This window comes from Microtus pennsylvanicus, chromosome 12 (genome assembly GCF_037038515.1).
Source record: "Microtus pennsylvanicus isolate mMicPen1 chromosome 12, mMicPen1.hap1, whole genome shotgun sequence".
NCBI lineage: Eukaryota > Metazoa > Chordata > Mammalia > Rodentia > Cricetidae > Microtus > Microtus pennsylvanicus.
Window position 1 is genome coordinate 32,233,423 of NC_134590.1, and position 288,358 is coordinate 32,521,780.

Genomic DNA, 288,358 nt, shown 5'->3' on the forward strand with positions numbered 1-288,358 from the left:
GAAAAGGAGGAGAAGAAAAAGAAGAGGAAGAGGAAAAAGGAGGAGGAGGAGGAGGAAGAAGAGGAGGCCAAGCAAAATCTTGTAAGTGAAATGGTATCTACACTGGGTAGAGATTATAATATTGTAGGGGATCTTCATGATGATGGAGTCGCATTCCACCAGACTATGTGAACATTGTAGGATGCATAGAAGAATAATATGTAAAGTGAATTAACATACAAGCACACACACACACACACACACACACAATGTATGTACGTATAATGTGGTGATGGGGTAGCAACCTACAGCCTAGACCACGGTAGGTAATTATTCTATTACCTTGCTAAACTAATACCAGTGTTTCACTTGGGTCTATCTAAGTTAGTATCTGACTATTTCCAAACTTGAAATAGTTGTCAAAAATATGAGGGACTCCTGTAGCCTTGGATGATCCCTCACTGAAGAGTTAAGCCTGCGGTCTTTATTATGTCCTCAGTGTCTAAAACAAACTATTTTAGGGATGAAGTAACTTGCTGAAATTACAAAGCTGGTTAGATGTTGACAGAGTTCTATCTAAACCTTTTAGTTCCCTGTTCATGTTCTTTCTCTGCATCAAGGTAGATAGTTTCCACTTTTAACTTGATTTCTACCTTCTGAAAAGCAATAGTCACTTTACTGTCTTAAATTGCAAATTACTTTTGTGCTATGCCGTGGAACCAATATATCCTCTATGGCTTATTAGCTGTGTTTTTGGAGACACACTGCATTGACTGTGCTGTTTTCAAAGGTGCTGGAGGTGGAATAGAGCATCGCTTCCCTGCCACAGAAGTTTGATGCCCTGCCTTTGCACAACAGCAGCAGATCTCCAAGGATCCACTCTTTTTCTCTTATTTTCATCAGCTAGGTCTGGGGAACATTAATAGTGTCTGTGGTTTGAGGAAAATGGTTCTGATTATGGTCTTTCGATCACTGCTTAGTGCGTGAAACGGATTGCTACAAGCCAGACTCTGCTGTCTTTTCTCTGTTGGGTCTGAGTTTGTTTTCACAAGAAATTACTTTTTTGTCTTGATTTTAATTGTGAATGACAGCGTCTTCCTTATTTCTGCAGTCTCTGTCTTATCCTGGTGGCCTTCACGTGGGGGATGCAATGCCTTCCATTTATGAGCAGCGCATGTTTCAAATAGAAAGTGGCCACCTCTCAGGTGCCAGGCACCATTCTGAGGATGGAATGGTGTATACGGCTGAGTGCCATACCTGCAGCCTGCTAAGAAATCCAGTGTTAGTTCATATACAAGCTCAGGATTGTGTGGGAACATCTCAGTAGTGAACACGAAGCTGGTCAGATAGTGGAAAGAATTTCTGAGTAAGTAGTATTTATATTGGGAGGAAAAATAACTGGAGTGGGAATAGCTGGGAGAAGAAGAGGATTTGCAGCAGGAAGTCATTCTGACTTGCTGTTTGTTCAGTTAGGAGTTTGGTTGGAGAGTAGAGATAGAGGGTGACGGCAATAACAGTAGGCAGAAGGAAGAGATTAAGGAGAAGCAATCCATCAATGCTGAAGAGATAATTTTCAAAAGTAATATATCACACAATACCGCACACAATGTGATTTATTATGAATTACTAAAGTGATTTCATTTATAGTATAAAATTCAGACCATCTCATAAGTATATTTTATGCAACACAAATGAAAACAAATTTTAAGCTGATATCATGGCAAGCTCATGTTTCCGTGCTCATATTTATATTTGTTATCTGTTGCATATTCACTTCATTAGAATGCCAGGGTCTGTACCATCCTCACCATTGGAGACATTTACTTCATGACAAATAGGCTTCATTAGTAGCGGTTTGAGGCGTTATTACTTATTCATCTATGAAGGTTGAAAAGCTTTCACTAATTCATTTTCCAGAAAGGATCATTTTAAAGTCCAAATATTTTCTTACTCTTCAAATGAGGGAGAAAATGTACTTTTTTTTCAGATTGTCTCAATGCTCAATTTAAGCCCTTAAGTGAAAAAAAAAAGACTTAAATCAACTTCTCAATTTGATCAGTCAATCTAAGTTGGGAATGAGGTAATATGGTTGAGTAAGGGGATTCAGTGAACATGCCCCTTGCAAACCTTGTATTGTGTCTTCATCATTTGGCAAGTGTATTGTGTCCCTTCATTGGTCCATTAGGCTCTGCCTGCCTCAGGTAATCAAACTTCAAAATTGATGTAGCATTTTCTGTGGATGTGGTTTATAGGAATCAATGAATTAAATATAGCTTGTAATGTTCAAATAATAGGATATTAATCATTTATGAAAATTTAAAGTTACAACTAAATCGCAAATCCATTACTATTTTGGTGAATTTGAACGGGAGGAATCATGGGCAGGCATTTTAGGGGTTTTGAAATATTGAAGTCTGTATGTAATTTTTATTATAGTACCTATGAAGCTAATTATGTTGTGTCTTAAAACAGTCCATATTCACTTTTGTATTTTGTAAGTAGATGACTCATGTTTCTGATTACTAAGTTATGCCCCAGGCTGGTCAGCACGTTAGATTATCTAGCAATAATCTTTTCTCATTTGATTGTCTGTCCTCGTTTTCCATTACAAACACTGCTGGTTTATATTTGTTAGTAGATTGCTAGAGTGAAGAAGATAACAAAGGTACACCATTCTCTTGTTCTGAGAACTTGCAAGGAAAATAGATTAATCGAAGGATTAATAGAAGGATCGAGAAATCAAGATGCAACAAAAGGAACATCGTCCCCTTTCAGTTTCTCTCTTCAATAAGCAGCAAGTAGCCATGTGTATCAACTTTCGTAAATGTGGTCGAAAAGAATTGCTTTGTTGTACACAGCCCTTTACTGCTTTTGTGAAATGGAATCTAACTTAAGACTTTTAAACCCCAACTGGATGTAAAACATCAATTGAACAGAATCTGACTTAAGACTTTTAAACCCCCACTGGATGTAGAACATCAATTTAACAGTCATGTCACTTGATGTCAGTAGATAGGTAGAGGTGAGTTTGCCCTTCACTTAAAAAATATATATCATTTAAAAAGCAACTAGCTGGGATTCAACCCCTACTCACTCACAGACTTTTAGCAAACACAGCCCACATTCCAGTATCTGTAATGTCCTAGCTTTCCAGAGAGTAAAACTAGTTTTGCCAAAGGTGAACTCAGGGGGTGGGGGTGGATTAGGGAGAATGGGTGGAAGTGAGGAAAAGAGAGAGAAAATAAATGAGACTCGGATGAAACGATGAGCTGCAGTCCACTTTCACTCGATTGATTCTTTTTGACGCACCCTCTGGTTTTATCACCCTCTGGCCTTTCCTTTTGGTTCTGTCCTCACTCAGGCTCCCTAGCTAGCTCCTCAGCCTATCTCTTTAAATGACAGCTGCGGCTCCAGTCCCGGTTCGGGGCTTGACGTCAGTGCCACCTCCTGGGCTGCGAGTAGTTAGCGCCCGCGCCCGCGCCGGCGCTCCTGGCTGCGGCGCGCTAGCTCGCTAGCGGCGGAGGGAGAGTTTTCTTTGCTCCGGCCCCGCCTCCCGCCCTCCCCTCAGAGAGCCGCGCGCAGCCCCTGAACCTCTCCAAGTCTCTAGCACACTTGCAGCCGGTCGCCCCAAAGGAGCAGCAGTGCCCGCGGAGCTCCATTCCTGAGCTCCTCTGCCCGATGGAGCTCGGGTGCCGCCGACGCCACTGCTGCCCGGAACCCTGAGCCTCTCCGTGTGTCCAGAGGACCGAGCCGGCCAGTCCGAGAGTGCAGAGTCCCCGAGCGCACACCGAGGACAGGGGACCTCGAGGTTCTGGAAGCACGCCGTGCCGCTCGCCCGGGTTAACTGGCCGGCGGTGGGTGACCATGGCACTGAAGGACACGGGCAGCGGCGGCAGCACCATCCTCCCCATCAGCGAGATGGTGTCAGCGTCCAGTTCTGGCGCTCCTCTGGCCGCCGCCCCGGGGCCCTGCGCCCCGTCGCCCTTCCCCGAGGTAGTGGAGCTGAATGTTGGCGGCCAGGTCTATGTGACCAAGCACTCTACGCTGCTCAGCGTCCCGGACAGCACTCTGGCCAGCATGTTCTCGCCCTCTAGTCCCCGGGGCGGCGCTCGGCGCCGGGGCGAGTTGCCCAGGGATAGCCGAGCGCGCTTCTTCATCGACCGCGACGGTTTCCTCTTTAGGTACGTTCTGGATTACCTGCGGGACAAGCAGCTGGCGCTACCCGAGCACTTCCCCGAGAAGGAGCGGCTTCTGCGCGAGGCAGAGTTCTTCCAGCTCACCGACTTGGTTAAGCTGCTGTCGCCCAAGGTCACCAAGCAGAACTCGCTCAACGACGAGGGCTGCCAGAGTGACCTGGAGGACAATGTTTCCCAGGGCAGCAGCGATGCACTGCTGCTGCGTGGGGCGGCGGCCGGTGGCGCGCCCTCGGGCTCTGGAGCGCATGGTGTCAGTGGCGTTGTCGGTGGCAGCGGCGCTCCGGACAAGCGCTCTGGCTTCCTCACCCTGGGCTACCGTGGCTCCTACACGACAGTGCGTGACAACCAGGCAGATGCCAAGTTCAGGCGTGTGGCGCGCATCATGGTGTGCGGACGCATAGCCTTGGCCAAAGAGGTCTTTGGGGACACTCTTAATGAGAGTCGCGACCCTGACCGGCAGCCGGAGAAGTACACGTCCCGCTTCTACCTCAAGTTCACCTACTTGGAGCAGGCGTTCGACCGACTGTCTGAGGCCGGCTTCCACATGGTGGCGTGCAACTCCTCTGGCACTGCCGCCTTTGTCAATCAGTACCGAGACGACAAGATCTGGAGCAGTTATACCGAGTACATCTTCTTCCGTAAGTTAGCAACCTACCTACCTATGCATTTCATACCCTTTCTCCACCAAGGCAGACTTGCTGCGAGAGGAGCCCCGCTGTGGCCAGGAAGGGATGTTCCCTGCGGGAGTGCCCTGGCGGCAAGTCTGCTAATCAGTACCGGAGGTCCCCCTCCAGCGTCCCTTGAGTAGTGCAGTGTAAGCATCCTGGTCTCCCACGCCCCGCCCTTCCCCCTGCATTACTGAATTCAGGTTCTCATCCTGAATTTATTCATCCTGTCCTCTTGCCGCGCCTAATTCCAGGATCCTCTGGACACCCTTCACAGCACAGGCACAGGGTTAAGAGGAGACAGAGCACTGTCTGTGCCTATGGGCCATCCTCCTCTTGTCTGATGAGATGCAAGTTTAGGGCCGTTTATTTGAGCGTTCTTCTAAGGGGCGAACTAGTGTGAAGACAGGGCAGCTCACGCCAGAATTATTTTCTGTGGTGCGGTCCCTCAGTCCCGCGCAAGAGCTCCAGTTGTATGTGATTTTGGAAGGGAACAATTCAAGAGGCTGTGAATGTACCTCTAGAGCACTTCCTCCTGGGTGCTCCCTCACACATGAGGGCTGCTAATGTAACATGCCCTCCAGTAACTAGTAACAAGATAGGTTTTCCTTTGTTGCTTACCTCCAGTGCAACTGTCCAATGTTTTGAACAGGGCTCAGAGGGGAGAATTGAGTTTTGGCTTGTGTGTGTGTGTGTGTGTAAAGGAGCAGAGTGTTGAATCAACTTGACCAAGGTAAATAAATGCATCACTTTCTAAAAAAAGGAGAGTCTGTGGGAATTCTTAGACAAGATGCTGTGTTTCCAGATGGGGCTTTGTTGAGTTCAAAAATCTCAAACAACATCACAGTCTTAATATGCAGGGGGTTGTGGGTTTATCATGAGTGAGGCTAGGATTGCAAGGTGAAGAAAATAAAAAGTACGGATGGCAGCAGGGAGATTATTTGGCATTTTCACTCGGCAAGATATAAGAAGCTTGAAAACCACACACACGCGCCTGTGTGTGTGTGTGTGTGTGTGTTCAGTCGGGTGGAGACAGCACTAAAAGCCTATAATGGAAGTAGTCTGGCTTTCATTGCGTTTGGTTTGCTAAGAAGCTCTCAGTTGCAAAGCAAAAATGAATAATTTTCTACACTTGACTAGAGAGAGTGGAAGGGGCCTCTTTTTATACAGGTGCAGGATTGATTGGAAAGTGGTTCAGTGGTTCAGCGAGAGTATATATACATATTTTTTTGGTAACCTTGGAGGTAGAGTGACAACATATTACTTCTGAAAGTTAGATGACCTTTTGAGATAGCATTGGAGCAGCAAATAAATATCCAGGGAAGTGATAAATAAAATCCAATCCCTTTGCTTATTTATTTATCATTTATGAAGGTCTACCTGTATTGTCCATGCTGGCCTTGAATTCTCAATCCTCTTGCCTCTTCCTTCTGAATGCTGTCAGCAAAGGACTGATGCTCATTGCCTTTACTGTATCAAAAAAAACCTTGTTACACAGGAAAAATGACTGGTATTTGGGAGAGCACAAAAGAAAAATTGATACTTTCTTGTTTGTGTAAAATTGGCGTCTGGCATCTATTTGATTTACATTAATCAATTAAGATATTTAAATAAAGTACTCCCTATCATTGAGACACCAGGATTTTGGAAACATTAAGCCTCCAAGCTATTTTTACCAAGGCTATATTATGGTTTGTATTGTTTTGATTTTCTTTCAGAAGATATAAACACGAGGGTATTTTTAGATTTTGTTATTAACTGCAATACTAGGGGACAAACCAGAGAGCACCGAGTAGAATGATGGAGGTGGTTTTTCAGGACAGGGTCTTCCACAGGTTCAGGCTGGTGTTCTGACTCTGAACCCTGCGATGCTATACACTTGGCAGCATGTCTGCCTAAGTGTGAGTGGTGTGCTTATGGAGTGAAGTTTCTTATATTTCAGACGTGTGTCTCACAACTTTGGTCTTGCTTTCTTCCCTCCCTTTACTGTTCATTGCAAAACGAAGATTCAGTCTGTAAACTAGGGTAAACCAGTGTACACAATAACAACTTGAAGTTAGAAACTGTTAATTTAATTAAGAATAATTATGGAGTAGGGTCATCTGTCTATGTGTTACTTTCATTGGTTAATAAAGAAACTGCCTTGGCCCTTCACCTCATCACTACAGAATATGATTTGAAAATTACCCGAAATTTAGTGTCTGTTGCATATTTGGAACTAGAAGTGACATTAAATAAAAAAATCAAAATTTCAAGTTATTAAAAAAATGCCACTTCTTGTGTATTACTGTCCTAGTGAGTTCTCAGATTTATGCATAACAGCCCTAGGGATTAGACTTCTTCATGGATTATCCTAATTTAGTGGGAGAAACACATAATTCAAGACTAAAGTTTTGACTCTTGAAGTTCTAATCAAATTGGTGATCCACCAAATATATTTTCATTTTTGGGGGTATAAAATTTATCTTAAATACTAGTAAACTCCTTTTTATCTGTGTTTTGAACAGCTGCATTCTATCTGCAGAGATCATTTTGAATTGAATTCCTCTCCATTATTTGCAAGTAAGGCACATTCTAATGCCTCCTCTCCTGTTTCCATTCTTTTCACGTTGGGTAATGCCAAAATGCTACTGTTTTGCTGGACAGACCTCTATTGGAAGCGTTTATTAATGATAGTCATATGATCCAAGTTTCTGCTCATGTTTTGATCAGATAAAGACTGCTTCATTTATTTATACGTATGACCTCTTTGCCACCATTCTCTTATCAAAGTGTACAGCATACACTTCTTTAGCATTATATGTCAGGCATTTTAAGAAATCTTTTGAATTTAGGTTGCTGATGAATTTAGTGGCTTGATGCTACCCCCAAAGCAGCCGCTAAACACAGGGAATGAAATTTAGTGCTCACTGTCAATCCAAAGTTTCCAAAGAAGGGAAGAGGATGGCGGATGATTCCGTAATCCTGGACAATGCCATTTACTAAACGTGGGTGCGGGCCAAATTGTTTACTTTTTTCTGTTTTAGTTTCTCCCCACTTGTATAATGGATGTTGCCATACTTTCAATTTTATGGAATTTGAGGGTCCATGTGAAATACTTCTTATAACAGAATTTGACTCAACAAGTGCTAGTTGGAACTATTCTATAGTTCATTATTTGTCAACAGTAATTTTTATTTTTATAGGAAGTATATTTAATTAAGTGGTTAATTGAAAATTAATTTTAAGAAAAACACACTAAATTTTCATAAGTTTACAGTACTTGAATATTGCTTTCTTGGAAATTGAATATTTCAAACCATGTCTCCTAGATGTTCCTATCATATTTCAATTTGTTTGAATCAAATCCATTTTGATACTCCCTACTAGGACTTGAAACTTCAGCAATATTTTTCTTATAAATATTAACCTTGTATTTAAGGTACCAAGTTCATATCTTCAAGATTATTGTCAAGCTATTAGACATTAAATACCACCCTCGTTGGGTTATAAGGACATACTTATCTCTTCTCATTCTTAACTCATTGTTTACAAAGACTTTTAAATATAATACTACTTACACCTTTGTGATAAAATTTCTTATTACTCCTCAATACTGAAGATAGATTTTCCTTTCTTGGGAAAAGCAGAATGATTTTCTGTATGGGGGGGGGCAGGTGATTGGTAAGTGAAATAGTGAAAACAGTGGCTTTTTAAAACAGAAAGGACAAATGCATTCTGTGCTCTAACAAAGAGCAGGTAGACAGGTGTATGCTGGAATGTGCTACGTAGACAGGTGTATGCTGTAATGTGCTATGCAGACAGGTGTGTGCTGGAATGTGCTAAGTGGATCAGCTGTGCTTCAAATCAGCATCATATGACTCCATCGTTCCTCACAGTGAGGACGGTGAACATAGATTCTCTCCTTGTAGCAGAACCTCAAATGTTGCTTGAGCCATCCATGTCATAGGTAGGTAGTTCCACAATGAAGCAGAGAGAAAGCGGAAACTCATTGGAATGCAGAAAGTTGGAATGCTGTGTGGTCTGATCCCACTGCTGTATAAGAACTCTAGACTCTTATTTGTGGCATCGTGTTCTCTCTAAAGTTATCTTCTTCACAATGAGAGGTCTTCTCCCAAAGACAACCCATAGTAAAAGGAACACTTACTATATACTTGGTTATGTATTGAGTGCTTTAGACACAGTACTTTCAGAACTATATGCTTGATTATGTATTGAGCGTTCTATACACAGTTCTTCCAAAACTATTCACTTGTTTGTATGATGAGTGTTTTTTACTCAATACTTCCTGTAACATTCCATGAGCTGGACATCGGCTCCCTAGTGCTTCAGTGAGAACACTGCTCTGGAGCTACCAGCTAATACCCGAGGTTAGCTCTGTACTGGAAACATTTAAAACACTCAAATAAGAAAACTTATTTTAATGTTAATTGAGTTTTCCAAGCTTCAACGTACAAGTGAAAAAAGTACTGTGTGCAGAGCTACCATGTTTGACAATAATAATTTTTAGCTTGTGAAAGATTTCTTTAAAACATAATAAATACATATTTTGTATCTTTTACTTGCTGAGTTCATTTATTAAGAGTATATAAATGTCTATAGTGTTCTTAAAATCAAAGTACCATATTTTCCTATCTTTAACACAATGGGGGGCAGTAATATCAATATTTCTAAACTTTTAATATCTACATGTTTGACAAATCACATATTTAAATAGTGTTTAAAGAAATTAATTTTTATCTTGGTAAATAGAGCACACCTTTTTGGAAAGTAGCAGAATGAATTGTGTGTTAATTATATAGCTGCTTCTTGCTTTTAAATCTTAACTAATCCCATTAAATTGTGTATTTGGTATAATTAGATTAAAATGTTCCAAATACATGCTGGGTATTGAGAGTGGTTTTCAGTAGTTTTGAAATCTGGAACATGGCTATATATCTAGAATCTGAAATTCTTGGAAAGTAGAGTTTCAAATTAACCTTAAATGTGGATTTAAACACAGACAGAATTTTTGAGACCTCCTTTTCATGGATTTTACAGTATTTGCTTCTCATAGCAACCAGAAGCCTACGAAGTATACTGATAGCTCCTCTAATCTAGTACAATAATTTTAATAATGAGAGTTGACAATTTCTGAAGGTTTTGTGAAACTCAAGTAAAGATTCTTTGGGTTTCATTTGTAGGATTTTAGTCAGTCTAACTGAGCATGCTCCAGGTGCTGACATTAGTAGAATACAGGAGTCCTATGCTCACCCTCAACATACTATAGGTGTCCCATGCTCTCACCCTCAATATGCTATAGGAGTCTCATGATCACCCTCTATTCACTGTAGGAGTCCCACGGTCACCCTCAACACAGTATAGTTGTCCCATGCCCACCCTCCCCTCACACACTGTAGAGTCCTATGCCCACCCTCAACATATTATAGGAGTCCCATGTTCACTCTCCACACACTGTAGGAGTCCCATGGTCATGCTGAACTCACTATAGTTGCCCCATGTCCACCCTTCCCTCAACATACTATAGGTTTCCCATGCTTACTGCAAACATATTATATTTGGCTCATGCCCACCCTCAACACACTATAGGTGTCCTATGCCCACCCTCAACACTCTTCTCAGTAGTTCTTGTTCAATGTCTTACGTGGAAGGAAATATCATTTTTTCTGTTTGCTTTTCTTTTTACCTTTTCATAGTTTAGTTTTAAACAGATTCTACATGAAATAGCTCAAGCTGTCCTGGGACTCTCTACGTAGCCCAGACTGGCCTCAAACTTACAGCAGTCCTCCTACTTGATATTGTAGACATGAGTCACAACAACTAACTATTCTTTTTTTCCCCTTCTCCCATTTGGTTCCTTCCTTCCCCTCTTCTCCCCTCCCTTCCCCTCCCCTCCCTTTTCCTCAATTTCTCTCTTCCCTTCTTCCTCCCACTCATCCTCTGCTTTCTCCTTTCCTCCCCTTCTCTCACCTCCTTGTTATCCCCTCTTCCCCCTTTTTTCTTCAAAGACCTACACAAAAGAGATAAGTACTCTACCTCAGTTAAAGCTGTATTATACCTCCTGGTCTCATAGTCATAATGTGGATTGAACCCTTGTTATAAATGGAGTGTCTTCGCTTCTATGTTGTTTCATTGTACCTTAATTGTAGGTCCAAAATGGAGTTTCTTATACATGTAATGCATAATAAATCTCTTTTTTCTTGTAAGTTTTTATTGTCACACTTTTGTGTTCTTAACTCTCATAAAATAGCCAACACCAGTGTTTAAGGATTTAATAAATGTCTGGTGTCTGAATGACTGTATAGATTACAGAATGAGCTAGAGATGTTAGAGATTCCATTAAGATAGCTATAAAGTTTTGGGATTTAGTTTCCTTACAGTTTAGAGTGCATTCATTGAGCACCTAGCAAGGAGTATCACTGACTATACGCACACAAACTTGACAAGACAGAAACCCCGCATTTAAGATGATCATATAAATCTTTATGTAAGTGTGAATTAGGTTATAGAGGTGATTCCTGGTAGTTGTTTGCAAGAAGTAGAAGTAATTTTATGAATACTGTAGAGTACTATAATTACACAGTGCTACAAAGAATGAAAATAAATAAAATGCTGACTGTGGGACAGATTAAGAAGATCTTGTATATTAAGTTGGTAGAATACAAGGTATCTTAGCTATATTTCTATTACTGCAATAGAAACCACAACTGTGGTAGCTTGTAGGAAAAAAAAAGATTTCTTGTTTATGGTTCTGATGGGATAAAAGACTGTCACTGCCAGGAGTTTTAGCAGCAAATAGCAAGCATTGTTGATGGTTCAGAAGCCTAGGACTCACATCTTAAACTTCAAGGAGGAAGCAAAGAGAGCGAACTGGCAACAGTGTGTGGCTTTTAAATCTGGACGCCTAACCTCAGTGCCTTTCTTCTTCCAGTAATGCCACAGCTCCAGATTCTATCCAAATAGTGCCACCAACTAGGCACCAAGTATTCAAACACCTGAACTTATATGGGGCATTCTAATTCAAATTACCACGCAAGGATGCACACACACTTCTTTGCATACCAATTGTTTGTGGGATAAAAGGAATGACAGATAAAATGCTAGTTTTGGTGTGGGGTTAAAGAAATAGCTTAACCATTAAGAGCACTTGTTACTCTTGGGAAGAACCCAGGTTTAGTTCTTAGCACATACATGGTGGCCTAAAGCAATCTGTACCCCAATTATAGGAGATCCAGTGCCCTCGTCTAGTGTCCACAAGTATGTAGCAACATAAGTACACACATTCGGTCCAAACACTAATACGCTTAAAGATAAATTATTAAAATTTTAGTCTCGGTGGAAATTAGAATCAGAAAATCTGTCTATATTGACCATATTTACAAATATATGGTGATAATAACAGTACTTATTTGATGCGTCTAATAGGATGTTTAGTAATTTCATGCTTAGTCACAAGTTAGTGCTCATACAGCACTTCGCAACCATTGTCACATTATAGATGTTTCTATAGGAATACAAAGTTCTATATGAACACAACCAAAGGATATAAGAAATATTCTGTTGAGTTCAGTAACCAGAATAGTCTGTGGTTTTACCATTTAGTTGGGTTATTTCAATATTTTCACTGTTTACTGTAACAAAAATTTTGATGATGGGTTTTATGCCTTAGTGCTTTCACATTCATTTGCATAACTGCATATTTTATGACTTACAGAACAGGGCAATTAGTACTGTTCAGTCAGAGGCAATGCTAGAACCTGCTCGCCATAAAAGTAAATTCTTGACAGCATGAATGATTTAATATTTCATAGATTCTTTGAAAACTACTGGCTCTATGTAGTAAACTACCCAATTTTGGATATTGGGAAAACAGTTTCTTTTCCCTTCCGAAGGAAATGTGAGAGGAGCAGATGTATCTACTTTATAGATTTGTTATACTGGTTAAATTACAAAATCTATATTAAGCACATAATCATATTAGGCATAAATAAAATGCTCAATAAGCACTAGCTATGGCGTTTCTTTAAGTTAAGAGCCCCACATACATAGACAATCTCTTTTATCTGAGAAGCGTTCAATATCGTAATTCTTTTGTAGAAAATAGAAAGCAATGGTTATTCAAAACTACCTGGGAAGGTTCTGTTATCATTAATGAGTTTTACATACGAACTACTCTTCTGCTCTTTATACTATTATTGCAACATGTTACTGAACATCTTTTTTTCTAGTTGACTGTCAAGCGTGCCTGAGAAGAACATATTTTTCCTGGCCTAGTTCTGGTACTGGTCAATTTTGATATATTTATTAAAAGCATGAGTTTTGGGCTGGGAAGACAGCTCAGTCATTAAAGGCAATGGCTTACAACCAAAATGTACAAGCACTTGTTCTCATGAAAATTGCCCCGATCTATGAGGCACATTCAGGTGAAGCACATCTTACATGTGTTCTTTACACTTGTGTTGGAAGTTTTTAGCTTCCGTTGTCAATAGTTTTATTCAAGAAACATTTGGACTCAAACATTGCCCGGAGTTTGGGCATGTGGCCAAAATTTAAGCTGCATTTCAGATTCAAATACACATATTTTCAAGTCTGGGAGAGCATTTAGCTGTCAACTCAATCAGTTCCTATTGAAAGTCTCTGACACTTTCTGAATATAAGCTTTCTGGTTGCTGTAATCCAGGTATTTGAAGAAAGGAGAGAAAAGCTGGCAGCCTTTCAGGGATAATTGTCTAACACTGTGACCTCGTTTTTTCCAGTCAGTAAAGGCTTCAGATAGCACTTCGCTTTGCAGGTGGAGGATAAAGATTTAGGAATTCAATTCCACAGAAACTTCCATTTTTGATAAGGCAGTGACTTCCATGGCAACTGTGCAATGAATGGTGGAGGATGTTCCTACAGTAGTTGTGAATTACTGGTTTCAAGTCTGTAAAGGCTTGGGGATGGATGAGTCTTTCATGTTGATTCTGATTTGTCATAAGAGAAAGAACTGACACTCAAAGTCTTTGGACTTATAGTGCTAATTTTCAAAATATATATGTCTTATTTTGTGTTCCTTTATTTTTCTATATTTCAGTTCTTAGGGCATAAAATAATAGAAATGTATTTTTTCTTTTATTCCCATAGACTGCAATACATAATATATGCCAAGTAATTTGTTTTGAATAACAATAGGGTTTATCTTCTTGTTTTAATGTGTCCAACTGTCATTTCTAAAGGAAAATGTATCAAGTATATTATTACAACCAAAACAGTTCTTAAAGAGTTACAGCCTTTCATATATTATCTCCTTTAATGACTTGAAAATTCAGAAATATAAAAACCATTAAACAAAGAGAAATAAAGTAAATAGATTTTTAAGGTATCCAATCTTATCTACTTTTTAGTCCTATTATTCCATCAAAGCAATCATGAATTCCTTGGTCGGTGTTATATAGCTGACAGATGCTGGCGGTATACCAGTGAATATTGGTGAACAGATATCCTGCCCTTTCTGACCATGGTCATGGCGTATGTTCTGGCATATGTTCCACTTATCTTTAGGATGCATGCTGTGTGACTAGCACGCTAAGCATCTTAGTTAGTTACTATTGTATCACTGTCACAACATACCATAACCTAGGCAACTTATAAAATAAAACATTTGATATTTGGCCTCACATTTCCAGAGAATTAGAGTCCATACGTATCATGCCAAGAAGCAAGGCAGGCATACATAACATTGGAGCACTAACTGAAAGCTTAAATCCTTTTAGCAATGGGGGGGGGGGGAAGAGAGAGAGACTACTAATTGGGAATGACATGGGCTTTATAGTCTCCAAGTCCACTCCCAGTAATACCTTCTCCTCCAAGGTCATACCTCCTAGTACTTTCCAAACAGTTCTACCCAATGAGGACTAAGTATTCATACATGAGCCTTTGGGGGCCACAATTGATTAAATATGCAATTAAAAAATATGATGGCCATGTGTGGAGGAGCTGCTCATGGCTGAAGACTGACTTTATCCTGTATTAATTTTTGCCCACTAGTCTAGGCATGATAGACTTTGTATATGTGTATGCACATGTGAGTGTGTGCAACACATACATATATGATATATGGTATACATATATGATAGAGTTTGTATATGTGCATGTACACATTCATGTAAATATATAAATATATATATGTACATATTTACAAGCATACAACAAAAATATTTGGGCAAATATCAAGGTTTTGTGTGATTGCAGACAACTAGAAATGTGTCCACAGAACAGTCACTAAACAATGGCCAGTTTATATTCTCAAATAAGGCATGCCTGAATTTCTGACAAAATTTTTGAGAAATATGAAGGAACTTTTTCCTCTATTGATAATCCTCTGGTCTCTGAAATACATCTGCGTTCTTTACTGACAAATTTTCAGTTTTCAAAAGTAAAATCTATTCAAGAGTTCAGATTTTTGCCATCATTTCAACATACACCATCTATTACTCAGAAGTAAATTCTAATGTCAAATTAAGGTGAAGGTTTTTCTTAGTTATCTTTGGTAAGTACCGTATAATTAAGATTAAATTAGAGCTTGAAAGTGATATTTTAATTCTATCACTCAAGAGGAAGAGACAGATGGATCTCTGTGAGTTTGAGGCCAACCTGGTGTACACAGTGAATTCCAGGACAGCCAGGGCTACCTAGAGAAACTTTGTCTTGGAAAACAAAACAGCAGTCACAACAAAAAGATTAAATTGGAAACAGCAGTGGTCTCCAGTTAGACGCTTCCTTTCACTCTGTAGATCTAGTATGGGTTACTTTAGTCTGCCTTGTGACAGTGGCCATAGATGTTTACCATATAACAGAAGAAAGAACCTTGCTATATTTATCAACGCTATCAACAAGTGCATTCAAGAATAAATATTGCCTGGAAGCCTAGGACTAAAGTTTTGCATCTTAGTATACTGTGGCTAGATTGATGAACATATCAGTCTAATAGATGCTAGAGCCATTATGATATTTAGTTCTTTCATGCTGTATGAGAATATTTGGATTGTAAAATAAACAGTTCTTTCAAGCTGTCCGGATTTTAGCTGCCTCTACCAAACCATATTTATTATCATAATATTTTGGTACTTAACATTCACACTTGTGAAGCTTACTAATATCTAATTTTTGATAGACATGAAGAAAAAAGATTTAACCACAGTTTCAGCACAGGCACTGCACGCTTGGGACTAACGGAAATTTTTTTTTTTGTTATACCCTATACATTGTTTTATGGATTCAATCATAACTTCTCAAGGAGAGATGATGGAGCCCCAATCACATCAAATTCTCTCCTTGTTCTGTACCTTGTCTTGCCATGGTGTCTTTGCAGAGGTAACCTAGTAAAATTAGGTCCCTAGGGTAGGCTCTCCTTGATCTCTGTCCACATCTAAAGGGGAAATCTGAATGGAGATGAAAGGTAGTTATGCAAGCACAGGAAGAATGACAACTGAGCATGAGGACACAGGTATTTGTCGTGCACTTACAATCAACGGCGACATTGGCCAACAAGCCCCAGAACCTGGAGAGAAGCATGGGATGAATATTCTCTGTGGTTTTCAGAATGATCCAAACATACTAACACTTCAGCTATGGACTTCAACCTCCAGGACGGTGAATTTGTATTATTCAAGCCACTTAATTTATGGTGCTTTGCTACATCAGCCTTAAAGGGCTACAGTATTTTCAAGATGTTTATCCTATTTAAAAAAAAAAAAAACTTATCTAGAGCTGTGTGGTGGAGGGGGGCCCGCATTTAATCTCAGCATTTGGGAGGCACAGGCAATTGGATTTCTGTGAGTTCTAGGCCAGCCTGGTTTACAAAATGAGTTCCAGGGCAGCCAGAGGTGTTACACAGAGAAACCCTGTCTGGAAAAACAAACAAAATAAAACAAAGCAACCAAGAAAACAAGCAAAAAAAAAAAATAAAGAAAAACTTTAAAAGTAATATTTTTCAAGTTTTCTGTATTCTTTATAGGCTATTTACATAACAAATTTCATTCTAGCTAACTAAAGTTAGAAGACTATTTTAGAGTAGTACATTGCACTAGTAAGGAAGGCTGTATTTTCATGTTTAAAATAGAATTGCTTAGGGAGGAGCACTTGGCAAACCTTTCTGAGCCCATAATCTCCTGGGTAGATTTTGGAGCTATTCACATCATCTAATTCAATGCACTTGAAATAAAATCCTCAATATACTTCTTGGGTCTCCTTATGTCTCAGCTCACTAGAATGTCAAGTTATAGAACTTGGTTCATGTGTATAACTCAGGTCACAAGACAATATGTGAAGTAGCTCTTTAAACCCAGGCAATCCCACTCTACCCAGAGAGTTATATGTTCTATGGAAGAGAAGTTTTCATGGCTATCAATTTTCAGGCATTATACCATTATGTACAAATAATTTTATATCATGTGTGTATAAATAACTATCTATTGCTGTGATAAAACACCATGACCAAGGAAATTTACACAGAAAAGGGATTATTTGGAGATTAAGTTTCCAGAGAGATGAGTCTCTTACCTTCACAGAGGGGTAGCGTATGACATCAAGTGCCAGTCATGGTGGCTGGAACCATGGAGAACTCACTTCAACTGCAAGCAAGGAACAGAAAGGGTTAACTGGAATTGGTGAGACAATAAACTCTCAAAGTCTAGACCCAGTGATGTTCTTCCTCCTTAAAGGCCATACCTCCTAAGGTTTCTCAACTAGAGTAATTGACTGGAGACCGTGTTTTCAAATGCCAAAGTTGGTGACGTCAAACTACCACATTCATGAAGAGCACAAGTAAATAAAAACACATAAATAAAATAAAAATTCCAACAGTAACAACGTTACCACCATTACATGTTCCTGCTTCCAACCATGGGCTGTCCTTTACACAAATATTTTCTCATAGTTACCGAAAGAGGAGATCTTGACCTCTCATCAGCCTGCCTTTGTCCTCTTGCCACACTCAGCACTGTATTACATGAGTTTGAGTGAGATTCTTTGCAGAATGGTCATCAGTGACTTCTGCCAACATGTCACATATCTCCAAAGCATTCAGAAATCAATATCAAGTAGGGTGAGGTTGACTGCAGTGGCGATTTAAGTTCTGTGAATGGGCAAATGGAAGACTCCGCAGCCACAGAGCTATATAGTAACCACGTCTACACAGACAGTTCAGATGTCTTTTCCCACGAGCGAGTGAATTTCTTGTTAAACCTGTGTCACAGTGCTTGATTCTTCCACTAAGTAGTCCCCTTGTCTGTTGGTCTCTGTGATTCCATTCTCTGTCTTTTGGGAAATTTTTATCTCTTAACCGTTCTCCGCAGTTACCTCCGAGGCCCAATGGGCAGTAGCTCACTTTGCAGCCATGTGTATTCCACAGCTCACTTCATGTATTGTAGGCTTTTGAGTTGGTTTAAGGGCAAAGAAGCCTGTGCTGTTCATAGCCAGTTTTCCATTTTCTCTTGCAAATGATAATAATAATAATTCCTGAAAGCTCTTTAAGCACTTCTGATCAGTTTCGAGAGCAAACTAACCAAAAGCTTCTTAATGATTTTTAGAGGTGAAGACGCTTTTATGCCCCGTGTAAGTCAGTTATTTCTCGTTCTTAATGTAATGGCTTAGGGGAAGTTGCCAGCTTCGTCAGCAGGGTTGTGGCCTTTGTGGGAAGGAGCATCACTCACAGCTCCTGCTAAGGCTGCAGATTTGCAGCAGCTCCTTAGGTTGCACTGCTGCCATTGCTTTGTTAAAACAAATGCAGATTTCAAACAAGTGAAAGAAGGACATAATGGCTTACAAAAGTTTCCACACATTCACCCTTTAGACCTTAACAGTTGCCAAATCATAAGTGCATCTCCGCTCTTCATTTCTGATGACCCTTAAGTAATCAAAAAATAATGTGATTTTGCTCCTATGTACTTGAACATGTAAAACACCTATATTTTAAAGTATGTGGTTAGACTTTTTATACATGGCTAATATATTCTGTAGGGTATAGTGTCTAATTCCATTTTTAGTGCTATTGAGATTAACTGGTGGGTGCAAGAGATTTAATCTCTCTCTTCTAAGTATCTGAGTATTTATCTAAGTGTTACTTTAGGATACAAAACTGCCTCATTCAAATGTTATATCTTCAAAACTGTGATTTATCATGGCTTATTGGGTGGGTTTTTTTTAATGAAGAACTTTTTCTAATGAATTACTTGAAGTGTAGTTTATAGAGAACAGACAAAATTTTACTTGTTTTTATTTTTCATATAACTCTCAGATCACATGTAGAATCTCATCCCACTGTAATCAAGGAATTTAGATTTCAACCAGTTATCTTTTTCCTAATCATTCCTATATTCTACACATTACATATTATTTGAATTTGAGAACATTTTACAGACAACAATTTTATTAAAATGTTTGCAGTTTTTCATGTTTATACATATCATGATTCTGCAAATACAACTTTATGCTGGCATTTATTCACACTGTGTTGACAAAAAAAAATCACAATTTACTTCAGAGGGGATAATTTATCTTGGAGCCATATCTGAGAGATCATGGCCTTGGGAACTCAAATTTACATTATATCAAATTCCATGTTCCCAGGTCATAATTTCCAAAATGTTTTCTAATAATAGACTCAAATAAATAACAAAGCAAAACATTTTCAAATACATTCATATAAATATTGGGTACATGACTTACATCAAATAAGGGAAATACCTAATGTACATTTTCAATGCTATCTGATAACTTTATAGCCTTTTAATTGGTGAAAACTAGGATCTGCTTGCAGATTCCAAAGGATTTACCTAGCAGCCACAAGGATTTCAGGGCACACATAGAGGTGGGTAGCAAGCAGCTATTGAAGCGTAATCATTGCCCAAGATAATTGGGCTCTGGCCTCGCAACAGTTGAATCTCTCCACATCACTGAAGTTCTCCCCATTCTGACAGCCTCTTCAGTCATAGCTTCATCTCAAGTGATGCTGGAAATGAGGCCGATGGCTTTGCTCTCATCACCTGCAATGTTCCTTATTTGAAAACTATCCACGAGGAAAAGGAACCAGAACAGAATCTCAGTTTGAGCAACAACAACAAAAAATTCCTGAGGAATATTTATTTTATAGAAAAAGAAGTGTAGAGCTCAACAAAAATCAATAATAATAATAACAAATAACCCAAAACACTTAAAAAAGAAAAAGCACAGCTTCATAGTAGGTATAGTGTAGAGAATAAGTGAATATCCACAGAGTATCAGACAATTACAGATGCAGCTTTACTAACATTTTATAGGATTCTAGCAATGGTGAGAGAAAACTTGAAAATATTGATTTACTTTTTGTCCTTATCACTTTTGTTGTATTGACCTCATGAAAATCACACAAGTGCTTTGAGATGGTCTTCTTATTTTCCATGTCAAAAAAGAACTGAGCATAGGAAAGATAACACTTGTCAGTATTGTTTAGCATCTTAGGTGCATTGTGCCCTACCCACTGAATCAGCAGCAAAATAAATAAATATAAAAATAAAAATTCTCAACTGCTTTGAGAAAAATACAAACAAGAAGAGATTAAGGAAATATTTCAGTGTCTTATTAATATATTTATAAAGTTATATCCTCATTGCTTCCCAATGAGCAACTTCAGCCCAATGTTGTATTTAAACTTAAGTCACTTAAATTCAAGATACAGGATGTAATATATATATATATATATATATATATATATATATATATATATATATTCCAGTACAATAGATACTTCATTAGTAAAACAACAAAAAAGCCCATAGATGACTGTGATTATAATCATATTATAATGATTATAAGTTGATTTTCAATTCCCCAGAGAAACTCTTTATTAAGCCAGAAACAAATGATTAGGATATCCGGGTTTAGAAAGCATGTTTTACATTAGAGCTGGCCTGCTTTTGCTGTAAAGTCTGAAAATTCAGTACTCTTTCTTGATGGAAGTAACAAGGATTGGTTCTATTTGCCAGAATTTCAAATACATCTGATCTTGTGAATTCTCTGGTAAGGACTACTTTGTAAACTATATCCACAGTGCATGCTCTCCAAAGCCTTAAGCCTTGTTTACTCTTTCTTGCCACCTGCCTTGTGTGATAGGTGAGTAGAGACAGCTGATGACTGGGTTTTAGGGCGATAGTCCTATAGAAAACAGGAACTACATTTTCGCATAAATCCTCCATAGCTAATAACTTTGTGAATGAGTAGTTCTGCTTCTCTAAAAGCTTAGATTCCTTTGTTAAAAACTTATTGCACAAAAGCATATTATTTCAGGGTGTTGCTCTGAATCGCTAACAATATGATAGACAGATAGCATGTTCGTGGCACCTGATTAAAATATGTCATATTAAAGTGAACAATTTTATGTATTTATTTATGAAAAATGGTGCTAAAACGGAGAAGGAATTAATTGCCTGAACTGGATGGAAGGTTAATGGCTGGGGTGGAGAAAAATGACCCCATCACATTGTTGACAGAACTGTGGGCATCTGTGGGAGAGGGGTTGAACTAGCTAGTTCACAAAATCATGGCACGATGACAAAACACTATTATTGCAATCAACATTAGAGAATGTATTGGGGGGTTGGGGAAGTCTCGAAATGTAGGTAGAGGCAAGAATGAAGAGGGCATTAGATATTCATTAATTTTCAAGCTGAATGTGCTGTGCTCCCCTGTACCTTTGCCAGTAGAACTCTGGCAGCATTTTGACACTGAATTGTGGAAACTGAATTTGTTTGGCTAGTTGGGAGCTATTGAAAGGGTTCAGGCTAGAAATGAACTAGGTCAAATATAGTTGTGGCAATAAGGAGTGAGGGATCAGTTCTGCTCTGAAGGCGGGGTGTATTCAAAGGAATCTAAGGAGGAAGGAACTAAAGCATCAGGAAGTTGGCATGTGGCTCATCCATTCACTTTTCTATGGGGCTGCCTTGAAGAAAGGAAAGAGATAGATGAGTATTTCTAATCTCCATGTCAAGCGGCTGGCCAAGAAGAAGACGAATATATCTCACAGGGAAGAGACCTTGTCTTATGAAGGTCTTTGCCAGGTGACCCTGGCTGGAGTGTGACACAGTAAATAACTACAGAATCTATGAGGCAGACCTTCCTGAAGGATCCCACATCAACTATTCATTTTATGGACATACAATATGTAGATGCTTTCTGTTAGGAATATTTCCTAAGCGAGCTCTCTGACGACGCAAAAATTCCCAATCACGCCAAATCAAAACAAGCCGAATTAAGAAATATCCAGGTTTAATGGGAGATCTGCGCTCTCGGGTGGCCCCAAGGGGGAAACCAGGAAGCCGCAGAAACGCAACCGCCTGGAGGAAGAAAGAGGGACCACGTGTTCTTTTGGGGGATCACTTAAGTACTCTGGGGAGTGGTCCTGACCCCACCCCCAGGGAGGGGTCAGGACCTGGCCCGCTGGGATTTGAAGTCCAGACCAGGCCTGGGAGCTGAGATAGATACCAGGGACTGGGGCCTAGGCTCCCAGCCTAACACTTTCAAGATCATACACTCCTTATTAGGAGGAGATCCATAAAATTTCTTATTAGTTTCCACAGATTCCTCATTGAAAACTCTAAGTCAGGCATTGAATGTCCAACAAAAGTCCGAGAGAACTGGAAAGTTATGAGGGATGACCCAGACAGCTCCTGTTTCAGCTCTGCCTCCATAATTTCTGAGGCAATACCTCACATCCTCTCAGTCTGTCTTAGAATTCACTATGCAACCCAAGCTGTCTTCATGCTCACAGCAATCTTTCTATGCTTATAGCCTCCATAGCCCTGGAATACCGGGCTCCCTTTGTTTGAGGCATTTCTGACAAACGCTGCTCTGATTTGTTGGATTTCGATTAAATAGTGTGATTTCAGCACAGACCTCCTGGGTGTGAAGAGGAGAGAGTGGGAACTAGACCTCAAGAACTGTTGTGGGATTGGAATGGATTATTATAGCGGGAGAAACACGGGATGAAGGAGTCTTTCACTGTACTTAATATGGTTAGCAAGTTAGACATATTTGAAGTTGCTTGTAGGTAAGCTGTCCCCTATACAGATTCTGGGTGTTAGATGACTGGCCACTGAGTTTTCCAAGGCACGTGTTGAAGGTGTTGAAACACCAAGCAAAAGGGAAGTCAGTTAGATATTAGAAGCGCCAGAAAAAAAAAAGGAATGAATTTGAAATAAACATAAAAAATATGCATTCAACAGTGTAGATGAAACAGGGAAACAGTTTGAGATTAAGACTAAAAGGATCAATTAGATTTACCAATTACGAGTTTATTAGTGACATTGGAGATAATTTAAAAAATTATAAATTTAATGTGCTAAGTTCTATTATTGGGAGATAGTATTTGGTGTGGCAACAGTGGTAGAGAGGGTAGAAAATTAAACGATCTTCTCTGTTAATTCTTAGTATGGCTATTCTGAAGACTAGTGGGAGCTGGTTAAGGTGCTAAAACAAGTAGTTGCTGTGGCTAGTTTCTCCTTCGGGGTTGGTAAAGGAATCAGTAAAGCTGGATACTTGCAAATATTTACAGTAGACTCCATGACATATTATTATAAATGAGTATTTGTTCTCTACTGAATTCAAGTCTTTGTGAGATATTGTTTTGATACTTATTTAGGTAACTTTATGGGTTTATTTTATTTTATTTATTTATTTATTTTTTGAGACAGGGTTTCTCTGTAGCTTTGGGACCTGTCCTGGAACTAGCTCTTGTAGACCAGGCTGACCTCGAACTCACAGAAATCTGCCTGCCAAGTCCTGGGATTTAAGACATGCATTATTGTTTAAGAACGTGGTCAATATAAACAAGCATATTTTTCTGAAAAAAAAAATCTTTAAATCCTAAATGAAAAAGGGCAGAGATTTGTGTATATAGTATGTTACTAACATGTTTAAAAGCAGATGTGGTATTTCTGCGTTAAAAATGAAACATATTTGATTACACAATCATTATCGTTATCACTATTGTCATCATCATCATAATGTAAATTACTACATAGAATTAGCATACTAATGTAGAGAAATGCATTTACAAAATCAGAAATCAGAAGACTGTACCATTCCCCTATAGGTCTTCAAATAGTTTTGAATTTCAGTAGTCATATAAAATGGTAAACCTTCTTCTTTGTTTCACTTGAGGGAAGAATTATTCTTTTCTTGATAGTTTGTAGAAGACACCTAAAATTTTTTAGGCCTGTGGGAGGAAAAGCATATGCGACCACTTCCCAGCAATAAAATTTAGTAGTACACTTTGATTGTGAAAAGGAAATAACTTCATGCCCTATAGCATATAGAAATTCTTTTAACAGATAATTCCCAAACAGCTCTTCATATAAAATGTTTAATTTCTTTATTCTATTAAACTAATTTGTTCATAAGTACAGTGGTGGTTTTGAATGACAGAGAAGGGGTTCAGTGGCTGTTAACAGAGAAAATAGATTTAGTTATAGAAAGGGACCTGAGAATGGAACACTCTTAGTGAGAGTGACGGGGTAAGACTTGCAATTCTGGCTCTGATAAATGAAGACTATCTAATCACCATTTTACTTATATGCAAAACTGTAAGAAAGATGAAGGATATCCAGAAGGGTCGCTTTTTTATTAAATTTTAAATTTATTTTACATACTAACCACAGTTTCCCCTCCCTCCTCTCTTCCAATTTCCTTCCCCTACCTTTTTTCTACTACCACCCATCCACTCCTTAGAAAGGGTAAGGCCTCCTCCCATGAGAGTCAACAATGCATGGCATATTAAGTTGAGGTAGGACCAAACTCCTCCCCTCTGCATCAAGGCTGAGTGAGCTGGCTCACTATAGGGAATAGGTTCCAAGAAGCCAGCTCATAAACAAGGGACAGATCTGGGTGCCAGGGAAACTCCCCAAAATTTACAAGGATGATCCCAGCCAAGACCTCTAAGCAATAATGGAGAGGGTACCTGAACTGGCCTTCTTCTGTAATCAGATTGGTGACTACCCTAATTGTTATCAAAGAACCTTCATCCAGCAACTGATGGAAGCAGTTTCAGAGATCACAGCCTAGATCTGCACCAGGGTCCTGGGAGTGCCGTTGAAGACAGGGAGGAGAGATTACAGAAGAGGTGGGTGCTCAAGATCATGACTGGGAAACCCACAAAGACAGCCGACTGGGGCTCTTTTGAGCTCAAGGACTCTAGACCAAGAGCTTTCATGGGATTGACCTAGGCCCTCTGCATGTGAGTGACAGTTGTATAGGTTGGTCTGTTTGTGGCGCCCCTTGCAGTAAGACCAAAATAGTCTTTTTGTGGCTGTGTGTTAGTTACTTTTCTCTGGACTAGACAATTGACAGAAACACTTTAAGGAGAATATTATTCTGGCATCCAGTTTCATTCCTCAAGTCAGAGGATATGTCGTAGTAAGATGGCTCAGTCTCTATGGTGAGGATTTATGTCAATGAGTGTTCAAGTGGCAGGGATGAAGAAACAGAGAATACTAGACTAGAACTGGAATGGATAAAGTTTTTAAAGCTCCCTTCACTGCAATAACCTACTTCAGACTCCTTATCCTCAGACTGTCCATTTTTCCAAAGCAGCCCCTCAAGTTGGGGGCTCTTCATATTCAGACCAGAACTCCACCATTACATCTTTATAGGACTCACCTGTCTCTTGGTGTGTTCTTGGATCTAAAGAACTGATAACATTGATTGTTTAAAATCTAACTAGAACTCATTTAGGGGAGATAAAGATGGATAATGATAGGCAAAACTGGTAGAAACTATGGGCTCAGGACTGCTTCCTGAAGTATAAATGCAAGGTGGAATTAGAATACCATATGTCAGTAATCTAATTACCATCAGCAACTGTAAGAGCTTGCTGAATAAACTTTTCTATCAAATTGCCTTAAGGACAATTCAGAGGTCTCATTAAATACTGTCCCTAGAAATTGAACCTTTTCTCAAAATAAGACATTAAAAATGTCTCCAGGATGGAGGTAGATGAATTTGCTAAGAATAGCTTTTTTTGTCTATTAAATAGCTCATCTTCTGTTTATATTTCCACTAGATAAAAATATTTTAATGACTACCCAAATTAAAAATAATTTTAGGACATAGTGAATGCTAACTTAGAAAAAAAGTTCTTTTTTTTGGGGGGGGGGTTATCAGGAAGGAGATTCTCATGATCCCTCATGAAATCCTGAGTTCACATATTGAAAATTCCTCGCTTTATTCTCCAAACAGTCTTATATATCAAAACATAAACTGAGGGTGGAATTCATTAGCATTCTGTTTCCTTGGTAACCACGTAAATGGCTTTTAATCAAATCCACATATACTTATGCTTGCTGCCACATCTTCTTGGTCAGTATGATAGCTCAGTCACATAGGCTTGAATTAGCATCTCTATTCAGGAATCCTCCAAATTACAGAGAAGGAGCAAAACAACATCCTGACTCTTTGTTAGGGTAACAACAGCCTGTCTGGAAGGATACATAAACACTTCAGGTACAAACTATGGCCTGAGAGCCTGGCTGTCACACCATGTAGAAATATGGGCCTACAATCCACTCTCTCTTATTAATTTTAATAAAACCTGTGCTTCTGCAACAGGACAGAAGATCACGCCTGGCTTGGGCAAAGGCTTTTCCATTTACCCAAATTTTCCCATCTTTGGAAAAAGTTCTTAATATTCTCCCTTTGTCTTGACATTCCTGGATTCTTTTGTGAAACATTGTCAAGAAATTCATTCAGTTTAGCTGGAGAAGGATTGGATCACTCAATTAATTAGACACAGTTGTCAGTGTTTCCAACTCTACCAGTTAATGAACTACATAAGTTCGTGTACCATTGTTATCTTGACAGTTCACAAAGTAATTGAAAGCATAACTTTTAACTGAAGGGATACTTTGAATTTGAAATATTCGTATTGCTTACTTCAGACACTCCCAGAGAGAAAATGCCTGTAGTCTATGTTCTGTCACAGAAGAAATAAGTCTGGGCAATCTTCAGTTCAAGCATTCTTAACCTAGGTACTCTTACCTATATCCATGTAACAATTATTTGTGTAGAAACGATAACCCCTACCCAGTATGGGATGAGAGGTAGGCTTCCTGGCCTTTACCCAGTAAGTCCTGTTCACCTACTCTTCTTCTCCTCCATTCCAGATCTAAGAGAGAAAAATTTTCCTGAGATGAAAAAGGGCCCCTCTGAGAGTTGCTAGTTTATATTAGTATTAAATTTACTTTGGGAATATAAGCATCTACAATGTTGTAAGTTTTGTGGTGGCCATCTCAGTCTTAAGGAAAATCAACCATGTCACAATAGCAACAATGTGATGAAACAGGTAAGGATAGAAAGGACTATTTTCTGGTTTTAAGCCAGCTTTCAGATACTATAGTGATCACTTTTTACTATTAACATTAATCATTCGAATTCCTCTATGAAGAGAGAAAAGACAGCCATTCTCATTCTACTGCCATGGGAGCTGTAGCTCAGAGTAATTAAACCAAACATCTGATAGATGATATGCTTGAGAATGATTCCACCAGTGAGTTCCCTTCACTCTTCTCTATTTCTTTTCTTTCTGCTATACCCTTAAACCACCGTATGTATATTCTACTGTTTCTGCTAATTGTGAGGTGGCTTCATGTATTGCAGTTTATATTTTGGTTTGACTTTAAGGTTTCATCATTTGTATATATATGAATAAATTTATTAGTGTTTCTTCAAATATGATAGTATTCTTTTAAAAGAACTATAATAAAAATGAGGGAGCTGGAATGGGGAGATCTTTCAATTAAAAATCCTGCTTTGTACTAAGGGTACTCAAAGCTCAGCTCTCCATTACCCCTCTACAAAACTGGGTACATCAGCATACTTAAAATCCCAGTGACAAAGTGACAGAGAAAGGAGATCTTCAGACCTCACTAGCCAGCCAAACTGTCTCAGTTAACGAGCTTTAAGTTTAGGGATAAAAACTATCTCAAAAGATAATATGAAGAATGGTATTTATTCTCTGGTCTCCATATTCCCAAGTACACGTGTGTGCATAGGCCCATCCAAAAATTAATAAGTCAAATTATAAATAAATAAGTAATAAAATGAAGCTTTATTAAATGACATTAATCACTTAAGGAATTCTAATACAGCTTCCATTTGGTTACTAGTATTATGCTCCAATTGCCTTACATTCCTGTGGGAAATGCTCCCCATAGGGTCAGATGTTTGAACATTTGGTCCACATTGATGGCACTGTTTGGGGAGGTAATGGGAAGGTGAAGCTTTACTGGAGAAGTATGTCACTAGGGAGAGGATTTAAACAATTATAGTCTCACCCCATTTTCAGTCTGATCCCTGCTTTGTGCCTATGACAGAAAATGTGATTGCATAGCTTCCTGCTCCAGCATCAGGCCTACCACTTGATGGCATGACTCCCTCCCATGATGGACTCACCCTTCCATAGCCATAACCTAAAATAAATGCTTTCTTCTGTTACTCATGTTTGGTCATAGTGTATTATAACGGTCACATACAAGTAAGTAGTATAATATTCTAGTTAAAAAATTATACTTTGGGGTTGAGAAGTTGAGACACCACTAGTCTAGTCTTCTTATCCTCACAGAAATAGCCATTCAGCTCATGACAATTTTCTAATATATAGTTTATTTTTATTTACGGGTTGTCCCATACAATGCTCAATCCTTTGTATGTGGTTTTAGCTAACCTCGGAGACACGGGGAATTTGTTTTCACAGTTTTACAAAGGTGGAGACTGAGCTTTGACAAATGTAATGTTTCTTCATAGTGAAAGAATGAATGGTTAAAGCTGGAATTTCTCCAGAGGAATGTCATATTGTAGACATCACATCTTGAACCAATGTCATACTAAGAGTGATTTTTTTTATTCTTCTATCTCTTTTCAATTTCTCTTCCTCCATATGAACATCTAAAAAAAATTTTTTACTGGTTTCTCTAGCCTCCTCCATACCCATATTTCACTCTTAAAACTATAAACCAACCAAGTAACAGCCTCTATAGCAAGTCTGAGTTGTGAGGATATTTGAAAAGGAAACACTACCGTTCACATTGAGTTGACCTTATATGAAATTTGAATCATTGCATTATTGATTCTTGTTAACCTTTGCCTGGTTTCCAGTTATAAATGCCTAGTTTGGGCTATACTGATCTCTCTTCTAGTGAATCATGGACAGAATTCATGGAGTTGTCCTGGTCTTGAGAAGCGTGTGTCATAAGTTTTTAAGGTTAGTGTCCATGGGTCCTGAGGCACTGTGTGCCTTTCAATTTCTGAGAAACTGAGGGACTTCCTTAGGAAGTGGAACATCCAGACCACATTTTCAAGCTATGTGTTTCCTATAAATTAACAAAGCATGCCAAAGTTTGACAGCACAATTAGTTTTCAATACGAATCTTGTGTACTCTGTATAGCTTATAAACATCATTATATCCTGAAAACTACTATTATATTCTGTTTCTGATAAAGGTATAAAAAGTATGATCACTTGCCATAAACTTACCACAGTCTTAGTCTTACCGTGACACCTCTGACCTAAGCCTGACTGATGATATACCCTCCGACCACAGTCAGGTAACACAGGATTGGTAAGCAAACACTGGTGCCTACAATGTTGTCCTTTGATTTATTCTTCTTTCTGCTCAGGCTAACACCTCCTCATATGACATTTTCCTTTCCATTGAGAAACAAAATACCTACATGACTTGCTCTATGAAGATTTTCCCAGTGCCCTCTAAAAGCTGTTTTATGGCATCCAGTGCTCCTTACTCAGCCTTCTTCTAGGTCACAGCATTTTTCACAAAGTCTTTAGTCAGTCACTCATGTCCACGTGTTCTGTGTAGACTCAGGGTTAACTAGGTATAGGACAATATTGTTGTAGTCAGTTAAAATAAAGTAGTCCCACACTTTATATTCAGAAATGGAATATAATAAAAGTCCCTTTATTTAGGGGTAGACAGATCATCAGTCCTCTGCATGAGTGGGAAACAGGAACCGCATCCAGCAGCCAAGGGGCTGCCCATGTTTCTACATCTGTATATATAGTACATGTGGCCATGCCCAGAGTGAGCCAGTATCTTAAAGGCTATTGGCTGAAGGAGTACCCACAACCCTCTTTTATCTAAATAAAAGAGTTCTAAGCCTACTACAAAACTATATACAATATGAACAAATATCATGCATAAAAATTACAGTTGCAACCAACATAAAAAATATCAAGCAAGAATCATGTGCTAAGTGTTTTAATAGTTATCCTATCCTAAGGAGTTTAAGTCTTATATTAGACATGGCTTGACTAAGTCATGAGAGGAAAGTAACTACAATTATCTAGTCTTTAACCCCATCAAAACCTTACAGGGAAAATAGTATTACTTGAGTAAACAGGAAGCACAGTTAAGCAACTTTCAAAAAGTGCAATTAATGCCAGAGATAACTGACTACCTGGAGGAACACCCAAAATCTCATTTGCAATGTTGGAGCAACCAACTTTGGCGAAGGCCTAGAGTTACTGACAAACCATTTTCAGAGGCAGGAAAATTTTCAAAACTGTCTTACCCTGTCTTGGAAAGGTTTGGCAGCCTTTTTTCTTGTATCCTGCTTTTCTAGTCCAGACCAGTGGTCAAGCCATGGACATTCTTTGCCCAAAGGGCAGTTTTTCCAAGAAGAAAGCAAGCTCCAAGTGGACAATTTTCAGTGCCCAACATTTTCTCAGGAATAGATCAGTGTGCTGCCAGGAGCAATCATGTCTCATGTAAGCAAAACCCTAAGTTATTTAAATGCCATATTTTACAGTTCTTTGAAGTGTACCTATCTATGCAGAATACAATCTTTATGTATCAGTCTAACTATAAGTGTGACAAACATGGATGACTTTAGACCTATAATTCTTAATATCTATATAGCTTAAAAACTAAGGCTTCATATTAGAATATTAGATAATCTTTAAACAACTGTGTAGCAAATGATGACAATGACCCCAAAATGTGAACAATGTATATGTATCTTGATCAGATATAGAAATGTATAGTACAATATGATAAATATATTTTAAAATTGAATCAATATACAAAATACCTTAAGCAGAGGTAGAAACATGCATGCATACAATATGACAAAATAATTTTGCATAGGTGTACAAATATTGTAGACAGAAATAGAAGCATATTTATTATAGCAAATATGATTTGAATTTTTATCAATATGCAAGAATTGATACCAATGTAAATTGTCTATAAATAATAGCTCACAAGTATTCACTTTATTACTCACTAAAATGATGGTTAAGTTTCAAGATAACTGTCTGGTATAATTGCAAATAGTCTTTGAGTAGTCAGTAAGGTGCTTTTGAAGTTCTGGCCAAAATGTTGTAAAAAGGTGCAACTTTTCAGCTAACCAAGTTGGAATCATCTTTAGCAGCTAGTACCCAAAACAGATCTTAAAAGTAGTGCTATCAGCATCATGACATTATATCAACCAGGTGGAGTTGTTTTTGTGGGACCTCTTCTTCGTATGCATCTGTCAAACTACAGGGTATCCATAGTGCCTAAAACATAGTAGTTACTTAAGCTAGTTTTGTTATATGATCCTAATTAGTGTCTGTGAGATTATATTACTACATATGGCTCATTTTAGCTTCTCAGGAAGCGATAACAGAAAAGCAGTTGCATGCACAATTTCCTTTTCTCTTATTATCTATTAACACACATTTGAAACTGCTCTTTAGTAAGCCTGGGTAAACACAAAGATAGCATTTTGTATACCTGTTTTGCCACAAAGTCAACTTTTTATCTTGTGTGGTAGTTCTCTGAAAATTGTTTTGAGTATGAGTAATGTTTCTTCATGTACCTCATCTTGTCCAGCAAAATGAAATATTTTTAATTAACTTCTGTAATCAGCTTTCTTTATTCTTGGGTCTAGTAGTTTATATTCATTTAAGCAAATTGAATTTAAAAAGGAAATTAAACACTGCATTTATAAAGCCAAATTTAGATTGATTTTCTTCTCTTTATCCTCTCAAATGCTTTACTGATGACAGCAATTTAAGTTGCCTTCATCCACTCAGTTCATTCACAAACTTAACAAATCAGAGATGTAAAGACAACCCGTCTGAAGATAGTTCTAGAATTTTTCCAAATTAGGGGTCATAAGCTTCTTTTCTTTTTTTTTTTTTTTTTTGCTTAAGCAGTTCATTTTTATTTTTTTCTTTTTCTATTTATTTATTTATTAAAGATTTCTGTCTCCTCCCCGCCACCACCTCCCATTTCCCTCCCCCGATCAAGTCCCCCTCCCTCATCAGCCCGAAGAGCAATCAGGGTTCCCTGCCCTGTGGGAAGTCCAAGGACCACCCACCTCCATCCAGGTCTAGTAAGGTGAGCATCCAAACTGCCTAGGCTCCCCCATAGCCAGTACGTGCAGTAGGATCAAAAACCCATTGCCATTGTTCTTGAGTTCTCAGTATTCCTCATTGTCCGCTATGTTCAGCTAGTCAGGTTTTATCCCAGGCTTTTTCAGACCCAGGCCAGCTGGCCTTGGTGAGTTCCCGATAGAACATCCCCATTGTCTCAGTGTGTGGGTGCACCCCTCGCGGTCCTAACTTCTTTGGGAAGATTTTACTTTGCTTTTTTGCATCAAAACGAGGTAAAAATTTTAGGAAATTAAGAGTCATAAAGTAAGGTTTTCAAAAAATTCTATGTATTATCATTTTTTGATGGTCATCTTAAACACTACTCAGAAGGGAGGTGAACTACCTGTTTCTTGAACAAACTGGCTTAGTTGAATTGGTGCTCAACGGCTGTGGTCCAACTAGTTCAGCAACGGCTGTTTCTCAATAGGAAGTCTAAGAATCCAGTAGTTGTTCAATAAATAAGTCTGGATGCTGGCTGCAGCTGTTCTTCATTATACAGCAGAATCCTGAGAGAGAGAGAGAGAGAGAGAGAGAGAGAGAGAGAGAGAGAGAGAGAGAGAGAGAGAGAGAGAAGAAGAAGAAGAAGAAGAAGAAGAAGAAGAAGAAGAAGAAGAAGAAGAAGAAGAAGAAGAAGAAGAAGAAGAAGAGAAGAGGAAGGGGGAGAACAGGCAAAAAAGACTGAGAAAGAGCTTCCTTCTTCCTGTCCTTTATGTAGGCTCCCAGCAGAATGTGTGGCACAAATTAAAGTTGTAAGTTCCAACCTCAAAAGACCTATATTAAAAGTGAATCTTCCCACCAATAATGATTTAATTAAGAAAAGAAATCCCTCATAGCTGTACCCGGTTGATTATGTTTTAGTTAATTCCAGTTGTAGTCAAGTATTTAAGCAATAGCCATCACAGGTATCAAACTTAGTTGTTTTTTTAATAACAAATAGTGTCACATTTTCTACCCTTTTTTTGAAGATGTTTTTCTTTCCTTTGAATAGGGGAAACTTTTGCTCCTGTTAGGGTAGAAGTTGAAATCTTTTGGATGATAGCACCCTGGCTTGGGTGCAAAGTTACTTACTTGATAGACTACAGAACAAATTTCTCTAAATCTCAAAATGAAGACAGAGTTCTTTCTTAGTCTAGTTGTGTTTTCATTTTTGAAAATGAGGCATAAATTCTGGAGAGCTTGTTTTGGCCAGTAGTGGTAGTAGACATAGTTGGCTAATGCCTCTGTTTTTTTTTTTTTATATGAAACAAACAAAAAACAAAACCTTTCTTTTTTTGTGTGGCCTATGTCTGTTTTGGAATGATATCCTGCAGTGATATGTTATTGCCTTTGTGAACAGCTGAGAATTACACAGTAACTCTCCATCATGGATTGGGGAAAGGACACACAAGACAGAGCTTCCATCCATCCTTCCTTTCTTCCTTCCTTCTTTCCTTCCTTCCTTCCTTCCTTCCTTCCTTCCTTCCTTCCTTCCTTCCTTCCTTCCTTCCTTCCTTCTTTCATGTCTTATCTAAGGTGATTTGTTCACATCTCTTCAGAAAAAAATCAGTCATTTTATTTACTTTTAGAGGCTTCGCGAATGAGATATTCACAAGATCTTCCAGAGTCTGGGATAGAGATTCTATAATTTCTTTCTTCCCTCACATCATTTAATCAGGAAAGCTGTAATCAACACCTATAGAGCATCAAGTTCCTTTGAACCAGCAGGTTAGTAAAAGAGATAGGTTTATCATTTTAATTAAAAACAATTTTTAATGAAAAATATTTTACAATACACAGCCTGTAAACAAAATTATTCTCCAAGTACTACTCTGTGGGCAACATTATGTGCATAAATTTTTCACTTTAATTTCTGTGAGAGATATAAATTCAGTTTTAATTATGTGATGAGAAAATATATGAAGACACAATTTCAGATTGTCCAAACCATCCCTTGTTAAACTGTTTGCTTTAAGGGAAGAAATATTCTTGCTTTTAGTATCACTATAACTTCAGTTCAAATCCTGACTTTCAGGCAAGAAAGATGAGGACTCAGTTTTTGGCTAGGTTATTACTTTGTCACCGGAAAGGTTACTCAGTTTTTTTAAACATCATTTCTCATGTGTTTGATGTTTCAAGAAGTATTTTGGAGCTTTAAATATTACTATATTTTAAATTATAGTTCAGAAAATATAGCAATCTCTCAAAATATATTTTCTTCATATAAATATAGGTGTGAGCAGGAAGTGCTTAAAACATCTCAAAATAATCAGGACAGATTTTTAAATAAACCCAGAGACCCCAAAGGCCCCATTTTCATTGACTCGTAATAAAGAGAAACTATTCTTACATGTGGAATACCGTTCACTACCTAGAGCACCTTTTCTATATTTTACGTCCTGAAACTTCATTTAGGTGCTAGAAATTTTCATGATGAGAAAACACATCAAAATGACTTGCATTGTTTTTAATAATTACTTTTATGGAATTCAAATTTATTTTTAGGAATTCTTTATTTGGGGGTGATAATATAATTATAATAGTTTACTCTAAGTATCAAGTTTTTGTCTTAAAAAGAAGAGAGCATCTTTCTATAATTATAGTAATTAAGCATTAAATGAAATATTTATTAAAATATTTTGCACCTTAAAAAACATTGAGAGTATCACTATGAAGTCAAGAATAGACTCCATTCATCAGCCTTCTGCCTCAGTCTTTCAAGTGTTGGTATAATTGGCAAGTGCTACAAACCCAGCACACCAGATCTTCATTTTTTTTTCTTAAAGCTCTATAAAAACCAGGGCAATGGTTCCCCATCACTGCTGTGATCAATTTGCTTTAACTGTTTAAAAGAGCATGAAGCTATTCCTTTACAGCTTCAGAAACTGCAAACCAGAAAGGTTCTTACAGGATAAAGATCCAGATGTCAAGACCCACGTTCCTTTTAGTAGTTTAAGGGATTAAGTCTTCCTTCTCGCCCTATCTGGCTTCTGCAACTTGCCCATACTACTGGTTCCTGGATTCATTTTGTCTTCAAAGACATCCGTGTGGCTTTTTCAAATACATCCTTTGATTCTCTGTGCACTGCTTTTTACTTAAGCCTACTGTGGAACCTGCTGAATAATGCATAGTTAACCCCTATCTCATATTTTTCATTAGCATCTGGAGAGTAAGGGGTGAAAATATTAGGGAAACTGTGGCTTTGTGTGTCAAAACACCTTAGGGGTCTCTTTTTTGGATAAATTATTGTTAATTATTGCAAAATGGCATGTTTGTATTTAACAATACTCCAGTTACCTTTCCAAATTGCTTTCCAAGCACTAAATTTGAAGAAATACTCTCTTTGGGGTAAGGCACTTTATGTAGGACATTTTATTCCTTATACATTAAATTTAGTAGTTCAGTTCTTGGAAGCTATTGTTCCAGTAATCCTCCTACCCACTATCGACTGTAAGTGTATAGGTTATGAATTTTATAGATTTCTATCTAAATGAGTAACAAGTTCTTTTACAGAGTTTGTCTTTTAGTAGAATGTTAGTTACTTGGAGAATTTACCTTTATGGAGTTATTCTTGCTAAGTCACAAAATTTTGTAGTGCATTTCTAGCATCTGTACATATTTTTTAAATGAAAAAGATCCTATAATTCATTTAGAAGTCTTGATGCTTCTCACTGTCAATACAGGTAAATCATTCATTGAGTTGCCTCTTCTAGACTTCTCATGTGCGGTATGTGGGCATTGATAGGATGTCACTAGTTCTGTTTGTACACAATTTATTCTATTTAAATGCAGGATATCAAGGCAGAGTATCTTTTACTTGGAGATGATTCCCACTTAGCATTTAGATCACATTTAGTTGAGTAACCCAAAATAAGAAATATATTGCAAATTACCATGAAAATGTCAGGATAAAAGTTTGAGAGAAAATGACTATGTTTCCCTTTCTGCTTTAGATCAACCCCTTGAATAATTTACAACCATCTACATGAAGTCCTGGGAACTAGCTTAAGCATATTAAATAATTTAACAACTGCCAACATTATGCCAAGAGAAATGACATTATTATTTTAAACTGAATCTTAAATGTCACTGTAGTAAGTACTTTCTTTTTTATTTCAATATATTTTTGGAAACAATTTTGCTTCAATTTAGTTTTACTAATGAACATGTTACCACAGGCCAAACTATGTCTACTAACCTTATTACAGAGAATGCTGATTGTTAAAGACAGGTGGCTTGGTGCTCTTCTAATAAATGCACCACTATCATAAGTTTATTTACCTCTTCTAAAACCTTAACACAAGTGTACTCCATGGACATGAACATTTCCCTTGTTTGAGAAACAATATTCTCAAAAGGAAAACTGTATTTTAATGACTCTTTCTTTCACTGCTAAGGTAATACTGTATATTTCCTTTGGAGTTCTGTAAAGTACAACAGAGGGTTAACAACAGTATGCTGGTCAGAGTGATCATGAGAGTGTAAAATAGCTCATGCAATATTTCTTGACTGTATACGCTGTGCCATATGTCTCAGTTAATACAGTAATTTTGCAAGACTAAACTGAAAGCTTTATTTTTTTTCTACCCGAGAAAACAGTATAATGGATTTGTTTTTTATTCAACTAGCTTGTGTTCTTTTCAGTGCAAATAATATCTCTTCTCAGTAGATCGTCTGATTATCTGTTCTCAGTGTCTTTTCAAACACGGAAACAACCCATTGTTGCACAGCGCATCATGAGTTTCTGGGGGTAGTTGTCACGAAGTGACATCGCTTGGCTTCCAACTGCTGAATTCCATTGCCTGGACACTGCCATTTGGTATTTGCTTTTTGCATCTTTTATGGAACAATGGTTCACTCTAGTACAGTATAATTTTATTTTAATTAAATTTTTGGTAATCCTAATCTAAATAAGCTATTATTCTGTAGATCTTGAAGGTTAGGATTTCAACATATATTTTGATGGTCACAATATTATTTATAACTATGGTTATAACATTTGTAAAAATCTAGATTTATTTTTGTAATTGTGTTCCTTCTTTTGTAGAACTGGGTGTCACATGATTGCATGAGAGCAACTATTGTATTTCTTAATTTTGTTTAAAAATTTCATATTTTTACAGCATCTATACAATTTCCTTCCCCTTCTCTTCACTCCACTTCTCTTGTGACTTCCATCCCACTCCTTCTCAAGTTCACAGTCGCTTTATTTAATTAATTTTGATACAAATACACAAATGCGTGGAAATACATCCTGCTCTGTCCAATTAAGTAAATATTCTATATTATTTTTATATATTATGATTCTTTTAAAATTGTTTAAGTCTACAAGAAGACTCTTGTTGAATTTACTGACCCTATTCAAAAATTCCCCAAATATACTGGATTCTGGGAGCTCTTTCTAACATAACACATGTTGTTTTATGGAGTTGTCTTGATAGGTAAATTCCAAGTTTAGGAGACAAACATGCCATTGTTTACATTCATTAAGAACTCGGAAAGATCACTAAGAGATTATACTTTGGTAAAATGTTTACCTAGCATTTACAGGTCCTGAGGTCCTTCCATACTCATTATTTCACCTTGTATGTAACCTTTCGTAAGTGAAGGTTGTACAATTAATCATAGTTGATATAAAATATTTGAGATGATGAAATTTGATAATACAAGTAAATAAATTTACTCCATAAAGATCATGTCAGTGTTTACCATTGTATTCTATAGCTTAGTATTCTATCAGTCACATTTTTTTTTGTCACCAGCCATTCATCTGGAGTAATAAGTGATCTATCAGAACAGAAGGCTGTGCTTATTATTAGTTTGACACAATTGATCACATAGCTTCTTTTTGAAGTATTTAAATATTGCTTATTAATAGTTCTGTCTCAGCATGAAGCGTCTCTTGGTTAGAATTATTGTAATAAATATGATACATTTTAGAAATAATGCTGCAGAGAATGGCTCAAAGAGGGTTTCCATTAAGGAAGTCATTCTTTTTCTTGTGTTATTAATACAGCAAGGCTCCACTGCATAACTGAAATACAATGACTGAAATAGCTTGTGATAAAGGCTTCATAATATACATCTGTATGTACTCTCCTAATTATCCATTATTCCAGTCACTGAGCTGATTTTTTTTCTCTTTCCCAGGTGTTTTATTTAAGCAATTATGCCAAGCCCTTGCTCTTTTCAAATATGCCATGAACTGGAAATTCAAGAATGAGTGTTATTGGACTGTTTTTAAAACTATAAAGGTGCATTTTAGTTGTTCCCTTATAAATTCTTTAGTATATTTTTCTAGATTTTGAAATCACTGATTCAGTGACCTCTGTCTACCTGGTTACATGTTACTGTAATTTTCCCCTTTAAATGATCACATTTATTTTAGTCAAAGATTACAACCAAGATTCTACTTCATTGCTTACTCTCTGAGTGTCCTCCCTTCCATCTTGGTTGTTTATTATTTCTCAAAATCAGGGGGCTTTTCTGGTTACTGCTATGACTCCTCCAGCCAAAACACTTTTTTATGGTTATAACATTATTTTTAATTTTTTAATTATTTGAGACTTTCCAGTTTTGTATGACATGTTTTATTTATCGTATGTACTCCTTCCCCTAACTCCTTTTCATTCAACCTTGTCTTCCATACTCATCCAACATTGTGTCTTTTTCTCTAAATCCTTTAAGATCAATTTGTGATTCCCAGATATTCATGGATATATGGGCTTCCACTGGAGCATGGTTAATTTACCAGAATATATACTTTCAGAGCAAACTCACTCTCCACTTTCCAGCAACTAACAATTGCCATTTGCCCCATGGTTGGAAGGTGGAATTGTGTGCCTAACTGTCTTCCCCATGCCGGGGATTAATTTCATTGGGTTTGCATAGGTTTTGTTTGTGTTTTTCACAATCACTGTGAATTCTTATGTGTAGCAGTGTAAGGAGTCTCTCTCTGTCCTGATAGGTAGCTCCCCAAAAATGACAGAGAGTTTCATTAATTACAAAAGCTTGGCTTTAGTTTATACTTTCCCTAGCGCTTATAACTTAAATCAACCTGAATTTACTAATCTATATTTTATCCGATGGCTTTTTACCTATCTTTTATTTTGTATGAGTGACCTTCCACATCTCCATGTTGTTTGCTGCCTGCCTCAATTCATTTTTTCTTCTTCCATTCTCTCTGCAGAAATCCTGCTTATACCTCCAACATCCATACTGGCTGTTCTGCTTTTTATTTCACCAGTAATAGCAAACATATCTTTGTGTAATGAAATGGCCATACAAACAATTCTCCTGCAAAACAGTAGCCCTTTGTACAGAAGACAATGTTATTATGTAGCTGTCCATAGTACAGACTCCTAAAATCTTTTCATCTCCTCTTTCATAATGATCCCTTAGTCTTTGGTGATTTCTTAATATCTTAGCCTTCACACTTTGGCCAGTTGTTGATATCTGTGATAATCACTATCTATTAGAAACAGAAGCTTCCCCCAGAGAACCTAGACAACAAAGAGGTTCCTAAGAGAGACATACATGGATCTACTTAGGAAGTATAGAAAGACAAGATCTCCTGAGTAAATTGGGAGCATGGGCGTCAGAGGGAGGGTGGAAGGGGAGAGGGGAGGAAGGAAGGGGAGCAGGAAAATGTATAACTCAATGAAAACAATAAAACATGAAATAGAAGCTTCTCAGGTGAAGGTTGAGAAACAAATTGATCTATGGGTAAAACAAGGAGTCATTAGCAGTCGGTTTAATACTATGTCGAGATAGCTGCATCATACTAGAAGTCTTTACATAGGGCCTAGTTCTTGCTTCGTTGTAGATCTTGGCTCCATATTGGTACTAGGTATAGCTTTCATCTTGTTTGGCTTTCATCTAAAGCCAGATTTCTAAAACTAAAATTTAAAAATATGTACACATAAAAGGAGTTAAACAGAGTTACCCTCTAACAGGGTAAAATTCTCCTACTATGCACCAGAGGACATACAGCATTCTTTTTTTCATCAGCCTTCTCATACTAGGTGTGCCTTCCTGATGTGTTTAGCTAAGTTATTCTTTTATCAGTAAGAACTCAGGAGTCAAATGTTGGGATAAAACTTAATATATCAAGAAAGCAACAGAGAAACAATGGACGGACTCTTTCCCTCCACCTTCCCAGATCAAAAAAAGACCTCAAAATCTCCTTCAGGCCTGCCTTATCTTTTCCTGTACCTCTATATCTGGCCCTTCAAAACCTAATTATCATCAGCTAGCCATGGACCTCACCCCTTGATTCAAGGCTCAACTTTATAGTCAGTCTTGGAGTGTCAGGCAGAACAAATATCTCACATTTACTCCTTTTTGTCTAAATGAAAAGGAAAGTTGTTAACTCTAACATAGTTAAACAATATATGATAAGAATAATTATCATGCATAATCTTGAAGCATTTTATCTAATTACTCATTATCAATAAAAACTCAGGGGTCAGATATTGGGTTAAGAACCTAAATTCTCAGAGAAATGACAGAGAAGCAGCCAATGGCCTCCTGTCTCTTTCTTTCTTGATCTAAAAGGGGCTGTGAATCTTTTAAACCCCACCCTACTAGTTCCTATGTCTCTCTATATGTCACTGATACTCCAAAACCTAATTGTTTAATTTTGATCAGCTAGTAGTTAGTTCCACCCTTTGGTTCAAAGTAAACTTTATTTATCTATAACTCCTGCTTTTATTTTGGCTATTCTGCTTTTTATTGCACAAATCATAGTAAATATATCTGATCAAAATATCCCGCAACATTGTTTAATAAAAGGAAAAAAAATTAATTTTAACAAAGTAAAACTATAATCAATAAGAACAATTATCAAGTAAGAATTACAGTCACAATATTCAGACCATTTGTATTTCGGAAAATTCAGAGAAAATACTCTATTTTCTATTCTATCTTGGTAAGTCCAACATTTTTCACATAATTTATTTTTTATCATAACTTGTATTACAACCTAAAAATATCTTTTTAGACCTTAAAACATTTTCTTAGATAAACAACTTAAGTTTTTAAGTCTCTTAATCTTATAGATTTTTGCATGTCCTTTGTGTGTTTCTTTTCTGAATTTGGTAACAAAGAAAACTGTAGGTATAATTATCTAGTCTTCAACTCCACCAGAGTCCTGAGAAGGGTAGAATATTGCCTGAAAACAGGAAGTGCAGAAAAATTCAAAAACTTATAGAAATGACAGAGAATTCTGCACTCAAGATTCCTCCGCAATATTAGGGCATCCATCTTTAGTCCACAAGCCAAGAATATATGAAAGACTTTTCTAGGTAGCAGTGATTTTGAAAGTACTGTTATACATTGTCTTGGCAAAGTTTTGCAGTCATATTATTTTATGTCCTCTTTGTCCAGTTTGAGCAGCATATTGCCAGCAGTTGAAGTAAGGGCAGTCTCCTTCACAGTGCCTAATCTTGCCACAATGAAAGGAAAGGCCACATGGAGATTCTTCAATGCCCATCATCCTTTTTTGAAGCAAATTGATGCTATCAGGAGGAGACATGTCTCACTGCCATGAAAAACCTAATGTTATTAAAATGCCTTCAGTATCATATTCTGTATGTCTTTAAAGTGTTTGAAAAATATCTATATATCTAAAATATATCTCTGTTTCACTTTGAAAACATGTCTAACATGTTCACAAATTTGACAGTTAAATGACTATTTATTAATCTACACTTTTCCTATATAGTTAGTAATAATAACTATTGAGTACTAGAAATTTACATTATATTGTTAAATGAAATGCATAGGTACAATATCTTAAACAAGAGTAGAAACATATATGCAATGTAACAAAATAACTTTATTTGTATCAATATACACAAATATCTTAAACAAGAATAGAAACTTATATACAGTATAATAAAAATAACTTTAAAATTTTTATCAATATGCAAAAATTCATATTAATATAAAATATTTGAGATTAATAATTCCTTTTAATTTAAAATTAGATTCAGTAATCAACCCTTTTATTTTATCATTTATATTTGCCCCACTTTTTTCTTTTTTAGAATAAGATCTCTGAATCTAACCTGCTTTGCTTAGTTTCCTTATTTCCCATGACCAACAACAATTTGCAGCCTACTCTCCTAAATGATAATAGATATCCATAATCCACATACTGACCACCTCCCATTTCTTAGGAATGTGAACACTGTGCTCTGAAAATTCTTCCTGCTATCTGAGGGCAATGTTATTTCTTTTAATAATCATTCCTGAGTTAAGAAAAGGAGAGAATAATGCTCTAATACCAAAGGTAGCTGTGACTTTTAATTGAATTTGAGCAAAAAAAATATTTGTCTTATATGTCTTCAGAGAATAGCAGAAACATGTGGAAGATCTATGAAATTTTATTCTCCTGAAAGTGTCCTATCCATTTGACCAATTTACTCTTTTCTTGGAACATTTACTCTTGATAATTTGCCCTTCTTTTTTCAATATCTAATTCGTTGAGTGGTCTCAGATTCCTTAGTTAAATGTTCTTATTCTCCTGACAAAAACAAAACTCTCCCCATTCCCTGTCTTTGATGATCTCACTTTTTTCCATAGGTTGTATTTGATTAAATGAAAGGCATTGGTAGTTGTAAAAGTTGGCTTAGATATAATGGCCACACTGTTGGATGAACTATCATTTCTTCTAATCAAGATGTCTCTCTTGCTCAAATCTAAGTCTTAATGGTATTCATAGCCTTTCTTCTCTGTGAAAAGAAAAAAGAGAATTATTTTCCCATAATCATGATCTGAGGTCCACACATCTTTTAAATATGCAGAATGATTTAATTCAGCAGTTTTTTTCAACTATCCACTAAAACTCTACAGCTGTACTTCATTTTTCATTAGCATTTTAAATTTAAAATTAATAAGGCATTATGTAATCTATCTCTGGGTGTACTTAGTACCTCTTTCTGATTACTAAGAATATATTTTAAAGTGTGCTTAGATCTTTCTATAACTGCTTCTCCTATAATATTCTTTTTGTTGTGATATTTAAAAAACTTTAAGTTCACAAGAGAAGTATATTGGAGCATTGTTAGTCTTAACTTGTACAAGTATTCCCATAATAGCCATAACTCTTAGTAAATGAAATAAATAAAAAGAGAATCAGTCTTTTTAAGAAGTCAAAGCAATTGCCCATTGACATCCTTGATAAGTACCTATGGTATGGTGCACATATTTAATTTTCCAAGATCTGCAAAATAAAATACATTCATTTATCTTTCATTTCTATAAGTACTTTTTGCATTCCTTACTGCAGATAATGGAATTTGGTTGTGAAAAGAAAAAGTAAGACATTTCCTTATAATTTCCTTGGCTTGTTGCCAAGTGATAAAACATGTTTCTTCAAATATTTGCTATTAACATAGTGATTCTTATAAAATTCTGAGACTTTTAGTACATTTCATGACAATAGCTGATTAATTTCATCATTCCTTTGTATTAAGGGGCCTGAAAGACCCATATGGGATCTGATACATTTTATATATATCTCAGATAATTTCTATTTCTCATTACTTGTTATAGTTGAATAAATACAAATGTTAATTCTGATTAATCTCTAATAAGTTTGGTGATTTTAATATGTAAAATCCTATTTCTGCAGATTGAGACTCTATATATATTTAGAGTTTCTGGAAAATCTAATAATGCCATGAGAATAGCATATAATTCTGAGTTTTTATCTGAACCATTAGGGCTTTGAACCACTTTACTTATTTTTCTGAATAAAACATACCTTTCTTAATTTATTTGCATTAATGTAAAATGTAGGGTCTCTAGAATGCTTCTCATACAATTTGAGGAAGGATTCAATTAGTTCTTTACATAAATCTCAGTCTTTGGTTTGGGGGTTATTTGTTGCTAATCTCTTCCAAGAAATTACTTCAAGCTCATTGCTAATATTCATTTAAGTATAAGGTGGATTGAGGGTATAAGGCCAGAAGGACAGGTAGAAAAATTAAAACTATATATGTCTAAAATAGCAATGAGTTTATGTGTATGTTATTTGTTACAACAATGGAAAACACAGATTAGCAGTTCTCCAACCTCAAAAATATAACGTAAATTAAAGAATGCTTCTGAGAGAAATATTACAAGGTATTATCAAGAGCAGCCACTTACTGTTCAGGTTGTACATAAACAAGACACACTAGCTGATGATCTGTCAAAGGTAACAGCAGCCCTACCTTTAAAATGGTTAATTGGTAAACCTGTCTGGGTGGAACAGTGGCCTTTAACTCCTGAAGTATATGAATTCAGTTAGCAGTAAGAAAGTCAATGAGCACTCCTTAGATAAAGTATGGAAAATAGAATAATAGGTGTGTCAACAAGAGTTCTAAACTTCTTTGCAGAGCTCAAGTGTATCACCGTGATAGTAATAATAAAGTTTAACAGGAGATACATGTGCCAATATTATCCTTAATAATAGACTAGGCAGTCCTAAGTTATTTCTGGAAGTGTCAGCAAACTATTGGAGGATATAATTCATGGTGAAGGAATTGTTATGACAAAATCATGCTAAATGAAAATTAATATTGTGATTATCTCAGGATAAGTGAAAAGATGTAGCATAAAATTGAATTAAGTGTGTTGAGTTTGTGATAACAGTGATGACAACCTAAACCAAGGTTGATGAAATGCTTGATTCAGGGTTGTAGTGTGTGATGAATGGGAGGTGAGTGTGACTGAAATAAATATTGTACATAATTGGAAGGATTGCGATGATATGGGTTATAGTAAAAACAATATACAGAAGAATGTCTTGTGGATAGATAAAGAAATGCATTTAGGAAATGGTACAGAAATTGTATTAGTTATTTTTTGTTGCGGTGGTAAAATACCATAATCAAAAACAATTTCAGAAAGCACTTATATTGATATACTATTCCAAAGGGAATGCCCATGATGGAGGAGAGGTAAGATGTCATGTTGTCAGAGCAGGAGCTGAGCGATCACATCCTTAACCACACAGAGGACAGCAGAGGGTGAACTGGAAGTCGAGTGAGGCAATGTCCCTAGTGATGTGCCTCCATCAGCTCTGTCACCTAAAGCCTTCATAATCTCACAAAAGAGCGCCACCAACAGGGAAACATACATCCAAATACATGAGCTCATAGGGGACCTTTCTGGTTTAAATCATCACAGTGGTAGAACAAGAAATTTGATATTCTTGGACGGCTTTGACAGATGGAAAGGAACTCAAGTGTTTGATGATTAAGGAGGGAAAAGTAAACTGTTGCATAGAACATGAAGAATTTGTATTTTCATATTTACTTAGTTATGTTTTATATTGAGGATTTAAGTACTCAACTTGAGCTCTTCAATTTAACCTGAGAACAGAAACATTTGTAAATACAATATGTAAATTTGAGGATAAAAATAATGTGACAAGAAGCACAGATGGGATCTTTTCCACTAGAATCATGAAAATGTTCTTTTCACAAAATCTTTATTTCAACTATTCTTTTTAAATAAAGGATCTCATTTGCATATGATATTTATGTTCCTAAATTTTCTTTATGAGACTTGATATTTTGTAGAACACTGTTTTAAAGAGGAATGGGTCTTCTAATACATGAGGCTATGCTGCTTTTAAAGTTATGGATTGAGTTGTATTGACCCCCCAAGTGCCTACATTATATTTTATAGATGTTACTTGGACTACCAAAGGCTTTTCCCTTTCAACACTCACCTTAGAACTGGCATTTACTACATATATTTTTTTTATGTTTTGATATAAGAGGAGGAAAAATATTTAAGGATCTACATTAGCATGGAGAAAGCCAAGGAGTCTCAATATGAAGAAAATAGTTAACATTTTCTCTTAGTCTCAACCTGACAAAGACGTAAATAATTCAAATGCTGATCTAATGGAAACTTGACTGACAAACATCACTCCCATCTTTTTAAATGGCCACCCATTTCTTCTACTCTGCTCTAATTCTCTGTAATAACAATGTTTTAGCAGGTTGGCTTAGAAGATAAAAACATGATTCGGGATTAGAGAAACAGAATAGCTGTACTTTGAGAGTACAGGTGGAGCAAAGTTTTTTTTATATACTCTTTGATAGATGATGGCTTCCCAAAATGACAGCTACTTATTTGCCTTGAGATAAATGTTGGAAGGTACTTTTTTCTTGCTTGTGAAACTATCAGAGGAGAGACCCAGAGAAGAAGACACAAAGAAGTAGAAGAGTGAACACAAGTATGATTCTCATTACTCCTCTTTAATTCTAAAGATCCAGGTGATCATACCTTGGACAATAAAAAAAATAGATAGCCTTCATCTGCTCTGAACTGCTACGTTCTATGATATTTGTTCTCAAAGTAGATTTTCCTAGAAAATCTCAGCATATTTTATTCAAACATTACTCAGTAAAGATGAATTGAAAGATAAATGCATGTAGCCTCTACAAGCCTGACCTAAGTCCTCAGCATAGTGGGACCATTGAAAGTGAAGATGTTCACCAAGCCTCATTGCTGATACATTAGTTCACATGTAAAATTAATACTAATAATGATATTGAATTCTCAATGGATTAAATTAGGAGATTTCTTGAAATACAAAATATGTCAATTTCATAAACTGAAAAACTGTATTTCTCTTTTTTATTCTTTATGTCTGTTAGGTAAACCAGCTCTTTAGGTCACTTTCCCTCTGAGTTATTTTTTTCATTTAGTTCTGAGAAAAATATGGTCTTCACAAACCATTCTGATGTGCTGGAACAGTACTGTGTAGTAGTTATACAATCAGTGTTACATTAAAGAATGGCACATGAACATTTAATATAGAGCTGTAAAGCAGTATGGTTTATTTGTCATCCTGATGAGATCAGGCAAGTGTAGAGGTTAATAATACTAGGTAAATTTTTCTTATTCATGGCATTTGACTTTTGTGTTCACAGAAACAAGGAATGAAAAAATATATCAAGAATAAAACAAGGGATTTAATGTCTGGACTTTTCAGAGCAGTTAGACATCAAACTAAGACATACATAGATATAGTCTACATGGGGAGTAGAAAAAGACTGAGTAAATTGGGAGCATGGAGACCTTGAAGGAGGGTTGAAGGGGAGGGGAGAGTAGGAGGGGGAGCAGAGAAAAATGTAGAGCTCAATAAAAATCAACAAAGAAAGAAAGAAAAAGGAACAAATTTTGAAAAATAAATTAGAAAAACTACCCTTTGATCTCCTCTAGAATTTCAGAAATGACTTCTTTCAATATGTGTTTAAATTGAACATATCTTAAAAATATTTTTTCAGTTTCATTTTTCTTCTTATTTTTTCTTTATCGTTTGTTTCATTTATTTGAGACACAGTTTCACTGTGTAATAGCTCTGATTTTGTAAACCAGGCTGGCCTTGAACTCACAGAGATCCACTTGCCTTTACTACCGAGTGCTGGGATTAAAGTTGTGCATCACCACCACCCAGTCTCAGTTTCATATATAGAAATAAAGCACAACAATCATCGATCTCTTCGCCTCCTGAAAACCTTTTTATTTATCCCCTTTTAATCTTAATGCCAACCCTTCTCATGCATATGTGTGTGTGTGTGTGTGTGTGTGTGTGTGTGTGTGAGAGAGAGAGAGAGAGAGAGAGAGAGAGAGAGAGAGAGAGAGAGAGAGAGAGAGAGAGACTTAATGCTTGGATTAAGGTTGCTTACATGACTGTGGGTGCTGTTGGTATTTGTATACATGATTGGAGGCTATTTACCTGAGTAAGGGCAGTGTGTCAGTGGCTATATAACTGTAAAACCTAAGTCTGTATATTTTTTAAATGTTAATACAAGATTCAGTTTTTATGTTTAATCAGTTACCTTCTACTTTATTAAGGCATTACAGATAAAATGTGGGTTGAACCTCATTCTTTACACCCTTTCTTTTTGTGCTTGGAATGGGACCCAAGGACTCTTATATGCCAAGCGTACATCCTAGTTTTGAAAAGGTATCAAAATTATGAAAAATGTCAGAAACATCACAAATATCATGAAAACAATATAGAATATTAAGATAGTGTTAATGAACAAATACATTCTTGTCATTTTCGACCACTTTTCACTACTTATTCTTTATGTCTATTGTAGACTTAATTGAATTTATCTTTATTTCATGTTAAAATTTGTGATAGTTAGAAACAAAAACTTTAAAAGATAATTAAATAAAGGAGGGTAATGGAAGGTGAGTGTGATCAAAATATGTTATATACATGTAAATGATGTTAAAATATCACAAAATAGACTAAAGATAAAAAGACCTGAAATAAAAATAGCACTCAAGTGAACATAAGGTCTTTAAGATGTATGTAAACTAACCTTCCTTGTTTGGATAAGCTGAGATAAGGGCATGAACACAAAGAGCCCTAGAGGTGGGAGCCTACTGAGGAATGGCCATGTGAAAGTAGAGAGGGCATACAAAGCGACGCCAGGACAGGTTGCATACAGAATAATGGCTGTGTTATGGGAGAGAAGTGGCACAAGCTAGAAATAAGCTCAGGACAGACAAACCTTCTTACACTGTAATCTGAGACCCTTTCATTATTCAGACGCTACATTCTCATCATTTAAGATACTGAGTATATGCATTGTATCTTCATCTGTGATATGTAATGCATGTTTCCACCTTCTATATTTTAAACTGACTTTACTCCATTTTCTACGGAAATGTAAAAAAAAACTAATGCAGTCTTTGCTTTAGATAAAGGCTTGAGGATTACTTTTAGTTTTGGAATACAGAGAACCTGTCACATTTTACATTGATAGACTCAATTTTTTCAATATCGCTAGAGCTTTGTGGCCAGAAAAATTCTGAGAAACTCTATTTTTCTCAGTTTTCATTTCAACTGATATATGCATTTCAGGTTGTTTATGCTGGACCATTTGTATATTCTTGACATGAGTTATATTCAGTTTTCACCAAATGTTGATGAAATTCCCACGTTTAATTTTGAAACTAGGTAAGTCAAGAGTTGGAGAAAATGGTCAACTCTTGTATTCTACTTGCCCCTCCTTACTTCACACACTATGAAGCAGGCTATCCATTTCTCTGTCGCAATCAGAAAGGAAAGGGATTCTCCCCTTCTAGATTTGCTTCCATTCATTAAAATAACTTGTAGTAACAAAGTCCTTGAACATGTGCCCTAAGATTTTTCCAAGTGGTTGACCAATAGGGACATATTGAAGGAAAAATATGGCTCATTGCTTCATTGGGTCCTGCCAGTTCTAGCTAATAACACAGATTTTCCCAAGGCAACGTTCTACAAAGTGCTGTATGACTTGATTATCGTAAAAGATAGAATAGCAAAATAATCCCCACTGAGTACTCTCCTCTCATCCTCATCCCCAAACCCTTAAAAATATCACACTTAGTAACACTAGCGTAGTCTTCACTCTGGGCTTGTATGTGGTTCTCTCTAACATATATTGAGTTTGCTTTCTCAAATAAGTTTCCTTTTTCTAAGTAATCCTTTTGCTTTCTAGCCTTTTTTCTGTCTGTACATTCTTTAATGAAAGCAATCATGATGACGGACCAAAGGGTTCTGACCACCTTAGTAGGCTTCCCCTATTACAGGTTTTGTTTTGATGTTTGGTTTTGACTTTTGATGCTGGAGGTCAGCTTAGAGCTTCTGTCATGTGAAGCAGATGTTTCCTAAAAGAGTTCTGTGTTTCATGTCTTATAATTTCCTCAGATTCACGTTGAACCCACCCCTTCCAGTCTTAGAAGAAAATATGCATTTGAGGTTGGAAGTCTTAAATTCTAAAATACGATGTCTTTATACAAAAATGAAAATTTAAATACTTTTATGACTAGGATTCAGGAAGTTAAAAATACATAGCATTCTGGCCATGATGGCACATGCCTTTAATCCCAACACTCAAGAGGCTGAGGCAGGGGAATCTCTGTGAGGCTGAGACCAGGCTGGTCTTCGTAATGAAAGCCTGACTCAAAAGGGTGCTTCATATATTTTCCTTTATTCTGAAGGATCATGACTGTATTACCTTGGGCCTCATTATATATTTTGATTTTTGGAACTTCACAGTCCACTGCATAAAATTATTTTGGGCAGGCTGAGTATAAATACAAATGACCATGTATAAACACAATTAATTTATTCATTATAACCTTTCAGTGTTTGGTTGGGTAGCTCAGTAAGTGCATTCTGAAGCTCAGGGACAGTTTTAAGAAATAACGAGAATCATTGCTACTATCCATTTAATACATGGTACATTTTATTTGTCCTTTCTTAAAGAGCATACAATTAACAATTCCTTTAGCATATCTGAGAAAATTATGTTATGTTTCTATTTCTATCTCCCATCATCAACTAGGTGGCCAGAGACCAGAAAAGTAATGTATCTTGTATGACAATGTTGCAAATCCAGATTTTTCTAACTTCCAACTTCAGACACTTGACTAGTGGCCTGAACTATCTATGGCCTTTGAATGAGTGAGAATTCTAAGATGCAAACCAGAAAAGGGAGATAAAGGAAGTGACAGTGGAACTCGAGTCAGTTCAGAGAGTTCTAATGAAGTCAGGGTTTCTGATTCAGTGATCAGTAGGAAGTTTCTGAAGTCAGGCATCATAAGGCCTTGCTTGAAAGACATCGGCACCCAAAGCTAACAGTGTTTACTTACCATCCCAAAGTACATCTTAAGACAATCAAGATTCTTAAAAAGGCTATGAAATTGACCCATTGAACTAAAGTAAACTAGATGTAGTTTATTCCCGTGAGATTAATTAAACTTGCTGAATTGAAGGTGCTAAGAGAAAAACTTTTGATTTCTTCCTCTTTTTTCCTTCATGCTTTCTTTCTGGTCTCAGCATGGTAGCAGCAAAGTAATAAGGAACTTAGGATCAAGGATTCTGTGGCTTTAACTGGACATCTATCTTTGATTGAAATCTGTAGAAAATGAAGGAGGTGCTAACACTGTAGAAAATGTTTTAAAGTTTTAAGCCTGATTCAAACACTCAATAGTTGTTTTTAGTTGGTTACTGGAATTTCAGAAATTTGAAAAAAATATGCAGACTGTTGCTTTTCAGAAATTAAGTATGACTGAGGAAATTTAGTTTGTTTTACTACTAAAATTTAAAAAGTGAATTAAATAAGTCCTATTGAACAAGCAATTACAATGCCAGTTATATAGATTAAAAATGTACAATTAGCATTCTTATTTCATTAATAGTATGTTTTCTAGTTTCTGAGCTCAGTAGAACTATTATTTTTTTATTAACTGAAGGAATGGTGTTTGAAGGATAGAGGGAAATGTGATGTCATTTTAGCAAATGTGGTAAGAGTTGTCGTTCATGGAATATTTTGGCCTGTATTTCACCTTAGTGCCTTTAAAGTTATATGATTCTTCCATTTGCGATTGGGGAAATAAGTCAAGTTTCACCAATTTTGTACTTTTCAGTCAGTTCTGCAGTCCACACTGTCCAACTTCAGACCTCACTGACGACTCTACTGCTCCTACCATTGCCCAAGGGAGAGTACGATATTTAACAGGGAGTTCTCTCAATTTTCCTTTCTGTTCAGGGTCCTGAACCATGTGTTGACTGCTGCTTTTTTGGACACCCGATGTCTTGTTTGGGGACCATCAATTCTGATCGGACCTGGCCTTTTGTATTTCTTTAAGATCCCTGTTTTCTCTTTTCTTGACCTCTCATCCTCCCCTCTGACTGTCCCAGCCTTTTTTCAAATTCTTTGGAGAAGATCATAATCTCTCTTTTCTGTCCTTCCTCAGGTAACCTTTACACTCTGATTTAGATTCTGTGCCCTTCTTATTCTTCTAGGATCAGCCTTGCATAATTCCAATCCTTTTCTCTTCCACTCACTTCTTGTCTTTACACAACTAAAATGTCAAAGTCTGGGTAACTTCAAATGAACAAACAAACATGTACCTTACCTGGAATGCTCTCCTCCCTTGGTTTCTAGGATGCAGCTATGTCTCAGATCAATTTGGTTTAGTGATAAATTCCAATCTACTTACAAATAATTATATGGACTTCCATCTCTTCTTGGCCTACTTTCAAACTTCAGCTTATATTGCTTCTGTCTTTTTGTTCTGCCCTCTCTTACAGGACCTGTACCTTTAACTATTCTCCTAAAAATGGAGTGCTCAGTGATGGATGCTTTATGCATCATCTATGTGATTGGTTCGTGTATTCAGAAATGAGTTTGAATAATCATAATATGTAGGATGGATCTATCTTAACACTTCTGGAGAAATAAACCATAAAATGAACTGTGCTAGATGGCCCTTACAATCTATTCTGGGTCTTAATTCCATGAGAAACCTCAGAGGTCTAAAATGATAGAGTTGGAAAGCTGCATTGATGGTCACCAAGTAAAATATTTTTGAATATCCCTATCAGAAGCTCTGTATTTCAATTGCCTGAGTGTGATTAATACAAGGTGGATACTTAAGGAATCATTCAGGCCCCACTTTTTTGTGTCTCCTTCAATATCGTGCTTATGTTTCACTGTGCTTTTCTCTTTTGCTTTGGGTGAGAAACTGCACAGAAAACCTGCTCGTTTCATTTATTCATCACATGAGAGCAGACAGCAAGTTTTAAAGAGGACACATTAGCTTAGGGGCCTGGCCATCACACACTTCTAACCAAGATTTAATGGACAGAGAGAGCTGATATTTATAAGCAATTTTTATGCAAAAAAACCAACTTTTTACAAGCACAGCATTATATACAATCCAGTTACTTATTTGCTTTATTTATTTATTTATTTATTCGATGAATCTAAGACCCAAACTTCCTGTCAGTGGTTGATTTCTGCATAGACATGTCTGTTATAAGTTTTTTTTTCATCTAAAAATAATAACTGCAGGCAAGAGAAATTTAGGATATTTTAAATGTAGTTTTAACTGTGATTCATTACATTGCCAGTATTTGCAATGGCAAATAAATTAGGTATGGTACATTTAGTATAGTATATTTGATATAATTATTTAAAATTCTTGCTTTTTCCATGTATTAATAGCGGTTCATAATGTCTATTACTTTCAGAATATTGCTGACAATAAATCTTAACAATTTCCCTAAGGAAGATTTTTTTTCTTTGCTAGAAAAAAAGAGATGGTAAGCCCTTTATTTTAAAAAGTCAATAGTAAAATAATATTTAAAGACTGTTTGAAAAATATCTCTTGAAAAATTCTTAAGGCAAACAAGACAGGGAGAACACACATGCTCCATTTCCTCTTTATTTTCTCATTATTGCTATTTCCATAGTACCTGGAAATTCAAACACATTTTCTTCCAAATTTTCTGGCTGCTAGTATTAGAGGGATTACATGCATAGATCTGGATATTTGAATTAGGGAGAAGAGTGATGGGAATATGCCAGAAAACGTCTGATTTCCCATTAAAAGTGGAAAGCAGCGTCTGAACCCTCCCCTTCTTCAGTGAAAAACAGGTTCTTGTGTGAAGTTAGAGTCACTATCTTCACAACTTAGATTTCCATCATTATAAAATTTCTAGAAAATCAGACTTCAGGCTCAAAATATTTTATTCATTAGACCAATTGATATATAAGAACCCAAGTATTCATTCATTTTTGTCTTTTGATGGACATTTCACAACCCAGATGTTTATGACTGAGAAAATTAGGGAGCTGAACATTCTATGGTTACCAAAGTCAACATGAGATGGTGCCACTATAATTTGTTATCTTTCAACAATAGTGATTTAAGATATGACACAAGGGACAAATTAAAATGAAAGTGAAGCTTTACTAAGAGGGAGTCAAGGGAAGGGAAGAATAGTATAATTGTTATTATTTTATAAATAAACTTACTTGTTTATTTTATGTCCTGGCTGCAGTTTCTCCTCTCTCCTTTATTCCCAGTTCCTCCCTGCAATCCCTCTGTTCCCACTCCCCAATCCACTCCTCCATTTCTTTTTGGGAAAGGGCAGCTGTTCCATGAATATTAACAAAACTGCATGGCATATCAAGTTGATGTAAGATTAAGCACTTCCTCATGTATTAAAGCTGGGCAAGACACCCTGTTAAAGGGGTAAGGTCTCAAAAGTCAGTAAAAGATTTGGAGACAGCCCCTGTGTCCACTGTTAGAAGTCCTACAAGAACAAACAAACTATACAACTGTAGCCTATTCAGAGCGCCTAGATCAGTCCCATGCAGGTTCCCTGGTTGTCAGTTCAGTCTCTGTGTGTCCCTAATAGGCCAGTAAAATGGATTCTGTGAATTCTCTTGTAGTGTTCTTTACTTTTTTTTGATCCTACAATCCTTTCTTCCTCTCCTTGGCAGGATTCCCTGAATTCTACCGAAAGTGTGACTGTGGTTCTACATTTATTTCCATCAGTTTTTTGGATGAAGCCTCTCTGATGACACTTGGGATAGGCACCAATCTGATCACAAGACATCACCAGTTCAGGCTGTATTTCCACTATTGCTAAGAGTCTTAGTTGGGGTCATCCTTGTAGAATCCTAGGAGATTCCCTTACACCAGGTTTTCACCTGACCCCAAAATGCCTCCCCACATTTTCTAGTAGTCTCTTTCAGTACTCTCTCCTCGTGTCCACAACCTGATTTATTTTTTGATTTAATTTTATATTTATATTTATACTTTATTGTATTTTATTGAGACATGATCCCTCTACAGCCCTGCTGTTCTAAGACTCACTTTGTAGACCAGGGTGGCCTCGAAGTTGCAGAAATATACCTACCCCTGCCTCTTGAGTGCTGGAATTAAACATACCACAATGAACAGCAGTTTTTTTAAGTGATAAACAAGTAAAGCTAGAGAAATTAAGGAAAAGTAAGTAAAATTCTCAAGAGGATGGGTGATTCAAAGAAAGAAAAATCTTAGCTGTTGCTCTATGGTTTTATAGAATTTACGGCAGAAACTGGACAAAGACTGGGAAGAAATTTCTATTGAGATTGATTTGTTCCCTGGCTTTTTCCTGGGTCCAGCCAATTAAAGGATCACCACTACTCTGAGCATGCATTTCTTTAAAGCCCAAAAGATGACACAGGATGTTCAATTTGGTCACCAATTTTTATGTGTTTATGCCCTTCTTCTGTCCTCCTTCAACTGTTGTTTGATACCTGTTGATCTTGACTCAGTTGGCAGCCGTTTACTCTGGGTGGAGCTGCTTCTCGCCAACTTTGAAAACTTTGCTAGTTGTAGACCTCAGGAGTCTGCTCTGCTAGTGCCCAGTTGAACTATGTCCTTTGTTCTCCTGTGTATATGACCAGCTTGTAATTTTACCATGGTGGAGAGCTAACTCCTATTGAAGCTACCAAGAAGTAGCCATAATTTTCTTGGTTACCTCCTATCTAGTACCCAGTCTACAGAGTGGTCTCGTGTCTTATCTTTTTGTCAAATGCCATCTTTACTCCTTAATTTAGTCTGCTACAATTAGCCCCATCAGCAGCGAAATTATATAAAACAACAACAGCACATGTGTTTCAGGGTACGCATGCTGCTGTGTATGTGATGGGATGGGGGCTTGCCTGCTCCAGCTCTGTCCTTCCTCTTCCTCGTCAGCTTGGCTTTCTCATACCAGCCGCGTGCCTTCTGCTTCTCATCCTGGTGCTCTTGACTATACCATTTCAGCTCAAGCATTTCTTTCACCATAATGTTCATGCACATCAAATCATTTTGTTTTTAAAGACTGATTTTATTACTTCTGTTTATGTATATGTGTGTCGCTGTGAAAGGATGACACAGGTAGGCCAGTGCTTGCCAAGAGGAGGGTATTGGATCTTCTGAATATAGAGTTACAGGCATCTTGAGCTGACATAAATGGCTGCTGGAAATCAAATTCCAAAACTCTGGAAGAGCAGCAAACATCCTTGGCTGCTGAGTCATCTTCCCAGTCCACCAGCATTTAGTCTTTTTTTTAGGATGTCCTTGAAGTCTCAGTCTTCAGTCATTTCCCTCCAAGTACTGGGATTAATATGTGAACACCCATGTCTGGCTTCTTAAATGTTGTTTTTGAAAAAAGTAGTTAGCCAGGCATTGGTGGTACATGACTTCAATCCCAGTTTCGGAAAGGCAGAGCCAGGAAGGTCTCTGTGAGTTTGAAGTCAACCTTGGTCTACAAAGCGAGTTGCAGGACAGCCAAGCTACACAGAGAAACCCTGTCTTGAAAATCAAAAGAAACAAACAAGCAAAATAGTTGTTATGTTCTATATATTATATTCTTCCATTATTTTGAGGTAAATCTGTCCCCTGTAAATGCAGTATCTGTTCCTTCACTTAATAGAAGTGATTATTGATGTTTTTGCCAATTTGATGCAGCATAGATCTGTTGTAATTCAAAGTCTTTAAACAAAATTCTTCATTATTTTATACCAGGCCAATAATAAGGTATGTAAATCAAATGATCTCAATTGGACTCAGTGATATTTTATGATATAAAATGAGGTTTGAGTTTTTTGCCAGAATATAGATTGAACAGAGGTTGTCATGCTTCTATTGCAAATACTTTAACTACCTGCTCATCTTCCCAGCCCTTCCTAAGTTTTACTGGAGACAAATTACAACTGGATGTTGTGTTCAAAGGAAGCACATAAAAGGCATGCGCTTAAATCCTACTCCTGTCAAGTTGCACTGGCTACTTGACCATTCAAACCATGTGTTTTCGTCCTGTGGAGGGCATTGTGGATCCTCCTATCAAGCGCAGAAAGTATGTGTGAAAACTAGTCTTTTCTAAGCTACTGGAAAACCAGTAGCTGTTTTCCCCCTTATTTTTATTTGAGTTTGCTATCTATAATTATCTTAAAAAGGTTTTGCATTTTTAAATAAATTTGTGTTACTTTCTAATTACTTTATGAGAAAGTAGAGAATTAATAGTTAACCAAGCTTGTAGAGAGGTTGGAAAGTTTATTTTCTCTTGAACTTTCTGTTTTAATTGCCCGAAGTCATACTATACACGTGAGAAAATTTGAAGAGCTTGCTGTGTACTTGGTACTTGGTCATTCAACATAACATTATATTTATCTTAATCATTCATAAAATATTTAGATATCCTGATTATACTATTCATGTAGTCGATTATTAATGTATGAAGGTGTTTATAAATGTTCATTTGATATTTTTGATTAGATTTTGAAGCTTGAATCTAGTATTTCACTGTTGAAAGAAAGTAATTAGGCCTCATTTTTGTGATTTCCATGTTTATGTGTGTATGTGTAACTTTTATTGGCTGTTTTGCTTGGAAATATGTTTTCCAGTATCACTGGTATAGTTCTAATTTTCTAACTTTGTGTTTCATTGCTCACATTTAGCCCTCCTGCTGCACGAGTAACTGTTATACAATAATTCCTTCAGGGATACGTTACTCTCAAGATGAATCTGCATTGTCCTCTTAATTCACTCTAGAATTTGGCATGGAGAATAACCTTTGCTTTCCCTGCTCCTGTGTCTCCTTTGCTGAAACAGGATCATCCTCCTGGACATCCACCAGAGCTGTTGTTAGTCTGTCCTCAAAATGCTCCTAAAAATAGCGAGTCACCCAGGGCCACGGAAGTGTGCTCACTGTAGCCAGAGCCTCGCTGAGGAGATGCTGCTTGGCTGTGCCGTCACAGTATCGCATCTTTCCGTGGTGTCACTCCTTCCAGCGAGAATTGAGATTCAGCGTCAGCACTTTCCCACATCTGAGTGTGATCAGTATTCTTGCTCTTCAGGCTAGGAATGGGGGTGGGGGAGTGCTTCTTTGTCTGTATCTGTTCTGACAATTTGATATATTTAGGTTCATCTTATGAATATCATTTGGTGATATTTTTGGCATTCAGTAAAAATAGATGTTTTTCAGCTGCACAGAGCTATGGTTTATAATAAAATTTATATTGCAGCGTTCATGGTAGAAATTATGATGAAGCTAAATGGCCCTCTGCAGTCTAAGCAGTCTCTCTCGCCGATTGAAAATGTCTCTTCATTTAACTGGAAAAATTAATAATGCTCATTACTTAAGATTATTTACACTTGATTATGCTTATTTCTTGGAGGTTTCCATCACTGTTGGGAATCAATAACTCTTACCAAACACCTTTTAAGATGACATTATATGAGTTCATCAGACTGAATAAGGTCATTAGCCTTAGGATCCACATAGACTTTGGCAGGGGAAAGCAATGTGCTTTGGAGCAATTCATTCTCCAAACACACCCATACTGTAGCTGAGCTTTGGATTTGATCTTGTAAATGTGACCCATCGAGAACAACTAAAATACCAGTCTGTAAGTACATTTATTTTATGTTAATAGGCCAAATACTATGGTTAATAAAAGTCCACTTTATGTTTTTTATTAAAAATTACTTTTAGTGGAAGGCTTGTATGTTGCTACTCATATTTACAATAACTAAGTGCTGGGGATGAACAAGGACAAGTGTTCTTGTCCAGTTAAAATAAAACAAGATGTGAACAAGGACAAGTGTTCTTGTCCAGTTAAAATAAAACAAGATGTGAACAAGGACAAGTGTTCTTGTCCAGTTAAAATAAAAACAAGATGTGGCACAGAAACAAGGGGGGATATAGCTGAGGTTACAAAAGGGAGGGGCTTTTGATGCATGATACAACAGAAATGAAGGCTAACTTAGTTCTTTGTACTAAATAATGTTGGCATGATATTCCAAGGCATGAGAGTATGATTCTGAATCCTGTCTGCAGGACGCACTGTATCTTTCTTCTTCAATTGTCCTTCTGCCACCAATGTGAGGAAGGAGGAGGCTTCTTGACATTTAGAGAAGAGTCAGACCTAGAGAATCAGTTCTATGAATTAATGAAGCATCATCAGTTCAAATATTGTGGTTTGTGAAGATAGAGGGAAAATGAAAATGGTCATATGACCAAATTTTTAGTCCCCTGTGTGTCAAAGCTGAAAATTTCATAACATTTTAAACCACTTTAGGGCAATATTTAGTGTAGTTCATTTTCGGGAAGTTTTCTGTAGGCATTAAACTTTCCACAAAAGTGCTCTTTGGCTTCAAGTTTGGGTCTTGGAAGATCTGACCTGGTGAATGGCCACCATGTGCCTTTTTTGGTGACTGATGTGGTGTGGAAGGAGAGAGCCCTCCCATCTAATCAGGTAGCAGCAAGACAGCATGCCACTTGCACTGAATGCAAATGTTTGAACACTCATTATGAGCATTTTTATATTATTTATTTCCCTTCTTTTCTCTTATTTATGGCTTTCTAGTGCAGGGAATAAAACGTGGAGTGTTGCCAATTCTAAGTTGGTGTTCTACTATTAAGATACCCAAAAAATTTGGTACAACAGACTTGAAGTAGACCACATTTTAAGTTCAGTTCAGTATTGTTAAGCACATTCATTGTTTTCTAACCAATTTGAATCCTCCCTCTCCTTTTTAATAGTACTTAGCTTTATACTCTTCCATTCTATACACAATTTTATTCCCCGCACAGTACCCTTCTAGGACTATCTCTGTGATTTCAGTTATCCAGGTGCCTCACATAAATGTAACCACACATGGAGTATTTACCATTGAGAGGCAAATATTGTAATTTACAATGAAGGCCTTTCATTTTTGTTGATAATTAGCCTATTTTGGTATCCCTTTTCTTTTTCTAAAGTTCAGCAATATTTCTTTATATATTTTCTTTCTTTACCCTAACATGCATTTTGAAATGTTTGCATATAATGTTAGATAAGGAATAGCTTCATTATTTCTCATGTACGTATCCACTGTTCCAAACACACCATCTGTTAGAAAGACCGTCTTTTCTACATTCTGCAGCCTTGGCATCTTCTCAAATTCATTTGACCATATAGACAAAACTCTATGTCTAGGCTTTCTGGTGTGCACTGCCATATTTGGGTCAGAAATGAGTATATATTATTTACTGTTAATATTTGGGAGAAATATGAAGCATCATGATAGACTTCCATTTAACCCAATGAAGACTCTTAGCTATGTCTGGGAGATTAGGGAGATTAGAAGTTGAGAATTAAGATGATTTTTAAGATGAATGTTCAGTCTATATAATTGCTAGTTTAGTATGGAATATATAGAGTTCACATGGTAAACTGATTAAAATAACAAAGCCAGTAACCCACAAATTAGTTCTAATTAACAAGGATATATAATTCTATTATTCTCTTAATATGATATTTCAATCAAATTATAAGTCTTATATCCTTTATCATTTTCCACCTTACTAAGAATTTTTTATAATAAAATATGAAGAAAGCCAGATGTGGTTTTTGACTATCCATATGCATACACATATCAAGTTCTGTTTTGTTGCTTCTATACAATTTTCTCATACAAACCACGTGATTTCTGTAAGATCTTTAGACATTAAGTAGAAAAAGACTTCTCTGGCCAAGACACAGCATACACAGTAAAAACACTGGTTATGCAAAAATGCAACAGTAGGTTTCAATGGTCTGTCTGTTGCTATGATCTCATATGTTTACTTGTGAAGGCTAGGAAAAAGTCTGCACAATTTTATTTCCTTTAGTGCTTTCTATTTAAATTGGTGATAGGAAACACTTACCTGCAGATTTATTTTAGTCATTGAAGGCAGCCATTGATATCTAGGCCAGACTAACAATAGCCCCCAACATGTCTGTATCCTAGTTGAGGGTTATAAAAAGTTACTATATATGGAAAGGATGCTTTGCCTGTGCAATTAACTGACATATGGTATGATAAGAAGATTATTGTGGCTTATTCAGCTGAATTCAATATAATCTCCTTGGGTCCTGACAGAAACCAAGATGTTCAGAGTCAGAAATAAAATGATCAACCCGCTGTAGTTGTCATTGGAGATAGAACATGATGCTATGAGCAAGGGAATAGAGTTTAGCAATGGGAGAGACACATACTCCTCTATACTCCTCTAGAGTCTGTGAGGGACCACTCCTGATACTTACATTTTTGTCCAGTAAGACCAGTTTCACATTCTAAATTCTAGAACTGTAAAGATCAATAAACAATCTTTTGAGTCAACAGGTTTATGTTTGTTGGTTGCCATGGAAAATGTGTGTTCTGCGTATAGAAACTTCAATAAAATAAAATAGCCCCAATAATCTTTGTGAATCAGGGTTTTGCGTGCTAGTTGCACTCGGTGTTACTTGTATGGAGGATATTATCTGTTCCTGCAAGTGTTTTCTTTTGCTTATAAGTGAAAGTAGATGAGATATGTGCTTTCTTAAGAGGGATACACATGGAGGGCCCCAGGTAGGGGAAATAGTTAAGATCTCCTAGATAAACTGGGAGAGGGAGGGGACAGGGGTGGGAACATGAGGGATCAATAAGGCCAGTTTCGGCGAGAGGTGGAGAGGAAGAACAATGAAAGTGTTATTTGATAGAGGGAGACATTATGGGGTCAGGGAGAAACCTGGCACTATGGAAACTCCCAGAAATCCATAAGGATGACCCCAGCAAAGACTCCAAGCAATAGTGGAGAGGTTGCCTGAACTGGCCTTCCCCAATAATCATGTAAGTGACTACCCTAATTGTTACCATAAAACCTATATTTAGTAACTGATAGAAGCAGGTACAGTGATTCACTGCCAAACACTGAGCTCCTGGCGTTCAACTGAAGAGAGGGTGGAGGACTCACATGAGCAAGAAGGGTCAAGATCATGATGGAGAAGACCACAGAGAAAGATAACCCCAGCTAGTGGGAGCTCATGGACTCTGGACTGCCAGCTGGGGAACCTTCATGTAACAGAACTATACTCTCTGAATGTGGGTGATAGTCTTGTTGCTCCATCTGACTGTGGAGCTCCTGGGATGAAGACTTATCCCAGGTATCTGAACTGGTTTTTGGAGTCCATTCCCAGTGGTTGGATACTTTGCTTAGCCTTGATACAGGGAGCAGGGGCTTGGTCCCGCCTCAGCTTTGTTTGCCAGGCTTTGTTGACTCCCAAAGGGAGACCTTAAACATTCTAAGGAGTGGATGGGAGTGGGAATAGGGGAGGTGGGGTGGAACAGCAGAAGGGGAGGGAGAACTAGGTTTGGTATGTAAAATGTTTTCTTTAAATATAAAAAGAATTTAGTTAAAGGCAATTTCAGAGCATTTGATCTTTGTATAAAGTAACACCGACCCCCTTTTAAAGTTTGTGTAGTGTATGAGGAATGTAAAGGAGAAAGCCCCTTTTAGGAATTTGCCAGATCAAAGATCACAGAAAGACAGAGACCCAAAGCAAAATAATTCTCTCTCTAGGTCACAGAGTGAGAAATGAGATCAGAAATTAATATCAGGTGATATTAATGTCTGCTGGTGCTCTGGCATAAGTAAGCAAGGAAGGAATGGGTGAAGCTCAGAAAACCTGGGCCTCATTGGTACAAGCAAAGGTTTTGTGTTTGAATTTGCTTTACATAAGGAACAAGGCATTCATTAGAGATGAGTCATTCTAGATAGGAAAGTGTCTCTCTATGTTTTGAATGAGCTGCTAAAACCAACTACATGAATTTTCAAAGGCATTGACACAGCTGGGATTTTATTATAGATTTGCCACAGTGCAAGATAATGTGGAGTTATTTCTCTGTACCAAGGATGCAACTTGTAATCATGTTTCTCGTTTTTAAGAGAATTGAAAAAGTGTGTGTGAAATCTGAGCTGATTTGCAGAAGCATAAATTATCACACAAGACGTTGCTTGGGAGTGCATCCTTATATCATCTGCCAAGGCTTTGCTGAAGGACTGACACAGTTCCATTATCAGGAATGTATTGCATGTTGGAATGGGCTTGTGAGTAAATCGACTAGGTGGCAACCTGCCTCTGGCCCCTCCATCTCCCAATCGAGAATTCTGTAGGGGCTGCTCTGAGTCTCATTTCCCTTCTACTTCAGGCCAGCTCTTTTTGCTGTGAGCACCTGAGCTTCTATTACCTCCTTAATGAGGGTAGATCCTATTATTTTTCTTTTTGCTGCACACAGACAGCGAGATAGGTTAAGCACTAGCATAGCATCTCATCTATATATATCATGATTCCCTAGAGAGTATGGTCCATATGATATTCAGCACAAGAGAGTGTATGACACAATATTCTTGCTTCAGAATTGAAACAATTATTTCATTAAATTGTTTTTATGGAGATATAATGAATGTTATTTCAACTAGTAAAAAGAAGTGTATTACTGCCAAAAAACAATGAGATGTCACCAATGTATATGCATATTAATGTATTTTTGTGCTGTGCTGTGTGTGTGTGAAAGAGAGAGAGAGAGAAATAAAGAGAAGAGAGAGAGAGAGAGAGAGAGAGAGAGAGAGAGAGAGAGAGAGAGAGAGAGAGAGAGAGAAGAAACACAGGACAGAGAAAGACAGAAACAGAAAGAGACTGTGTGCTTGGTGTACTGAAGATTGACGTGTGGTATGTCAGCACAAAGTTTCACATGAATTATCTCAGGGAAAAATGTGCAGAATCAGAATGAAAAGCAACACTGAAGAACAAATCAAAGTTTTAAATTCATGAACAAAAACCTCATTAGAAATGAGGATTGTGAAAAGCATGTGCTTTGGGTTTGCAAGCAAAGGTGTTCATTTCATATCACAATTGTAATAATTTTGAGTTATAAACTTATCCCTCTCTTTGCAGGATAGATGCTGAGATATTTCATACTGATACTTCACAATAGTTCCTCCTGAAAAAAATTCACTCTTAAAACTTTGGCATCTATTTTTAACTATGTTAATGTGTTCATGTTTTAGGGTTGGAATCACGTAACATATAGGTATGTGTTCTGGTTTCTTTGTTAAATATTTGATGGGAAATTTTAATCTTCTGATTTTAAATGATTACATACTTTCTATCTTTTGTTAATTCATTCATTCATTTATTCATTCATTAACCATTTACTAAACACTATCCTGAACCAAGCAGTATACTCAGCTTTGGAGGTGAAAAGGCAACGGATGGTGCTGTTGTCTTCAATACGGCCCTTCAAAAATACAGGTTACATGGTTGTAATTATTCTTTTTATAGGTCAGCTTGACTAAACTAAGTACTACCAGGTAGGTAACAGGGCAGTATTTCTAAGTATGCCTCCTCAGTGTGTTTCTGAAAGTTAATACTATTTTAAAAATGTACCCTGAATCATAAACAGTGAAGAAATAATGGCCTTTCCATTGAGAATTTAAATAGAAAAGAAGAAGACGAGAAGGGTACAGTTACTCTGTAACTGACTGAGGCAATCTTGAGCTGCTTCACAGCACTGACTTCTTAGCTTACAGACTTGGTTTCGATTTATAACATTAGTGCCCTTGTTATCAAGGGTTAGGATTGAATTTCATTTTGGTTTTCATGCCTCTTTACCAGATTACATGATTTTTTTTGGCATTCATTTGTGTAAACCTGGCTAGGAGAATGTTGTCCTGAATGATTTGTTTCAAAAGCTTGGACCTTTATTTGGATCTCCAGTCCCTACATAGAAAGCTGGCTTTGTGGTATAAAACTTGAAACCTTGTACTGGGCATATGTGTTGAGGGGACAGATGGTCTTGCTGGCCAGCCAAAGCAGTCTAGCTCAAACAGAAATTAATCGCTGGGTTCAGTGAATAATCTCTGGGTTCTTCAAAATAATGAAGTGGATATTAGTAGAGAATAATAGTAGACATTGACATCTGGCTTCAACACTTGCTTTCATAGGCCTGTACACACTCATACACCATATAAACATATACACACACATGTCCACACACACCATCACAGAGATATACAAGTACACTTATACCACACATTTGTGAACAAAGCTCACATATTATCTGAAATATAATGTGTGTATATATATATATGCTTATGCATACATATGTACATATACACATATATATTCTTCATTTCTGTCCACCTATCGTTTTGTGTATGATTTTCTGGATGTGACCAATACTGTCAGTTGCCTAACTTGACATTCATGTCCTTTTCTTTTAACAGGCTCAGAAATTGAAGCTGGAAAAAAAAAACATTCCAAGCTTCTCTTCCAGCTGCAGCTGCTCATGCAACTCGGTTGTAGCTTGTGTGATTGAAATTCAAGTGAGAGACAAGATTTCTAGAAGGATTTTGCTTTTCATGTAAAGGGAACTGATACATTGAGATTCTTGACAATCATTCCATTTCTTTTTTCTTTCTACTTTAAAAGGAAACATGATATTTGGGTTGTATTTTCTATCAACTATGAGTATACAATCAGTCTTCTAAGGATTTCAGGACAGGAAGCATTGGAAAATGCTGTTCCTCGTAGTCCCACTGAATGCCAAAGCAGTTTAAGTGCTGTGTGTGAGGAGATTCTTTATGTTGATAAAACTAACTCTGTCCTGCTAAATTTTGACTAGCCGAATTTTCTAATATTTATTACTAGACACATTATAATCTTCTGTTATTTATTTAAACTATTTTTTTGGCGTCTTTAGTCTTTTGTAACTTTTTCCCAATTTTAAAACTATGCCATAAAGCGTAATTTCATCCGAAAAAAAAAATTAGACCAATTGAAATTCTGAAAAAATAAATTGTGTGAATTACAACTGCAGGACACAACAGCCTAACCTCTGACACATTTAAGTAAATTGACATATTAAATTCGAAACAGTTTACCTTTCAAAATATAGAGGAACACCTACTGCAAAGGACAGTTACTTCTCAGTTGTGTTACTTCAATGCATCAGGTGTCTTTAATAACAGAAATAGCAGGTTTGATTTCAGAAAATAGCTCCCCATGTTTTTAGTGAGAAAACAGAATTTAAAAAGTCATGGAGTCTCCCTCATTCAGCTCACATTTGGGTAATCATGTTGGTGTGACTTAATAAATCTAGCTCCTTTTGCTTCTAGGAGGCACAATTTTCACAGCCAAGTTCCTGATAGACTGTTTTTTACAGTCCTTCTGCCTCTCTTCCTTAATGTTCCCTTAACCTAAGTTGCAGAATGATTTTGAAGATGTATCCATTGGGACTTGGATCCACAACTCTGCATTTTGATTGGTTGTCATTTTTTTTATAGTGCTTTCCATCTGGTGCACAGAGAAGTTTTCTTGATGATGGGTAAAGACCATACTTCTCTGTGACTATAAGGACCAGTGTTTACAGATTGCTGTTGGGTGTTATTCTGGTTTAGTAAATTAGTGGTTGTAGATTCAACTCCAATAACTATAACTTCACTAGCATTGAGTAGTTAGTGAGGTTTCCAGTACCAGGCATGATCTCTCCCTTGGTCAACAGATGTTAAGTCCAATTAGATGATGCTGGTTAACAAACAAACATGCTAGACTGTATGAAGAAAGATCTCTGAAGCCTTCACTCTACATACAGAACTCTTGGCAGCTGAGGAAAGTTGGAAATGGGAGCTTAGACTTCATGAGGGAAGAACACACCAAATGATTGCCTACTGCCAAAGGTTAGTCCAGAACACATACATAGAGATAACATTATACAGACTGAACAAATTGCATTTAGGAATTTATATGTATATGCATGTGCATATTTACATGGAATAACAATTGGTGGAAAAGGAGGTCATGTATGTGAAGGAGAGTGGAATATTTGGGAAGGGTTAGCAGTGATTCTCAACCTTTTATATTCTGCAGCCCTTTAATTCAGTTCTTTTTGTGGAATTATTTTCATTGCTACTTTATAACTGTAATTTTGCTACTGTTATGAATCATAATGTAAATATCTGTGTTTTCAGGTGGTCTTAGGCAACCCCTGTGAAAGAATCTTTACACCCTTAAAGGGGTTGTGACCCACAGCCTGGTAATTGCTGGTTTTGGAAGGAAAGAAGAGGGATAAATGTTGTGATTAAGCTATAATCTCAAAAGTTCAAAAAGAAAAAAAGAGTAGAGGAACATTTGTGGGTACTCAGGCACATTTACCAAGGGAGTTTTTTCTTGTTTGAAGTCCGCAGATGACCTTAAGAACCAAGACAACCAAAACAAATTTCATTGCCTTGAAGGGTTACTTGGTGGCATCCAATTTTTGCTTTCTTCATCATTCTGTAATAAATGCACATGTTTTTCACCCAGAGTATTAGCCAACTGTTTGCGAGAAGTGCAGTAAAATTCTTAATCATTTGTCTCCATAGTTTTGATTAAAATGTGAAATTTAAGATTCTTAGAAAATTAATAAAATGTTATTCATTTCTTGTAATCTTACCCCATTTGTGAAAAAAATATGATTATCAGCTAAATTCAGCAAAAGTACAAAATACTCAAATCCCAATGTTTATCAAATTGCAAATTTGGTGTGAAGACATTAAATGTGTGAATCCTGCTGGTAGGTTGAAATGGGAATTTTATTTATCTTGCACATATTATTCATTTTTACTTATGAGTCATATATTGAGTTCGTTAGCTCTCCAACTTGGAAGACAGAAAATTAGCCAACAGACTTTTTTTTGTAGGAATCTAAATATTACCTAACTAGAAATATAAATGCTAAAAGTGTTTAGTTCCCATCATCGATGTTCAGTCAAATACAGGAAATGATGGCGAGGGGATTCTCTTCCCATTCAATCCCTCTTCTTTCAGCGTAGAGTCTTTCAGTGCCAGCAAGGGTCCTATCATTCCCCACTTATCTGGGGAGGAAAGTTTTCATTCCTTCGAGGTGTTGCTGTGGTATCACATCGTATTCAGATGCATTGCTGGTGTAGAAATCCTAGATGATAAGCTTGCATGTAACTTTCCAACACAAAGGACAAAAAGGATGGAACAGTATCCCTACTGCTTCTTCACTAAAGTCCAGTCAAATGTAAAACTCAAGTTAAAAGTAACCTGTTTCAGAGAGTGACAGGTACCAGCAGGTAAAATTTTCTAGAAAGTGTATTTTCTTAATGATGGAAACCAAACATCACCACTGAACTTTGTATGCACTGTATCCTAGGTTGAAACTGACTTCTTTAAGAAGGGATTTTGAGCATACGAAGTGATAAAGAGGAGGCTAGCTGAGCCTATTGGTAGTTGAATCTACGTTTACATCTTTACTGTTAAGTTTATGTAGCAACTTTTCCCTACCAGACCTGTTCATGTTCTATGGCGTAAAAATCCATATTTATTTCCCTGCTGCTGACTAACTAGCAGCCTGGGCTTGTACAGCATCACATATTTTCCTGGTGTCAATTAGGGGGTTCTTTAGTCACTCAGACATAGACTTCTCCTTAATGTCATCAAAAATATCTGAGACACAGAGCTCTAGGGATAACCGGCTGCATTTCACGGCATACCTGATCTATAATAGGATTTGCCTTGGAAAGATGTGAGGTGGATGCTGATGAAGCTGCTTAGAAGTGTGCTGTGAAGTCTGTGAAATCTTGACTTTCATCCTTAGTCTCACTTCTTGGACATGCTTTCTTGTATCAGAGGCTTCAACTCAATGCATCCATGGAACAACAAAAAGATTTCCGGAAGAGAAATATTCTTTCCGTACTCTCTCAGTTCGTTTATTTTAATTCTTCTTTTAACTTAAGATAGTAACCTAGAGTGATCATTTTCAAGTTTAAATAAACCATGGATATCTTCGGGTGGATAAAGGGGTTGGTTGTACCACGTGCTGTGTACTAAAATCCCACAGCTGGAAAGATTCGAATGGGCATCTGCATGAGTAGTCACGGAGACAGAGAAAGAGACCGAGAGACATCCAGAGACAGACAGAGAGAATTTTATATTTCCTGTGTCTATCTTGGAGGTTTGAATTGTTCTTAGGTAGTGGAGTGGACAGCAGCACTGATTCCAACTCCAAGTATGTGAAGACAAAAACAAAGCTGAGTACCGAGAGAAAATACCTTTATGTTTCCATTTTTTTTTCTTCTTAGGAATTAAAAGCACTTCCTTACAAAGCCAATGATTATCCCTCCATCGTCTTTCTTTGCTGTGTACTTCATTGACAACAAATACTTATCCGCTTCAGATTCGTTTGCTTGCCTTGGAAAATGGCTACTGTCCTGTCAGTCAACTTGCCTCGCCAAGTCATCCTCTCAAGGAATTGATCAGATATTTCTCGAGGGAGACGCCAATGCTCTGGGAGGCACAATGTTCCATCAGGTCTTGTAGAACACCATTGCTCTAATGTAGCAACCAAGACATCCAGGCAGATGCTGACCTTTCAAAGAGTAGGGTGATGCTTCCTCCTGCACCACGCAGCGGTCTAGCGCTTCATCCAGGGAGTTGGGCAGGACGAGGGCCTGCGGCCACAGCACCCGGTGCAGGAAATAGACCATGGCTCCCTCGTTCGGCAGCGTCACGCCATGCTTAAGATTCTATTTCCAGCACACACCCTAAAACAGAAAAGAAATTCAATAAATCATTTTTAGAATGAAATTATAAACCCATCAATCAGCCAGGCAATCAAACAATATCAAAGCCTTGAGACATTTTAGAGGTCCATACTCTATTACTAGACTAACTTTAGCAAATGAGTCTATGAAGCCATCCTGGCTGGTACAATCCTTCGTTTCTCTCCTCAGCAGGATTCCCTGACAGACTAATGTTTGGCCATGGGCCAAATTCTACAAAGCAAGACATAAATGCAAATATCCTTTCCAGCCTACTCTCTTTGCACATAAAGATGGAAACATATGTCTAAGCATATACATACAGAAAACTTGTATAATATTGGAAATGGATCATGCTATAAATTTCATTTACAATCTGTATTACAAAGTCAATATGTAAACCAGGTACTTCCTTGTCAAAGTGACTTAGAGCAGCTGTGGTGAGGATCATCTGGTAAGATGTTGTAAAAAGTGGCCATAATTTATTTAATAGCTTTTTCTGTGATGGGCATATGTGTTACTTCCAGTCCTCCATTAGTATACAAGATTAGAATGGATATTCTTGCACATAAATCTTTTTGTCCCTTTCTGATTATGTCCTTGGGAGAAATTATAAGATGAAATTACTGGGTCTCTTGGTATACACATTTAAATTTTCAATACATTTGTGAATTATCTGCCCTTCAAAAAGGTTGAGACAATTTAATCATTATCACTTTCGAGATAATGTCCATTATCCTGTGTTTTTGTTAAGGCACTTTTTATTATGATTCTTATTTTTAGACCTTCAGATAGACTATAGTTGATAAGTTTTTGATATTTGAATTGGCTCTTTGTGTTTTTATAACTGGGTATCAGTATTCTTAGCAACTATATATCACATGTTAGTAAATTCATATTCAGAACGTTAAAATGGTCAAAAATTGTTAAATTATTTCATATATTAATGCCATATGCCTTTTCTTTGTGGGTTTTGAGGCCTTCTTTTATATTTAGAGAAAGCAAAGGAATTTTGCTGGCATCAGCAGCAATTAATAGCAAAATAATTTCCCTTCATGTTGTTTTGCAAGACTCTACTTGTCTCACAACTAAATATTTTATAAGTTTTGGTAAAGTGAGGAAAATGTACTTTTTAAAAAGCTATAGATTTATAAAAATACTATGTATGTGTATATAGGGAGTGGTTCCCTTGCTCATCACCCTTCTAGTGCCTGCTTTCACATTTTTCTTTGTTTTTGAGAATTTTATACATGTGCTGTGATCATATATACCCCCAACTTTTCCTCCAGAAGCTTCCCCCATACCTTCCAATCTTGCCTTCCTCTAATTTCATGTCTGTTTTTTTTTCCAATTAAGTTCAGTTGGTGTTGCTTTATGTGCATAGGTGTGTGTGGGGGCATCCATTGGATCATGGGAGGCCTACTAGTGGTCACATTATAAAACAACAATAAAAATATCCTTCTCATGGTACCTATCAGCTGTCAATAGCTCATCAATATAGTGTGGGGCCTGAAGATTAACTAACCAAACTGTGCTATGATTTTGACTGTCTTGATCTTAAATAGATCTTGTGCAGGCAACCACAGATGCTGTGATTTAATGAATATGATACCTATATCAAATTCATAAGACAAGATTGCACAGCACTCCTCCCCATCCTCTGGCTTTATGGTTTTTTTTACCTCTTCTTTTATGATATTCACAGAGCTTTGATGTAGATGTAGATGTGGAATTGATATGGATGTCTCCTTTAGGACTGAATCTTCAGTCTATTTTACGCTAAGCAATCTGACAAGTTACAAATCTTCTATTGTTCAATGCAAAAAGAAATCTTCCTTACAAAATGGAGAACATTCCAGGTCTATTGGTATTAAGAAATACTTAGGATGCCTTTAATCCCAGCATTCAGGAGGCAGAGGCAGGTGGATCCCTGTGAGTTTGAGACCAACCTGGTCTACAGAGCGACTTCCAGGACAGACTCCAAAGCTACACAGAGAAATCCTGTCTTGAAAAACAAAAACAAAGTCAAAGACAAGAAGAAAGCAAGAACAATACAATGACAACAACAAACAAACAAGCAAGCAAACAAAAGTAATACTTAGAAGGTTATTTGACATTATGATAGTACCCAACTTTGCCTATTATTAATTCTTTTAATATGTTAACATCTTCTATTATTGTATTATATTTGTTACAATTAACGAACCAATATTGATATAGTATAGTTTTCGTGGCACATTGTGTCTGGTAAGGTTTATCCTTTGTATTGCAGACACCAAGACTGCTGGAAAATATCTAGTAACCATCATGCCTTCTTTATACAAAATATTTTTTTCAGTCCTAAAACATGCTGTTCTCCATTTGTCTCCCTGTCCTTCCATTGCTCTGCCCACAAGTGTCTGGTATGCTCTTTTTTATTTAAAAAAAATGGTTGTAGTTTGACTTCTATAAAATTACATGGCTGAAATTATACATATGTAACATTTTGGAGTGTTTTCCTTGACAGCAGCACACACAGGTTTTCTCCAAGTCTTTCCTCAGCATAGGCTCTTTTTCTTCTTATTGCTATATAAGTATTCTCAAGCAAAGTTCTGCTTTTCTGTTGAAGGTTATCTTAGAGGCTTCCAGATTTTAGAAATTGTGAAGAAAATAGTGACTGTAAATATTCATGCACAAGTTGTTATATGCAAATGCATTTTCAATTAATTTGCATAAATTTCTTGAGTCATATTTTAAGATTATGCTTAGCTATAATATATACATATATATTTTAAAATATATACCAAGTGCCTGTCTTCTAAACTGGCTAAACAATCTTATATTCCCACCAATAATGAATGAGTATTCATACCGCTCTATAGTTCTGTCAGCATATTTTTTCCAATATTTTGAATGTAATCCACTCGGACACACTTATTGTGCTATCTCCTTGATCAGTTTTTAAATTGCAATTTCCTAACTATATGTCATACTGTGCTACATTTTCTTGTTTATTTGCCATCTGTATGTCTCTTGGTACAAATGCTTATTCTATTGCGTATATTATCATTTTTTACTTTTTTCCTTTTTGTCCTAATTGAATTTTCTGCAAAATATTGTGCTTGTATATAATACATTATGAACACTCCCTATTTAGAATCTTTCTTCTTTGCCTTTGTTGCTTATCACAGTCTTTCTGCTATACATCCTTTTCCCACCTTTCTCTCTGTGTGTTCTCTTTTTTGACCCATTGTGTTTTACCAGGGCTGTTTTATATGAACATGGGTTTTGGACCATTCATTAGTACTTACTGTATTGAAGATAATAACTCACTTTTTCCAGACTCCATCAGCAGGCATAGGAAGGGCCTCATCCATCCCCTTCCTATGCCTGCCTAACTCTTGCTAGGTCCATTCTGGTGCAGGCCCAATGTGGACAACCATGTAAATTGTGAGTTCATGGTTGCCTTGTTTGTGTCATACCTGAAGATAATTTTTCAAATGCCTTCTCTCTATACTATTGCACTTACATTCATTTCAGCCCCTATTCCAGGATATTCCTCAGTCTTAGAGAGTGTGAATACAAGGACTTTTTATAGCAGGAAGTTCATGTTTTGTACTGTAAACCTGGTAAAAATCACAAACCTGGGAAGTTCTAGGTCTGAGTGGAGTTACTACTGTTGGTATATCAAGTTACAGTAAAACTAAGGATCTTTCTTCTTATTAAGGCTTATTAATGTATCGAGTATGATGAATAGGTTTCCAGAAGCCTGCCAAAGAGTCAGATAGCCCATGTGTTCACTTTTAAGAGTTCCACACGAAGACAAAGCTTCACAATTGTAACATATACGCAGAGGGCCTAGGTCGGTGCCCAACCTTGACACTATGTGGAAAGCCAGAAACTGGATAAACCAGAGACCTAAGACAGGACCAAATATGACTGGGAAACAAAACTCAATTCCTCCACTGAAGTTTTGCCTGGTCATAGGAGATGGCCAGTTCAGGCCACTTATCCCCTATTGCTTAGGGATCTTAACTGGAGTCATTCTTGTTGATTTCTGGGACTTTCCCTTGCACTAGGTTTCTCACTTCAAAATGATTCCCCTTTCCAGTCATTTCTTTCAGTATCCTTCCTCTCCATCACCCCCAACCTGATTCCTCATGTTCCCATCCCCACCCTCCTGCAGTCCACCATGAAATCTATTCTATTTTCCCATCCCAGGTAAATCCAAGCATCCCTTCCTAATCCCTCCTTGTTCCTATGCATCTCTGGGGCTGTGGATGGTACATAGTTATCCTTTACTTTACAGGTAATGTTCACTTACAAGTGAGTACATCCAAGCTTGTCTTTCTGGGTCTAGGTCACCCCAGTCAGGATGTTTTTTTTTTAAGTTCTATCCATTTTCCTGAAAATTATATGATACCATTGTTTTAATCAGCTTGGTAAATTATGCCATTGTGTAAATATACCACATTTTTTAATACATTCTTTGGTTGAGAAACATCTAGGATGTTTCCAGGTTCTGACTTTTACAAATAAAGCTTCTATGAACATAGTTGAGCAAGTGTCCTTGTGGTATGATTAAGTATCCTTTAGGTATATACTCAAGAGTGGTATAGCTGCGTTTTGAGGTAGATTGATTCTCAGTTTTCTGAGAAACTGCCATATTGATTTCCAAAGTTGCTGTCCAAGCTTGCACTTCCACCAGCAATGGAGGAGTTTTCCCTTGCTTCACATTCTCTACAGCACACGGCTGTCACTTTTTTTGTTCTTAGACATTCTGACTGGTGTAAGATGAATCTCAGCATCGTTTTGATTTGTATTTCCCTGAAGGCTAATGATGTTGAACATTTTAAAAATATTTCTCGTGCATTTGAGATTCTTTTGTTTTAATTTTTCTTATTCTTTTCTTAAGGTTGAAATATAATTTATTTAATTACTTCATAAGAGTTTCTTTTTTATTTGCGTTTTTGAGCAAATAGTCTTTTATTCTGTCTGTATTTTCAAATAATTTCTCCTGTGGCTTGCCTTTTAATTCTCTTAATAACATTCTTCATAGAGTATATTTATTAATTGTAATACAATCTAACATAATTTTTTATTACGGATAGTACTTTTGGAGTTGTATTCAACATTGTCAAATCCAAGATTACCTAATTTTATACTTTAGAAATTAAAGTTTTTGAATTTTCCTTGCCCATACATTATCTGTTTTTAGTTGATTTTTTTTAAATTAAGGTCTTAATTTTAATAAAGGTTTTTGTACAGATGCCTTGCTATTCAGTTGCCACAGATGTTTCTGGTCCAGGATTAGAACTCTCACTTGCCCTCTGTTATTGGTAGAGAAAATATTAACGTAACTTTCAATTCAGAGACAGGTCTGAGCGTTTAACTCCTGACTTCTGTTTTTGTGAATATACGAGTAGCTTCCATTTATACGAGATCATTAGGAGCCATGCTTCCGTCATGCTCAGTTGATGTAGTGTTTCGAACAGAGAGAACTGTTCAGAAGCTGTTGCAAAAGTATAAATGTTGTTATTTTATCATACTGCCTGTCTGATCAGGCCCTTCTCACATTTCCCTTTAATTCTCCTGGATCTTGCTCTTTGCCAGCAGTGCTAGCCTCCTCTGTGATCAGCTTTTGTTGGACAGTGTTAGACTCTGCAGCCTCTGTCTTTATGGCTTTGAGTAAACTGAGTTCATTGTTTGGTGTGCCCAGCTGTAGAGAGATTCCCCAGCTCCAAATCTTTACCATTAGAGAACAACTCTAATCTATGCATTGCTTTTCGAGAATAATTCAAAAGTATTTTTAATGTTCCCCTTTACATAGTTAATAATGATAATAATAAAAATAATAATAAATAAAACAGAAGTATTTTTCTAGTTTCTAAATTTTTATCTGACTTACACTGGGGAAAAAAAGAAGCATAGGAACCATAGTTCTAATGCATCTCTCCTCATAGTCTGTAATGTAATACCATGGGGACAAGCATCAAGAAAACACTTAGAATTAATGATATTTTCAGTTGACCTCACAAAGCAATGCACTTAGAATTCTTGCAACTTCTTGATTAAATTCTTACCTTGCACAAAAATGTGTTTTCTAGCATAAGAAGCAATCTATATATATCCATTCCAAAAGCTTTATTAGTTGATGTAACAAATGGTTGCATGTGTGCTAGCTTTATTAGATTATTTTAAGTCAAATCATAAAAAGAAAACAAAAATAGATGAATTAAATATTATAGTCTATCTTGCTACACTTTTTGTATTTAGAGAGTTATCTTTGAATTGATGTACTCAAATAACTGTATTTTTAAGAATGACCTTTAACAGTATAAAATTTTAATATGAGATTGATTTTTATTATTTGCTACAGAAGGAATTAGACATTTAAAGTTATTTTGTTATGTTCTTCACTATGCAGTAAAAGTTTTGAAATTTATTTATGGTATCATTTGACATCTTTCCTTTCCAACTTCTGCTGAGTTGACCCTGCTTTCCACTCCATCTCCCATGGGATGTTCCAGCAGTACCTTTCTCATAACCCTCATGAGAGTCTTGATGTAATAATAGTCTTGCTCCAAACTCTGAAACCCCATTTTGTCTCCTATAACAAACAAACAAACTAAACAAAATGAGCAAACAAACAAAAAATTACACTGCATATTTTCCTATAGAAGTTCTGTACTGTGTTCGGAAAGAATGCAGAGTTGCAGCAAATGTAGTGTCCTGTCTGTGACTTTGGAAATACTTTAACTACTTGAAGGTTCATAGTCTTTAATGGAAATTAAGTATTTTGGACAAACTAAAAAAGCTTGAGGTTATGATTAAATGAAATTATTATCTTAGCTTTTAAGTACTTAATAACAAAGTTCAAAATGGTGATTCTTATACCCCAAATCAACGAAAATTTAGACTCATACAACTCAGCCTTTTCATTGGCTCACATGTACATCACAGTTTAGCCAGAGTGCACTCTGAGCCCACCCCTCCCTTAGTCACTCTGCTCCATGTCTCTCATCTATGTTTCCCATGCCTGAGGTTTTTTTCTTTTCTTACTGACAATAACCGTGTCTTTCCATACTAATGAAAATGACTTCTCCAAGTGCTTGAGAAATCGAGTCCAGGTTACAGTGATCCCTTTCCACTTCAAGTGTATAGGATACTGAAATTTTTTTACACTCTTAAGATGCTGAGCCAAGTGCTTTGAGTCATAGTTGTCTGAAAAGAATTTCCCAAGAGACTATGAGATAATAACAAGGCTGCTGTTCTACTCACGAGTCCTGGCGACAGATATACAAATAATTATTTCCACGATGTATCATTTAGCTTTTTATTCTTCATAATTAAACTATCATCTTAGAATTCTATCTCACAGAGATAAATAATTCCCTCACTAGGTGATGGGAAAATTGGAAAAAATGGTATAATTATGTTTCTTTTTAGCTTGGCTTAAGGAAGCTTATTGGAATATTTTGGCTATGGAAGTTTCATCTAACATGGAACATTTTAAAAGTACTAATGCATACAGAGTTAGATAAAATTAGCTCATAGCCAAAACGTTCCTTACCATATCCTAGCTTGAGAGTCCCTTGTACACTGAAGTTATAATACAAGGTTTCATTAGTTAATATTTCATTTTTTTAATGTCTCTAGTTTGTACATGAATGAAATCCATTTCTGTGCAAACTCCACATCTGACTGAGTCAATGTCCTTTTGTTACTGAACTATGTTAAACAATAACTCAAGTAATCTATAATATTTATTATACACAATTGTATTAAGAAACAATGTTTAACCTGCCCAGTACATTTCCTTTCTTTTCAGGAAATATTCATCATCTAAATGATTTCTGAAAGGAAGACAGCTTTTATGGCCTTACTTATTTCAAGGAGAGGGGATTGCATAGTGTTGTACACAATCAAAATCTTCACCCATGAATCTAGTAAATGAACTTCAGAGCAATGATGGCGACAGGTTAAAGAATTCAGTGGCATATATGGAAGGGTATGATCAAGGAAGAAATATTTTACTTAGTTTGAGCTTGGGAGAGCGAGAAACAAATATGAAAGGCATCTAACTGCTAAGGTTCTGAGATATGAACGAAATGTTAAGGCCAGAAAGACATTAAAGAGGCATTTGTTCTATATTGCATCTCTATAAGATAGCTCATACCTTATCTAAATGTTAAGAAATGGTTGGTTATTTATACTTAGCTAAAATAGCCTTAAATCCATGAATTTTTCATGTTTATGATTACTTTTCTCAAAAGATCCCTCAGAGAGGTCTCCATTGACTTTAGTTAGGGTTTAGCAGTTGAATTTAAGAAGCTATGTGCTGTCCTTTCGCTCCTGGTTATACTCCTGGCCATTTGATAAAGAATACTCAATATTTAATCATCTCCAGTCTTCTAGCAGATTCCAGGATGTTCGGAACCATTCATTCGTACACACACTTTTTTTTTTTCATTTTCCTTCAGAAGTCCTCAGTTTTTCTCTCAGCAATGTCTGTATTTTCTCAAGAAATTTATACAAATCTCAGGAAAGACTACTATACCAGCATGGATGATACCAATAGAAATAAAAGCGTATGCAGAGAGGAAGAGGGCGCAAAGGGATCAGGGCTTGTCAACACTTATTTAGTCACTAAGACTAAGAATCAATCCATAAAGCAAATATGAATTTTGTAGTTTTTATAGGATTGGACGTGTATACAAAAATCTTGGATTAATCACCCTTCATTTTATTGTATTTATACTTTATTTATTTATCTTGTGTTTCTCTCTTTACAAATAAAATGTAAAGGAAAACATTTAGGAAGAATATTACCTCTCCTCTATGGAAAATAGTAAATCTTGCTACATGTATGTCAGGTAAGCATTAGCCATTGCCTTAAACATATTTCAGTGAGAAGCAAATTTAATTTTAAAAGCATATAAAATATATTTCTCATCTGTTCTCATGATCATTTGCATTTCATGATTAATGCTGAAGTTACTTAGAATGGTCTTTGGAATTTTAATTAAATCTAAAGAAAGATAAGGGGTGCACATGAATTCACTTCTGCTTTGCATAAATTAACTCTCAGAAACACAAAACTGAAAGTTAAATAACTAATGAAATAATATTTGCATAAAATGATTAAATTATGCTGAGGGTAATTTTGAGTTTTATGGTACTTTACTTTTGGAGTAGGTATGGAGGAAGGCAAATTGACTTGTATAGATTGCATGTGGTCTCTGAGGTATAATAATCAATCTTTTCACTTACAATTAATGAGTTATCAGTAAGTTCTACAAATAAGTAGTATATTAAAAATTAAGCAATTGTTATTGATAAATTCTGTAGCTATTATTGTCAGTATTATTCAAGAATATATAAAATCATTGGGGTCAGAGAGATGACTCAGTGAGTAAGAGTGTTTGCTGCACAAATGCAGGGTTGGATTTGGGCACAAGCACCTACATAAAAAGAATATATAAAATCATTGGGGTCAGAGAGATGACTCCGTGAGGAAGAGTGTTTGCTGCCCAAATGTAGGGTTGGATTTGGGCACAAGCGCCTACATAAAAAGAATATATAAAATCATTGGGGTCAGAGAGATGACTCAGTGAGGAAGAGTGTTTGGTGCACAAATGTAGGGTTGGATTTGGGCACAAGCACCTACATAAAAAGAATATATAAAATCATTGGGGTCAGAGATGACTCAGTGAGTAAGAGTGTTTGGTGCACAAATGTAGGGTTGGATTTGGGCACAAGCGCCTACATAAAATTAAGTCAGGTGTGCTGACACACGTCTATACTCTCAGAATTTTCACAAGTGAAAGAGGAGGATTGATGGGGATGTCTCTGTTGCCAGAAGAATAAAGCATAGAGTAAAAATCTTCTGGAGTCCATGTGCACACACATAGACCTATGCACGTGCACACACATGCATGCACACAGACACACAAAAGCGCAGAGTGACATAGCAGAAAAAATGTATAGCTCAGGAAAAATAATAAAAAAGAGAGAGCAGTGGGAAGATTGTGGGAGAGATAAGAGTGAGAAGAAAGGGAAGGAGGAATTAAATATTGCTACCAGAGTAAGAAAAGCCAGGAAGTAGATGGAGCCTTTATTAACTATGACCAAGTCAACACTTGTGCTACCATAGGCAGGACAGAAAAAAATGTTGTTGCCAAGTGTGCACTCCTCCACCTTCTTTTCACATTCTCTATCTGTTACTCACCTTAAGTTTTATGCTGACTAATATTAGTGTCCCTAATTTACTGTTTTTAATTCTTTTTATTTGTCATATAGTATAAAGTCTCAAAAGTCTACCTTCTTACATGTTGAACTCCTCATTTCTAGAAAAAAAGAATCACACAGTATTCACCCTTAACTTCCTAACTCCCTCCTCCAACATCACTACATTTTCTATATGTCTTGTAGCGGACTTCATGAGTATTTTATAATTTTCAAATATTTTCTGTGCCATGTGGACGTTTAGCATGTTTTTTACTTTTTTCCTTGTATCTTTGGATACATACTCAGGTGAATGCCAAATTTAATCACATAGTATTTCACAAAGTCGTTCTTTTTTCTTTCTCTCTCTCTCTCTTTTTTTTCAAGACAGGGTTTCTCTGTGTAGCTTTGAAGTCTATCCTTGAACTCACTCTGTAGACCAGGCTGGCCTCAGTCTCACAGAGATCCACCGGTCTCTCCCTCCCGAGTGCTGAGATTAAAGGCATGCACCACCACTGCGTGGCCACAACGTGGTTTTAATCACCACATTCTTACATTTTTACTGGCACACCTCCTTACTAACCATGGCATTTAAAGTGTTTAAAGTTTGGATCTTCTGATTAGTTTATTGTGTCTTCAGAACCCATTTTGAAGGGTCTCACCAGATCTCACCAGAGAAGTTGGTTTCTATTTGACCTTTTGCAAAGTATTGATTCAAAACGTCTACTGTGTTTTTTCTAATGAGTTGTCTTGAATTTGTTGATTTATTTGACTGGTACACAATATATTAAAAAACACACATATGTGCACAGCACGTGCACACACAGATTAAAAAATCCTCTATTGGTTATGTTTGTTGTGCACATTTTTTCTTACAATTTGTAGTTTATATTGTCAACCACTTAGTCCTATTTGCTGAGAATGTAGTCCTAATTTCTATGTAGCAAAATTTAGCAATCATTTTTTTATTGTTAATGCTCAGTGCATCCCAGTGAAGAATTTCTTAGTTGCAAAGATACTTCTCTGCTGTATATTCTAGATTTATTTTGTTGTTATTTTATCCTTTCTACTTTATCTGCACAATTTGCCTGGAATTGATTTTTGAGTATGTGGTGAGATAGATGTCAAGTTTCATTTTATTGAACACAGATATTAAACTGTCCTTGAGTTATTTACTGAGACTGTCCTTTCCCACTGTATAGAGTACCAAGTTTTTTTTCAAAATATTTGTTGATATTTGTGTACAACTGGTAACAGACTGTCTTGTGGTTTTGTGCACATATCTTGCCTTATGCCAATACCAGAGGGCACTCTGTCTTAATGGTTTATATTTTAACTCTTGTCTTCCCATAAAGCCCAGTTTTCTTCAACAGTGTATTGGCAATTGTTGGTTCTTTGCATACATATTATTTTATGGATCAGGCAACTTGCATACACACATGCATACATGCACACATGCACACACACATACACAGACACATACAGATACAAACACATAAAATTAGAGATTTAAAGTTTATTTTTATTTGAATTTTATTCAATCTCTATAGTGACTTATGAGAAATCAGTTCTTTGAATCTTTGCATTTTCTACTCAATAGCTGAAATTTTGGGGCTTTTTAAATGTCATTCATGATAATATTGTACTTTGCTGTGGAAAGATCTTGCATGTCGTTTTAAGTTTTAATCCTAGTGTTAGATTGTTTTTCCTTCTCTTAAGCTTGCCAAGTTTTTAAAAACTAACGTTGATTTTTAAAACCTGTGGATCCAATACCATTGTAATTCTTTGCAGAATTATTTTATATTGGTTGGGTCAATAGGCCTCACTGTGCATCTAAACATGACAGTGCACATATTTCATCATCACCCTGACATAATCTGTGGGGTTTGTTTCTCAGGGTCAGCAATGGGTTACAGTTAAATTTTGGAAGGCATAATTTACAAGAAGAATGTAGGAGAGTTCAAAAACTGCTGAACTCCTGGGTACTCAGCTATGAAAAACACTAAGAAATCATAACATCCTCACCCAAGTTTCATAAACTAGAGTTTTGTGCCTAGTTGCTTCTGCAATGGGACCTGCACTTTTTTCTCATTACTGTTTCCTCTTCTTACTTGACATATTGAGAGCAAAGAGCTTTGAAATGTCTAAGCATGCATTTTTTCCAGACTATTTTCATGTAAAGAGGAACAATTTCATTGCTTGGCTTCTATTAACCAAAGTAGTCGCTGAGATATTTTTTCTACCTTGTATATGTATACATACTCTACTGTATTTCTCTCTAGGTGCTGGAAGGAGAGAGCGACCCTTTGTCAGTAATTATAGTAGGGTGATATGTGCTCACTTATGCTGGGCAAACATTCTGGAAATGAATTTTGTACTTTAAAAGGGGTGTACAATTTCATAGGCTTGAATATTTAGTCAAAGAAGGATCTTCCAGTCAAGTATTATGATACACACATGTAGTCCCAGAGCTTGATAAACTGAATCATGATTACCACAGTTCCAAGGAAGAATGATCACACAGTGGTTCAGTGAGAACATGTTGCTTATGCAATAACTGGGTATAACATACATACATAGATACATACACACACACATATATACATATATATATATACATTTACATAATTATATACATCAAAGAGAGGCATCTCATTTTAATTTTCTTTTCTTTGCTAATAAAATAACAAATTTATGACAATTTTAATATCTTCCTCAGTTTATTTTAATTCACTTACTTTTTATTACTGATATTGGAGCTTTCAATATTAGTGTCCAAATGTGTTGTTGTTTTTCATCTTTAGATGTTTTTGGGGGGCTTTTACTCAGCTCCCAAATAAATACATGGAGGCTTATTCTGACATACGAATGTCAGGCCTTAGTTGGTTTGTTACGGCAAGCTTTTATTAACTTAAATGACCCTATCTATATTTTGCCTCTGGATTTTTACTTTTTCTGTTTTATATTCCTTTCTTCCCTTATTATTCTCTGACTGACTGGCTGGTGGCTGTCCACTGATGTCCTCCTTCCCTTGGTCTTGACCCTTGATTCTCTCTTGCTTCTTTATTCCTGTTTTTCTCGTTCTACCTATACTCTCTGTCTGCCAGCCCTTCCTTTTCTTTCTCTTGGCTTGCTAGTCGCTGTTCAGCTCTTTATTTGACCAAACAGGTGTTTCAGACATGCAAAATAACACAGCTTCTGAGAGTTAAACAAAAGCAACATAAAAGAATGCAACACATCTTTACATCATTAAAACAAATGTTGCATAGCATAAACAAATGTAACACACCTTAAAATAACACTCTACAACACATATTCATTAAATATTGTCTCAGATATAAATGTAGTTTTTATTTATTTGAGATGATAAACATAATCATTGTGATTTTTATACATGTATTCAATGTATTTTCTTTGTTTTTTGGAGGTTTATTTTTAATGAATTTATTTATTTAAAAAAACTAACTTCTTTCATTTTACATACCAATCTCAGTTCCCACTCCCTCTCCTCCTCCCATTCCCTCTACCCATCCGCCAAGCCCACATCCACTCCGCAGAAAGGGTAAAGTCTGCAACCTTTGCATTTGGGATCTTCAGCTTCCTTGGTACACTGTAATTCATTACTAATACAAAGAGGTTTGTTAGTGAATGTTGAGGAGTGATAGTTGAGTGTCTTTTGTTTCTTGAACTCTGTCATATGTTGCATTGTGGGGGAATAGGCTAATCCTTTAAAATTCTTCTTCCTTTTACACAAAATACAGAACTAAGTACGTTATGGAGAAATGTCAGAAAGAACGAAAAACAAACATAATGGTCAAGCAAACAAAATAGAAATTGCATGCATTAGACATGAGATGAAACTGTTGATAAAATTCACAGATTATACTTCAGGAATGCTTTGTTCCTGAAGGCTGAAGCACCAAATTTGAGCATACAGAAATAAAGAGCTCAATGAAACTGAAGTTATGTAAAATTTCCATTTACAATATTCAAAAAAGTATACCTAATTATAAAGATGTTAGAGATCTTTATATGAAAGCTTAAAATCACAAGGAAAAAAAAAACAAACAGAATAAGCAATAGATAAGGGAATGATCTCCAATGTTTGTGAGACAACAGATTAAATATTTTGAAAATGGGAGTTTTACATACAGTAACCTGCAAATTCTATATAATACTCCAATGGCATTCTTGGCAGAAGTATAAAAAATTATCTGGGAAGCAAAGCCCTGAAAATACAAAACTAACCTAAGTAGAAAGAGAACTATGCTGGTCCCACAATACCTGACTTCAAATATACTGTATAGCCAAGGTGATAACAACAGCATTGTACTGGAACAAAAGCACAGACATGGAACACAAGATGTAGAAGGCCACAGTACTATATCTTAATGTTGCTAAAATTGCCAAAAGAATTAGGAGATGACAGTTTCTTTGACAAGTACTGCTGGGAAAACTGGGCATTCACATGTGCAGGAACGAAAGATGAACCCTGTCTCTCAGCTTGTGCAAAGATCAGCTTCAAATGGGTCAAAGACCTTACATTCCCCAAACCTGAAATCTGAACTAATAGACGGAAGAAGGTTTCCCAAAACCCAAGAATAGGCAATGATTTTCTGGTGAGGAACACAATAGGCATGGGAAAAAGTTCAGGAGTCATAAATAGGATTGTATGAGATTTAAAAACTTCTAAACAAATGAAACAAATACAGGAGATAATATCTTGCAACTATTCGTTTAACTAATTCAATATGGATTAATATATCCAATCCATTTAAATAACTCAAAAAGTTAAACAGCAAAAGAACAAGCATCCCAATTACTAAGGATCCAGTGGTGGTACAAATATATTTCCACTGTGGGAATCAGCATGTAGGTTTTTTTCACAAATTAGAAACAGAACCATTACATGAGTAAAGACAGTTTGACTAAATAAACACAAGTGCTCAGAAATTACGTGAACAAATATTTAGCTATTCAGAAATGCAAATCAGGACTACAATGAGAGCCCAGCTTATTTATAAAGGAATGACTATCATTAAAACAAACAACAGAAAATACAGCAAATGATGGTGAGGATTATTGTAAATAATTCCATTTATGCATGGCTGGTAGGAATGTGCATCAGTCCACTCACTATGGACATAAGTATAACGTATTCTTAAGAACTTAGACGTAGAGTTGCATGTACTCCAGCTAGACCACTTGTACGCAAACTCCAAAGAATCAAAACTAGATCATTATAGACATACCTACTTGGGCATGGATAATTTTGACATTTATGATATGCAGCCTTCATATATTAGAGTTTATTTAAATATCATGGTAAAGGCTTCTCCCACAGAACAATCAACAATCTGACCCCCAGAGGTACAGCACTATTTATCTATTGTTCTCAATGGCTTATTTTTAAAACACCACTGTGCTTGAATTAGCTCATCTTTAAAGGGTGGGGAGACATTAAAATACAGTAGAGGATGCGACACAGTTTAATTTAAGCACTAAGTCTTTTATATATTTGATTTAAAGGCATTTGAATTTTTAAATTTGTCCTTCTTTAAAATTAATACCTTTAAAATTGAGTTGAGTACATGTAATCTTACAAAGAAAGATACTCTGCAAAACTATGATAAGTGTGTGATTTATTACCATTACAAGCTTTTAAAAATATTGTTCTAAACACAGAATTAACTGATTTTTATGGCAATTGTATTTATAGGATCAATAGATACTTTCTCATGTGGCTTATTCATACCATCACAAGTTACATGAAGAGCATATAAAAGTCAAATACAGAGTATAAAAATCAGAGAAAACTGTTCTTTTCATTTCCCACTACCTCCATGGAACCTGACAGGAGGTAGGGGAAATTGAGATGTAAAGCTCTTTTTATAAACCTACAGGAAGATTTATTTATTCTTTTGTAGTCATTTTATAATGCTTAGTTATCTTTCGCTTTTAGTTTTCTATAAAACAAGAAGTGAAAACATAGACTTCACAATGGTCGTCTTGAATTCAAAGCAAAGCTTTAGCGTTATTAGAATCTTTTTAGACTTTTGGTAAAGTGGATAAAGTTGAACAAAAAGTCACACAGTAAACAAACAAAATCTCTTGTTGAAAGCACATACTCTTAAACTAAAAAAAGTCTTGAAAATTGTGAAAGAGTGCAGATTAGAGAGGGAAGCAGAAAGATGTTTACTGTGTAAATATGATCTGTGAAACTAGTGTGAAAAGAAATTATGAATATGTATGGGTAGTTGAGAATATGCCCATTGGTGTGTGTTCTCATATTCTGTTTAGATATTTATTGCAAGTGACTCAGCTGGTAATGATTTTGTTGTAAATGTCCTGATTATTTTCTATAGGTTACTGAATTTTCTTAAATTAATATTCTTTCTCTTTCAATAACTTTGTTCACTTATTAATAAGCTTCAATGACTATACCTTATCACATATAATAGAAGGATGGATCAATCAAATTAGTAATTGAAGTCAGATATTATCTAATGGAGATATATATTAATCTGCCTTTCTCAATTAATTATGCTCATTCCTTTCATAGGCAGACATTATTTTCAATGAGTTATTTAGTATTAATTTAATCTATTTATCTAAATACTTCACTTAAGCAAAAGTAATAATCTTATAAGTGTTTCTGCCACATGGAAATTTACTCATAAATATGATGCAAAATTCTTAGTGGAATCCTATTAAAAATAATATAGGAGTGTAATCAGATTAAAATTACCTATAATCCCAAGGGACACTTATTGGTTGTGTGAAAAGTTATATTGGGGGCTGGAGAGATGGCTCAGTGGTTAAGAGCACACTGGCTGCTCTTCCAAAGGTCCTGAGTTCAATTCCCAGCAACCACATGGTGGCTCACAACCATCTATAAGGAGATCTGGTGCCCTCCTCTGGCATGCGGGCATACATGGAATGTTGTATACATAATAATACATAATAACTAAATACATCCTTTAAAAAAAGTTATATTGATCAAGTTAGTAATTTTAAGATCACAAACCACCAACAGTCTGAGTTAGTTAGAGACGGTAAGATTTTATTCTGAGGCAAGAGGTCATACACTGAGGCATAAAGGAGCAGTCTGCATTCATCTCACCAACTCCTCAGAGGACAGCCTGATTGCTGAAAGTCTTCAAGATCATTATTTCTAATGACTCTATTTTAAACAGAGACTGCTCATTCACTTCCCAACCACCCAGACCCAAATAATTACACAGAATCTATATTAATTACAGCACTGTTTGGCCAATATCTTGGGCATATGTCTAGCTAGCTCTTATATCTTAAATTAAACCATTACTATTAATCTGTGTATCGCCATGAGACTGTGGCTTATTAGCAAAGTTCCGGGTCTCTCTCCTTTGGCAGCTACATAGTGTCTCTCTGACTCTACCTACTCTTTTCTTTACATCTATGTTAGGGTTTCCTGCCTGACTTTACTCTCCTAAGCCATCGGACAAAGCAGTTTTATTCATTAGCCAATAAAAGTAACACATATACAGAGGACATCCCACATTATCTTCCCTTTTCTGTTTAATTATAAGTAAGGCTTAACTTTAACATAGTAAAATTACATATAACAAAACAGGTATCAAGCAAGAATTGCAGTTACAATATTTCTTTGTGAGTCTAAAGTTTTATAGCTATTTTATCTTTTATCATAACTAAGGAAAATATATCTATCTGTTTTCAAGTCTTCAATGATGCTAGAAGGAAATATTACCCAAGTAAACAGGAAGTGATTTGTAAAAAATCTTTCAAAACTCTAGAATTGACAGAGACATATCACTTCCTGGACAATCACTCAAAGTTCTTCATGATGACATTGTGTTATCTAGCTTCAGCCTACAGGCCCATAGTATTTGGCAGATTTCCATGTAAATTTGAAAGACTCTTTAGCTTATATTGGAAGTTTGTCAGTCACTTTCTTCTATGTCTTGCAGAATGTCTGGTAGATTCTTTCATGAGCAGGAACCCTGAAGTACTACTATCTCACCTTCTTCAAGCAAGTTCAACACTCATTTTTTTTGTTTGTCTCTTCATGGGAAGATGTCCTTGTACTGAGAATCTCATTATTACAAGCTTCTTATTGGATTAGACAGATATTCATGGTGGTCTGTCTGACTTCCATCTGAAGTCTTGTTTCCTACCTTAGAGGATTTTCAGATCCTTATCATTAGGAAGGATTTCTCTACCCTATCTTCCCCTCTGAATTTTGACACTATTCCCCATAAACATTATCCTAACTCCATTTCCAAAAGATTTGTTCCATGATCTTTAAATTGTGAAAACCAGGATGGGAAGACATCCTGGGGCTGTTACTTGATTAGGAGGAGTGCTGGAGATGAGAAAAGACAGACTTCCGCAGTTCTTACTTTTCCATATTCTCAGCTAGAAACACACATTTGAATGTTTCATTTAAAGAACTTCTATAAAAATATTCACTTGGAAAAACGGAGGAGAAAAACAAAACCAGAGACAAGGGTGGATCAAAGGTAGAAAGAGGCCTGTGCCAGCAGAGGGAAGAGTTTCTGTAAGGAGGCAGAACTCAGAACTCCAGACTATGTAGTTAGAACACTAGGTCAAGATGAGTAAGCACCGCAGAGAAATCATTGTGCTTGTTTTTTTGTGTGTTTATTTGGCCTCTGAAATGTCACTTTGTCCTTTAGTATGAACACCAGTGTCTGTAGGCAACACGTAGCAGGAGGAGTCACTAGTCTCTCAAAATGGAAAGTTAAGAATTTATTAATATCCAGGCTTTAAGGGAATAACTAGTATTTTCCATCTGAAGTAATAGATTCAGTTTTCATTTGAAGAACTTTTGATTATTTTTGGTTTGTAAATAACATGTATACAGCTATTCGTTAGAATGGATGTAATTCTTTACAGAAGTAAAATTAAAGACATACACACACACACACACACACACACACACGTCAAATTGATCAATCTTTGGGATTCTGGATAGTTCAATTTCTAATGAAGTCTGTGCCAATTTTCTTTCCTAGTTGAAGTCAGCAGAGTCAATACAATCTTTGGCTGGTGTACAGTTGCATTAAATATAGTCAAATGGGTGTGCCAGAATGATACTACATGTGCCACCTGCATTGTTATAGTTGTTTAAAGCTGGCTTAAATGTGAGGCATAAGCATTTGAAAAATGTTTTACTTGTCTTATATTTAGCCCAATTAGCAGTGCTATTTTCTTTAGTGGTTTGCACAGTTGACCCACACCACACCATGCAAAGTCATAAGCTATTTTTTGCGTGTAGAACAATTATTTTAATTATGGTCTTAACATAATCTTGTGTTATCTGAAATTGGACATGCTCATTAGAAGAAAATAGTGCATTTCCAAACAAAATTGGGCAATAATTTATGTACCTGCTGTGTGTATTCAGAGAACAGTTCTCCATCTGTGATATTAATATTAGTATTTATCATGAAGGTAACTTTCTGACTTGTGTCAAGTAAAAGGCAAGATTATGCCCTATAGGGATAATAATAATATTTTTATATAAAAGTATTGATTTAATTATTTCCTTAATGGTTTCAGGGGAAACATGTGGCACTTTGTGTTGATATTGATCTGATTGTACTTTTTCATATAATATGAAATTATATGTAAAACTAATTTAAATATTGGATAGCATAAAAATTATATGTGGCAAAGTCAATTTACTTGATCATTGTTTGGCACAGAAGTAATATGAAGTACATAGTTCAGTTGTAAAAGCAGAAGAGTAACTAAAGCATATGGAGCTGGTCGGAAAAATAACAGATTACATCATGGATTAAGCACTAAGAGTGGGGGTTGGAAGGTTCCTAAGGACACAAGCCATCTGCCCTGGGTGTTCTCTGCTTTTCTATCTTTCTTGATCTGAAGCATGATTAATAAAAACTCAGAGTCAGAAGTTGGGGTTCAACCTGAAGATACTAAAAGCAAAACAGAAAGCCTCTGGCTCTTACCTCAACCTCAGTCCAAAATGGCAATCCCTCCTTAAGAAATCTCAGAATGAGACTGCATCTGAAAGCTGTCTCCCCGTCCCCTCTCTTACATTCCTCTCTAGAGCTGGGATTAAAGGCTTGCACCACCCGATTTCTATGACAGCTAGTGTGGCTACTGGGATTAAAGGTGTATGTTACCATAACCTGGTTTGAAAGGCTGACCAGTGGGACTGTTTTATATTTAGATCTCAGGGCAGTCTTTATTTATTAAAATACAATTGAAATGCCACTACATTTCCCCTTTTTGTCTAAAATAGAAAAGAAGGCTATAACTAATATAAGAAAACTAAATACAGTAAGTACAATAACTATACATAATATAAACAGGCAATAAATACATCAACAATGTCTAGTCCATTTGCATTTGGCAAATTCAAAGAGAATATTTTATATCTATTCTATCTTGATGAGTTGATAATAATTTTCAAGGACTAGAAATTCACATTAAATTGTTAAATGACCTGTATATGTATAATACCTTGGACAAGATTATAATATGTATCAATATGTTTTAACAAAATTAATCTCAAATTTGTATCAATATACAAATTTTGCATACAATATACTGATGTGGAAGTCTGCTGTTTTGTGTTGATTTCATTGGTTAAATAAAGAGACTGCCTTGGCCCTTTAATAGGATGGAAAATTAGGTAGGCGGAGTAAACAGAACAGAATGCCGGGAGAAAGAAGCTGAGAAAGTGAGTCGCCATGATTCTCCCACTCCAGACAGCTGCAGGTTAAGATCTTCCCTGGTAAGCCAGCTCGTAGGCTACACAGATTATTAGAAATGAGTTAGGTCAATATGTAAGAGCTAGCCAATAAGAGGCTGGAACTAACGTGCCAGGCAGTGTTTATAAGAATACAGTTTCCATGTAATTATTTCGGGGCATAAGCTAGAGCTAGCTGGCGGCCGGGAGCTGGGGCAGCAGGGAAGCAGCCCACAGCTCCTCACAACAATATACAAAGTAAAACTAATGTAAAACATTGAAAACTAATAGTTGCTTTTAAAAAGTAGATTCAATAATCTTTCTATTTTACCATATTTATATTCTTTTTTTTCTTTTTCTTTCTTTTTTTTTTTCTAAAGGAGATCCCTGAGCCTACAAAATTTACACACCAAACCGCAACCCTATACCAATTATAATCAATCCCTAATTGATGTACCAAACCCTGAGGACAAACTTCACTGGGAGAGGGGGACGTCATCTTTTAGAATTACTTCAAGTTGTCATGGGGGTGATGTTTTTTTTCCCCTGTGGGATGCTGTAAAATTAAAATGATAGTCAAGTTTCAAGATTATTGTCTCTGAGTAGTTGATAGGGTTTTTCTGAAGACTTTATAAATTCTGGTCAGAATATTGTAAGAAGGTACACCATTTCAGCTAACCAAGTTGGAATCATTTTGAGCAGTTCGTACCCAAAACTGATCTTAAAGTAGTGCTATCAGCCAGGTGGAATCATTGTTACAGGGCCCCATCCTCTTCCTAGAAACTTCATATATTATAACAGGAAAATTTATTATTTATTGTAGAAAACTTAAACATTATTTATATAGACATATAGTCAATAAAAGGAATGATAGAGACAAAAATATTTATAGGCAAAAGTAAAATCTTTCCTAAATTATATCTTCTTTCTTTCCCATACCATTGATCCTAACCAAAGCCAAGTTACTCGCCATCTTCTCTTTTGCATTTAGCTGATCATGATTCTCAAATACTGGTTTGTACTATCTGTGGTGCAATGCCTGTGTTTACAAAATAGGTACTAGGTTACTAGACATAAATAAAGTAAGTCCCACATGATGTGAATATAAAATGTTATACATTTATTTTTAAAGAACTGAGCTTTGAGGACCAGAGGAAGTAGTTCAACCATAGCATGCCCTTAGGTAAGAAAGATGATGAAATGGTGTCATTGGAGTGAGGAAAAGAACAAAAGCTAGGGAGGAGAGACTAACGTGAGCTAAGATGAAACTTGAGGGCACAGGGTAGGAGACAACTTTGTCCATGTTCTGCCCTATTGTTCAAAGAAATGTATGTTGGCAAAAGAAAGGAAATTTTATAGCAGCATTTCTAAATTTGCCCAAAGAAATTCATTCTTTTGCAGATGTATGGAAATTCCTTACTACAATCTTTCTATTCTGGAGGACTGAGGATATGGCTCTGTGGAGAAAGTGTTTGCTATGCAAGCTTGAGCTCTGAATCTTGACAAGCACACAAATGAAAGGCCTGGGCAAGCATGTGGCTAATCCCAGCACTGGGCAATAAGACAAAGACAGAGGAAACTGGAGTTCACTGGCCTTTTATCCTCACCAATCAGTGACTTCCAGGAAAAGTCCTGTCTCAAAAATTTTTCTTTTACTCTCCCTGAGGATGGGGATGGAATGGAGGGGAAAGTGAAGGGAATGGGAGGAGGGGAAGGACTGGGAAATGAACCGGTTTGCTATGTAAAACGAGAAAAGATTGCTTTTAAAAGTAAATAAATTAATTAAAAATATTGGAAAATATCCAGCTTCAATTTCTGGCCTCCACATGTTCATGTATTGGTGTGTGCATTCATGAGTCTGAGAAAGGAAGATTGTAAATTCTGGTCCAGCCTGTGTTAAATAATGAGTTGAGGGTAGACCCGGGCAATCTAATAAGACCTGGTCACAGTAAGGTAAAAAGTTAAAGGATCAAAACTCAGTGCCATTGTCCTTGACTTCTCAGAAGCCTTCACTGTCCACCATATTCAGTGAGTCCGGTTTTATCCCACGCATTTTCAGTCCCAGTCCAGCTGACCTTGGTGGTTTCCCAATAGATCAGCCCCACCGTCTCAGTGGGTGAGCGCCCCCCTCACAGTCTTGACTTCCTTGCTCATGTTCTCCCTCCTTCTGTTTCTGAGTTTTGACCCTACTCCATATACTGGCGTTGTGGGAGCCTAGCCGGTTTGGATGCTCACCTTCCTAGACCTGGATGGATGGGGGAGGACCTTGGACTGCCCACAGGGCAGGAAACCCTGACTGCTCTTTGGACTGGAGAGGGAGGGGGAGGGAAATGGGGAGTAGGGAGTGGGGGGAGGGGGAGGCAAAAGGGAGGTGGGGAGGAGGAGGAAATTTTTAATTAAAAAATTTAATAAAACAATATAAAAAATAAAAAATAAAAAGTTAAAGGAGAGCTGGGGATGTATTGCCGTAGTGTTGCTTGTCTAGCATGTGCAAAGTCCTAGGTTTAATATCCAGTAACCATATTTCGATTCAGGTTTCAATTTAGAGGGAATCTTTGGAAGTTAGCGTAGATGCATTCTGAATCAATCGCTTGGTCACTATTTCAGAATCTTGGAGACTGCTTCACCTTTTCACCCAATCAAAAGAGAAGAGGGAGACAGTGTATAAAGATTGCATCTGGAACAAATCAAGTGAATTTCTGTGTTACTGAATGTTCTCTTGTGACTTCACTGGAATAAAAACAAAGCAACAAAACAGTAACTTATTTCAATAATTGGCACATGGGTATACTAAAGGGAAGGCAAAATTGTGGTACTGTGATCAGTTAATTCTCAGAGTAATACTGATGTAAGTGACTATAATTATGTTAGTATTGCTATTAACATATTTATTAGTTTATAATAAAATATATTTTGGGCTTTTGTTTTAATTTTATAGTATTTAAGTCCCTCAATGATTAATGATGGTATATCTAATTTCATGAAGCAGAGTTTGGATTTCATTCATTTTATAAATGCTAAAACTCTATCTTATAGATTGTTATCTTATATATCTATATCTTACGCATAAACTGTTTAATGGTTTCATATAATGTACATCTATCTAGTTTATTTTTAACTGTCAACTTGACCTAACCTAAAATAGCATGGAAAGAGAGTCTTAATAAGAAATTTTCTAGTTTAGAGTGGCTTAGAAACATGACTTCGAGAAATTGTTTTGCAAGAGTTATTCGAAGTAGGATGACCCACCCTGAGTGTGAGAGATTTCATTTTATGACTGGGCTCTGAGTTGTTCAGAGTAAAGAGAGCCTGCAGAACAGGAGCACAAAGGAGCCCACAGGGATTCATGGCTTTATTCTCCCTGCTCTGAACTGTAGACATGCTTAGTTTTTTTTTCCCTTAACATCCCCACAGTAATGAACTATAATCTGAAATTGTAAAACAACACCCATCAAACAAACCAAAGAAAACAATGAAAACTTTTCTTTAAGTTACCCCTGGTCAGAATAATTTATCACTAAAGCAAAAATGAGAGTAGATATTCATATCAAAATAGAGATCATATCTTCACAGTAGAACAATTCAATCAATATATTGTACCTATCTCTCCAAGTCAAGCATTCTTCTGATTGGTAGAACCAGACTAGTTTTGCTTGACATCAGTTTGGATTTGTAACATCACAAATTCTTTTATAATATTTTAGTCACTATTCTATTTCTGTGAAGAGGCACTATGACCAAAGTAACTCATAAAAGAAAATATTTAATGGGGGGGTTGCTTACAGTTTTAGAGGCTTAGTTCATTATCATCATGGCAGAGAGAGTGACATTAGATAGTCATGGTGCTGCAGATGTTGCTGAGAGCTACATCCTGATCTGAAAGCAGAGAGAGCAAGAGAGAGGGGGAGAGAAAAGAGGAGAGAGGGGGAAAGAGGATGATAAAGAGGGAGGGAGAGAGAGGAGACACACTTGCATTCTTAATAGTTTATTTTTGTTGCTGAATGCTGTCTCCCAACTGGTTTATCCACTGACTTTGAATAGACATGTACTTCTTAGGGTTTCTATTGCTGTAAAGAGACACCATAACCATAGCATCTCTTACAAAGGAGAAACACTTAATTGAAATGGCAATTTACAATTTCAGAGGGTCAGTCTATTATCATCACGGTAGCAAGCATGACAGGCATGCAGATATGCAGACAACAGAAAGTGAACGAAGACTTACACTGAGTAAAAGTTGAGCGAAATAGTCCTCAAAGCCCACCCCCACAGTGGCACACTTCCCCCAACAAGGTCACACTTTTTTCTGTAAGGCCACACCTCCTAATAGTGCCACTCCCTTTGGGGACCATTTTCTTTCAAATCACCCCAAGACAGTTGTTCCCCTCTGATTTGTATACATTTATTCTTATATGGAGGCTTTTATTCCTCTTGAATAAAGCTAACAGTTGAGTTTCATAAAATGATTATCTTTTTAATTTTATGGGTGGATGGGATACAGGTTCCCAAAGGGGCTGGACCAATTTTCTTCCAATGGGATGTATCTAGCGTTTCCTGAATCTTTACATCTTTACTGGTAAGTCTTGTCCTTTGCAATGGTTAGGTTGGCAAATTTGTACCCATCAAACAAAACATTTTGCAATTTAAAGTTTAAAATTTAAAAGATTTGAATTATTCCAAGATTCATGTCTTTTTCAGAGCCAAATGACTACATGGATAGAGAATTTTCTACCTTACCTTCCATGAAAAATTATAGAGTATTTCTTTAATTTGATCCTTTCTTTGTATTGTTCTCATATGTTAATTTTCATCTTTGAAATGTTTTGTTTTTAAACTTCATGTGACATTACATTTTACAAGTTTAGAGGGTATAATGAAAAGTTGCAAGAGAGTATGAGGACTATGGAATCTTCAAAATATGCATATAAGCAAATATACAAAATAAATTTGCTAACACTTTCATGTGATATATATCATATATATCATTGTATACATTTATGCATGCATATTCATGCACACATATTATATATACATATCTATATGCATACATACATACATACATACACACACACTATTACAGGGTCGTTGCCATGGAATAGAATTTGAGTTTCATGTCTAACTTGTACTGTCTAAGAAACATTGGAAATTTATTTTATCTCTTTAAGCCTTACATAATTTGTACACTGTAAGAAATAAAAAAAAGCTATTAAAAGTTTTTCCTAAGAACAAAAGAGTAATTGCTAAAGTGCTTTAAACAACACCTTATATTCTTTTTAACGAGTGTTATTGTGTTAATTGTAAACTCCTTTTTAAAGTTTGCATCATCTTCAAAGCCTGTGTAGGTCATTAGTATGATGCTTACTACACAACTTGCTTTGTAACAGGTATTAGACAGAATATAAAAGTTTTATTATCACCATTTGTACTAGAGAATATTTTTATGTTTTATAGTGATCATAGAAGCTGCTATAAATAAAGAGGCTTATAAACGAATATAAGATAGTCATGCTGTCAAAGCCTATAATCCCAGGACAGAGGTTGGGGGGCCAGGAATAACGTTGTGAACTGGAGACCAGTTTGGGACATGGGAATTTGAGGTGAGCTTGGCACGCAAAGTTCTCTAATAAGATAAAGAAATGATAAATTAAGATGTATTTCAAGCCATTGATCACAAGACCACTAAGAACCCCAGAGTCGAAGTCTGGGTATATCCATGGCTGTATTTCTTCCTGGCTATGCACATCGATTCTATAGGGCTGTCGGCAAGATAAATCTGCATATTCTTGTGGAACAAATTCTGTGTTCTTTTGCTGCCTGCTAACTGAGACTCATGTCCGTCTTTCAAGGGCCATGACATTCTTTGGCAGGCGGTCTTTTCCTCAGTAATTTAAAGCTCAAACACTGGTGGATCCTACTGTGTTATTCCTGATTCACTCTTTTCTTTCCATCTTGAGGACTTGAGCATACACTGGGCTGATTCCCTTAATCCAGGATGCCTCCTGTTTCCTATTTCCACTTACCCCCAATCTCAACTGTAGAACCAGGTGTTGTTACTTCAGATAACAAAAGCACACTGTCTAACTGTTAGGTCCTAGGACTCTTAGGAAAGGAAGAAGCTTAATTCTGGCTTCAACAGTGTCTATGAATTTATGTGTCAAACCCACTTACACGGGACTCGTACACTGGACAACTGAGGCCCTGTGTCTAATACCACATGAACCAATGATTTTTTGCTCTCTATTTTATCAAGGGTTGAATAAGCAATTACTTCTATATAAAGAAAGGAGATAGATAGGTAAATGGTACTAGGCGTGAACTAACAGAACAAGACATAAATATGTCCAACTAGTGTTCATGTGTTCACTTTGTGAATGTTCATTCTTTCCTTTTCTATTTTATATTCTATTAGAAATTTAGAGAAATAACCACAATCATATACATGTATTTTATCTGTGCTATTTTTTTCTTATAGTTGAAATGGGATTTTTTTGGTATGGTTTTCATTTTGCTTTTGAAAAAAAACATTGCTTTTAGTGTGTTCAAATAAATTATTTGTGATACTAAAATCCTAGGACAATTGTAATTATTTTAAATTTTTTTTGTGACTTGAGAAATTCTGGTGCTGAAAACATAGAGCTCAAATTTCACTCATACGACTCAATAGATTGCATTTCCTCTTACTCAGTAAGAACACTTTAGCTATAATTGGCATATTTTTGATAAAACAGAAGATTTTCTTTTCATAACTATTATTACATTATTTTGTGTGTCTGTGTGTGCATGTTTATATATGTACATATGATTTTTCAAGTGTGTGAGTGAGTGATTCCCACAGAACAGGTCTGAAGTTCAGAGGAAAATGTGGTAATGGCTCCAATCCTTCCAGCATGTGAGGTCCAGGGTCGTCAGATTATTAGCAAGTGTCTCAACCTACTAGCTATGTCTCTAACCCAACTTTTGCATTTTGAAGGTGATCATATCACTATGAGCAATCAGTTTGCTAGATACAAATTTCCACATTGTATTTTATCTTGAAACAACCTTGCAAAATTGGGCAAATAATATAAGTGGGATAACGTCAGGAAATGTGACCCTCATTTAAATTAGAGATTTAATGACCTAAGACTCCTCTTTCCAGTGTCCATACCCTCAATTCTCTTTAAATGCATAGTTGTTAAAAATTAGTGAAAAAAATATCGAGTTTATTTTATCATATTTAAAATGTGTCTTCTTGTTCAAAAATGCCACAAATCTTTCTCTTATATACTCGTTTTCTTCCCATATGATGGAGGTGTATGAAGGAATGCTTTTCAATTATAAGCATATTATTTTGTTCAACATTTCTTCTTCTAAAAATTCAGATTAAAATATGTTATTTTATAAAAGTTTTTCAGTTAGTTCTTCCACCAGTATTTTTTCCACCTTTGTAAGTCTTTGAACGATTCACCTGTCAAATCATTTTCTTCATTGTACTTTCAATCTTTTCCATATTTTAAAAAATCATTGAATTATTATGCATAGTATATAACATAAAACCACACAACTGATTTTTCCTTGTGCACATGTTTGTACCTAACTCTTCACATGCCCTGAGAAGGTGCATTAGAGAAGTCATGTGATAATACCATAGTGGGAAATTGCTAAGGAGGCAAATACATTTCCCTTGAGTTATTGCTAAGGTTTCGTATCTTCATGTTTCCAGGAAATTTGCTCCACTATTGGGCCTTAATCAAGTCATATTGCTTAAGATAAGTACCTCACTTTTAAGTCATTATTTTTACTGAAGCAAGCTATGCTCTGATGTTACTCCATATTGTTTAAAATAGTTGTTCTTCAAGCTATATTTTGCCTTAGGAAAGCATTTTTCAAGCACGTTTTGGTTCCACTTTGAGGGTGGAGGATGGTTATATTCCTGGATAGGCAAGTAAACAGGACCATCCATTCCTGGGAGTAGGAATGGGCTACCCTCCTAATTTATCAGCATAAACTGAGATTGTAGGGATACATGGCCCTATTAAAGTCCTTCACCCGGGCTCCAAAACATGCTATATATGTAGACCTATGATAGCATTATACTGTAACCTTATTTCCAGTGTTTTTGTCAAGGATAATGATTAGAAAACTCATTCAGGGTCTTCAGCTCAGTGTGGCTTGATCTCACATTATTAATAACTGACATCTACCTGTCCACCTGCTCTCCTTGCCCACCTGGGCCTGAATATTTTTGTTTAATGCTCCAGTCCAGCTAGGTCTTCTCCTCGCCACAGCTGAACTTTATGCCTGTAATCTTGACTTTCTAGTGGCCTGTTGTCCATAACAGTGAATTGTTTCAGGCAGTGTATTCTGGGCTCATATCTTATCAACAAAGACTGTGCTTGAATTTCTATCAGCTCACTCTTGAAAACCCTTGAACTCTGCTGTTCCTTCTTTAATCTGTATTCATTCTGTAAGCAACATGTGTGATCTACAATATCTATCATCTATTTTCTTTCTATCATCTATCATCTATCTATCTATCTATCTATCTATCTATCTATCTATCATCTATCTATCTACCTATCTATCTATCTATCATCTATCTACTATCTATCATCCTCTGTGTCTATATACTTATCTATATTTATCATCTGTCTATCTATTTATCATCTATCTATCTAAATTATGTGCTGTGTGATATGTGAAATGAGAGCTAATATAAATAAGGATGTAATGAAAGAGCCTGAATTTTCCTGAGACAAATTTCCAATCAGAAGACTTATCTTGAAGTACTTCCATTAAAGGTAACAAGTCAGGTATATTTATAGTTATTCAATTAATTCTGACACTGTGAAACATGTAAACAAGGTTGTAGGTGTTTTTAGAATAGCGTGCTTATGACAACTTACCTGGAAAATTTCTCTTGGGTATATTTCAAAGCCACATGACATCTTGAATGCTTGGTGACAGAATTTTATAAAACAGTGCTACTGAGCAGAAACATAGTTCAGTTGTTAAATTGTTTGTGCCTAAAGAAATAATGACAATTTTTCTGCTTCCATGATGATGTCTGTCCCTGCAGTGACTCTCCAGAATTAAAGTATTATCTGTGTGAACATCCTAACCTGGAGGGAGTATTCTATTTACTTTTCTAGTTTATTTTTTCCTAGTATTTGTGATAGGTTCTCATTTAGCTCCGACTGGTCTCAAACTTGCTATGTGCCTCAGGACGCCCTTGAACTCCTTCCTCTTGTGTCTTCACTTCCCAAGTTCTAGGACTTCAGGAAGGAGGCACAGGTCTATCCTTAAATCCCTGGTTTACTAATATATGACACTGAAACTTAACCAAGTGACTTTGTCATTCCAGGAAGATTATCATTTTTCCAATTTGTACTATTGATACTTGTTTGATTAGACATTGTAGTATTAAATGATTCATATTGACGGGGTATCTGTTATTATTTTACAACTGCTTTTATTTTGTTAAATTAATTTGATAATTTAAATTTTTATATTTATTCTCTCATACAATATATTCTGACTGCAGCTCTCCCCTCCATTCCTCTGAGTTCTCCCCATCTTTCCACTCCTCCAGATTCACCTACACCCACCCACTGTCTTTATCCAGAAAATAGCAAGTATTCTAGGGACATCAACTGAACATGGCACATTATGATACAACAAGACCAGGCACAAACCCTCATATCAAGGCTGGCCAAGGCAACCCAGTAGGAAGCAAAGTGTTCCAAAAGCAGACAAAGGAGTCAAAGACACCATCACTCCCACTGTCAAAAGTTCCCTCCTAAACTCCAAGCCAACAATGTAGCATATATTCAGAGGTTCTAGCGCACACCATGCAGGCCCCATGCTTGGCGCTTCAGTCTCTGTGAGCCCCCATGACCTGCTTTGTTGATTCTAATTTGCTATTTTTTAAAAAATTAAATTTGTTTGTAAGACATGGCGGAGATTATTTTTCTAGGTTGCACAGGATTTCTATGGTATGGAAAGGGATACGCTCTCTTGTACTGGACAATCATTTTCCACGAATACGTGTGTAGAAGAAACTATCACAGGCACTGTTAATTCATGGAAAGCATTGCAACCTCATTGAAGATTCCACAATTTAATACAATTGTAGCGGATCCTTACTATCTTCAACATGTATAGTTGGGCATGGTGGTGTGGTTTTATCATCTCAGTCCTGGGGAAAGCATGGAATCACAACTGTAGTCTGCAGGCCAACTTGGACTCAAGACTGAGTGATTTCTCAGCTAGCTAGGTTTTTATACCATGATCTTACCTCAACAAACCTGAACAAACAAATTAAATAAAAATGTGAAATAAAATGTTTGCCAAGGTTAATGATCTGTTCAGTCAGTGCAGAATTTTTTTTATTTTTGTCTTTGTTAGATTTTTTTTACCTAAAATAATTTTTCAATTTATTGGCATCATCAAATTTATTACCATATACTTGAATGTAGATTCGGGATTTAAAAATTTTTTATATAGAGAACATATATTAAAAATACATAAAAATTTAGAGCTACCTTATTTAAAACTGAGCAGCAATAAATCTACTGTTTAGTCATCCAGTTTGATTGTTTTTGGTTTTTTTTGTGGCCTTTGTATTATTTATTATTTTGCTTGATTTTTCCTTTCTTTTCTTATTTATTTATTTATTAAAGATTTCTGCCTCTTCCCCTCCACCTCCTCCCATTTCCCTCCCCTTCCCCCGAACAAGTCCCCCTCCCTCTTCAGCTTGAAGAGCAATCAAGGTTCCCTGACCTGTGGGAAGTCCAAGGACCACCCCAGTTTGATTGTTTTTGAAATATCATCTAAAACTTAAATTTTGGATTTTGTCTTCTGTTCAATTATAATTCTTATTACTTTGTTTAATTAAAAATTAATCATTTTATCAATTTTTGTGGTGTGTATTCCAGATCATCTGCAATTGTGTGCTTTTCTCTCACTTGAATTATCAAGCAAATGGTCAAAGAAATAATTTAAAAAATCCACTTGTTTGATAAGCTTGTAGTTCTTTCCCTTCCTGACCTTCATAATTATGGGTTTTTTTGTGGTGTTTTGTTTATTATCAAACATTTCATTTTATATTACAAAATATCCTGAGGTTTTTTTCCTGTTAGACTTGGTGATTTTTTAAATGCCTCTGTGTTCTCCTCTAATTTGTAACTAAATATATTGGGTATTTGACATAATACATGGATTATAGTGTTTTCATACATTCATAATTGAGTCCATATCAGGGTTTACATATCTTAAGTCTTTATCAATTGCCTTGTAAGAAAATGAGTATGTCCATCTCCAGTTTTCTTTTTAAAACAAAATGCTATAACTGGTAGGACTGGTAGGAATGAAATAAACCCAACTATTGAATTAACAAACCACACCTACTCCAACAAAGCCACCTTCCAAATTCTTCTAATCCTTTCAAACAGTTCCACTTCCTGGTGATTACTCATTCACCTATGAGTGAATGATGTGAACCTATGGGGACATTTTCATTCAAACCACCATAACACATAAGTATATAATTGATACCTGCTGAATCCATTTAGGGTTGCTCACATGTTTATGTTTTTAGGGCTGACCATCAGTATTGGATAACCACTTGGGGGTACATTCTCGCAGAAGACTTATTTTTTATCTCCCAGCAGTCAAAATTTTTGTGTAGTTCTTCACCTGGAGGGGCGATTGTGAATTTTCCCACAGATTCCACCACTCTCTTTACATTTGTGTTGGCCTTTGGATTTTTCCTTTTATTTTTAAAGTTTCTTTCAAAAGAATGTCCATCTTAATTTATTCATCTTGTGGCATGAAGCTAGCGACCTCAGTGCTACATATAACACTTAGCTAAGCTTCACTGACATCTTATCTGTACTTTCTGATCTGTCGTGTTTTTCTAGTTTAAAAATAGTGAGGTTATATTTAGAAAAATATAGTATACACATATATACATATTCATGTAAGAGCAATTTATGAGACAAGAGACCATACATTTGAGAAAGAGCTAAGAGGTGCCTAAAAGGTTTGGATGGAGCAAAGGGAAATGAGAAAGAATACAATTATGTTATCATCTCAAAAAAAAAAAAGACAAAATAGTCTTTTCAACTTAGAAGTTCAAGTCGGTGCTAGAGTACTGTCATAGCCGTCACATGGTTCTTATTTCTATCGCCAGTGCAGTAAACATTTAACAAATGTGAAGAGAAATAGCTGAAAGGACCATTTGTGAGTAGCAATCTCCACAGCCCTAGAGGAATCATCTATTCAGTATTGTTGTTAGGCAATCATGGGAATCTTGATTTTAGGCACGTCTACCCAGCTCATAACTGTCTCTGTACTTGAAGATTAAGATTGAAACTGCAGCAGACTGTGACTTGAGTTAAGTATATAAGTGCTGACTTTGTTTTAAAGACAGTAGCCAAAATACCACTAATGGAAGCCTTTCTTTTGTGCGGCTGGAATGCTACTCAAAGCATGCTATTTTTCTTCACAGTCCACCACGGCATGCATGATCTGAGAAGCAAACAGTTTATGAGTAGCACTTCCTTCCTGCTTCCTCCATGGGCATTTTCTACTGTCATTTTGGATATCTATAAGATATGTATGTTATGCATGACAGTCTATGCCATCATCTCATTATGATAAAATACCAGTGTGAACAGTTGACTCTTTTATCAAGAAGCAGAAAGAAAAGGCAGCTGGGAGATGGTTCAGTGTTGAAAGCACATTTTTGGAGAGCAACAAGACCTGAGTTCCAATCTCTAGAATACACTAACATTGTATTAATAATTATAATCTTCCTTTTGGAGTGGTTTAGACCAAGAGTAAGCCAAATTGATTTCCCTACTTCTTTTGCTGTGTCCTGTCTTTCTATAACTTAATTTTTTGTGGCTTGTCAGTCCTCTGTTGTATGTAAATATTGTGGATATTTCTTTATCTTTACAAAAGGGCTTTGATTTATGATTGGTGAACAGCACAGAAATCATGGTATGAAGAAGGAATAAATGATTCTTTTCCTCCAGAGGGCTTTGCAAGGGAAGAAGTTATTTTACTCAGCCCAACTAACCAAGAACCGGACCAAATCCACAAACATATTTTAAACCTATATCCATCCATGTGTTATTTCCAATGTTTTTATTTTTTATTTTATTTTATTTTGGGTTTTGAGACTGGGTTTCTCTATAACTTTGGAGCCTATACTGGAACTAGCTCTTGTAGACCAGGTTTGCCTCGAACTCACAGAGAGATCCGCCTGCCTCTGCCTCCTGAGTGCTGGGATTAAAGGCGTACCCCATCACTCAGGTGTTTCCAATGTTTATGGTAGATATCTTTCTTTAAAGTTGTTTTCAACTGCTGGCTGCTTTCAACAAATGGTTAGCAAAGCTGAGTAAAATAACATCTTCCCTTGCAAAGCCCTTTAGAGGGAGGAAAAGAATCATACATGATACACACACACAAAACTACACACATTCTGGATCAGGAACATTTGAGATCAGGTAATATTAGATTAAATTTATGCCTTTAGTTTAGACTGAAAAAGCTGGATACAGGAGTATTCCAAGGTCTAGTAAGGTTGGTTGCATTGTTCTTTAAAGGCTAGTTAAATGCAAACAGGCTGAACACACTGTCATAAGGAGATTGAGTACACAGTTTCAAATGGTGTGAAACCATATCACAAACTTCTTTGCGAAGTCTGGCAAAAGTTCAGTTTCTGAAGGTAAAAGGGATTCTCTGAACAATTATTACCATGACAGAATTCATGCAAATGTTCCATGGACTTATCAACCTGCTTGAAATTCCAACCTTGGAATTCAAAAGAAGAGATTCCTTAAAGCAAACTGATTGGAGGAGAATAGCTATAGCTGTGAGCTCAAGACAGGATTAAGAAATCCTGTCTCAAATGAGTAAGGTGGACGACACATAAAGACTCTAGACGTCAACCTTGGTCTCCAAAAATATACCTACTTCCCATAAATGTGTCAATACACAGGCAAATACAGCCACACAGGCGCACAACACCCACAGATATAAGAGGGGAAACACACAATAAGATGGCAGTGCCTGTTGATTCTGGGCAATTAATTTAAAGAACTGTGCATGTGGCAGGCACATTGAAATGGATAAGCCACTGCAACTGGCCTCAGTAGTATCTGTCAGGATAATTTCAAGTGAGGACTATGTTGTATCCTAAGTTTCATGCGATTTTAGCATTAGATGTCATGGGAAGATGCATATAACAAAGGCAAGACCCTAGTTGGTTTTCTCAATGCTGAAAAATGTGATAGAGTAAGTTTCAATGAGCAAAGATAGATTTTTGATCAAGGTTGTGGGGCTTTCACCGTGGCTGGTCTCTTTCATTACTAATGGCCCAATACAAGACTGATTATCTCAGTGGCAGGAGCATATGGAAGAGGATCATGTTCACCTTATCACATGCATGAACCAAGAGGGAAAAGAAGTCTAGAGCCAGGGTATGCCTTTCTAGGTCAAAGCCAGTGACGCCTCTAACTAGGTTTCAATTTATACTTTCACTTCTTCTTGATAAAGGTAAGATTGTATGAATTCATCAGGAGAGTCAGACATTGATGATGTCACAGTACTCAGGTTCCAATTATCTCCAGAAAACCTATAGGTTGACATCCACACTGCCAGGAAAGGAATCTGTGAGACCCATTTCATATTCAATTCATAAACCATGAATGATAATCGAGCATTGCAATTTGCAAAAGAGGACTTTACAGCATATAATTGCTCTTCCCCAAATCTAAAAATGCTCAGAGTGAGGTCGCTGTCCTAAATCGTAAAATAAAAATTAATTTTGGAATGGGAGGAAAAAATGGGAAGACATAAAATACATGAATAAATTTAATTAATAAAAATTAATTTTTAAAAGTTTGCAAATTTAATGTGGGATCTTTGTGGTCTCTGTTTTGATAAAATCAGATTGATTCAAAAAGTAGCTTGTGTGATGAGAGAATCTTTTCCTTTTTGTGATTTGTTTTAAAGAAAAAGATTAGCACAGAGAGAAAGAACACATTTCCTCTCATTTACACCTGCTATTCCTACTTCATTAGTGAGAGTGGCAAGAAAATGTGAAGCTCTGTGTGATCGTGCCTTGTGAGAGGGGAAACAGCACACAAAGGTATCACTGCAGTGGCAGCCACTTAAGCCAGCAAGGGTTTGTGTATACTTACAGTACATAACTCTCGAGAAGAAAAATGTTGATTCCTATTCTCATCATTTTGTGTAAAGAGACTGGATTTTATAGGTGGTACTATAGGCACGGAAAAATTATTACGAGATTTGAAACTTTAAAATGTATTATGTAAGAGCTGTGTGCAACAGACAACACTGAAGATCTGGGACCATGTTTCTCTCATCATCCCCAAAGAACAAATGAACAGTGGTCCCCTGGAAACACTGATATTGTGTAGAGTGTTGGAGAGAAGGAGCCATCTGTTCCACAAACCAGGAACACTGCTTCTCTTTATGTCTTTTAGGAACTCTGAAATGTACAGGATGAGTGAATTAAGACTGTGCCCTAGAAAATAATTGAATGATCGTTGAAATTAAACTCTTCTTGCTCCTTAGGGTGTTTCTCTTAGCACAGTGCTTTGGATTTTATATCTGCCAAAGGGGTGATGATTGTACAGAGATTTGGTTTGTTTATTTGAAGGTAGCTATTAGTGTTTGTGAAGTAACTGCATTGTAGTTTGTGTATTCTTTAGGATTTTTTTTAATAATTGGCTTCAGAATGTTTTAGGTATTTACATGGATTCTTTAGTTTTGCCCTTTCTTTCTTTTTAATGCTCCATGTTTCAATCAAGATATTCATAGTTTAGACTCAACAAGGAAGATTACTAGTGAATTTTCTACTCAGAAATAGTGTTGTGCTGTGCTTTCATATTGATTTGAACTCCTGTGTCTCAAACTCATCCTAAAGAACAATGCCCCATTGTTAAGTGATTTTCTATGGTCCATTTTCCAATGTTTTAATCCTATACTACACACTTTAAAATACAATAAAGGACATCAAGAGGAACAGACATTTTCTAAAATAATGTGGTATATAAAATTAAGACTGCTACACTGTTGGAGCTAACTATAGTTCTATCAGCACCAAATTAAAATAGCCTCAGTATGAGGTACATACTTTGAAATAAACATTCTCAACCTCACTTTTATCTTACTAAGGTAGAAAAGGAAGCATATGCATCCAGAGCATGACAATTAGAGCTGTTATTTCCCCAAAAGCTGTTGCCTAAAGGAAACAGAACAGATTGCTTAATATATATTTTTTGTGTGTGTTGATCACATAATATTTCTTTAGAAATAAAATGAAGATAGTCTTCCCAGGTTGTCATACGCCAACAACTCCTCCAGTGATTAAAAAATATGTCAGGTTGTTAATCCACAAAACTGATAATTGCTTACCTTTTGATCAAAGCACCTGCTGTTTCTTAATGGCGTGGAATGAAGGTTGGCTAAGTGGCATAACCTGTCAGACCTCTTACTTACCCAAGAGAATACATCTGTGCCAGAGTTCCTTGTTTTCTGGCTAAAATAGGAATGCAGTTGAAGCTGCAGTTACTGACACATTTATCTGCATTAATGCTTTAGTCCTTATTGCCACAAACAGCCCCAGGATAAAGCTGAGGACCAGCCTTTACCATGTTCTCTGTGCTTTGCATGTAGCACCTCATTTAATTGCTAGAGCACTCCTTTTGGATAGTCTTTTCTCGTATATGATTTATATAAAAACTTAGTGAAGTTCACAAAGTTATATGACTTTTTCAAGTTTCTACCTGTGGTTGCTGTCATATTCTGAATTTATTCCCGCGTCTGTCTGATTTGAGATTCTCGTAACCACAGAGCACAGTTGATTTCTTACTTATGTCCTAATAGCTCTGTAAAATGGATTGAACCCCTGCTAGGTACCTGAGAATCCTCCAACACTGATAACGTTGTGTAGCAAATCTCTTGTGAACATTGGAATTCCAAATTAACTACACACACACACACACACACACATGCACACACACACATTCACAAACACATACACACACACATGCATACACACACTATAGTGTGCTCTCTAAACGTCTGAATCCAAAATAAGAAACGGTTGTGCTCCACATCAGCAGAACTGAATAAAGTAATAAACTCACCCAGCTCCAGTGCTCTGGAAAAGGGCTTCAGTGGCTGTTTTTCCTAGCTAGTCATTGTGGGTATAACTTTAATAACTGATAGCGATGCCTGAGGTAGAACACACATGTACAAATATTGAAGGAAATTCCAGGAGTGTGTTACAGATGGCCAAGGGATTAAATAAAAGATCCTCTGTAGTGTTGTTGCTCAGACATCAGAAATATGAGGCTTTTAGATGCACTGAAAAGTATACTAATAAAAGTCTACAGTCTTATTGCATCTTTCTCTGAAATGATGGGAGTCTTCTTACACTGAGTATACAATGGGGCCAGACTTTGCTGCATTGGGAATTAGGCTTCGTGATATACCTCTCACAACATTTGTAGTAAAGACGAGTAGGCATACATGCCTGTTCTCTTAAGTAACAAACTAATTATATTCACTAGTATTCCTGTATGATAAATATCTGTGAATAATTTTAGTATGTATATGTGAAATGTACACATACCTATAAATATATACATTATATACACATGAATACATATATAACCAATAACACATGTTTGGCTCACAGGCATGTGCCATATACTTATTTTGGTAATCTGGATAATTTATTTGGGTTATTAAAAATGATTTTCAGATTCACAGCTTAAAAGTTCATTCGAATTTCCCATACGAGGTATATCAAATATAGTTTGAATTGTTATTAGGCTATAAAATCTACACTTCTTTTTCTTTTTTGATTGTCACCACCCACTCATGTTGACACTGAAAATTAAAACCAATGACTCGAGACCTTTGTGTCTTAACATCACGCTGACAGAGTTCTGCTAGCAGTATACCTATGACATGTGCTCACTTCTTAATTTAGTCTTACACTTTGTAATTTTTTATGAATTATTTGTAATCTAGTATAAAGGATTGTGTTGATAGTCTTGTTCTTAATCTGATTGAGTTCAATAGCTGTGGATTGATTTAGAGCGTTATAATAATGGGTGCCATGGATACACAGACTCCAATGTTCACAGAATTTCAGTATTTTAATGTGACTTCTCACATTGATGTCACTGAAGGTGATATTTATAGAAAGTAACTAATGAGGGCAGAATTTATGAAATCATGTGTGAAACGGGAAAAAGATTTTTTTTTAAATTATTTTCCAAATACTACCTAAGAAATCCAACATTAGCTAGAAATGTAGCTTATAAGACAGTTTTTCTTGACAGGTCAATGTTTCTGGTATAAAATACATTTTAGGTGAAAGAGAGAAGCAAGGTTTTGTGAGTCTTTAAAACAGGTAGAGAATTTGATTTGCATTTCTCTGATGACTAAGGATGTTGAACATTTACTTAAGTGTCTTTAAGCCATTTTAGATCCCTCTGTTGAGAGTTCTCTGTTTAGGTCTGTACTCCATTTTTTTTTATTGGATTATGTGTTCTTTTGATGAAAAATTTCTTGAGTTCTTTGTATATTTTGGAGATCAGACCTCTGTCTGATGCGGGGTTAGTGAAAATCTTTTCCCATTCTGTAAGGTGTTATTTTGTCTTGTTGATTGTGTCCTTTGCTTTACAGAAGCTTTTCAGTTTCAGAAGGTCCCATTTATTAATTGTTTCTCTCAGTGTCTGTGCTGCTGGGGTTATATTAGGAAGTGGTCTCCTGTGCCAATGCGTTCAAGTGTACTTCTTACTTTCTTTTCTATAAGGTTCAGTGTGACTGGCTTTATCCATTTGGACTTGAAGCTTCGAAACCCATCACCTATTTCTAGATATTAAGGAAATATTTGACTTTAAAGTAATATTTTCAAAAAGATTCTGATAATTGTTTTAGTAATTGCAAATTTGCTTAGCTCTATGCCCAGATTTTTCTAGATTTTATGATCTTCTGCTTCAGCCTCCCAAGAGCTTGGCTTTCAGGCATATGTCTAGCAAAAACTGCTTTTTATATTGTCTATCATTCCAAAAATTAGCAGCATCAAAAATGAGAAGTTTGGGTTAGAAATGTTTAGTCTGGATCATTAGAGAGAAATTTGTTTAGTTTTAAAGTTTGGTATGGAAAAACAAAAGCCCTGGGTGAGGAAGGGACTCACATAAGTGGCTCTCCGGGCTGTGGAAAGGGATGGGGTGTCAGGCCTCTGTCTTCTCTCCTCAGCTGCTGTGGAGTGACTCATGACAACAGCCCCTAGTGACAATCAGTCATGAAGGGGCCCTCAGAGACAATAATGGATTCATGGATTTGACAAAATTTAGTGGTGAAAAGAACCAGTCCAACTACAAATTATTTTAGCCCAGTTCACCCACATCTGTATCTTTTTGCAGTTTAAAGCAACTCTGGAAGGTGCTGACTGTGCAGGAGCTTGAATCTCTTGGTCTTTGCTGGTTTAGAATACTTGACGTTTTCATGCTCCACATGGAAAATCATCCAACATTGTTTTTATTGGGTATTTACTGGGTGTAATGAATGAGACATACACAGAATGCATAGAAGATAAAGGACATAGCTTTAAACCAGAAGAAGAGAAGACACATGCAGAAGGACTATTGGATAAGGTTGCTAATGTATTTTAGTTAAGGTGTGCTGATTCACTTTTCAGGTGTGCAACAACCTCTGGACAATTCAAATTAGCAATTGTGGCAGAGATCCTTTAAATGTCAGTAGATTACAACAAAGTAGCATTTGGGAACTTGATACTCTTTCTTTCTCAGCAACCTGCACAACACCTTCCAGGACTGTGAGAGCAACATTGCAGGCAAGAAACTTTTTTGTTTTTACTCTTTTAAATCCTTTATCGAAGATTTACGATGTCTTCAGCAATTTGATGTTGCACGAGTTATAATTGGTCTTAAAAATAAAAACCCAGAGCCAGATATTGGGGTGAATGCTAAAAGGTCAAAGAAAGAACAGAGCAAGCCACAGTCAACTCTTACCTTGCTAACTCCTCAGCCAAAAGGGGCCAAAATACTGTCTGCTCCTGCCTTATATTCCTCTCAGCCCAGCCATATCACTTCCTGTATGTTTCACTAGTGGCTAGCTCTACCTTCTGACCTTCAGGCAAACTTTGTTTGAGTATAAACAAGATATCACCACAATAGGGTCTTCTGAACTATCTGTGATAAGCAATCAAGATGAATGGCAAGAGCAGGGTCGTATTGTGGAACTTTGTGTATACCCAATGAGCAATTCACAATACCTTATCTCATCCCAGCATGCGAGGTTTTGTTTAATAATCCACAGCTACAAGGGTCAGCACAAAGTCTTCTAATTTTTTTCTTGTTTTATTTGTATTGATGCCTAATTAAGATAAAATAAAATTTACCTATTTATAAGTGTGCATTCCTGTTTGTTGAACTTTTTGTGTTGATCTTTCGTACAAAGCACGCTGCCAGGCATTAATACTAACAACTATTCATCTATATTTGAAGGCAAATGCAATGGCATGGATCTATGCATAGGTTATTTAAAAGTCAGAAAATAAAAGTAATTCATTGGTACTTGATTTGAGAGAGAGGCATTGCTTTTATTTCATATTAAACATATATCTTTGAAGGTGTATACACATTCCCAAAGTGTTTTTGCAGTTTCTATTTTAAAACTCTCTTCAATTTAGCAATACTGCATTGCAAATTGCTTATAGCAATGTACCAAGTAAAGATACAGTTAATGACAGATTTAAAAACATATTTTTAAGCTTGCAAAATTGTATGAATTAAATACTTTATTCTTAATATTTTTTGTTCCATAGACTAGACTATCCAGTCATGTAGATATTGAGCAATTTGTCTAAATACAGACAACTAGTTGATGGAAAAATCTAGACTGCAAATATACAGATTTCATTGACAGAAAATGTATATGTATTTGTTTAATCTCTCTACCTTCTAGAAAATCCATATATAGTATTAAAACAATAATACTTTAAATAATGATAAGTAACTTCATCTCAGGATACTATAATTTTTATTTGAGTTTCTTTCTTAAAAACTTTGTAATGATTCTTTGTGGCTTCCACATCATGTATCTTGATCCTATTCCTTTCCCCATCCTCTCCTAACCATTGCAACTTTCTCTACCCTTGCAATTTTCCCCACCAACAGAAAATAAAATTTAAGAAAAAAAGCAAAAAATACAAAATTGGAGAGAAATCTCATTGTGGAAGCTGTAGTGAGATAATACAGTTACCCCTAGTCCATATCTCTTTACGTTCAAGTGTTCTTTACAGAGAATCATTGATCTGATTCAAGGCCTCTGGTTTCTGCTATGCTATTGATACTGGACCCTCACCAGGACTCCTCTTGGATATATCCTCTTATTACCCTGTGTTGTGAGATCCTCCCACTTAGGATCTGCAGGACCAGTCCCTTAAGTGCTCTAGCAGATGACAGACAGGGTGGATGTTGGGGCGGGACAACTCATAGCCCTGGTTCTGGGTCTGGGTGGTTGCAGGTTTTGTCAGCCCCCTAGATCTCCCCATCCTCATGCTAAGCATGAGCTCTCCAGCATTGCCCCAGCTAGTTCATCCTATACAGTAAGGAACAAGGGGGGCAGGACTGGTTCTCCTGTTTTCATGCCCTCAGGGCAGGCTCACCCTCACCTACACCTCTAGGGCCAGCTCTGCTATGTTGCTCAGGGGAGCTGCAGGGACAGCTAATGAGTGCTACAACTGATGAGTGGCAGGGGCAGCTCTCCTGCTCTCAGGATGACTTCAGGGCCAGCTGTCGCACCTGCCAGAGGTGGTGAGAGACTGCAAGGGGGTGGACATCTCTCCCTTCCTCATGCCACCATATACGGCAGATGAGGGTCAGGGCTAGATCTCCCACGTTCACATTCTTTAATGGACTCACCCGTGCCCACTTAAACAGGATCAACTCTACTGTGCTATCCAGGCAAGGTCCAGGACCCACCTTCCCATGACAGAGGAGTATTTGGGCCTCTCATGCGCATGCCCTCAGGGTTGGCTTACCCTGGCATCCACCAACAGGGTCATTTCTACTTTGCTGCCCACGTGAGAAGTGGGGCCTGTTCTTCTGGGTGCGGCAGATGGTGAGGGGCTGGCTCAGCTCAGTAGCTTGAGGGGTGAAGTGGGGAGCACATCTTTCCCTCGCACATACCACCACATGGCAGATGAGGGTGGTGGGACCAGTCCCCTCACTCTTCACATTCCAGGGCCAGTTCGCTTACACCTCCCACAAACAGTGTTAGATCTACTACGCTGCCCAGGTATAGGTTATATTCTCCCAGGTAAGGGGCAGGGACAGATCTTCCTTGCTTAGGAAGCAGCCAAGGAGGTGTCAGAGCCAGCTGTCCCCTATCCTCTTGGTCTTTGGACCTTTAGTTGTAACAGGAGCCACAGACATCAACCAATAAGCATCAAGGTTGTAGCAGGTCCAGGAGTGCAGACATGGCTCTTGGTAGCAGCCCAGACCCAGACATCACCATGGCCCCAGATAGTTAGCGAGTTGCCACACTCAGCCTGTTCCTCACTGCCTTCCCCTCTTCAGACCTGACTTTCTCCATAGGACACAAAGACCATTCTGTCTCTTTCTCTCTCCCATACCCCATTATATATTTTCTCACCATAATAATGCCTGACCACTTGGTGACACTGGGCACTGGGTGGGTCGGTGTTTTCTACCTGTTGTCTGGGGCAGGCCACCCCAGGAGAAGGCATATGGGTCTCCTTCTCCTGCTCAGCGCCAGACTGTTATTCTTAAGCCTTGTTTATTTCAATCCTCCCTGAGGGTCTGATCTCAGTTTTTGTATTTATAAAATCTCTGGCAACCAGAGATGCTGTGAAGAACATTACACAAACATTCTTTATGGCCTCATGTATCATATTAAAGATATTATCTTTGATAGTGAGAAGGAAACAAAGAATTGTCATTATAAGAAAACAGAAATGGGAAGCAGGGTTCATATGCAGGATACTTTCTTGGGGAAAATGGATTCTGAGACTAATGTGCATGAAAAATTCACATTTTAAGACTTGATTTAATTTTAGTTCTTTTCCGATGAACTGCACCAACTACTAGAGGTAGAATCACAGCAAAATGTGTATTTTTAATTTCACCGCACATGAAGCTTGAATTTCGCCGATATAAAAATTAGAAAACCCTTTGACCCCTATCTTCATATGCTTCACTCGTTTAAACTGCGCTTTTATTTTCTCACAAATTAAAACCCGCATCTTTCAGCCAAGAGCCCATTAAAGAAACAAATCTTCCTTGAAAGTACTCCGAAACAAGCCTCGCCCTCATCCTCGTGGAAATTCATTTGCAAACTGAGTGCCAACTGGAGCATGCCAGGAGCAGCTGATGAAGGGACAGCTTACGTAACAAGATTAGCTTTCTCTTTTGGAAGGATAAAGCGTGCAGCAGACAAGCTGTGATTTCAGTTAGAGTACCCGTTACTCACGCATGGAAATATCAAGGGAAACAGCTTGCCTTCCAGTGTTTGTATATTAAATGTGTCAGTATGGACCTTGACTACAATGTAAAAAAAAAAAAAAAAAAAGAGCAGACAAACATGATGCAAAGCATTGGGGAATGCAGCTGGTGTGTGTGTGTGTGTGTGTGTGTGTGTGTGTGTGTGTGTGTGTGTGTTCAATGAAAAACATAAGCAACTATTATTGTATTCCATCACCATACCCTGCAAACAAATTAAATTATGTACATGCAAAATGCATGGGGGTAGATAGGAGGTTTTCGTCGCATAATGGACTTTCATCCAATAAAACTACAGTAGCCATGATTCCAAATTCCTAGGACTAAAGACACAAGATCCTTCCCCCAAATCTTACGTGTTATAAACCTAGAAAGTATAGATACCTACCAATACAAACAATACATCACACCCACGTGACACACCCCAGAGATCACAGGCCTTTGGTGCTAATACTATTTATGAATGTAAGTTACTTAAAACACACTGGGACATATGTTTGTGCACAGAGTGAGTCAACAAAGTACTTTTGAACCTGCCAATATGAGATCACTAAAGAGAATATTATGCTTAGATTATTCTTAATAAACATTTTCTCAAGTAGGAAAACTCAAAGAAGAGTTAACCAAAAATTATACAACTTTCTGTGTGGAATATTTATTTGTTAATTCTAAGAATCCAAAATAGACATTATCTTTTTTTTCTGGTTTTATTTTGGAGCCTCTCCTGGAACTAGCTCTGTAGACCAGGCTGGCTTTGAATTCACAGAGATCCGCCTGCCTCTGCCTCCCAAGTGCTGGGATTAAAGGTGTGTGCCACCACAGCCTGACTAGTAGACATTATATCTTAGGTGAATTAGCCTATATTCTACTATGTGCATCTTATAGTTTATTATATAATCTACTATATAGATAGTTTATATTTTATGAATACTTAAGACAGTTCCAAGAGACGTTGGGAAAACTTTTAATGTAATTCTTTGATAAACAGTTACGTCAACATATAATAGAACGAACATAAGCATATTTGATTTAAAGAGAAAGCCTAGCTTTCCTATTGCAAAGTAAGTTTTAATTTAATACAAAATAATAATAAAAGAAAGCCTATGTCCATTAGAAAGGAGTTAGCCAGAACCTGAAGTAGAGTAAAGAGAGAGTCTGAGATGCAAAGCTGTGTCCCTGGAGGAGCTGCCATTTTCTTCAACATTTGAGTGCTGCTGTCTCCGGCCAAGGCCATTCCTCTGTTGAAGATATACACCCAGGATACACTAATCTTGCCATCGGATATTATGTTTGTTCAGTGGTTCTTCTTTGTTTTTAACTCATTACTTTCTTAGCCCTCTTGTTTATTACCATCATTAATTTTATGTAATAATGGGTTTCATTATGACTCATTTTTAATGTACATGATATATTTTGACTACACTCATCTCCCAATTTCTTTGTTTGCCACCCTCTTCCTTCCATGGAACCCTTTCCTCTTCTGAACAATTCCCCTTCTATTTCCATGTGTGTGTGTGTCCAAATGAATTTCCATAGGATTGCTTCAGAAAACATGGGAGCTTGTGTGCAAGGTTACTTACAGGAATAGGAACATTTTCTCAGTCACTTTCCCCCCAGCCATTAACTATCTTGGCACATCTCTTACCAAGGATTTATTTCCTTTAGAATGTGACATTGTGTACATTTATACTTGGTCGACTGGCAAGTATTCATAATGAAGATTTCGATATGCCCCACTTATAATGGCTGCTCCTACTTCTCATTTTCACATTCCTGATAATTTGAAATACCTCTCTCTCTCTCTCTCTCTCTCTCTCTCTCTCTCTCTCTCTCTCTCTCTCTCTCTCACACACACACACACACACACACACACACACACACACACACACACACAAAGACAACATGTCCTGGATTGTCATGAAGGATCCTAAGTCTGGAAAAATCAACAGCAAAACCAAACAAACAAAAATGGAAGGACAATAGTGATCCCAAAGAGTTGTTGGATGTTTCTGGAATGAACCTATGAACATTTGGTTGTAGAAAAATCAAATAAATCCAAACAATTTTCTCCATTTCGTTAGCCATTGTAGGTTTTTTTTTTGTTTGTTTTTTGTTTTTTTGTTTTTTTTTGCCTCCTTCCAATTTTATCCCAAGTAACAGAAAATTTTAATGTCAGCCTTAGGACACTTGTTGCTGTAGTTGAATAATATGTCCAAATGACAAGAAACCAATGACAATCAGGTAGTCTGGTGTGCGCAACATTCCTTTACATAAAACAGAATTCTCCCTAATGTAACTGCAAATGTTTTTATAACAGGGATGAAAAGAAAGGGAAGCGAGGATATACAAAACTGCAATTGGTATTTACCTACAGTGGTCAGTGAAATTTGCTCTGAGTAAATGCACTTACAGAGGGAAGACTATGTGCAATGTGCATAAGACCTGAGGCTGCCACTTTGCAAGGTTGTATGCTTTTACATTTAGACTGTGACTCTAATCTCATGCTTCTGCTTAGCTTAAAAGGACTTTAAAGAAAGAAACAAGCAAGAAGAGATGTATATTAGCCAAGAGAGTTATTGATAGGCTTTTAAGACAGTCAGGGATAATCAGTGAGCTTTCCCTTTCTGTCTCTGCCCTTGCTCTCGCGTCCCCGGAGATTTATGGCAGATCCATTAGTACTCATCCTCTTTCTCAGACACCCCCTGCTTTATGTACCTTAATCCCACTCACCATTCAGAGGCTTCCGCAAAACGAACGGCAGCACAGCCCTCTGAGTTTGTAATTATGCTTCCGAGATAAAAATGCTTTATTGGGCTGTGCCTTTCACATTTCAGCGAATTGCTCTATACTACCGAAAAGGTGTATGAAGCCTCACCTCACAATATTTACAAGAAAAACGTCTCATCCAGTAAGTGTAGTTTTCTACACTTTAAGGCAGTACCAGAATATATAGTTATCTGCAGGTATGTGTGTATATATAATATATAATATATATATGAATTCAAATGCATATGATCAAATATATATCCAATCAAATATATGTATATGGCAACATATATTGCCATAGATAACTCTATATATTTTGGTGTTTCCTTAAAATGTACAAATATTTGTTATGATACACAAACACACACATACATATATATACATAAATATATATCCCCTTCTTAGTGTTTTTTAATAGAAAATACTTTAAACATGTCTCTCATATTTTAATTTTATGAAAATTTGTGTCAATGAGTGATTTTCTCTATGTTACATTGACTGGAAGGATAGACAGGCAGAGTATGTGAAAATGGCAGTGGGTTGGTTCAGAATTTGAAGTTCAAGGAGAGTGGGGCTTTGAATTTCTATACATCTACTTGCCTCTGCCTCTCTAGTGCTGGGATTAAATGTGTGCACCACCACTGCCCAGCTTCTGCTTCTTCTTTAGGGCAAACTTTTGGACATGAGTAGAACCTCAAGCTTTACACAGACAGGGAAATCACTCCATACTAAACTATAGCCACACCTCTCACTTCTATTTTTAACCGCAGAAGCACTTTGAATTCTTTCCTTTTCCTCCCTCTTATTCATTGCTTCTTTTTACTCCTTCCCAGTTCTTTTTAAACGTTATAAACCAAAGTTAACTCTTGAAATCCTCTATGCCCTTCAGTGGTAAAACTCCTACTGTTTGCTCCTTTGTACTTTTCCTCAGGCTTTGGAATGTTGCTAATAAAACCGCAAACTTAATCTTGGGTCATTCAAGTCAAATTATACATATTCTCACTTGAATCTTAAAGACTTACTCAGTATTTCAACATCATTCAGATCAACCCTCTTCAATTTCCGAGTTACTTTAGTACATAAAACGTACTATCAACTTGTATTTCATGTGGGAAATGAATACAATGAGATACAAACCTTTGCCACTTAGTGCTTTCTATTTCAAGACTACATCTAAACCCATCCTCTCCTCCCATCTGGCCTCTTGCCTAAAGTGAGTTCTGCCATCTGTGCTAAGATTCCATCCTTCTCTGCTTCTTCAAGAATGCAGGTCATAAATAATTCCTTCATCCTTGATTTCTTTTCTATGCCTTTCTGTCTCAAAGTTTCTACCACTTTCCATTGAGATATAGTCTCTTGTATATAAAAATAAATAATTAAACAAAGTCCACAAGTTTAATTCCATGACTCTATCCACTTGATAGACCACTTTCCTCTTCTGCTTTGCCATCAGTCATTAAAGTTGTATATGTTCACTCTATCTCTTTCTTCATCTCTCTCATCTTTAAGCTCCCACTTTGCCCTCTTCTGTTAAGAGCTTCCTTGTTTTGTATCTCCAAAGTGACTGGTGGCATCCCTGTTTCTCTTACCAGAAGATCCATTCCATCCCCATTTGCTGAGCCCAAAATACAGGTTTCTCATTTCCAAAATTTTCAGAGTTCCCAGAAACTCTGAAAAAGTTGGAACAAAAAGATGCAGCATCATAACAATGAAAACCAATATGAGTATGAGTATATATAAAATTTATGATATTTAGAGCAGAGAAGACAGTGTATGGAACTGATACAGAAGTTACTACAGGAACAGCAACACAATACACCAAAGTTAAACATGGGGCCACAAACATTAGGATATGTTCCAAGTTCAGAGTGAATGAAACACAAAAGTCAATGTTGGTCAATTGGCTAATTTATAAAGATATCTGAGATGCATCCCTGCCTTTTTGTACATCACAAGCTCAGTAAATAGAGATTATTAACATTAATCCAATCCTGAGCATTCTTCCCTAATACAGAGCCTGATGTAAGAGAACACTATGACCACTTACCATTAGAGAAGTAAATCTTTATGTTAGAACATAAAGATACTCTTAACCCAGAGTTGGCAAACTATTTCAAATTTCTAAACTTTAGGCTTTATGGGGTGCATGCTTTCTCTTCCAATTCTCATGTCCGTTATTGAAGCATGAAAGCACTTTTAGACCATCCATAAATAAATGGATATATTTTTAAGGCACAAAACATTGTTTCATGTGTAACATACTTGAAAACGCAACATAAACAAAGGAACAAAATTAAAGGAAGTTAAATATATCCAGTCAGAAAAGGTGCTCTCACTGACAATTTACTATTTCCTTGTTCAGAAAACTACAGGCTTCTGACTAATTTTTTATCCCTACATCCTACTGGGATATTGCTTGTTAGCACACACAAATATTTAAATATTTATGTAGAAATCACAGTTGGTCTTCCAATTCAAGGTGCTATTAAATAGGACAGATATAAGCAACTCGAAATAAAAATATTCATTTATTTATAGGAGTTAACATAGCACTTCTTTTATATTTATGAATATACAATGAAATGACACTCCACCTTGTAAAATAATACAAACATGTAAATTAACAGAAAACACACATGCATATGCACACAGACACACATACATACATATACACACACACTAAAAGCTGTCTTAAATAAAATAGAAATTCTGAATAGAACAAATGAATATCTAAAGATTATTCTAGTTGCGCTTATAAAGGCAGAGGTATAACTTGAGCCTTTTGGAAGGATTAATCACAGAATTTTAGAGCATTAGTAGGAAATTAAAGTGGAAGATTTTTCAAAGATAGAATGGGCATAATAAAGGGATACAAACCCAATGAACAAAACTAGAAAAAAAATTCTGCAAAATGAAAAAGTAAGAGAATCTGACAGAATATGAACACACAGAAATAGAAGTTATATGAAAGCTTCAGTAGGAGGGAAATGGATGCTGAACAAGCCCAGGTATGCCGAAAGGAGATTGACGTGTAGAGTATACAGGCACAGACCTGTTCTCCACACACTCTCTCTGAATGAGCACTAGTTGTTTAGGGACAGAAATAACTACCGAAAAGAACTTAAACAGTAAAATGGAAGGATATCGAGTTTAAAAGGGCTAAACTAGAAACCATCCAGAAAAACACAAAGCAGATATCTGTGAAGGTTACTCAGTGGTAGACTGGTATCTAGCATGTACAGGGCGCTGAGTCCAATCTCCCCTGCCCCCACTCCCACCCCTACGCCCATCCCCATGCTCCCGACTTTTGCCCGGCCATCTTGTTTCCTTCCAATTTCCAGGAAGATCTATATATGTTTTTCTTTGGGTTCACCTTGTTATTTGGCTTCTCTAGACTTGTGAACTATATGCTTAATGTCCTTTGTTTATGGCTAGAGTCTACTAATGAGTGAGTACATACCATATTCATCTTTTTGGTTCTGGGTTATCTCACTCAGGATAATGTTTTCTATTTCCATCCATTTGCATGCAAAATTCAAGATGTCATTGTTTTTTACTGCTGAATAATACTCTAATGTGTATATATTCCACACTTTCTTTATCCATTCTTCCATTGAGGGGCATCTTGGTTGCTTCCAGGTTCTGGCTATTACAAATAATGCTGCTATTAACATAGTTGAGGGGCTGGTCCTCCCACTGAGACAGTGTGCCTGTTCTAATGGGAGCTCACCAAATCCAGCTGAACCTAGGCTGAATGAGCACGTAATTGTAGGGATAAGTCCCGCCCCTTAGGGGGTGTGTTCGCCTCGGGCTAATGTTGGCCTATAAATTTGGCAAGCGTGCTCCCAGCCGGCCCTTTCTGCTTTCCTGGTCTCCAGGGGAATGGTGGTTCTGTAAGTCTATTTCGCCATTAAAGCTATATATATTTTTACAATCTGTCTGCATTCGTTTACGCCGTTACATGTAATCAAACAGGACTCTCTGAATGTGGCTGACAATGGGGGCTGACTGAGAAGCCATTGATAAAGGCACTGGGACTTGTTTCTACTGCATGTACTGGCTTTTTGGGACCCTAGTCTATTTGGATGCAAAGCTTCCTCTTTCTGGATGTAGGGGGCGATGGCCTAGGACTTCCCACAGGGCAGGGTTCCCTGCCCTCTCTTAAGGAGGGAGGGGGAAGGAGGAGGGTAAGTGGGGGAGCAGGAGGGGAATGGGAGGAGGGGAGGAAGTGTAAATTTTTGAATGGAAAAAATAAAAACAAATAAAAATTAAAAAAATATTTTTAAAAGAAAATGATTAAAAATTAAAATATTTCCTTCAGACTGTGAAAAAATATTATATATAAAATTATTTTATGTAGTTTATCAATATGAGTCAAGCAATATGTATGCTTACATATGTTATGTTGACTATTAAATCCTATTATTGAATATGCTTATGTTTCCCTGAAATACATGGCACAGTGGCATTACTCTGCACTAACAGGTTTCAGTAAACTCTACTGAGGTAATGTCCTGGAAGTTCTATTTATTGCTCTCCTGTGAAAACTTTCTGGCAGGCTTTTGATATTTATCTGTTTTTCATTAAATATTTTAGTGAATATTTTGTTAGCCTACATTTTTGCAGTTGATTAGTGTATTATATTGATGTTAAATTGTAATATGTTTTATTATCTCTAATAGATTTTAAGGGATAAATCATAACAGCAAAATGTATTATATGCACAAATACATTCACTTTCATTAATGATATACTTTTTCTTCTAAATATTGCAACATATAAAAAAGATACTTCATTCTTCTTCTGCGGCTAAGGTTACAGCTTTTGCTTAGCATGGTCAGGATCATTCATTCTCCTGCACCTCACAAAAATAATCCATAACAAATAAAAATCAGCCTAGGGCATTAAAATATCAAGTCATTATTCTCTCTTATTGCTTATTTTCTAGCCACATATGACTCTTAACTTGTGACTCGTCCACATGATCTGTTATATCAGACAAATACAATCAAGGAAATTTTCCTGTCTGAGTAGGAAACAAATTCTACTTTTCTTGAAGGTAGAAAGGACCCACTGTAACTTCTGCTCTATTGTGGACATGGGTTTTGAGCTTAACAAACATTGATGTGACTGACTTACCTACACTCCTCTCTCATCTGAAAATTTTGCTACCACATTTAGCTGTGAGACACGATCATATTTAAAATCCTCTCAGATTCTGCCTTGCTAATATTTTATTTAATTTATAAACTTAGACCTCTGTGTATGTTAAAACACACTTGTTTACTCGAAAATGTTGTATCTGTATAATATTATAGCATAATATACTAAAAATAGCAAAAATGTACTCTCCTATGTGGAAAAGAATGATATAGATTGTGGACAGTATTTGTTTTTAAAGCCACTTACAAAAATTGTTTCAGTATTTTTCCTAATGTATGTCTACTTTTAACACAACTCTAAATACGTGTAAAATTTTATGACATATTTATTTTATGCCTTTTAGCCTAAGTATTTTATTTACTCCCATATATGAGTTAACTATACATGTGTGTATTTTAGACAAACTTTATGTGCATATTTTGCAGCTCTTGATTATTCCTATTTTATTTACTGTATTAGGTGATAGAGTAAAAGAAACCATAAGCTAATGTGAAAGTTCAATTAGTGTGTTTTCTCTTGCCATTTGATGGTTAATTATGTAATTAAATGGAAAATAAATTACAATGAGAGTTTTGGGCCAGTGGTCCATCTTTTAAAATAAAGGCTCATGTTTTACTTTAATTGGATATCATATCATTGGTACACTGAACTTGAGTATTGTTATCTTGGACAAAACATACTGAAAATGTGTTCATCTAGTAGTGGGCTACTTTCTACAATGATATTTTCCTTAAACTTAACAATGAATGACAAGTATGGAGTGATTTTACAATAGGAAAGTGTGTTTCCTATAAGAGACCAGTTTTAGAGAACAAACAGACGTGTTAGCATAAGTTGACTTTGTTACATTACATAGTACGTGAGGGATTGTGCACACAAGCAGCAAAGAAATAGTGCTCTTTTTGTTGCTAGTATTTGACTTGGCATTATCAGTTTTTCCCATCTATACTCCCACCTTGATCAGTAAGCCTTCTGTAGTAGGACAGAGTCTCCCTCCGAGACTAAAGAAGACTTAAGAACTCTTTTATACATGAGGACTTGGTGATATACCTAGATTTTGATTAGTTAGCTCATGCACAGAATCTTCCCTGTTCAAGCTCAATTTTGTTTGTTCATAAGAATTCTTCTGTGCATTCTGTGTCTGTGGCAGTTAAATAAGTCACCCCATGTCTGAAGACAGATAGCATAGCACTCTTTGAAGACAAGGTATCTCAAGCACGTTTAAATGTATATTAAGTTTCCGTAAATTCTTTGATCATTCTAGGATTTACCTTCTATTTGAACATATTATAATTTAATTAGTCTGTCTCTCTCTCTCTCCCTCCCTCCCCCCTTCCTCTCTCCCAACATAGTTAAAAAGAGAGATACTTGTCTATTACTTGTCTATCTTGTCTATTACATAGAATTTTCATTTTCATTCAGATAGAAATAAGTTTATGACAGACACATCCAATACTATTCCATGTTTCTTTCTGATATGGCCATTGATTAACTTCTGGCCAATCATATATAAGCACAAAATGTTGGAACTTTCCCATGAAATTTATCTTTACAAAGTAATTGACTCTCATTGGTAAATAGTTCTCTGTTTTAATTTTAACCTGCCCATTTGTAACTCAGAAACAAGAATCAGAGCCGCCATTCCATGCCAAAGAATAACTAACATTTTCTAAAATTGAAAGAGCAGAAGAATACAAAGGCAAGAAGTCCCAAACAGTAGGTGACGGGCCACCTTTAACCTGTCTTTAAAATCACCACTGCAGTGAGAGAGAAAGAGAACTCTCTTAAGATCCTACTATTATATTTTTTTAACAATAAAATTTTCAAATATAATAAAAATAACATCTGTAAAAAAAGTAGATTTGAAAATTTGGGACAATTTTGATGATTCAGCCAAATATTAGAATGTGATATTTCTAAGTAAAGATACATAATTATATTACAGTATTTACTTAGGTGGACTTTATCGTATCTCACAAATCTTAACTTAGCCTTCTCACATATAAATGTAAATTTAAGTGAATATATTTTCAGTTCAAAGTACAAAATGTTTCACAAGGGAGAATATAGAACTTTGGAGTCAAATGACCCAGAACTTGGGGATTGATAATTATCAAGTTCCTTACCTCTCAAATTTATAATATATAAAATAGAATGAGTCGTAATTCTTTTCTTGAAATTTTGTGAAGAGAAGAATTGGCCTTGTGCATAACATAGCAGCACAACCTGAGTGAGAAGTAAACATGTTGGGTTTAAAAATCAGTTGTAAACCATGGAACTATTTAACAATTTTGATTTCACTCTCTAGCATATTGAAATGGTTTCTTGGAGGAAATTACCAAGGGTCAAATCCTTTGACAGATTCTTTGAATGCGTAATCTCTTCATGCATGAAGGAGAGGGTAGAGTGAACGCACTGCCACAGGCTACTGTTAGGTGGAGTCAAGACAACTTCTGACAGCTGGTCCTCCCTTTCTACCTTGGGATTTGGGACTAGAACATGGGGCATCACATTCCTGAAGCAAACACCTCTTCTGCCTGAGCCATCTTACCAGCTGCTAAGCTATTCTAAAATGCAAGCCTTTGGGTTCTCATCAGTTCTGACTAGTATCCTCAGCACACGCTTTTCTTTTCCCATTGCATCAGCAGGTATTTACCGAGCACATTGCCAGTGTCAAACCTGTCAATCCAAATGTCACTTGGATTGATCTGTTTACCCCTTCCCATACAAATCTTCCCTTAATTTTAGCTTATTCTTCTTGGGTTTAGTGAAAACACACAAAACAAAAAAGCTTCTGTAGAAGAAACAAGTTTCTGTTGAAGGAAGACTATTCCTATACAACAGGAAAATGGGCATGATTTCTTGTAGAAGCTTGCAAAGTCAAACTACACATCCTTCCAGCTAAGAAATATCTCCTTAGAATGCAAGACATTGTTAGAGGCTAAAGGGGATATATTGTCACAGGCTAGTATTAGTAGTATTAGGTATACACAGACACAGACGCACACAGACACAGTTACACACACGCACATACTATAGACAGGGTAGACCTGTTCCAGACGGGCCTGGAACTCACTGTGTAGCAAAGCATAGCCTTGAACACCTGAACCCCCACTCTCACTTTCTGAGTGTTAGGATTCCAGTTACGGGCTGCCAGGTTCTCGTGATGAGCAGCTTCTGTGGATCAAGCAAGCACTCTACCACCTGAGTTGTATCTTCACCCCTGTTTGTTAATGAGTAATCAAAGTAACTTCATTGATGTTTATTTATTTATTTATTTAACAAATCTTTTTCATTTTACTTACCAGCCCAATTTTGTCTCCCTCCCCTTTTCCCATCCCCTCATCTCCTACATCCTACCCCCCACCCACTGCTCAAATAGGATAACAACAAAATCTAGTATGCCAGGTTCAGGCAGGAAGAAGCCCCTCCTCCATGCATCAAGGCTAAGCAAGGTATTCATTCCATCATGTACCCAGTTTATGCACCCAGGATAAGTCCTGTTCATGCGCACAGGATATGCACAGTTCTTACACCCATGATAAGCCCTGGTCCCACTGCCAGGTGACCCCCGCCCCAAGAGATCAAGCTCATAACTGTCACCCACATTCATAGGACTTAGTTTGTTCCTATGCAGGTCCTCAGCTGTCAGTCCAGAGTCCATGAGCTCCCACTAGCTCAGGTCACTGTCTCAGTGGTACTCTGAAGGCCTGTTTCCTATGCTACATACCAGGGACCGTTCCTTACTTTTGTTTATTGATTTAGAAACAATAGCTTAGTGTTTATGTGCATTTATCTTACAGTTAAGAAACTGGAACTTACATGCAGTAGGATCAAAACCCAGTGCCATTGTCCTTGGCTTCTCAGTCAGCCCTCCTTGTCAGCCACGTTCAGGGAGTCAGGTTTAATCACATGCTCCATCATCCAGCTGGCCTTGGTGAGCTCCCATTAGATCAGTCCCACCGTCTCAGTGGGTGGGCGCACCCCTTGCGGTCCTAACTTCCTTGCTCATGTTCTCCCTCCTGCTTTTCATTTGGACCTTAGGAGCTCAGTCCAGTGCTCCAGTGTGGGTCTCTGTCTCTATCTCCATCCATCGCCAGATGAAGGTTCTATGGTGATATGCAAGATATTCATCAGTATGGCTATAGGATAAGGCCATTTCAGGCTCCCTCTCCTCCGCTGCCCAAGGATCTAGCTGGGGACATCTCCATGGACACTTTCCAGTACCTGCATAGTGGCTAAAAATTTTCTGTAACCACAGTTTGAAGAAATGTGATGCCATCTTCTGGCCTCATATGTACTGTACTGTATACACACAGTATATATGTGTGTGTGTGTGTGTATACATTATATACATTCAAAACACTTAAACATGTAAAATAAATACATAAATATGTTCTAAAAATAAAAATATAAACAGTTGTTTAAAAAATTATAAAAAAGAAACTGGAACTTAGTATTCCCTCTGCTAATCATTTGCTAATTAAAAAATATTGTTGAGTGTATGAACTGGCTTTTTGGAGCCCATTCCCTATAATGGGATACCTTGCTGAGCCTTGATATGGGGGGAGGGGCTTGGTCCTGCCTCAACTTGGTATACCAGACTTTATTGACTCCCCAAGGGAGGCCTTACCTCCTCTGAGGAGCAGATGGGGGTGGAATGGGGGTAAGCAGGGGGGTGCAGGATAAGGGGAGTGAGGGTAAACTGGGGCTAGTATGTAAAATGAAAAACATTAAATAAATACATTGCTTATATCTACACCATTCACCAAAACATTAAACCAATTAAGCATTCTTATTGATAATTTCAGTGACATAAGATCTGTTTGACTTTCACATTTAAAGATATACTCGTACTCTTGTCATTATTACCTGTGATAGTGTTTTCTCTCGTTGAAATAAGTCTTCCAATCTTATTTTTCTTTCTGATGTCTCCTAATGTAATGTTTCACACAAGTTATCATTTTAAAAAAAGATGTAACAGAGTATAATTTCTTCATAAGCTATGTTAATTCAGTCTTAATTCTGGTAGCATCATTGGAAATAAACCCATTTTGGAAGGTGCTTAACACTTATTATTGCTTTATGACTAGCAATAAAATCATGATAAAGAAATATATAATGTGTCTCTGATAAATATTATACATTCAGAACACTGAAGACTATACCAATTTACTTGCAAGTAAGTAGACTTAATTACCAGCAAAAAGAAAATGTGTGTTAACCTGTATGAATATAAGTCATTTTAAGCAACTCTGAATTTTATTTCATATAAATGTAGATAAGATTCAGGGATTTTAATATATCACTTAAAGTGCTATATTTTATGCAAAAGGAAACACAACTGTGTGATCTTTCACATTAAATTTCAGATTAAAACATTTCATTCTCACCATACGAGACTTGCTACATGAAATAATAAAAGGTGAACATCAAGCACGGTGATTTACCTAAGATTTGAGAAAAATAAATAGCAGGGTGTCTACTTAAAAAAACAAATCAAAGAGAATTAACACAAATCTATTTTAGTGCTTGGAAAGAATTTATATGCATCTTTTTGTGGTTATTAATCTTTCAGTAACGAGATTATTACCTTTATAATAGTTTTTTCTTCCATTTACATTTTAGAAATAAATTTTGACACTACACCTCCACTTCCATTACAAGGGCAAATCCTACATAACTAACACACATGATGAGTGGCTAGAAAGTTAACTCAGTGCCTAAAGAGTGTGCACTATTGTCCAAGAGGACCTGAATTCAGTTCCCATCGGGTTACTCACAAAGACCTGTACCTCCAATTCCAGGTGAATTTCTCTTTCTGCTCTAGTCTCTACAATTCTGCACTAATATGCAAATAGCACTGCCTCCAGCCCCGTTAGAAAATGACCCATGGATCTGAATCTGGATGCACGTATACACACAAGCATGCACAAAGTTAAAAATAAGACAATTTTTTTTAAAAAGTGGATGTGTGAAGAGTCAAATGTGCTTATCCCAATAGGGTGTTACAAAATGTATACATGTACCGAAATGTCACAAGATATCCCATAAATGTACATAAATTTATAAGTCAATTGAAAAATGAAAACGTAGTATTATGGAGAAGATGTCATCAATGTTTATGTTTCTAAATTTGCTCTGTATGGCTGTTCGAAAATAGATTCAGAATAGCAAATAAATTAGATTTCCTTCCTATTGGAAGCCTTAAATTCAGACTGTCTTTTACGACTAGTCTTCTCTGATATGTACAGAGATTGCAAACACAGGGTTACAGCTACGCGCTAATCTTTACATAAATTGTGTCCTATTTGTATAAAACCTACAGACCTCTACTAGCATTGCTTAAATAACTACAAATACAAATGTGTCCTATGAAAATAGAATCATTTATAGAATAATGAAATGAAAAAAGTATATATGTATCCTTGATACAGATTCATTTGTCGTTAATTTGGATTTACAGTAAAACATGCAGAAGCCGAATACAGCAGTGTGAAGGGCTACCTCTATATGTCACTGCCCATTCTCACCATGAGAGGCTGTTTATTGGATGAGAGAAATGACTGTATCGATGGCTTTGTTCAATGGTTGTGTTAGTTACTGTCCTTTAATAAGCATTCTGTTCCTAACTTCTGTGCCATTCTTAGATTCTCTGGACCAAATGAGAGGTATTTGGGACAGAAATGGTATCATGCCTCTTTGAGAAGCTGGCACTTTGGAACTTCAGTGTGAATTCTATGAGTGAATGCTGAGTTTGCAGCTATGCTCACATGACAGAGAGATTCTCAGGGTGATGACTGGAGAGAAAAGTTTACATATGTTTTCTACAAAGAGGTTTCCTGGTGTTTGTGGAGAGCAGTTAGCTCTTCCTCTGAGACTGAACATATATTTATGCCAATAACTGCTACAAATAATAACATTGTAACAAAGGAAACAACAGAGAAAAGAAATGAAAGTAGATGAAGTGCTCGGAGGTTGAGAAAAAACACAGGAGCAGGATTTGATAACCGGCGATTGAAAATGATCAAAGTATACTATATACCTATATGAAATGTCAAATTAAAACCTATTATTTAATGCAATTAATAAATGGCAATACAATTTTTTAAATTATAAAAAAAAAACATTTAAAGTAAAAATAAGCAGGCCAACAGATATCTTGAAGCATAGCAAAGGGAGGTAAACCAGTATTGAATAAACGTTTGGGTCTCTTGTTTAGAACAACAAAAAAATATATGTTATTTAAGGAATTGTTAGTTGGCTTTTACTTTCTTCAGGGAACCGAACAGCTCTTAGGGCTGATGAGGGAGGGGGACTTGATTGGGGGAGGGGGGATATGGGAGGCGGTGGAGGGGAGGAGGCAGAAATCTCTAATAAACAAATAAATAAATAATAAAAAAGGAAACAAGAACATATTAACCTTAAAAAAAAAGAAAGAAAGAAATAGCATACCATTGCAAAGAGTATGACATCCTAGTCTTGGGGCTACTGACCGAGGTTATCAAACCAGGCATGATTCAGGTTGTGGAAACAGGAAGGGAGTAGAGAGGAAATGTTTTCTTGTTAAGCAGACTTCAAATCTGATAGGAAGAGGTTGCTTTCCCTCCAGACAGTAACTCTACTATTTTACTTGTGGGCCTATATTGCCTGGGGATCAATATTGTAGTGTGCAGTATCTAGGGATGGGTATGTAAATTATTGTATTTTCTCTCTCAGTTGCACATTGCACATCCCTGCATTAGGAAAGCTCCCAGAAGCAGCAAGCTGGTGAGAAGGCTGTCAGTCAAATCATGATTGATTTGTTCTGAATCTCAAAATGTGTGGTGATTTCAGCTATATAGTCTTGCAATCTAGTTATGGTGAGCTAAGCCAATGTTTTATGTCATTTGGATGCCTCTGGGGACATTTCTGACCAATATCTCATAGGAAGGTATACCATGTTTGTCACGGATGAAACCGCAAAGAATTGTGCTGACAGAGGCAGCTAACCTAGGTCCAGAAAGAAACAGACTACACATTTGCATCTTAGCTTCAAACCATTTGTTTGTTGCATTTCCCTTCATTGGTGATATGAAAGTCAGGAAGCTAGAGCAATGCCATGGGCAGAAATCACATTAAAGAATGGATATCAGAATATAGGGAAAATAAAGCAGAACAGGTAAGGAAGGGGAAAGAAATACTTACCAGGGAGAAGAGTGGAGAGGTGGAAAGGATGAGAGGGCACACTATTAACATATGCAGTGTCAAATGTGGTACTACACAGCTAATAATACTATTATACATTTAACCGTAAATATTATATATTTATTTACAAAAACTTGAAAATATAACACATGAGAACTTAATTTCATGTATTTATTTAAAAGTAACCATTTTATCAGATGGACTTTACAATGTAAATTCGGGACACAAAATTATAATGTATAGAAAAAAGTGAAATTCAATGTAGATTTGAGTTATATACTCTTAAAATAGTTGCCTGCTTTTATAGAAAAAGTAATGTATATTCATTTGGGATTTTGTTAAAACAATTCAAAATCCTGTCTTTCAAAATTGATCTGATTATCCCCTTACTGCATTATTTATCTACATCCTCAACATATGTGTACAAATTAAGAAGAAAAACTAGATAGCTATTCAGAAAAAAATGAATTTTAAAAGTGGTAGTGTAAATTTCTACATAAAATAGAAATATTTACTTGTTAATATATTTTTACTTGTTAATATATATTTACTTGTTAATAGGTGAAATAGGTAACTGAAACAAAGCTGAAGTCATTATTGAATTGGAAATAATGCTTTTTTATCAAAAATATGTAAAGTTAACCCCTTAGTGAACTGAATATATATTTGATTCTTTGAACTTTACAAAAATATTTATTCACTTTTTTGTCAAGAAAAAGAAGCAACCAGAGCCCTATGATATTTAAACATTCCTGGATTACATTTCTAAATAAATTCAATTCGCACAATTTTATATTTTGGCTACCCCTATTTTTCTGTTCGTGACTTTGATTAATTGCCCTTGGCTAGCTGCTCTTCAGTGTTGGTCTGAGGTACACATCTAATGGCATGCTTCTTTCTCTGCTAATTGCCTGGTTCTTGAATAATTGCTAAAGCCTCTGTTTACTGTGGAGCACTTGGCTGAGCAAACAATTGCTCGCTTACACTTTCATGCTGGAACTCCATATCCATTCCTCAATTATACTCTAATATTAATGATGTGCAGCTTGGAAGTGACTTCCACACATCACCCACCAGCATTCCCTTTAGCTCAAGGCTGGAAGATACTCAACATGCTTAGCCTGGAGAAAAGAAAACCTGGGAGATATATAATATCTTTGTACGTAAGTGATAGTCAAGAAAAAGTAGATCTTTCTAAGTGTCTAATTGGGCCAGGAGACTAACTTTTTTCTGTATTTTCAGTGCATTCTTTACTTCCTTTTATCATAATTTTCATGAAGCTACTTTATTATAGTCACCAGTATACAAGTCTTGACATAATTCTGTTAAATATAGACGTATTATAAACACTAAAAAGTGCTTTTTTAATTTGGACTTATCAGTTTTATCATTTATTGATTTGTAGCCATTGCCAGAAATACTATGAGTGATTCTCAATTTTACTGGCTCAGCAAGAAACAGTAGAAATTATTAGTAATGTTTGCTTTGAGTATGGAAATGTAAGAAGGTAAGGAGTACTGTTTAGCCCAGGTTAGAAGCTCATTACTAGAAGCAGACAGCAGAATTAGTACTATTGTTTACAATATCTAAGCTGGTAGACTTGGCTCAATTTGAGGAAAAGCAGCTAAGAATTAGATAGGTTTAAAAATTGCATTTAATATGAAATTCCTTTGGGTAAGATCAGTTTACTTATTCGTGGTAATTTTTACCACATAGCCATTTAGGCATATGATTGAGAAATATTAAGTATTATATAACTTTCCAAATAGATGAGTTTAACTTGTAGGAAGCAGTTTACCAACATGACTGAACTACTATTAATAAATTAATTTTAAAACAGGGGAGAGTTAGGAACATATGAAAATCATGTTTCCGCTATTCATCTTAGCGAACTTATGTACATTTGTATGGTTTCAATATATAGAAGATTTAACTGGTAGCAACAGATTTTCAATTATACACTTGAAGGTGTGGCAAACTTGCAATCATTGAATCATCCATAAACTCATAATTGGTCCTACCATCTACAAGACTGCTGCAGCTATGAACATTCATGCTGCCCCACTTCCTTCACCCCGCACATCAACCGTCTCTAATTAAATTCTCAGCATGACCTCATTTCTCCATTTTCTTCATCATCCCCTACCCTTGTCTGTGGCAATGCCTCCTTTCTGCTCCCTGTGCCTCTGTTCTCACCCCACATCCCTGTTTTCCCCTTTCTAGCAGCCAAGCCATCCTTTCACACTTATCTATACTAGCCTATCACCTTCCTACTTCGGATGTTTACGGGATCTATACTAGCCTACCACTTTCCTGCTTCATATGTTCACAGGATCTATACTAGCCTATCAATCTCTTTCCTGCTTTGTATGTTTACAGTATTCATATGCTTTAACAGATTCTTATGACAGTTGTATAAAAACCATGTTTTGTACCTTTTCCTACAAAATCTAAAGTTCTCAGACCTGGATATCTTTTTCTGCTTTCACTTTTTTTTCCTTTATCTACATACTTAACTGTCCTGATGATCGTCTTTTAGGATAATGTCACTACAAAAATATCTACTTTTGTCTGAGGTACCAGAAAGACCGAATGCCATCGATTAACAGAAGAGATTGAGTATGCAGAAGATTTAAAGGAATTCAATTTAAGAAATTCTTGATTTGAGGATTTGAGTTATCTAAGGAGTAGATATATGAGCCCGTGGTTAAAAAAGAAAACAAATATGTTTAGGTAGAATTTGTTTATTGTTAGAATATCCTTAACATCACTGTTACACAGAATTCTTTATTAGCCAGCAGTAGATATTTGCAAAATGAGAGACCTAGAACTCATCTGCAGAGCCTTAAGACAAGAGAGAGTCCCTGAGAGGTGGTGCATGCACTGAAGACCCAGAAGGAGTGATTGGTGAGGAAACCAGTACCCAGAGAAGTATGCTTGAAGAAAGGGGTCAGGAGAAATGGCTTAGTTGTAATGAAGCTGATGTATAAGGGTGAGTAATAGAGTTATAACTCCCAAGAACACAAACACATATCAAGAACATGGCATGATATTCCATGTCTGAAAACTCAGATACAGAGACAAAGAGCATCCTCAGAATATTGTGGGTCAGCAACTTTGACAAACATTGTGATTGATTAAAAAGACACCTTGCCTTAAACAAATAAAATCTGAGAAAAGACAACTGAAATTGTACTTCTCTATTTGTGCTTCATGGCATTGTACACACACACTCTCACAGAGGAGCAAGCACACATGCACACACATATATGTATATATGCACAAACACACATATACAGGCTCATGTATGAGATCCAATTTTTGTCTTTAATTTCTCACTTTGGCCAAAAGGTAGCTGCAGAATATGGAGGAAAAGAATATATTTATTTTTTTATTAAAATTGACTCACCAAAGTTTGTCTGTCTCATAAAGCATAAGTTATGTTTTCATTTGAGGATTTTTATGGTCAACTGAGAAGCTTAAATCAAATAGCACAGTTCAAAATCACTATGAAATTCTGAATGGTACATCAGCATCTGTTTCATTTGCTGTGTCTTTATTACATGCACATTAGTTTACTCCTAGTATATTGTTAATTCATCTGGCATCTCTAAGTTCCCCCTGGCCCAAGGCACATTTACATTTCCTCTGTGTGATATAGGACAATTTCAAAATGTGGTTGCACATAAGACATAAAAAGTTAGCCTATTGTGATCAGTCATATGCATTTAATCAGAGCACATTTTATTCATTGCCCTAAAATAAGTTTTTCATCATTTTAACAATATTTGTTAACATGCCAGTCATCCACAAGGAAACTTTCATGTAGGGGATGAAATAGAACCTGGAGATCAGGAGTAATATGCCATATATTTTGTCAAGACTCTTCTTCATAAAGATATGGAAAGCTCCCCAGGATGAGGGACCTCAGGCTCCAATGCACTTATGGTAAATAATTGTTCCTTTTATTGATAGTGTTTACTATCAATGCAATGCTATTAACATTGTACAGTGTTTGTGCAGGTGCTTTATAGCTTCTCTCAATCTTTTCTATGCTGGGACATTTTAAACACTAATTTCTACCAGGATTGCTGCACTAATTAAATGATGGTGGAGAAGTATTTTCCATCATTACATCTGGGACAGGAATAGTAAATCACCACAAGTACAAATTGGGAACTCTGTCTTAATGTCGTTAGGCAGGATGCCCGGGGAACACTCTTATCAGTCACACCCCAGCGTTTAATGAGTGCACACACAAATGTACTCTGAGCAATGTGAGGAGGAAGCCACTGGAAATAAACCCTCCTGTTACTGCTATCATTTGTAGTTTATTATGAGCATGGGAGAAAGCAAGGTAGTCTGTCTACTTTCTACATCTGAGTGGGGCAATGTGTCTCTTACAGGCAACTGAGGCACAGGCTCTATGAGAAAGAATGTATTATGGTAACTCTGTGCTAACCAATAAGAAAGATCCACAAATCAGGGAGAGGGATGCGACCAGCATTATTTAATTTGGGACAACTCCAGATAAATACAGACAATTTTACAAGCTGACGGAGCTCGATAGAATTAAAGAAGATATTGTATGCAGCGTGGTGAAAATTACCTCGGACTGGGCCAGTCGCAGATAGCAGACCTCACTGTACAGACCTGAATTCTGTCAGTGTCAAGAATGAACTTGGAAACACTCCACCTATTTTGCCTCCGATAATGATCACAGTCTCAGCACCTTACTTCTTCCTTGGGGGATTTTGTGCAGAAAGTTTCAGTGAAATACACTGTGTTTGAACTTCCGACCCATGAGAACAGTGAAACAACAGCTACCTCTTACTTCAGGTTAGTAAGTTCATAGCAATTTGTTACACAATAGAAAAAAATGTACACAATATGATGAGGATGTTACTTTCATTTAACACATTAAGAATGAGGAGGGACATAAAGTATCCCATTTATATAACTTGTGTGTGTTTCAGAGCATTAATATTTAATTACAAAGGCTGCACATTATTGAGTAGTCCAGGCAGAGCCCACTTCTCTAAGAAGAGAATTTCTACCAGTGAGGAGGATGAGGACAAATAGTAGTTAGCAGAGGGAGTGGCAATGGAACACACAATGTCAAGATGGAAATGTTGAACAGCAAATGCAGACAGCATTGGCAGGGAGTGGAGGCTGCTTCTAACAGGGCTGAGGACGGACACACAATTGTCAGTTCTTTTAAGAGGTCAGAAGGTTAAACATAGAGACTCCAGACGAGCTGTGAAGCTGAACACTGAAACCCCTGATGTGCGTATGATTTCACTCACTCTTTTTGTTTTACTGGAATTCTGCGGATGAATCTGGACATGGTACACATTCCAACTCCAAGATAATTTTCTAAGATGAGGCCAGAAACCAGTGGACAATGACTGATTCTTTTTGAGTGGTTCCTCACATTGCATTGCGAGTTGATATTTAAATAATTACTCTTTCACTCTATCGATATTCTGATTTAAATAGATGTTTCTTTCTTATTAAAAGAAACCCTACAAAATCAGTTTCATTGGAAAGGATAGATGGGAGAAGAGAAGAAATCCTGAAATGCAACCAGAACATTTTGAGGTGATAATAATAAACACATGTGATTAGGTCCTGCCGATGGCTGTGCTGATATTGTCTACTTGGATTTTCCCCCAAGATTCCCTGTTTTATTGTCCATAGAAAACTAGGTTAAACAAACATGACTGTAAGTGGCACTGTTGTAATTCTTCATTTAGACAAAGACAGAAGAAACCAAAAGTAATGATGGACAAAGAAGAATCCATGCTCCTGTGAAGCAAATGCTTAAACCAATACAGTGGATTGTTTTCCTAGCTTTGAGGTTTGAAGATATGAGACAGCAAAAGAAAATTAGAGAAGCATTTTCTATCTGCCCCCCTCTTCTGTGTATATGTATGTATATATAATTCTGAAATATGAATCATGACTCTCAAACTTCAAACCAAGACTCTATTTCACATGTGGTTCTCGTGGTTTATGAAGGGATTGAGGGAAAAGTTTGGAAAGAGATTAAGGATGCTGATGAGATGGCTGGGTGTTTATTAACAGTTGCTGCTCTGTGTAGAAGGAAGTTTTTGCCCTGTACAGTCTCACAGCCGTTCAGTCCCAAAGAAAGACACAAAAGCTATCATATCTATAGCTCTTGTGCACAGCCCCCAGGTTTAGTTCCCAGAGCTCACATAGTATCTCACAGCGACTCTAACTCCAGTTCTGGAGGGCTGGTGCTCTCTTCTCTTTTCTTTGAACATGATGCATCCACACAGTGCATATATATAGACAGATATGAAGAAACACTATTATAGTATTTTACATTTTAAAGATCTTTAGTGCTGAAACAATGTTTTAAAGTGTTCATGGAAGTCAATGTTCAAGAACTAAATATCAATTAATTACGTCTAATTCTTTGTCATATTGTATAAGGCCCTACATGGTTGTCATTTGGTTGCTTGTTGTTAATCTTCCAGAACAAATCAGTATGTGGGTAGACAGGTGAACACTCATTCTGCGGATCCCTTTCTTAGACCACAAACAGGAGTGCTTTGTAAAAGGACCCGTGGTGTCAAAGGCTGAAAATCAGGATTGAACTAAAGAACTTCCAAGCTGTGAAATTCTATGAATGTTAATTATTGAGCTTGAAATTTTGATTTTTGTTTTATTCTATTTTAGCTTTTGCTATAAAAGTCTTCCCTTCAAAGGTCCTTATAGTTTAGTGTCACAAAATATTCTCCTTAGCAGGTGGTTCATTATGTGTTCTAGCAGAAATGTCAGCAACACAGAACATTAGCCAGCTTTTCCTTCATCCCCAGGTACTATAATATATGTACTAATTCATTTAATATTCAGAACAATTAAATGAGGTAGAAATCTAAAACTAAAATTTCTTCCTCAATGCCAGAGACTAACTTTCTGATCTAGATTTGGACCAAGTATGATGTGAGAGTGTAGAGTCTCAACGACGTCAAACCTTGTTGGGCACATTTCTTTATTAACTTACTAATTTATTTATTCATTTATTAGGTGTGTATGTTTACATGTGCACACATGCTGCAGGGTGTGTGTGTGTGTGTGTGTGTGTGTGTGTGTGTTTGTGAGTCAGAGGACAACTTGCAGGATGAGTTTTCTCCTTTCATGATGTGGGCCCCAGGGACCAATCTCAGGTCATCAGGCTTGACAACAATTGCCTGTCCTTCTGAGTCATCTTGCTGGCTTGACATGATTCTGTAAGCAACTCTACTCTTTATCTGAAAAATTTTTTTCTTTTTTTTTATGCTTTCTTTTTTAAATTTTATTTTATACTCCAAGCACAGTTTTTCCTCCCATCCCTCCTCTCAACTCCTTGCCTCCCCTCCCATTTCATTCAATAATCAGTAGTAAAACTTTCCTTAAAACATCTCTTTAATTATAAAATTCCATTTGAAAGAGCAAAAAAGTGAATTCACTCAAGTTCAATAAATTAGTAAGTAAAATATGTTGAACTTACCACATAATAACACCAGGCTTTGCAGTTCTCCTTGGTTTTAGCGATGAAACTGGAAATGTCAGGTGATTACTACTAAATCCATGAATTCAAGTTTGGCTTTATTTTTATAATTACTATGTTCATATTATTTTTACTGAATCTGCTGTTTAAAGAAAGAAATTATCTTAACAAGGTATAAGTAAGGTGGGGACTTTAAGGGCAGTACAAACTGATGCAATATAGCATACAGTGTAACTGATATGGACAGTGGCTCATATGACTGAAGAATTATGGGAAACACCAAACTTGATCATTTCAGAGAAACATTAAGAATCTTCATGCAGTGGTTAAGGAGATTCAAGAGTAAGAATATTAGGTAAATTTTATTGCCATTGAAAAGAAGTAGAAAAAGATGAGAAGTCAGATGGGGCACACCTTTAATCCTAGCACTCAGGAGGCAGAGGTTGGTGGAGCTCTGAGTTCAAGGCCAGCCTGGTCAACAGAGCAAGTTCCAGGACAACAGCTAGGACTATTACACAGAGAAACCCTGTTTCAGAAAAGAAAAAAGAAATTTAGGAAGGAAGGAAGGAGGGAGGGAGGGAGGGAGGGAGGGAGGGAGGGAGGGAGGGAGGGAGGGAGGGAGGGAGGGAAAGTAGGAAGGAAAGAAGGAGGAAAGAAAGAAAGAAGAAAGAGAAAGGGAGGAGGAAAAGGGAGGAAAAGAGGGAAGAAGAAAAGGATAAGAAGTAGATACGTCTGGTAGTACACTGCATGGCTCATGAAAACACTGATGCTTGCTGTAGTAGTTAGCATTTTCTAAAGTTAGAGTGTATAGTGTCCCCAAAGCATCCCAAGGAAGAAAGCAAAGATTTAAAATCATCATACCTGTGAAATACTTGTCAATTTTTCCTAGTATGTCAAAATACTTGAGGCTATAAAGCTTGTTTTACACAAAAGGCATATTTAATTCACACCTCTTGAGATCTAAGGTCTCAGGACTTGTGACTTTGAAGTTTCAGAGTCTTCTTTTGTTTGCTTTGTTTTTGTTTGTTTGTTTTAGAGACAAGGTTTCTTTGTGTAGCTGTTCTGAAACTAGATCTGTAGACCAGATTGCCCACAAACACAGCGATCCTCCTGCCCCTCCTTCCCAAGTGTTGGAATTAAAGGCATGCACGATCACTGCCCTGCTTAAATATTTAGGTGAGAATTCCAAAAGAGACAGCTGAGAGATACAACTCTCCTCCACTATTTAGCATTCTTTTTTGTTTGCTTGTTTTTGTTTTGGTGAAGGGACAGAGAAAAGGTTTCTATGTAGCCCTGGCTGTCCTGGAACTCACTCTGTAGACCAGACTGGCCTCAAACTCGGAGATACACCTCCCTGTGTCTCCCAAGTGCCGGAATTAAAGGTGTGTACCACCACTGCTTGGTAGCTTCTGAGTCTTTAAGCATGGCAGAGAATCACGTGGGGACAGTAAGAGAGAACATCTACATCCAGTCTTTATTGCCCTTCAAAGTCTCTCATCACTCTCAAATTAACACCATACAATAGGGTAAAATTTCGACATGCGAAGCCTTGAAAACATAAACATTATCCAGATGGTAGCTCCTACCTTTACCCATTTCTGTGAAATCTTTGTTACTTTCTCAAAATTAGCTTTTATAAAGAGGATATTTGATTTTATTTTAATTCATTTGAATTAAAATAGAATTTTATTACTTTGCCTATTTCCTTTTCTCCTTTCCAGCACATCCCAGGTATCCTCCATCTAACTCTTCACATACCCTCCTGCTACCAAATTTACAGCCTCTTTTTCCATTAGCTATTATTGTTACATGTGCACATGATGTGAGGTTCCTCTCTATATGCTGTGATTATCGTTAATAAATAAAGAAACTGCTTTGGACATATAGCAGGGCAGAACTTAGCTGGTGGGGTGGGTACTAAACTGATTGCTGGGAAAAAGCAGGCAGAGTCAGGGAGATGCCATGGAGCAGCTGCCGACATACATACTGAAACTATGCTGGTAGCCACAACCTCGTGGTGATGTACAAATTAATGGAGATGGGTTAAATTAAGATGTAAGACTGAGCCAATAAGAAACAAGAGCTAATGGGCCAACCAGTGATTGAAATAAGATAATCTCTGTGTGACTATTTTGGGGCTGAGCAGCCAGGAACTACACACACACACACACACACACACACACACACACACACATGTATATATACCTATAGTTTATAGGTACCCCAATGGGGTAAGAATATTAATTGCTTCCTTCCCTTGGTAGCTTTCACAGTATTTTGTGGTACCATGGAAGCCAGACCACAGAGAGGAGGCTTTCAGTTTAAATACAAATGTATTATACATACACAAATATAAAATATGACCTATTGAGTCTATTTTTGTTGTTTCTGTCTGTATGATTTCAATACTGACCACTTTGTATTGGGTAACCAATTATGTAGATCCTCCCTGAAGAGGCTTATTCTTTCCTTCCCAACAGTCATTATTTGCCTGTAGTTCTTTGCCTAGGGGTGGGACCCCATGAGATGTTCCTCATTCCACTGTAGCATGCCTACTGACATCGTTGTTGCTCCTGTCCTGTTTATGCAGCTGTTTCAAGGTTAGACTATTTCACAGCAGACTCCCTGCTCCTCTGGCTTTTGGGCTTTCCGCTCTCTCTCACCTTTGATATTTCCTGATCCATAGACATGGGAATTATGATAGAAATGTATCCATTAGGAGTAGGATCCCCTGATCTGTTGATCTCTGCATTGCATCCAGTTATGGCTTTCTCTGATGATCTTCAATTACTGTAAATAGAAGCTTCTTTGATGAACGGTAGAAGCTACTCATATCTGTATGTATAAAGATGGGATTAGAATGTAGTAAGAAATTATGCTGGCCTAGGAATGTGTTAATAGTAGATTCTTTTCTAAGGTCCTTGACTTCAGTAGCCCTGGGAAGTCAGTTAGGTGAAAATTCAACTAAGCATGACTTCCCTGTTGGTGAGTGGGCTTACATTCACTGAGACAACTTTTGGGTAACTCTAACAAATGAGGTATACTTATGGCACCTATATGAATATCTTATCATTATGGTGATTGCTATAGTTTATAGGTACCCCAATAGGGTAAGAATATTAATTGCTTCCTTCCCTTGGTAGCTTTCACAGTATTTTGTGGTACCATGGAAGCCAGACCACAGAGAAGAGGCTTTCAGTTTAAATACAAATTAAATTATCTAAGCCCTATGTTGTATATGTATAAATGGATGGTATTTTCAGCAAAAGGCAGATTACCTTCAAAATCTAAGGGGCAACAAAGGGCAATAGCAAAAGGCTACTTTGTTTTTGGAGTTACTTGAATTTCCCTGACCAACCATAAGGAAGCCATTGACCTAATAATATTTCCCACCAAAACTCACAGACTAACTAGATAATTTTTAAGTTATTATTAGTATTTATTTTAATGAAAGAATATGTATTTCATGCACGAGTACTGTATTTGCATTGTTTCCACCCTTTGTTCTCCATGGAACTCTTTGGCTGTCCTATCATTCCATCTGAAACTCATGACTTCTTCCTCTTTGTTTATTGATGCATATGTATATATAAATATAAACTGGTAAATTAATGTTGCTCACATGTATGGTTATTTAGGACAGAGCTCTTTGGATTTGATAATCTATTAAATGGGTTTATCCCTAGAGAAATCCGATTCTCCCACCCTTAAAAGACTTTGATTGCCTGTAGCTCTTTGACTAGGGGTAGGGCTTTGCAAGTTTTCCCACATCCATGCTGATATGACAATTGGTATTTAATTTATTAAATTTAGCTCTATAGTTAAAATGAAGGTTTTCAGTCAGTGGTGCCTATGATATGAATCTGAAATGCTGTTGAAGTCTTTTTCAATTTAGGAAAGTAAACTCAGTGACAGTTTTTCTCAACTATTAATATTTACATTATTTAAATAAGTAAAATTTTATTCAAAGAAGTAGAGATGACAGGATATGTATCCTTTCTTTGGTATAAGCAGCTTTGATAGCCCCACCAATATGAGCATCCAACAGGACACTTAGTCATACTTGTGACAGACATATTGGGAAGCATGTTATCAATACAACACTTTAAGATTATTTAGTATTTTTAAATAATTTCACAAACATCTGTATTATTTGGATTAACTGAAAATTTTAGGTTTGGCTTGTCACATCTTTGTTGTTGATACTTAACTTTTAAAAATTCTATTATTGCATTTTTGTAAAGAATGTGTTGTTCAATAGCTGGCAGATAAATTAAGAACCTTTGACCTTTTCGAAGGTGACTAAAAGTTGACTGGTTTTCCTGAAAGTGTCACCCTCCTAATTGTGATCAAATGTTGCACTGAGAGGTATTTCTAATATTTTATAACTTTTATAATTCAAATTCCAAACATCTGTATTTTTCAGCTATGAAAAGTCATTAAAATTTTAGAATTCTCATACTATAAATGTCTTAGCTACATTTTCTTAGAAAATATTTATGGAGCAGTCTGTCAATATACATTTAGAAAATGTACATATTTGGGAGATTTTTTTTTGTCTGTAGACTCGATACTGATAGACTCAACTTCTAAAGTCAAATGGTCACTCAGCTCTCTTTCAATACTCTGTAACTGCATAATGGTAGCATGGTGAGGGTGATGAATTATGGATAATGCCACATGGGAAAAAGCCATCTTCTGCATATTTATGAATGCTTGACTTGCATAGGGAAATATTTTGTTTTAGGGAATAAGGTGCTAGAGAAAAGAACTGTCATATACCATTTAAGACTGTTTAAGTATATTTGTGATTCAACCATTATTCCTTCCATTTTCTAATTATGTTGTCATCCTTCATACCCTTCAAGTCAGGTACGTGTTGTGGTTCTGAATAGATGTTGTAGCTGTGAAGCGAGAGAAATAGCCATGCATGTAAGTGCATTTAGACTCTTCTTTGAGGATCTCAATAACCATGGCCCTACTAAGTGCTTAGTACAGTTGGAAAAGGTTACTGTGCTTTTATATTTGAAGCATTTGCACTTCTGTATTTTAATGGCTACATGAGTCAATTCCACAAACCTGAGACAAAATATTTGAGAAAATCAAAAGAGGAAAGATTTATTTTGGTTCCAGAGGTCTCATTTCACAGTCACATGACTCTGTTGTTCTTAGCTCGTGGAGAAGCAAGACATCATGAGAGGGAGTGTGTGATAGAGCATGTTAGCTCATCATACAAGATCCAAGAAGGAAATGGAATGCATGAAAAGATAAAGCAGGTACAAGGTATAACCTCCAGCATTTACCCTTAAGACCTTAGGACTTTCAACTAGGTCCTGCCTCCTAAATTAGCATCAGTACCTAATAGTCCCTCACATTATGAAGCTATCAGTCGACTAATTCAGTAATCCAATCAAAGACTATATGGTCTATTCCCTTCTCCCAAGTCTTACCCATGAAAATAGATGGGATGGAGGTGAAGCCTTCAACACATGAGATATGACAGAGGCATTGTGTTGATTATTACTTAATATGGTCAACACCAAAGAACACAGTGTATTTTAGAGATGAGACTCTGGTTATCTCGTTTAACCGTGATGTCCCTGGTACCTGGCACCACACCTAGTTTATGATTGGCATAAAAGCTCATCTTTCTGATTAATGATTGATCACAATGCATATATACATACTGTATATATGCACTTGAATTTCTGATAATTCAAATTATCCATGAAGATTAAATTGCTAACTTACTACAGTGATTTTCTAAAGTATTATTCTGTATAGATTATCATTTTCAAGGTATTTAAGTTCTTTAAAATTACTCATCTATATATGTTTTAACTTATTTTAAAATATGGCATGGGAGAATACATCATATAATGGGGCTCCTCACAGCCTCAATATGAGAAAAGAGCAGACCTCCAAGAGACAGCCAAACAGGACAACACAAGATACAATAAGGCAAGGCAAAAGACCTCATATTAATACTGGAAAGGCAACCTAATAGGAGGGAAAGAGTCTTAAGAGCAGGCAAAAGAATCAGATAAACCTACTGTCTTTCTCTCTCTTCTTCATGTAGGAAGAATGAATCTGGGGAGGAGAGATATGTCAGAGAGCTGGGATGAGTGGAGAGATGGACAGCAGAGGTTAAGATATATCGTATGAGAGAAGAACTTATTTTCAATAAAAATGTAGCAAATACAATAAAAAAAGAATACAAAATTCTCAAAAATAAATAATGAAAACACACACGTGCCCCTACATGAGTGTTAGTCCTGAAATCACAGACTGAGGGAAAGAAGTTGCTATGTTAAATTTGTGAAGACTAATAATAATCTATAGTTACCATTAGGCACATAATTCTTAAATTATTACCCACTATAATGTACAACATGTTTCTTTGTTAATTATGCCATCCTTACAATAATCACTCAAGGTGAGAGCTACTGTATGGGTTTTTTTAAAGTAATGATTAAATCAGGGCACAAGAATTCAGGTAACATACTCTGAATTATTATGTCCTGAAGGCACAGTCAAATGCACTCTCATATCCCAGTGTCTTGGTTATCCTTGGTGAAAAAGGACATTCTTCTACACAGAGAAGATGTTTTCATTGTGAGCAATCGGTGAGGAATAGAAGCCTTCCCCAGAGCACCATAAGTTTCTGCTAAGGACGTATGTACAGATGCCCTGATGTCGGAAGCAATAGCTGATTGTTGCAAACTTACACATAAATGAATGTATCTATGTCTGTCTTGATGTCACATCGCTTCGTGTTCCTTTCTAAGGATGTTGACGGGGATGCTTTTTAGTTCATCACTGGTCCTAAAGTTTTACACCACTGTTTTTCCAGGATGGGTACTGCCCTGTCTAGCTTGTCTTCACATCTCTTTATTCACTTTTTTCCCTTTCATTTTCTTCTGCTTTTAGTTTTCTGTATGCAAATATTATTATTAGTATTATTGGTATTAGCTGGACTGCATATCGGTCATTCTGCAAACAAGGAAAATTTGCTGTTTCTACATCTATTTTTTTTTTTTTTGGTTTTTCGAGGCAGGGTTTCTCTGTAGCTTTGGAGCCTGTCCTGGAACTCGCTCTGTAGACCAGGCTGGTCTCGAACTCACAGAGATCCGCCTGCCTCTGCCTCCCAAGTGCTGGGATTAAAGGCGTGCGCCACCACCGCCCAGCTTCTACATCTACTTTTAAAAGACTTAAAGAAACAACAAATAATTAAGAAGTGATCAATTTTAGGTATCAAATGCCAGTGCCTTCTGACTGAAGCAACCCTGTTGAGTCCTGGTGGGATGTCAAGACAATATAAATATTCTTTTCTCTTTGAAAAAAACCTAGTGAGGGACTGGAGAGATGTCTCAGTGGTTAAGAGCATTGCTGCTCTTCCAGAGGTCCTGAGTTCAATTCCCAGAAACCACATGGGGCTCACAACCATCTGTAAAGAGATCTGGTGCCCTCCTCTAGCGTGCAGGCATACACACAGACAGAATATTGTATACATAATAAATAAATCTTAAAAGAAAAAAACCTAGTGATATAGCTATGGTTTGTAGAACTAGCATTTCGGGAGAGTTAAATAACTCTGTTTCCTAGTATACCAGAGATTTAACACAGAAATATGTGCTTATCTACAATAAAAATACTAGTTTTTTTTCACTTACTGGTATGTCTAAAATGTGACAAAATAAAGGTTGTCAAAATATAGAACCCAAAAAATTCCATATGCTTTTTATTGCCACATTGCCAGGAGAAAGACACATTGGAGTAAAATTTAGAATTGTCATGTGTGAAATAAAAAGAATTACTGAACATTCTCGATAACAAGCAGCCCCCAGGCCTAAGATGATCTTTTATTGCAGTAATTTAACATATGTCTAATTTCATAACACTGCATATTCCACTTCTCTCAAGTTTTCATACAAATTACATCAAAGGATCTCACTTTAAAGTTGGAAAGACAGCACAGAGAAGGCTATATCATAACTGTTAAGCAAGCTGCTATTTTCACAATTGGCAGAGCTTGTCTGGGCTGTGTCCCTGCACTTCACATGTGTGCAAGTGCTTTTAGTGATTAAATTATCATGCCTAATTAGCATTCTAAGGTTCTAATGAGGAATGTATTTTTGGTAAAAATAAATAAATAAATAAATAAATAAGTGTGTGTGTGTGTATGTGTGAGAGAGAGAGAGAGACAGAGAGGCAGAGAGACAGAGAGGAGAGAAAGATTTTGCCTTACTATAACACATTGACTAAAGGTGATGTGAATAAAATTTAATGTAGTTTCTAACATAAGGATATTTTAAAAGTATTTTAATTTTATTTTTAATGACACATATATATGTATTCACATATATGTGTGTGTGCCTGTCTGTGTACAGTGTTTCCAAGAGCCAGAAGAGGTTGGTAGACCCACTAGAAGCAGGAATTATAGGCAGTTGGAAGCTTCTGGAAATCAAATTCGGTCCTCAAGGAATCATTTCTTTAGTCCAAATACAACATCTACAAATTTTCTATATAACAACATCAAATAGCAGAGGGTCTTACTGTTAACTTTATATAACTAAAATAAAATTATTTTGCTCACCCTGAGGCAAAATGCTTTACTATAGACTGGAATATATTTTCTTTAAGAAGTGTCTTCAGTGCCTGTAGAGATGGCTCGTCAGATAAGAGCACTAGTTGCTCTTTCTGAAGACCTGTTTGATTTCATCATCCATATGGTGGCTTACATTCCTTTATAACTCTAGTCTTAGAGGGACCAAAGCCTTTTGCTGGCCTTACACCAAGCATACAAGTGGTGGGTTCCCAGACACATGCAGGCAGAACATCCATTTGCAACACAAATTTTAAAGAGATGCCTGTATACGCGTACTATGAGTCCTTCCTTCTCTTAATTGTTATTTTATATGCTTTGTAAATAGAGTTGTGTTCTTTCTTTAGCTGTCTCTATAGGATTGTTATGTGTAGGGTTGGAGATCAGAGGAAAAAAGAGGGGAATAGAAGAGAGGAGAAGAGAGAAGAGAGCAAACACACTGTATCATAGCAATCACTTCCTCTCATCTCTTAGAAATACTTTGAATTACCTATTTCCTCACCTCTATCAAAATTTCCTTTTATACTCTGCTCATCACTCAGTTAAGCTAATGGTAGCATCATCTATGATAGCGGGTTGTTATAGTCCAAGTTTATATCTAACACTAGGGAGAACCAAGCATGAACTCTAGGCCAGCCTAAGATGCATAGACACACTGTGTCTCAGAAATGAAAAGCCAAAACAAAATTAGACATCTAAGACTTAGAGATTCTCAAGCCCACTTTACAATTGTTCATATTTAATCATTATTTAATGGGGACACACACTTCCTTTTGGCAAAGTTTCCATCTCTTGTTTTATAAAACACAATGCGTTTCTGGGTCTTTTGTCTCCATATAACTTCTTCTCCTCACTCCTGTTCCTCTCACTACAGATTATTTTACGAAAACACAGAGATCAGACTTCAAATTTCAGATATCCCCCACTCATATTATTTTAAAATTAACAATACAATACATTAGAAAATAAATCTGTGAATGATTATCAGAACCAGGTCAATCAGCATGAAAATCACCACCCAAAATTTTCTCTTTTCAATAAAATAGAACATTGTCCATCCTTAGACATAAGGAAACCTGCCATTTGTAACAACATGAATGAACTTGAAAGACATTAAGATAATCATCACCAAGACTACAGCTAAGCCACTTTCATGACTTTCATTCTTTGATTTAGGAGACTAGCTATCATTTTGTTTTGGTCATCTTTCTTCATGGAAACCTGCTTTCCATGAGCAACTGGAGTTATCTTCTTTAAAATGAAATCCATATTCTATTGCTCATCCACGTCTGACCTGCCAATGTTTCAAAACACTTTAGACTTTAGATAGTCTTGTCAATCATAATTCCAAGTCTCAGCAAAACTCCTATGACTCATTTTGACCACTTTTCTATGTATACGCACACACTCCAGCTGTCTTGACTTTCTGTTTTTCTGTTGATTTGAAGATGCTAAGCATAATACTCTTAGCCTTCTTCACCTAGAGTAACCTCATTGTGGATGTCCATAGGGAAAAATGGTCATTTTCTAGTGCCTTCAATAAAATGATAACATCACAATATACTCTGTTTCTATAACTTAAAAATCTTATTTGATAACCAAATTGTACTTGAATTCTTTTACAAAGTAACTATCACATATAGAGCACTCTTTTTTGTATAACTTTGTATATTATGATGCTAATATTAAATCCAGGTTAGGCACATGAAAGTATTTTTTGCTTATGCTTCACAGTGCTGAATTTCTAGTACTTGCTACATCACAACTGGATAGTTCACCAAAGCTGAGTGGTAACAACTGCTTCCATATCCCCTGACTTTCACATCATAAATTTTCTGAAAAGCATTCAAGATATTGTTTGGTTTGCCATCATTGCTTTGATATTATCAAAACTTCTGTTGTTCATCAACAGATTTGACACTTGAACATTCAGTGTTTTGTTATTTTTTTGTCTTCGGTTTAATGCTCTCATTTTGTCTGAAGATAGCTGAGCTCTTTCTTCTTCTTTTGTTTCTGATATTACAACATCTTTATAACATTTATTCCTTCTCTTTTATCTCTCTTTTCCCACTAATCGTTATTGCATTATTAAAAAACAAAACCTTCTGCGTCTATATACTGCTACTTGTTTGTGTCTAGGGATGACTATTTGTCATTGGACAACCAATTGGTATGGTCTTCTGTGGGGATGTCAGCTTTTCTCAGTTGCCCATAGTGCTTTGTGCAGATTTGAAGCCTCAAGAGTTTTCCTCTGCCCAATTGACATGTTCTTTGGTGTCACCTGTGTTTATCTCACATTTGGGAAGTTGTATTAGTGAGACTTTAGGTGTGTAGCTTCTGATTTTACTAGGAGACACTATTTCACAGCAAACTCCCCAATTATCTGACTCCTACTACTTTTCAGCCTCCTCTAATGTTTCAAGTCCTAAGGTGTGGTAGATTTTTGTAGATGTAGCCACTGAGACTGGGTTCAACAACTCTGCTTTTTTTTTTTTTTATTGCTTACGGTTTTCTGTAGTGGATTTTATTGCAAAAAGAAGTTCCCCTGATGAGATGTGAAAATTACACTTACCTGTGGTGTAAGGACAAATGTTTATAGACTGTGGTTAGGGATCTTGCTAGTCTAGTAAATTAACGATCGTAGATTCTCTCCCGTTAGCCATAATGTGACTAGCACTGAGTAGTTAGCAAGGTTTTGTTGTGGGATTCCTCTCTGTATGCTCTGAATATGATTGGCTAATAATAAAGAAAACTGGCTTGGCCTGGGTAGAACAGAGCTATGTGAGGAAAACTAAACTGAATGCTGGGGGGAAGAAGAAGGAATCAGAGAGAGGCCATGTAGCCCCGCTGGAGGCGGGAAGGACATTATCTGGTAAGCCACAGATATGTGGTGATACACAGATTGCTAGAAATATGTTAAATTAAAATGTAAGAGCTAGGCTAAAAGAAGTAAGAGCTAATAGGCCAAGCAGGGTTTTAAATAATATAATTTCTTTGTGTTTATTTTGGGGCTGAGCAGCCAGGAGCCAACAAGCGGGCCTCCTTACAAGGTTTCTAGTACCAAACACAATATCTCTCCTTTTGAGCAAGTCTTAAATCCAATTAGAGAAATGTTGGTTACCACCAAGGTATGTGTGCCACTAATGCATCACTAAGGTGTACTTATACTAATGTTGTGTTAGTAGCTGATGTGGTTCATAGACGCTATATCTGGGTAGGACTGCTCCCTACCTCCCTTCTTTGGAAGCTGTCTAGATACCTTCTTGTACCATTATAGCTAATCCCCACATAGGGAACATTCTGGCCAGAGTAGCTCATGGGTTTTTGAGCCTTGTGACTGAGGTGCATGTTATCTTCAGCAATAGGAACCTTCTACTTCTGGGTTATAACCAAAGTCAATAACAATAGACTGCATGTTTTTGGGAGCCTCTTGCTCTTTTTTTTTCTTTTTAGCATTTCAAACATTTGAAATTTGTTTACATGTTTGGCTTGTCTTCCTACCACCAAAAAAACTGTGGGACACTGAAGCATATATGCAGAAATAGTGCCTTTCTTTCTTATTTAAACCCGGGATGTAGAACTGAGCACATAATCATGGTTTTAAAACTTTTAGTTTGGATCAATTGGCATATTTAAGGCTAGGAAAAATCATGAAGAAACTCAATGTACCTCAAAGAACATATCCATAAAGCACAATTTGCCCTTTAGAAGGTTTTTATGCACATCAACATTTCTTGCATTAATGGTCTTAAACATCTCACAAATTGGTGATAAACTTAAGGCAGCTTCTGTGCAGAACAGCATCGTGCATAAAGAGCTGTAATGTAAGTGTGGCTGACATTTTCTTACTCAGAGGTTTGCTTTAGAAACAACCCCTTGGGGATTGGAGATGGTTTTGCTGATAAAGGCACTTTGTGCTCTTGCAGAGGATCCAGTTTTCATTCCCAGGACCCATACTGGACTGTTCACAAGTATGTGTGACCTAGTCTCAGGGAAAGGGATACCCTTTTCTGGCCTCATAGCTCCTTGTATTTGCATAGGAAAATATCTCCCATACATACTGAATTAAAAATAAATATAAATCTTTTTATAAAAGGAAACAATTTATTGCCTATAAAGATTATTTTACAATTTGAAATGGGTCACCAAGAAGTTTGCGTTCCCCAGCTGAGATGCTTTTGACAATTAGGTAGCTTATTTGGTGGGTGATTATTAGTACTTGGATGTAGAAACGTGAACTAAATAAATGCTTTACTATCTTCCTGTTCTTTTCAATCAGCTTGAAAGAAATGTAGGTCCATGCCTGATTTGCTGCATGATCCAGCTTAAGATATTGTGGCCTGCCTTCTTCCACACAACCATGAAACTATCCCTTCCTCTCTTTCTTCCTGACTTTCCTGTCAAGTTTATACCTGTTCAATCTTTAAAAATCTCCAGTTATGAAAAGATGGATTACTGGTTAGAGCACTCTTGCTCTTCCAGAGGATCCAGGTTCAATTCCTAGCACACACACCGTAGCTCCCAACTGTTTACAACTCAGTTCCAGGTGGTCTGATTTCCACTTTTGGCCTCTGAGAGCACCAGGCTTGCTTGAGGTGCACAAACATTGAAGCAAGCAAATCACCCATATAAATAAGATGAAACTGGAAAAAAATCATCTAAGGACAAACGAAAAGCAACAAAACTGTAAAACCAAGCCATAAATATTGCCTTAAGTAAACAAAGTTCTGGAAGGATATTATTTTACCTTATTCAGAGTCCTGACCTGAATTTGTCAATGTAGTGGACATTGGGCAATGTTGAAAAGCTGTTTCATTATTGCAAATGCTGTCTAGAAATTATTTGCTTTCATATGGCACCAGAGCAATTGCCGTCTGTTGTTGCTTACTCTCTACAGACTTTATACCATTTTCCTTTTTTCCATTTAATTTTACTTTTATTTTTGAGATTATAATAATAGTATTTCTCCATTCCCTTTACTCCCATCAAACCCTCCTATATATAATTCCTTGTTTGTTTGTTTTTCAAATCTATGGTCTCATTTTCCAAGAATTGTTGTTGCATTCATTGAATGTTTATGCATATACATTTATGGTCCAATTAGAATCTGCTCAGTATATTATGTTATTTGTATGCATATTTTCAGGGCTGACCATCTGGTTTTGAAGTCTCTTCTTGTAGTTGCTAGCCATTTGTGCAAAATACTGCTCTTGCCTGGACGGCTTGATGATATGCTATATGAACTGGACTTGCAGGAGACACAGAAAAAATGACTGCTGAACTTGCCTAAAAGTAAAAGAGCTCTTTGGGGTTCCTGCTTCATGAGTCTGCCAGATATTCTGTAGGACATAAAATAAAGCAACTGATGGACTTTGCCATTACAAGGCAAAACAGATCTTCAGATTTCCTGCTTCTGCTAAATACTATGGGCCCGTGGGCTGAAGATTGGATGCTCCAATGATACAGAAGACTTTTGGGTGACTGTTCAGGCAGCAAAAATGTCTCTGTTAATTCTAGAGTTTTGGAATCTGCTTACAATACACTTCCTGTTTACTTAGGTAATAGTATATCCTTCTGGAGTCTTTGATGGAGTTGAAGAATATATAGCTATAATTATAGTTTTCCTTAGTTATGATAAAAGATAAAGTAGATATAAATATTATAACTATAATTCTTGCTTGGTAACTGTTTTGTTATATGTAATTTTATTATGGTAAAGTCAAAACCTTCCTTTTCATTTAGACAGGAATGGGAAGGTGATGTAGGATTGATTGCCCTCTCTATGCCGTGAGTACCATTGGTTAGTAAAGCAGCTTCCCTGGTCTGGCAGGACAGAATAGAAATAGGCTGGGAAAGATAAACTGAATGCTGGGAGAAAGAAGGTAGTGTAAGAGAGGTGCCATGTAGCTGCCAGAGGGGAAAAATGTGAGCTGCCATCTGGAACCTTGCCATTAGGCCACAAGCCTTATAGTAAAATATAAAATAATGGAAATGAGTTAGTTCTAGATGTAAGAGCTAGCTATCTAGCAATATGCTTATGTGATTGTCCAAGCAGTGATTTAAATAAAATAATTTCTGTATCATTATTTTTAGGAGTCTGTACATCTGAGAAACAAACAAGCAGCCTCCCCCAGCAGACATTCACAAATATTTCACATGAGTTATATGGAGTTATAAAAATAATTCTTATGTAACCAGATAAATGAGTTTATTGAGATTTTCTAGTGATACTCTTTAAGTAAATCTCTATCAATATAATCAACATGATGGCAAATAACTTTATTTAGAGAGACCTTTCCCTCCCTTGCTTCTGTCTTCTGTCTCTCATTCCATATCTTCATGGCATTTTTTCCTCCTCTGTTTTATATATGAAAATAGTGATGTGTTTCTTTGTAAGAACATTTTTATTGCCCCCAACACAATCCCTTTCCACATGCACTATCATTCCTCATTCTCTCATTTCTCAGATCTTCTTCACCAACAATTTCTTTTTATATGTTTATACAATGTTGCTCTTTAAGGACAGGCCTTCTTAAGATCCAGCAAATTTTAGCATGTGTCAGTACTTCAATTCTCTGTATTACAGAGCAATATATCATTATATCAAGATACAAAACGTTGTGCAGATATTCATCAGCTGATGGATGTTTATCTTGATCCCATTTGTTGATAATTATGACTAAGACTCCTGTGAGCATCTGTTCACCCATTTTGAATGCCTATATTTTAATTTCTCTTATATATCTGACAAGGAAAATATTCTCTGAGTCACTTAATGCATTTGTGTTTAACAATTTGAAGACATTTGTCACCTTTTTTTAAAAGAGAAATTGAAGAATTTTTACATTCTTTCTGCCATCACCTTTATCTGTACCTTTGTCAACAGTTACTGTTTCCTCACTCTGTGCTTAAGTGCACTGCAATGAATGTGAAGTAATATCTGAATTTAATTAATGGCTGACGATGTTCAGGATCTTCTCATATACTTAATGACCACATTTGTTTCTTAGAGGAATGTTTATACAAATACTGCCCTCATCTTTCAGAGGTTTGTCCCTTTCATTGCTGAGATGCAAAGATTCTTCTCCCTGTGTTTAGGATGTAAGCTCAGAGCTTTCCAATTGGAGGGCTGTGTACTGTCCTGCATATGTTACAAACCATCCTTGTTTTACATTGGTCCATCCCATTGCCTCTCTTAATGCTGCTTCTTTTATATTATTATGTTTATTAATAACTTACATTGATAACTTTGGTTTACTTGTGTTTTCTCACAACTCTCTTCCTGGAGACATTCTTGATAACACCTGTGATTTAAACTTTTGATTCAAATATAACCCTTGAATTCTGTTGGTCTCATGTCTAAATAGCTTTAGGTTTCTAAAAATATTGAACATTTATAACACTGAAAGCCCGAGGTCTCTTTGGCTTTTTCTGGTTTAATCACTTTTCATCAGGATAATCAGTTGACTTTTGTGAACAACCTAGCATAGACGGATTAAAGTATTAGTCAAAAAAAAAACTAGAATAAGTATTTCATTTGAGTGGAAGATGGTGAATAGTGCAGGCTTCTAGTTCTTCTAGAATGGGTTACAGGAATAGAAGAATTGAATGCCAGGCATGATTTTGTCAAGAATTTAAAAAGAAATTATACATGTTAACTAGCAAAATTAAAGGGGGGAAATTAATCTCAAATTACAGAGAGTAAGACCTTCATTCCAATATGTTGCAATGCAAAGCTAGCCTGCAGGTGAAATTTAAAATTTGGCTTGCAAGATTTTCTTACTATGTACATAACACAAAGTAAGTATATCAAAGGAAAGTGAGTATTTTAATATAAAATACATGTGTTTCCCATTTTTTCAGTATTTTATTCCTAATACAAATGACGTAATTCTGAATATTCAGCTATTTTTTGAAGCATCCAAGTCAATTGCTGTAGTGTCATAGCATTGTGTCAGTGAACTAAGAGAACCTGACTTGGGAATATATGCATTCCATGAGTATGCAACATCTTAGTGTCTCATTATGTTTCTACTTTCTGAAACACATCTTGAAATACAATAAGCATCTCAAAATACATTACATTTGATGCTAATTGAAATAAAAATTGTAAACTGGAGTGAATTTGGTATAGTGCAATTTAGTCAAGATGGGGTTATCCATGCATATCACCAACCATGAAGTTACGTGATCCTTACAAAATGAACTTCAGCCAATAAATCAAAGAGTTTTGCATCTTGACAATGGCTGCTTTCCACCGCAACAATGGATAAAGAGAAGGAGCCCTATCTGCTCCTTCTCAGGTTTTGTGATGTATACTGTAACCACGGTGCCCCGGTCTTCATTGTTGGCACTTGGTGCAGAAAGCAGAAGGCACTGAGGACCTCTGTGTACCTTTAGGTATAAGGAAAAATACTTGGTTGATTGAGAGAACTAGAAAGATAGGTAGTCAAAAGTGAGGATAGGTAAAAATGAACCCTGAACTAAGGTTCTAGTCCCAACAGGGATGTGAGCAAAATAATTAGAGGAGAAAATGTTATCATTCTATGATCTTGAGGGAATATCTTTGTATGTGTGTTTCAATTAACTATTCAATTAAATATGCACGGCCAGGAGATAAACCCTAGGGAAACTGCTAGCCTCAGGCAAGACCCTGGGGCCTTAAGAGAATGTTTCAGGTTTTAAATAAAACTTCAGTCCTTGGTTGATGTTTTGATAAATTATCTAAGATGACATTTAAAAATCATTTAACATTTTTAATGATTTAAATTTACACAGATTTTAATCTTCCTCTTGTCAATCAAATTATATTTCTGTCTCATGCTTTTGATATGTTTTTACAATTTTAATTAAAGTGTAAACAAAATACATTAAATTGATAAATTTCACAGACTAAGAACCAATGTTAGTCTTGACCAAATTTAGTCAATGAGCATTAACACTTCAGGACACCACTTCCTTATTTCATGGCTGCCACTGCTCTAATTATGCATATGCTTAATCCTCAGAGAAACTCTTGTCATTGTATTGAATTCACCCAGGGTTGCCTACATAAACACACCCCTAAAGAGCCTGAATTTAATCACATCATCTCAATTTCTTCTGTCACATGAAGTGATACCTTCACAAATACTGGTGATTATTATGTGACTTATTTGGGAGCACCAATCTGCCTGTCTCTCCTTAAAAAAATGTGCCCTACTTAGAGTCTAGTAAAGAAGAAAATTGTTGGTTCAACAGAAAGTATTCAAAATGTACGACCAGCTTACATCCCCACCAGCAAATTATAGAGATATCTTTCTATAATCCCCTTTAGTTGTTCATAGTGTTGCATGAGAATCTTCTTGTAAAAATGTATCACAAGGTATACTGAATCCAGATAAAGCATCAATGACCGACCCAATAAAAAAGATGCTATGGAAGTCTACCTCAGCAAACCAAGAGTATGGGTTAAGGGTTACTTTCAGAAGAGTGTAGAGCTCAGAGACAGCTGATCATATTCATATTGAGTGATGAACTGACCATATTCAGTGATGCAGCTGTGTGAGTGCCTCCAGGAGCTACATCCCAGGAGCTTTCTGCACAACTTGCAAGCAGCTGTACAGCTTTTTTTCTCAGGCATTTGTGCTGATAGGATACTTTGCCCAGCAATTATTTACTGCTTCTATAATGTTGGAAAGATTCTTTGTGAGTCTTGGAAGTATCAGCATTTGAGGGCTTGTGACTTGTCCACTGTTCATGTCTCATGAATTTCCCTCCTTCCTTTGGAAAGGACTGCTTCCATTTAGAGGAAATTACTGTGTAGTAGACAAGAGAACCAAGGAAGGAACACAGCTAATACATGCTGACTCCATATTCACATATGTGTTTTTCTTCAGGACCTACCCTATTTGTTGTATCCTTTTATTTGAAATTTAGAGCTTTAGTTGAATCTTAGATTCTTTTATATACCCAAATACATCTGACACTTTCCTGCATCTATACATTATGTAGCCCAAAGTTCTTCATCAGCCTCTCTAAATACTTATCTATAATACAATGAAGATTGCAGGTCTTGTTGAGGCAGTCCTGTTTATGAGACACTATGGGTGGAGCCTCTGACATTACTAGGAGACACAATCTAGCGGAAAACTCCTTTATTCTCTGACTTTTATAATCTTCCCACCCTACTCCATCTTCCACAATGCTCCATGAGCCTTAGGTGCAGGAATTATTTTGTAGAGGCATCTGTTGGGACTGGTCTCTACAACACTGTCTTTGGGAGTAGTTGTAGTTTTCTGTAAAGATCTCTCTCTGTTGCAAGGAGAATTTTTCTCAATGAAGGGAAATAACTATTCTTATCTGTGGCTACATGTCCTTCCAGTGGTGGAATGAACTGATTGTGATAGCAACATTTTAGCCAGTAATTCTAAGATAATTCTCATCTGACTCTTTATAAGTCAAAATGTTGGTTCCCAGCATTATATAGTGTAGTATGTATTTCACATTTACTTAAACACTTTCTAATTTTAAAAATATGAATTCAGTGATTTGTAAAATTATTGGCTTTTGAGTTATTTTAAGTTTTTTGCTGATAATTTTTATACTTGTAACTTCATTCAAAGGCTAACACTATCAAAGACTGTATTTTATAATTTTCTAAAAACATATCATCAGCGTATATTTCATTGTTCAGGAGAAATAATGGAGATGTAGGCATCATACAGCTCAATGCACATTCCAGGCAGAATGTAGGTAGACTTTCTTGTCTCGGTGTGTCTCTTAATCCTCAGAACCATGTGCTTTTACTTACTCTATATCTTTCTATGCATCCAGAATAGCTGTTAACAATTATACTAAATAATAGTTTCATAACTGACAATATGTATTTACAACCCAAGTATGAGGAAGAATAGTCAGTTAGTAAAACAAGCAAATTAATTATTAACTATAATATCAAAAAATTGATTTGGCAATTCCCATTGCCAAATGTTCCAAAGAAGATGCTCAAAGAGAATGAAAGGACTTTTTACATTTGGGTCTTTCTTAATTCAGGGTAACAGTAGCAAGGTCGTGACCCATGAAGGGGTTGGGTTTGTTTGTCTCTCCGTTCTGAAGAACATGAAGTGGCTGACCTTTGAAAACTTTATGACTACAGATTATGCACAGATAATATATGCTCCTGTTACAGTGGAGATGATTTGCTGAGATGGTCACTCATAACATGCATTAATTTGAGGAGTGGATACTGTCTATACATATAGCCATGCACAAATTTTAAAAAGTCACACTAAATGAAATTGTTATCCATTGATAGAATAATTGAAGCCCTGTGTTCCATCACTACCACTGTGAAACCAAAATAAGTAACACCAGCAGCACATATATGCATTAAAAATAGTAAGGCATAAGACTAGAGGCACAAAAGAATAGTGAATCATCTGCAATGTCTTATCAAAATTCCATTTTCCATTTCTTTGAATATAAAATCAGAAGGTAGAATGCCTCGTGGTAGGGAAGCTTTTAATTTTTTGAGGAGTGTTCATTATGCCATTTTTCAGGTTAGCCAATATTTAGAAATAGAATAGTTTCATGTAGAAATAAATGAAGAAAAGGAGACATAAACTATAACGTGAAAACATCCTATAAAATTATAGCCACTATGTTATTATTATTCAGCCTAAAAGAGAAAGAAATAATACCACATATAGCAACCAGACTGAAACTGTAGGGCATATCAAGATAATAAATTAAATCTGACAGCAGGACCAGGATCATACGTTTCTGCTTGTATAAAATAACTAAAATAGACTCTTAGCAACAGAGAGAATGGTTGCCATGGTTAAAAATTTGATTTTACAAGGTAATACAGTTCTAGAAATCTTTTGTTAACATGAGTGTATATATATTTAGAAGTTTATGAAGGAGATAGATCTTATGTTAAATGTTCTGAGGGGTATATAGATAGTTTAGTAAAATATGATTAGTGACAATAATGTTGAGAACAAACATGACAAGACTAATCACAAATCATTAAAACTCTGGAGGATGCAATTACTTTGAGAAATATAAATCACTATAAGTGAACCCAACTCTTTTCTACTTGGAATCATCAACTCTATAAACACACATAGGGAAAGCATAGCTAAAATAGTTGATGTAAGGATGTGTGGGACAGGGGTATTAAAGATGGAAAAGTTTGATAAGTCTGGAATTCTTTGATAACATTGATTGATGTGTGAGCCATTCTGGTGGTGACAATGCCAGGAGGGAGTTATATGCTTTCTTCTTGGCTAAATTAGGAAACAACCTTCCTCAAGACTTAGTGATACCACTTTTGGGTATATATCCAAAGGATGCTCAATCATGCCACAAGGACATGTGCTCAACTATGTTCATAGCAGCATTATTTGTCATAGTCAGAACCTGGAAACAACCTAAATGCCCCTCGACTGAAGAATGGATAAGGAAGGTGTGGTACATTTACACAACGGAGTATTACACAGCAGAAAAAAAATAATGACATCTTGAAATTTGCAGGAAAATAGATGGAGCTAGAAAACATTATTTTGAGTGAGGTAACCCAAACACAGAAAGACAATTATCACATGGACTCACTCATGGGTGGTTTTTACACATAAAGCAAAGAAAACCAGCCTACAAACCACAATCCCAGAGAATTTAGATAACAATGAGGACACTAAGAGAGACTTACATAGATCTAATCTCTATGGGAAGTAGAAAAAGACAAGATCTCCCGAGAAAATTGGGAGTTTGGGGGAGGGTTGAAGGGGGAGGGGAGATGGAGGGAGGGGAGCAGAGAAAAATGTAGAGCTCAGTAAAAATCAATTAAAAAAAGATGCCTGGATTGGAGATATAAATTGGATATGACTAGTCTCCAAATAACATGACATATAAGGGGAAGATGTTATACTAAAGAGGAGAAGAAACCTTGATATAGTTCAAGGTAAGAATGAAGAAAAAAATACAGCTGTTTAAAGGGGGAAGAGTTCAGAGTTTGAAACTGGAGCAGAAGATGTCGGGCAGCAATTATGGGCTGTATACCACAAGAGATAGGAAACTAAGTGAATGACTGAGGAATGGCTAGGAACTTGGTAGCACTCATAGTTGATGTAGACAAGACTATTACCAGGGAAAGACAAAACCTTGGCTAGAGGGGAGGAATGCAGTGATCAAGGAATGATAACTCTTCAAAGACACTGAACAGGACAACTGAAGAATAAGCATAGCTAGTAAATCTAAGATAATGAGGGATTTGCTTCCAAAACTTGGGAAAGTTTAGTCCCTTTTTCTGGAAGAAACACACACACACACACACACACACACTGAGAATTGGGTCTGATTGACTGAGCAAGTTCCTTGGAGAAAATGAGAATAAAAGGTCAATGACCACAAGCAGAAAAACAAACTTGAAGCAAGCGGAGCAAGGTTCATTCTGAGAGACATCCAGCTATGAGGATGTTAAGCAGCAGCTACAACAGAGACCCAATGGTTTCAGAGTTCCCTTTCAATAGGAATAGGAGAATTATTCGCCAGCAATGTAAAGCGTTCAATGTTCTCTTATTTTGAGGACTGTTTGGGTGGATTCTAAATAGTTTCAATCCATAGAACTTTACAATGGATTTGAAAAATTCCCCATGGAATGGAAATGAATAGATTTTGCAGCTGTCTTTATATGTTACCATCAATGTCTCCAGTTCAGATTCTTCTCCATTAACTCCATTTCTAAACAACAGGAGATGGTGTCATTTGTCTGTTTACTATTTCCTGTCACTAACAAAACTATGAAAAGGTACAGAGCTCAAAACACATGTAAAGACAATTGATTGGATGAAACAAAAGTATGCTATGTTCTGAATGTTATATTGTTTAACAAATTCAAGCACTTTTCGATCTATATGTAGGAACCTTATTTCCAGAAAAAAAAAAAAAAACAGCTTCAGACTGGTTCACATGAGAAAGTTTTTTTTTAATGCAATCAGTTAGTTACTTGATTTATTACTTGCTAATAAAAAATAGCAATTAAGCTGAATTTATTGCTGACTTATGGGGTTATTTGAATACTGACATTTTAACACTGAAGGAGCTAAGCTTTTGATCATGATTTCTTGATAGCATTCTTTATCATTTCACTAAATTATAAGAAAAATTATTTACTATAAAATATTTTTATCTAAATAAAATTAAAGACAGTATAATACTATTTTTGCTATAAAAGTAAAAACACATGTAAACTATATATTTATTAAGCCAAACACCATACACAGTGTTTACAGAGTGGGAGCTATTTTTATTTCCTATTTGACTGTATGCCCCTTTTGAACACATTAGATGTAGCTTTGAAAGTCATAAATATATAATTTATACCTTATTTTTATTGTCTATTTTCATGTTAAAGATAGAAACAAAGAAAGATTGTCCCTTTGTCTTATTCACAAGAATCAGGAAAAAATAACAGATTGTCTAAAATGGTTTTTCACAATAAATTATCAGTATTACAACATAAAATTTTATGCTCAACCAATGTTTCAATGCATAATATGAAGATCATGACAAAAACAGAATGCTCGTGCTCAGGCATATGAGGAGGGAAAGCGTGGGTGACTAAGGTGGTGTGCAGCTTGGGTTAGGCTGGTGAGAAAACATCAAGTAGGATGCTGTGGGCTGGATAGACGGCTCAGCAGGTAAAGTCTCTTGCTACATAGGCCCGGCTACCTGAGTTTTATCCTCAGAACCCATTGTGGAATGACAGAATGGACCCTTGAAAGTCACCTTCTGACATCCACATGCATCCATCGCACATATGAATCTGCACACTTACATCATGCAGATGCATAAACACAAACTACTAATAAAATTAAAATTAAAAAGATGTATAGAATGCCTCATAAAAGTTGGATGACTGAAAATTATGCCCAAGTATTAAGTGGCTCTCTTGTGTTGGATTGGCAGCGCTATCAAGAATAGTTACAATATAGTGACATTTTATTCACATTTAATAGTTGCAAGTCTGGAGACGGATGGCTGACGTGAGTATGAAAGGCAACTCTGGACTCTGCAAAAGCAATGGCTAAGTTGCAGAATAGAGAAACCTTTTCAATGGAATCTGCTGTGCAATCGTATAAGAGCCTCAGTCAGGTAGATCTCTGTGAGTTTGAGACCAGCCTGGTCTACAAGAGTTAGTTCCAGGACAGGCCTCAAAACCACGGGGAAACCCTGTCTTGAAAAACAAAACAAAACAAAAAAAGACTAAGTCTAGGCTTAAGGACCAGACCGGAAGGTATTTTATGCTTATTCATTTACATAACCCAGAAGCATTATTATCGCAGATAGTTCTCTGTAGGTTAAAAGTTTTATGTGTACTCACAAATGTGGGCTTTTATTTTGTTTAGAACCTGATTAATTTTGCCTGCCATCTAACAGACAGAAAGATTCTTGCTTGGCTTGGTTACTGTCTATTTCACTGAAATGAGATTTCCATTCCTTACAAGGAAGCAATTGCCTTTCATAAAAGTAGACTTTACTGGCCATTGAGATAACCCATTGGGCAAAGGCATGCACATGAGCATAATAACCTGAATTTGATCCCTCAAACACGGATGCTGAAAAGAGAGAACCAATTTCCACAAGTTGTCCAGTCATCTCCACATATGATCCAATTTACATACACACACACACACACACACAATGTAACACACACACATACATATACACAAACAATAGATTAACAAATGTTAGTAATTATTAAAATGTAAACTTTATAAATAAATATACCCATAAGTGATAATTATCTGTATATCCTGCATAGTGTGTTACTATATGATTATCGAGTAATTATTGAGTTAGCTATAGAAGAAGATGATTAGATTCCAAATGTCACTGACATTTGTTTAACTGTTATGTTATGCTACATTTTACTCATTTCATGAAATGGAGCTGATTGTAGAGATTTGGAGGACTATATGGGTTTATGAGCATGCTTGAGGGCATTTTTGTGTGTTGCACCTCATCATCTCCAGACAGTTAATTTTAGGGCTCATATTGCTTGAAGACTAAAATATCAGGATATCCAGATCCCTTATGAAAAATTGCATACTACTTCCCTCAAAACCCATATCTATTGTTATATATTTAAATCATCCCTTATAATTACTTATAATATTTATTATAATTATATTACTTTATAATAACCATAACAATGAACAATGTTAATGCCATGCAAACAGTTTCTTGAACACAGTTTTGATTCAGGAACAATGAAAGAACAAAACCTATACATACTCAGTGCAGAAAGTTCTATTTTCACATTTGTCAGTTGGATAAATTTCTGGATCCAGAGACTATGGACATAGAAGGTAACCATTATGTACATGTCAACTAATTGACATACTTAATTGGAGATAGTGCTTGTATATAGTCTTAGGACTATCAAGCCACAAATGACACATTCATAACCAGTGTATGTTATTTTAATTTGGTCTTACATATTATTAACCCCCTAATCTAATGCTTTCTGTAGAACTCTAAAAAGTATTTTCACATTTTATAGCCTTTACATTTTCAAAGTTTTAATGTTTTGAGTTTTAATATTAACCTGATATATGTGGCTTTCATTTTCATCATTTAGAAAAGAAAATATATGTAAAATTTATCATCAATATTTACAAACCCAACAGAGAAGAAATTGAAAAATCCAATTAAGGGTTTTGCAGTTGGAAAGAATGAGGGCAGTATAAAATTTAGCACTGAAGAGTAACGGGGAACTTGGTATTGTGAGGCAGCACATGAAATGAATTATGTAGAGTTTGGATCTGAAGGCACACATGGTCCTGCCTGAGATCACAAAGGATCATGGGAAAGCAGACAAAGGCCAGATTTTCTGGACTCTCAACAACTTCTGATGGACTAGGCAAGATAACTGAAACCCTATTGATGTTATGCAATTGAATAATGGCTAGTGGTGGTATGCAGATTTCATACATCCTATACACATGATTTTAACAATGGGTAACTTATCTTTATAACTGTAAACCTTCAGACATAGGAATATTTTAAACAGTGCTGTAGGAATTAGCTCAGCCTTAACTCCTGAAGACAAAGCCCTTGATTGGGAAATCTATTCACAAGCACAGACAAGAATAAATCCCTCTGGTCAAAATTATTTATGAGGAAAGCTAAAGACATATATTCAAACATGCAACCAGCAAGGCAGGGCGATGAGGAAGGCATGCACAGCAGTACACAACAGGCAATTACCAAGTCTCCGACGTCGCTTTAGTTCCAGCTAAGGGGATGGGGATAGATGTGAGCAATGAAGTCAGGCAAATCTCTTCAGAACAAATCATGCAAAGCTCATGAGATTATGTTTTGATATTGGATACCACTTTTGACTGCCAAGAAGGCACCAGCTACTTCTCAATTTCCAGACATCATCTGTTAATGCCTCAAGCAGTTTTACAAATTGATTCAAACAGGCTTTCAAGGGGATCCATTTCCCGTAATGGAGACTATCAGCAGAGTCTTGACAAACAGAATTGTGCAGAGTTCCAGTGTTTCTTGAAAGAGGTCTTAGTGGGTATTTTTCCCTATTTGTTTATTACTAAATCCATATGGAGAGGTTATGTGTGATATATAGACGAAAACTTGCCAAATATTCAAGGACTGCTTTAGCCTATACGCCAGGTATTAAGAGTAGAAATCAAACTACTTTGGAAACTGAGTCTGAGAGATGAAGCACACTGGCAAAAGAGGGCAAAAGAGAGAGCTCACTGTGGAAGAAGAGAAGCCCACAGCAAAGGGGGCACCAGGGTAATGGTAAGAACAATACAGGAAGAATGATGAATGTTCTCAAAACCTAAATGCCAGGCCGGGCAGAGGTGGCACATGCTTTTAATCCCAGCACTCGGGAGGCAGAGGCAGGCGGATCTCTGTGAGTTAGAGGCCAGCCTGGTCCACAAGAACTATTTCCAGGACAGGAACCAAAAGGCTATGGAGAAACCCTGTCTTGAAAATAAAAAAAAAAAAAACAAAAAACAAACAAAAAAAAACCCCCAAAAACCTAAATGCCAATGTTATCTTTCCCTTTAATAAATTAGGTACCAAATCTGGACAGGTATCATATATATATATATTCCTTTAATTATAACAAGCTAGAGAAAGAGGCAGGTGGATCTCCATAAGTTTAAAGACAGCCTTATACCTAACAAGTACCAAGCCAGCCAGAGCTACACAGTGAAACTATGTTTCAAAAAAAAAAATTCTCCAAATCTCAAATGTATGATTTTTTTCTCTCCCTCATCAGAAGGCTCCAGAATCATAGCATGAACTGCTTAAAAACTCTTGTTATCTCCCCACTGAATATATATTTAAAAATCCAGTATATTACAGAATGGATTCTTAAATGATACAATTCCCACAAATGCTTTTCTATGAACGATAAGCATGGATTGTTCTGTTCTCCAGACACCTTATGTGTCCCCACTTCATCTCTGGGATGATCCTATAAGGTCAGTGATACTATTATTTTCACATTACTATTGAGGAAACATTGGCACAGAGAAGTTATACATCTTACCTGGGTTCTCTTAGGTGTGCAAGCTAGAATTTGAGCCTTTGAGGTTGTATTCTCGGTCCCTATACTTGCATATTTGGAAGGGATGCATCTTAGAGACTACCACAGCATCAAACCCAATTTCACAGACAGGAATAAATTGTGGTTATTTTATATTTGATTTGGTCAACAGATTTGATCAAAAATCAAGCACACATTATATATATTTTGAGATAGCCCCTTGGTGATGTGACAATACAAATATGACTTTCTTCATTTTCATAAACAGGTTGTTTGACTTTATCCTTACATAAGACTAGTGGTTTAAAAGATTAGTTAGAACCCATATGCCCCCCCTTTTTTTCCCAAGAGCAAACTCTGTGTGGTTCTGATGTCTAGCACCTTGTGTTTTTGTTCACACGTTAAAGCTATGATTAAACTGCTGGTGACAGGTGTGGTAGTAATTCTAGCATTTAGCAAGCCAAAGTAAGATGATAGCTTCTAGTCTGAGGCCAGCGTAGAACAGAGGAACACCCTGTCCAAAAACAAGATAAAACAAAGGTTTTGCTGATTGTGCAACACCTATTTAGGGAATGAATTAATGTAGAAAACTTATTTATGCACGTTGGCGTTTAAAGAAATATATATGTTGGTACTATACATGTGAATTATATAGACTTTAAAAATTGGGTAATAATATGAACAGTAAAAAATTATTTGCTTGTATATCAGCATAATTTACACCTACGGCTATAAAAATGAAATAAGCATGTTTGCTTGTGAAACAGAAAAATTCCGAGTCTTGTGTAGATAGAAGTTTACTTTCCAATAGACAGTAATTTAATAAAAAATATACTAAAGCCCTGTATTCAAAGATCCATAAAATCTCTTTTGAAAATTTATCTTAATTTGTATGTATGAATATTTTGCCTAACTGTATGTATGTGCATGCCTGGTAACCATGGAGATCAGAAAAAGGTGTCAGATCTCTTAGTCCTCTGAAAAATTAACCAGTTTTCCAGCTGCCTAGTCATCTCACCAGGCCTAAAATTCTACTTTGCCAGCAACAATCCTGTACACCCACATGATAAATGCACACTTGGATGTCTACATTTGCATTCACTCTCTTTTCCATTAATTAAAACTATCATAAATAGTAGATGAATAAAATACTACATAAGGTTTCTGTAATCTGGACTGAAATAATCCTTAACCAAATAGTAAATGAAACAGCAATAAGTAAAACAAAAAAAAATTACAGCTAGTATTATGGTTAACTTCAGCAATCAAGTTGACAGAAAACTAGGGACACTCAATATGAGGGAACCTCATCTGAAGAATTACTTAGATCAGACTGCCCTACGGTCATTACTTTGATGCATTTTCTTAAGTGCTAATTGATGAGTATGGGTCCAGCCAACTGTGTGTGGGTGGGTACCATCCCTTAACAAGTGTGCCCGCCCTGAATAAGAAAGTCAGATGTGCAAGCCAGAGAAAGGGCACTCCAGTAAGCCACATTCATCCATTGTCTCTGCTGTGAGAGCTTCCCTTGGGTGTTCTCAAAGATGAACTGGAACTAGTAAGCTGAAATAAACCACTTAGTTCCCAAGTGCTTTTGCTCATGGTATTGAACCAAACAAGAACAACTAGGATGTTGAGCGGAAGAGGGATGAAGAGCGGAAGAGGGCTGGGAGAGTATTAGAACGTGCAACAGTTGTCCTGTTTTTATTCATGTTGCTGTGACCGAACCCCCATGATAAAACAGCAATTTTGAGCAGAAAGTTTTATTGGACTCACAGTTCCAGGTGACAGGTCAACATTCTAAGGAAGTTAAGGCAGCAGGAACTTGAAGCAGGTTGTCACATCACAACGATAGTCAAGAGCACAGAGAAACGAGTGTATTGATGCTTACTACACAGCTCCCTCTCTTTCCTTACATAGACTGGGACCCAAACCTAAGGAATGATGCCGCCCACACTGGGTCAGGTCTTCCTACATCAGTTAGTGAATGCAACCCTCTACAGACGTGTTTGCAGCAATCCTTCTCTATGTAACCCTTCCTTTAGATTCTTTTCACAAGTGATTCCAGATTGTTTCAAGTTGACAATTAAAACCAGCTGTCACAAGTTCCCCTATAATTAAAAAAAATGCACACTAAAACCATATCAGCAGTGTAGTATAAAAGTTGTATAAAAGTGGGGGGAAGCTTAATATGAACAAGGATTACTGGCAGAAGAAACTGGAACCCAGGAGAGGAGAGCATTTTCAGCAGAGGCAATGGTACATGCAAAAAGCTGTGGTAGAGGAAAACTATTCAATTTGGAGAAATAGGAAGAGTAAAGGGAAATTGAGATAAACAACAATTCCAAAGAGTGAGAAGTGGGGATATTAGGGAGGTTTGTTTTTTGTTGTTGTTTATTTCTTGTTGGCTTTCGAAGGTCGTTTGGGAAGGAAGTACTGAATGATAGAAGCAGATTTAGATGTTATCTGCACATGAATAGAAGCTGAAATTGGGACCTCAGCTGTTGCACTGGTTTCTGCTCAGTCTCTCAGCAGCTTGTCGCTTCTCCAGCACCTGAGATCCATTTACAGAATCATCCCTCTGCTCCCGTGACTGGCGTGCTCAGACCCAGGGGGTGGGTGAGAGTTGTTATAAAATTGTCTCTATGAAGGGTTAGAGAATTCTGCTGTCCATTCTTTAAGAGAGTGGCTGCTGGGCTTCTCAGCATAGAACAGTAAAGATCACTCATCTTTTCTTCCCAGAAAGTCAATCGAGTGATATGTGTTAGACTGCTAGAGATTTAAAGATAGCATTACTATTGACCACCTGAGCTAGAAAACAGAGCTAACACCTAGAGTACCACTGATCATTCTTATGTGATTATATGAATGAATAGGTTTACTTACCCGTATTACAGACAGCCCCACTTCCTCCCACTCACCGACACCTATTTCCAACAGCAGTATGCAATGCCTGCATCTGCGGTCCTAACCTTGTCCTTCAGAAGAACAGAGTCTACTGTGCATCATATGAAGGAAAGTTCACAGAAATAAAAGGGATGGCAACATACCATCCAGAATCACTTACCGGCCACATATCATCCCTCCATCTTGAGAGAGAAGTGACAAGGAATGTATGTGGACAAGTTTTATACTAACTTGACACAAGCCATCATCTTCCATAAGACTGGGTGGTCGGCAGGCCTGTAGGGCATTTTCTAAATTAGTGATTGGTGGAAGAGGGTCTGTCCATTGTGGGTGAGACCATTCCTAGGCTGGTAGTTCTGGGTTCTATAAGAAAACAGGCTCAGCAAGCCACGAGGAGCAAGCTGGAAAGCAGCACCACTTCATGACCTCAGCATCACCTCCTGCCTCCATGTTCCTGCCCTGTTTGAGTTCCTGTTCTGTCTTCCTTCAGTGATGGCCTTCAATGTGGAAGTATAAGTCAAACCATTTTTTCCCCAACTTGCTTTGGGGATGATGATTCATTGTAGCAATTGTGATGCTAACTAAGACAGTATGGAAGAGGGGGGTGTGAAAGGCCAGTCTACACCTGGAATGCTTTTTAAAGGTACAGGAAACACGCTTTCCATAGTCTAGAAACAAGGGCGTGTAGTGGAAATGATCCCTGTTGATATTTGTGTACATTTTCATTTTATCTGTTATTTTGTTTCCTCAAAATCTTCTGGAAGGATTAGGCTCAACCTTTTCATACACAATTAACCTAATAACATGTATCAAGATGTATATTTCAAGCAAAACAAACTTAGAATGCCAAGTGGAGCAATTACGGCTTCTTTCCTTTCTACATAAGTAGAATCAGAATCACATGTCAACACAGCAGGACTTACCAACAGGCATTAACTTTGGAGTGGAGAATACAAATTACACAAGTGAAATATTCATTAGAATACAGTTCCCAGCCAGCTTCGGATGTACAAACATGCTTGTAACTGCAACAACATTTGGGAAAAGAAAACAGGAGGATGTAGAGTTTGAGAATAGCCTAGGACACCTATCGACGTCATCTCTAATCTAAAACAAACAAATATACTTATCCTTCATCTGCCTCATGTTGCTTTACTGAGTATGTTGTAGGCTTGACCCGCTGGTTAGAGGGAACCCTTGAAACCCAACTACCCAAATCTCCAACCTCAGAGCCCCAGGAGACAGGCTTTTGCTAGGGTTCAGGCTGTAGGTGGCATCAGAGAAAATGAGAGTGCTAGGGAATGGGGGTTCAGACTATGCATTCCTCTCCTGGCTGCAGGTAGGCAGGGACTGAGTTCATGACTTCCGATCGGTCGCTTTCTCTAGGTCAGAGTAACTACCACCTCCTTGTGTCCTGCATCTTTTCTATCCTTCCTTGTGGATCAGCATCTCTTGAAACCCTTTTAGCCCCACCCTGCCTTTGCCACTAGCCTCTCCTTAACCATTGCCAATCATCATACTTCAGGTGAAAGCTATATGCAGAGTAAAAGCCTGGAATGCATAGTGAATGTTTTTAGAAGGGCTGATGGACTGCTCTCTGGATAAATGTGGGAGTGTGGAGCATCTGCCATTTAAAATAACTTGCACACAAATAAGATACTTCACTATATGATATTGGTACTGCAATCATGGAAAGCCAAACCATGTGTAAGGAGGTTCTGGTGTAGCCAGAAAATGTGCACTAAAAACACACAAGTAGTTTGTTATTACAGACAAAATTTCCCTTAGCACACACAATTTTTGTATATGAGAAACAATCTTTCTCAGAATGAGAGACAAATGGAGTGGGAGAGAGAGAAGCTTTATTGACATTCAAAATATGTAACATACAAAATATATAACATATATAACTAACTCTCAGTTTCTCAGTTTTTCTATGACTCTGACCTGATTTCTTCCCTCAAGATTCTGCACAGGAGCTTTTGAGTGCTGGGTGAGATGTAGTCTTCTGTCTTTTATTAAGTGAAAATAAATTCTCCTCTCATACACACTTCCTGATCACAGCTCCTCTTCCAGCTCCTCCAAGACCCCCCCCATCTTCCTTATCCCAAAAAGGCCTCTTCCTAAAAGAGCAGTGCTCCATGAGAGAACAGCCAGCTCATCTTTCAATATCGTATCACACTTCCCACCTCCTGTTTACTGTTCACCTCTCCATTAGCTGCAAAATGGCATTTCAAGTGCTAATTACAATCAGACAATCCCAATTCCAAATATCAAAAGGAAATTGCCAGGTTTTACACTGCACTCTTCCGACAAAACATGATGGAATCATTTGCCACACCGGCCAATTAAGGTCCCTGTGTCTAGTGTGTCTAGGCTGTGCTAGCTGGGGGCACTGGTCACTCAGTAGCCACTTCAGTTATGAGGTCTCTGTGTGAGTACTGCAGTGCTTAAGTTCACCCTACCATAATATGATAAATTTCAGTTTATTATAGTTATATATGAAGCGGAACACATTAGATGGGGGAGGACGCGAATAAAGGAATCCCATGCTAGCTCAGAATAGGGTTTACTAAGGTTTTTTTTTTATTAAAAAGGAAACTCACAATAAATAAATAAATAAATAAATAAATAAATAAATAAAAAGAAAACTCACAGATTACAATGAGGAAACAGGAATAGGATCCAACATCCAGGTGTGGCAAGCAGGAAGAGGTTAAGTGGGCAGTCCTGTGGGCTTTTTGGTACCCGAAGCTACACCCAACCTGGTCCAGCCTCTCAAAGGCCATTGGCTGAAGGAAGTTCCCCATTATATGTGGGCTTATGAGAACACTATCTAAAGGCTTTGCAGCTTGTGTATGATTTCAAGCATTGATTGGGAGTTCTGGACAGTGTCCCTCATGGATGAAGCAGATCCTTGCAGTGCTGCTGATTTGCTGTTTTCATTTGATGGCCTTAAATTGCTATATAGTAGTAGTCCACCTGGTACCAGACCATTTCTCACGCAGTCTATTTCTTAGAGTATGGCTTCAGAGTAAAGGCACTTGCCAATGCTACCGTTAAAGGGATGTATGATAGAATGGAACATAAATCTAAATGTTTGAGAATGTCTCTTAAAAATCAAATCATAACAAACACAACACCACCTGTATAGAAGTGGTAATTTCTCTAAGGTCACTTAGGTATGCCCAGGTCCAGAGAGTAGAAATGTTCTCTGTTGCACTCATTGCTGCTTCCTAGTAGGGCCTGTTCCAGGGTAGAGAGGTACATTCTGATGACTGAAAGGAGAAGGGAGGGGTGTGTCACAGAACCACCTTCAGCTTTGGTCCCCATGAAGTTACAATGTCACCTCACCATGCACGCTGTCTGCCCTTGGACAAGGCTGTACTTCTTTCCAATTATTTTCTCTGTCCAGTGACAAGCACTAATATGAACAGACAAAAAACAGCATCCATTCTCCCTAACTCATTTTAAAAGGTCTTTTCTTCAGCTCTCTTTTGATATCTGCCTGCAAATGATCACTGGCAGAGACTATCCTTGTTGTCATCTTGAGCTGTCCTCTTCAGAACACTCAGCGGTCTGTTTTCCCTGACTCACTCGCCCTGGGGTTTACTCCTTCACCTTACAGAGAAGCCTTCATTCTGTCAGTGCTCAGTGTCCAGATGTGAACACTGGGTACTCTCAGTTCTAATAGCTTATGTTCTGTATTTGGCACATAAAAAAAACTTGTCTGTAATAGATAGCACTGTCTCCATGGACCAGTCAGCATCAATGTCCTCATATAAAAATACCAGATGTTGTCAAGGCAGAGCTCTGCCATGAGCTGCTTTAAGGATTAGATGAGAATTATGTCCAAGAGGCTTAATCAGTGCCTGATGCAGGGTGAGCAATGCACATAATGTTAGCTCTTATTGTTAGAAGCATTCTGTCTTAGAACAGTGATGTTCTTCCAAGTTTTACTCTACAAATGAGAAATCAAAGAATACAGAGGTCAAACAGATTTCTCAAAATCATGTAACCAATTGGAAAAACTCAAGAAATGAATTCACCATAAAACATTTGAAACCACAATATATAGAGACTAAAACTGTATGCAATGTTCATATTGTCCTTAGGTCAGTAACACTTGATTTTAAGAAAATAATATTTCTGAGAAAAAATTAAAAATCATTAGGAAATGTATACTGCATGCCTTTCCATTTTCAGTGCATAACATTTTTGTGCTAAGTCACCACCTTAATCAAAAGGATGGGAACCATTGCTATCTCCCCACAGATACAAACTATATATGTTCATGACAACAACTTGTTGTCCGTCTTTAGTTCATTAGCGAAGTCTAGGGCCAACTGTACCTGTTACATTAGAACAATCTAATCTTAATGAAAACAGAGATTGATGGCTTCACACACTTTAAAAGTTCTACAGTGGGAAGGAAGCACAGGTGGTGGAACTGCACCACCAAGTAGCCCCAAGGTAAGTTGGAAGCTACTTGAAACCGAATAGTTTCCAGAACGCTTTTATTGAAATGAGAGGTGAAAAAATAATGAGAGGAAAACTTGATCTCGAATGAAAACAATGAAAGCTTTGGGGGAAAAAAGCAGAAGACAATCAGGCAAAGCAAAGACTTCCTGAATGGAAAACACAGTTCAGAATGGTGCAAGCTTAAAGAAGAACAAGGGAAGTCAGGAAAATCTTCCTTCTGCCTCTCTGGAAGAGCAGCATCAGTGGGCCACCCAAGCAAAGCAGCTTTCTTATGCAAAATAAGGAAACAAAAAGGAGGGTATGATCAAAAGGAAGACATATGAAGACATATATACCAAATATAAGGCTTTTACTAAAGTTCACATTAATCAAATAGTGAAGTGCATAGCTCAAACATTTTACTTGGATCTTAAATTTTGTAACAAAAACAGTTTCTGCATCTTCTACTTTTCTGTTCTCAGTATAAGTTCATGAGAAACAATGATTTTCTACTTATTTGCTTGGTATTTAGTAATATTTCATTTGCATTTCTAGATAATAAGCACCTAATATGATTTCATATAAATATTTAATAAAAATAGATACAAAATCCCCAGACCTGCCAGGTGGGGGCGGTGTACGCCTATAGTCCCAGCTCTTGGGAGACAGAGGCAGGTAAATCTCTGAATTTTCAAGGCCACCTGGTCTGCAGAATGAGTTCCAGGAAGGCAAGGGCTAAAAAGAGAAACTCAAAACAAAAACAAAGAAATAAACAGACAAATAAATCTCAGCCATAGGGATACAGAGTCAGGTTTCAAGTGACAAGGTAGACTGGGATACATAGCTTGGATTACCTGGTGAGATCTCTTCTCACCTTAGCCCAGCTCCCCAAACAAAAAAAGTGCATACAAGAGTATGAAGGCTGTGTCAGAACTTGAGGATAAAACACCATCTAGGGGTGGAGCTCAGAGAAAGACTGTATATATGTCTTTATATGTCTTGTGTAGGGGCCTCAGGTTTGAACTGAAGTACTGCAAATAAGTAAAATAAAGGAATAAATGAAATAATATAGCCGGAGAAATTTTAGCTGGAATACTCTATCTATAGTTAGCTTGGCCATTCCCAAAGAAAGTTGCTATCCTCAGGCTGTGTCTTGTTAAATTTTATTAGTCTGGAGCTGGGCACTTTTCTCCTATCTATGCAACTCCCTTTAACATTGAGGGATACTGATGATTCCTCCAGTCACATTTCATATTTATCCAGGCATGCTGACTGAGGTTTGAAAACAGGGAGGAGCTAGAGTAAGACAGATAGGAGACAGAGCCGATATGAGTGTTTTGCTATACTGCTCAAGGTTTTAGGGCTCCAGAAACCATTTTAATGATTAATAAACAAATAACATATTAAAAAGGATTTAAAGAAAAGTGGTAATATTTGAGCAACACATGAAAGTTCTTCTGGTGTAAACATTGCCATTTCTGAGAATAATGTTCAGGTTCACTGAAGCCTTACCTGAGTGTCTAAGAAAACAGGCATCAGGTCATCCCATGAGTAGACTCTGTATGTTAATGGCCCACAAGTTTACATAGCAATGGACATTCTTCCACAGATAATCATCTGATGAACTGTAAGGTTTGGGAACTAGTGAGAGTAGCAAAAATAGCTAACTTAAAAGCATTTATTCTACTATGAAAACAGAGACATTAAAGAGGGTACCTTCTGGAACCTTGATTTGAAGTCAACAGTAATTCTATCTTCATTTCTGCAATCATTGCTTAGAACCAAACTGAACTGGTCACAACTTCTATTCCTGAGAAACAGGGAAAAAGAGTAGCAGGGGAAAGAAGCAACAGTCTAGAAAAGTATCTTTGTAAGCCACTGAAATAGAAATGCTAATGCAATTAATTTTTAGTCGTATGCCTGCCTGATATATAAAAAAATTAATATTATTTTACAAAAAATGTAAAATTGGATTTCTTACAACATAATGTTGAAAATGTTTAGAGTTCAGATCAGTGACAGTTTTCCATTTGGCAAAATAGAGCTTCCGAATATTATTCATCATCGCTTGTGGAAATGAGATAAGACCTTGGTTCTATGTCATACAAATAAATTAACACCACTATTGAATATCAACCAAGTCACTACTGGTAAATGTCTTAGGGTATTTCATACAAGTTTTATTATGGGTAAATTCCTGCTTGGAGTGGCCGCCATGCATTAACGTTTTGAGGCTTACAGTGCTTGCTAATTACAGTGTTCTGAATTGATTTTCCATAAATATCCACTTAATGTGTAATAGTATTGATTGGAACAATTATAGAAGGGCCTGAAAATCAGAGATAGGCCAATATAGGGAGGAGTGAGGGTGAGATGCATGATCATTCCTTAGCCTACATGTGAAATGGCCACATTGCAGCTGCAACAATCTCTTGGCACAGGTGTCCAGACCACAAATCAATCACCCAAATATGCTTATCTGAGTTTGTCATTGCCATTTAGCGTCCTTCCTGCTCAGTGCAGGAACACTAAGCAAACACAGGGAATTTAGGACCCAATTTATAAATTTGCAAAGAAAATCAATATTTTCATGGCGTTTGCTTGGAGCTGTCCAGCACAAACGACCAGATGGTCTCAGCAATCACATTACTTCCCACCCATTAGTTTTGAGAGTGTAGATATTTTCAACCATTAGCTGGTTAAATGGTGTGTTTTAAGATTTCTAAATCCCACAGAAAGGCATAGAATATCAAGAAATTTAATGGTAAAGTAGAAGTTGGAGTTTGGCTCAAGAATTCTTCCATGAGAAGGAACACTTAGTGGTACAAATAACATTTTAAAAAAGAAAATCATGTTTAATTTTATTTTATGTTCATGGGTGTTTTGCCTGCATGTATGTCTGTGCATCATATGCACGAAGTGGTCATGGATGCCAGAAGAGAGAATCAAATCTCTGGAATACAGCTGTGAGCCATCATGAATGTTCCAAATGGACTCTGAGTCCTGTGAATGAAGAGTCAGTGTTCTTTACTGCTGAGTCTTCTTCCTTGTCCCCCAAACAGTAAACTTTCAGGGGTCAGTTGAAAGGCTGAGCCATCTCTTATTCTACTATGATCTTGCCACTTCACAATGTGAAGAAAAATTTTAAAGATATACTTTAGGATAAGTTAACTTTATAATGGACAGAAATTACTTGCCAATCATAGGCCTTGAAATACAGAATAAGGGAAATGAAAAAATCAATACTATATATAATTTTCACAGGATAATGCCTATATGATGCAAAGCCATGATGTTAATAATCTTTATTTTCCTCATGATTATAGTTATTTCATATTTATATCATTTAATCGCTCTAAATAATTAAGTTGAGCACTGTATGAATCATTTTACACAGTCTCTTTAGTGATGAGTAAATCCTCTAGAGCAGAGAGCCTTCATCTCATTTGATCAATGATAGCCACTAATACTGAACTGCATTTTTCACCTGATAATATCAAAGATTTGTATAGCATTGATTGTCTGATAAATATGATTATAAATCTTTTACTAAATTCATTCCATTATGATAATAGGCCAATCCATGTGTGCAAGGATAAATTACATTTTGCAGCTGGGAAGACTGAATGAAAATGTGGCTATTCAAGTTGCCTTAAGTAAGAACAATGAGATTACATAGGAAAGATTTTATAAAAGAAATGGATTCCGAGTCTTGGCATTTTTATTGTTAAAATGTTATTTTTTGTCTTTTAATGAAGAACATTTATTTAATGAAGAATCTTGTGTACTGAGGTTCTTCGATACATCACAGTTTCTCAAGTATGCACCCAGGAATAAGATGACAGATGAGTCCTAGGGGAGGTATTATTTTAAACAGAGAAGTACATGTTAAATAAGCCACATTAGACAGAGATGAGGGAAGAGGGGGCAGTCACAGTGATTTAGATTGGTTGTCGAGGAAAGAATCCTCTTAGGAGATAGCAATGAGAATAAAAAGAATGAGTAAAATCCAGGTGTGCAAAAGAGCAGGAAGGAACACAAGCATAGAAAAAGCAAGTGGAACTCTGTGGTGAAAAAAAAAAGAATCGTAAGAATCGTATGTACTTGAATAACCAGGAAGTCATCCTGTTCACATGGAATGAGAAAGGAGTATTCTGAGCTACTTACATCTCTCCAAATTCATGGTTCCTTAGAACATGACTATATTTTAAGACAGAGTCTTTAAGACTTTGATATGGTAATAGAGGGCATATGGCTTTAAAACAATGTGACTGGTTTGCTAACAAAAGGATCTGTTGGCACGAGCAGAGAGAGAAAGAATCTTAAGGCACTATTGCTTCTCCTCTCTGTCCTCTGTAAGTCCAGAGTCAGTGAGCTCCTACTAGCTCTAGTCAGCTGTTTCTGTGGGTTTGCCCATTATGGTTTGACCCCTTTATTCATACTATTGCTCCTCCCTCCCTATGACTGGAATCCAGGAGATTGGCCTAGTGTTTAGCTGTGGATCTCTGCATCTGCTTCCATCCGTTACTGAATGAAGTTTCTATGATGACAATTAACGTAGTCCTGAAGCTGATTAGAAGGGAAGGCCAGTTAGGGAACCCTCTTTGTGATTGCTTAGAATATTAGCTGGGGTCATCCTTGTGGGTTCCAGGTTTCTTGCTAATTCCATAATAGCTCCCTTTATTTTATGTGCGTTGACGTTTTCTCCTGCATGCGTGTTTATGTGAAAATATTGGAACTCCTGGAGCTGCAGTAATAGACAGTGGTGTGCTGCCGTGTGGGTGCTGGGAATTGAGATCAGGTCCTCTGTAAGAACATCTAGTGCTCTTAACCACTGAACCATCTCTCCAGCCTTTCCTTTTCATATTTTAATTATACCATGTGCATGGTTTCTTTCCCCTCATTTTTGAAGGAAATGTAAAAATAGTTCTGAATTGTCACTCTAGTGGTGACCTATATAGAAAGGGTGGGCCTGAGGAAAGAGAAAATCAGAGACTTGCCTAGACAAATATGTGAATAAAGTCAAATCAGAACTCTGCATTCTCCTTTGTAGGACCTTCGTGAATATTTGAAGTTCTAATCTGTGTTGAAGCTGTTCAAATCTGATATTATAGCATGAAGAAATCATAGATCACACATACATGAGTAACATTTCTGCCGAATAGAACTTGTTGCACCAGGGCAGCACATTCTATGTTGGGTTTAACCATCAGCACTTCTAGGAACATACGAAGTACTCAACTAAGCACTGATCTAAGTAATTGAATGAATTTTGCTGGAATGAAAATAGGACACGAGAAAAAAAGTTTTAACTTGTTCCAGAGTCCACTGAGCTTGGGCAAATGAGAAATAGTCATGGCATTTCTATAAATCTGTAATTTCTTCCCAACATCAATTTTCTCTCTATTATGGCAATACATAAATATTTTCAAGAACCACACACACCTTGCATTAGACACCTTATGAAATGGGTTTCTTTTCTGTTTAAAATTGGTAAGTGATTTTCTGTTGAATTTTGAACAAACTTCTTTCAGCATAACCAATGAGGACATTCATGGTTAGTATTTTAATCACATTCTTAACCTACTATCAAGATTCTTTGCTAGTAGCCAGTCAAGTTCCTGGTATTTTATACTCCCTCTCAAAGTTTTTCTTTTCCTTCCAGCTTTTTCTTCTTCTTTCTGCCTGGCTCTTTCCCACACTTTTACATACTAAGCAGGTGTAATTCCTCTATTGTTTGGCCTAGACTTCCTAGAATCTTCTTTGGATCATTTTGAGCTAACATTGAACATGGTCACTCACAGACAACTCAAATATCCCTAATCTTTTATGATTAGCTATATAACTTTGTTTTTTTCCCTTGAGCTATGCATTAAAACGTCACACAAACCTTCATGTAACAAGGTATGTCTCCTTGGGATATATACACAGAGATAAGAGATAAAATGCTCTTTCTTCTATGGCAGAGACAAAATGTCTAGCAATTCACTTAGATGACAACATATTTATTAATGAACAACATGGAGTATGGCATACTTTCCAACATATTCTCCTCAAGTCCAACTAGTGTAAATCCTTCTAAGACACATATGTATTTGCCATCTATTTCTAATGTCACCAATTCCAGAAGTAGCACCACCTAGTTGTCAGTGTTAATTCAGGCTTGCCTACTACCAGCTATAGTAAAGTGTACATGTGTGTATACACACACCTGATGATGTGTACTCTCTATCAAGGGACATTTCTATATTCACATCTCCAACTATACTTCAGATGCTCCTTCTTTCTACAGGCCACTACATGATAGTGAACTTTAAAAATACTTGGTTAAATTACGCCAAATTCAGGAGCTTTTGTGAAGACCATAAGTTTACTAGCCTTGGGAGTCTTACTCCAGCTCACCACTGTCACTCCCCAAAGGAATGTTCCTGCTGTTAGTTTGGATTTTTCCTTTTATCATCTTGTCATGGGTACTACTGACTTAATTTATGGAAAAAAATCCTTTAACACATTTATAGAGGATAGCAATTTATTTGGATCCATCACTTTGATGGCTCTCTCTCTCTCTCTCTCTCTCTCTCTCTCTCTCTCTCTCTCTCTCCAGCCTTTCATATATAGGCATTGCTCTAACCAATATAAGAGCTGCTGCTGGCTTTGCTTTATTTACAAGATGTTAGAGAGAATCTTTGATTCCAGAAAAAAAAAACAAAAAAAAAAAACCCACCTTTGTTCTACTTGAAGAGTCAGGTGCAGTATACAAGGAACATTGCTTATCTGACTTTATGCATTCTTTCAAATGACTGCAATTGCCATATGATATACTATTCAGAGGCTTTCCTTTAGCTTATGTGAAAATAATTGCCAATCTAGAAATAAGACACAAGACTCAATATAATAAAATAGACAATAAAGTCAGTAAAAGCATTCATGGGAAAGCTTTCTGCACTAAATATACTGGTTTGCTACATCTATGTTAAAAAAAAAGCATGCTGTCCTTCAACTTGTGTGCAGGAAACAGTTATGATATTTTTATTATTCTTATATCATTTTATACTGAAGAAATTTGGATACTCCTTAAATCATTTTCTACTTACTGCAAATTTAGCAGGTTGAATGCTCCTGTTCTTAAATTATATGTTATTGAATGTGGCAAATGATTTGTATGGATAAGACACCTAAATTATCATGTTTCAATTCTCCCTTATTCATATCACTTTTTCAAATAATTGTGACTGTAAATTTTATTTTATAAAAATATAGTAATCAAAAATGTTATCTGTAAAGGCCATTACCAAGAGAAATATTTAATTTTGGAATCAGTGTTTTCCTAGGGTCACCACAACAAATTATCACAAGTAGGTGGATTAGAGCAAAATATGAGTATAGCTTTCAGCTTTAAAAACTAACAGTTTAAAGTAAAAGTATCAGATTCCATGTAAAACTACAAGGAAACCCTTTCTCGCCTCTTCCTGGGTTTGAGAGATGACTGCTGATCTTTGGCCTCTCAGCACTCGTATCTGTGGAACACCTACCTGGCCTCCATCTTCATTTGGCAACTTTCCTCTTGTGTCTCTTCTATCACTTAGTTTTCTTGTTACTACTAGAAAACACCCAGGAGAAAACAGCCTACGAAGGAAGGAAAGGTTAACTCCAGAGGATACTGTCCCTCACAGTAAAACCAAGGCAGCAGGAGCAGATGTCACCAATCACATTAGTCCACATATAAAAACAGTAATGAATGCTCTCTCTTCATTCAGCCCTTATATGCCTCACTTCTCTAATTACATTAGTCATTGGTCTCACCTGCATCCAGTATGATCACATCTTAACTCTCACACTGACCAAGACCTTGTTGCTATATTAACTAAGTTTTTTTTAAAAGATCATAACACATAAAATGAACATATATGTATTAACAGGAAATTTCTTAGATTGACTTACAGGATATACTCTGTAAAAATAATGGCTATCCTGTACTGAAGAGGCTGAGAATACAGTATTTGGTCAGCTAATAAGGTTGAATGTCCTACAGTCTCACTGAGGAGCTGAAGAGATAGAAGAATCTTGGAAATCTTGTTGGTATTCAGTTCATTTTGTGTCCCTGAACAGCTTGGTCCTAACAAGAGTGAAGGAATGACACAGTAAAAGAATAGATGACTTTGCCAGACAACCAAAACCCGCTGTCACAGTTCCTATGATAAGGTACCGTGGCCAAAAGCAACTTATACACAAAGGCATTTATTTTGGCTTCTAGTTCCAAAGGGACAAGAGGACATTGGGGTGTCTGCGTGACGGATGCCGGGAGGGCATGGCAGCAATAGCAGGCATGGTGAAAGAGGAGGAAGTTGAGAGCTCACATCTCAACTTACACATACAGGAAACAAAGAGTGGGCAGCAAATGTAGTAAGGATATAACCTCTCCGCGTCGACCCAGAGGAATGTACTTCCTCCCTCAAGGCTGCACCTCATAAAGGTCCCAAATTTCTCCCCTGAACAGCACCATCAATCCAGGGCTAAGTGCTCATACCTAAGCATATGGGGAATATGCCGCACTTAAACTACTAGGGCTGCATTAGTGTACCCTTGTATGATACACTAAGAAACAGGGAGAGAATTGTTTCTACGTGACAGTACATTACTGGTTCTTCAGATCAGGAAAAAAAAACTTCATAGAAAGAAAAATATTAATAACCAAAAAAGTTGTCAAATTGTTTCTGTGTTGTTAGTTTTTGTGCTGCTTTTTGCACACACAAATGGCACAAATAAATAAAACAGCAACATCAAAATGAAATTATATTTCTATGTCATAGGCCAAAAATGTATGTGTAGTAATGGCTTTGTTCTATCCATGTATCTTTCATATTTTTTTTCAGATATCCTCAGGCCTAATTTTGAGTCACACAATTTGTCTTATTGTTCAAGGAAAACTTAAAATTGACATTGTGTTTGGTTTCTGCCCTCCAACTGTCCTTGCAGTCTACAGTGTTTACCACCTCCCTATTTGTTTGTGGATAACGTTTTCTCTGCACTAATTATAGTATGAAGAGTTTCCATCATGTTAGCTTAGGATGCTAGATTCATAGTGTTTTCTACTTCATCGGATCACAAAGCATATTTGTTGCTATTGTTTATCATATAACCCTAGCAATATCTAGCAATATCACAATGAAATTTAATAATTATTTAATAATTACTCTTTGCAATAATAAGAGATAGAAACTAGCACTCAAAAATATCCAGTCACGTCTGTGAATTGAAGTGATGCACTAGCAAACAGGAGTCAGAAAACTAAATGGTAAAATTAAGATGTATTCCCTGATGACGTCTGTAATAGAATCACTCTGTTCTCTTGACTGCAAAGTTAGTACTGCCTCTCAGAAAAACTTAGTATCAGAGATACTTTTCACAAATATTCATTTCCTGTCATGTTGCTATTTCCTGTCAACTATAGTCTCTGAGTCAAAAGAAACTGAAAGTGTGTTGGTGGCAGTGAACATAAGCGAATTGTAGCTGTGGCTTCTTCATGCAGTTCACCACACTGTTAACATTTAGTACATTCTAGAAGCTTCTCAGAAGACAAACCTGGTCTCATCCTATAAATCTTGGACACATCAGTAGGACCAAGCATCCTGCCCTTTTCTCATCAAGAGGCACTTTCATTTAAGAGAAGTTAGCATTGGTCCACCAATTTCTACAAGCTCCCTTTTATTACATAATCCTATGTGCATTAAATCTCTGTGTAAGCTCAATGAGGTATTTACTATCAATTCAAAAGACAACCATATCTCAAAGCAGACTATGGATAAGGTTCAAGTAAAATTTTGTTACTATTTTTCTTCAAATTTCTTGAAGAATTCTGATTTAGGATTAATTATGTATCAGAACTTTTAAAATACAAACTATAATAAAATATTAATATTTTAATTAATTAAAATAAAATATTAATTTATTATGTGCCATAGATATTAATGCTAAAATTTTGAAATGTGAAATATAAATGCATTCATCTTTACATTGATAGTGATAAGTGTTTTCCTATAAATATCATAAAGGACTAAAAATGTAGATAAAGGTAAAACTAAAAATAATAAACATGTATATAATTTTAATTGAATTATTCATTATTAGCATTTCTAGTTAAAAAATTCTCTTTGGCTTATGACATTGTTATATGAAAATACTAGAGATGATATTTCTACTACAGAAGATTTACTGAAACATGACAGGTGCTGGCCAAAAATAGGGTCAGACCTTGGGACAAGTTCCCAAAATGGCCAGAAGCAAGGCAAGGTAGCAGTTGGACCAGACTGAAGAGCATTTGCTTCAGACGCAAGAAATGAAAATCCAATGGCCTACATTAGGGATAAATGTGTAGTGTGAAGCAGAGAACTGTGGAGCAGGTGAATCCTTCCAGTGAGGATGAAGTCCAGGAAAAGCAGTTCTTATTTCTAGATAGCTTTGGGTTACCAGTCCTGAACATTTATTTGCAGACAAGGGACAATGGCTTAGGAGACCTGATATTAAAATCAAGGTTTCAAGTCAGTATTTGTAATCATTCTCTTGGTTTTGCTTGCAGCTGATTAATTCTGCTTAGTTCATCCCCTCTCAACCCTCTAGTCTTTGTCATGAAATAAAGTGCTCACTTTTTATTTTATCAATTTTAATTATTTTATTTAGTAATAAAAATATTTGATTTTTGTACTAAGAAATACTGCACATCACTGATTTATTAGTATATATGTAGGCCATGATTAAGAATGTTTTATTTTTCTATGCAAGAAGGAAAGCAGAAGTCAAAAGAGTTTACTTGTGTAGGTGGTAGGAAACTTACTAAATTTTCTTAGATCCTTTGGCTTGGTTATGAATAAAACTTACATGAAAAAGGTTAATTAGAAAATAAATTCAATAATGCAGATGGAAGAGTCCAAATCAAACCCAAAGAAATACCAGATAATCGATCATTTTTTGGATCTACTTTTGAATGTGAAAGTTTTCACAAACTTTCATAGGCTCAAAATAATCACTAACCAAAAAAAAATTATAAGTGAAAACTAATTAAATGTATAAACAATAACTATTTTTATGGGTCATGGGTTTAGTCATGACAGCAGAGAAGAAACAGGCAACTTCAAGGGTACTTGCAAAAAAATATCCTTCTTAAATTTGATTCTACATGTCTTATTTCTTGCTATATATAGCCTTACGATTGTTTGTCTCCCTATGAATAATATATGATGATTTTAAATAACTAATGTGTGTTTCATAACAGTTTCCATTCTCAAATATTGAAAGATTGTTTTAAAGATAAAAATCCGCTAGTAAAAGGGAAAGTCCCATTCTCAAATGGAATATTGAGAACAAATACTTGACAATCAGGACCGCGAGTGGCTGATTCTGGAGTGCCAGTAAACCTCAAGGCTACATTCTTCCTTTGCAGTGTGCTGGAATCTGCTGCTGCTTTCATGAATGATGACATCCCCTCTCTGCTTTCCTTCTGAGAGCAAGATTTCATACATTCATCTTTAAACTTTTACCAGAAGCTGCCGAGGAAATTTATCTGTTCAGTGCTTCATGTCAGGACCGTGTTAGCTTTCTGTCACTGTGTCCAAAATTGCTGAGATAAACGTAAAGTTGGAAAAATTTATTTCCGCTGACTGTTTCTTCTTAGTTCATTGCTTCTGGGTCTGTCATGAGACAGGACATCATAGTGTAAGGGAATGTCAATGGAAAGCTGCTCAATATATGGTATCAGAGAGAGAGAGGGGGGGGAGGGAGGGAGGGAGGGAGGGAGGAGAGAGAGAGAGAGAGAGAGAGAGAGAGAGAGAGAGAGAGAGAGAGAGGAATGCTAGAGATTTGAGGCAAAATATACCCTCAAAAATAACACCATCAATGACCTAGTGCCTCCAATAAATTCCCGCCCCAGAGTTTCTACCACACCCTAATAATACTATTGGGTGAAGATCAAACTTAAGATCCAGACAGTAAAAAAAAAAAGGACTCAGACTGCAGGCATTAGCAGCAGAGAGTATAGCCTTCGACTCTGGCAAGGCCACCTGACCTCTACACACCTGTTAGACTGACTTTATCACGTTCTTCTTTTTCCATTTAGGAAGTTTTCCTAGCATTTCATCCTATTTAACTTGAATGTTGTGGCTATTGTTTTTAGTTATTTTTCTACCTGTATGATCATTAAAATACACAAAGAATAGATGCTTTATGATTAAGACAAAAATAATGAACTAACAGCAAAGTAACCACTTTTTAAACTGCTTTATGATTTCCTATATCACTTGTATATACAGGCTTATTTGACAAGCATTCCTCTGATTAATTTATTTAAAATTTTCCAGATATTTTTTCTTGCTTTCAGGAAGAATAGCAAAACAAAACAAAACAAACAAACAAGCAAATACTGAAAATCCTACTAGAACTGATGGAAGAAAGTATGTAACCCAAAGGGAAATGCATCATCATTCTTTTCCCTTCCGCTCTTGCATCCAAATAATTAGCCTGGTATGCCAGAGTTGCTAATCCCAGTGCGCATCATTAATCCCAGTACTTGGGAGGCGGATCCTTGTGAGTTGGATTCCAGCCTGGTTTACATAATGAGTTCTAAGCTAGCCATGACTGCATAGTGAGACCTCATCTTAAAACAACAATAAAAAGAAGCAAAATAGTGGCAAGTTCAGTTCTAAGGGGTTAATTTACCTTCTCCTTCCTCTGTTACAGCTTCGCATTCTAGAAACCATTTCTCCACCATAAAATCTAACTGTATCTTTCAATGCACTGAGTTACAAAGAGTATGTGGTGTGCTATCTTTATAATGTAGCTCTTGTTAACATGTGAAATATTCGATTTTAGTTATAACACACTAATCATAGGCAAAGGAAAAAACTCAAAGCAATGATTATAAAACAGAAGTGGTCCAGCGAAGCCTGATATTTCTCTATTAATATAGCTGTCTCTCATGGCTACATCTCTGTCTGTTTCTCAGGATGTACATCTACTTGTCTCCTTCCATATCTCTGGAAAGAGGAACTGAGAAAGAGAATAATTTAGGCATGTGTCAAAAAGATGGAGAAAGTAGTCCTTGTTTCCCAAATCCCCACAATAACATGTTTACTTATCTTGAACAGTGAACTCAGAAAAATGGAAATCATATTTGAATTTCATATTCCTTAGTGGGTATCTTGCCTTTGAACAGAAAGGAAGCTCATATTCTTCTATTAAGTGCTCTGGCCCATCACCTCACTTTCTCTCTATTCCCCCTTGCAAAAGAAGGCATTTGAAAGCAAGTCCTGCTGTGTATGCATAATAAAAATCATTCAGAAAACACCATTTTAACAGATCATTTAATGTTATTACTGTGAGGAGTTAGAAATCCAAGGTTGTATATCAAGCGTTTTTATTCTTTTTGTTTTAATTTTTCTGATAGGATACAGAGCAGGCATCACCTGCCATTACTAAAACAACAAACTGTCGAATAACTTCTTCATGGAAGGAAATTAAAGGCTTCTTAAACAGCAAACAAACAAATACAGTCTCTTCCATATTAACCTAGATATTTTTCTAGTGAACAAAAGCTAGACATAAATGTTTACGTCTTGACCTTCCCCACCCCCATCAAATTGGAGCTGACAAGCACTGTCAGAATAAACATCTTACTCTTCTTTCTTACTCCTCCTATGGAGATGTCTTTTAAGTCTTTACCTTACTCAGCCTTTGCAGTACTTAGAGGCAAAGGGGAATTCTATTTGACTTTTATGAGGACAAATGAATTGAAGGACAAGGCAATATATCAATGAGACATGGGAAACACAGTTGTCAATAATTGAGCATAATTATTCTTTCTTTTCATTGTCCTCTAGAATGACAAAAATGCATACATTTTACTTCTGGAGCATACAAAATTACTTCTTTGATACTGTGTTTTAATTGTTGGTGTAATTAGTATTCTCTTTCATTGGCTGATATTATACTGCAAATTAAAGAAACCTTCATTTTATGGAAGCAATGAGAAGAGGTGGAGGTGAAGATTCAAAGGACACTCATTAAGATGCATTCTGTTAGTGCTGCCTTTCTCTGAGGTCCCTGTGGCCGTGCTTCCAGGTAATTACTTCTCCAAGTGGGTCTTTTACAGTGCCAGAATGCATAGGGCCAAATGTGAGAGTTGACACCAATTGGTATTAACTGAGTAAAACTGTTGTAAAAGTAATTACTAATGGTGCCTTTGGTTAAACACCAAATGCAATTACTATGTCACAATTATGATAATGATCAGAAATGATGTTCCAACAGGAGGAAAGGAAAATAGAGTGATAATTGCCGAGGCAATTGAGAACAGTTCTAAGAAAGCTACAAGAAACTCCTCCTCCGTTCTAGGTGGCGTTGAATTTTTATATTCATAATGAGATCTCCATGACTTCCTTAACTCAGATTTCTTTAACCCATTATAATCTTGGGTTTCTTGAATAGTTGAGATCATTTCAATATTTTATTCATTGGTTTATTAATTCAGTAAATATGAAACATTAACCTTTTCTAGGACATGTGATATGTAAGCCATGTAGTGTATAAGAAATGCTGAGTGTTATATACTAATGGCAAAAAGTGAAGATAAAAATATATAAAATGTAAATTCTATCACATATTAGAGAGATTGAAGGAGAATCAGGAAGATACGGGGCTGAATTACAATTTAAGATAAAGGAGAACATACATGATGTCTTTCAAATATGAGGAGAAAGTATCACAAAATCTTTATCATACTTTTGTTGTGGAATATTTTTTTAAGGTGTTACATGTTTATGTTGTGGAACATTTGCTTTAATGATGCAAAGGTGTGTTGCAATCTTCTATGTTACATTGATTTAGCTCTGTGAAACTGATATTTTGCCACCTGATGGTCTATAAAATAGCTGAATGGCCAATAGTAATGTAGGAGAAAAAATAAGCTGGGCTGGCAGCAGAGAGAATAAAGGGGAGAAGAAGCAAGAGAACAAGGAGAGGAGGACACTAGGGGCCAGTCATCCAGACACAAGGCTAGCTATGGAGTGAGAGTGAAAGGAAGACACACGGAAGTAATAACAGGAAAAAGCATAGGGGCAAATGGTAGATGGGATAATTTAAGTTAAGAAAAGCTGACTAGAAATTAGTCAATCTAAGGTCGGGCATTTATAAATAAGAATGAGACTTCGTATGTGATTTTTTGGGGGAGCTGGATGGTGGGCCCCCAAAAGAGGAATGAAGAGTAAAGAGTCAAGAGAAAAAAAAGAGTAAAAATAACAAGCAAATAACCCCTTTCATATTTATTATATACATTATATACATGCATATTATATGTACAATATATATAAACTGCTGCACTCTATACTTATCTTTTATGGTATTGTTTGTCTTTTTTGCTACTTTTAAAATTTGTGACCAGCTCCTATTTTTTTCTTGTTTGTTTTGTTTTACTATATTTTAGTATATTGTTTTGAAGACTTACTTCCTATATTTCTAACCATTTCCACATTTAGTTAACTACATTTAAGACTACAATTCTCTTTCTCATAATTTCCTTCACTTTGAAGGTCTCCTACATAGTTTGGTATTTAGCAGCCTTATTGGTCTTCTTTAAAATAAACTTTGAATTTGCATGGATCAACCAAGTAAGAATGTAAGATCTTTTGTTCCAAAAGCTGAAGGAAAATTTTCACAGAAAGCAAAAATTACAGTGGTTTCTTTTTCTGGTTTGAAGAAGAATGGCCCCCATCAGCTCATAATCTCATTTGAATCTTTGGTCATCACGGAGGGCCACTACCTGAGACAGATTCGGAAAGTGGCTGTGTTGGAGAAGGTGTGGCCTTATTGAAGGAAGTATACCAGAGGGGATGGGCTTTGAGGGTTCAAAAGCCTAAGCCAAACCCAGTGCCTCTCTGCCTACTGCCTGTGGATTTGGATGTAGCATTCTCAACGTCTCCAGTACCATATCTGCCTGTGTGCTGCCACATACCCCACCTTGATGATCATGGACTAAACCTCTGAAACTGTAAGCTAGTCCAACTAAATTCTTTCTTTGTAAAAATGCCTGTAATCATAGTGTCTCTTTAAAGAAATAGAACAATGACTAAGATACTTTCTCAATTTGTTATGGTGATTTCTATGCTTTGAGTCTGTTTGCAACACATTTTACTATTTTCCTTCAAATATTGCTCTGAGTGATGAAAATTTTAAGTATCAATATGAACTTTACTGTTCATCTTGGTGATATGTGTCAGTTATCTCTCAATGTGATAAATAACAATGAGAAATAGTCAAAAAGAAAGATATATAGTTCTCATGGACTTGGTGATTTTCCTCCCTGGTTCCACGGTTGCATTCCTTGTAGGCTGTAGTGAAACAAACATTGGTTGGGAGAATGTACTAGAGTAAATTTGTTCAGTACATTGCAGAGAAGGCGCCGTAAAGGAGGGAGGGCAAAACACAGCCTCGAAGAGCTCACCCAAGGGACCTACTTTCTACAACCAGTCCCTATCTCCAGAAGATTTTACTACACACTAATAGTGTTATCAAACTATTATTCAATCAATTCATCCACTAATAAATACAGAGCCCTCATGACCAATTACCTCTCATGCAGAACCAAACTTTTAATATAAGAGTCTGGTGGGTGACTTTTAATATATAAATATCCAAGCTGTACTATTGCAGTATCAAAATTGTGTGTTTACATGGAAGTTCATGTGTGCATGCTGGTGCACGTGTGTGTATGGAGGCCAGAATCTTATGTGAGTTGTTCTATTTATCAGTCTCCAACTGTTTGTTTTTGTTTTTTGGGTTTTTGAGACAGGATTTTTCTGTAGCTTTGGATCCTGTCAGGAAACTAGCTTTTGTAGACCAGGCTGGCCTTGAACTCACAGAGATCCACCTGCCTCTGCCTCCTGAGTGCTGGGATTAAAGGCCTGTGCTCCCACTGCCAGCTTTCCACCTTATCTTTCAACACATGATTTCTTACACAACCTGATGGTTAATGATTGTTTACACTCACTGGCCAGTAAGCTGTGAGTAGCCTCTTGGATTCTAACCTCCTAATAATGAATTCCCAATCTCTGTGACCGGGCCTACCCTTTTAAAAATGTAGTTCTGTGGATCTGAACACTTGCTGTCATAATAACGGGATACTAAGTTTACTGACTGAATCATCTCATAGGCCAACAACATGGATTTTCTTTTCTGTGTGTGTGTGTGTGTGTGTGTGTGTGTGTAGGAGGTGTTGGAAAAGGTTGTGCTCTGTAGCTTCTTCAGTACTCACTGGTATTACAATCACTAAAATCACATTATTGTTATTCTTTGTTTTGTATTTCTTGCCAGAACAGTGAAACACTCCACAAAATACACTCACTATGCACCTTTTTTGAAAAAATTTACTGATAAATAAAGAGGGACGATAAGAAAAGAGAACTGTGGATTTAACTTTTGATGTCATTGCATGATGTTGTATAAGTAAACGCCTGATGCCCACTATTAATTATTCGGAATGTAGTTCTCGGAATGTTGTTACTGGATCATTCTAGCCAGTTCTAGGTGTGACAGAGAATGTGGTCATGGGTTTGTCAGTGAGCTTTTCTTCCAACCTGAATATTCATAGTTAATGTCATATTTTTTCATTCCTAACATGTTGAAAAGTTTTTTTGCTTTACCAGTCACTTTTTTTCAGTTTAATATTTTGACTGTAAACAGCATGAGTGTTCTGTAAACAAGACAGTATCCCTTGTTTGTTCTTTCTTCTTAGCCCTCTTACTTTTTCTGTTATGATCATCTAGATCTTAGCTTTATATTGTTAACAATCATTAACATTATGACTTAATTAACTTAATTTCTTCAACATTTACCTTTGTATTCTTTATCTACCTTTTCTCTTTTTCTCTTCCCCTCTCTTTTTTTTAAAATTCAGAGCCAACTTGCTTTCCAAACCAGACAAGTATACGCCCCAAGGTGTACATGAATTCCCATCTGGACATGTTAGCTCTCCATAACCAAGAGATTTGAAAGAATAAGATCATATTTTGTTTCATTTTTCTATAAACATAATTTTCATTCAAAATAAACTTTCTCAATGTGCAATTTTAATCCAGTCTATTGTTTATAAAGTCTGGAAATTTAAACCTATTGACTGCTCTGGACATTTCCCTCTCAACTCTAAAAGTCTCATATTTTTGTTTCTTTCCACCGCTCCCACCTACATCTTCCTCTGATATATCATCACCCTGCCTAGAAAATGACATTATTGTTACACAGCATTGATCCTCTTATTTTATCTCCAACCTTCCCTACTCAAATTAGGATGATTAATGTAAAAGCACAGATATGTGCCTGTTCTGGTGTTCCCCTCCCCAAGCCTTACATTGTTTGGATGTTGTATTACTAATTGCTCCATGCTGTGACATAATACATGGCAGGAACATCTTAAGGAAGAAGGGCTGTATTTGGTCAAGAATAGTCCATCATGGCATTGAAGATGTGGCAGCAGGACCATTATCAGTAGGAGGTACTCACATTGGTCCTACAGCAGGGAAGCAGACAGAGAAAGGCATGCTGTTACTCATGCATTTTGTAAAATCATTTTAGGACCTTACTCCATGGGATGATGCTACCACCTTTAAGGTGTGCCCTTCCTCTTTGGTTAAACCTTTTGTATTATTGAGTATTGAGCAATTTGAGCATACCATACTACAGATTTTAATCATATTTTTTTCTAGTATTTGTATGTCATTTTTGTGGTGATCAAAAGGATAAAATGGACAGAGCAAAATCAATAGTAGAGCAAAATCAGTAACAACTTCACATGAGCAATTTTTCTTATTTTCTTTGAACTATAAAAACCTTAATATTCTCTGTCTTCTATTTGACCCCCAAACTTTTATCTTATCTATGACCCCCAATTTTTCTCTGTCTTCTATGTGACCTTTGACCTGACCTTGCAGATTTGTTTGCATATGATAAACAAATTGAATAGCTATTTGAACAAAGAACTGTGATTAATTAATACTTTAATAATTTTGATAATTATATGTCAATATAGAGTTACAATTGCACTCAGATAATTATATTGTAAGGTGTACTTATGATTAATTAGTAATCTGTGTCATTTTAAATAGCTGATTTTGGCTCTAGTTTAGTTCCTCACTGTGGGCATGTTTCTTTCATAAGAATAGTATATATTTCAACTTTTCATTAAAACAGCACATTATTCTATTAAATTTTTGTAACATGAAAAACGAGTGGATATCACTGATTTCTTTCATTGACTCCATTCACTAAATTACATCAAGACAAAGCAATAAGCTTTTTTTTTTAATGAATGCAGTTTCCATGGAGTTCCAGGGAAATATTTAAAATATGAAATACACTAACATAGGATTCTGTTACCAAGGCTTGATATGTTTAAAAATATTCTAAGGTATTAATGAGGAGCCCTCATTCATCTGGTAATTATCTAGGGGTTTCCATATGTATCTCCAGTGCAAATGCTGTGATGTAGCCATTAGGGTGTATCCACATAGAAGATTTAAAGCTATCTTTTCATCTTGAAATGGTTTCATGAGCGGCATATCACTATCTTCCTCTTAAATTCTTTTGGTTCTGTGTCAAAAGAAGAGCGACACTGCTGCTGTTGTTAAAATATTAACTTCGTGCTAAAGGGCACTGTGAAGTGACAGGAAAAGACGAGGAAAGCTTGACAGGGGCAGAATTCACTCATTATTAAATTAGGTTGCGGGAGTTCTTACAGACACTGCGGCCCTTGTGTCAGAACCTCTCTGATGGAGATGGGCATATCAGTGAAAGGTGCTTCTGAAATGCCTGCTGTAGAAATGTAACTCTGAATATTAGAGAGCACAATTCTTGACAAGCCCAGGGCCTAATATGTGTGAAATGTTCTGTGTTCTGCTTGTTTTATTCTTTTCTTTTCTTTTGATAGCTTATATGTTTCATACATCTCTCTACAAAAAATCTACAAGATTCATGTTATAAACAATATCATTTTCTCTTGCATCATAAGGGTGTCATATTTGGAACCCTTCTTATTCACTGAAAATAATGTTTCAGGTTAGCATTTTCTGGTTATGTGAACGACAAACATATCACTTATCTTTTTTGTAAGAAAGGTCCCAGTTATCTTTCATCATTGTTTACAGCCAAACATAGTTAGACAGGTTTAAATACACACATACTTGAACACACATATACACAGACACACAGAAAGGAAGGGAGAGCTTTTAGTACCTCGCAGACAGTTCAGTACTGAGATATGTGTATGTGTGTGCATATATATTCAGGTAGATTCATATTTTATATGATCTATAGTTACTCATTAAACATGTGGAACTCCCCTAAGAAATTAGTGATCAAGTCACACCAACATTCTAACATTATAGAATCTCCTATTTAGATTTTCTTCTCCGTGACTGTATGTGGACTGAGTCAGATCCAATCATATCTGAGAACTTTTTGTGTAGATCTTTAAGAATCTTTTCTCTTCCCCTCCTGAGCAGTGTCATACATCCCATAAACGTCCTGATGCTGAGCAACCATAATTACTTGCTTTCTAACCTGTGCCCATGCAGTAGATCATGGGGCTAGCTAAGTAAGGTATTATGAATGGCTCCTCTAGATAATAAATCTACTGCTGTAGCCTGGAGTTTGACTTTCTTAAATAAAGAGATACCAAATATATTCTTACACACACACACACACACACACACACACACGTACACAGTGCCAGTGAAGAGCTTTCTTACTTCATGTAGACAAGAATAGTTAAAAAAGCAATCAACCTTTTGTAGCATAGATGGCTAATTGTAGATAGATTTATATGATATGTACATCCCTCCAATTTGGAATAAACAATGGATGAAAGTAATAACAAGTGTGATTTGATTTTAAATGGAAACTGGATTAAAGAGTAGACTGGGTTACAGAGTGTACTGTCTATGTAGTTAAGAAATGGGGAATTTTTTTCAAAAGGCACTGAAGGTGTCTGAGAAAAGGTATGTTCTTAAAAGCTGTTTCACCGATATGAAGTTGGAATCTTAGTAGTTGGGTAATACAAAATAGAGACGGCAGTGAATGGATCTGTAGGAATGGAGGCCTTCCCATAAATTCAGTATGTTGATGAGGATTAGAACTGTGAGGAAGACTAAGAGGACAAGGGGGAAAATAATCTTAAAGACATATAGCATGTAGTCAGGTAGCTCCATATGTGAGAGGAAACCTTACCCAGGAGAACTTAAAATAATCTAGTTCCTAAGCACACAATTGTACACTTGAGATTATGTTGTTTTTATTTTAAAAAGAAAATCATACATTGAACTGGTTGAAAGTAAAAAGAATAGAAGGCTAGAGAGAAAGATTGGTGATAAGACAAGAGAGATAGATCAGTGGTTTCAAATCATATGCTATTAATGAAGGGGATTTAAATTTGAGTTCCAGCGATCAGGTCAGGCAGCTCAAAACCACCTAGCTTTTGGGAATTCGATTTCCTCTTCTATCGCCCATGAGCACATAGTTGCCTCAACTCTGCTACAACATGCAAATTCACATAATTTTAAACACAAATAAAAATAAAGGGAAAAATCACAATAATACCGTTTAGCATATAGTTTTAGAAGTTTTAGGAGAAGACAGAAAAGTGTGTCCGAATGTTAAGGAATGAATGGGTGGTAGGGATGTATGGTGTCAGCTACAGAAGAAGGATTATTCAGTGATTTTTTATATTTTACATTGTTTTTATGTGTATTAAAATGGGTAGGTGAGTAGTTGTGTTTTATTTCAGAAAGAGAAAGAAAATACATTTGGTGATTATAGATGACATAAGGAGACTATTCAATGTCATCCATATGGTGATTTATTTATATGAATTGGAGGGCACAGAATAGGTATGGCAAGCATTTAAAGTTATCCAAGGGAATTAGTGTAAAGAGGAGAACCACTCACAAATATTTTCCTGAAAGATGGAGATAGTATCAATGGTAAGTAAATGTTCACTATCTGTAGGGGTTTTCTACCAACAAGGATATCAACAGAAGGCAACAATGTGCCGTATGATATTCTGATCTTATCTTAATGGGATGTGCTAACAGAAACAGGATGAGCCCATTTCAGATTTGCAAAAACATTTTACTGTAACAGAGAAACTGAGGTCCTATAATCAGACCCAATGTAGAGGGCTTAATTATGCTTACACGAACATGATGAAAATAAGCACCCGGCAAGAGCCAGACACTTGACTGGACTCATGCTAGTTTCTGTAACTATATAAACTTGGGGACCTTAGAGAAAAATGAATGTATTGTCCAAAAACATTGGAGGTCTGAGAACTGCAATCACTTTTGCACTTTAATCAGAAATTAAAATGAGATATCAAAAAGTCTCAGCTCCCTGCAGGAGTTTTAGGGAGTTCTGTGCTGGCTTTTCCCAGACTCTATTTTCTGTCCTTCGTATGTTAATCTCCCTCTTCTTCCAACTGGAAAGAACTCTCCTCAGATTAAGAAGCCACACCAAACAATCCAACAGATTTCTATCACTCCAAAATTCTTAATCATGCCTACGAAGTCTTTGGTCACTTAAAGTGACATTTATAGGTTCCTCTTTTTTCTGAGGAAACTGTTTTGCTTTTGTTTTGTCTTTTTTGTTAGTTTATAATTTGTGCATATACATTGTGCATGGTACAAGATTTCATAAGGAATTTTCATACAGGAATAAAATATAATTTTACAACACTCAACCCATATCTTCTACCCATCGTTTTCGTCTCCTCCTTCTTCCATTTCACAAAAGTTTTGCTTCCCCTTTCATGCCCTATATACATATGTTAATTTCTGTACCTACATAAATAGAGAACCTCAAGTGAGAAAGAACATAATCTATAAAGCTTTCTGCTTCTGATTTACTTTGTCTAATCTGATATTCTTCAGTTATGTCCATTTTTCTGAAAATGGAATTATTTTATTCTTCAACTGAGTAAATATCCATGATGTTGATCAGGTGATTCTCACATTTGTGTATTCTTATTTAATTGTGAGTGACATAAAAAGACACAAACATATACATTAATCTGTAATCTTTCATAAACTTGAAGATGAATATACACGAATCTATTAACTAGTCCCTGTATGATGTTACAAGAGGTATGGGTGTGACTCGGTGTTAGATAACTTATCTGGTATATGTAAAGTCCTGTGCTTGATGATCAGTACTGAAAGAAAAACAAAAACATTATTATTACCACTACATTAAAATTCTTTTTTACACACACTCTTACTCTCTGTGTCTCGTCTTCACATCTCTCCCTGGGGGCTACATGTAAGTCCAACAGACAAGTCTTTCCCACATATAGGCTGACAGAAAATCATGCTAGCAGGCTAATGTCACATTTTTCATTCTGAAACAGCGCAGCAAATTGACATTTTAGAAACACAGAAATCAGGTGTCAGAACTTTTATCATGAGCACAGTTTTGCTATTTTCAAAGATAAAGCATATTTTTACTGAACCCCAAAATGAAATTAAACTCTGCTATGCCCATGCATGCTTCTGTTTCCCATGCGGTCTCATGACTATGAGCCAAATATCTTCCTTAAGAGACAAACATTTATAAACCTCAAGGGGAAAGAGGCAGCACTCACATTAAATGGCAAGGCAGCTACAAGAAGTAATCCTGTTGGTGATTACTGGAAATACTTGAAATATTTATTTTCAAATAAGCACTTGAGATCTGCAGAGATCCAATAGATAAAAATCCCCCGACCTCCGACTTTTTCCAGGCAATTATTTCTGCTCCTGTAATCTAAATCTTGGATTGTTGCTGACTTCTTTTTGCATCCTCACAAATTTGATTACGTTGTGATTGTCTTTCCAAAAAAGTCTGCCTGTGTAGCTCTGACAGGCTTTGCAATTGTTGTGCATTGCTGTGCTTGAACTTGTAGCAATCCTCCTTCCAGAGTGTAGGAATTGCAGGTAGGCTCCACTGTCTGGCTTCCTCTTAATCTGTTTTCACTGTTTTCAAATAGGGCCTTATTTCAAGGCTGGGGAGAGAGCTAAGTCTCTAAATTTCTTGTCATGCAAGCATGAAGACCTGAGCTAGATCCCCGGACACACATGTAAGACCAGGAGGGCTGCTGCACATGTGTAATCTTAGAGGAATGAAACAGAGACAGAGGGGCTCCCTGACCATCCATCCCAGTCTACTGAAAACAAGATGTACAATTTCTGAAGAACAATGCTTACGGTTAATCTCCTGTCTCCACATACATGGGTGCACCAATGCATGTAGAAAAAGCTTTATCTCAGATAGTTGGGGAATAGTCTGTGGAGGGTGGCAGAAAAAGTTGATACAGGTTAAAAACAATGATATGGATGTATAAAAATGTCTTAATGAAAAATATAGTTTTGAGCAGGCCTGAAACAGTTGTTTGGTACAAGCGACAGCATAATTTATACTAACATGGTTTTGTGTTCATATAAATTTGTTATATATAACACACCATATGAACGTTCCATTCTTATTTATAGAGGATCTTCTCCCCTACCCCCACCCCAGCCATCCGAGATGCTGTTGATACAATGTCTCATTAATCCTTGCCAAGAATCTTGTAGGTGTTACGATCCCAGTTTTATAGATGTGGAACAAGCAAGCGTAGGCTTTTGTTCATGAATTTCAAAAACAGATAAATCACGCCACCCTTGTACTATGTGTCAGTTAAAAAGGAGGTCATTAGAGGGAGGTGGCTAATGTGACACATGAAAAATACACCAGCATCTCTAATAAGGAATGGCAGCGCCAAATAAAGGAAACAGAAATGGCCACAGAGTGGTTCCACAGTCTGAATTCTAAGATCCCAAATGAACCTGGGCAACTCTGTTTGTGTTGTTTGTTAGTTTTTTTGTAAGCATCAGAATGGGAATAAAGCAAAGAATCAGCTTCCATGGGTGCAGTGTGAAGATAATCCTTAAGTATAGAGCCCTGGTGAGGTTTCTCTAACAATTTTGCAGATGACAAGGCCTCTGGGTAGATAAATAGACCCCACATTTTCGCTAGACACACATAGCTGCAAATGTCAACAGCAACCACGGAAGTGGTATAGAATTCACATGCCATGCAGAGCTGAGAAAACTATATCCTCATTATATATGGTCTTTCAATATCTATTTCTCTTTAAAAGAACTGAAGGGTAAATGAAGGTTTGCCCCCAAAAGTGATGTGCTCACTAACTACGTACTGGGATGATCTCTATGGAGCACTGCCAGAGTGTGATTTCGCTCAGTCTCTGGGTTTCCCTTCGCTCTTGTCATGCCACGTGAGCCTCATTATACTTTTGTCTATATTTCTAAATTTATATAACACAACCTGTCTCATATGTGCTTTTATAATATTTTGTAGCTGTTACTTGGATGGTGCATCAGGAATTCCAATAAAGATAATGTCTGACCCTAAGTAGATATAGCAATAAGGTGTGTGTGTGTGTGTGTGTGTGTGTGTGTGTGTGTGTATGTTCATGAGTAATATATGTGTGTAGTGTATGCAGTTTATGGGTGTAGTGACTATGAGTATATGTCGTCTGTGTTCAGTTTATGTATATTGTGCACATGTGGTGTGTGTATATTGAGACAAAGCATAGAATTAAATCTGAAACAGGAAAATTATTTTTTAAGACAAAATAACTCTTAGTACTTTGATATGGACTTAAACATAATACTTTTGGGTCAATAAGAGAAAAATGCAACTAACTGTGAGGAGGTTTTGGTCTGAAAGCAGTATGTGGAACAAGCTTTGAATATTTATTATTTTTATCTTTCTTATTTTTTTTTAAAACAAAACCTCTCCTCATATCCTTGGCAGTCTTCAAACTCCTTATGTAGACCAGACTGGTGTGTGCCACCATGCCTGAGAGGCTTTGAAATCATTAAGCAATGAGAAGTTGTGGAAAAGAAAACCATAATCAGAATTTATTTTATAAAAAAATCTATTTTCAATAAAAATAGAAGAAAAGATTACTGCTAGAGATCTCCTTTAATACATGTGCCACGGAGCAAATATATTTTCTCATTCTAATCCTACACTGCATTTTCTTATGTATTTTATCAGTTGTTTTAGAGATAATACAAGTTAATTTTTTAAAACTTCCTCAGTGAAACAAAAAAGCATGATCAATACCCACGTGCTTCTAAAAATGGTAATTCTTTGAGGTCGCTTAATATGTGTGACTGTGAGACCCAATTTTTGTGGCGGGATGCTGGGAGCCTTCTGATAACATGTTCTGACATAGATTAAGTTTCCCAAAATTCCATATGCTAAAACATAGGTCCCCAGACTGACAATATTGGGTGGCTTTTGAATCTTACAGCTATCCTCCTGATATTGGAAGGAGACAAGATTGCCAGGCAAAAATTGGAAACTTGTGGGTGGGGATGGGGTGGGGGTAAGGGAAAATGGGGAGAAAAAAGTGAGAAGGGGAGGATGGGGAGAGCTTGGGGGAATGGGACAGTTGGGATGGAGGCAGGGTGGATATGAGAGTAGGGAAGTATATATCTTAATTAAGGGAGCCATTTTAGGGTCGGCGAGAGACTAGACTCTAGAGGTGTTCCCAGGTGTCCATGGAGATGTCTCCAGCTAGATCCTTGGGCAGCGGAGGAGAGGGAGCCTGAAATGGCCCTATCCTATAGCCATACTGATGAATATCTTGCATATCACCATAGAATCTTAAATGGGTTAGTCCATTGGAATTTGAAGTTGTCAGGGTGCCTATCTCATAAATCCTAGATGCCATGAAGTGGACACCTTCGATGCCATGAAGTGAGGTGCTCTACCACCACCCTTTGCCTTCCCTGGACTCAAAGCAATGGAGCTTTCTGATCATGGATGGAAGCCGTTGAAATTGTGTGCAAAAGCATATTTTTCATCCTCATAGTTATTACACATATTTTGTTATAAAGATGGAAACATGATTAACATACTGCTTTATGGTCAGCTAGAAAAATATTAAATAACATAGCAAGTACTGAATACAAGCTGCCAGATGAGTGGTGGAGACAGTTTAAGTACTGCACAAATTCAGAGGCAAGATCATGTCATGACTTTCATTAAACAATCTCTCTGATCAAAGAACCACAGAAACACACAAGAAAAGGCACTGCATCTGTTTTCAAGGAGTCTAGATTTTGAATTGGAAGACATAATATAAATAAATACAAAACAGTAAAGAGGCAGTTGCTGGAATAATTAGAAGAGTAAAGTAGTAAGGTACATGTCCATATGAAAATGCAGGAAGTAACAATATCCCTTTTAATCACTCGATTTTTCCTTTCTCTCTTACCTTGTCTCCTTCCTTCCTAGCTTTCTTTCTTCCTCCTCCCTCCCTCCTTTCTTTATTTCCTTTCTTCCTTCCTCCCTCTCCCCAACCTTCCTCTCTCCCTTTCTCTCCCTTTCATTCTTCCTTCCTTTCACTCTTTATCTTTCTCTTATTATTCAATATATTTTAATTAAAATACAATTACCTCATCTTACTCTTTTACTTCTTCCACTCCGGCCTCTTTGTCTCCCTCTGACATTGGTGACCACACTTCCTTTCACACACACACACAGACACAGACACACATACACACACACCCTACTAAGTCTATTTCTATTGTGTGTGTATATGATTTTAGGGCTGACCGTCTTGTATTGAGTAAGTAGTTAGGAGGCTCACCAATGTAATAGCCTGATTTTCTCCCTACTGGAAGTCATAAGTTGCCTGTATTCCTTTGTATAGAAGTGAAAGTCTGAGAATTTTACTCTTTCATTTTAGTGTATCTATTGGTTTTGTCGATGTTCAGGTCTTTTTAGGCCACCATTTTTAGGATACACAGTCTCAATGCAGACTTCTTGGCTTTTTGTTTCTCATGATCTTTTAGACACTTTTTTGAAATGTTCCTTGAGTTAGGTTCAGGAGTTGTGTTGAACATGTATCCACAGAGGCCGAGTTCCCTCTGATCCATTGATCTATAAATTGTGTCCAATTCTGGTTTTCTTTAATGAACTCAATTTGATATAAAAGAAAATTTCTTTGACAAATGCTGAGACCTATATTTATTTGTAGGTCTAAGGATAAGATTTAGAATATAGTTAAAAATTATACTTGTCTAGTAAAGTGATCATATTGTATTGTATTTCAATTAAAATAAAATAGGCTCGGCTCTAAGATTCATGACTATTCCTGCATAGTTGGATGTTTCTAATACAAGGTGTGATTTTATTCCTGTTGAGCAGATCTTAATTCCAACAATACATCTGTTGGTTACCACTAAGATATGTGTGTTGTTGTTATACTTTTAAGAATATCTAATCATGCTAGTTAGTGTGATTCATAGACATCACAGCTGGATAGACTTATTGCCTGCTTCCTATCTGAAAAGTTTCTGCACTCCGATAAGCCTCTCCACCAATATAGCAATCCAGATCAGATCAAATCAAACTGAATTTAAAAAAAGCCCTGATTTAATAGATAAAAATGTTCCTGGATGATTTTGCAGCCCCACAAGACTGTCAAATGATGATCCCTACCCCAGAGATGCTCAAGACCACTCTTTCCGGGTATTTAAACTGCCCCCTGGAAAACAGACATATGGGTTTCTGGTCTTCCTTCCCTGTTTCCTCTCTGGGGGACTAGAAAATTCTCTTGGAGCATTTTTGTCCATTAATCCTGGGGTTTTTTTCTAATTTGGTGTTGCCGGAGGCTGCTTGTTCGTTCCCAGACACCCAGAACCGAAATAACTACACAGAAACTTTATTTGCAATACTGTTTGGCCAATAGCTTAAGGATATTTTTAGCTAACTCTTATATCCTAAACTAACCCATCTCCATTAATCTGTGTATCACCACGAGGTCGTGGCCTACTGGTTAATTAAAAACACTTCCTGTTTGTTGGTTTAATTCAAATCACACCACAGTTTTCCACATCTGTGCACGTGTTATTTAATCTTCAGTTACACATGTACTTGTCCACTCTGCAAAGTAAGAATAACTGAGGCCGGGCAGTGGTGGCGCACTCCTTTAATCCCAGCACTCGGGAGGCAGAGGCAGGTGGATCTCTGGGAGTTCGAGGCCAGCCTGGTCTACAAGAGCTAGTTCCGGGACAGGCACCAAAGCTACAGAGAAACCCTGTCTCAAAAAAAAAAAAAAAAAGAATAACTGATATCAGAATGATTGCCAGGGATCAGGTGAACTTTTCAGTCTCCTCTAAGCAATTATTCCATGTGTGTATAGATATTTAACAAAGTTTTGTGGAATCATGAACCTTTGTTTTTCTCTTCTTTAACTCAGCTACTTAACTAAGACAGGCTGCTCTCTAAGAACCATATAACCATTTATATGGAGTTGAGTTTAGCACCTTTAGCAGGTAATTTCCCTTCTTGGAATTACATTCACTGCAGAAAAAAATGTAAATATCCAGTTTTTTTGATCATCACTATGCAGGTAGAGATTAAATTACAATTTGTAAGGTGAGCGGTAGTATACAGACTTCATTTCGAAACACTTCAGCATTAAAAATAAATTTGCTATGGTCTTATAACTGAGCATAGCCACAATACTTCACAGAGCTCACATGGCCTGCTGACAGATACAAGAACTGACATTTAATTTCTCTACCACTTCCCAAATGGCTGAGAAAGTTATCATTTTCTTCCTTTTTATTGCAATATAAAAATGTCTAATAAAATCCATCAAAGGCCTTATTTTCTTGAAATCAACAAATTTTGGGGCGATTGTGATATTCTCCAGTCTATTTTACTTGATGTAACAACTATTATTATTGTGTGTGTGTGTATGTGTGTGTGCGTGTGTTACTATTATTTTTGTGGTTCCAGTTGTCAAACATGCTTTTCCTAAGCAAACAATTTCCCGTAAGAACATATCTAGTTCAAAATTGCTTTGAATGAACTCTTTGGGAAAACATGATAGAGACTTTATTTTCTTTTTCAAGAAATCCCTTCTTGGAAATAAAAGTTTAATACTTAAATTAAAATCTTAATTACAGATGAATTTGATCTATGAACTAATAATAGCTTACCTAAATAGAAATTTAAAAGTTACAAATTGCTTACACATATATGACCCCCTCATTTAAATTTTGCCATAGCCATTCGTGCAGATATTGCCATTTTAATTTAATTTCAACAGACAAACTAAAAGTTTAGGAACAAAGAAGCTAAATCTAAACCCTATTCATCTGCACATAGTTAGTATGTGCAAAGCCATAATTAGAATGAAAGTATTTGAATTCCTCAGTCCATAAGGTTAATTTGCAAATAAACAGGAGTACCTCATTTCCATGGTCAATAGCTCAGGGTTACATAGTCTAAGAAAAATAATTAACATTTGAGCATACCAGAATCAATCAAAATACCCCATATATATTGATCCCTTGAAAAAAGTTTTAAAAGTTTAAACATAAGGAAATTCATTCTCCCAAATTTAAAAATGTATCCAGAGAAGCCAAATTTTGTACATTGTTGAATTAGATTTTAAACCCACACTGAACATACTTTGAAACCTTAACATTCTCTTGTCTGTGTTTGTAAGATTAAGAATATGTATAATGAAATATATATAAGTTAATTTTTTTCTTCCAGGACTAAGTTTCATTGAGCTTATGGAAAGTTGTGCTTGTACTTTGTTATTCTATAAGTATACAGTAGAAATTGAAATTATTTTTCCCTTTTAGCGACTAATTTATATTCATGGTAAAATGTAGAGAAAAACTGCTGGTTCCTTTCCCAGCTACCCAGGCCTGAATAATAACACAGAAACTATATAAATTACACAACTGTGTTTGACAATATCTGTCAAATTTCTAGCTAGCTCTTACATCTTGAATTAACGCATTTCTATTAATCTACGTATTGGCATGTGGCTGTGGCTTACTGGTAAGGATCCATGGTCTGTCTCCTTGGCAGCCACATGGCATTTCCTTGACTCTGCCTCTGTTTTTTCTATATCTCTGTTCGGATTTCCTGCCTGGCTTTACTCTACTAAGCCATTGTTCAAAACAGTTTTTTTTTTTTTTTTTGGTAACCAGTGGTAATAAAACATATTCTTGGCATACAGAGGGGAATCTCACATGAGTAAAATATTCCTTCTTATTCATTTAATCATTCTAACTTAGAAAATTTTATAATAGAAATAAATAAGGGTTTGTATTGTTGATGTTTCATTTGGGACTAGGCCCCCACAGTCACTTGCTCTCTGCATTTTGATCAGTTCTGTCTTTGTGTAAAGAGCTTCATCTGTTGCAAAGGAAGATTCTTTGATGAGGGGTAAAAGCTACACATGTCTTATTCTCAAACATATTGATAATGCAGTTAAAAATTCCAATTTCCATCATTATTATTTTAAATATTTCAACAGCTTATTTCTAAAGTGGAACGTATTTTAGGTTTTTTTTATTTTTGTTTTTGGTTTGCTTGTTTTGACTCTACTGTGGGATTAGGATCTCCTTTTAAGATTTACTGAATGATGTTATGTACCCTATGAAAAGCTAACGGGTTTTGAAAATTGTCATATATGTATTCTCAAATAGCAAAGCCATATATTTTGAAGGAGTACTCTATTTTAACTATTTACAGTCTCCATAATATTAAGACTATAGCAGCTTCATAATTCTCCAAAAAACCAGATGAAGAATTTGAGAATTGCATTTAAATCGACCTCCCACCTGGGCGCTATATAATGTGATTATACTTCTGAGCTGAGCCCACTGAATTGCAAACCTGAGCAATGGAACTTTCCTAATTTGCAGTGGAAAATAAGCATGCAAAGGACAACAGCTGTGGCTGTGATTGTCAAAAAAGTGATCACAACATCTAGAGATGCAGAAATAATACCGGGGGAATGTTTGTACATGGCATCTTTTCTTTTTAAACTTTCATTGTTTCTTTGTGGATTTCACATCATGCATTCCAGTTCCATTTATCTCCCCATTTCCTCAAATCTGCTTTCTATCCTTGCAACCCCCCATCAAGACCAAATTAAAAAACAAACAAACAAAAAAACCAAAGAAACAGAATAAAATGGTTGACCAAGTTTTTTGTCCCACCGGTTTCCATAATTGTTTAGTCCCAAACAAACACACAGAGGTCTACATTCATTATAAACTGATTGGCCTATTAACCTGGGCTTTTTATTAACTCTTATAACTTAGATTTGCCCATAATTCTTGTCTGTGTTAGCCATGTGGCATGGTACCTTTTTCAGCGAGGCAGTCACATTTTACTTGCTGTGTCTGGCTTCCTCTCTGTGTCTGGGTGATGATTGCCTTGTTGCCCTGTCTCTACTTCCTGTTTGGTCACCCTGCCTATACCTCTACCTGGCTACTGGCCAAGCGGTGTTTATTTAAAATACAAATGACAGGATACAGACCATTGACCCACAGTGTTTATTTAAAATACAAATGACAGGATACAGACCATTGACCCACAGCACAAAACTAAAAAAAGAAGAAGAATCTTGTTCTGAATGCTGTAGTGTGGCCTATTCAGTCACACAGTTTGTCCTTTATTCATTTATGTTTATATTCACGTGTTCATTGACAAGAGTCATTGGCCTGGCTTGAAGCCTCTGGTTACTGCTAGACTACCAAAAATGGGATTTCCTGGGGCTCCTTGTTGCCTTGTGTCGTGGAGATCCTGCAATTTTGGATTTGTAGGTTTGCCCTCTTCACATGCTCCAGCAAGAGTCAGAAAACAAAGTAACAAAGACCTTCCTTTCAGTATGATGAGAGTTGTGATCTATTGTAAGGTCATTAGGTATAGCCCTAAAAGATTTCCGGTCTAAGTAGTGAATTGGCTTGTAGCATGTTTATGTGTTAAAAACCTAAGTGTTGTTATTGAACTTCTCAAATGCAGGCTAGAACAACAGTTTTTTTTCAGATCGATGTTTTTGTCTTTAAATAGAAAACATGAATTTACTAATTTGATCTTTCTATCCTTCCCCTTACTTGTCTTCTTTAGGACCACCTCAGAAAATAGTATCACCCAAACAAGAACATGATGACAGGAAACACGACAAAGTCGCCGACAAAGGAAGTGAGAGTGGGACTTCCTGCAATGAGCTCTCCACATCCAGCTGTGACAGTCACTCAGAGGCCAGCACTCCACAGGACAACCCGCCCAATGCCCAGCAGGCGGCAGCTCACCAGCCTAACACCTTAACCTTGGATCGACCCTCCAAAAAAGCGCCTGTGCAGTGGATGCCACCACCAGACAAGCGCAGAAACAGTGAACTCTTTCAGTCACTCATCAGCAAGTCCCGAGATACAAATCTCTCCAAAAAGAAGGTCTGTGAGAAGCTAAGTGTGGAGGAAGAAATGAAAAAGTGTATTCAGGATTTTAAAAAGATCCACATTCCAGATTGTTTCCCAGAGCGCAAACGCCAGTGGCAATCTGAACTGCTTCAAAAGTATGGGTTGTAGTAATGGTGATGTTCCTGGCTTGTTTGAATAGCATTCAATGTTTACTACAATGTCACCACCTGACTGTTGGTAGGTGTGATTCTTGCTGCTCTTCCTTTTTGTGAACAGTGGACGTGGGACAGTATTTTCTTTTCATTACTTTTGTTGTTGTTTTTAGAAACATAATTTTAAAAATGAAGCCAACAAATGTGTGTCAAAATGGTATATCTATCTGATTCAAGCCATTTTGTAATAATGAATGTATAATGTGCATGATCAAGAAACTTAGGAATCTTGATTTTTGAACTGTGGTCAACTGGACATGTTTGTCATTCTATAACTCACCAAACAAAAATATCTTCATATCACACCAACTCAGACGACAATGTGGATCAAGCAACATGAAGTAAAATTTTAAGTGATGGCTTTAGAACCCAAATCTACAACTGTTTAAATGTTAATGCAATAAACAAGTATTATTTTTGCATGAACACAATGTTATAAATAAATCACAAGAAATAGGGAAGATCTGTTCGTTGCTATGAAAGAAAAAATGCTAAAAAAAAACAAAGCAAAAATTATACATATATAGTTTCAGGCAAAGTCTATAAATGTAAGCTGTCTAAGAGACTGACTTCCTTTGTTCCAGATCTGTGGTTCTTTTGTGTAGGTGTATGGTGTTTCTGTATGGTAAGATGGTGTAAATATGCCTTATACTGTTATGTTAGGACATCAACATTCATCTATCAATGCTAACCATAATAATTTCTGTGAAATGAGTCTTTTTACATCAGGCTGTGAGAATTGGTACAAAGATGATTTAAAAGATCCTATTATCATGTTAATCGAAATAATCGAGGGAAATGACAAAGCTTTATGTATTTATTAAAAAAAGGAAAATGTGTTAAAATCCCTTAATTTCTACTGACTTTTCTTTAAAGATATTATTTTATCACCCTTAATTTTTACTTAAAACAGCATATAGCATGCAGGATGGTTGTTAAAACAGAATGCTGCAAAGATTAAGCATAACTCAAATTGAGTTAGTGAGAAATCCTGGTACCAGTGAGCTGCTTAATAACCTCGCGGTCAGCAAGAGAAGAAAGACCTCATTTGATAATGCACTGAAAGTTTATTTTCACTGACAACCAGATTGAAAAGCCTCTGCACAATAAACTGGAAGTTATCTCTTACAAAGCAAGAGACAAAAATGTCAACTGTGTGCCGCGGAAAGGTCACTCTTGATGAGAAGTGTGTTCCACCCAGGTATGTGGAGACAGGCATTTACTGATCAAAAGCCACACAATTACGCTTTCAAGTCTTCAGAGAGAGAAATACAAAATACCATGAAGTTGAACTAAAGAAAATGAGCTAGGAGAGGTAAAAATATCCTCAAGAATGAATTAAAGTTTCTTTGCAGAGACTTAGGAAGGGAGTGTGTGGCACTTGGGTGTCTTCTCTTCCAGCTTACAGAGGATATGAGCAACATCTTTGAAAGTTTAAATAATGATGTTCATATCACGATTTTTTTTGATTTTTCATATTATTATTATATAAAATGCCATCTACCCAGGGCTATAAAAGTTATCTATGATATAGGACTAACATTCAATTAACTATCTGGTGTAATTGGAGCTTTTCTTTTGTCCTGACTCCTCAGGCTCAAATAAGCACACAAAGGCTTATATTAATTACAGAATACTCAGCCTATAGCTCAGACTTATTATTAATTAGCTCTTACAACTTAAATTTATTTAAATTATTAAATTTATTACAACTTAAATATCTATAATCTACATTTGGCCACGTGGTTTCATAACTTTACCTGTTCTCTAGCACATCTTGTTTCTCTGGCACCTGGCTTGCATCCCCCTCTGACTCTACCCTTCTCCTCCTGTAACTTTAGTTTAGCTTTCTGGCTTGGCCTTATTCCAACTCTCTATAAGACAAAGTCTCATAAACTGTGCCATCTTGGGCCGCCGTATGTCATGGGCCGCCTTTTTGGGGTGACTTCTGCTGTGGTCCTAGCCATGGCAGGTTGGAACATTCCTGGGTAGGAGCATGAGGATTTGAAATGTTAGGTAGGAGAAATGTGATAAGAAAGAATTACAGAGACATAGGATACTACCAGGAGGGCATCTTAGTGAATACTCAATGCTGAATTTCTCTTCTGAGTTCTGAGTTCACTAGTGTTTAATTTTCCATACAGTTTTATGCCCCAATACAAAAAGAGGGAGAAAGGCAAAAGGCTTCTTTAACATGATACAAAGAACAACTGAACTGTTACTTGCTTCAGTACTTTGAAACATCAAGCAGTTTATTCATGAGAGAAGCATTCTGTATTTCAGACAATGAGCCCACTCTAGACCGAGTATTCTGAAGGCAGCCATTACCTAGGTCAAACCTCCGAATTCAGTATAAGGAGAAGTATGGTTGAATCTCTGACCTTGGGTCAGGGTGGAGTGGATGGAAAACAGCAAGTAACCACACCTTAGGTCAGGATGTGTAGCCACCTTCGTTGTTAACAACTTTCAGTAACCTCAATCTCTCTGACCTTCAGACAAGGTGAAATAGGCTCACGTGGACCTCCACAACAAAGCAGCTTCTTTATTAACCAATGAGAGTAAAACATTCACAGAGTAATAAGCATTATCCTATGACAATCTGGCTTTGGAAAAATATCTTCTCTACATATGATTTTGAGAACATGGCAGTCCCAGTATGGTGTGATGTATATGCAAAACGCTGGTCAGGTGATAGAGCCTGACAGGATGCCAGGCTTCCAATTCCATAGCTACCACTCTTGTTTTATGTAGCTGATGGATCATGAAAGGGCAATAATGTCATCAGAAGGATTTCAGAGGCTTGGGGAGGTAGCTCAGCAGATATAGAACTGTTCAGCAAATGTGATGACTAGAGTTCAGGACTCTGGCACCTAGGATGGAGCAAGCTAGCTGGTTAGAAAATCTGAATCCAGTGCCCAAGTGTTGTAGAGTACTTCCCACTTTCTCTTCTATCAGGTTCAGTGTGTTCAGACTGATATTGAGGTCTTTAATCCATTTGGACTTGAGTTTTGTGCATGGTGATAGATATGGATCTATTTTCATTCTTCTACAGATTGACATCCAGTTATGCCAGCACAATTTGTTGAAGATGGTCTCTTTTTTCCATTGTATATTTTTAACTCCTTTGTCGAAAATCAGGTGTTCATAGGTTTGTGGGTTAAAGTCAGGGTCTTCTATTTAATTCCATTGGTCGACTTCTCTGTTTTTATGCCAATACCAAGCTGTTTTCAATACTGTAGCTCTGTAATAGAGTTTGAAGTCAGGGATGGTAATGCCTCCAGATGATCCTTTATTGTATAATGTTCTTTTGGCTATCCTGGGTTTTTTGTTTTTCCATATAAAGTTGATCAGAAATCTTAAATAAATAAATAAATAAATAAATAAATAAGAAAATATATATATAAAAGAAAATCTGAATCCAAAACGTCTGGGCTCAAGTGAAAGGCCTCTTCAATATATAAGGTGGAAAGTGATGAGGGTGATACCTAAAGCAACCTTTGGCTTCCATATGCACATGCACCACTCACATACATACACATGCACAGACACCACACACACACACACACACAATCACATTGAGAAGATTTCTAGGATACAATTTGCATAAATGCATTGCTATCCATCACTGATCTGGAAAGAAAACAACAAAAAAAAATGGTGAATCTCTAAAATTAAGTAACCATCACATTAAGGAGTGACTTTAGAATACATAGGGACAAGCAATGGAATAAGAACTATAAACTCTAAGTAATCATACTCACTTCCAAAGACAGAACCCAAGCAAAGAAGGAAGGGGATATTACTTCCCCATTTCCTTCTACATTCTAATTTCCTGCGAGTACCTTCTATATTCTAATCTAAGTACAAGCCAGCTGCAAAGAAACCTAGACACATAATGTCCACAGTGATCACCTACGAGATGAAACCCAGAAACAAATGGTAAAGACAATGTCTGAAAGCTACCCTGAACCCTTTGTGTGTTTCCTAATGAACCAGTTCAAGTAGAATTATAATTGGCAGAATTCAGTAAGAGTTCCATTTCTGATCCACTCATCTCTGCCTCCTTAAAGGGTGGTGCACATAAGTATATATTTCTTCTTGTTAATCTAGTTTAAAAGTTTTGAACTATGGGCAGGAAGCTACTACATCTTGTTTTTGAACTGGATTGACATTTCAGCAAAGCATTCACAAGTACCAGATACCAGCTCTTTCCTTTACAAAGAAGATTAGAGCTTGATTCCCCTAAACTATCTTTCTGTCAATGGAGGCTAGAACTTGGCTGGCCTCAAGTAGCTATCAAGGGAAGTAACTACATCAAGGACTATTTTGTTGAGAGGAAAAGGTGACATAAAGTATCAGAGGTAAGATGGACTGAAATTGGTCTATAATGCTTTCTTTCTAAATGAGCAGAATGTGACATTGATATCCCCCTCCACACATACACAACTGCAGAACCTGGAAACAGCTACTGAAGTTGATGATTTTTTTTTCTCAACATATGCTTTTCTTCTGTTGAATTTGTGGTAGACATGTTACTTGTAGCCTTCAGTGAAACACAGCACCAAGAGAGAACTAAACAAAGTCAATAGTGAGGATTATTGTTCTAGAAGAGAACTTAGACTAGATCTTCAGTTTAGTTTAGATAAGATCTGTATTTCTTCTCTAACTATAAAAGGCTACAAGAAGACAGTCTTGGAATAATAAGGACACAGGAAATACCATGGTTTTCAGTTTTCTTTTTATCTCATATTCAGAGACTGGGTGCTAAAGATGCTGGCAAAATGGAATCTGTGTAATTTACAGACAAAAGAAGCTCTCCCTGACACTTGTCAGTCTCTAGGCAAAGACTAAGAAAGGGATATAAAACATAAAATATAATAACTGCGCTTCCACACCAGATTAGGCAGGTATTGAGTGTGTGTATATGGTGTGTGTGTGTCTTGTATATGTGTGCTTGCCTATGTATATGTGCTACTCAAGTTAGCAACTCAAACAACCATATTTGAAATCAAACTTTTAACATAAACGGTACAAAGAGATACTAATAGAAATATACTAATTTGATACACACATTCTTAGGAATGCTAAAATATTTCTATACTACATGGAAAGTAATCAATCTAACAAATAAATTAGAACTTAGCTAACAAAATATTTTTGGATAAACTATTCCTTGATGTTTTAAATCACAAAAACATGTTGCTGAGAGCAGAATAATTAATAGTTGATTCTATTATCATTTTCATCATTTCTCTTTACTTTCTACAGTTATGGCAGATTGGTTATCTCCCATCAGTTTGTTATTCCTGGTGTTTTAAGGCAGAAGAAAGACTAAAAACTAGGAAGAGTTAATCCAAGAGACCATAAAATACCTATCCCAGCTATAACGACAAGTTCAAGTTCAGACCCTTATCATTTCCCTTAAGCAGCTATAGCTACTACATTGACCTCTGCATTTAATGTTGCCTCTGCCAGAGCATGTTTCCTTCTACTAGAGATGTGGCATTTCATTTTTCTCTTCTCTTCTCTTCTCTTCTCTTCTCTTCTCTTCTCTTCTCTTCTCTTCTCTTCTCTTCTCTCCTCTCCTCTCCTCTCCTCTCCTCTCCTCTCCTCTCCTCTCCTCTCCTCTCCTCTCCTCTCTTCTTCCCTTCCATTCCCTTCTCTTTTCCTTCCTTCCATCCTTTCTTCCTTCCTTTCATCCTTCCCTCCTTTCTTCGCTTTCTTCCTCAACATTTTAAAAACTGAAAGTACATTTTTTTCACACAATATGTTCTGAGCATGGTTTCTGTCCTTGTCACTTCTCAGATCTTTCCCACCCCATGCCCATCCAACTCCATGACATTCTTTACTCTCTCCTTAGACAGCAAGCAGGCAGGCTTGGTGGTGGTAGTGCAGGTCCTTATTTCTAGCACTTGGGGGCAAAGGCAGGTGTATTTCTGAGTTCTAGGCCAGGTTGGTCTACAGAGTGAGTTCCAGTAGAGAGAAACACTGTATATATATATATATATATATATATATATATATATATATATATATATCAATAAAGTAAGGAAGAAGAAAGAAAAGGCACACAAAATACAGTCTCTCTCACACACACACATACACACAAACACACACACACATTAAAACACAAAATAGGAAAAAATAATATTAAAGCAAGTTACCATGAGATAAAAATATACCAAAACAAGACATTTGAGACAAAAAGAAATCTCAAAAACATAAAAAGATACCTTTGAGTTTAGGTATAGTGACTATCTGATGGGAATATGGAGCCTGCCCTTAATGTGGTTTACATTATATATTAAGTAAGACACCATTGGAGAAAACTAACTTTTCCCTTGTGTGTAGTTTTCAACTAGAGATAACTTCTTTGTTAGGAATGGGAACTTATGTCAACTTCCTCACTCAGTCCCAGGACAACATCTGCCTTCGGCCTATGAAGCCCCTTGCATGCTGCCACTATCTCTATGAATACATATATGAATCATCCTTGTTGTATCTGGAAGACACTGTTTTCTTTGGCATTAACTATCCTCTATGGCTCCCATTTACTGCAGGAGGAAGCTTCTCTAAGGATGACTGAGCATGACCCTGAAGATGTATTTCTATATCACACCTTTTTGAATTTTTTTCTCCTGATTAAAATCTTCATTTCACTGGCTATTGGGGAAAACGATGACAAATTTCTTTACTGAAAGCATTCATTCTTTTTCTTCTCTTCTTTGTTTGGTCTTAGTGCTATGTATCCATGTGTTCACCTGAAGAACACACCAAAAACATTCAAATCGTTCTTAACATTTTTCTGATTCTTTCTAAATACTTGAAAGTCCCAAGAGAAGTTTAATACTTTCTTCTTTGTGTCCCTGATGTATATTCCCCTATGTCCCCCTCAGCAAGGAGAAAGATTCCTAGGTAAACTTCTTACCAATAGTAGGAAGAAAAATAGAAAGAGAGAGAGAAAGAGATGTGAGAAATAGAGTGTATCCCTTTTCTAAAAACTCTTGAGTTTTTTTCCTTGGTGTATCTTCAAGTTACAACATGCAATAGGAACAGCATGTCATCATTTTGTATATTCAAGGACTGAAGCACAAGCTTGGGTGAAAATTGGAATTAGAAAGACAACAGCTCAATCTCCAGATGAGGCCAGTAGTTTTTAGCCTGACAGGGATAGCTTTGCTTAAATGTGCTTATGTAAGAAATAATAGGAGGCAAATCTGTGTTAATTAACCAGTTATTTTTTATTTTAGTATATATTTTCTTTTTTTTATTAAAAATTTCTGCCTCCTCCCTGCCTCCCTTTTCCTTCCCCCTCCCCTTTCCCCCAACTCCCCAGGCCCAACCTCCCTCCCCCTCCCTCTCCAGTCCAAAGAGCAGTCAGGGTTCCCTGCCCTGCGGGAAGTCCAAGGTCCTCCCCCCTCTATCCAGGTCTAGGAAGGTGAACATCCAAACTGGCTAGGCTCCTACAAAGCCAGTACCTGCAGTAGGATCAAAACCCAGTGCCATTGTCCTTGGCTTCTCAGCAGCCCTCATTGTCTACCATGTTCAGAGAGTCCGGTTTTATCCCATGCTTATTCAGTCCCAGTCCAGCTGGTTTTGGTGAGCTCCCAATAGATCAGCCCCACTGTCTTAGTGGGTGGGTGCACCCCTCGTGGTCCTGACTTCCTTGCACATGTTCTCCCTCCTTCTGGCGATAGATGGAGATGGAGACAGAGACTCACATTGGAGCAATGGACTGAGCTCCCAAGGTTAACCAGTTATTTTTAAATGTATTATCTTTACCATTCCTTGTCTTAAAGAAACAATAATTTTGAAAAGCTAAATCTGCTACTCAGTATTGTTTCTTTTTTTCTTCATAAAACCCATCTCTCGTACTTGATTTCTTGGAACAGATATCACACTGTATGCAATAAAAGTTTTCCCAGTTCTAGAATCATTCTTTAACAGATATTCAGAACAATGTCTGGTACTGTTCAATTTTTTCAAACTAATTATAGAAAAACCTTCCTTTCCCATGATAGTAGTTCTTTATTGTGACTTCCCCACTTTATGTCTGTTGCAAGAAGGGCCGGCTTGTTTGTCCTGGCGCCTGGCTAGGAAATAACCACACAGAAACTGTACTAATTAAATCACTGTTTGGCCAATTAGCTCTAGCTTCTTATTGGCTAATTCTTACATCTTAATTTAAACCATTTCTATTAATCTGTGCATCACCACGAGGTCATGGCCTACCAGCAAAGGTTCAGCACATCTGTCTCCAGCAGTCGCTTCATGGAGTGCCCTAAGTCCACCCTTCTTCCTCCCAGCATTCAGTCCACTTCCCCCCCCCCTCAACCTACCTATCAACAGGCCCTACTAACAGGCCAAGGCAGTTTTCTTTATTCATTAACCAAAAATAGCAACACACAAACAGAAAGACGTCCCACACCATATGTCTAAAAATATTGCTATAAGATACCAGGATTTTGTTCTATAGTTGCACAGAACAGCATACATGACATCTGATATTTTTTATAATTCATTTTAAGAATAGTTTGGGGACCAGCAAGATAGATCAGCAGGTAAAAGCACTTGCTGTCAAGCCTGACAAACTAACTGAGCTAGATGCTTGAGACTCACAGAGTGAAAGAAGACAGTTGCAGTCAGAGTCCCATACAAATGCTATGGCACATGCAGACACCTTCCACATAAATGTGATCAAATGTAATTTTTTATATATATATATATATATATATATATTACTATCAATTACTTGATAATGCTTGTTATTCATCAAATAGTAAACACTTGAATTAAATAAAAAGAGTAAGACTAGTTCAAAGGGTGAGAGACAAAAAATGATGAAGGAAAGATTAAGCAAAATAGCATGAATTTATAAAGTGAAATTTTGGGGAAAATAAATCATCAAACACTACACACTTGATCTGCACTAGGACGTGAATTTTTCATGTGGGCTTCATCTTGGAATTCTGAGTTACAACTGGCAATGAACTATTCATCCTCGTTCTGCTTCAGACAACTAAAACACATGGGTTTCCCTTAATTATGCCTGCCTTTGTGTTCTAGTAAATTTTATTTGCTATACAAACTTTCACAAAAATATGTAATCTTAGAGAGGATTCAGAAACTTAGTCAAGCTTCACTGAGTTCTTTTCTGCACCAAAGTAATTTGTAAAAGCAAACACACAAGTCAATGTTGACATTTACATAATTGTTTATGTAAATAATCAGTCTAAGACTCTAACTTATCCATACCAATGTAGTAAAAATTGAATCATGTGATTGCTTATATAAAAATTCTACTAAAGACTTCTAGGGAAGGTTATTGTCTCCAAAGAGCATATTTCTAACTGTTTGAAGTCATCATCATTATTTTGATTATCTAACAATTGCCATTCAAATTAGATTATATTTCCAGTAGACCAAATATTTTACTGGCTTTTGTTGTTGTTGAGATGTAATATATTGTTTTGAAGTACAGAGTTACATAAATCAGTGATTATTAGCACATTTTCATCATTCTAATATCCAGAACCTCTTTATTACCCTGTGGAGAAACTAATATTATTCATTAATCTGTACCTTAAACATAATATTCAACAATTAATATTGACCTTCCATCTCCATAGATGTGCTTTTTTTGGTAATTTCCTATATATATATGAAATATTTATATATACACATACATAAGAAATATATATACATATATCTTACAGCCATTTTCATGGAGTTTCTTTGATTTCTCGCGTGTTCATGTTTAACTAGGCTGTGTCATAATTCAATAGGAAAGACACATTATTCATAAAGGTTGAGCTGCTCTTGCTTTTCTCCATCCATCGAACATTTGTACTACAGATAAGAGAGTTAGACTGTGCTTTAGAGCCCAGACTAGAGACCAGTAACCACATATATAGTTTGATAAGGCATGGCATAACATTTTCCAGGTGAGAAGGATTACATGCCACATTCTTATCACAGCAGAGCATATGTCAACCACACAACAGACCACATTTATGTTTAAAATCATTTCAACAAGTGGAGCCAACTTATGGAAATGTTCTTCTATTTCTGTTCTGCCACTGTTTTTGAAATTGATAGCATCTGAAGAACTACCAATTAAGAAAGAATACATTTTCTTTACTAGAAAGCCTATAAGCCTATTTTTAATGAGTACTATCAAATAAACTCTTGCAGATAAACTGCCCTTCCCACCATGACTATGGAAAAACCATAGTTAAAACTGATCCTAATTGATTTTGATGGAACAAAGTCCCAGGGACAGTCATTTTTCACTCTGTAGTGTGTTTTCCCTTCTAGATTTCCTCATTCTTTGGTTGTATTAAAATCCAATGAATTAGGGATCTTGCAAAATTGAATTGCAGAGGGAAAGATTAAATCAGGGACCATGTGATATGCTGAAAGTCACATTACTCATAGTTGAAAATTTGTACATAGTTGAAAATCTAATGATAATAAAAAAAAACCTGTTGTATGCAACATTTTGTTTTACTGGAGAAAGAACAATACTCATCAGCAAAAAATAATTGGTTTTCATAACTGCTTTCACTATTCCATATTTTCATGCATTTCCTCACTTCCTCAAGGGAGGTCACTGTGTGAAAGAATCTGACTCCAAACCTTCTGCACTAAGAAGTCCCAACCACTTTAAAAAGAGCTCACACCTTGCCTTGATTAAGCCAGCCTGAAATAAAGTGTTTTCTACTTAGGATAGTCATCTTTGTCAACACTAGTTCCTAAAGGAAATATTTACTGTTCAAAGTTCCATTAAAAGAAAGATCACTAGTGACCAGAGTAACTTGTCAATGGTGGCATGTAGGTGCTGGCATTGTTCACCTTGACAGAGTGCACACAGCTCCATATGAACTGCCTCTTTTTGGAGAGTGCATGGCCCTGTAGAAATAAAGAAACATAGTCTTTGACAGTGTGAAACACAATTTTCATATTCAATAACACATTGATTAATCCTCCTGATCCAGTAAAATTCACCTAATTGGAAGATAGTTCAGCAACATTGAATTTTTTTTCTCTTAAACCTGAAAAATAAAATGGTGTGAGAAAGCAGTGTTTCTACGGTCTCACAAAGTGCTCAGTGTTAACATTTCAGCATGAAAAGCAGAATCTACGGCTGCACAATATACTCACAATTAAATTGATCAAATCTCAAGTCAGATTTGTTCAAATAATGTTTTTCACTGGAAATTCCATTCCGTGTTGCCTGGGGATGTGAAGAGTATAAGAGGTACTGTAAACACGCTATTTGATATTCAGCAACCTTGCTTTTAGCCTGTGTCACCGTGCTCCTGAGTAAATCATGTTCACTCTGGCAAGGAAGCTTACTCATAGAACTGAAAAAAAAAAAAACCCAAAAAGTAGAAGTCTTATTAAATCATTCACTGCTCTAAATATTTGCCAGAGAAACCCTTCAATTGTTGGCCTATTTGCTTATTTCAGTAGAAGGCTTCTACAGTTTCACTCAATTTAGAATGAAAATATGCCATGGGAGAGCAGACAGCTTCTGCCATTAAAGTGGAATGAGATTTGCTTTCACGTTTGTTAGTGTGGATCTTTGTGACCTGAAACAGGATGCGTGCTCAGGGCAGCAAGAACAAAAAGAAAAGTTTCTTATGTTTTAATCACTTCTCTTTCTATTGCATTTATTATTTTTTGTGCTAATCATATTTGCAACATGGTATATTTTGCATGTTAAATGATCTGTCCATAGAATATTATAATAACTTGAAAGCTTCCAATGATTATTCAGAGACATGGCATCAACAGCAGAACCCTCCTATGAGGAACTGTCTTTGAATAATAAGTAAGAAATGTCTTCATGAGAATGAACATGTTGCCCCCATGCTTGTACCTAGGAAGCTCTGTATTTTCCACTGTAAGATTACTATACAAATGAGAGTTTGAAAGCAAGGTAGAAGGAGTGTACTGGTGAAACTGTGGGGCCAGTACAGTCCCTAGAGTGGTAGTAGACTCTCCAGCTCATAGAGAAGACTAAGAATTCTTAGGAATCATGAGAAATCAAAGAAGTTCAGAAACGTGAAAGTCATTGACAAAACAAAATTCAGAAGAAGGTAAGACTTTATGAGCAGATGGAATTTTATCAGAGTACCTGACAAAATTACACATCAGAAAATTATATATGTGAAAAATGTGGTTAACATTCAGTGTGGAAGCAAATATAGAATTACAGTATTTTGAAATAGGCAGAACAATTATATATACCATATTTATAACACATATTGTTACAAGGAGGGCCCCTTTGTTCTTTCCGGCCACCCAGCTAGCTTAGCTTCCGAAATAACCATACAGAAATTGTATTAATTAAATTACTGCTTAGCCCATTAGCTCTAGCCTCTTACTGGCTAACTTTCACACCTTGATTTAACCCATTTCTATTATTCTGTGTATCACCATGAGGTTGTGGCTCATGGGGAAAGATTCAGAATGTCTGACCTGGCGGCTCCATGGCAGCTTTTACCCTGCTATTCTTCCCAGTATTCAGTTCTGTCTTCTCAGCGTACCTAAGTTCTGCCCTATCAGGCCCAAGGCATTTTTTTATTGATTAACGAATGAAAGCAAGTCATAAACAGAAGGACCTCCTACACAACACATATATAATATATTATGTAATATACAGAATATAATATACTGTATATAATATGTACTCATATCACATTATATATATCATATACAATATATCATATATCTAAAATTTATATATAAATATGAAATATAAAATTATATATAATCTGTGGTATGTATATTTTATATATGGATTCATGTATATATGTCTGAATTATATATATTTATTAATATACCTATATGGCAAGATTTTGCTATGTAGCCTGGAATAGATTGTTATTTTTTATGTAGCTCAGCTTGGCTTTAAAACCTGGGCAATACTCCTGCCTCAGTCTCCCAGAACTGAGATTATAACTACACACAACTACACCAACAAGAATGTACTCTTTTCTTTGGACATTTTGGTATGTCTGTCATAAATGCTTCTCTGAGCTTAGCCTTGCATTACCATGTCATAACCATTATAAGTAAGATAATACTTGGGGTTAACAAAGAAAGAATTCAATACACCTGGAATCCAGCTCAGTTATGCACTTTTCCTGGAAGACAGTTTTTTTTTAAATTAATTCTTATTAGGTACAATTGAGATAACATTATAGAAAACACATTATGCAAAGTATTTGATGTTGTATATAAAAATTTACCGTTATAAGCAGAAAACAAAGACAGAAAGACTAGTAGTGATAAATATGCAGCAAGACATGTGTACAAAGGGAATAAACTATTCCCTAAAGAGATGTCTGTGAAGATGACTAATGATCCATTACACCTTCTGTTGACTATCTCATGTACTTATCAAATGACAAGCCTTCAGAAACCCCAAACCAGAAACCTTGTGAAGAAACCATGCTCCTTCCTGGTTTCAACTACCCTGCTGATCTACTTTTCTGTATAACATATCCTGAAAAGTTACAGCTCCTTCTTTCATGCCTGTGAGTCCCAAGAAAACTGGCCAGCAAAGACCCACTGCTGTGTTGCATACACTATGTATAACTTATATCTTTGGGATAGAAAAAATATTCATGTACTGTGGTTCAGTTGTTTTTATTTAGTTCAAGTAGCCCAAAGTATGTACATCTTGGATCAGGAAAGCATGCCCATGCCGGCCAGTCATATCTGTGGGCAGTTACAAAGGGGAATCTCAAGACTTGGTTTTCCTTCCCTGCTACGTTTGTTGCATTAGTCACGGTCACCTCTGTTCATCTGGAAATACTGTTTCGTCCCTCTCTCCTAGCAGCCTATGAGCTTGCCCCATCCCTGGAAGTATTGTTTGACATGCTCTAGAACAAAAAGTTAAGAAACCAGTGTCGCATAGTCATTGTATGAGCTAGGGGTCCAATGCTCGGAGCCTTCCTGATGTTTAGTAAAACTTTTGTCATGTGTTCCTTGCTTAATATTGTTTATTGTTCGTAATTTTATATTTGTTATCGATTCCTATTGTATATAGTTGTATTGGGTTTGGATCGATCTTGTTTAGACAAAAGGGGGAGATGATAAGGAAACTATCAACTGATAGTTTCAACCAATCACATTTAGTTAGGGTGTGGCCACCTAGAACCCAGGTAGAAAAACCTGGGGATGCAGATGCATGCCCTCTCTCTCCATGGTGCCTGCCAGACCTATTGGATTTTGAAACTTCCATTCTTATAGTGTAGGTTTTTCCTCTTTAACCATTAAAGTATTCCTGTTATGCTTGAGCTAGCCTGGTTACTTATCATACCAACCTAATTCGCAACACCTTCTAGGGATTGCAAGGTGCTCATTTCATACTGATTTGAATCTTATTTCACTAGAACTTTTGTTTTGATTCAAAGCTAACTATATCTATTACATTTCTACAGTAGTTTATATAATGGAACCACTTATCTACTGTTTTTTATTTCTAAATTGTAGTGTACAGATGTGAGAATAACTATGGCATATATATTATGACAATGTTTGAGTATGCTGTGTCCTGGAGGAATGTAAAAGAGCTATTGACTGATCTAATCACCCTTCAGCTGACTTTGGTTTCCATTTTGGCTTTTTAAAAAGTTTAAAAAAATTCTGTTGTTTTTGTATGTATGACAGGTGATTAATATACTTTCTTTTGAGGGAAGACTGCTTCATCACCAATTACTTTATAATTTCAAATAATCTTACAATCAGTTGGCTATGTATTGGTCCCCACTTAAAGTGAATATTGTAATTAATTTGTTATAATTTTTTCTTGCATTTCTAGTCAAATGGTTTCTATAAAAGCTTTATAGAATGTTCTGTTTTTTATTTCTCCTGCTATTATAAAATTCCACGACCAAAAAAACAAAATTAAATGTACAGCCCCAGATTAGAGTCCATTATTGTTGGTAAGTCAAGGCAGGAACTTCAAACAATTCAACATCTCTCATCTAGAGCGAAGAGTATAAAGTATGAATGCATGCATGTGCTCTTGTTTGATTATGCCCAGTTCAGTTTCTTCAGTTTTATTCAGTTCAGGTTCCCTGACTAGGAATATTTCACACACAGTGTGTTTGACATTCCTACATGAATTAGCCTAGTAAAATAACCCTCCACAGACCATGCTCAGAATCTAATGAATATGGACAATCTCAACTTCTCACTGGCATTTCTTTCAAGGTGATACTAGGTTGTTTCAAGTGGACAATGCAAGCCAAGATCACATAGCATTTACTTTTTGCAATAACCATGCCACAAGGCTTGAACCATTAGCTAAGGCCAAATGTATTTGAGATCTTTGCATATCATAATTTGAAGAGCGTGGAGCTCTGGTGCTACAATGACAACAGCTACACATTCTGGAACTGATGTATGAACTTTTGCAACTAAAAATTCATTCCTATTTCCTCTAAAATGTGAGGCTTTATATTTCTCTTTTGAAATGTAAATAATTCTGGAGTTGATAAAGGAGGTTAGACCATTTCAGGACAAGAGTGAGACACTTGGTTCGATTTTCTTTACAGAAGAAAGCACAGTTGGAGTGTGGGAACCTGTACTTTGGTGATGGCAAACTTAAAAAAAAGAAAGAAAAAAGAAGCCCTAGAGCATGCCTGAGACACTCTACAGTATTCCTGGTACCTATCCAATTCCAGTCACCTGTTATCTTTAACTGGCTTTATACCTGGGATCCAATTGAGTTATCAAATCAGGACTCATTTTATTTTATTTATTTATTTATTTTGGTTTATTCCCTTTGTTGTTTATGCTTTAGTTTTGTTTACTACCTAAGGAAACTTGCTTTCAGCTATTCTATTGTTGTTCTTTCTATTGTCTTTTCAGACTTCCTCATAGTATCTCTATTGTAATAAGTGAGTATTTATTAGCTTCTGTTAGTTAACCTATCAAGGTGTGCTGAATACAGTTGTGTTCTCTATTGCCCTTCTCCATTTCAGGGAAGATTCAGAAGTTGAATTATTGTGCTAGGTGGGCCTTAAATAACCCAGCTTGACAAGTTGAGGAAGGTTCTTGGACATTTGTCATAATATAAAGTTTCCTTGAGCTATAAACACATGAACTCAGCAAAATGTTCCTGGGAGTCCAAAAGACTCTAAAGCTAAGGCTATTCCTTTTCAAGAAAATAAATTATATCATCTACAGAAGAGGGCAAAAGAATTAAAACATCATGACACCTGAGTATCTATCAGAATTTTGTGAACTGGAAGATTTACTTTCCTGATGAATTGAGACAATTACTTCTTGGAGTATTGCTATTCATGTCCTAACAATTCTACTTCAGTTTACTTGGTAAAAGATTATAGGAAAACATTAGTAAAAGTATCATTTACAAGATGTAATTATACACAGAGTCACATACACACAAAATATACATACATGCTATTTATATGTAATTTAATCCATTATATATAATTTACAACTTGTAAATCTATACAGTCATTTTTCAGTTGCATTAGATTGATTATATATTTACCATGAAACTGCATAAATATGTATATGTTTATTATGTATTATAATAATTGATGTCATTACTTATTTTGAGATGGCAATTCATTTTATCATTAATATTTATATAAAATACATTGAATATGGGCAACCGCATATAACTAACACTATTAAATTTTATTTTGAATCATTATTCCTCTATAATTTGCATCTCAGAGTCAATAACTCTTTTCTCCTCCCTGCCATACATTGTAAGTTTTCTCGTGTCCAAGTGATTTAAAGTAAAATCCTGCCTCTCATTATGTTTGGTTTCATATATCCTAACTGACATAAGTTATTCATTATTCCTTTGACATGTATATTTTGAGAAACCCTTAGAATGACTACCCATGAGATCATTGGGTTTTCTTATATTATCTTTCATTGTTCAAAACTTGTTCAATAGCCTGAAAGTTAATAGTATTTCTTCTTTGCTACAATAGTTAATCAATCTTCATCTCTCAGGAATTTTTACAGAAAGTAAAAGTAGAAAGGATGAACTTTGTGAGAATTAAAGTTATATCCGTGGATGACAGAAAATACCACCTCAGGATTCCAAAAACTTAGAAAGATCCTGGTGTTAAGTCACAGCTGGAAGCAAAAGCTCCTTATTACATCTGTGCAGATGTATAATTACAGACACAGCAAAAAAACTGTGTAAAATTGAGCAAAAAAAAAATGAACTTCCTTTAAGCAAATGCTAAATACTCAGCTTAATAACTTCTTATCCCTTCTTTGTTTCCATTCTACTTCCTTTTGTTGGAGTACATACACATTCTACATTTTCAATAGTCATCAAGCATGGCCAAGTTATTCTTAAGCCACTTAAAGGGCTTATCCATTAGTCACTGGTGCCTAAAGTGCCTAATTAGCAAGAAATTGTGGATGGGGGAAGACTTTGTAAAATCAGTTACACTGAAAATCCTCCTGGCAAAAAAGATCTGGCATATGTAATTGTGGTTTGGGGAAATTTAAAATGCTTCTGGCTAGCACACATGAATTTTATAAATCAAGAATACATAATACATCTTTGAGAAGAAAATCATCAATTATATAAAGCTGATAAACAATAATTCTATGCTCTTTGCCTTAGGCTTGGTATTTAGAATTTTCTCTTATCTTTTTTTTTTAAAGCCTCTCTTTAAAGAAAGGTTTATAATCCATTCAAATACGCCAAAATATTTTCTTTCATACACATGACATAAAAATAAGAAGTTTTTCAACAAATATAACAAAATTTGTTTCTTAAAATGAGTTCTTATTTCATATTTAGCTCTAACATTTATTTTAATTAATTCAAGACAACATTATAGCTCCATGTTATTTTTGCCATAACATCTTTATTCTTACATTAGGAGGTTAAAAGTTCCTTCCAGTCCTAGTGAAACTGTGGATCTCAGAGGAGAATCTATAACTGCCACTTTACTAAGCCAGATTAATCTCTACCTACATTCTCAATATTTGCTCTTATACACAAAGAAAAGTGTAGTTCTCAATCCTCATCAAGGAAACTTCTCTTTAAAACAGACAGAGACCATTACAAAAAACCGCAACCAATCAAAATACAGAGTTGTGGGATCCCAGTCACAGTGATACATATAGAGCACACATCCTCCACCAAAGTCTCAAGGATCATTACAGAAGAGGGGCAGAAAGACTGTAAACAACAGAGCAAAGGGGAGTTTGCTAGGAGACTGTATCCTGGGAATTTCAGAAGCTACGCAAACATGATTCCTTAAATATGACCTGAAAATGGACAACATCAATAGATGTGCTGACATGAAAGGGAAAGACATCCTAGATAAAGAATTAAAGACAAATAAGGAACAGTGAGAGTGGGAGAAATAGTCTTTTCCACAAAATGCACAACAATTGGTTATCCAATACCAAATGGACAATCCTTAAACCATACAAGTAACATTATATAGATGGAACAAGTTCTAGCCATGAATTTATAGATGTATTACATGCAAAGAAAAAGTAGCCATGAATTTGAAACCATGAATTTGAAAGAGAGCAAGTGGGAGTTTTAGAGAAAAGGGTAGAGGAAATTGCATAATTATGTTAAAATCTCAAAACACCTTTTTAAAAATTTAAGAATAAATACATTAATAGATATAGACACACACACTTCTATATAAACATACATGCACAATTTAGTCCCCCGAACAGAATGAAATCCTATTGTTTTCAATAAAACAAATGGGTATGCTAGTTGCAATAGTTCAGGAATGGGAGGCTAGGACAATGTAATCACACTCAAATGTGTATAAAAATGTTCACCTCATAGAAAAAGAGCAGCATGATGACTGTTAGACAGTAGGAGGAGTCAGAGGGGGAAGGGATGCTGTGAGACTAATAGTTGATGAGCTTCCTTTAGATAAGTATAAGAACTACTGTGCCCTTCTGCACAGCAGAATAAAGGATTGCAAACATTTCTTCACAAAGATGACAACTATTTCAGGAGATAGGCTTAATCACATTTAAATATTATATAAGGCATATGTGTTTAAATATTTTGCAGTACATTATAAGTTATGATTTTGTGTTTTTTAATGTACCATTTAAAATAAAATACAGTTTTGAATCGGTTTAGATAAAAGATCTTTTAAAAAACAAACAAGAACAGAGGAGGAAAAAGAATAAAAACTGATAGAAGAATTACGTGCTGGAAAACGTAGGTGTACTGTTTCATTGTTTCTTTGGAGATATAATTGTTCATCTTAGAGGAAAGAATCTTAAGATGCAGAGTATTAAAGGAAGTTAAAACAGCAGGGTGTTCTAAAGGGAGGTGAAATATTCCACCCTGTAAGGAACCTCATTAGGCTTAGAAAGTAGATTCTAAGCATCTAGAACCTTCCCTTCCTAAGCTTGCAAGTAGGAAGGACATCTGAGAGACTCCTTCAGACCAGTCAAGCAACCACAAAGACAGACCAGCTGAGTGGCCTTGGAGATGCCCGTGTAAGCTGAGGTACCTAGAAGTGCTCTAATCAGGCAAGTCACCAAGAAGAAGCAGAGACCAGCCAACCTATCTAGAAGAAATGGACCTGAGTCAAGCTGCAGGGAAGAGGCTCAGACAAACTGAGCAACCTGGAAATGACATTTTCCCATCCTTTAAGCACCTGCAGATTGTGCAACATACTACAGGATTGCGGGCTCATGAGCTCTTCATCATGCTGGAAAGAAATTTTGGTGACATAGTTGTGTTTCAGCCATTTCTGACCCTGTGAGGAACCCTCACCCATACTCCTGTAAGTAGCAGCATTAACTAATTAGGTAGCCAAGTTGGGTCCTTATTTTGGTCCACCATAGAATCTCTATTAGGCAAGTAGATAGTTGTTCATGTATCCCCAGAAATAATGTCACAATACAAGAGGGAAACAGGAAGACAGGAAAAAAAAATAAAAACCAACCAAAACCAAACAACAACAACAACAAAAAAAAAAAAAAAAAACAGGAAAACCAGAAATGATCATCTTAAAATTGGTGTAAATGTGACCCAGATAAAAGGCATCGTATCAAGTCTACTGAAGAATTTAGTGTCCTTGAGGTCATTTCCTATAGGAAGAGTAACAAAGCACAAACTGCCCTAGCTGTTTAATGTATCATGGCTTCCTTCATTCTCTGCAATGCATGAATTACAGAAAACACCCGTCCTAGCTTTGAAATATTGCAACAAAAGTTACAAAGATAACTACTAGGTTTTAACATTTCTTGATTCTTTGAGTCCTTTATTGTGTGGTCTGGATTAAGTGCCAAGTATACAAAAATGACCTATGGGCTCATGGTACCTCCACTTGTAATATTTAGTAATATCATCCAGACTGGGGGAAAAAAAATCAAACAATGATGGTTTAATTGGAATGTTTCCAGAAATTCAGCATGAAAAATGCCAGAAAATGAAGTATTAATTTCAGTTTCACAATTTCAAGTTTTAAAAGGAAAAGACTCACTGTTTTAAATTATTTTTTGTTAGAGCGAAAACTGCTATTAAAATGGAATTCATTTTTTTGTCAAAGAATAGCAGCCCATAAGCTTTGTGATAGGAAAAGTGACATGCAAAAGGAGACCAAGAGCAAACTCAACCCAAGGAAGAAATAGAAACCATTTATTTCTGTGGAGGTAACTGGAATTTAGCTTAAATCATTTCATAAATGTAATGCCAGACAACTATACAAAGGTTGAAACAAATCAAGTTTTAAATTATCAAAGAGTGTTGCTGAGGCTTTGTGATTAGTTATAGGCTGTGTTTGTGGATCTTTTGTTATGATGTAATTAACAGTTGCTAATGACTTAGAATCAATGTGGCTAATGGCCCATTCTCTGAAAGTTTGCTTTTAATGCTGCAGGAAGAAATACTAAGCCTCAGTGGTTAGAATAAAATAAATAATAATCATGGCAAGAGCAATGCATGCATATACAGAAAGCAAAAGCTGTCAAAGTAGCTCTAATATAAGTCCAGAAGGAGCCCTGTTCTTTTTCTGGATGTTGCCTCTGACAAGGACTGAGGGAGTAGAGCCTCTTACACACACATTTGAAGGTTTTAATTTATTCAACAGTAGTCCTTCCAGGATCACTAATTTGCAAAAGATGCCTCAACTGAGCCCTTAGGAGCACTTCCAGAGGACAACATGCCATTTTCTTCTTGGCTAAATGTGTTTATTTCTTACTGAATTTACGCAGTGCACTTAATCCCTTTTGTCCTCAGGACAGCATTTTAAAAGAAAAAAAAAGAAAGAAAGAAAAAGAAAAACATGATGCCATTGTAAAGAATCCCAGCAATTATATCTGTGCACTGGAGAATGTTAAAATGGTAAATAATATATATAAGCACAAGTACCATTTGACACCAGGAAAATTTATTTGTAGAGCCAGATGAACTCCGTGTGGTCAAGTACAGAAGAATGCCACATGGACCAGCCTTGTATCTGCCATTAGGCTTGGTAAACAAAAGGAATCTAATTTTAAATTTGCCTTCCAAACACCTGGGTCCTCCATGAATCAGGTTAATATGAGGGAGGATGATTGCCCTAATCTCGTTGCTGACATTAGAACCAGCTGTCACAACCACACACCTGCCCACTCTCATGGGTCAGTGGGAAAACAGTTACCACCCTTGTGGGTCATAGCCTATGCGACAAGCTAGGTTCAGTCATTGGTCCTAAATAATGCAGCTAAAATAGTCAAAATAAAAGGGAAATCAGAAAAAAAGGAAATTTATTCAGTATGGTCACATTGAGAAGACGGATAAAGAGATATCCCGTGATCTGCTCAAGTCACTCATTGACTCATTGGGATCACAAAGTAATATTAAAGTTTAAATAAGAGGCTGTGGATTTGCACGTGTAAATAGTTCCTATCCAGGTATGGTTCTGCCTTCCATCGACCCTTCAGAGTCTGGGTTTCAGTCTCATCCTGTAATTCTTATTATTTGTATTCTGACAAACCATTAGAACATTGTGAAATCTCTTTCTTGGAGACAATTTCCTATTCTGACTGGTTTCTTTTCCTTCCCTAAGCATTAGATTCGGTGGAGGAGATTCCCATTTCTTTGGGATATGGGCTTTCAGTATCTCACTGTCAGACTGAGAAACTTAGACGTCTCTTTAGAATATCTTCACTCATCATGGGCCTGTTAGGAGATGAAGAACAGAAGGAAACATCATGAAAAGGAAGAAGTAATTTCCGGGCTCCCATCTCTTCTAATTCCTTCAGTTATGTGTGCGAAGGAGTTTATACAGGTTGTTTGAGCACACACTAGACCATCACATTGAGTCCCATACTCACAGCTTTCTCTCGTTTCTAAATGCATCATTGAGACAATGCGAAAAGGAACCTAAGTCGAAATTCTAGTTTGAGTTAACTGTACTGCTCCTTTATAAACACTTGAAAACCAAGGTGATCTGAAGCCCAGAAAGGCTGTTCAGAATCAAGGCATACTTAATCTCTACTGCTGTTTTGCCTCCAGAGGATCTCTGAATTTTGGCTTATAATGTAGAACACGTAAAAATGTGGCTCTGCAATGAGGAACAAGAAGCAGTATATGGATACTCACTGAAGAGCAGGAACCAGTGAGGGTGAGTATTCATCCATTCCTAATAGGCACAAGATAGGGAAACAGGGCACAATGCCAGAGAGAAAAGCATGTGTGAATGCAGGGAGGGGTGGCTGTCTACCTGTAGGGAGAGCTACATCAGAGGATCCTTCCTTTCTAACACTGCATCCTGGACCAAGGAAATAGATGGTTGTTCAAAGCAGCCTGTCTGTGGTACTTTGTTAACAAACTCTCATTTTCTGCAATGCCTACAGTGCAAACTATACAAGCACAACGATTCCCTTATTATCTTAGAAGCACTGGCCAGAAACTATGCTAACACTTAGCACGGAGAGAAACTGGTCGGGATGAATTACCCCTCACTAGTACTCTGGGGAAAACACTGTAAAAAGGAATTCTGGGTTCCTGGGTAGAGATTTTGCAAAACAGGGTGTTTTGATACAGGTACGTATGAATGGCTCAAATGGCCTGCCTGTGTGTGGCTTTGATTCACAAAGGAGACAAATCAGGAAGTGTTTCAGCCATGTCAAAAGGAAATAAGACCAAGATTAGTACCCAGGAAATGGGAAGTCATGAACTATTTACTGTGAAGTCACCATGAGTTTATCCTTCCTCACAATTCATTTTTAGTCTAAGACTATAAAATAATCTTAAAGTTTGGAAGCAGTTTAATATTTTCATCCCTTGCCCCACCCCGAGTCCCACTACTGCCTGGCTTTTACAGAGAAGTGCTTTACTTAGCCAACATTTATCTTAGCTGGTTTATTTTCTTGTCCCCTGTCTGTGTGTTCATTATCCTAAAACGATTTTAGCATGACTCATGGTATGAATAACTAATAAAGATGGAAAAAGAAGTAATAATGGGTGTTTCTTCATGTTTATTGCTATATTCCAACAACTCCAGAAAATTTTGAGTTTATAAAATTGCTCAGGGCTGTGCCTTCCATAAATTGCTTGTGGCCATATCTGCCATAATGTGACATGGATGATGTCACATAGCATGATTTACAATCCTTTATGTATTCCCACAGCATAGGTAAGCTTTTGAATTCAGACAAAGCAGGCTGTCTATCTGCCTTTTCCTCCTTTCCCTGTGCCTTTGAACACATAATGTTGTCTTTCTAGTCTTCAGTTTCCCCAACTATAACAATTGCTTTAATACGGTTAAATAAAATTATATATGTAAAATGCTAAGTCTTAAACTAAAATATTTATATGTGTATATATATATATATTACTTTGATTTATACATATGTATGAAATCAAAGTAAAATATGTTCTTGTTGCCATCTTTTAACTGCAAACATCAAAGTTCAGAGAAACCAAATATGTTCCTCTTTTTGGGTCTGGCTTACCTCACTCAGGATAGTGTTTTCTATTTCCATCCATTTGTATGCAAAATTCAAGAAGTCCTTGTTTTTTTACTGCTGAGTAATACTCTAATATGTATATATTCCATACTTTCTTCATCCATTCTTCCATTGAACCTGTTTCCAGGTTCTGGCTATTACAAACAATGCTGCTATGAACATAGTTGAGCATATACTTTTGTTGTATGATGGGGGGGGGATGAGGACTACTGAGAACTCAAGAACAATGGCAATGGGTTTTTGATCCTACTGCACGTACTGGCTTTGGGGGAGCCTAGGCAGTTTGGATGCTCACCTTACTAGACCTGCATAGAGGTGGGCAGTCCTTGGGCTTCCCACAGGGCAGGGAACCCTGATTGTTCTTCCGAGCTCATGAGGGAGGGGGACTTGATGGGGGAGAGGGAGGGAAATGGGAGGCGGTGGCGGGGAGGAGGCAGAAATCCTTAAATAAATAAATAAATTTTAAAAAAAGCATAAAAAATTTAAAATAAAAATTAGATTTATTTAAAAAAAAAACAAAGTTCAGAGAATATCAAAACTTGTTCAAGGTCACAAAACTCACAGATACATTACAGGATCCTGAACCTAAGGATCAAGAAACATTGCAGAAGTGGAAGCACAAAGATTATAAGAGCCAGTGAATAAGCAAGTTTGCTGCGAAACTATACCTCCTAAGAATATCAGAAGTGTCACCTGTAAAATATCGCCAATGTGATTGTATAAGAATGAATTGGACACATACAAAAAAATAATCATGGTAATTTGGGTAGAAGAAGGTACATGAATCTTCAACACTACACAAAGTACTACAGGAAACTAAGCAATTCTAAAAACAGTAGAAATCATCTTCTCCAGAAATAGTATACTAATTGGTTATCCAAATCACAAATGTGTGGGACAACAATGAAAATTCAGGCACAGATTAGAAAGACAACAAAGTGGAGTATATGGAAGGGTTTTATAAGAGGAAAAAAGGGAAATGATGTAATCATATTATAATCTTTAAAATATAATACATTTAATCTTAAAAAATATTTGTACAAGAAAAAATAAAACCTTTTGTGCTTGGACAGGTATTTAGGTAAGCAATACTGCAAGAACTAACAGTACTCAGGGAAGTCTTAATGTGAAAGGGATAGTCTACTTCAGTCGTAAAGGAATGAAAAATACTTAAAATGTGGATTATCTTGTAGGAAGAAATATCCAAAAATCCTCCAGCAAGGGAAACAAAGAATGTCATGTACCTCTTATAGAAAAGATGTAGAATTCCATTGAATACAAAATACAGTGTTGGGGGCGCAAAAGTCCTTGTATTCATAAATAAGCACTAGGGAAACCAGGAATCTTAAACATGAAGGGGATTCTACTCAATGAAAAAAATAAAATACCTGCATTTCACTCAGAAAATTGAAAGTGGATTTTGTTAACTACCTGGTGAACTTTTGCTATTCTAGAGCCAGATCTCAACCAAGTCTCCTAGGATGATCATCTCAAACTCTTCTTCTCTAGACCTTTATCTTTAGGTCCCAGTTACTAGAACCCATCCTTAAGGGAGACAGCCTGCTGTCCTGCATGCTATCTCAGTCAGAGAGCACACCATAACCTAGTCTTTTAATCCGTATAACCCATGGTCACAATGCACTTTGCAAAGAAGTTTTTATGTAGTCATATCTTAAGTTTTATTGAGCACCTGGAATTGGAATCATTGTTGCCAATTCTGAAATCTTTTCCCAAATTCTACTGCATTTGAATATGGCCGCAGAAAACCATCTGGCATCAGACTTTGTGATTTTGATCTAGCCAGACTGACTAGCTTGGGATGAAATGAGATTTTATTCTCACCTCGGTAGTTTGTTTTCTTTTCTGCCATGTTGCTTGTAGCCTCCCCCCCCCCACCACACACACAGTGTAACTTGTTAATTACTGTCAAGAGAAAATTTCTCCACATTATACAAAGTTTGGAACAAAGGTTGTTTCTTTTAGGTATCATTTGTAGGATGTTATTAAATACATTTCAGGCAGGAACAATTTTTTGTACTGATTATATTAATGATGCTCTATTGCTCCCCAACCAAGACCTCTAAGATTTCATTACAGTTCATTATAAAGGAATGCATTTTTCTACTCTTTTTTTAAATTAATTAATTTATTTATTATATATACACTTTCCAGGATACAGTGCCAGATCTCATTAAGATGGTTGTGAGCCACCATGTGGTTGCAGGGAATTGAACTCAGGACCTCTGGAAGAGTAGCTAGTGCTCTTAACCTCTGAGCCATCTCTCCAGCCCCCATTTTTCTACTCTGAAAATTTCTGCCACGTTAGTGCATAAGCAATTATTACCAGGGCCCATCTCAGTATTGAAGACATGGGCTGGGAAACAAGTGTCAGAACTATAACTTCCAGACTCATAATTCTTGCCTGTACCCTATCTAATATACCCCCCCAACATAGTGGCCTCTTATCTTCTCCAGCATCTATGAAGTCATGGCAATCCAATTTAGCTTGTAAACAGAAAAAAATCTCAAACCTTGGAAGGTTTTGAAAACTAAATGACATTCAAGTTAACAAATATTTAAATGGACTTCATGATCTACTGTTTCAGGATTTTGAAATAAGGTGTTTAAAGAGGAAAAATATCTCCACTTTTCTGACTTATATACTAATGGTATCAGATGATGTGTAATTGAGTGTTTAGATTAGTTGTCCAAAGTAAAGACAGAGGATAACATGTCATCCTATCCACCTCAGAATACTGTAATCCAATACAATATACTGGATAATTATAAACAACAAAACATATTCTCTAGTTTTGAAGGCTGAAAAGACTTTGCAACAAGTCACTGCTAGATTGGTGAAGATGCATTCCCTGTATACGAATAGCCACTTTTTCAGTGTATTCTTGCCAAGCAGAAGAGATAAGTGCATAATCCATATTGATCTAGGACACTAACACATGAGAGATATGCCATTTTTAATCTATCAATTCCCAGAGGTATCACCACCAAATACCACCACAAAGGAGTTAAGAGGGATTCGGGGTAGTCCAGCTTCAACATATGAAACATGATTATGGGAAGACATAATCATTCTTGTCTTGACATTGAAAATGTCGAGGTCATGACAGAGGAATAGAGCTTGAAGCTGAAATAAGATTCTTTAAAAATGTATCTAATGATGAAAAAATATGGAATGTCATTGGATTGGTTTCCATTTTAAAAGTGAGCATATTCTTTGTAATGTATTCCAAACTTCTGTAAAATATTGTGAGAACCTTTGTCAATACAAACTCCTGAAAATGAACATTCAAAGCAATTGTGATCATAATTTCTAAAACTGCAGAATTGAAAAACAAGCTGTGATACATTTGTATGACAGATTATTATGCAATCTGAAATAAATGGGCTCTCAAGCTATGAAAAACATTTAGGAAGCAAGGAATTGATAATGAAATAAAGTCAATACAAAAAAAGCTTCATAATACAGAATTCCACTATTTGAACATCTTAGAAAAGTAAAGCTAGGGAAAATTGTGTGCAGGAGTTCTCTGAAAGGAAGGAGGAACAAATCATTTGAGCACAGGACATTTTCCAGGCTACCAAACTACTATGAATGAATAACAAATTTGCATCATTACACAGTTTCAAAATCTGTAAACTTATGTGAATAAAAGCTCCTCCACGGAAATTGTGTCTGCATAGGCTGGGTGGCTGATTAGACTGTCAGTGATGTAGAGAGGTGGGAATGCTGTAGGGCCAGAAGCTAATTATCTTATCTTGATTGAATTTTGAACCTCCCACCCTTGCCACAGAACAGCTAACACCCCCACCAAACAGCCATTCCTGTCCCTCTCCATAGGAACTAACATCTAAGAGCAATACAGAAAAGCTTTTTTGAATTTATTAAATTATCAGGCAAATAATGCCTACCAATTCAAAGGCAAAGAATGCAATCACTAGCCTCCGAAGTCTTTAGAAAAGCTACCCCTTTATGTTTAAAAACCACTTATGAGTGAGTACATGTGATAATTGTCTTTCTGGGTCTGGGTTACCTCATTCAAAATGATGTTTTCTAGCTCCATCCATTTGCCTGCAAAATTCAAGATGTCGTTATTTTTTTTCTGCTGTGTAGTACTCCATTGTGTAAATATACCACATTTTCCTTATCCATTCTTTGGTAGAGGGACATTTAGGTTGTTTCCAGGTTCTTTCTATGACAAACAAAGCTGCTATGAACATAGTTGAGCACATATCCTTGTGGCACGATTGAGCATCCTTTGGATATATACTCAAAAGTGGTATTACTGGGTCCTGAGGAAGGCCGTTTCCTAATTTTCTGAAAAATCATCACACTGACATCAAAGGGGTTGTACCAGCTTTTATTTCCACCAGCAATGCAGAAGTGTTCCCTTTACCCAACAACCTCTCCAGCATAAGTTGTCATCAGTGTTTTTGATCTTAGCCATTCTTAGAGGTATAAGATGGAATCTCAGAGTTGTTTTGATTTGCATTTCTTTAATGACTAAGGATTTTGAAAAACAGCCCACAAATCACAATCCCAGAGACCTAGACAACAATGAGGACGCTAAGTGAGACATACGTAGATCTAATCTATATGGAAAGTAGAAAAAGACAAGATCTACTGAGTAAATTGGGAGTATGCAGACCTTGAAAGAAGGTTGAAGGAGAGGGGAGAGGTAGGGAGTGGAGCAGAAAAAAATGTAGAGCTCAAAAAATCAATAAAAAAAGCTACCCTGCCTGGATGTGCATGCCTTTCTGATGGTCCCACCAACCCATTTGAAACTTGTCTTGATTTATGACTGCCTCCACCTGTAAGACTACAAAAATCTTGGGAAACTTCTTTCATATTGGAACTTGGAATTTGAGAAAATTTAATCCCCAGTTCTCAGGCTATAGTCACTCAAAATGACTCTAGAATAGCCTATCTTTTCCCCTTTAAGGTGGTTTTCTTGTTGACACTTACAAAGAGAAGCACTGATGCAAATACATAAACAATGGACTGAAGCCAATAACATACTGATATTAATTCATCGGTTGCAACAAAGGAACAGCGCAAAACTTTAGCAATAGCAGACTAGAGAGATTGGGGAGGCATAAAAAGATTCAGGTTATATTTCACTCTATTGGTATCTAAATTTAAAACCACCACTTCCCAACAGGAAGACAAAAACAAAGTGTAAAGATTCTGAACAAGAAGCCAGTAACATGACCAGAGTGAAGAGGCCAAATTGGAGTGATGACTGATAGCAAATGAGATCAGAGCAGCAGTGGCCCCATATTGCAGAGGTGAGTGTGATACCCTTGGCTTCTGGGAGTTATGTGATACCATGGTCTGGATGTGTTCTCACAAATTCATTTGAAATTTGTGAAAACTCTGGCAGTAAGAAGGCTTCTGGAAGTTAATTGGGTGTGAGTGATATTTGACCTTATAAGAAATACTTCGGAGAGACTACCGTCCACTCTATAACAGCAAATGCAACCAGAGTTGGTATTCATGAGGTGAAAGGCCCTATTGGGGACTAAAAGTGCCAGCTCCACTTTCCTGGGATTTCTAGGCTCCAGAAATATAGGAAATAAAATTTTAGCAGTTATCTGCTTAAATTTACACATATGTCAGCCCTGAAACACATGAACACGGACATTTCACATCACACATGCACACATGCAATCCTACTCATACACAAACAGAAAAGAGGTAATGTGATAATATAACCAGATGAAGTCAGTATAGTAAAGAAAAATAATTTCAGTGTAATGAACGATAGAATTTTTTTTCTGAAATGCAGCCACCATAAGATGGGCTGATAGAGCATTGGCCATTGACTAGTTACATCATAATTATCAATGACCTTGAAAAGGAGAGTTTTACAAGAGTCTTAGGAAGGAATGTTATTTTCTTCTGTGTCGAAGAAAGAAGTAAAGGCTGGAGATGGCTAAATGGCACAGGGCCCTCAACGCTCTTGCAGAAGCCTCAGTTACGCTCCTAGCGTTAGCATTCATTAACAACGATAACACCAGCTACAGTGTATGTGACACCCTTTTCTGTACTCATAGAAACGTTGGCAGGAATCATTTGGTATGAATATCTGAACTGTCATTCAAATTTCTGGTCATTCTGTATGAAAAGTGTGAGGGTTGAGACATCCAAGAAGAGAACAGTATCTAGAAGGATCCTATGAGTTTTATCTCATATACTTCTTCGTGTGGAGAGGAAGGGAATAATTGAAATATTTTGCTAAAAAGACTTGCTCAAAGAACAAGTATTTTACCATAATGCTCTCTGCTGGGCTTTTATCCACAGCCTAGCTTACCTAGTCAAGAGGAATACCCAGTCCCATCATATTCCACCCATTGTTCCCTGTTTAAGCATTCTGGAGTTCTATCACTGTAAGGTTCACTATCTAGAGATGCTGATTCACAAAAGAATTGGAAACTTTTCATGGGAGTCTAGACTGGTTCTCTTAACTACTGAGCCATTTCCCCAGTCCTTATATTGGTTCTCATACCTACAGCACGTTATCAGCAGTCTATTTGTGGCTGCTTTTGCTGCCTGCTTACCGTGTTTGGCTTTTAATAAAAAATTGTATTGCATACCAAGAGGATTATGGTGATTTAAGAAGGAAAGGCAAGCATCTAAACTGTAGTCTTTTGTGGAGGGAATTTTGTAATTAATGGTTCTGAAACTTAAAACAACCATCGCTATTATATTTTTGAATGAATGGATAAAACAGAGAGCATTAAGAACAGATAGTCAATGTAAATATGGAAATCTCAATATAGAACGAAAATGTGAGATGCAAGAAAGAGTCTTGTGGTGGTTTAAAAATATTTGTACATTAGTAAATTGAGAATAGAATTTCTAATTTTAGAATACATGAGTGGAGTTCTAAAGCCAAAGAAAAAGAGAAGGTATGGAAAGAGATAGACAGTAACGTTCAAGAAATATGGAAATTTAACTCCATGTATGGTACTAATCATAGAGAGGAAAGAGAGTACTTGTGAAAGGTTAATGATGTTGACCTCCTTGAAGTTACAGTCCTCCAAATCAGAGACTCAGGAAGTCCAGAAAATATCTAGCAGATAGTCAAACACAAACAAAGACCCAAAACTATATTCAGATAGATATGCCAGACAGCAAAATTGCATAAAATCTAAGATAAACAAACAAATAAAACAAATGGAGATCAGGTGAAACAATTTTATATTGTAGGATAATATTAATGGATTTCTTTACAAATCCATTAAAACAAAAAGAAAATGAGCCAATTCTGAGAATAAAAATTTGCTTACCAGATTACAGATAAATATTTTCTATGAAAAAACTGGGTAGGTTATTGGCAATATGCCTTCCTGGAAAGTAATACTGCAGTTTATGTGAGAGGAAAATGATTCAGATCAACAATCAGAAGCACAAAGACCGAAATGCATTAGACAGGGCAAGTGGAGACAAAAATGAAAGAATGCATTTTTCTTATTCTTAATTAATCTACCAGATAACAATTCTTTCAAACTAGGTAATACTTATATTACCTCTTTGAGAATTTTGTTTAATGGTTTTTTTTATAATATTCAGTATTGAGAGATGTGCTAATCAATGCATATAAGTATTGTGTTTAATGTTGTATCAATTTATTAGAGTAATAGTAGTAGGTTTCTCTCTCAGGGCCTGTGACCTTCTAAGTACAGGTTCTTAGAAATTGTATAAGTTTCTACATATAGAGTATATCGTAAATTTATTCAGAAAGTGATTGGTTACTTCCATGACATTTTTGCCTCCATTTAACTAGTGAGCATATTTTGACAGACCAGTCATTATTGTAGGTTTCATGTTTCACAGCTGGGTATGCTCAGCAATTCCCTTTTTCCTGTGGTAGTATGCATGGCTCCTTCCATCACTATGAAAATTAGGGATGAAGATTCCAGGGTTTAAGAGCAAGCACTTCTCTTTATAGAATCTAAGTTCAACTCCTGCATTCCACATTACAAATTATACATCTCGCTACAACTCCAAGTATGGGATATTGATACCTCTGGCCAAGAGCATGTTCCTAAACACTGATTCACCCTCATACTCATAATTTAAACATTACAAGCAACACAATAGCAGTTTGTAATAATTTTGTTGTATTTTACATGTATTTATTCATTCAGTGTGTGGGGTGTGTGTGTGGGGGGTTGGTGTAGGTATGTCATAGGACAATTTGCAAAACTGGATTCTCTCCTTTTACCATAGAGGTTCAAGAGATTGAATTCAAGTGTTTTCAGGCTTGCTAGCAAGTCTTTGTTAGTTGAGACATCTTATAAGCTATCAAAACTAACATTTCAGGGTCTGGAGAGATGATTCAGTAGTTAAAAGCCGTGTGTGCTTTTCCAGAGGACCTACATGGTGGTTCACAACACACTCACAGAACCTCATAACCACCAGTAATTCCAGTTTCAAGGGATCTAACATCCTTTACTGGCTTCTGCTGACACCAGGCATACATGTGGTGCACAGACATCCATATAGGCAAAATACACACACACACACACACACACACACACACACACACACACACACACAGAGAGAGAGAGAGAGAGAGAGAGAGAGAGAGAGAGAGAGAGAGAGTTCAAACAAAAAACCCATAAAATTCAACAACAGTTTCTTAAGATAATAGTTTGCTTAAAGCAATGCATTTTGTGATTGCAGCTTAATGTGTATTACAGTAATGGTACAGTGAAAAGGAAAGAGTTATAGAAGAACCTTTTATAATATCAGATGCCTGCAGTGTTTCAGAGTATACTATGTAAATGAAGTTAAATTTATTGTAGGAGTTTATATCAAAATCTAGGGATGCCTTTAAAAGATAAAGGAGACTTACAAATGTATTCAAGGACTGGTGGGTCTGGATATTGTCATCCAGATGAAAATTAAGATTGCTCAAGGCAAAGACAGATACAATGTTGAAAAGATGGCCTTAAGTCAAAAAATATTCAAACAATAAGATATATTTATGTTAAAAAATTTCTAAAAGTTATAAAAAATGCTTCCAGCTGCTATAATCCAATGGAAAAAAAAATCAAATTCAGAGTTAAGAAAGGAGGGTTTCAACATAATCTAGAAGAGGTTTTAAAGGATTTCTTAGAAAGAAAGGGGAGAGGAAATCATATTTCTTACCAGGATAAGGTGTATAGTTTTATAGGTTATGAGTCTGATAGAGAATAGACATCTTCCTTATGCAACATGTAGTCATTAATAGACCCCTGACAACACAGGGTAGGTTGTATTGGTGAAGAGTGTCAATAGAGTTCAAATAAAAGTTCTTGGAAAAAGCTGACACAGTATGGTATGCAAAGAGGAAAAGACTTAAATAAATCTTAAGAAGGAAAAGAGCAGGTGACATGGGAGGGATAGAAGCAAAGCAAGGCTCTGAATATTATCTATTTCTGACTAATGTTACCCAGCAGATTTTTATAAACATAAAAAACCTCAGAGGAGATAAACTTGAGAGTAGGGGACAGTTAGTCATTTGGGACTGTGCTGCCCTGAGATCCTGGTAGGACACTCCCAATCTGCTGAAGACAGAGACATTAAGAATGGCCTCTTGCACGATCACTGGGGAACATGGTGGATGGTCAGTCTTATGGCTCAGGGCCAGGAATAGAAAAGAATAGCTGACTCTGGAGGTAAGGATAATGAGGTCATTTTTGAATGGACGGAATGTAGTGAGCTTCTCATGTCAACTTAGCCACAGGGTGCCACTTGGAGCTAGATTTCTAGTTGTGTCTTGGAGGTGTTTTTAAGAGCAATGAAGATTAGAAACTATATTTGAAAGTCTGCCTCATTCAATCCACTGATTACCCAAGGAGAGCATGGAGGGAAAGTTTTCCCCTTGTCCTTCTTAGATGCTGGGCTGAGCTGAATTGCTATTGCCTATGCTTGGACTGGGATCTGTGTCCTAGCTTCCTTTGATTCAGACTAGGATTCTGCTCCCAGATCTTCTGTATCACTGGCTTGTCTACGACAGAGTGGGGGATTGTTGATGTGGGAGTGTCATATCAATCTGTTGATTTCATTGGCTAAGCAATAAAGAAACTGCTAGGCCCATTGGATAGGCCCACCCTTAGGTGGGTGGAGTAAACAGAACAGAATGCTGGGAGGAAGAGGAAGTGAGGTCAGACTCCGCAGCTCTCCTCTCCGGAGCAGACACCTCAGAGAGACGCCATGCCCAGCTCCGACCCAGGATGGACTTAGGCTAGAATCTTCCCGGTAAGACCGGTGCTCACAGATTATTAGAGATGGGTTGATTGGGATGTGAGAATTAGCCTAGAAGAGACTAGATAGGAATGGGCCAGAGCAGTGTTTAAAAGAATACAGTTTCTGTGTAATTATTTCGGGGCATAAGCTAGCCGAGCCGGGCAGGCGGCTGGGGTGTTTGGGGACGCAACCCTGCCGCCACCCATATTACTACAAATGGCGCCCACGTGATGGACTAAACCCACTTAAAAAACCTGAGAAGGCTTAAAAATAAGGGAGAGAGAGTTTAACACAGATTTTTGCTGTTTGTTGGTGGCGTGCTGTAGAGAAATTTCCTGATTCGGCAACAGCAGCAGAAAAAACGCTGTGTCATTTCAAAGCATGGCTTCCTGGGGCTGTGCCGCCAGTGCAAACTCTGGCTTTATGTTTGTGTTCCTGCTTGGGATCGGAAGGAGAGTGCTCTGAGACCATGATGATGACTCAGAGCTCCCCGCCTGCTCCTGGGCAGAAGGCAGAATCAGGCTTAGGCAGGCGGAAGAGCATGGCGGATTCCTGCCGCCATACAGGGACGTGTTTTTAGACTGCGCAGTGCTCTGCGTGTCAGATTTGGATGTTACTTGGATGAAAAGAATTTCTGTGCTGCACGCTCAGTCTCAGAATTAAAGTGCTGACTGCCGCTCCTACCTGGTAGCCCCAGAGCTAGCACAAAATGGTACGTCCTCCATTTTGAAATTTTCCCGACTCAGCAGCAGGAACACACCTGTGTTGTTTTAAAATGCCGGCTTTCTGGGCCATCCTGCCAGGGCAAACTCTGACTGTTTGAGGCAGGAGGGCCGGCTACCGAGAGAGGACTTGAGTGTTGTCTGTTGTAGCTCTCTGGCTGGCAGGGACTTGAAACGCCAGTTGTGGCTATAAACATGGCTGCAGCCTGTATATCCGCCATGAGGCTGGAAAGCTAAGCAATGGACTGGATCTAGCTGGCAAAGCCACTCCTTTAGTCCTACTGAGATTGCTTGGTAAATTAAAGACTCGTGTGGTCAAAAAACAGAGAGATATACAGTAAAGAGAGATTCAAAGACAATGAAAATTTCTAAATGGTTTACATTGTGTTGAAAATATATGCAGACTAAAAGTTAAAATTCTTAAAGTAAACCTCTGTGACTTCAAGATGTGGCAGCACACGCCTTTAATCCCAGTGCCTAGAAGGCAGAGACGAACAGATCTCTGTGAGTTCAAGGTGTAGTAGCAAACACCTTTAATCCCAATGCCTGGGAGGCAGAGACAGGCGGATCTCTGAGAGTTCAAAGACAGCCTGGTCTACAGGTCAAAGATATATGCTCAAAAAGCAAAAAGTTAACCTAGAAATGTCACAGCTTAGATTCTTAAGCGCCTAGTGATTTAAAGGCGCAAATCAAAAGTGCTCCTGGATAGTAAAAAATTGCAGATTCACAATAGGACAGATTCAGACCACTAAATGAATCACACTGTTGGATGAATATACATAGGCTTGGGAGAGAGAAGAAAAAGAATATAGAGAATAAAGTTAATGGTTTAAAAAGAAAAAAGTAAAAGTAAAGTCTTTAAAGAGACAGAGTACAGATAGTTATAGATATAAATAAAAATAAGCCGCGTAAAGATGAAAAATTCACAGAGTCTGGATTATGTACATTGTGTTTTCTTTAAATTTTTTGACTGTGAAGGAGCTAAGTACAGAGAGACATTTCATTATATGGGCTGCCCAGTGGAACCAGAACGGATATCATGAGGGTATGATTTCAGAATTTGGATCTAAGGATATGATACTTTGGAAAAGAGATTCTTCTTTTGTTTTCACAGAGGATGAGACTCTATGGATTTCTTCAATTCCGATTTGGTATGATGGACCACGTCCTCCTGAAGGGTTGCTGTGAACATCTTCAGAAAATTGCTTCCCTCAACTGCCAACTGAGATGAAACTAGCACACAGGTTATACCATGAAAGACCTAATTAACGACGCCCCCATTCAGCAGGAAGCAGTTTGGAGAGAAAAAACTGCGCCCATGTTCCCAAATATAGTTTATAAATGTTCTTTTACATTTAAAGGGGGATATGATATAGACATAAATAATTTGCATTAGTATAGATTTTGCTTTATTGATAGAGATTTATGCTCAATTTTGTTATATGTATAAATGTTTCTGATGTAACTTTTACTTGATAACTGTTATATGTAATTTTGCTATGTTAAGGTTAAAGCCTTCGTTTTTTTTTGTTTAAACAGAAAAAGGGGAAGTGATGTGGGAGTGTCATATCAATCTGTTGATTTCATTGGCTAAGCAATAAAGAAACTGCTAGGCCCATTGGATAGGCCCACCCTTAGGTGGGTGGAGTAAACAGAACAGAATGCCGGGAGGAAGAGGAAGTGAGGTCAGACTCCGCAGCTCTCCTCTCCGGAGCAGACACCTCAGAGAGACGCCATGCCCAGCTCCGACCCAGGATGGACTTAGGCTAGAATCTTCCCAGTAAGACTGGTGCTCACAGATTATTAGAGATGGGTTGATTGGGATGTGAGAATTAGCCTAGAAGAGGCTAGATAGGAATGGGCCAGAGCAGTGTTTAAAAGAATACAGTTTCTGTGTAATTATTTCGGGGCATAAGCTAGCCGAGCCGGGCAGGCAGCTGGGGTATTTGGGGACGCAACCCTGCCGCCGCCCATATTACTACAGATTGTCTAGTGGCATGAGCCAGTTTCTCATCATACATCTCCGGGTTCTGTTTCTTTCATCATCTCTCACATTAAAGACACATGAAGAAGTGAGTGCAATGAAGTCAAATGGGATGATCCCTCAGCTAAACCTCCATTATATGCTGTTATTCAGTATTTAGTGTTAGAATACTGTCTAACAAGGCCTGAGGTTTCAAGTTTTCTGATTTGCCTAGCCTTTCAGATAGTTTAGCTATTGGGATATAGCTGTGTATAATTTTTTATGTTTACATCATATTTATCCTTATTCTGCAGATAAAGGGATGGACTCAGACAAACTCAAAGACAAGACAGGCAGTAAAAGACAGAAATCTATATTCTAGCCAAATTCATGCTCATTTTGTAATCTCTTTCCATTCCAGGTCTCTAAGTATTGACAGGGGGTGGCTGCTTATGGAAGGCTGATGAGGGAAAGAACTGAATAAGTGTAGGGTAGAGAAAAAGATTAATTATTGTAGAAGCCCAAAGATGTCCAAAGAGTAAGCAGTGATTTTATTGACAGTTTGTATAAAACTTTTGCTAGATAATCAATGAGTGATAACTCTTGACCAAAAATGTCAATATATTTTAGTATGTGTGAGATGAAGCAATTTAAGAGAAAGATTAAGTTTCCAAGGCAAGTTTATATGTATCTGATTGTGTACAAACTCATTAAAAATATAATGTATAATGTGTAACTTAGACAGGTTTACTGTTAAACCTAAAGACTCAACTTATTCATATTCAAACTTTCTTAATAATTACTGCTATTCACATGGAAGAAGAAAGTGGTCAAGGAATACTGTAGGCAAAGGGCACACGCAGAAAAGGAGTAGTGAAATGAGGGAGAGAATCAGGTGAAATGCCATGAAAAGTCCTGTTAAAACTGGGGTAATTTGAAAACAAAAAGATATTAGGACCCTCTCTCATATGCCTAATCTTCTGGTATGAAATATCTTCAGCAGTAGAACAGTAAATTCATTTCGTCAGAAGACATTGAAATTCAACTCTGTTGACTTGGCTGAGGGTATTATATCAATGTTACTAGTAGAAACAGAAAGTCAATGCCTTTTAAGGAACATGCTTAACAGTCAGATAGGAAAACAAGAATAAAATACAGAAAAATTGGCCAGCACTTGCATTACATTCCAGTACTTGTTTAATGAAGTGATGCAAGAAAAAAAAATATTGTAGTTTGAATCAATAAAAGAGCAGCTGTCAGTGAGTCTGGATGGCCAAATACTTGCTAAGAATGCTGTGGTGAGAAAGTTGGAGAGCTGGCTCAGGGGTTAAGGGCAGAGCACATGTAGATCTTCCAGAAGACCCAAGTTCAGTGCACATCGGTCAAGTTGTGCAGCTCACAACCTCAGGCTACTCCTGGCCTCCACATGCATCTGCACTCGTGAGTGTATTTCCCAAACGGATAAATACTCATAGGCACATTTTAAATAGTATATGTGTGTGTTAGTTTAACAGAAGAGATAGGAAAATTTACATTTTTGTAGAAATTTACAATAAGATTATTATGGGATGATACTGTGATAAATGAGCGGAAATTTATAGAGTCTGTGTTTGGGAAACGATTGACACATGAGACTTAATAAACTAACTATTCACTTGATAACCATAAGGTTAAATAGATAAATACTTTAAGAATTCATTTTCCAATACATAAACAGTGTTTCTCACTGGAATTTTTGTTCAAAGCACTGACCCCTCATCCAAGTCAAGCAATAATGAAATATATAATTAATGATAAGGGAGAGAAGGCAGAGAATTAATCAAGACTGTTCTCGGAAAGAACAGGTCAAGGGGTCCAGTGATTCCAGTTCTGTTTCAAGAATACTGACATGAGCTTTCAGTTTGAGCACAAGGAAAATTAGGCAGTGGACAGAGATAAATGTAATTCTGCAGTCATGTTCAGGTGTGGCTTCCATTTGAATCTGTACATGATTGTAAAGAAGTCTCTATGGCTCAAGGGGAGCAATCTCATTCACAAGGATAATTATTTCTGCTCCAATTACAGCCTTAACATCATAAATAAATTATCACTGTTTAGAAGGTGGGCATCTGCTCATAGTTCCTTGGGATTTGTTTTGGTGTGCTGTCAAAATGATGTCTGTTGTCAGTCTTTGTGCCAGTACTCCAAGGGGACCGTAGATTTAGCATGCTGTTTGAATGCCATGCGCTCACGCTTTTTAGCAAAAACTGTTTTAGAGTGATTGTTGTATCTCCATAGTTCTAGAGAATGGAGGAAAAACCAAAATGACACAATGTGGGTAAATGGACAAAACAATTGTATTGGGAGGATTCAGGAAGTAAAATTTTTAATTAAATATAATAACTAACATCAGAATCTTCCTGAGAAATGCATTTTGGAAATGGTAGAGAACTGACTAGACTTTCCTTAGTTCTTCAACTATGATAAAAAAAAAAGCAGGTAAGAATGGAGTTCTGATCAGCCATCACCGGTCTGATATTCCCAGGATTCTGTTCATCAAATAAGTCCTAAATTATTAATAGTAGTATTGATAGTACTACCTAAGGTATGTTTGAGATATAAGAAAATAGTAATAACTTGAAGGTGATCAAAATATTCATGGATGGCTTCCCTTACATACGTTCAAAACTGAAGGATTTTTCTTATGTGGAAGTAGATAATTAACCATTTTTGCTATAATCATTTGTAGTTTAACTCATAAATAAATGAATGCTTAGTTTTCATAAACAATAAAACTCATAATACATATTTCATACATGTTTCAATATGCATAATGATAGTCTTTTATAGAAGAAGTATTTCTTTAGTAACTTAGACAATATCTAACTTTTCATAATAAGTTTATGATTTTGCTTTGGTTTGCTTTCGTTTTTTATTTTTGTTTTGGTTTTTGGTTCACTGTGTAACAGTTCTGGCTCTCCTGGAACTTGCTCTGTAGACCACTCTGACCTTGAACCCACAGTGATCCAATTGCCTCTACCTTGCTAATACTGGGATTAAAGGTACGCTCCACGACTGCTAAGGCTGGCTTGTGTTTTATAACTCATCAAAACATAAATTGATAAGACAAAATGAAATAGATTTTAGTATGTATTTATTATTTGAAATGTTCATACATATATCATGCATTTTGATCATGTTTCTCCCCTCAATCGCCACCTCCTTCTCATCTATTCCCCTCCCATCTTCGAAGAACCCTGGAAACAATGTCTTCTGGGCATTACAGTGCCATTGTAGTCATGACCTCCCAGTAGCTGTAGCTACCTTCAGAAGACAAATGTACAATCAAGCAAGTCACCATTCCAAACCATGTGAGGGAGTGGTCACAAAGCCCTAGACCTAGCTGTGGAACTGTTTTCACTTATCCTGTGGGGGATGGAAAGTCAGCATTCCATAAGCCTTGGTAGTCTCCTATGTTCGGTGGCTGGACCTATGCACATAAATGTATGGGCTGTGCTAATTGGATACCATGGATTATAAAGAATTAATTACATCTTTAAAATGATTATTTTTATGTATTTGAGTAATCATCAATCATTTCAAGTCTCTAAAGAAATATCCCCACCTGGAGATTAAGTATACAATAAATAAATGTTTAGCTCACAAGATTTTAAAGAAAATTTACCTTTATCACCTTTTCAATAATAAAAAATAGTTTGTACATGTACTTTGTTTTGCATGTTTTTTCAAGCATTATTAATATAACTTATGAACGCTGAATGTTCCAGGCCTCCTGGTATTATTGAATTGTTCTGCCTCACAATGTCTTTTGGAAACTTGGACCTGGGTTGTAAATTAATTTTAAATGCCTGTGTACTTTTATCATAATTAATATTGAAGCTTAATTTCATTTTAATGATGTTTGCTTTTTAATTTCCTTTCTTAATGTGATCTCTTTATTTAAAAGTTTTATGGTTAAGGGGCCTCTCATCCTCATATTATTACCATAGCATCGAACTAAGCATGGTCCTTCTCCTTTCTTTCATATTAATAACCATTCACTAATTGTCTTATTTTTAATGCATTTGAGTTTTCTTATGATTATTTTTTAAATGTAAGTAGGCAATAATTTTAGTACTGGGACCAGTCTCTAAATCATTGGCACTCTAGTGGTTTTGATACCTCTGATATTATTTCATTGCAATGAAAAATGGTTGCCAAGCAGAAAATCTGGGACAGCACCCTCATTATACTCCCCTCTCCTTGTTCTTGCATACAACAGAGGGTATGCTGGTCTCACTTGTCTATTCATAAGGGACAAGGTTTTGAAAAGGCACATGTCCTGCTGTATTTTTAAAAATCATCACCGGCCATAAAACTTCAGAGCATTCAAAACTCTCTAAACCCCCCACCAAACAACCATGGAGGGGGAAATGAAAGAAATTACCTCTAGTTTGTATTTCCTTCATTTTCAAGTTAATTATGCACGTACCAAGGGCAGAATGGTAAAACTTATTCCATAATGTCATTGTTGCAGAAGAAGAAATGAGTCAAATAATCCACACTGACATATCCTTTCCCATCCACATCTCTGACCCATCTTTTAATTAAGAATTTTTTAATACAATCTTTTCTCATTTTGCATAGCTATCTCCATTTCCATTCCCTCTTTCCTAGAAGGAGATACAGAGATCCACAGTAAGCACTGGGCCGAGCTACCTGAGACTAGACCAAGAGAGGGAGGAGAGATGAAATGAACAAAGGGGTCAAGACCATGATGGTGACACCCACAGGAACAGTTGACCTGAGCTAGTGAAAGCTCACAGACTCTGAACTGATAATGGGTGAACCTGCACAGTACCAAATTAGGCCAGCTGAAAGTGGGGGACTATTGTAAGGCTTGGAACATCTGTGGGGCCACTGGCAGTGAGACCGGCGGGATTTATTCCCAGTGCTTGAACTGGTATCTAGGAACACTTTCTTTTCGGAGGGATGCCTTGCTTAGCCTAGATATAGGTATCGATTTCAAGGCTTTGGTCTTGCCTTGAAGTGAAGTGTCAGACTTTATTGGCTTCCCATGTGAAGCCTGACCTTTTCTGAGGAGTGGATGGGGAAGTGGGGTAGGGGAAAGGAGGAGTCTCTGACTCATTTAAAACAAGCTTAAATAATACCTGCAGGGTCCCGCTTGTAAAGTCTCCAGCGAGACTTCTTCTATGTATACTTTGCTTCCTACATAACATTGCTTCTTCTAAAAGCAATGGTCTTCTGGCCTCCTATGTTAGTCTATAAATTCTTACATTGATAAGATGAAATCTGGACAGACAAGGGTCTTACTGGTCCCACCAGCCTCCCTTAGTAGAGCACCATTCAATGCTCAGCCCGTCAATGCAGCTATCTTCCGACAACCTGAGATCTAGAAGCTCACTAGGCAAACACTCTCGTTCCCTAGGCAACAGCTTCTTAACCTGAATTTAGATCACTGCATTAATGTAATCATGTTTCTTCCCACTCCCTAATTTCCCCCTCTCTTCTGGAAGCCCTGCTCATGATATTGACAAAGATGGAACATAACATTTCTGTTATTTGATTAAAATTTTGAGGCACTTCTGACCCTGCTCTCCTTTCCCCACAGTGCTTGAGTCCACTTGTTACTGTAAACCACTTCTCTGTCTCTGAAATGTAAACATTTTCTCTGCGAACTTTTCCTAGTGTTTTAAACCCAAACTATCTTGTCCAAGGTCTTGGAAACTGTTTCTCTGAAATGTAATTATTAAGGAGGGCAGTGCTACCACATGCTGGTTTTTGTCTGTATAGGAAAAGGCAATGGTGGTGGTGAAACACCATCAAAGGAGGCCATTGAGTCTTAGCCTCTCTCTGTTCTAGAGCTTTGGCTCTTAGCATCTCCCCTCTCTAGAGCTTTGGAAGATCCTGACCTTCTGGAACAGAGTTTAGACTTGCTCTGCGCTGAGAATGTCCTTGAATAAAATTCTCTTTCCTGTTTGTCTTTAGCAATTTTTTGCATTTGACAATATCTTACTGGAGTGATTTTTATAAAAAGAAAATATTAATCTGGTTCTTTCTATTCTTAAATGAACGGACACATTCCTGTCTATACTTTGCATCATCCTTTCTTCTTACTGCAAGATTATACTTGATATTTTCTATGTGCAATTGTTCCTCCGCCTACCACCATCCCTGCTGCCTCTTTCTTTGATTTTTTTATTCAGTCGTCCTTCTTTTTTTTTTTTTTTTTTTTAAAATATCTTTTGTTATTTTTTTTTTTTTAGTTTTTTTATTGATAAAAGGAGGATAAAGAAAAGAAAAAAAAACAAATTTCCACCTCCTCCCACCAGCCTCCCATTTCCCTCCCCCTCCTCCCACTCTTCTCCCCCTCCTCCCACCCCTCTCCCCTTCCCCCCACTCCTCTCCCCCTCCCTTTCCAGTCCAAAGAGCTGTCAGGGTTCCCTGCCCTGTGGTACGTCCTAGGTCCTCCCCCCTCCATCCATATCTAGGAAGGTGAACATCCAGACTGGCTAGGCTCCCACCAAGCCAGCACATTGCATAGTATCAAAACCGCGTGCCATTGTCCTTGGCGTCTCATCAGCCCTCATTGTTCGCCATGTTCCGAGAGTCCAGTTTTATCCCATGCTTTTTCTGGTAACAGTCCAGCTGGCCTTGGTGAGCTCGCAGTAGATCATCTCCACTGTCTCAGTGGGTGGGTGCACTCCTCGTGGTCCCGACATCTTTGCTCATGTTCTCACTCCTTCTGCTCCTCATTGGGACCTTGGGAGCTCAGTCCAGTGCTCCAGTGTGGGTCTCTGTCTCTATCTCCATCCATCGCCAGATGCAAGTTCTAGGATGGTATGCAATATATTCGTCAGTATTGCTCTAGGGTAGGGTCATTTCAGGTTCCCTATCCTCAGCTGCCCAGGGAACTAACTGGGGACCTCAGCTTGGTCACCTGGGAGCCCCTCTAGGGTCAAGTCTCCTGCCCACCCTAAAGTGGGTCCCTTAACTAAGAATTGTGGTTCCGTGCTCCCCTATCCAACCTTCCTTTATCCCGATCCTCCTGTTTCCCCAAGTCCACCCTCCTTCCCTTCTACCTTTTCTCTCCCCATCTCCCCTAACCCCCATCCCACCCCACCCCCAAGATCCCACTTTTCCCCCCGGCAATTTTGTCTACTTCCCTTATCCAAGAGGATAACTATATGTTTTTCCTTGGGATCACCTTCTTACTTAGCTTCTTTAGATTCGCCTATTGTAGACTCCGTGAACCCTATTTATGGCTAGAAACCAATTATGAGTGAGTACATCCCATGTTCGTCTTTTTGGGCCTGGGATACCTCACTCAGGATAGTGTTTTCTATTTCCATCCATTTGCATGCAAAATTCGAGAAGTCATTGTTTTTTACCGCAACGTAGTACTCTAGTGTGTATATATTCCATACTTTCTTCATCCATTCTTCCATTGAAGGGCATCTAGGTTGTTTCCAGGTTCTGGCTATTACAAATAATACTGCTATGAACATAGTTGAACAAATGCTTTTGACATGTGATAGAGCATCTCTTGGGTAAATTCCCAAGAGTGGTATTGCTACTAGCAATAGCAATAAGACAGCATAATGGGATCAAGGGGATTCGAATTGGAAATGAAGAAGTTAAACTTTCGTTATTCGCAGATGATATGATAGTGTACATAAGCGACCCCCAAAATTCCGCCAAAGAACTTTTACAGCTGATAAACAGCTTTAGTAATGTGGCAGGATACAAGATCAACTCCAAAAAATCAGTCGCCCTCCTATACTCAAAGGATATGGAAGCAGAGAGGGAAATCAGAGAAGCTTCTCCATTCACGATAGCCACAAACAGCATAAAATATCTTGGGGTAAATCTAACCAAGGAAGTGAAAGATCTATTTGACAAGAACTTTAAGGCATTGAAGAAAGAAATTGAAGAGGATACCAAAAAATGGATGGACATCCCTTGCTCTTGGATTGGGAGGATCAACATAGTAAAAATGGCAATTCTACCAAAGGCAATTTATAGATTCAATGCAATCCCCATCAAGATCCCATCAAAATTCTTCACAGATCTGGAGAGGACAATAATCAACTTTATATGGAAAAACAAAAAACCCAGGATAGCCAAAACAATCCTATACAATAAAGGATCTTCTGGAGGCATTACCATCCCTGACTTCAAACTCTATTACAGAGCTACAGTAATGAAAACAGGGTGGTACTGGCATAAAAACAGAGAAGTCGACCAATGGAATCGTATAGAAGACCCGGACTTTATCCCACAAACCTATGAACACCTCATTTTCGATAAAGGAGCTAAAAGTTTACATTGGAAGAAAGAAAGCATCTTCAACAAATGGTGCTGGCACAACTGGATGTCAACCTGTAGAAGAATGAAAATAGACCCATATCTATCACCGTGCACAAAACTCAAGTCCAAATGGATTAAAGACCTCAATATCAGCCCGAAAACACTGAACCTGATAGAAGAGAAAGTGGGCAATACCCTACAACAGATGGGCACAGGCGATCGCTTCTTAGGTATAACCCCAGAAGCACAGACATTAAGGGCAACATTGAATAAATGGGACCTACTAAAACTGAGAAGCTTCTGTAAAGCAAAGGACACTGTCACTAAGACACAAAGGCAACCTACTGACTGGGAGAAGATCTTCACCAACCCCGCAACAGACAAAGGTCTGATCTCCAAAATATATAGAGAACTCAAGAAACTAGACTTTAAAATGCTAATTAACCCAATTAAAAAATGGGGCGCTGAACTGAACAGAGAATTCTCAACAGAAGAAGTTCAAATGACCAAAAGACACTTAAGGTCATGCTCAACCTCCTTAGCGATCAGGGAAATGCAAATCAAAACAACTTTGAGATATCATCTTACACCTGTAAGATTGGCTAAAGTCAAAAACACCAAGGATAGCCTTTGCTGGAGAGGCTGTGGAGGAAGGGGTACCCTCATCCATTGCTGGTGGGAATGCAATCTTGTGCAACCACTGTGGAAGTCAGTGTTTCGGTTTCTCAGTCGTCCTTCTTAATGAACTGATAGCTTTAAGTGTCTAAACTGCATTGTCAAAGCAATAAAATGTTGTATAGAATATCTTGATTTTTAAGAACCCATTTAACCAATATTTGTTGGATCAAGTTTGTGCTGAAGTTAACCATTTCCAGCATTTTACCTGAGTGGGTATTTTTTTCCTGCCATATTTACCTATTTGTTGGTGACATTCTGCTCTACCCGAGAGAAGCAGAGTTAAAGCACTTGGGGCTACTCTCCACATTCATAGGCTTTTCCTTTGACCCAGAGAGGATTCCCTTACTGTACAGGTACTATGGACTCATTCAGATGATTCTCTAGGCAATGTTGATCTGTCTCTTTTTTTCTTCATCATTATTTTGCTCCTGGAGTGTTGAATAAACGTGACCCTACATTCAAATGTCTGCTTATATTTTCAGAGTTTGCCTGCCTTGATAGGTCTCAGAGTTTAAATTTAGAATATTTCTGGGGATGTAGAAAGGTAAAGAAAGAAGAAATGACTATTTGTATCTACAGTTAGGCTCTGTTTCTTTTTATCATATATTGAGATAAAAAGACTATTTTATTCTGGTCTTCCTTTTAGTGGGAATCTTTTAGTCTAATATTTTAGAGGAAAATGCATAAAGAAACATGATATCTAGGCTTTGGAACAAATCCCCTCACCTACGAAGGCAGGAACTTGGAAGACAGACCACATCATCAACATGAACAGCTTAGACTATATCAAGATAATTCTCAGCTTTAGTTGTGTACACAGTGATATGAACATGATCTTTCACTCACTGTATCGGCATTGAATCTATTAAGTTCCAAATCCAGATCCTAGGATTTAAATATCCCTATTATTAATGTATTTTTGCAAGAGGATAAAATAAAAAGACAAGAAAAAAATGAAGTGTACAAATCTTATTATCTTTCTGAATCTGTCTTTTCAAACTTCCATAATAATATGCTGCCCCTTCTCTCATTTTACCTTCTTATGTCTGCTGTTTTGTTTCTGATTTTTTTAGCATTAAATTAGACATAGTGAAAACTACATATAGCTGTCTAATGTATCATTCCATATCTAAAGTAAAGTTCCATGTAAGGTAACACTCTTCTCTGGAATGTGAAGTGTTCTCCATTAAAATCAGCTGAAATTACAATTAATGGACTTTCCAATTTTTCCCATTTGATAGTGAATTCATTTTTGCTAAATTGATAAACGTTTTGCTTGTCTCCAATGTTCAAAATGCATAGGTGTGGGAGGAGAGTAGCAATATTAGGAAAGTGGCATGTTTTTATTTATATTTCCTTTGGGAGCATCTTCTTGACTTACATAGGTCTTATCTTCCTGTTGTTTGCATTGACTGTTAAAGTTCAACCTCCTGGGGCTGGCATTCATGATACTCCCATGCGTTCTATTTTCCTGAGGCAAAGACAGAGACTTCAATGAGACATTAGCATCTGAATAGGTCAGGAGGCCTGATATTTAAGCCTGCTAAGGATTTGTGATATTTATTCATTTAATTATAAATCAAAAGTGTCTGGACTGTACTAGCTATTGAGGCTCACATATGTTATCTACAGTTTCTTCTCTGAAATTAAGTTAAATAGGCAGCTTATGTCCTATTGAAGCAAAAATGAAGTGTGTGAACGTGTGTGTAAGAACACCTCATTTTTCTCAATGGAGATGAAGTGTGGCATGGCTATTCACACTGTAACCTCCATTTTCTTGCCATATATTTAAGTCAAAAGCCCATTCACCTAGAATCTATGACAGAACTTTCTGTGTGTCTGTATTTATTAAGCTACCTTCTCCTTCACATCTTTAACATGATTGTCACCAAAGTCCCTAAACACTGAATGCAAACATAAAAGAGAAAGAAGAAATTTTTGTTTTCATGTAAGCACTGTTAGGTTATTATCATGACTCCCAATAGCTATATGGGCAATTATCAAATATTTTGTGACATATATGATCTTCAGTGGAGCAATATAAGAAACTTTAAATTGCCTTATATTCAAAAGGAACCTACAATAAATTAAACAAAGGTTGAATGCTATGCCGTCAATGATTTATGTGTGGCATTTGTTGAGGATTTGTCATATAAACAGCACACAGGTTCACATTAAAATAAAGCATGGTACCTGTGTTTTAGACAAAGCTTGTGCAGACTGGACAGGTTCAAAACACTTCCTTTTACTACTTGAATAACATTAGGCTTTTTCGTTTGTTAGATGAGAATAATGTTATATCTGGTGCACACACTATCCTATATATGTTGAATAGTGTTAAAACAGGTCACTTTTTAATTTAATGAGACTGTGAAAAGTAATGCATGTGCCAGTCTTAAAAGATGATGGGAAGTTTTTACATAAAAAAATGGCATTTGATGAGATGGCATTTAAGTTGCCTTAAAGCCACGGTGAGAATTGACTTTGCAAACCAAGGGAGACACAGATTTCTTCAACTCCCAACTAGAATCTCAGAGCTATTTCACTGTCTTCAGCACCATGCCCACAAGTCTTCTTCCACAGATTGCTACAGGGAAAGACAAGGCTTTGGAGGAGAAACAATCATAAAGTTAACAAGGTTACTTCAGCTGAGATTTTGTGAGTGTCCCTGTCAGCCCTTTTCTAGCACAGGATAAGCAACTTTAATTTCCAGGAGCTATATTTTTCATTAGGCTCATTCTATTTTTCCTACTTAGAGAATTAAGGAAAATTGCAATAGCTAACATTTGTTCTACTTAGACCAGATACTTTCCTAAGCATTTACTTTACTAACTGTATGCTTTCCTACTTAATTAGGTTTCCAGCCTAATGATATAAGTGTTACAGTCAGTGTTATTTTTATTAGATGTGAAAATGGAGGCACAGAGAAACGAAGTATCTTGTTCCAAGTCACTTATTTTGCAAGTGGTGGCAACCAAGGCTTCCCCATCACCATGCTGGACTACATCCAAAATTGACTCTAAGTCAATATGTCTTGAGCTTGTATATTTTAAAAAGCAAATGAAATTTCTAATCGGCATCAAAATCAGAGAATGTGCAAGAACTCTGCCAGTGAATCACAGAACTGGGAATTATGGAGCATTGTAGCTGGAAGAGATCATAAAGCATATCTGATTTGCCTACTACTTTTTATAGCTACAGAGACTGAATAATGTTTCATTTATGATATCCTGTGAAATACAGTCATTGGGTAAATGCCAATGAAAGTTCCTGGCTTTAAACATGTCCCCATGTGAACTTAAAATCAAGACGTTGGGAAATAGGGAAGGTTCAGGTTACATTTTATTCATTTTATAGATCACTGAAGTCATCATAAATGTTAGCGTACTATTTCCCCAGTTTTATTGTTTCTTGGTTTTTAAAGCAATAAATTAATTTAATAAATACATACTACAGAGCAATAAGAATTTATAATTCATAAAGACAAAAAAAAGGAAAAAGCAAGAGTGCACCTGGTACCACTCTCTAAAGATGGCAGCATCCAACTCATCACTCTGCTTTTTATTTCTCCTCTCTGAGATTTTCTTTTAGCAAAATAGTCTTCAGACTAAGAACAGTGTTTTACCTTTTAAGTAACAGGAATGTTTAGGAGTCATTAAGTGTTCTGAAGACACAACTGAAAATGACTCCATTGTGTTTTGTTTCATGGAGGCATTATCATCACTGAGCTTCTTTACGTAAGGTATCCATTGGACGCTTATATTCTACAATCCTGGCTTGAGTGTGTGGCTGAGTTTCTATGATTTAATACCAACGTAAATGTCCCAGTCTCTGCCACATCTTGTTAGGAAGCCATTCAGTGTGCCCTCATTACATTTTCTGAATCATAAAAGGAAAGATTATGAGGCTTCAGAAGTACCCAAGAGACAGGTGACAGGTACTGGCTTTCAGTTCAGCTTATAGAAATCATAATCTTCCAAGATATAAAATGGCAGTCACAGGACAAGCCCATCAAGATCTTTGTGCATGTGCTATACCAAGCAAAGATGACAAGACATGGGGCATAGCTCGACTAAGATTCCTTAACAGCTTTTCTATACAGCGTCTGAGCTCTCCATTCTCTGGAAAACCTTAATGAATGATGAGAGAGGACTCACTCTGTTCTGCTGCTTTGCTGACTTTGTGCAGGAAATTCTTCATTTTCAGAGGAAACCTCGGGGCATAGGTCCTTCTGTGTTGCTCTCACAAATGGGAAATCTCTGCAAGGTTTTCAGGCCAACATCTCTGCCCACACCTGCTCTGCTCCCTCTTTGACCAACCTCTTCTGAAGCTGCATGGGTCCTTGAATGAATCCAGCTTTTCCCTTTGAATTCCAAAACTGCCCTTCCCAGATCTAGATTTAACAAGGAACTGGCCCGTTACTTTAGAGATTTCTTCATCCTTAGTATCAGATCAATGTCAGTGCCTGAATCTTTGGCCTACCTTCATAAAAAATACTTCTTTAAACTTTGATAAAAGTTCCTTTTCTTGCTTGAGACCTTCTTTGTAACTGTTAAACCACTTATTCTCACTGTACACCCCCCTCTCTGTTTCTCTGTCTCTACCCCCCTCATTCTCTCAGCTCATTGGCATACATCCTTAATTGTTTTATATTCAAGAGTTTATCCCAGTTCTTCTCTTGCAAGTCTTTCAGAATAAATTCTTTCACACTGTTCAAAAACAGTTCTCTTTGATCTCCATCCATCCCTTACTTTCTCATCTTTTCATGCCCCCCCCTTCTCCATAAGTACAGGGAGAGACATCCTCTGAATTTCTCTTTTCTTGCCAAACTCTCTTTCTAGAAGGAAAGCATTATTATGAGATACAATTATCCAAGAAAATCAGCCATGCAAAAAAGACCGACATACTTTTTATACAGCCCAAAGAGGCAAGCCCTAGGTCACTGTCAATTTCTCCTCGACATAATTAGCTTCCCATATAAAACTGTCTATATCAACACTTCCATCTCCTCATGAAGAAGGGATTTAAGCCTCAATCTTCTAGACATTCTAGCTCTACACGTTAACAGGTTGTGTACTCACATGAAGACAATTTGTGTTTTTGTCCTCTATTGATTTATTAACAACTCTGTTTTAACAAACATAAAGACTAGAACCTTTGTGTTGTTGAGAGAAATTGTCCGCAATGTGACATAGTGCTAAAGGAGAGTGTGATCTTCAAAATTCAGGAACATCTCTTTTGAATTATTCCAACATTATTTTTTTGACACAGCAATTAAATCTTTACTGTATGAAGTGCCATATTATTCATAATTATGGATCCTATCAATGCTAGAGGAATTAACCAAGAACATAAGTTAAAGAAAACTAGGCTACCTTTCAGAATGCCACAGAGTCCAACTTCATCCTGACAATTTTTCTCCTTCAGTTTCCTTCATTTTCAGTCTTGAGAAAAATTGATATAAATTTGATGTGTAAACGGTGGGAACATATTTTGATTACATTAGAAAATTATAGACATCTGATTTAGATTATGGCTTAGTTCGACCTGGCTGTACAGGCTATTGGCCAGAGAGTTACTTTGTCTGGAAAGCCATGAGCTAGGCATGGTGAAGCATGTCTTTAATTCAAGAATTTGGGATAAAAGAGGTAAAACACTGAGTTTGAGGTCAATTTTGTCAACAGTGTGAGTTTCAGGACAGCCAGGGCAACACACAGAAACCCTGTCTCAAAAAATGAAACTAATTATAACAACAACAACAACAAAAAGAAACATTAAGCCACAAATGTAGGAAACATTGTGTAGAATGTGTTATATATCATAATCTCTAAACATAATTATACAAACAGCAGTAGTATTTTCCCATAGTCATAGTCATATTTGTATTACTTATTGATTTATTATATCAGCAGATTTACAATATACAACTCAGAGGGCAATTGTGTTTGTGTTCATTTTTCTTACACTTATGTAGATTTTCGTATGAGACTTGTTTACTTCTTTAAATTAAACATAAAATGTTAATCATTTTTCAAACACACAAATGGAGATTTTCACAAATAAGACATACAAGTCAAGCTACATAGCCTTTCTAGGTATAGTGGCTGAAATCTGTCCTTTAAGCTCTGAGTTTTCATTTCAGAAAGAGAATTATGTTATTGAAAACTGCTGGTACTCTATGAAACTAACGAAAGCATGTAATACAGTGCAATACCAAGGACATTACCCACAAATGACAGTGGTGTTCTACAGCAGAAGCCCTTTGTTAGGAGGTGCCTGGGCCAGAGCTGAACTTACCGTCTCTCAATGGATTTGGAAGAGTGTCAAGGGTAAAAGAGGGGCTAGTGTTGCAGAAGCAAAGTTCCACTGTCTTGTCGGAGCCCATGTGTGACTCAGTTGCCATCTGGAGTCATTACTGACTTAAGTCAAATTGAGTTCAAGACTGCCTGCTCTGCTTGCTCCAAATATTCTTGAGGGCTGTGAGAAAGTTCTGAATAAGTCCATGAGAAAGAACATTTTTCTCACAGATGAAGAACACATTGTCTATTAAGATTTGGGATAGTGTATGGCTGTCAGAGTACTCCTCCTTATGAGTGGCAGCTGCTTGTTACTAGCTGAATTCTTGTATTGAGATAATGCACCTGCTTGAGCTTCCTCCCAGGAGCAATGCAGGGAGGTTGTCTAGATGACTGTAAGGCCCTTTGTTCTGCCTTTTGCCTGTAATTAGTGTATATGCTGGCTGAGAAATAATCTTGGGACTGTTTGGTATTAATCTTCATTCTTTCCGGTCTATCATATGCTTCTGTGTTCATTTCTCTTAGTCTAACATTTCCTTAGGCTCAGTGCCCCCTCCCAGCATACCATCAGCTAATTTCTGCCAAAGCCACCTACAATCAAAGGAGAAAGTCAGTGATTGGATGAGCAACATTAACCATAGAGTTCTTGGAGGACTGGGGAAGCCAGCTAGAGTGGACAGGAAGAAAAAAGAAAGGATTTCTGGGTCTGGTGTTTCGGGAAAAACTTGGAGGGATAATCAGGCAATTGACTCTTTGCTCTCTTTGGACTTATCAGGTCTTTATCTCAGTTTTTATTATACTGGAACAATTTTGATACAGGCTTGAAAGCAAGGTTTTAGTGAGAAATATAGATTAACAACTGTGCTCAGCAAGGAGGGGGGGTCTCAACACAGATTGCTAAGTAGTTCTTGGCAAAGGAAGTGCTTTTATAACTTGAGAACAGGCCAATTCCTTTATGCACATATGTAAATTAGGTGTCAAGTTGTTGTGAAACTAATTATCTAATTAGAATATATGGAGAGTCCAAGGGATATAGAGGCAAGGGATTGACTGATTGGTCAAAGGGTAGAATGAACACAGCAAAACCCACTGAGGGCCCTAAGAACTGACAACCATGTGTGTTTTAATGGGGCCTGAGTTGCTGTGGAATTTCAGCTCCTGACCTCTTTATTTGTTCCTTGGCTTTATCACTCAGTGTGTAGAGTTTATTAGAAAACTTTTGTGTTCCTATGCTTGACTTCCAGTTTTGCCAGGACGTATAGACACTTGTTTGCTTAGGCCTGTGACCTGACTGGCTGCCTAGAGAAAAGGGCTCTCTCTTCCAAATGCCTATCATTTTCAATTAGAAGATAGATTTTTTTTTGAGTGAATGCAACAGTTGTTACTTTCTTTTGCCGCAAATTAATGAGGATTTACTTTCTGCAGTTTAGAGCTCACGGCTTCTAAAGTCTAAATGCCCCAGCAGGGAAGACTAGTTAGTGAATTCATTCACTATTGGTTTAGATTTAATAAGGCTTTCTGCTGCTTCTCATATGTGTGTGTTAAGAAAGGATTTTTCTTTTAGGCTGCGTTTGGTTTCTTTGTGTAGAATTCCAAGAGAGTTTCCTAAATTATTAAGCCAATGAGCCAAGGAACATCTATTCCCTAAACAATTAGCTTTCGTAAATGAAGTGTAGAAAGAAAGACAATCCATGAATTCATTATTTGTTCTTCGTGGGTGCAGACATTAACTGGCATTAAGGCTCTTTGAGTTGTGACATATGAGGTATAATTCAAAAGGAAGAAACTGATGACTTCTAGTCACCCAAGAAATCAATCACAGCCCTTTATAGTTAGACCCTCACAATCATTTCTCTTCATGGAGGAATGAATTTGTACCCTGGAAGTAGAAAACTGTGGACCCTATAGGTTTTATGTTTTTCCCATACTATTCTCAACAATTTATAACTGCCATTTGTAATTCACAGTTATCAATATCTTTTATTACCCATTGTTTGACTTATATGTTATTACAGAAATATCCAGATGCCACAAAAGTGAAAACCTGTCATCCCTCAAATAGTGCAATTCTACTTTAGTAAGTATGTCAGAACCTATGGCTGCAGTGATGATTCATTGTATTGTGTTTATTTTGCTTCAGGTATTATACCTAAGCTATCTTCAGGTTCTGTTGTTTGACTCAGCCAGGAAAATCACCTTTAGCCAAGAAAATAAAACACTTTCAATAGTTCAGACAGTGACAGGGTTTTTTTTTCTAATATGTAAAAATTACACTTTAAGGTTTAAATATTTCATAGACATAGCACCAAGAATTTTAAATGAATCTTAATTTTATGAAATTTAAAAAGTAAATGAAAGAGAAAGAAAGATGGCTCAGTGATTAAGAGCATTAGCTGTTCCTCCAGAAGACCAGGATCAGTTAGTAGCACCCACAAAGAAACTCACGATAGTATGTTAACCCTGCTCTAGGGGATCCAGAATCCCCTTCTTGTCCCCTCAGGCTCCAGATAATCATGGAGAGTGCATGTATACTTTCAGGTAAAGCATTATTATACAGAAAATGCAATGATATTTAAAATTAAAAAATTAAAAGTATGTGTTACTGTTTCATTCATGAAATCAATCACACCTTATATATACATATTAATTTTACAAGAAAAATGAAAAATTCTCATTTCTATTACATATAAGTAATTAAAAAATACTACAAGCTTGTTATTGATGATTATCCATTAACAACCTATATTTCCTAATTATACATTACATTTTAAATGAACTGCACAAACACAATACCTTAATCAATATCAGAAATACATATACATATAACAAAATTGACCTTAAATTTATATCAACGAAGCAAAATTTATAACAATGTAAATTATTCATATCTATATCATATCCCCCATTAAATGTAAAAGAACATTTATAAACAATATTTGGAATATGGGTGCAGTTATTTCTCTCCAAACTGCTTCGTGCTGAATGGGGGTACTGTTAATTAGATCTTTCATAGTGTAACCTGTGTGCCAGGTTTATCTCAGTTGGCAGTTGAGTGAAGTAATTTTTTGAGGGTGTTCACAGCAATGTTTCAGGAGAGTATGGTCCATCATACCATATTGGGATAGAAGCAATCCATGGGGTCTCATCCTCTGTGAAAACAAAAGAAGAACTTTTCCAAATCATCATAAACTTAGATCCAAATTTTAAAGTCAAGGTATTTTCAAAATATCTATCTTGGATTAGTTCAGCAGCATTTATAAACAAATATCTTTCAGCAGCTGTTGCTCCTTCCTCCGCATTCAAATAATTCAAAGAGAGCATAATAGCATACAGTATCAAGATTCTCTGTGTATTTTCCATCTTTAAGCGGCTTTACTTTAACCTCTATTTCTTTTTTTTTTTTTTTACTTTTACTCTTTGAGACAAGTTCTCTGTATATCTTTGTCCTAGAATCACTCTGTAGATGAGGCTGTCCCTGAACTCTCAGAGATCCTTCTGTCTCTGCCTCCCAGGCATTGGGATTAAAGGTGTGTCCTGCCACACCTTGAAGTCACAGAGGTCTGTTTGTCTCTGCCTTCTAGGCGCTGGGATTAAAGGCCTGTGTTACCACACCTTGAAGTCACAGAGGTCAATCTCCCTCTGCCTCCCAAGTGTTGGGATTAAAGGTGTGTACTACCACATCCAACTACTGTCTTTCTTCCTTATTTTTGTTTTTTACTTTAAGAACTTTAATTTTTAGTCTGCATATATTTTTAACACCGTAAATCATTTAAAAATTTTCTTTGTCTTTGACACTCTCTTTACTGTATCTCTCTCTGTTTTTCTGACCACATGAGTCTTTAATTTACCAAGTAATCTCAGTAGGACTAAAGCCATGGCTTTGCCGGCTAGATGTAGCCCATTCCTTAGCTTTCTGCCATTTCAACCTTGTGGCTGAGGTTCCGGCCAGAGCCGCGTTCAGTGCCACAAGTCTACAGTGTTTCAATGTCCCTGCCAGCAAGCGAGCTTCAGCAGCCTGTGCTTGCAAACTGCACGAACCGCCTGCGTAAAAGAGTCAGAGTTTGCCCTGTCAGGACAGCCTAGAATGCTGGCATTTTTAAATGGCACAGCTTTTTTCCTGCTATGGCTGAAAACCGAAAAGCATGCGTTCAGCTTTTCATCAACACTGCTACCAAGAAAGCATACTTTACTCTATTCTTTCCCAAACTTTCTCAGGCTTTCTGTGGATTCAGTTATCCACATCTGGGCGCCATTTGTAGAAGGAGCTGCACGTAGGCCTGCTTTTCATCCTGCCCAGCTCCCACATGGCTAACTTAGCCCCAGAATAATTATACAGAAACTGTATTCATTTAAACACTGCCTGGCCCATTAGTTTCACCCTCTTACTGCCTAGCTCTCACATCTTGATTAACCCATTTCTATTAATGTGTATAGCACCATGAGGTGGTGGCTTATCGGGAAGATTATAACCTACGTCGATCTTGGGCTGGAGCTCATGGCATCTGCCTCACTTCCCTTCCTCCCAGCATTCTGTTCTGTCTACTCTGCCTACTAAATTCTGCCCTATCAAAAAGCCAAGGCAGTTTCTTTATTAACCAATGAAAGTAACATATAGATCATGTTATAATTTTTCCTTGACAGTTGTATAGTGTCCAAATATGCCTAAGGAACAGACTGCGATCAAACACAGAACATGTAAAACATGTGCATTTCTGTAACTTTTATAAAATTTTGAGCTGAATAACTTGCAAGGGGATAAGTAGCTTGGTAGATATAAAGGTTCAAAATAATACAGAATCAAGTAATAGATTGTGCTGTACATGTACTGGGATGAAGTCTAATGTGTGGATCAAAAGTCTCCCATGTGTTGATACATTGTCTGTCCCAGATGACAAAAATATAAACAAGCTGCCTTTGTTGTTCCTTTTTTGTTTTTGCTTTTGTTTTGCTGCATAACCTCTTAGGCTTCATCAAAGCTGAAAATTAGGAAATCTAAGTCCCAGCAGAAAAACAGTCAACTATTCAATTTTGGACTCACAGCTAATTTCCTTTAAAAAATAGAATAGGAAAGCAAATCCAAAGCTAACATTTTATGTCTTAAAATTAATTAGAATATTCACAAACTTATAATCAATAACCATTTAATTTTCTCCATAGCAAATTATTTGGTAACTTAATCAGGACAGACTCAATTACCTAGAGCAATTAGGAACCAACATTTTCCAAGTTGCTAAATAGATTTCAGTAAAAATAAAATACCATAAAAATCCATATATCACTACTAGCAATTTATTTTTATTCTTTTCAGTGAAATTTCTATAACTTAAATGAACTTCAAATAAGTATGTTGATTTTATGGCAAAACAGAACCTAATGAACTGCAGTCTATAATGGTCTTGAGAATAATTTTTGGGAACAATTAATCTATGTTGTAAAAAATCATAAAAAAATATTCCTATTTGGAAATCACTAGCTCCAAGGTCAAATAGAGCTTGTAAAGATGTCATGATCTGAACTGCATCACAATAGTGACTTGGTGCAAATTTAAGAATGTTCTAATTTTTCCTTGACAGATGTTTATGGTCCAAATATGACTAAGGAACTTACTGATAGCAAGCATACAACACGTAAAATTTTTATTTAAATTTTATAAAATATTTGAGCATAATCACTTCCCAGGTGATATGTAGCTTGGTAGATATGTGCTCCTTCACATTAGATTTTGCATCTTTTCTTTTGTGACATACAAATTTGGTTTTTCAAATTTTTAGCAAACATCATTTAACTTCTTCACATTACATGAACTGAACTGTGAAGAGCCTGCTCTTGATTAGTATATTAGGTTCAACTCCATAAATCAAAGCAACCACCACCCACAACAACAATAACAACAAACCCTGTCTGTAAACATATCTAAAGATTGTGACTTTTTCCTTATTTGTAGCCAGGAAAGAAAGTCAGTTTTCTCCTCATGGTCTAATATTGCAATTATTCCTCAATTAACATGTCTTAATCTTTTTCTTAAATTTCACCATAATGTGTCCTTTCTAAGTGAAACACAAAAACAACATAATTTCATTTCATCCTCAAAAATATCCATGTCACTAACTTTGTTCATTCCATAGTACTCCTCTGTATTTGCATCCTAGAAACACTCATTTGCAGCATATACTGCCCATTAAGGTTATATGGAAGTCTTATTCTTGTTCCTTCTTTGAAGGACCTGAAAAAACTCAAGGGATCCATAATAGAGATAAGGATGCAAAGCAGAAAATTCCCTTACAATTGGGGAGTGATGGGTGAGTAAGCAAAAAAGCACCAAGGTTTAATAGAACAGAAATTCAGGAAAACTATACTGGGAACATAAGGAAAGTATAGAACATGAATTGTGATTGACAAGTTCTGGAAGTTTTCTGTGAGTCACTTTGAGAGTTTATATGTTTTGGGACCCAGATTTTTGTAAGATTACTTCTTGGAAATCAACCAAGCTCCCATAAGCGAAGAAAAACCCTTAAGTTTCCAGTACTAAAGAGGGGAAAGACAGTGTTTTTGACAAGAATAGTCTGTGGTCTATTTAACAAGGATTTTCTCTGAAGAAATTAGTCACACAGTGATGAAATATCTGGGCTCTTATCAGAGCCTAATTGAAATGGCGGAATGGAAATAATCAATCCCAACCAATGAAGCCACTCTCCTTAACAAAAGAAATGGTGAACTGAAAGACCCTTAATAATGCCTATTCAAGAGACACGTGCTCATTAACATCTAGGATACTGCCACAGTTAGGAAGATCAAATCTCAATCCCAGTACACTATTTACATTGCTGTTTCCTTGTTGCATTTTCAAAGTAAATCTAAGAGTGAAACAATTCCTAAAGATGGCATAGGATGCAAAGATATTACCTATGATGAGACAATAATTGGAATCACATATGACTTCTCCTAAGGAACCATGCAAAAAAATGTGTGAGAGAAATAATAGAAATGTTGAGAGAAAAAAGGCAGCAGCCTAATATTCTGTATCTGGTGAATCTATATGTCAAAGTTGAAAGACACAGGAAAACTTTCTTAGATAAGGCTTGTCTTACAGTAAAGGTTTTAGAAAATTCTTCAGAAATCTGGAAATGACAGATCAGAAAACAGTATTATTTTTGGTAGGAGAGAGTAGCAAACTAGAAGAAAATTGTTCAGCATAGATGGAAAGTGTAGATTTCAGAAGACATTGGTTATTAAATAGAAGTGACACTACAGGGGATGAAATAAGACCATATGAGCTGCTGGTCAGGGACACCTCGGAATCCTGAAAAACGCCAGAAGTCAAGTCCGTTTCTCTTTAGCTACCAATCATAACAATGTGGTGAGACCCTAAAGCTGACATCACCACACATGATGGCTGCATGGCGTAGAGAACACAGTGCCAAGCTAAAGAGGAAACTTCCAGCAGACTAGCATGAATTCTGCAAGAAGATGATATACTGGATGCTGGGGGAGAAAAGACATCAATGTTCTTCCTAAGATGTGAACCTAGCACACTACACTACTAATTTGACAGGAAATGTATATTGATGGCTGGATTGGATCTAAGGCTTTCCTCACAGGAGGAAATATTGGAATTATAGCCTAAACAATTTTGAAGTTCATTGTTTTCCACTAACCTACAGTGCCAATCAAATCATAATATTGCTCTCCTAACTTTATCGTGAAAATCAAATCAGGCCAATAGATACTGTGAAAAATTCACTGAAAACACTAAGTTTTTATCATTGGAAGTTTATGTTCCTGTACCACCTTGACCTATATTGTACTTTGGTCAATTTATTTTTTATATTCTCTTGCATTTATATTTTCTCCTTTTCATGGATTGTCTGCCTTCTGTATACCAAGTAGGCATATTTTTACATTTCAGTGAATACATTCACATCATGGTGATATTGCAAGGATATAGACCCTGGGCCAAGGTGATATGGGTTTGAAACCCTATTTCATCTCCTTTGCATGTAGGGCTACATGTATATTTGAGATTTCTGAAAAGTAAATGGGCTTTTGGAAAATGTTCTTTATTATTATGTTGTCAACTCATCACGATCCATATCTTTAAAGAAAACTGGCATTGCTTGTCCCAACAATTAAACTAAAGTCCAAATGGATTAAAGACTTCAATATAAATCCAACCACACTGAACCTGATAGAAGAGAAATTGGGAAGTAACCTTCAATGCTTGGGCACAGGGGATCACTTCCAATAAATAGACAATTTTTTATTTTTTATTTTATTTTTCCATTCAAAAATTTACACTTCCTCCCCTCCTCCCATCCCCCTCCCATTCCTCCTCCTGCCCTCCTTCCTCCTCCTCCCTGCTTGAGAGAGGGTAGGGAACCTTGCCCTGTGGGAAGTCCAAGGCTCTCCCTGCTATATCCAGGCCTAGGAAGCTGTGCATCCAAATAGACTAGGGTCCCAAAAAGCCAGTACATGCAGTAAAAGCAAGTCCCAGTGCCTTTATCAATGGCTTCACAGTCTGAAGGAAATATTTTAATTTTTAATCATTTTCTTTTAAAAAATATTTTTTTAATTTTTATTTGTTTTTATTTTGTCCATTCAAAAATTTACACTTCTCCCCCTCCTCCCATTCCCCTCCTGCTCCCCCACTTATTCTCCTCCCTCCCCCTCCCTCCTTAAGAGAGGGCAGGGTACCCTGCCCTGTGGGAAGTCCTAGGCCCTCTCCCCTACATCCAGAACGAGGAAGCTTTGCATCCAAATAGACTAGGGTCCCAAAAAGCCAGTACATGCAGTAGAAACAAGTCCCAGTGCCTTTATAAATGGCTTTTCAGTTAGCCCCCATTGTCAGCCACATTCAGAGAGTCCAGTTTGATCACATGCTCATTCAGTCCCTCTCCAGCTGTATTTGGTGAGCTCCCATTAGTACAAGCACACTGCCTCAATGGATGGACCAACCCCTAGGGGTCCTGACTCCCTTGTTCATCTTCTCCCTCCTTCTGCCCTTCAACTGGACCTTGGGAGCTCAGTCCTTGCTCTGATGAGGGTCTCTGTCTCTATCTCCATCCATCGCCGGATGAAGATTCTCTGGTGATATTCGAGATAAACATTAGTGTGATAGTGGGACAAGGACAGTTCAGGCACCCTCTGCACTATTGCCCAAGGACCTAGCTGGGGACAACCCCATGGACACCTGGGATCCCCTCTAGAGCCAAGTCTCTTGCCAACCCTAAAATGGCTCCCTTAATATAGATATTTTCTTCCCTGCTCCTATATCTGCCCTTCCTACATCTCCATTCTCCCAGGCCCCCAAGCTCTCTCAGTCTTTCCCTTCTCCCTTCCCTCTCCCCGTCTTCCCTTTACCCAACCCCACCCCACCCCAATGCTCCCAACCTTTGCCTGGCAATCTTGTTTGCTTCCAATTTCCAGGAGAATCTATATATGTTTTTCTTTGGGTTTACACTCATCCATTGCTGGTGGGAATGCAAACGTGCAACCACTTTGGAAAGCAGTGTGGCGGTTTCTCAGGAAATTGGGAATCAGTCTACCTCAGGATCCAGCAATGCCACTCTTGAGAATATACCCAAGAGATGCCCAATCATAGTACAAAAGCATTTGTTCAACTATGTTCATAGCAGCATTGTTTGTAATAGCCAGAACCTGGAAACAACCTAGATGCCCCTCAATAAAAAAAGAATAAAGAAAGTGTGGAATATATACGCATTAGAGTACCACTCAGCGGTAAAAAAAAAAAAAGAGACATCATGAATTTTGCATGCAAACGGATGGAAATAGAGAACACTATCCTGAGTGAGATAACCCAGACCCAAAAAGATGGCTATGGTATGTACTCACTCATTAGTAGACTCTAGCCGTAAACAAAAGTCATTAAGCCTATAGTTCACAAGCCTAGAGAAGCCAAATAAATTTTTTTCAAAAGCAAAATATAAGTAAACCAGATAACTGAAAATTATGATCTATAACTCTCAAATATTGGCAAACAAAATATGGAAATTAGGATATCATAAACTGAAAATACTGAAATAGTTTCCATCTAAGGAGACTGACTGTGTATATGCATATATATGCATGTGTGTATATATAATGCTATTTATGTGCATATATACACATATATTGTATATAATGTATACATTTATATACTACAGAAGTAGGAAGTGGCTTGTGGTGGTTTGAAAGAGAAGTATTCCCCTACAGGATCCTGTATTTGAATTCTTGTTCCTCAGTTGGTGTTGCTGTTTGGGGAAGTTATTGAACTTCTAGGACAAGTATAGTATATCACTGAGGGCTGCACTTTAGAATTTATATGCCTTGCCCCATTTCCATCTCCAGATTTATTTCCTGGTGTGCAGACAAAATATGCAATCAGCTTTCTCTGGCTGCCTGATGCCACACTGTCTCTCTTTCCCCTGACATTATAGACTCTAAATCTCTGAAACAATAAGCCAAAATAAAGTCTTCTAAAGTTAATTTTCTTCCTGGTATTTTATCACAGCAGCAGCAAAGCATTTGTGGAGGAACAGGGACCAGGAAGAGAGTATAACGATATGGTAAAGGGGATGAATGTGGTTGAAATACATTGCATACTCATTTTAAAATGTCATGATGAAACCAATCTTTGTACAAATATTAATCATTAATGAAAATAGATGAAAACAAATAGTAAGAAATACTTAAATAAAAAGAACACATCATGGAAAAAAATAAAAAGCTCAATATATTTTGCTTATGCTTGTTATGCAATTGTCCTAGAAATGCAAAGGATCAAAAATGTCCCATCCACTTGTTATATCAAGTAGAAGGTTAGGACCAAACACTCCTAAATATCCCCATATGAACACTGTTTTTTAAGTAAAGTTTTGTGCATATGAAGTGTCAGTGATGTGACAGTAAGCACAATATTTGTGGAGACTCAAACATGCAATAACCCCAGAATGGAGGGGAGGAGGTGTGAACAAAATCCTTTCACTACTTGAGAAGCTATTGAAGTTGATAGATGTTGAGAATGGGAGAATCAGTTTTCTACAATAGTAGTTTCCTATGATCATGCTGCAGCAGAAGGTCCCATCCCTAATAATAGATGAGGAGCACAAACTGGACTCATAACTAAAATTTAAAAAGGAAGGAAAAAGAGATGTTGACATGGTTAAAGATGAACAAAACATATTGCACAAAAATTCTCAAAGAACTAAAATAAACAAAAAATATAACTAGCAAAATAGCAAGAAAGTTTTGCTTTGAAAATACATGATACTGAGGATATCTGTGATACAGGTGTGATAGAATAAAATTTTATCACAGGATACTCAATAAATTAAAAGATAAATCACCTCCTAAATTTGAACACATAGAAACCATGAAGCTTCTAGAAGCCAGTTTAAAGCATAAATTCAAGTGCAGAAAAAGAAACAAGATTTAAGTTCTCAGTAGTCCTCATTGTCCGCTATGTTCAGAGAGTCCGGTTTTATCCCAGGCTTTTCCAGACCCAGGCCAGCTGGCCTTGGTGAGTTCCCTATAGAACATCCCCATTGTCTCAGTGTGTGGGTGCACCCCTCGCGGTCCTGAGTTCCATGCTCGTGCTCTCTCTCCTTCTGCTCCTGATTTGGACCTTGAGATTTCAGTCCTGTGCTCCAATTTGGGTCTCTGTCTCTGTCTCCTTTCATCGCTTGCTGAAGGTTAATATTCAGGAGGATGCCTATATGTTTTTCTTTGGTGAGAACTCAAGAACAATGGCAATGGGTTTCTGATCCTACTGCACGCACCGGCTTTGTGGGAGCCTAGGCAGTTTGGATGCTCAACTTACTAGTCCTGGATGGAGGTGGGGGTTCCTTGGACTTCCCACAGGACAGGGAACCCTGATTGCTTTTCGGGCTGGGGGGAGACTTAATTGGGGGAGGGGGAGGGAAATGGGAGGAGGCGGCGGGGAAGAGACAGAAATCTTTAATAAATAAATAAATTAATAAAAAAAGAAAAAAAAAACAAAAAAAAGAAACAAGATTTAAGAAATTCTAAGCATTAAAGGAAACATAACGTTTTAAATGCATTAGTATCTAAGCACTTTAATTTGTCAAAGCCAACAAAACACTTAAAAAATTAAATTATACAAAGAAAATCTACAAATGAATTTACTCATATGCAGAATAGACAGAGAATCACCACACATCCATTTTATTTTCTATGACTCACTAAGTTGGAACATTATCTAACAATGGCATATTTGAACAGTTTATGTACAAGCATCTAAATAATCAACACATACATAACCTTACCAATCTTCCTTACAACACAATGATGGAAACCCAAGATCCAATGACATATAGAATGATATAATTGAAAGTCTTCTCCAAGAGTAATTTAAAAATAAAACCTCAGAAACTTTTCCACATCAATTGGAAAGTTATAAATCTATGTATTCACTTGTGAAAATAGTCTCATGTCCTCGGCTAAGAGTGGTAACATGCATATGCAAGAAGACCACAGATGGTATTACCACATAAATGCCAACCTGCCTTCTTGGAGGCCTGGACCAGAACATTCAGGGCAACGTTGTTTTCTACAGTTAGCAATGGATGCAATTTCTTTTGAAAAATAACTGAGAAAATAGATACATAATTGCTGATTTATAAACTGGAAGACAATTCAACAATAGAACCTATATATTCTAACTATATGTAACAGAAGTGGAGATGGCTTATATGCTTTATCCAAGCGATGAGAACATGAGAGAAGAATGCGAATTCATATTTATAAACTGTTATGCTGGAAAGCGTAGAGATAGGAATAAAGTCAAGGTTTGAAAAAAATCAAACCTGGATATATGTCATAAGATTTGGGCCATGTTAAAGTCATAAAAAAAGGACATTCCTACATTTTGAGTTCAAGTCACTAAATGTCCTAAAATTTTCTGAATTCTCATGTCATATCCCCTACTACTTTTCACTAAAGATTATTCACGTTCATTTAATTGAATATTGCTTTGCTTTGAAACTCAGTTTTCATTTTTCAAGGAAACATGCTTTCCTTGGCATCCTCTGATTGGCTAAGTGACTGCAGCATTTTTGTGATTTAATAGAAGGAAGCAGAAGGAAGTGGCTGTTTACGGAACTAGTGTGGAATTGCAGAGCATAGCATAGGGCGCAGGAGGTCATATCCACAGCCCTCCCATAACCTCTCTCAAAATAAGAGTAATAATAAGATGTTAATACAAGTGGATTCTGAATCATATACTTGTGTATTGGTTTCTTAAATAGTGTTTTTGCAACCATCTCAAGATTTAGGTGCTATTCTTATTTTACCCTCAAATTTGGGGAAACAGAAAGTTAGACACTATAGATAATAAGTTGATCATCCACACAGTTTGAGATGAAAGATAAAGAATTTCCGGAAGATATAAGTGAGCTGTGCTTAATAAGAATAAGCTAAGTAAAATGTGGAGCTCAGTGATCCACTTGATTCTTCCTTTTATGTAAAATGAGATTTGTAACTGAGAAAGGTTTTGGCTTCACAGATATGTTTGTTTTTCACAGGTTGTAGGTATAAGCTTAAGTGTTTGCAACTGCGACTACTGTAGGCAGGGTTTGAAATAGAGCAGCTTTCAAAATATACATTGTCTGCGCTCAGATATATTATGAGCCAGATGGTGAGAATGTGTTGGTAAAAAATTCGAAAAGTTTTACCATGCCTAAACTCTCCTGGGATTGTGTCTCGGTAACTTCCTTATCAGGTCTATCTTATATGGAGAACTTTTCCTGTTCATGTGACTCTTCACCTGGAGGGATGTCATAAGATTTGGGCCATGTCTTTTAAATCTTTTATTTATATTAGTTGCTAAGATTCATGTCTATGTTATCATATCCATTATATCATTAGACTTATAAAAGAAAGCCTGTCTTGCGCAGGGTTTGTTAGAACTTTTAAGTATTTTTTTCCCCACTGTCTTTCTCTTTCAAATGAAGACATAGAATTTTCAGAATCACCCAGGTATCAAAGCTTGGACCCAGGTGTTGTTACACTAAGTCGCATTTCTTCCTACTATGTGAAATCACCACAGATAAACAGACTTATTCTGAAATAAGCTTGTAGCATGGGTATCCAGAATAGAAGTAGAAGCAGTGTGTTGGCTGTTTTCATGCTGTAAACAACTGACTCCTTCTTGTATTTGGACAAGGTTTGTCACATCTCTACTCAGTCCAAAAATACAGGTCTTAAGTCATTTATTTTCCAACAACTCTGCTAGAATAAACTAAGAGGCCGCATTTCTTAATGAACAGCACTAATAAATACAATATCTATTTTCTAAATACAGCAGAACTCCTTCTATGTGTCTGCTCTGGGTAGATGATCTTTTGTTCTTCACATTATGTAGAAATAAATGGATTTTCTACAACGGTAATTGTTGGCTATATGGTTTTCTCTTGCAGAGGTGGTGAAGGAGAATTAAATATTCATGCAAACCTAGATTATAAGAGGCATATAGAGGGCTTCCATATTACTATTATTCAATCCAATCAGAGAGAGTGGAAACTTATTCTACATAAAGCCTCTTCTCTATTCTTCATAGTAATACAATTTATAAATAGCCTGTGGGAAACACCTAGATGGCCACCACCTGATGAACTGATAAATAAAAATGTGGTATATGTGTAGTGGAAATTATTCTATAACACATAGTAATACATTATTGACTCATTCTTTAAAAATTGAAAAAAAACTGAAAATGTTATAGCAAGTAAAGAAAGCTAGTCTCAGACAGCGCTTATTGTCCTATATCATACATATAAAATATTGGAAATTAGCCAGGCGGTGGTGACACATGGCTTTAATTCCCAGCACTCAGGAGGCAGAGGCAGGCAGATTTCTGTGAGTTTGATGCCAGCCTGGTGTATAAGAGCTAGTTCCAAGACAGCCAGGGCTGTTACACAGAGAAATCCTACCTTGAAAAAACCAAAAGTATATATATATAATAGAAAACAGCCAATATGAATTAATTGCTATATAGAACTGGAAAGAGGAATTTTGAGAAATTGAGAAAAATCAGTATTAATGATTATGGGCTTTATTTTAAGGATGCCAAAATGTTCTAAAATTAGAGTGAGGGATCAGTGGGATGCTTACACATTGTAAACATCAAAAACACTTATTTTACATTTCTACAGTTAAAGAACATTGGCTATGGGATTTGAATCTCAAAAGCATATTTTAAAATATAAAATATGAGGTTGGTTTATAAAACAATCTATTTCAAACAAATGTTGCAGTATATTCTTGAGGCATTATTACAACAAACTTCAAAATATTTTTAAAGATTTAATAATATATAAAAAGAAATTCTCATATAAATTCTACAAGTCAAATTAATTTAATGATTTGTTCCCTGAAAAGAGTTAACTTATCTGTGGAGATGTCTCAGTGCTTGCCACAGAAGAGTAAGTACTGGTGTTTAGATTGTCAGAACACATCTAAATGCTTTATGGGAGTCAGGCAGAAAAGGAACATCCCCATTAGCAATCTAGCTTAGTAGACTAGCAGTCAAAAAACCCTAGTTTTAAATGTTAGATACTACCTCTATGGAAAGCAGAAAGACTTTTAAAAGTCACTTGACATCAACATCCAACTCTGGTTTCCAAACGCATGACCAATCAGGTATATTCACACCCATGTGACCCTAAATATTTATGCCACATATGCACTTCATATCCATATATATGCAATACAGGTAATATCCATGCAAATAATAGCATCATCTCACACAAAAGGAATTGTTTTTAATAATTAAATACTAAAGCCGGGCGGTGGTGGCGCATGCCTTTAATCCGCGCACTCGGGAGGCAGAGGCAGGCGAATCTCTGTGAGTTCGAGGCCAGCCTGGTCTACAAAGGGAGTTCCAGGACAGGCTCCAAAGCTACAGAGAAACCCTGTCTCGAAAAATCAAAAAAAAATTAAATACTTAGCATAATCTTACCTCATACAAATTATTACTCATCAAAATCTTTTATTCATTTTCTTGAATACCTAGAATGCTCATACCAACTGGTCTTTGATGCAGTTGCATTGTTCATTCCCAGTAAGGTTTGCTATATTTTAAAGAAGGTGAGTAGAGGAGAGAGACCTTCTTAAAAGTAGATAGACATTACATTTTTTTTTTTACTTTTGGGGTTCATAAGTTTTTATTTATTGATCATGACTGGTTCCTTTATCACTATCAACTAATATTGCCCTGAGATTTTGTCTCTAAAAGTGTACAAAGTCTTTGAGAACAAATAATGTGTTATGTTACTCACAGACACATTCACAACCCTCAGGAGTGCTCTTTGGTGCTACATAAAGCTTTGTCTCCACAGCAACTGTGTGTATAACTCAAGTGCTATTTTCCTAATAATCACCCATGCCATCCCTCCTCCTGGCCCTAGGAGATGTTGCTAAGGCAGAACTGTGACATCCCTGGGTCAATCAAATATGTACTTCTGAAGCTGCCTTTTGTGTTAACTATCTGAAAAATCAGGACTGACAGCATGTTCTGTGGGAACACATAATACAGATTTGGAACCCATACTCATCAGGCACAAGATCAGGTTCAGAAACTGACCAAAACAGAAAACGAATGTATTGACATTTGACTAATCAAGATTTTCTTCTCTAACCAATAGCTTATACTTACAGATTTCACCACTTGCTGCCTCTGGAAAGTTGTTAATGAGCGTGGGGATAGTAGATTAACAATGAATATGCAGTTGAGAAGCTGTCACGTGGGCAAATGCTCCTCCACCTCGTCAAACATCCTGAACATATTCTGATGACTTTACCTTTCCCCAAGTGACAGATTTCTGAGATCTGGAAGCCAGAGTGAAAGGACAAGAAAAAAGTGGAGGAGAACACACTGAGAAGGATTTCATTTTTGACATATGGCTCAGGAAAGTGCAGTGCACTTGTAACAATTGTTTCATTGGAGCAGAGGTAAATATTCCTATGGCCTATTTTGGAACTTGTATTGCCAAAAGAACATCAAATTTAAATTTTCTCTTTGAAAATGAAATCATGTGTTAGCCCAAGACAGCAAGAAAGAGTAAAACTTCTTTGCAAAATAACCTTGGAACATATTTGTAAGCAAAGTCGCTCAAAATATCCTGACTCTAGTAATAAAAATATGCCTGCTTAGTTATATAACTGCTCAGCTACTTGAGAAAGTAGACTTCTTTTGACAACCAAGAATATACAAAATTGGACATCATTAACTTTGAATACCTGAGGGCATACTACTTTTGCTTAGAATGAAATAATTCATTTCAAGTCTAGGCACTTGAGAACAATAGAAAAAGCTGTTTATGTTCCATATCCTATGATAATTTTGCCATGATTTCCATCTTCAAAACAATCCAAATCAAAACCCTCTCTAGATGTATTCAGTCAGTTGGTTTCAACTTTCAGTTCACCCTTTATTCATCATCTTACATGCTCACCACTACTCTTTAGGAAATTCACAAGTCATATCTTTTAGACAAAAGACATAATTCATTTCTGTAAGGTATTGGATGTAACCTTTTTCTGTAACCTATTGTCCATATACCCATCTTTCATATTTTGGAAGATTTCTGTATTGGATTGACTTTTAGAAATGTTGCATCATATCGTATTAATTTATATTTCATTTCAATCTATGTGCCAAAAATATGTTAGGTGTTGGGAAACTTGTCTTTCACCTAAAACAAATCTTGCCATCTAATAAAAACCATGTAATCAACTATGAGATATTGAGAGATTTAACGAAAGTGTACAATTGCTGTCATCTAGATAGCTGTTTCCTGGCAAATTATCATAGACTTTATTTACAAGGGGAAGCAATAATTACCATGTGAGGCACATTGTTCCAATGTTGACTTATTTTTGTTTGTTTCTCTGTTTTTAGTTCTGTGGCAATGGGGGGAAAGTACCCAGAGAACATTTGGGAACTACACCTCTATGTGATTAGTGATAAACTGATGTACTTAGGATTCTGCAACAGTTTATGCAGGGTCACTGTGTCACTTCCAGGGATGGCTCATGAAACTTGGCAGGAAACTGTATGGAGATTCAGACAGCAACCTTGAAAGCTTAAAACTTTTGGCTAAGATACCATCATTCTCAATCTTGTAATAATTCAAAATGAGGGGCATTCTACTTTTTCATTCCTTGTAGCAATTCCCTTGCTAAACAGGTATATGAAAAATGGAAATTTCTCTTAGTATCTAAATCACTATGGTATGTATTTGGTTTTATTTGCTTTAGTAATTCAGTGTGTGTTTTCTGATGCAACTATGCCCTGGGACTAGGAAATACCCTCTCTATAAAGAGAGCTCATCAAGGTTCATTGTCATTTAGAGGATTACATGAAGAAAAATATGTAAAGAGAAAAGGTTGAATTTTTTAAAGCCTTATGGGTCTCACTAATTCTGAAAAACAATAAATTATATCAAGTAGTGTGAAAACATTGTAAGATTTTGAAAGGAGAGTGTCTCACTTAGATTTGGCTATAGAATATATTCGATCATATATATATATATATATATATATATGCATATAAACAAATTATTTCAGTACTTCTTGAAGGAAAAAGCAGCTGGAGGCAATGAGGTTACAGCTGATAAAAGACTAAAAGGTTAGGTCCAAAATTAAGGGTTCCAGTTTTGGGTGTTTGGTATCAGAGCCTTGGATGTATTATTATTATTATATTGAAGACTGTTACAACAGGCTTCTTGTTCATTTCCTGGCCACCCAGACTCCCAAAATAACCACACAGAAACTATATTATTTAAATCACTGTTTGACCTATTAGTGTATGCATATTTCTATCTCATTATCATCTCTTAAATTAACCCATATTTATTATTTTCTATTTTACCACGAGGTTCCTGACTTACTGACAAGGTTCCAGCTAGCACCTCATGTCTTTTCCCTCTGGATACATATACAAAACAACTCTTTTACCCAAGGCTCAGAATGTTATAGAACCCAAGACCCAGAGAACCAAAATGTTATAGCGTCTTCTGCATTTGACTAGGAAGCTGTTCTCATGAAATCTCATCAATATGGCTGCCCTAACAATACATGAAAAAGACACCACCAGTTGACATGCCAATGCAGGTAAAGGAAATCTTACAAGGCCCTAACTCTACATGAGGATACAACTAATGGCTACTGGGAGACAGGTTATCAAATCCCAAGTTCTCAGCCCTAAATACATACATATGTGAGCAACACCAAATGTATATGTATATGATGAATATGTATGTGTGTCTCTATATACATATAAAAATGTATATATTAATGGGGATGGGATGATAAGCAGGGATGTGGGTTCCTGAACACAGTTTGATGAAAAAGAAATTATAGCTATTATGTTCTCCCAAATAAAAATAAGCCAATTATTGCCAAAATAAACCATATATGTATATGGATGGAAATTGGGTACTATTTCATTAATTGAAGCTTTGAAGGAGAAAATGAATAATTTTTTTGAAAGTTAAAATGAAAACAATAACACTAATCACTGAGACTATATACAAGTAGGGCATTTTCAATGATTTTACAAAGAGAATTTATAGAAAATAATCAATTCAAATTACCAATTCAAAATGAATAAGAATACCTATTTAATTGTGTTTTATGCTTATTGTTAAGAGACATGCAAAAAGATCTTGGAAAACAGGTAGTCATTTTAAATAATAAAGAAACATGGAAGTAGGAGCTTTCCTTAGAGTAAAATATATACAGATCATGGGGCATCTTAAATGAGATAAAAGCAAACATTATGAGAACCAATGCACTTTCTGAATATTGAATGTTTTATGATTCACTGTAATTTGAAGACTTTTCTTAGTGAAAAAAAATTTAAATACTCTAGATAATTTAAGAAATATTGCATAATGGAAGAAAAAAATCTTTCCACATCCATAAAAACAATACCATACTAAGAAATGTATGGTTAATAGAGTATAAATCACATACCATCTCGATTTCTTTAAACTTTTTTGGTTTTCTGAGAATTTCATTTTTTTTAAAAATTATTGCTTTATAAATAATACCACTAAAAATTTCCACTTCCTCTCCTCGTCCCATTTCCCTCCCACTCCCCCATTCACCATACTCCTTTCCCCTCCAGTCCTAAGAGAGGGCAGAGTACCCTGCCCTGTGGGAACTCCAAGGCCCTCCCAGCTCCATCCAGGCCTACGAAGGTGTCCATCCAAACAGAGTAGGATCTCAAAAAGCCAGTGCATGAGAATTTCATACATTATGTTTTGATCAAATTCATCACCACAAATCTACCCCAGTTCAGACTTTCTTTGCTCACTCAAGTTTGTCATTTTGGGGAGGAGGAATTTTTAAGGCAGAGTTTCTCTGTGTAACAGCTCTGGCTGTCCTGGAACTCGCTCTGTAGACAAGGCTGGCCTAGATCTCAGAGATATGCTTCGTTTGGCCTCCTGAGTGCTGGAATTAAAGTTTTGTGCCACCATTAAAAATCCTTTTTAAAAAAATCTGTTTAATGCTACTGAAGATTTCCACATAGGCCATAAAGTAGTTTGAGGTATACAAGTTGATAACAATCCTGAAAGGGTTTTGTGGTTAAAGGGTTCAAGTTGCTTAGAAAATGTCGTACTTGGCAAAATGATAAACAGAAGAATAATTAATGGTTCAGTTATTATTTAGCAATATAAAGTTAAGATTTTATCTTAGTTTCTTTTCCAGTTGCTGTGATACAATATAAAGAAAAAGCAACTTAAGGAAAAGACATTTATTTAGTTCCTATTACCAGGCTATAGTCCATCATGGGCAGGAAGTCACGGTAGCAGGCGCTGTCAAGAGTAAAGAAAATGCGGCCATCCACGTTCATCAGCCCCTTTCCTATACAGTGCAAGAACCGAATAAGGAATGGTACCACTCATAGTGAGTGAGTCTGCCCACCTTAGTAGTTGTAATCCAGATACTCCCCCTAATGTAGCCCAGAGACCTTGCTCCAGGTAGTTCTAGGTTTTATTAACTTGGCAACTGACAATAAACACCATTTCATCCCTTGTCAACTCTGCATTCACTCAAAGACATTCTGTTTAAGCCATAGCATTGTGCTCCTTGTCTTTCATTTTTAAACTGACTTCACCCAAGAGTTTAGAACATAAGCAAATTGAAGCTGGATTCCTGGCCAAAATGTCACATGGTTGACCCCTAGCCCATTTCTTTTAAGATTTCTTTCTGATCTCCCAAATTCTTGAGCTAAATTTTCAATATCCATGTACCTATTACCATTCTTGATCCTAAGCTCTCACCAGGACAGCCCGTGAATCTCTGCTTCTAGAAATCAAAGCCATTTCAACTCAAATTTCTAAAACAATACATTTTACAAATATGGCATCTAGGAGCACATTCTCTTTGGAGGGATACCTTGCTCAGGCTAGATATGGGGGGAAGGCATTGGTTTTGCCTCCAAGTGAAGTGTCAGAATTTTTTGACTCCTCATAGGAAGTTTTATCCTTTTCTGAGGAGTGGATGTGAGGGGTAAAGCCTCCCCCTTATGCTTTCCTACGAGTGGTCCCAGAAAGAAAGTTTAAGATAATGGTCAAGTCCTGAAAGATATCACCTGTCAAGTTTCTGGAGGTCTCCCCTGATCAAACCAGAAACAAATCAACCTGAAATCAATCTGCAGTCTCTTGTTTCTTGTGGAAATAAAAGCAAAACCTATCTTCCAAAGCATTTTTGATTTCCATTTTATAAGTACATTTTTTACTTTCTTAAAGTTAAGGCAGGCATTCTTAAAATATCTAGGCCTCTTTATTTGAACAGTTCCTCTATCAATTCCAGGTCTCATAGCAGCTATTCCTTGCTTGCCAATAATAAAAAAAAAAAACATTAAAATCAACACTATACTTACTATACAGGATCCAGACCCTCTGTGTACTTCCAATTTTATGTGGCTTATTCTTTTTTTATTACTTTTATTGTCTCTTTAAAAACTTTATTTTATTTTTTATTTTTATTTTATTTCTGTAACTGCCTATACCCATTTTCTTTCTTTCTTAAGCCTACACACATTGTAAAACACACAGGAAACTGCTCCGAGAATTTTTCCTTCTGGACCTCTTTTTACTGTATACGTTTTAGCCTCTTGACCGCAAGAGCAAGCTTTAGACTGTTAAGCTACACCTGATCCTCTGCATGCTCTAGCAGCTGGCTCTGACCACTTTAGGTCGGGACATGAAATGCAAACCCAAAGCTTGTGCCCTGGTTCGTGACCAAGAACTGAATTAAACCTTTCTTGCTGTGGAAGCCAGTACCTGCATTGCCACAAGTGCTTTTTACTTAGCTTGCGATTTCTAGTTTTTATTTAATACTGCCAGCTGAACCCAGTGCCTCTTAAAAGATCCATGTCCCCCCCCCCCCTTTTTCAGGGCCTTCATGGAAATTCAGGCCCACGTTGGATGCCATAATGTTGTGTGATGTTTTACTATTTGACTTTTTGAGGGGCCCACCACCCAGCTCCCAATAAATTATACTCAGAAGGCTTTTTTTAAAATTATGAATTCCTGGCCTTAGCTTGGCTTGTTTTTAGCCAGCTTTTCTTAAATTAATCCATCTACCTTTTGCCTCTGGGCTGTTACCTTTCTTACGTCTGTATATTTTACTTTTAATCTTCCTCTGGGGCTGGCCCCTGACATTCTCCTTTCCTTGTTCTCTCCTTGCATTTCTTCTTCCTCATTTCTCCTTCTACTTATACTGTCTGCCTTTCAGCCCCACCTACCTTTACTCCTTCCTGGCTATTGGTTGTTCAGTTCTTTATTAGACCTTCATATATTTAGACAAAGAATCACAACTTCACAGAGTTGAACAAATGCAGCAGAAACAAAAGCAACACACCTTAAAACAATACTCCCCAACAGAGGGACCTGCAAGAAATTTAAAGTAGAAATCATTGCTAAGCATAACTGTGCTGAACAAAAAAAGCAATTGTTACCAAAATTCTCTGTTGGCTCAGAGGGGCTGACAACCTCCTCCTATTGATAGTCTATCTTCTCCACTTCCTCTCCCATTTCTCCCACTTTTCTTCCATTCCTTCTCCACCTTCAGAACTAGCCTTTCTTTTTTTCTTTCTTTTCTCTTCTTGTGATTGCAGTATTTTCAATGAGTATCTTAAAGCCATTTTTTGCCCAGTCTTCCAGTTTTCAATAGTGTCAACTATGAAGAATAATAATAAAAAGATAATTTGTTCAATGCAAATGTATATGGGAGAGAGTGTATGTGTATCTCTGTATGTGTATGTGTCTGAGAGAGAGGGAAACTATGCACACACACACACACACACACACACACACACACACACACACAACAAGCCCACACATAGAGAAGAATGTTAGGTATCCTTCTCTGTCATTACTGCCTAATTCCCTTGGCAAAGGTTCCTTCACTAAATTTGGAGCCAGGATGGCAACATGTAATCCCCAGTGATGCTTTCTTTGCTTTTCCCCTACTACTGTGATTGCAAAAAAAACAGCATGACTACACTGTCTTTTCCACATGGTGTGTTATCAGGTCCTCTTGTGTGTTCGACACGTTTTCTTACCCACTAAGTCAACTCTCTGGTTCCCTAGACTGCCATTTTTAAGCCTGATCTAGAAAGTGTAAGTGAATCACTTAGAATTGATTAATTAGTTCAGTACTAAGGACAATCCAAACAAGGATAGTGAGTTACTAGTTCCATAAGGTGTATTAATAAAATGTAATTGAAGCATTCTATAGGAATCAACTTTTTATGTATCCTTCTGATGCCACTTTGAGGAATTGTTGCTTATCTTGACTGTATCATTTAGTACTGCTTAACTTTACTGACTATTAGCAAAATAAAACTTGTTTATTATTTGTTTTATGACCATTACTTAATGTAGTATGCAGCTTTTAATCAAGAATTGTAATATATATATATATATATATATATGAATAAGTGAATGAGAAAATTATTCAGAATATCTGCAAAGAATTCTTAAGTATAAGATCAATTGTGAAAAACTGCCTTTTGCAAATGATACCATGGATATCCTACTGCCAGAAGCATACAGAGTTTGACTGCACAGAATCAAAGGCATTAAATTGTAAAGAACAATTCTGCTAGTCCCCCCAGGGTATGGCCTATATAAAGCAATAGTTAGTTTCATCTTTAATTTAAGTAGTTCTAAGACAGGGTGGAAATACATTATTAAAATCTTCACTGTGGCTCAATCTATTTTAAACTATGTCCTTAACCAAGCTGGATACTGGAGATGTAAAACCATAATTCTTTCCATTGTTGTGTATGTCCTTTGAAATATTCACCCTCTGAGTCCACATATAGAAAAGAATTAATCATATTTGCACTTATTAAATATGTTCTGATATTCAGAGCCATGAAGAACTTTATTATTTCAGTTAAGAGGTTTGCTTTCCTCATAACTAGTTTTCATCATCTTATTAGGTTCCCTTTTTTCAACACAGAACATTGAACATGCAAAGTATTAATGAATCTGTTTTAACTTGTGAATCAATAGTCAGACACTACTGGAGTTATGAGAGTCTTAGGAGAGCTCAGAGATAAAACAAGAATATTTTATAGACTGTATCTTTCAAAATTAAGTAATATCAAACATTTAATAATTTTTACAATCTGGAACTTCACACCTATTAGTATTGACCACTTCAGTACACTATTGAAAAAAAATAAAATCACAATTTCTATGCTACAGTTTTGGAGAAGGGGGCTCATCCATGGTTATGAAGCAGTACATTTTGTTGTTTCTTACCTTGACCCTTCCTCTGTTCACCTTGACTTGAAGAAGAATGAGGGTATAGGAAAAAGTGTTTAAGTATTAAGATTTGATTATGAAATGTAACCCTTACAGACATATGTGTTAGAGCTCTGAACTCTACTGATAACACTATTCTGGAAGGCTCTGGAAACCTTTGGAGGCAGGCATGGTGCAGCAAGTAGGTAAATGAAGGTTGTGATTTGAAGACTCTGCTTTGTCTTACTCATCTCTTCCTCACCCATTCTCTTCTTTGTATATGAAAAAGCAAACACATAGCCTTCACATGCCTCTGCCACTGTCGTGTTCTGTCCAAATACACGGTGCCTAATAATCATGGCTTCAACTCCACAAATTGAGCCAAAATGCATCTTCTCTTCTGAGTTTTCTGTGTCAGATATTTTGTAGTAGAGGCAACAAGAGTAACTTCTACTAGAAGAACTACTTGAAAAATAGGTATCAATATCAATATTTTATTATGTTCCAGTTCAGTGCCTGAAAAGCATTGCTCTGTTGGTGTGAAGAGACCCCATGACCACAGCAACCGTTACTAAAGAAAACCTTTCATTAATGCCTGCTTTCTAGTTTCAGAGGTTGAGCCCGTTGTCATCATGGTGGGAAATGTGCTAACAAGAAGAGAATTGAAGCATGGTGTTGGTGACTGAGAGCTGACATGGTGTTGGTGACTGAGAGCTGCATCCTGACCCATAGACAGCGAGAGAGCAGGGCCTGGAGCAGTTTTCAAACCTTAAGACCCACTCCCATGATATACTTTCTCCCTCAGGGCCATACCTACTCCAACAATATCATACCTCGTAAGTCTTGTAACTCCTTCAAGCAGTTCCGCTCTCTGATGGCCACGCATTCAAATATATGAGCTGATGGCCGCAGGGCATTCTTATTCATACCAACCAACCCCAGCCTCCTTCCTAAGTCATTTATTTCATCCGTGGACAAAAAGTGTGTCATTTTTATGTGACTAAAGTAGACGGGAGTTAAATTAGAGAATGGATCTAAAGTTGGTTTTTCTGCATATATACGAGGTTGCCTTTTTTCCACTTTATAATTATTAAGATCACAGTTTTACAACCTCGCGAAAATAAATACTAGTCTTAATCCCTCAGAAGAGGCAATAGCAATCATAACAGATTAGGTGATACTGCACACTTCACATTCCAAATCCCTGCAGCTTGAATAACAGAAAATCACTGTTACTCATACCATGTTCTTGGAGAATTGCTACAATATGGAATATATAACTATGGGTGTGGAGGAAACTCAATTTGTACTATTAAGTATTTTTAGTGTTTTGGAATACTGGCAATAATTCCAGGTCAACATTCTGGGAAGATAGCCTACTAACAGTGTGTAGGAGTGAATTCTCTCTAGGATTGATAGAGAGCATCAGAAAGAAACAAATTTTCTCAGAATGCTTTAGGCTATAAGTCAAATGTCAAGAAGGTGCTGAATTGTTTCTTCTGATATCTCAATCCTTATTTATTACATGGATGTTTTTTTAGGTGTCTTCATATAACATCTCCTTATATGTATGTCTGTAATATCATCTCCTCTCCATTTGAGGAAACCACTCATACTGAAAAATATTCTACTGTGATTATTTTATTTTAGTGCAATTTTTAGTTATTTGTTCAACATATTTGTTTAAAATTATGTGTGTGCCTATATGGGTGCATGCACATGAGTTCCTAGCTTGAAGAAGTCAGAAGAGTGCATTGGATCCCCAGGACTGGGGTTACAAGTGGATTGAGGTGCAGAATATGGTTGGTGGAAACAAAACATGGGTTCACTAGAAAAGCATTAACCATTCTTCACTGCATAATCATCTCTCCAGCCTCATAGAATCACATATGTAAAGACATTATACAATTCAAATACAGTATTATGTCGAGGTTTGGGGATGGGATAAATGCCCACTTAAGAAATAAATAAGGATAAAATTTAGTCAGTTACAAACCCTACAAAATAAAGGATCCAAGGAAAGAGAAAAACTACTTCATTTAACACTCCAAGTACCATTACCTGTTATATTGAAGTATCTGGTCTAAAGCTGGCATTTAATAAATAAAGACATTAATAGCCTATTTTCTTTGGGTTGAAAGTACTAAAAATTATTCTATTTTATTGTTTTTTCTACAGTTTCAGTTTCTAAATGAATCTACCACATGACTCAACTATTCCCAAAAATACTTGATATCCTACTCCACAAATATCTGATCAGCCAATTTCATTGTTCGCCTATTGACAACATCTAGAAAATGGAGCTAACTTAAATATACTTAGATAATGATGTATATTGAAAAAGTGGTACATATACACAGTGGAGTGCAACTAAATACAAATGTAAAGAAATAAAATCAGGAATCTGCAGGTGAACTGATGGACCTAAGAAAAATTTTATTGTGTTATGAACCCAGACCAAAAATAGACAAATGCCACATGTTCTATCTCACTGGCAGTTCCCAGATCCAAATCTTCAGATATTAAGTTTACTTTGTAGTAATAATAACGGCGGGGCTGCGTCCCCAACACCCCAGCCACCTGCTTGGCTAGCTTATGCCCCCAAATAATTACATGGACACTGTATTCTTTAATCACTGCTTGGCCCATTAGCTCTAGCCCTTACTTGCTAATTCTGATATCCCGATCAACCCATCTCTAATAAACTGTGTAGCTCCGGTCTTACCAGGAAAGATTCAGCATGTCTGACCTGGCAGCTTGCTTCATTGTGCGTGTCTTCCCGCCATGCTCCTCTCTGAGGCGTCTGCTCCCGAGAGGAGAGCTGTGGAGTCTGAGCTCACTTCCTCTTCCTCCCAGCGTTCTGTTCTGTTTACTCCTCCCACCTATCTTCTAACCAATGAGAGCCAAGCAGTTTCTTTTTATTTAACCAATGACCTTCCTCCATTACTTAGCACCACTCATCAAAGTAGCTTACTTTTGCAGAAAATGGAGACATTCACAAAGAACCACCACTGGATACAATGCAGAGATCAACAGATCATGCGGAAACCAGCCCAAGTGTTCCACAGACCTTTGTATCTACAGTTTAGGGAACATCACAAAAGAGGGCACGGAGTACCAGGAAGTCTGACCCAGTTTCTCCCAGGAAGAGCTGAATAGATCAGATCTGAACAATCAATAGATACAGTAACATAGAAGGGGGAAATTCTCACAGGGCCACAACCCTGAATAAGGAGCTGATTGAGGGAGAGTCAGTGTCTCCCAGGCATGAGTCCCCTAGTTGATTGTCCAATATAAAGTGACTATCCCTGAAACCACATGAACACAAACTGCAACAAACAGATTCAGCAGGCTGTGTTTATATATTTCTGCATAAAAATCTATATGTTATATATTATTCATAAATAAGTTTTATGTATATGTGTGTGTAAAACAATAATAATCATGTAGAAGAGATTATTCATTTGAGAGTAGTGGAAGAATTGGAAGGAGAGACATTGGGAGGGCCTAGAGAAAGAAAAGTTAAGTGGAAAGTAACACAATCAAGCTTTAATTAAAATATATAAAATGTAAAAATTTTATGTAAAAAATGTAAAATGGCACATAACATTTATATAATCACTTTCTAGCACATGTATGCATATAATTCAGAAAATCATATACCTTTTAAGACCAAAAGTCTATTTCAGAGATTACAGAGTACAATACATCAGGTAATACCTTAGAAAGCAGGCATATTACATGGCTCACTAAAGCATGAGCTTGCTCAACTCAGATTGAAACCATCTCAGTTAGGTTAGTTAAGTAGAAAGAAGGAAACATTTTTTTTCTCCCACCATTCCATCTCAAATGCTGGTTTAACATTACACAGAACGCAAGAGGATTAAAGCAGATTTGTTCCCCTGTGTGAGCACTTCACTGATAATTTGTTCCATCCATTAGGGAAAGTAGAAGCTTTAGGGAATTCCTTTAAATTTATCAATGAAATAGCATCATTACTTTGCCTGTGACTCGTTAATGATATAATCTCATCCTGGTTCCCACCATCAGTGAATGGAAAAGAATATTGATCAGTTGTTTTAGAAATGGAATAGAGGCTTCATTGTCATGATTGTATAATAACATTACAATGGCAGAGAATGGGAAAGAGGCATTGCCAACATTTCAGGTAAACAACTAACAGTCTTGATACTTTGAGGGATTAATTTTGGTATTTTTAATTTTTTTTCTCTCTGCAAGGTGGGTATGGAAACTGAAGTGTACAGAGAAGTAGTTCTTTAACATCTACAAAATATTTTAAAAGTCTTGTCAAGAACTATTTTATGCTATTTTTAAATACTAGTTTTTACATATTTTATTTATAATATTTTAGAAATTGCAAGCATAATCACACAAGAAATGATATTATTTTGATTCCTACACAACAGAAAGAAATTTCTACCTCAAGACATTTGTGTCACACTCTACACGCTGGCAGAAAAAATGTAATATAGGAAATGTCATCACGCAGTCATTTTGAGGTTTTGTAAGTCATTTTAGGTTTCAACTCATTCATATCTGAAGTTCTCAGAAGGAAGTGAAAGTTTCAGTTGCAGCCTCCCACTCGGATGCATTCTTTCCCTGAGTCCCAGAGATGTCTCTCTTCACTTGCTGACCCAGACCAGGTGTGGAGTTAGGCCGACTCTTCTTAGTCTCCAGAATTCCAAGACAGTATGCATTAAATAGAGCCTTTCTCTGTGACTTTTCATTCTTTCCCTTTGCCCAAGAACTTATGCAAAGTTTCTCCATTCTCTCAGGTGCATCCTACATTCCAAGATCTACCAGTTGAGACTGGGGAGGAGTCAAGGTACTTAGCTTTGGATTGCATTAAAATGTCCTGTGGATTCCTCTATAACTTAGATGCCCTCTGTCTTTCCATTACCTTATTTAGTCTGTAAAATATGAATTTCTAGAGGAGCCTTGCACAACCTACCAAAAGATGGGGCTTTGGGAATTAGCTGGAAAGTATAACATGGTTGCTCTCTGTGCTACACTGCCTTTTCCTTGAAACAGTGAAGGCTTCTGAAGGATCAGTAAGTAGAAATAGAGTCTTGGTAATGCAAGGATCATCAGGATTGAAAAATAAAATCACTATACATGACCTGCACGACCGCTCTTCTCCTCATTTTAGGTTTAGGAATTGCTTAGGGTTTAGCAGAGTTGTGGAAGAGGAAGAAGGCAAGCTTCAGAGGGTTTACATTTTAGTTTGCCACTTTAAAGCTCTGCTGTGCTTTCCAATATATTATCTGAAATATTTCAAAAGTGTTTGTATTTAGGATTGCATGCGAACAGCCAGCATGATGAGCAGTGTGTAATCTCTAAGTAACACACGGTAGCTATCAGCACTAACACCGGAATCCTCCATTGGACCAAGCAGCTAACGGTGCTTTTCCCCCCTTCCTAGTGACTTTTCTTTGGTTTCTTTCTATAACTCGAATGTGACTTCTGATATCACCATTTTACTGTCCTAATGTCTATTTTTTTTCATTATCACGAATCAGGCAGAGCTGAGCAGTTCCCTCTGAACTCAATTTTTTTCATTTATTTCATGTTTCTCTTGCTCTCCTTTCACTTTTAAAAGTCATGCTCTTATGGTTTA

At 36.7% G+C, this 288,358-nt stretch overlaps 1 protein-coding gene across 1 annotated transcript; it reads left to right on the forward strand.

Moving 5' to 3' along the window:
* Positions 1–1,581: 1,581 nt before the first annotated feature.
* Kctd8 (potassium channel tetramerization domain containing 8) lies at positions 1,582–208,844 on the forward strand. Its single transcript, XM_075943312.1, has 2 exons — positions 1,582–4,813; positions 205,228–208,844. Exons 1-2 carry the CDS (start codon positions 3,844–3,846, stop codon positions 205,686–205,688), a joined length of 1,431 nt encoding a protein of 476 aa, XP_075799427.1. The 5' UTR covers positions 1,582–3,843; the 3' UTR covers positions 205,689–208,844.
* The last annotated feature ends 79,514 nt before the right edge of the window (positions 208,845–288,358 follow it).

What these genes read in the sequence shown, in the direction of transcription:
- Kctd8 (XM_075943312.1), top strand. Translation starts at nt 3,844, where the DNA reads ATGGCACTGAAGGACACGGGCAGCGGCGGCAGCACCATCCTCCCCATC. An exon ending in TACCGAGTACATCTTCTTCC is followed by an intron (nt 4,814 to 205,227) that starts GTAAGTTAGCAA and finishes TGTCTTCTTTAG; the next exon opens with GACCACCTCAGAAAATAGTA.